General features: G+C 39.2%; 4 protein-coding genes across 7 annotated transcripts; 2 read left to right on the forward strand and 2 right to left on the reverse strand.

Moving 5' to 3' along the window:
- Positions 1 to 20,578: 20,578 nt before the first annotated feature.
- Positions 20,579 to 60,565, reverse strand: LOC124160366 (amine oxidase [flavin-containing] A-like). The gene is made up of 9 exons (XM_046536205.1): positions 60,427 to 60,565; positions 27,596 to 27,861; positions 25,827 to 26,029; positions 24,829 to 25,031; positions 24,588 to 24,724; positions 23,402 to 23,522; positions 22,691 to 22,908; positions 21,224 to 21,454; positions 20,579 to 21,122 (listed from the first exon to the last, which is right to left on the reverse strand). The coding sequence occupies exons 1-9, from the start codon at positions 60,476 to 60,478 to the stop codon at positions 20,874 to 20,876; spliced, it is 1,680 nt and encodes a 559-aa protein (XP_046392161.1). The 5' UTR covers positions 60,479 to 60,565; the 3' UTR covers positions 20,579 to 20,873.
- Positions 60,566 to 79,157: 18,592 nt separating this feature from the next.
- On the forward strand, positions 79,158 to 143,413 carry LOC124160192. Of its 3 annotated transcripts, none has more exons than XM_046535965.1 (13): positions 79,158 to 79,299; positions 89,892 to 90,106; positions 119,252 to 119,395; positions 121,278 to 121,360; positions 121,621 to 121,642; positions 125,237 to 125,292; positions 125,386 to 125,490; positions 129,241 to 129,472; positions 130,979 to 131,122; positions 133,208 to 133,290; positions 135,316 to 135,553; positions 141,540 to 141,683; positions 142,908 to 143,413. In XM_046535965.1, exons 1-13 carry the CDS (start codon positions 79,290 to 79,292, stop codon positions 142,995 to 142,997), a joined length of 1,566 nt encoding a protein of 521 aa, XP_046391921.1. In that variant the 5' UTR covers positions 79,158 to 79,289; the 3' UTR covers positions 142,998 to 143,413. The 3 variants fall into 3 exon arrangements, with proteins under 3 accessions (XP_046391921.1, XP_046391920.1, XP_046391922.1); XM_046535964.1 differs by lacking the exons at positions 79,158 to 79,299; positions 89,892 to 90,106 and adding exons at positions 104,004 to 104,144; positions 115,390 to 115,604; XM_046535966.1 differs by lacking the exons at positions 79,158 to 79,299; positions 89,892 to 90,106; positions 121,621 to 121,642; positions 125,237 to 125,292; positions 125,386 to 125,490 and adding exons at positions 104,008 to 104,144; positions 115,390 to 115,604.
- A 7,618-nt stretch (positions 143,414 to 151,031) lies between these two features.
- Positions 151,032 to 152,536, forward strand: LOC124160193 (SPRY domain-containing protein 7). Its single transcript, XM_046535967.1, has 5 exons — positions 151,032 to 151,299; positions 151,511 to 151,627; positions 151,720 to 151,880; positions 151,957 to 152,059; positions 152,149 to 152,536. The coding sequence occupies exons 1-5, from the start codon at positions 151,197 to 151,199 to the stop codon at positions 152,244 to 152,246; spliced, it is 582 nt and encodes a 193-aa protein (XP_046391923.1). The 5' UTR covers positions 151,032 to 151,196; the 3' UTR covers positions 152,247 to 152,536.
- Positions 152,537 to 155,219: 2,683 nt separating this feature from the next.
- LOC124160177 (heparan-sulfate 6-O-sulfotransferase 1) lies at positions 155,220 to 168,021 on the reverse strand. Of its 2 annotated transcripts, XM_046535944.1 has the most exons (3): positions 167,710 to 168,021; positions 167,363 to 167,601; positions 155,220 to 166,181 (listed from the first exon to the last, which is right to left on the reverse strand). In XM_046535944.1, exons 1-3 carry the CDS (start codon positions 167,995 to 167,997, stop codon positions 165,518 to 165,520), a joined length of 1,191 nt encoding a protein of 396 aa, XP_046391900.1. In that variant the 5' UTR covers positions 167,998 to 168,021; the 3' UTR covers positions 155,220 to 165,517. The 2 variants fall into 2 exon arrangements, with proteins under 2 accessions (XP_046391900.1, XP_046391899.1); XM_046535943.1 differs by having other exon boundaries at positions 167,363 to 168,021.
- Between the last annotated feature and the right edge of the window lie 120,337 nt (positions 168,022 to 288,358).

A 288,358-nucleotide genomic window follows, 5' to 3' on the forward strand; every position in this document is an offset into this window, starting at 1 on the left:
TGAATCCATTTTACTTAATTGGATTGATATTACTAATAGAATAGTGTAAGGATTAAAAAATATCCCTCAGAAAGCCGCAAAACTGACCATTTTGAGCCATTTATCTAAAAATTCTGCAGCAATTTATTAATCTCGTACCTATCGCTTATCCTGGTGGGTATTCCATACCCCCACACACACCGGTATTGGTTGCACCTAATTGCACCCCAACCTCAATTCCTGGCTGCGCCCCTGGTAGTGATGAATCCATATTTAATCAACATATATGTATTGACATGGAAAATCCTCAGGAATGTGGCAGAAAGGCGCCAAAACAGCCTTTGAGTTCACCACACGAAATTGTTTATTTTCCACTGCGAGCAAACGCGGCAGCCATATTGCCGAGATTATTTTCACACCAAATGCGATAGTGCGTTGCGATATGCCTGTGGCATCAACTATATCGCGCACTTTAATTTGTCTGCCACTTAAAACCATACCGTGGATTTTGTCAATCATTTCGGGGGTAGATCATCAGCGTATCAAGGAAGTGGACATAGACATTGCGCTCAGAGTAAATTTTCGTGATAACATTGAAAAGCCAATTATCCATCTGATATAGACGTCTTTGTCTTATACAACATAGCCTTTCATGGAATACTGGCTCGAGTAAAAAAATGCATAATATGGAAGGAATAGAAATTTTGTCGCATTCAGAAGTGGCGATAATTTTTATTGTCCTTCACTTAATTGGTTTTTTTTAGGTTACAGATTTTTCATTATTCAGCGTTTTCATATTGAATAATTGCACATAAAATAACAAAATATTTTCCTTTTATAGTGCAGCAAAGGCATTTTAGTTTATGCCAAAAAATTTCTTCATTTACGTTGTCATCCCAAACTCCTTTTTGAACAGCACCGATTTGGCGCTCTGTTATGCGTGGTTGCATACGCTGGAAGGGTGCCTGCCGGCGGGGCGGAAGCTTGGCAACAGTGTTCTCCATAAGGCCCGTACCACGGACCGTACTGTCAACTAAATGTAGAAACGTAAAAATGCAGGTCTGTACGTTGGGGCGTATCGGAAAAATCGATTTTTTAAAAAATCCATCTGGTCTAATGAAAAAAGTTTTGGGACTGATAAAAAATAATGCCTAGGAAGTTTGAGACTTCTAGGTGAACCCCTGACCTTCGCTCAAATGCCATTTATTGGGGGAAGGGTCAAAAATCGAAAAGTTTAATATTTTATGGTCTTTGCTTTTAGATTTTGCCGAGTTACTATTCACCTAAGGCAAATATTAAGTGCTTTTTTGACGTATCTGCCACCGTTAAGCCACAAAATGACAAATTTGAGAGCGCGTCCGCAAATAAAATATTCCAATGCCCACGCAGCGTCGCGGATAGAAGAGTGGCAGGCCGCTCCCGTCCCCTCCCCGATCGCCTCTCCCCCTCCCACACCCCGAATACAGCAAAACTCATCCTGCGTGTGCTGCTAGGAAGGCGCTCGCTCATCTTTGATAACATAAATCGGCAGATGGTGAAAAAGAATGCGTTGTGAGAAGACTTGTCCCTTTTTTGGTGTGTCGTCGGCGTTAAACAAATCGAGGAATTAGACTTTTAGAGAAGTGATGAAATATTTTTTCCTTGTTCGCGATATTTTTAGATCCGAGAACGCAGGCAAGCAACCTACGATCTATGAAGAGGCCTCTCTAGTGGCTAGAAAGGTGTGCGAACTTATGAGACGCCCTTCCATTCCATTATGTCTGTGACTAAATGGATTTTTCGGTACCGCGGGAAATACTAAAACTTACGGGAAAATGCGAATGGGCCAAAAGTAGGGTTTGATTGAAATAGAAAACTCAAATACTCGTAGAGGAACATTTGAAATTACGCGATATTTGTGCTTGTAAGTGTAAGGAGCATAAGATTAGTTGCATGCACACACAAATTAATGAATAACACTACAGTGCAAGCCCTAATGCTGATCAGTCGAGAGTACGGACGCAACGGAATAATAAGTCGTAGCACACGCAAATGTAAATAATCACACGCAGGTAAATATCACACGAAATCACACGATAGAGAAGAAACACACGCAATCGCATTTTTTTCGTTCTTCGAGCTCTATTTGATGTCTTCAATCTTGATGGCTGGAAGGGAAAGCGGTACAGACATGTTACAATTAAGTACAACGAACACACCCAGTTTAGGCGAGGGACATAAATGTCCACTCACTCAAGTGGCACACTCATTATCTTCATTCACCTCTTCGTCTTCGAGGCCCCGGCGATGTCTTCTGTCTTCGGGGCGTCAGCTATATCTTCATTTTTAATCTTCATTCTTCATCCCTGAAATAAATTGTTTTTGTACAAAACCCATCCAAATGCCAAAAAAATATTAATACAGAACCATTCCTAGCTAATACCTTTTCAGTGCACTGTCTGGTACCATTATTTCAGAGCTGTTTAGAAACCTTTCTAAACTTGCTCCTTTGAGCCATTGTCTTGCGTGTATTTTTGTTACCTAGAGCTCACACTTTGTTTTACCAGAGTGAAATCACTTTCTACCAAGAGTATCTAATAACTCAGGGAGTGTGGATCCAATTTCCCCTCGTTTACCATTCGAGATAACCTGATATACCTTAATGAAAAATTCACAAATGCACCGCATCTGAGGAAAGCTGCACTCAACTAAGCCATAAACTTCAATAGGGTGGTTTCCTTTTATTTTTTTATTGCCTATATCGAAAGATTATTATTCATAGAGTACACATTTCACACTTTTAGATTTTTAAATTACGATATCTATTTTTCGCGATTAAATGAAAAGTGAAAATTTTCAAGCGCACGAAAACGCGACGGCTAAGTATGAATTATGGGAAAAGCCCGTGTGACGTCATTCTGGTTCTCGCTGTCGCAAAGTGAGGTGACCTTGGGGCGAGGATATTGTGCGCCGCTGCGATGAAGGCTGCTAGCAGTTAGCGGAGTACCCTGCTAGCAGGTTGCGCTTGGCTGAAATAGGGCTTATTAATACCCTATCAAACGAAGGAAACTTTCCGACCTTAGGCAATTTTAATAGGTGATTGTTAAAAGATTTTTCCCTGAGCTCTGTGCCTCATGCATGCATTGGTAATCTCAGACAATGTAAAACTCCCGACTACTCGTATAGCATCTAGGTCCCTGTGACGTTATGTGGTGTGGCATCGCATGGCCGCCAATCTGGCCTTTTTCAAATGAGGTTAAAATTGACCATTAACATTCGTCTAAACTGGGATTTTTAAAACCAAATAATTTGTATGTTATGAATATACTAATGGTGGGTAACGAGTCGCAATCAATGCCTTTCGTTTTCTTTGATGATGGAAACTACCCTATTGATGAATGGTGTCCAAGTCCTGCGAATCAATTTTTCTTCAATTCTGAAATTTAAAAATTAGAAAGGTGAATTAAAACAAGTAAAATATTCCCGATTAAGGTAAGAAAATTAGCATGGGAGGTCCCTCGTGGCCATCATCTTCAAGCTTTCTCTCCTTAGGATGAGTCTCCATTCTCTTCACATCCAGGGATGGCTTGCACCTGGGGAAAGAGCGAAAAACGACATTTAAATTGGGTCTTAGATATCTTAATCTCAGACCATTCTACCCCAATTAAGGGAAAGTTTGTCCCTTTGGGTCTCAGATTTTGATTAAAATATTTGTATGCGTCTATATCCACCTCAAAAGAAATGTAGCGAGGCAGCTTTGAGAAAAAAATGTGGTTTTAATGCGTATTTTAGTTATTTAATAATTTAACGATTTGGCGCTGAAATAGTGGCATTTATATACTTCAAGGCACTTCTTTTTGGAATAAAATGCGAAATAAATTTAAAAATGCAAAAACAAACACATTTTTATGGGAAGAGTCACTGGGTATTTAGTGTTAGGTGGGTGGAGATTCTTCTTTTTTCGATTTTCAAATTAATTATCATCAGAACATGAGACCCAAAGAGACGTTTGCTTTATTGAGGTGGAATAAATTTCATACCCTTGTGTCACGCCAAGGCGTCAGAATAATGAATTCTAGAACAAACTATGCTACTTATTTATAAAAGCAGCCATCCAAAAAACCTCAATCGATTCACGTATTTGTTCAATGCCTTTTTGACATCTGCCTATTTTTTAGGGAGCTTGCGAAAGTGCTATGGAATGAGGCAAGTATAATACAATCTGTCTAAAACAAATTAAATTATCATAGTTTGATTTGGAAGTCCCCAACTCCACTTTTTTATCAATGAAGGAATAAATGTATAAATTGAATCAAATAAATAATTATTATTATAATATATCTAAGCGTTTGCAGAATAACCAAAACTAAAGGAATACATAGCAAAGAAACATTTTGAGGATTATCAAATCGCAATAGCTATTTTGATCTCAAGAAAATAGGAAGACAGCAATATTTACATAATTTAATACGTTCAAGCCCCTGGCGAACATTAGCGAATACGATGCAACAAGACATTACAAATTGAGCGAACTTCTTAATTTTTCATGGCTTAGTATGTATTCGAATTCAAAGTTTCTCTGCTCCTCCGAGATCATGACTTAATCTTCAAAAGGACATAATTTTGGATAATTTAAGTACGCCAATGTATTTTCATCAATAACAAGCGCCATATTTTTTTCCTAGTAAGATCAATCGTGATCGCTGGGAAAGTACTTATGTCTTTGTCTTCGAAAAATTACCTCAAGCCATACTCGTCTTAATAGGGTAGTTACCTTCAGTGGCGGCGCGTGCGTATACGCATGTTAGCAAGTGCACACCCAAAGATGAATTAATTATAAAAGAAAACTATTCCTTTGCAACGAGAAGGATAAAAATCCTGTCTGCATATGCAAGAAACATGAAGCTCCGAATGCTACAGCTATCTCCTTTTCGAATTCACCGCTCTACAAGTGTGCGATCCCGTGGCATCGCGCCGGTCGCATATTCGGTTTATCCGATCGCTAATGGGTGCTCGGGCGGGACGAAGTAAGCGGGGGGTATGTGCTGCTCAAATGGGTGATGGGAGCAGACTCAAGATGATGCGAGTGCGCACGCGCATATTTTTGGTGAGTGACTCGCAGGTAGTGTAGTGGTGTAGCTGCCACCATAGATCTTTTATACAGATATATACTATATGAAAGATCTATGGCCGCCACCTACACTACCTGCGCCCAGGATCCTAGTCCGTCTGTAACAGAGTCATCTGTATGGTCGTTTTCTACACGATTTCCTCATAGGGTGTAAGGAAAGGAAAATGAATTTCACCTACCGTTAGGCCCGGACTGGCCCGCCGGCCCATCGGCCCGTGGGCCGGTGCGCCCTTAGAAAAATGCGTTCCTGCGCCCGCAGGTTAAAAGATCATAACTGCTATGATGTTCTTTATTATTTTCAAATCAACAACGGTTTTGTCGGACTATCTTCAAACAAAAAATTTAGATTATGCACAGGCTTGGAATTTGATTTCACCAGCTCAAGGCAGTCTTAAGAGAATAAGAGAAGAGTTTTCAGGCATTGTCCATGCTGCAAAAAACTTTGTCAAGTTCATGTCAAAAAGTCTGATTAATAAAATCGAAGAAAATCCAATTTTGGATCAATATTCCAACAACATCAGCATAGAGAGTGAATTGCTAGCCAGAATACAGAAAAAACGGAAAAAATGCCAGATGAAACAAGTGATGAGGTCGTAGAAACTCCATTCAGCAGTGAAGAGAGTTTTAAAGTTAATGTGTTTTATGTGGTCGTTGACCAAATTAACGCCAGTATGGAAGCAAGGTTTTCTTATCGAAATCGAGTTTATCAAGATCTTTCATGCTTTGATCCTGTAAGGTTCTCTGAGTTAAGAACAAATGGAATACCAGAACATGCATTGGAAAAAATATGCTCTGTGATCCCCAACATTGACAAAGGCAAGCTCCAGGAAGAACTGGAATCATTTATTGAGCAATGGCCAAGCTTTAATATGAATTTGCAAGATCACTTTCAGAAGAACTCAAGTGACATTGACGTGAGTTAAAGTTCTAAATCAGAAGATGAAGATGAAGAAACAATTTGGTGTAAAAGCAACAACAAATGCCACTCCTGTGTTAAATGTGCATACAAGATACTTTTTCAGTACAGCATGTACTCATTAATGTATCCGCAACTCCATAAGGCTTACAAGTTCCTTTTAACAATACCGATGACCCAAGTGAGCAGCGAACGTGCATTTTCAAAGCTGAAGCTCATAACGAGAATTCGTTCATCCATGAGCAATGAGAATTTGCAAGCTCTCCTCTTGATGCAGTTGGAACGAGAATTAGTCACAAAGATAAGCAATGAAAAAATTATAGATGAACTCTGTTTCCAAAGCAAGGAAATGAAGCGCCTACTTTCCTTCTGATAGTTGAAGTGGGCTCCAAAAATGTGGCCTTCACAATAATTAGTGATAACTTCAGTTTTCAGAGGCTGTTTTGTATTTCTACAAATATATGTTTTATTTTGCATTAATTTTATTTCATAAAACAGTTTAATACGTCTATTGTGTCATGTATGATTTGGATTGCATAAATGTATACATAAATAAAACGCTTTTATAACCTTAATCTTACTTACAAGTTCTATCTTTTCCATTATTCAAACATCGTAAATAGTGGCAGTAGTGTAATTTGTAATATTAATAATAAATATTTTTGAAAATATTAAAATATAAAATATTTAGAATATATCCATCTAAAGTAGAAGCCAATTACACATGATCATTTGGAGTATTCGCTTGTTAAATTAGTGTACCTTCTATCACATACACGTTGTAATAGTTAAATAGCTTTTTTGAAACAATTGTTGTAAAAAAATACCATATTTTTTTCAAATTTTACCTTGTGAATTTCAAAACAATATCCCATAGCCCCACCCTCGGATTGCGCCCTTTCTTAAGTTGAAGGCAGCGCCCTTTTAGAGGTCCCAGTCCGGCCCTGCCTACCGTCACTTGTAAAGATGTGTTTAGGATAATATTTTCATGCATGCTAATATTATTTCTGTTCATGCAATTTTAATGGCAGAATGTACCAGTGATATGTTTTTCTTGCTATGTATTCTATTACGACGAAATATGATGCTCATGGTTTAGGATTAACATGGTATAATTAAACCATCCTATATCTGCTCTAATGCACACCCTAGATAAATTACCACCAGCCGCCACTGGTTACCTTCATCAAAGAAAACGAAAGGCATGTAATGCGATTCGTTACCCAGCATTAGTGTATTCATAATATACAAATAATTATTATTATTCATAATGTACAAATTATTTGGATTAAGAAATCCCAGTTTAGACGAAAGTATTTCACAATTGCAGGATTTCAGAAGTAAATGTGCACTTCCGACAAGCACAACAGGCATAATTCGCGTGACATTTATCCGCATAGTTTTTACCCCATTGAACGGAAATCTATCATGAAGGAAACGGTCTAATGGCGCAAAGTTTTTCGAAGGGAAAAGTAAGAACCCGCTCGATTTCCCTGGATCAAATCTATAAAATCTCCCTATTCATCACACTCCATCACCCTTCAGCACTAATTGCAAGTAACTCCATTTAGGTTACTTCCCATTCATGATTTTGAAACAAAATAATTTGATATTTCTTTTGGAAATAACTCATGGGAACATTTTATGAAACAACAAAAATTGAGTAACAGTTGATACAACGACATAATAAAAAGTAGTGTACTTTGTATTACATGACGAGTCCTAGATCAATTAATCTGTATCAATGTGTCTTACAATATTATATCTGTATAAATACAAAATTTACTTCGTACAGGTATTGTTAAAGATAATTGCCTACTACTCTCTTGGACATTAGCGATTTTCATGCCTGAAATGGAAAACAAGGAAGAAAGTCAACAATTAGTAATGATGAGAAAGACGACAGTAGGCCGAGTAAATCGTTGTACGCAAGTTAGTCAAAGTAAGCTGATATAATGAATTGGGAAAGGCAAATTAAACCGTTGAGGTACACGTCTACATGCCTACGAAGGACTATGGGCATGAAGAAATTGAAGACGGTTACGAAGATATCACGGAAGTAATACAGGCGGCGGGGTAAAATCCTCGCCTGCCAAACCAAAGGTCGCGGGTTCGAGTCCCACCTGGGTATGTTACCCTTATCCAGGTTATGGATGTTTGTATATGTTGTGAACGTTTTATTGTTAAATGTTGTCATTAACCCCGATGTAAAGGCCGAATGGTGCTGTTTTCAGCAGTGTGAAAATAAATAAATTAATAAAATAAATAAAACAAGTAAAGGGTGAAGAAAACCTTATAGTTTCAGGTGATTGGAATGCTGTCGTCGGCGAAGGTCAGGATAGAAGAATAACCGGAAAATATCAAAATGAGAGAGGATCAAGGCTCCAAAGATTCTGCTCAGAACATAAATTAGTGGTTGCCAACACACTATTTGAGAATTATATGCGAAGAAGATGCGTATGGAAAATATCAGGGGACAAGAAGATTTCAGCTAGACCATATTTTAGTGAATCAGAGGTTTAGGAACTAAGTAAAGGACTGCAAAAGGTACCCGGGGGCAGATATCGACAGTGATCGTAATCTAGTGATGACGAAATGGCATCTGAAATTCAAGAAATCAAACAATGACCGGATATCAGCTGATAAATGAAAATCAAGAAGGCTAAGATATCAGTACGCAGGAAAAGAGAGGACTTTAGGACAGACCTTAACCTTGGAAAACAAAAGCTTGAAGAGGTGAAAGAGTTTTGTTGCCTAGTAATAAAATCATTTTATATTTCAGTTGATGCTTTTCTCAGCGATTTGAACCTACAGACGGCCATTTTCAAAATAATTATTTTCTAGTATTAGGAAAGTAGCAGGGGCTCCGGGTATGTAGTTTTTCAATGTGATATTACAATATCATTTTCAAATAGGTATTTTTTTGGATAGTTAACAATAGTGGATGGCTGAGAAAAAAACACGTCATGATTTATCAACAATCGGACTAGCACATCATGTGATTTAAATGTAATTTCTTCAAGTTTACAATATTTTAGATTAATTTTATTTTCACGTCTCAGTTGGCCCCGTTTACCCCACAACTTACAAGTTAATTAGCAACTGGGTCCAGGGGAGCAGCTAGACATTAAAGCTAGGGGGGGTTTTAGGCGCAAATAGACCTGGGGTGTTTGGTATACCCGCCAGGATAAGCGGGAGGTGCGGGGGCCCTCCCCCAGAAATTTTTTAAGATACATGGTTCAAAATGGTGAGTTTAATGGCTTTCTGAGGGATATTTTTGTTAATAATTACACTCTTCAATAAGTATATTAATCAAATGAAATAAAATGGATTAAAGTTAAAAGTTTCTCTGAGCTCTGGGGCGGGGGGGTTTATCCCCCAAAGCCCCCCCCCCCTCGCTGCGCCACTGACTCTGGGTCACCCAACGGCAAATCCAATTTTTAGCACTGCCGTAACTATTTTGGGTAACAAGATCTATCTTAGTATTTTCAAATGATTAGATAAAATATTTGTTTATTCAACATTTTGATAAATATGCAAGTGAAGGCCGTTGTATCAGTACAGTAACACAGGGCTCAGGAATTTTCCTTTGAAAGCAAATAATAGAGGAAGCATCTTACCATTTGCAGAAACACAAAGAAATATTGCTGTGTTTTCTCTTCCAGGGGTGCTTGTTTTGCGTTGAATATTCTGATTAATAGCGCCCAAAGGTTTTGGAGGGATCGTGACAGAGGGAAGTGTTGTCACAGTTGAATATTTGGCCTGGCTTCCCTTTCAAACCTAGTTTCTGAACAAGATCCGTTGATTTTTCAAAAAGTGATTAATGACCCAAGAATTAGTTTCGTCACAACAAGGTTGCCTTATGCTCTGAGGAAACTTTAATGGAATCATGGGCGGCCATAGCCGACTAGCATTTTCATACGCAAACGATATAGCGTCGGCTATAGCGGGCGTGGATTTTTCAACGCATACGAACGGACGTTGGCATCTACTTTTTTCCGATATTTTGCAGTACACTATTTACAGTTGCAAGGAATAGCACTAGATATTTATGAATATGATAGATAACATCATCATGAAAGTAAATTTCGGTTGTCACCAGTAATTATACCTTCTTTCTTCGTGAAACTCGGATCACTTTGTTCGTTAGAGACGCGAGTGGCGACTTTTGTAAACCCATTTAAATGCGCGGTAGGTGACAATACATTTAGAGGCCGACTTGAGGATCCAATTTTGTAGTATTCGTGATTGCAATATTGAGATTAGTAAACAGCAGCCCTTGTAGGCAGATTTAGGGGGCCACATGCCCCACCCAGACGCTTTAAAAAGTTGGTAAGATTCTTAATACGTTTAGATCATTACGTTCGTTTTGTTTTGTGTATTACGGGGTACCCTTGTGCCCCTTCTAGAACAAAATCCTGGATCAGGTATTTGGATCCCTCCATTTCTCCCTTTCCCAAGCAAGTTCCTTAATCCTTACGCGCCGAACGTCGGCCATAGCCGACTAACATTTTCATACGCAAACGATCTAGCGTCGGATATGGCGGGCATGGATTTTTCAACGCATACGTACGAACGTTGGCTACAGCTGACGCGGCGGATGGAAAATAACGGCTGAGGTAGCAATGGTTGGAGGTATTCAGGTCCTCCTGAGACCCATCATAAAGAAACTCTTGTGCGACTCTTCGGCAATATGGCCTGACTCTCCCACTCATTTATGATTTTCCTCACAACAGGAATCACTTAAGAAGTGGTTACATTGTATATATTGGTTATATTATATATGTAGCAATAATTATATTGTCAATGATTTTTTCGAAGAAAAACTTGTTTGCATTCTGCAAATTTTAATTTTTTAAATGGATCATTTCTTTCCATCTGTGAGTAAACGATTTTAAATGAAATTTTAGCGTTACTATCAACGGACTTTTGGAGTTAAAGTACCTTGAGTTCACAAGCGTTGTTATTATCATCGTTACGAAAGCCGTTGAAAATTATAAATTTCGTAAAAAATGTTAGTTATCCTTATATAAGTGTACATAATTGAAAATCATTAAAAATATTTATAAAAAAAACACTGCTAATGCTAAGAATTGACCGTGGACTCCTGCTAAGAAAGGGTTTGAGGGTCTATTCCAGGGGCCACGGATATAGCCGAGCGCCCATGGGCGTACCCAGCGAGGGGCAGGGGAGGCAGCTGCCCCCCCCGCCCCCCAGAAGCAAAATGCGCAAAAGTCTTTAAGCAAAATCAGTACTGAATTGAAACGAAAGCATTCAACAAACTATCTTTAAATCCACCAAAAATGATATGCATTAGTATAAGACATGTAACTAAAATAAAACTTTTTTTCACGGAAATAATCTCATAAACTATTGTCACAACTTGGTTTCCTCCCCTCCCTAGACCATGGATTGCCCCCCCAGTTATGATCCTGGGTACGCCCTTGAATGGAAAGCCGATTTTATTTCGAAATGAGAAAAACTAGTCTGGGGAGGGACGCTGATTTTTTAATCTGGTGTCGAGCAGTGGCGGCTTTCCCATAAGGACTCTCGGACGTCGCCCCTCCCAAAGATTTGAATAGGGGAAAAAAATTAAATACCCATTCAATTGTAATTACACATCTATTAACAAAAGTGCATGAACAAGTGACGTTGTACGCAGTCACGCGAACGGGTGCAAAGTTAAATACACCAACGGATGAAGTTCGCCATGAAAAAATATTTGACTTAGCCGGGCTTCGAACCCGGATATCCCGATTGCCGGTCAGGTATGTTAGCCAGTTACACCACAAAGCCATTTTGTCAGCAAGAACTTTGGTATGGATTTTACCAAACAAAAATTGTTCGGTAAAACCCATCCAACCCATCCCGAAGAAAATGGCTTGGTGGTGGAACTGGTTGACACGCCTGACCGGCAATCGAGAGATCCGGGTTCGAATCCCGGCTGAGTCAAATATTTTTTCATGGCGAACTTCATCCGTTGGTGTATTTAACTTATTAACAAAGGTGTTTTTTCAATCGCATGTATCGAAAATGTACGAAAAACACGCAACAATAGCACGAGAAGTTCGCTTTTGTAGCCTCGGGGCGCTTGCCAGAACGGCCCAGTCCATCACCATGCAGTTATATGAAGAGCGGTAGTGGTGGGGGCTGCTGGTGCTATGACGCGTGTACGCTTGTGCCTTGCGGAAGTCTTGGGACGCCGCCCGAGCATGCGCAGAACGACGTATTTAGTGAGTTGACATAGCCGCGCCGCCCGGCGCACAGTGGGCGGAAATCGGAAAAAGCCGGACAAAATTACAAAATGGCTTTTTTTGAGTTATAAACTTGAAACTTCGTAAGTATACTCAGGAATGATTGAAATTTATTGATATGTACTTCATTTGACATAGATCCTACCCGTTACTGAGATACAGAGGCTCAAACGTGAGCAAATTTCCATAAAAACGCCCGTCTTCAATTTTCTCTGAAAATCTTCCAAAGTAAGTGAATGGTGAAGTTATGGGTGGATTCTTGCCGAATAAAAAACCACATAATCTGTTAGCACGGTATTCTTTCTTTAATTTTCCGTAATCTTAAAGAATACAGTCCATAAATTCTTACCGTGCAGTAACAAAATGGCGGATACTGTTTTTCGACGAAGTTTTACATTTAGGTAGAGTTTCAAATAGGTTTTCGGCAAGGTCGCGCAGAGTAACTTATATGAGAGCATTATTTGAAGATTTCTTGAGGTCTTTATGCAGTTTTCTTTGAAATAAGTTTGCGTCGCCGGAAATTACATTGATTTTTCGATCGCGCGGCAGGGTTCCTCTCCGCGCGTCGGGAGTTGGATTAGCCGCGCCGCGGTAAGGTTATTGAAGCTGTATGGTCTTTAACGCTCAAAATTCACCGTTTTTATGTTTTGCTTCAAGACACCGATTCTCAAATGGTCTATGGTGAAGACAGTGGAGGTTTTTCATGCGATGTACTTGCACGTTTCATCGAAGTTCATTTCGTTATCTTTGAATACGATCGAAGACCATGGTTCTATTACAAGCGTTCAAACCTCGACAAAGTGAGTTGTTTTCCTGGGACTCATACAAAAAGACCTACCAGAAAGATACCAGCTGAGACCCTTATACCTTCTTCAATCACCGATCCCTGACCCTCAGGATTCTAATTTCGAAAACGGTCGTTTTATGACACCATATTGAGAGTGGCCCGAACTTCCATCAAAACCGTACTTTGAGATTAATCTGTAGTTCACCACACATTTTAATTCTTGAGAGGTGGAAGTGGTGGCTAAGCAGGCTATTGTTCCCAATATGGTGTGGTTCAGTGGTGCTTGAAGGTTTACTTCGCACATGGTCTCAGTTATTTTAATTCCTTCATTATAAGCTGTCTTTTTTGCTATCGCTATTCCATCATAACTGGGATACAATTCGTGTCCATGGCTCAGAGCTGTCCTACGAAAAGACCGATGTTGACGCGTGGTCAAATCAGAGGCAATCATCAATGACAGTGCCTCTTCCACTGTCATCTCAGGGTGGACCTTTTCACTCGTCCTCCGCTTTGAAAGAACTCTCTTAGCCCGAGTAGGGGTCGTAGTTGTTATTTCTGAAATTAGGTGAGCTGCTGAAGTGTCTCCCCTCTCTCTCAAACTCACAGATGCCGTGAGAGCAAGCTCAGCAGTAGAAGCAGTAGTTTTTAAAGTTTGAATTTTCTTCTGCGTGATCTAACACATGAGGTGCGACATTTTTTTGGCCGCCCTGGAATGCCTGGTAAATATAATATGAATTTTGTAGAATGAAGCTACAGGGGGAATTTTAATTAATCAATCAATTTGAGAGGAATAGATTTTTACAAAAATACAATACTCAACCGGCTGTCGTTGAAGTATCGGGAAAGTGATGCATAACAAATTCTGGAAATGTTATAGAGTCAGCGAGCCAACTTTTGTATCGACACAAAATCGTTCATTATTTCGAGAACTCTCTACCCATTTCTTAAGGTATGGCCATAGAATGCGTTTTGTCAGGAAGTCATTGAGAAATTTCAGAGCATCAGGGTCTTGTCTTAAATTCAGCCTCCGCGATAAATAATGGAGCAAATATTTTTTACCGAGTGAATGATTTTTTTTACCAATTCCAATATTATTCTGTAGATATCAAGTCATGTAATAATGTGAGGTGGCATTTTCTATGGAATGGCGGATGGAGCCTATGTAAAATTTAGAAATAATAAATTTGTCGAACCTATGGTTATCCAATGCCCTAATGCGTACACGGGGAAGAACGTATGGTAAACGTGTAAAGACATGGTAATCTGTAAGTCAAAATAGAACTGAGGTTATGATGCACATTTTAAAAAAGCTAGAAGTTCCCGTGGAAATACCTCCGTTAAGACGGCCAAGGGCTCCACTCCGCGGTGTCATAAAACGACCGTTTTCGAAATTAGAATCCTGAGGGTCAGGGATCGGTGATTGAAGAAGGTATAAGGGTCTCAGCTGGTATCTTTCTGGTAGGTCTTTTTGTATGAGTCCCAGGAAAACAACTCACTTTGTCGAGGTTTGAACGCTTGTAATAGAACCATGGTCTTCGATCGTATTCAAAGATAACGAAATGAACTTCGATGAAACGTGCAAGTACATCGCATGAAAAACCTCCACTGTCTTCACCATAGACCATTTGAGAATCGGTGTCTTGAAGCAAAACATAAAAACGGTGAATTTTGAGCGTTAAAGACCATACAGCTTCAATAACCTTACCGCGGCGCGGCTAATCCAACTCCCGACGCGCGGAGAGGAACCCTGCCGCGCGATCGAAAAATCAATGTAATTTCCGGCGACGCAAACTTATTTCAAAGAAAACTGCATAAAGACCTCAAGAAATCTTCAAATAATGCTCTCATATAAGTTACTCTGCGCGACCTTGCCGAAAACCTATTTGAAACTCTACCTAAATGTAAAACTTCGTCGAAAAACAGTATCCGCCATTTTGTTACTGCACGGTAAGAATTTATGGACTGTATTCTTTAAGATTACGGAAAATTAAAGAAAGAATACCGTGCTAACAGATTATGTGGTTTTTTATTCGGCAAGAATCCACCCATAACTTCACCATTCACTTACTTTGGAAGATTTTCAGAGAAAATTGAAGACGGGCGTTTTTATGGAAATTTGCTCACGTTTGAGCCTCTGTATCTCAGTAACGGGTAGGATCTATGTCAAATGAAGTACATATCAATAAATTTCAATCATTCCTGAGTATACTTACGAAGTTTCAAGTTTATAACTCAAAAAAAGCCATTTTGTAATTTTGTCCGGCTTTTTCCGATTTCCGCCCACTGTGCGGCGGCCGCATAATCTTGGTGTTGCAGAATACCTTGTTTTGGTGACCAGTTGACTTATTATGTGTAAATTGTTTAAATATATATAGGTCTAGCTGTAGTTGAGTTGATCGAGTTAGTGATTGTTAGTGTTTTAGAGTAAGCGATTGTTTTGTGCATTAGTGGTCTCTAGATTGCCTGAAAAACTCACTAAATTACACAAAATATTCAAAGATGTTAAAACCCGGTGGAGTGTGCCCCTCCCAGCATTTGACTCACGAGCCGCCACTGGTTACGAGTTTGTTTAGAACATTGTATCAGAGTACAATGTGTAATACCTCTTCTCCATTTTTCCCATAACTTTTATTTTATTGGCATATTCCGCTTTCTCAGCAGCAGGGAAATAAGAAGTCACACACCCATCACCCTTACTTGGGCGTTGAGACATGAGTCACATGAGACACGTCCAATCACCCGAGTTTTAGAAACATGATGTTGTACCGTACTCCTAGAAATGGGGTAAAACAATGCTGCTCCACAAGTAGTTTGGTTCCCGCTTTTTACATCATTTACAGAATTTCAAGCTCTTCAATATAGTAGGTTAGTTCAGCGCCCTTCTGAGTTTTCCTTGAATTCTCGCACCATTATCTGCAGCTGAGCAAAAATGTTATGCTAAAGGGATTTTTAAGCTATTTATGATCTACGTATAGTTACGTAATAAATATCTCCGTGTAATTTTCATGCATATGATCTGCTTGGGTAACTGGGTCTATCATGACCCAATTACCCCAACCCCATGCCCCGGTAGGCCCAGTGGCGCATCGAGGGAAGGGGTTTGGGGGATAAACCCCCCCCCCCCCCAGAGCCCAGAAAAGTTTTAAAGTTTAATCCATTTTACTTAATTGAATTCATATTACTAAAAAAAATAGTGTAAGGATTAATAAAATATCCCTCAGAAGGCCGTAAAACTCACCATTTTGAACCATTTATCTTAAAATTCCGCAATTTATTAATCTCGCACCTATTGCTTATCCTGGTGGGTTATTCATACCCCCACACACCCCGGTATTAGTTGCATCTAAACCCCCCCCCCGGCCTCAATTCCTGGCTGCGCCCTTGGGTAGGCCAGCGCTTATTTTCCGAAATGATCCGATTAAAGAATTCGTGGTCCTAAAATGTGCGAAATGGAGAGAAAAATTATAAAAAGTTTCAGGTTCGTGCGGCGGCGGATAGCCTTGCCTGAGGCGCCTCAATGCGCCTATAGGGTCTTAATAACAATTATTTTGAATGTTGAGTTTTTCGACCCGGATTTAACGTTTTCTTAGGCAAACACACTAGTTTAGAGTTGTCTAGACAAATTTTCAACCGTTTAGTCGTATCTTGATTCCTTCATGCCGAAACGCAGCTTCAAAGGTGCCTGCCATGCCTCCTTGCCGCCAGGCGTGCTGAGTGTTTCTTGATTCGCGCGACACTCCCTAAGTCCTGTGGATTCCTTTCCCTTACATGCTGCCATAGGGGATCTAGAGTGCAGTGGCGCAGCGAGGGAGGGTTTTGGTGGATAAAACCCCCCCAGAGCTCAGAGAAATTTTGAGTTTAATCCATTTTACTTAATTGGATTGATATATCTAATAGAATAGGGTAAGGTTTAATGGAATATCCCTCAGAAAGCCGTAAAACTCACCATTTTGAACCATTTATCTTAAAATTCCGTAGCAATTTATTAATCTCGCACCTGCCGCTTATCCTGGTGGGTATCCCATACCCCCACACACCCCGGTATTAGTTGCACCTAGACTCCTCCCAGCCTTGAACCCTAGCTGCGCCCCTGCTAGAGTGAGTGATTATTACAAGTCGGGTGCCATATGATTAATTTTCAATGTAACATTATAAAAAGTTCGAAAAGATGGAGGGAAACTAGGATTTTTACGAGGTAAATACGTTGAAACAACTGTTTTAGATCTCGTGACTTTTCATGTCTAACAATCGAAGTTGACATTTTGTTTTCGGGAAAGTTTTTGCGGTAGTTTTGTACTGTAAATAATAAATATTGCTTTACTCTTCTTTCTTGGTCACACTTCTATTGCAATCAGTCAAGAGTTTTACCGCTTGCTCGGCATGATCATTAACCACCCTCAAATTTTGCTCTTCCTCTTCATCTCTGATGAAATCATCCGAACTTTGCTGACTGCGGCGAAAGACGAGGAACGACACCAGTGCTGTAGTTGGGAAAAAAATGTAGGCGGTACTCACCAAAAATTGCCAACAGCTGAACATGTATTATACATCTGGCCGCGATTGAAATGTCAAACTCAAACTCATGTATTAGTTCTAAGTTGTGCCACAATATAACTCTGAACTAGTAAATAATCATTTCCGATTTTTCTTTCTGAAATCCATTGGACAACTTACAGTAAGAGCACTGAACGACACTAATGAGAAATACAGACTAGAAAACAGATAATTGAGTTATTCTCTCGTGATTGTTCCTCCACAGACGATTCTGAAACATCAAATATTAATATTATACCGACGAAGAAAGATGCACTTGGTGTGAATTTCGGTGCTCGGGAACTCGAGCGGCCTCCATTCAAAATCCATTTAGTCGCAGCATCGGACATTACCGGAAGAGAAACGCATCTCCAAAGTTCGCATACCTACCCCTCTAGCCACTCGAGAGCCAATTTCATAGACCGTAAGCTCCTTTCTAGCGTTCTCGGGTATAAAAAATCGCGAACAATACAAAAATATTTCATTACATCTCTCTAAATTTTGGTAACATCGATGAGAGCCAATTTCATAGACCGTAAGCTCCTTTCTAGCGTTCTCGGGTATAAAAAATCGCGAACAATACAAAAATATTTCATTACATCTCTCTAAATTTTGGTAACATCGATGAGAGCCAATTTCATAGACCGTAAGCTCCTTTCTAGCGTTCTCGGGTATAAAAAATCGCGAACAATACAAAAATATTTCATTACATCTCTCTAAATTTTGGTAACATCGATTTTTTTAACGCCGACGAGGTGCCACAAAAGGGACAAGTCGCCTCACTACGCATTAATTTTTACCTTCTACCATATGCCGATTTATATTATCAAAGATGAGCGCCCTCTTAGCAGCACACGTCGGATGAATTTTGCAGTATTCGGAGTGTGGGAGGGTGATAGGCGAGCGGGGAGGGGACGAGAGCGACCTGCCGCTCTTCTATCCGCGACGCTGCGTGGGCGTTGGAATATTCTATTCGCGGACGCGCACTGAAATTTGGCATTTTGCGGCTTAGCGGTGGCAGATACGTCAAAATGCGCAACATTTTGGCCCAAGTTGAGCAATAACTCGGCAAATATTTTGGGAATGTCCAGAGAATATTAAACTTTTCGATTTTTGACCCTACCCCCCCCCTCCCCCCCCATAAATAGCATTTGAGCGAGGGTCAGTGGTTCATCTAGAGGACTCAAAATTTTCGGGCATTATTTTTTATCAGTCCCTCAACTTTTTTTCATTGGGCCAGATGGATTTTAAAAAAATCGATTTTTCCAATCCACCCTACTGTACGAGTTATTAGCATTACGCTCAAACAAGACGAGACAGACTGGAATCCCAAACTTAACCAATCACTTTCTCGACCGTTTCTGCTGAGAAAGAAAGACTCCACAAAATTTCAAAATCGCACGTGCTTGTCCCTTGCTCCCAAATCCGTAATCGCTCCAGAGGTTTGCTGCTAAGAAAGCAGAGAACACACTCCATCCCCTCCACTCGCCGCTGGCGACGCCCTCCGACAGGTCGTGCTTTCGTCATTCTTATTATTTATATTACTTTACACAAGCGAAATATTGGTTTTAAAAGCCGCATTTGACTATTAACTAAACTATAATTCTTTTGTTGCTATTGTTTTTGCCAAATACAATTAACTCAATCTACACTTAACCTTAACCCTTTGGCTGTGGGAGTTCACGATTTTAACAGCCAGCCAGTGTGGAAGAGATACCCTGAGAATGTGGCACCTCATGCCACGAGGGCTGATCTGGTAGAGTCAGGACTCTTAGCAATCCTTATGGTGAGGGAAAGTGTCCAAGTGCAAGATATCCAGGTAGCAATAAATATTTTGGGTAATGCCGCAGTCGGTGTGCAAAACGTTCTTGCACTCTTTGGGTTAAACTGTACTTTATTGTCAAATTATGGCTGAAGCCCTCTGAAATGGTGGCAAATGTAAGTCTTTTGTGAGAGCTGCCTTGCTGCAAACTCCAATAAGCTGTCCTTCATAAGAAGTCCTCTGCAATGGTGGCAAATGTAACTCTTTTCTGAGAGCTCACTTGCTGCACATTTCCGTATAGTCATTACAGTCTGGGGTATGAGAGTAGGGGAAGGTGAGGAGTTGAGCTGGAAGAGGGTATGGGGCCGAAAGGAGGGGGTACATAATTGATAAGAGGAAACGAGGGACTGGGAATGTAAGGTAGAGGATTAAACTCAAGAGTAAACCATTTACATGGAATACCCAACAATTTTTTCAGTTTAAAAGGGATGAATTGATCTCTCTTACAAATTATTATTTAAGAACAAAATTTTAATACTTAATTTTCAGAAAGATCAATTTGCCTCTTGGTGATAATTTGGCAAGCTTTGGAAAAAATGAGTTCCCAAGGAAATGATCTGCCCATGACACAATGTATGTGCTAGAGTGGCATAGAGGATTGATCACAATGATCATGCATACTGAAGACTGATGCTCTTCATGTAAGAAACTGCAGTAAGAAGTATATATATATGTACATTTTCAACACCTGGACTCAAAATATGTAAGTAGAGAATCTAAACTCATAGCATTGAGTGAAAATGTTTTCAGCTCCATTGAATTTTACTTAGGTTGATGCCAGAAATGAGCATGCAGTTAATTTCATCATTCATAAGCACAGGGGCGCAGCTAGGAATTAAGGCTAGGGGGGGTTTTTAGGCACAACTAATACTTACGGGTGTGGGGGTATTGCATACATGCCAGGGTAAGTGGGAATTGCGGGGGCCCTCCTCCAGAATTTTTTTTAAGAATAATGGTTCAAAATGGCGAGTTTTACGGCTTCCTGAGGGATATTTGATTAATCCTAGCACTATTCTATAAGTAATACTGATCCAAATAAGTAAAATGGATTAAACTTAAAAATTTCTCTGAGCTCTGGGGGGGGTTTTATCCCCCAAAACCCCCCCCTCGCTGCGCCACTGCATAAGCATGAATGTTTGAAGGCATGAAATAATTGATATAATAATTAATAAAAATGTCTCAAGACATGAATTGTGTATTTCAAAATAATATTTGTATATTTCAGTCATTTTCTCTTTCTTTTCCTTCCACCCGGTAGTCAACTGTTACAGATAGGCAGTAACACTCACACTTATTTGGTGCTATTTCAATCCATTCTCATGGAATAAATAGGCAACAAACCCACTTGACTATCTCCTGATTCCAGCCTATTTTTCCTCAACTTTTAATCAATACTGTAACTGTCAAAGGCGGAACTGTAAAAGCTAGGAGGGAAATTTCTCACAATGGATAAAACATCCAATAATATGTGATCAGGATTTCATTGCCATGAATCGATGATGATAGAAATCTCTGATGTGGGACAATGCAATTGCCCGGTTGCTGGCTTTCCTCAACAGGAAAAATGACACTGCCAATGATGCTACAAGAAGTGTTGGGCCGATGGGAGGAAGGTAACGATGCACAGCTGACCGCTCCAGGCTAACGTGAGGCATGTCTTCATTCTCAGGCTCTGTGACCCACACCTCATCCTGAGATATTAAGCCTTCTGCATGCAGTACCTAGATCACAAAAGGGAAGCAATTAAAATAAAAGAAATCTCTTCTATGGATGGCACATTCAGACACAAATCAATCAACATGTGAGAGCCAAGAACATTCACCTCTCGCGCAGCTCTCTCTCCAGACTCCACAGCACCGCTGAGGTATCCAGTCCAGACAGATGCTGTTTCCGTGCCAGCAAAGAATATACGTGCCTGCAGTGACGGTGCTAGAGGGAGTGGCTGCCGCAACGCTTCTCCATAGTGTGACAGGACACCAGGGGGATAGTAACTTGTGTAGCAACCTCCAATATATTGCTCTTCAGCCCAAATTTTGTCCAGATAAAATGCAGGCTAAAGCACAATAAGAAGTCGAAAAATACATAAATTGATCCTTTATAAGCCCGTATGACACTTTCCAATTCATCGGCCAATAAATTGGCGTGCTATATTGTTTAAAATATTGTGTATTGCATACTGTACGACAAGTATCAATATTTACACCAAATTTGGCCATAATAGTGTTCTACCCAGTGAGAAATGGGTGGTGGAATCCACGTGGAACCCACGTGGAGAATTAACGTGGATACCACGTGTTTTTGGTCGTGGAATCAACGTGGAACCCACGTGGAAATTTGGTGGAAAAATTAAAGCAGCAGTTGGTGCTGTCCTAAAACCATTAAAACCTCAACCGCTCTATATCTAAACCTTCTATATATGTGTCTACGATTTTTCATGTGCTCTCATGGCTGCCTTTCCACGAATTATAGAAAAATAGAATGTGCGATACATTTTCACATAACTAGCGTGGTTTCAGGATGATAAATGACGCAATGTCACCAGAGAGTTAAGTTCCACAAATTAGAAATTCTGTTTAACATTTTATGATAATCACCACAAATCCACTTGAAATCAACGTGGATTCCACGTGGGTCCAACCACTCAATATCCACCACCACCAAATATCCACCACTCAACGTGGATTCCACGTGGGTTCCACGTGGATTCCACCACCCATTTCTCACTGGGTAATGTCCCGCTAGAGAAGGCCATTGTATCTCGATGATTTTACTTTGTAGTATAAGCATTCGTATGATTTGAACGCTTCAATCGATAGTGAAACAACTTCTTTCATCCATATTTTAGTAATTTCATGTGAATTCTTGGAACAAAACCAATGTTTTACAGCCAAACCTGATGTTTTGAAAAGAGCTTCTTGTTTTGGCCACTAGGATTCAACATAACTAACTTCTGATTGTAGATTGGACGCGAGAAAATAGAACCTGTTCTAAATTCCAAATTGGGCAAGAAATTGTGTCCAATATTGTGAAAAGGATATTGGACTAGAAATTGGTGTGTGTCAGTTGGACCACAATCCAATATCCAATGGATTGGCCAATAAATTCGAAAGTGTCATACGGGCTTTAGATACAATACGAGACATAAGATTTGGAATATGAATACCAAGAAAACTCAAAATCCATTTTTCTAAAGTGATGAAGCTTAAGTTTGCTAGGGCTCATTTGTTTATGTTTGAATCATCCAAGTTCCACTGTATATGTATCTAAAGATTCCCACAACAATTCATACCTTTAAAGCTTCAGGACATCCATACATTCTGGCTAAAGAAGCGCATACAGCATCTCTTCGAGCATCGTAGTCTAGCTGATACAATTCTAATGCTTGCTTAGAGTAGATGAAACAGATGATCCCAGGGAGTAGTCCAGGAAGTCCTGCATCCTTTATGTCTTCCGCTGCATTCCCAACCACTTCAAAATCATCATGACATGTAACCATGCCATTCAAACCTGGTAAAACAGGAATAAAATTAGGAATTGACTTTTCATCTAGGATTTTCCATCATAGCTTAATGTTTAATACAAGGATGATGCATTCTGAGAGTATGAGCCTCTGTAAGCCACATAATGAGTACAAGTCTCCAATTCAAATTCTAAAGCCATGAAATGGCAATTGCCATATTATTTGCATTTAACTCTCATTCTTTTTTAAGCTTCACCATATACTTAGAGAGTAAATAGTTCAAGTATTAAACTTTATTGCACATAAATTTATTGATTTAGCTTCAAAGTTCATCAATTAAAACTTTCATACAAGAATATCATTTTAAAAAAATGCCATGCAAAGTTAATGCTCCAATAAAATGTCTAATTTAGATTACAATTTGGCTCTGCAATCTATCTTAAAGCAAGGTAGCACTTTGGGTGAAGGCTATGGAGGAATTTAAATCACTTTAAAATGAAATTTACCACAGATTAATAAAGAATAAATTTAGATAATAACCTTTATCAACCCAAAAAGCATGTTTGTAGAATACAAGGCACTTCACCACAGTACCCATTGGTATTCGCTGAAGAAGTTGTTGCCTTAATGGTGGAAGAGGTGGACTAAAATGAATCTTCATCTGAAAATGCCAATAAAAAGGGATGTTTCTCAAATCAATACATAGTATCTTTTTTTTTTACCTGTAATTCACATATATTTTAAGTAGGAACATGAGCTAAGAGTTTAACCTTTTCTTGCTGATTGTCGGGTGGAGCCAACAAGCATTTTTATAGGCAGAACACCTAATCTTGGGTAAAGCTGTCGTGGATTTTTCAATGCTAACAACCAGACGTTGGCTCTAGCCAATGCAAGGGAAGGGAAATGACCCCTGAGGTAGCAATTGTTGGATGCATTCAGGCCCAGCGTGGGACCCAGCTTAGCGAGTCCTTAGGGCCACTCCCCATGCAATAAAGCCCAACCCTCCCACTCATTTATGATCATCCTCACTGCAGGAATACATTGCAAAGTGGTTATATTGTCAATGGTTTTTACAATGACATATTTTGTTGCATACTACAATTTTTTATAGTGTGAAATGTATTCTTTGTTTTGTTATGTGCGTAAACAATTTTTAAACAAAATTTTAGCATTAAAAGTAACGCACTTGTGGACTTATAATCTTAGTACTGTGTTCACTAAATTTGTTGCTATTAATACTAGAAATCACTTTAAAATTTCAGAATGCTTAAAAAAATGTTAGTACTTTCTTTAAGAAGAGTAATTATTGAAAATAAAATGCAACATTTGGTTGAAAAAAACACTAGTAACACAATTAGTTGACTAGACATTCATTCATAAATGAGTGGGAGGGTCGGGCTTTATTGCATGGGGAGTGGCCTTAAGGTCTCGCTAAGCTGGGTCTCAGGCTGGGCCTGCATGCATCCGACAATTGCTATCTCAGCGGTCACTTCCCTACCCTCGTGTCGGCTAGAGCCAATGTCCGGTCGTTCGCATTGAAAAATCCACGACAGCTATACCCGACATCAGCGTCCTGCGTATGAATATGCCCGTCGGCTCCAGCCGACATTCGGTGCGAAAGGGTTAGCCCCACGGCACAAAAAAATCAACATTTATTGCAGCTAAGAGGTAAAATTAGGAGAAAAATATTTAATATATCTATGTAGTCAAAATATTTAGACCATACCTGGACACAGGGAGGCATTGCTAGAATAACATGTGAGCCTTGGTATTCTTTCCCTGAGAGTGTATTGATGGTAACAGAACCATCTGAATCTCCACTGTAAGTGATTCTAACAACTGGATCATTCAGTTTTACACGATCTGCAGAAAGATGAAAAATTATTAAAAGAGCACTAATCTGAAAATTTGGGAGAATTTTGAGGGGAAAAATGGACGGATAAAAAGAATTTCTCAAGTACACTCACCTCCTAGTGACTCAGCTATGCGCAGGCTTATCTGTTGGGTGCCACCAACAATCTTTCGCTCTTGAGCTCCTCCATCAATATACCAAAGACGTAGTAGGCCATCCCCTTGTCTCATATACCACAGGTAAAACAAGAGAGACATTTGGTATGATTCAGCTGTGTTGTTAAGACAGCATAATGCCTGTAAAAATTCCATTGCATCCCTGGAAAAATAATTATATTAGAACAAACAATACACTAATCAAACTAATGGACTTTCTTTGAAAAACAATTTTCACAATAATTGAAGCAATCTGATATGGTTATTGTACTAAATCTTCACACAAAATTAATTAAAATTTTTTTTTTAATTTGGATCAAGTGCCAGCAACCTATATGTGACCCTAAAATCACTGTATGCAGCTTGTACAATGAGTAGCTGCTCATTTTTTAAAATGTGCTTGAGATGATGAGGGTGGCCACTGAGAGATTAGTGCTTAAATTTAGTGCGTTAACTGCTTGTTAATGAAATTACAGTGAAAAAGCAAGTACATATTTCATTCCCTTGTGGCTAAGCCAATTTGAACATGCAGCCCACAGCAATAAAAAGGTAGTCAACCTATGATACATAGATCATATCTATAATTCTTCCTGAGATATCAGTATCGATGTCATGAGCACTGACTTGATGTTTCATCTGAATGAGAATTTTTTTTATGATTTACACCACTTGCATTAAACAACAGGACTTGAAGTACTAAAAATTACTGCCGAACCATGGAAGCATTCATGCCAATTTTAATCAATTGATTCAATTGAAAAAATAGTCAAATTACCTACATGCTTAAGCATTTGTTACCATTTCTTGAGTAGCTCTCACAGGTAAGTAAAACTGATTTGAACAAGCGGCATATAGAGTGAGAGATGTGAAAATTGATCAATCGTGTCACGAGTAAATTATCTACCACTTTAAAATACTGCCACTTGACCAAGTACAGAGGATGAGTGTACATTCTTACTTCGTCCAGCATGTCTTTTGCAAAAACTCTTCCACCGTCATTTGGTCCCACTCTTTAGCATTACGAGCTTTCCACGGTTCTCTAATTGGAATGGTTGCAGCCATTTCATCCATTTTCTTTGTCACATAGAAGACATCCCAACCTGCCAGGGGGTTTCTCCACCAGAATTTAGGCCATGTACTTTGGTAACGACATCTCTTTCCCTGAAATTTAGATAAAAGACAATCATGCCGTGTAATCCACAATTGAGCTGGCACACAAAACCATTCAGGAGCAGTGGCATAACTATGGTGGGGATGAAGGGGATAGATCCCCCCCCTACCAAAGCCTCAGAGAAATAAAAATAATATTCAAAACTATTGTCTAGTTTTGACTTACAGTAAATTTTAACGTAACCTTTTACTGAAACCCAAATTTTAAGTGCTAAAATTATGTAAAATGTATTTGCAGGCATGTCATTTTTCCAAAATTTTCATAAAAATTTGGGTGGGTGGGAGGTTGTCCTTCCCCATCCCCTCTCATCCCCACCAAAGCATATTCCTAGTTACGCCACTGTTTAGGAGTGAATATTCCATGGATTAAAATAAAGAGAAATACAGAATCACAATCCAGAAGGACTGTCCACCATAGTAGAATCCAGATTTGTGATCAACTGGGATTATTTCAAGCATTGTAATGGGTTAATGATCATTATAGCTGACTTAGAGGGAAGAAGGGATCAGCTGTCTCTAATATTAGACTGTCCAGATTTGTCACAACCCTCACAAAAGTGTAGGACAATTCAAGATTGATTTCAAAGACTTAAGAACCAGGCCACATTTTTTTTAAATTTGCAAAGAATAAAATTATACATCACATTGTCAGTATCTATGGTGAAAGGTATTCATGCCATTAGTAAATTAATCACTCTGCAAAAACTAAAATCATAGTTGATGATTGTAATTAATTGACCTATTCTAGGTGAAAGAGTTTGAGAGTTTTCAGTGATTAATTGCAAAACCATGTGCTCCATGATGCCTTGTTTCACCAATTTTTTGTACCACAAATTGCTATATGCACAAAAAATCTGTGAAATCATTATTATGATAACTAATAAGAATTTTTCCAAATTGATTACCTAATATCTTCTGTCAGAATTTTTGCCTCAAACATTTGAAATTAGGGCAAGAAAAAACATCTTTGTCCATTATATTTTTCATTCCGAGTGACCAAATTTTTGGGCACTTGTGAACAATAATAGCTCAAAAATCTCAATATACAGGTTTTGAATCCAATATTACAGCCAATTTCCATTCGCTTCATAGACTTAATGAAGTGTCCTCATGAGGCATCACAGAATGGAGTATGCAACCCACAACACACTGGCATTTTTCTTCCTTTCTGCTTTGTATAACCCGGTTAAGCGTTATTTTCAGTCAATATCATAGAAGTGATGGCAAGAAATAGTAGGAAATAGAAAAAAAATGGGAAAGTTATAAAATGTATCACTGCTAGCTTTCCAGTTTTTACTCATTTATTTATGATTCCTTTGAATTCAGGACCAGCTATGACATAATCAAGTAACTTTTCCATCTAATTCGACAATTTACTGATATTTTATAAATCCTCACAAAATTCTATAGGTAATATTAATGCAATTAAGTAAAATGGATTTAGCTTTTAAAAAAATCGGAGCCCTGGGGAGGAGGGGGGGGTTTATCCCCCAAAACCCCCCTTGCAGCGCCACTGAAACAAGCGCCCCTTGAAGCGCCACCCTAGCGTACACTCACTTTACTGTAGTGCAATGAGTCATCATCTGCTTTGCAGGGGTACGTCTTGAGCCCGAGTTCGCGGCAAAGACGCAGCACGTGGTCCTGGGTGGGGCCCACGTAGGACGCGCCCATGTCTGCCCAGCCGTAGCTTCCCCTCGTTCCCACCCCCCCTGACACGACGCCCTCATCGCGGACGGTGAACGTTCGACCCCCGACGCGGTCTCCTGCCTCAAGCACCACCACTTCCTTACCCTTGGATCGGAGCAGCCGCGCAGCGCTGAGACCTGAGAAAGCAGAAACGAGGAAATATTACATCAGTGATGATTTAATGGTGACTAAAATCTCATTGTTCACTAGAATGAAACATTTTAGTGCATGAAAGTGCTTGACTTGGTGGAAATGCGATACATCCATGAAAATAGAGATATCGTGATTGAAGTATACCGGGAGTAGCCACGGTGATAACTTCTACGGGAGTCTCCCGCAATTTCCACAAGTGAGAATGACGACTCGCTATGATGTCTCCATGCTTCTGGGTTTCACCGCGTGGATTTTCTTTGCGACGACAGTTTCTCCGGTATTCCAACCGGTGTCTTCAGGTCGATGTCGGGATTCAATTTTTGGTGACTTATAATCACCAAAGTCACCAAAGAATAAGTCACCAAAAATTGAATCCCGACATCGACCTGAAGACGCCGGTTGGAATACTGGAGAAACTGACGTCTCAAAGAAAATCCACGCGGTGAAACCCAGAAGCATGGTAACATCATCTAGACAACGCCGCGGAAAACTACGCATCAACTTGACGACTCGCTAGCTTAACTGGCTAAAGCACTTCAACCGGAAATCGAAGGATCCGGGTCCGAACCCCGGTCAGGTCGAATGCTTTTTTTCCCTGTACATTTTTCGCACATAGATATATCCTACTTACATACATACATAAACTAGAAATGGTTATTTCCACACTTTACTGTAAAACTCCACTACCGACAATGGTTTCGACATTCCATATAATTTTCAAGGTGAAGTGTAATAGAATATCGAAATGTCGCCTTGAAAATGACGTAGAGTTTGGATGCCATGGTCGGTAGTGGAGTTTTAAATCAAAAATATGGAAATTACCACTTGTAGTTTATAGTTTATCATGGATTTAAGTTTAATTCATTACCTCGGACGATGTGTAGCAGAATAGGCCGCGACATGGCACAGAGTAAATTCACTCTTGCAAGAAGAGAGTGATGACATAGGCGGATTTAGAAAGGGGGGGACAGGGGCACATGCCCTCACCCCAGACGTTAAAAAAATAGACAAGATTTTTAATACAGTTATCATTACATTCGTTTTGGTTTGTATATTACGAAGTTCAGTACACAATATTAATAACTTTCATATTACAATTAAGAAAATATTTCGTACAGTTGTTGCTTGTTCTTTTCAATCTCAAATATGAGAAGACTCTTTGCCCTTCAGACCCTTGTCTCCCCCCCCCCCCTTAGAAAAAATCCTGGATCCGCCCTTAAGTGATGAGGTCTACTATTTTTCGTGGCGGCTAGAAGTCAATAATCAATTGCATTGGAGAATCATTTTTTTATGATTAGGGAGTGGTAAGCCTTTTTCCTTCCCTTCAATTTTCTCGAATCAACCACTGATTGCAAACTAAAAAATATTTGCAGAATCAGAAACCACGCAAATTGAAGAATAAACCAAGAAGGCAGCCTCCCGTAGAGACCTGTTTATACAATAAATAAACACGTACGAGTTAATATCTAACTCCACCAATGATTTTGTGAACCAGAACGGAACTTGTAATCAAATTAGAGCAGTTTCTATTATCCGTTTATGTTTTCGCACAAGTTGAGTGGTTATACGATGTATTTTTGGCATATATTCTCGCGTTCATAAATTGAGATATTCACATGTAAGAGCTAATTTACCATGTAAACAGGCCTTAAAACACTATTAATTTTCTTATATGTATGATGAATACTGCATAATGTATGGTTGACTCCTTGAAATCCACCACATAGTACTACACGAGAGAGTTGATAGTAGCATACCCATAAGGATGACGTGGCACCTAATGTGCCGCTTTACCTTAGAACCGGAAGTTCACTTCCGACGACACAAAGCAGTAACACTTTTACAAACTCAACAACCCAAAAAATAGTTTTATCGCAAAAATAGGCGCATTCAAATAGCTGCTGGGGCGGAATTAACATATCCTAGACAAACAAAGCAAATCCAGCCTTCAAAAATAGCATTTATTTTTTGGAAACCGAGTTAATAATCGAGTCGCAGTTACGGAAGATATATTTTTTTCACTCGATTTTATATGGCAGTACGTCAAAGTTGTAAAATAAGAATGATCAATGCATTTTCGAGATCAGAACGAGGGAGATGAAATTAATGGAGAGGAAATCTAACTGAGATGGACTCCATATCGTGGGGAAATATTATATGTACAATTAAACGGAAGTATTCTCATAAAATTTAGCATTTTTGTACTGCAGGGACATTTTACCACAGCAAAAACATTGTGTCCATCCATCAGAAATGGAAACTTATAAACAAATAATGTAATAAGAAGGGGCTTAGTAAGTGGTCAAAGGAGATATTACGGAACGTGAAAATGCTAGAAGATGTATTAGGAGGAAGACTATTACACGCGAAATGAATATAATCGCGCTTCTTTGAATGAGATATATTAAAGGTTAGATTTATTCCCAACTGGAGAATGAAATTTAGAAATAAGGCATTCCGTGATATTGGAAGTGGAACTCCTACTCTTCCTCTACTTCAGCATCAATCAAAACCAAATTTTAACCTAAGATCGCCCTCAGTAATCATAGAGTCAATCAGAGAACGATTCTCGAGTCAATCTTTCGTCTGGATGACCAAGCCGTCCTCTATATATTGCGGCCCATGAAGCCAGTCCTGAGACATCTGGCGGCCTGGAGTGACTCAAAACAAACACTTAATTATAGGTTTTCGTAAGTATTATGGTTTAAGTTCTATTTTCACATGTGAAATCGTATTAGAAAGTAAAGTTCGGCTATACTCCACGCAGCCAAGTCAATTAAGAAATGTTTAATTTCACATTTATCACTAAAATTCAAGTAGACCTTATATTCTTCTTAAAATAAAAATACTTTGTTCTATTCCACACTTTATTTTAAATAGTACGACCCGCGTTTCTGCATATCATGCTATCATAATGATATGCAGAAACCCGGGTCGTACTCATCAGCTTAAGGTTGGAAGGCGATATTTGGTGGAACTTGTTGACAGGAAACATAATGAAGATACACTTTTGTATGTTCCACAAGAGTTTTTAATACCGACCCAGGTTTCGGCAGTACACACTGTCATTATCAAGGTATACCATGATAATGACAGTGTGTACTGCCGAAACCTGGGTCGGTATTAAAAACTCTTGTGGAACATAGAAAAGTGTATCTTCAATATGTTTCCGGGTCGTACTATTTAAAATAAAGTGTGGAATAGAACAAAGTATTTTTATTTTATGATGAAGCAGTTCCACAAAGTAACGCCGGAGACCGTGTATAATATTAAATACTTCAGTTTTTGACGCATTTTAACTGAACTGACATCATTCATTTATTAATAATTACGACACAAGAATGGTGAGGAAACTGTGTTTTATTTCTTATCACGATTCCAACTGACATCGGTTTTTTTTGCCAAAACATTATAATGTATTTGTAATCGAATTTTATCTACTCATAGAGAATCTTCCTCGTAAGACCCAAGATACAAATACGAAGTTTTAAATTTGGTTTTACTGAAATATTCATTGAAAAGAATAATTTTTATCAGCAATCGACTGAGCGCCGTTGAAAGAGTTTTCTTAGAGTATTTTTATGAAAATTCATTTATCCGCTTCCTCCGGTAAACTTTTTTGAGAACATACAATTACTTTGTAGAAACTAGATACAGAGATGGGCAATATCGAAAATACTTGTATTTGAAATATGTATTTTCGATACTTTTGTAGTTTTTAATTTGTACCGGAAATGCATTTTCTGAGAGTATTTTGAATTTTGTAACGAAAATACATCTAAAGAGTAGTTTGTATTTTTAAAATGCATTCAAAATCAAAATACATGTAATGTTTTTTGCATAATTAGAAAGAGCGTGCGACGAGATGGCAGGGATCCCGAATGAGTCGGTATTACTCTGACATCTATGGGGCATTAAATTGCCCCTTAATTTACTTCTGTAACGTACGTAGGCCCTTGTATACTTGCAAAACGTAGTCGCGTGTGGAGTAGTTTGCGAAACGAAGTTGTGCATTGAGTAATTTGTGGAGGGGACTTGTAGAATGTGACGCTGTTCCCAAAGGTGCAGGAGACATTTTTCTTCATTTTATTTGAGACATTTTGCCATGGATAATGGTATAATTTCCAGTTTCCTATAAATACGTTGTAAGAATGTTAGAGCCTCTCATTCTAAAACTAGTTCATATTTGAATTGATTTTAATTTTTTATTAGGTAAGAACTTCGGTGAAGGTATGTATTTTGTATTTTAATAGAGTATTTTGAAATTACATTTGTATTTAGTATCGAAAATACAATTTTTAGAAGTATTTTGTATTTGAAATACACATTTTAATAGTAATTTGTATTTTGTATCTAAAATACATTCAACATATATTTTGCCCATTTCTAACTAGATAAGATAGATAGGTTGATAGATACGCATATTGCCCAATTTGCCTCCGCTATGGGCGGATCAGTGGTCCATTCGCAAAAATAACTCGCTCGCATGCGACGACCGAAAACCAAGGTCTTCCTGCCGCCTCGCAGTGCGACGGCCCGCCCACAGTGCAACGCGTTATCGGTATCGCATAATCCCCAGCTTTTATCTCTGTGCGTGCTTCTTTCGACGAAGCGAAGAAGGGAGCCTTGTTCCACCCTATAATCAAAGCTGCATTCCACCCTCAACCCCTATAGTCTCCTTTATCTCGGTGCGTCAAGGAGATACCTCCGCTTAAAACTACGGATTTAGTTTATCACCTTGTTTTTTTATTCTGAAACGAATACCATAAATCCTCAAGCTGTTATTTCCCCAAACCATTGTCTTAAAAAGTGATAACAGACTGGAGTGCGTGATGCTGGCGAGTCCCCATGAAGCGACAGCTGAATGGAGAGAGGCTTGAATACCTAATCCTCCCGACGATTTCATCTATCTTAAGGTCGCTCCTCGTTCCCAAGGTCGGCTGAGGATAGGCGTCTTCTCTGGGTGTATCCATCCACCGCTAGTATACTTACAGGGTGTCCCATTTATCTTGACCACCCGAAACAACTTTTTGTCAAGATGCAAATTCAAAAGTGTGTCATGCAAATGTTCATTAGCCGTTGGGGGGACATTAATCAGCATGATTGCCTTCCTTGTAGCTTTGTTATTTACAAAGATATGAACAGAGGTATGTCTTTTTTAAATGGCACCCTATATTTTTTATTCGGCAATTCATTTCCTGTCGTAAAGACTTATTCAAAAATGTCGCACAGTGGACCATTAACACAAGCAGAACGTTATGAAAAATAAGAAACTCGTCCACTTACTGGAGCTAGCAGTAAACAAATGACAAGCAAGTCAAAATATAACACAAAAGTCACTTTGAGCCCGGGACCACAACCGCGTCCACGTCTAGGGTGCCATTTAAAAAAGACATACCGCTGTCCATATCTTTGTAAATAACGAAGCTACAAGGAAGTCAATCATGCTGATTAATGTCCCCCTGACGGCTAATGAATATTTGCTTGACACGTTTTTGAATTTTCATCTGGACAAAAAGTTGTTTCGGATGGTCATGAATAATGGGATACCCCGTATAGCACTAGGCCAATCGAAACTTGCATGGGCAAATGCATTAACTCAAGTTGCTCTGATTTTTTTAAAGGTTTTCGTAGGACTGGTACTGATGATAAGAATACTGATTTGCAAATACGAGATATATGTGGAAATCCCATGAAGGACAGAACTCTGCCAAATTTTTGTAATATTTTATGAATTTTTCATTTTCCACTGGAACTGTTTGAGTGCACGCGAAATTTCTTCAGGGCAGCCCGCGGGTCCCTCCCCTCATGTAAATTACTGAATATAATGAACGGATCCTTATTATGCGAGCCGCTTACGGAGCGAAGTCGAATCTCGTATGAAAGCCATCGAACACCAAAGGCAAGATTCCATATTAGCTTCCAGAAAACATTAAATTCGTACAAAAGAATTGCTACAATTCATCGTTATTTGTGTAATACAATCGTCATTTTTTTCTCAGGTTATCATCAGATGTGATATCAAGCCGTGAGCTTAAGCGGGGCAGGTGCCCCGGGCGGCAGATTTCAGGGGGCAGCAAAATGTGAAAAGTTTATTAAGCAGAATGTTATTCAATTTTTATAGCTAGATTATCTAACAATAACTATTAATTTAACATCATCAAACATAAATGTTTTTAAAACTTCTTATTAGCAAACATACGGAGGGTAATTTCAACTACTGCATCTCAAAAAATAGCGTACGAATTTATTATATTTTAGATCAGGGTAGGGGGGCAGAAAACTGATCTTTGACCCCCCTGACAAAACTCCTAGTTCCAGGCCTCCGTGGCATAGTTGATCGTCATACACGAATCGCAGGCATGAGGGTCTTCGTAAATTTAAAACGCATTGTAGCGAGTAAGTTCCAATAGTTTTCTCGATTTCTTCCATGATATCAATGGCATTTTTATTGCGTATCAATGTAATTAAGTCAACTTTTAATCATATGAGGATTTTTATACTTTCAAACTCAAGGTTACTAACTCTTTCAGTGATTCAAAATAAAGGTTGGTTAGGATTGATGAAAGCGGATCTCACCCCAGAATAATCCACATATATACAAATTTCACATATTCATGGCAGGGGGCAAAGCGTTTCTCTGAATATCTCAACTCCAATTTATCAACGAAAATTTGAGCGGTATTTGCTCCGCTACGGTTCACACAATCCCCAAGTTTCCTAGCACAGGCATATATCTGCAAAATTCCTTCAAATTCCGTCAATTAAACATGCCAAAAACTGAAGGAAACAGTGCATCATGAGCCGAACTTGTGGCCCATTTTAAAAGTATTCTTGCAAAACCTTTTAGTAATAGCAAGGCGTTTGAGATAATTCAGCATCATTGGAAAGAGAAAAGAGTGAAAATATGGCACGATGCCATCCAGCACATGAAGCAGATATCAATTGTACGGTCTCCACATGACGCAGCTCTCGAGTGGGTAGAAAAGTCACTCGATATCCACAGCGAGTACTTGGATCGTAAAAAATGTATTCAAACTGATAAAAGAGTCAGAATCAGTCAGAAGACGTCGAGATAAAATTCACCACCGAGCGTCCAGTAATCCATTTTGCAAGAAAGAATTTCATCACTGTCGCGGATAAAGCGGAAAAGACAAGCGTACAGGTTTTTGGAAAAGAGATAAAGAAAATTCCTGGAGATAACCAGAAAGAAGATTTACATTAATCTTCAGGGCTCTGAATGCAACGATAATCTGCAGCTGATTGATTACAATCATCGCTCGGCGGTCGCGAAGACGTCAGCGTAAACGTAAGATTATTAAAGATTAGACAACTACTACGAAGAGGAGGTTTTCTTTGGAGGAACTCGAGTCATAAAAACAACGATGACTCTTCTAAACCGAGAAATAGTTTTCGCATAGCTCGCGGTACACATGAAATGGAATATAGCAAACATCGTAAAAAAAATTCTGTTTAGGACAAAATGTGGTATGATTTCATAATGACATACGTTTGCAGACAAAAGATACAGGAAGATCCTTTTCAAAGCGGAACAATACAAAAAATTGGAGATATCGAAGACAAATTGTGGGTGGGATATTGATTAAAGAAGAGATTCAATTGATTGTGTGTAATCATGCAAAGAGTAGAGTATGAGAGCATCTGAAAATGTGCTATTCATTTCTACTGTAAATATGATAGGCAAGAAGTCACAAAGGGAGATAACTAGTTGAAATGAAATCAATTTGAACTTTTCCACAATAATTAAATCTTACGATGCGTTTCGTCTCACGGAGCTATCATCTGGTACAAGACTATCTAGTAATCTCCGAATTAGTTCAACTGATTCAGGCGTTGTGTAGTGGAAGTTCAACATATTGAAATAAAATGATTTTGCACTTTTCCACAGTAATTTAATTCGTATGACGCGTTTTGGTTCACGGAGTCATCATCTGGTACAAGACTCAGAACAGAACTCCAGAACTTCCACTATACATATAACGCCTGTATCAGTTGAACTTATTCGGAGATATTAGATTGAAACATTATATGGATGAGCGATTTAGGCCGATAAAAGAATTACGAAGAAGAACAGAGCTCCCAAGCCACAAATAGCGTCGTCAACGTGTCTATACCAAAGAAATTGAAATAACCAATCGCCTTTCCTTAAGGTAACTCAAAGGATTAAAGAGGGGGAAGCATATCGACGGACCGTGATTCAGCCAACAGCGGTTATTTTCTACCTGAAAGTAGTATCATAGTAAGGAAGAAGTCCTCGAATTATGACCATGCAGTAAATATTATCAGGTATGTTAATTAGAGAAATTTTATAATAATAAAGCGCTTACCAATTTCTCATGGCACCATTAAATTAATCCGCAAAAATTTCCGCTTAAAGTCGAACGGGTTAATTATAACGTAATAATGGAAAGTCCGCTGGTTCAATACTGATCCGATATATTGCTTTTCTTATTTTTGTTGTAACTCTGAACTAAATACATGTACAGTCACTTTCAAAAGTTTTAGGACAAAGTTTGTGGCGCCACTTCTGCTTCTCGAGAAAATTTAGTTTCCCTTACTCCATTTGTTTTCCTTGCTCACGCACTGCAAATATTTCGCTTCCATGTGAAGATATATGAACAAAGAGGGAGAAGTTACTTGCTAAATTTATCGTTTTGTTTCGATCTTTGATGGATTTAATGATTGATTTCGTGTGCATACTCTGTGTCCTTGCTCCGGTTTTCACTGTTGGTCTGATATTATGTATTACAAAAACGTCAACGTCAGAAGTCGTGGTGGCGTAGTGGAGTTAATGCGACGTCGTCATAGTAAAGGTTGTTGGATCGATTCCCCTGCTCGGAATTAAGATCTCAACTTTTTTTTCCTTGGTAACTCCTTTTGTATTTAATAATGGGTTTCAAATAATTTAAATTCGCTGTAACCGTTGCATATTTTTTTAAATGGTAATATACAAGTTTAGAATTGGGCAAGGGCTGACGTATCATTTTTATGGATTGCTAGTACACATTTTGAACGTTAGGGATTTGCAAAAGGGGTAACCGTAACCCGAGGGTAAGGGGCGCATTCAAACCCAGCGTTGGTATTAACTTAGTGATTTTAGATTGGCGATGAAGGGTCATACATAGCAGTTGATTATTGCATTAATTGGTTTAGAAAGCTGTTGATTATTATTATTTTCTGCATATTTCATCACACGTCTCTTCACGTCACGAGACGGGTGATAAAGCACGGTGTTCATCACCACAAACCTGAGTCTAGGGATTCGAAATAGAGCTTCGAAATTAAACTTTTAAACGCACTATTTATAAAAATCCCTGGGCAAGACCCCCGGTATGGGCTTCCCCAATATTTTTTTATGAGTCGGCACCCCTGCATATATATCATTATTAAAGATGGCGGAAATAAGGAATTCGCCAATATTTGAATCCTCTTTCAAGTACTGTGTTAAGGCGAACGAGAAATAACTTCACTAGCGCGTTCAGAGCACGTTAAAAAAGATAGGGAGTAGAGAAAGCTGGAATCGGCTTTCTCTTGTTCTTAAAGAAAGGCGCCAAGGGTCTGAACGTCACATGCGACGGATAGATATTTTGTGCTTGCAGTGTTACCCACACACCACACAGGATGGGAACGACATTCAACAGAAAAATGTCTACCACCACCAGATTTTTGAACAAAGCCCTCGGAGAGAATTACCTATGCACTGTCAAAACGAAAATCTGTCTCCGTGAAATTACCCACTCATGCTATACTCTTACCGTAGCAGGCATATAGTGCTAGATGGTAGTAGAGCTCAATAACCAACTACAACTCTTAAATAATTTCAAGTTTTTATAACTTAACTGAGAATCGTTTAACAAATAAACCTTTAAATATTGAAAAATGAAAACTGAAGGAATGAAGTAAATTCTATTACCATGACAAATTATAAAATGAATCCCAGGTTAGTTAAATTTGTGGATATCAATCATCTCTCCCCGAATGATCAAATGAAAATGACTTAAAGTGAAAATAATAATTCAATAAATAATCAAAAATAATTACTTGCGAACCCAAAACATATGGGAAACCTTAAAATTGTTAACTTAATTGCCGTGTTTTTTTCATTACATACCCATATAAAATAAATTTAAATTTTCGTAAAATCTTTTATCGACCAATATAAGTAAAAAAATCAAAACATGATACAAAAATGGCAAAGCTTGCAAATTATTCTTCGGAAGCGTAAGCGTTGGTTTTATCTAATTAATAGCGAGTAATACCGCCATTATTTTCTATGACCGCCTCCAGTCTGGAGCTCATAGAACGAACTAAATTCGCGCACACTTGAGGACGGCGTCCAATCGATTGCCATATTTGGCGCACATGACCATCTAGCGCATCCAGATTGCGCTCATTCCCAATGTCCCATTCTCTCACCACTACACTCCAAAGGTTTTCTATGGGATTCAAGTCTGGGGAATTAGATGGCCATGGCAAAACATGAATCCGTGGATGCTCCTCAAACAAATTAGAAACGATATTTGCCCTATGGATTGGGCAATTGTCCTGGACGAAAGTCACTTCCTCGCCAGGCGGAACGACCGTTTCAATATACGGCAGAAGATAGTTCGTCAGGATACCCACGTACTCCTCTGCATTCAGTCTTGGAGTCGTGAAAACTATAGGCCCAGGCCCTGCAGCCGTCATTGCACCCCAATAACTTTTGCTGAGGCGTCCTGAGTTATTCCTTGTAAGGATGTGCCGCTGATCGTATCTATGAACGTAATATGTTCATGTTGTATTATTCAATTCCATCATGATTGACAAAACAATATAAATAAATATTAGCAATTTAAGAAATGAAAGAAATGCTTTCATACCGTGTATTCCTTGCCCTCCACAGTTCTATTCTTCCTTCCTGATTGCTGCGAAAAGTTTTTTCGTCCGCGAAAATAGTTAAGTCCCAAAAAACCTGGTCGTTTACTAAATTATTTCTGCCAAAAAGCAACCTCGAATGCTTCTGCTGCTCAGTTAAGAAAGGCTTTAGGGCAGGTTTGTGGTGTTGTATGCCATGCGCAATCACCCGCCTTCTAATTGTTGCGTAGCTGCAACCAAATTCCGCCTCCCTGGAAATCGCAGCTGCTCCGCCAATACTGAGAGGTTTATCCTCAATCAAATGGCGAATCCTGTTGTCCTCCAAATCGTTGGTGGCCCGAGGTCTGCCACTTCTTCGCCCGTCCTTCAGGGATTCGTCGCTTTCCCTAAAACGCCTAATACACGGTATTCCGGGACAAATTGAGCTGGCCAGCTACTTGGGCAACTGTTTTACCGCCCTCCACCATGACAATTATCTGTCCGCGTAAGGGTGGACTCAACCGCGTGCTCCTCTGCTCTTCCATAGCCCAGAAGTTCAAGACTGGTTCTGAGTTAACGATGAAGTTGTTTCTGAACCACGTGCTTTTCTTTAGTTCGCTGGTCCATGGTTCACGGTTCTCAGGTCCTGTTCCCATGATTACCACTTCAAAACTATGGATATCTTTCCTTCCCACTAATTAGTAATTCGTGGCATGGATAAGTGGTTAGAGCGTTAGTTTGCTGTTCTGGAGTCTTAGGTTCGCATTCCCACCGAAGCTAATATTTTTCTTTTGAAAATTTTTGATTTCAGCGTATTTACTGTCATAATTATTTTTCAGTAGATACTCACAATTTATAAAGGGCTTAATTTGTTTTTTATGCAAGCTGACCCGGCGAACTTCGCACCGCCTAGCAATCAATGAACATTTATTTGAAATAAATCAACATTCAGCCCTGGTGATGAGTGCCGAGACGGTACTTGAAACGTTGGCCGTAATACAAACATTAACCCGGTGGGAATCCCGAGAAGAGTTTACTCACATTATTCGCCGGGAAAGTATAAAATCATATTTCACAATTAACATTTTGGTTACAGCATTTATAAATAATGAGCGGCGGAACCGATTTGAATCGTTTTTGACTTATTATTATACCGTGAGGAAAAAAGTCAATAAAACTACAACAATTAGTATTACAATTGCTTGTCAGAAAGGCATTTTCTCTATCTACATAGGGTTGACCAGGGCATGTTACGCAGAATTTCTTTCTGTGAATTTTCTTATTTTTATGTTTTAACTTATCAAATTTAGACATTGTGTTTTTATAAAGCAGTTAATAAAGTCCAAATTGTGGCGAGCCATTTATAACTCGGTTTGGTAAAAGTGCACTCCGTAAACGTGCCCCGTATGTAAACGAACCCGAGTGCACACTACACATTTGGGTTTATTCTGCACTAGCACCTTCTGATATACAACAGTTTTTGCTTTGTTATTAGACGCACGAACAAATGAAGCGGATAGTTTACCAACACTGAACATGACACATATAATTTTTCATGAGAAAAACATGGATTTCCTAAATTCAGACTACAAACACTCAACGGTTGACATAGTAGTTAGCTAATCATCATCGCGAATGAAACACGAAGCCGTAATTTGAATTTATTTGAACTCATAGGGCATATCAGATGGGATCATGGGAATCCTTGGAATGAGAATATCCTCATCTTTGAATTTTCCTTTGAATATAACCGCGTGAATCACATTGATTATCGGTTTTTTATCACCTAACATGTTCCATTGCATATTTTAGGTTTCAAAGGTTCATGACCACCGAGTCAACCTTCAGCTGTATATTGTGCGGTGGTAAGCCAGTAGTCACATCTAAGAAGTTTAAAAATGCAGATGGATAGTTGGTGACTTCATCTATTTTTGTAACACAGTCAATAGATTTGAGTAAATGCAGATTACCAATTATTTGCAAATTTCGAAGTTTCGAAGAAGTAATCCACATCTTCGTCCTGAGCCGCCGAAATCGCTCGCTCGCTCTAAAATTTGTGATTATTGTGCTCATCAGTCATGTTCGAGAGCACTTTGTTGAGGAGTTCATCTTTCGATGAAACGAAATTGCAAAAATGCCGAGGATATGAAATAAATCCGCTCGATTCGTCGACAAGAACACGGCCTTTACCTATAGTCAAAAATTTTTATGAGGCTCAGTCATTAAATTGGTAAAAACAAAACAGATCATTTAGTAAGTAGAATGACCGACTTGAACTTGAGCTGTTGAAGTGTTGCCAACTCCAAAAAATGTCCCCTAGCATCCATATTAATTTCTTCCATGAACTGATATTATTTTTAAATGCTACTTCTGCTATTCGAGGTTGATACGAATCCAAAATCCATTCATCTAGAAAATCGTTCAATATATATGTAGCCGTTCCCGAGTTATAAATAGTGTAACTAACACGATTTACGACTTTTTTATGAATATAAATATACTTAGATAAAATAAATAAATAACATAGAAACACTGAAAAAGGGACACCCACAAAATGTTTTTCAGACGTTTCTATGCGGTTACCCACCATTCTCAATGAGTGAGACAGGATTGCTGATGTCTTCTGTGGAGTTTAGGGGGGGGGGGGGGGAGGTTGAAGGGGTAGGTGGAGGTGAGGGGGAAATGGGGAGGGATTGGCTGGTGGCTACTGAGCGACGATCAGCCCTGGCGGTTTGAACGCTGTTTCCACCCAGGTGTGCTGGGGGAATTGTCTGGTAGTATTTCGATTTAGGAAAGGGAAAAGCACTGCTCGAAGGAACAATTTTGTGTTGGAGTACTGGTTCAACGAATTCTCCAATGTAGTAGGCAGGGCAGAAATTTTAGGATAGTCGGTAAATGGAATTAAATGAAGTATTTAAAGGAAAAAGGAGAAGAGGAAGATTTGTTGATGACTGGTGGGGAGGTGGAGCGAAACAAGAAGCAGCACTTGCATCTTGGGCGGATGCATGTTGAGGAGGAAGAAGATAGGGGGGCAGTGCGGGGGAGAGAGGGGCGGGTGGATCGGAATATTTGCGCTCGTTGGGTGCCTTTCTGTAGGTGATAGAAGGGCGGGAAGGGAGGAGATTGGAAGTACTTTGGTTTGCGCTGATGATGGGGTAGAGGTCTCTTAAGATATTTTTTATTTCTTAGGACGGTTTAGGCCTTCTTCTAATTCATTGGATAAAATTCTAGATCGTGCATTCGCAATAGGTTATAACATCAACAGGTTCCCATTATCAGCTCGCCGACAACTTGGAAGAATCCGTTCTGACAAATTAGTTGGATTTTTGCATTGATTGAAAACTAGAAAACGCATTCAACGCAAAACCCAAATGAAGTAGCATGTGATGATTATAAAGGTTATTTGCTGTATGTAAGTCAAGTTGGACGTCATATAATGACACACATAACATCCGTCTCAAGGGACGGGTGAAAAAGTATGGAGCTCATTGCAGAAAAGAATAATAATCAACAGCCAATCTAAACCAATTAATGCAATAATCAACTGCTATGTATGACCCTTCATCGCCAATCTAAAATCACTAAGTTAATACCAACGCTGGGTTTGAATGCGCCCCTTACCCTCGGGTTACGGTTACCCCTTTTGCAAATCCCTAACGTTCAAAATGTGTACTAGCAATCCATAAAAATGATACGTCAGCCCTTGCCCAATTCTAAACTTGTATATTACCATTTAAAAAAATATGCAACGGTTACAGCGAATTTAAATTATTTGAAACCCATTATTAAATACAAAAGGAGTTACCAAGGAAAAAAAAGTTGAGATCTTAATTCCGAGCAGGGGAATCGATCCAACAACCTTTACTATGACGACGTCGCATTAACTCCACTACGCCACCACGACTTCTGACGTTGACGTTTTTGTAATACATAATATCAGACCAGCAGTGAAAACCGGAGCAAGGACACAGAGTATGCACACGAAATTAATCATTATATCCATCAAAGATCGAAACAAAACGATAAATTTAGCAAGTAACTTCTCCCTCTTTGTTCATATATCTTCACATGGAAGCGAAATATTTGCAGTGCGTGAGCAAGGAAAACAAATGGAGTAAGGGAAACTAAATTTTCTCGAGAAGCAGAAGTGGCGCCACAAACTTTGTCCTAAAACTTTTGAAAGTGACTGTACATTATTTCCATTATTATTAGTTCTTAGCGGAAAACTTTCACAACTTAATTAAGAAAAGAAACCGTGATCACTTGTCTTCTTTCTGATGCTGCATTATTAACTTATCCTGGTAGCGGCCATAGCAAGCGCATCTTTAATTCTTTTTAGACTTACATTGGAAAGGTCGACCGCCCAAATAGGTTTCCTCTCTCTCTCTCAGATACCTTGAATTTAGCAGGTACGACCATCTTTATTTTATTTTCATTATATATTGAAGGTAAATGTAAGATTTGTGTGGGAGACAGAAAAATCATCGTAGGCTACCCTATTTCTCACAGCTTAGTTCTAACACAACTCTAGTCGCGGTGATTGAAATTGCCCATCAGGTCCCAAAGTATGTGGCGCATCAAGACGCGTGCAAAGAAGAGCTGCCAGGTATGTGAAAGGTCGTTACGATAGTCTTGTTAGTGTAACTGACCTCTTAGATAAACTCGGATGGGAATCTCTGTCGGACCGTGATCACTTGTCTTCTTTCTGATGCTGCATTATTAACTTATCCTGGTAGCGGCCATAGCAAGCGCATCTTTAATTCTTTTTAGACTTACATTGGAAAGGTCGCCCGCCCAAATAGGTTTCCTCTCTCTCTCAGATACCTTGAATTGATTGATTGAAAAATAGACTAAACCTTTTAGATAAATTCAAGAGCAGTGTCTTTTCTGACGAAGTTAACCATATCTTGCGGACACCAACGTACTACGGAAAATCAGATCATATAAATAAAATAAGAGAGATAGATTGTAGAACAGACAGATTCCGAATGTCATTTTTTCCACGATCAATAAGAGATTATAACGGCAGCAATAAAACTCGCAAATAGATTGCATGACTTGTAGTGTAGCCTACTAACCTATGTAAAACTTAATTCATGTTTCTGAATTTCTATTCTATATTCTATTTCTAACAGCATATAGTAGTATAGTTTGTTATTATACGGGACGTTTTTTGGACGGTGTGGTGTGCATGTGGGAGTCCAAATGCATGCTGAATGCTGGTGATTGATCACCCCCTGCCAAACACCCTAGAGGTGGCTCGCAGGGTATTATGTAGATGTACATGTAGATGAAGACGTGGTAGCCAAGCGGGAAGACAACCGCCCAGGTTCAAACCATAGTGGAGTCCCAGAGTAAATATTATATACAGGGCGAGGATGTGCTGTAGCATTGAGGCCACGAGAATTTTCAGAGACAATAATGTCGATATCGTCAAGGAAAAGTAAAAAAACACTAATAACATATTATATTCAGAGCCTTTGCTATCATTAGATTTGATGGGAATAAATTATAATGAAAATAAATAAATCCACTGCAACAAATAAAAAATGAAAACATAGGTATCACTAAGCGGTCTCCAATCAGCTAGGGGTTTTCTTTCCAATCTCGGCCTCATGCGAAGAACACAAACTATCCATAAAAAGAAAATGGAGTCACGGCATCATCCTCCCGATAAACTGTAGCGGTTAAAAATTCTACCTCTAATGTCCCTGTTACACAGCAGTTCACATCCTGATACTATTTATGCGCTAGATGAAAGCATATTGTTCTTTACGTTTGATTTTAAGTTATTTAGCATAATAGATCTCGGGACGGAATCGAAGACGCTGTGAAAAGAGGACGAGAAAAGCTTGAGGCGTTCGTTGTGTGAGTGTGGAGGAGGAGCTGAAGTGGAGGGAGAGCAAGAGGAACGACGAAGTGCTAGAGTAGGAAGGGGGCTAGGGTAGGTACTTCTTCAGGATATACGGAGGAGACAAGAGGGTATTGATGGAGCGAGCAGTGGCGCAGCGAGGGGGGGATTTGGGGGATAAAACCCCCCCAGAGCTCAGAGAAACGTTTAAGGTTAATCCATTTTACTTAATGGATTAGTATTATTTATAGAATAGTGTTAGGATTAATCAAATATCCCTCAGAAAGCCGTAAAACTCGCCATTTTGAACCATTAATCTTAATATTTTCTGGAGGAAGACCCCCTCAACTCCCACTCTACCCTGGCGGGTATGCAATACCCCCACACCCCAAAGTATTAGTTGCGCCTAAAACACCCCCTAGCCTTAATTCCTAGCTGCGTCCCTGGGAGCGAGTACTAAGCGGTGAGGGAAAATTTGAGAGAATGACTGCTTGATAAATGGGGAGGGATAACTATTTACAGATAGTATGAAATGGAATAGGCCCTCTAGTGAATTGAAAACGGAAGTACAATTGGGGAGTGGACGTAGGCCAGGGAGATTCGTAAAATGCTCCAAATATGCCTACCTTAACCAGCAGAATACATTGGACATTAATTATAGCCCCGATGGAATAGGTAGTTAGGTGGAATAGATAGATAGACTAAGATATTGGTTTGCAGCAAAAGAGAGGATACTAAGACAAAGATTAACCTAGGAAAGCATAAGCTTGAAGAGGTGAAAGAGTTTTTATTACCTGGGAAGCCGAATTACCAACGATGGAAGAAGCAAGATAGCAATAGTCAGTAGAATAGCGCCGGCGAAGAGGGCTTTCTACAAAGAGAAGAATCTTCTTACTGCTGATAATAAAACCATAGAAGTAAGGAAACAATTCATCAGATGCTGCATATAGAGTATGTTTCTCTATGGAAGCGAGGAGTGGATGTTGAGAGCAGCAGAGAAGTGTGGTGCTGCCGAAGAGTGATGAAGATAAAATGTGAATAAAAACTTTTGGGCTATGTCGCCGCGATTTCAATTTTACGTTTTAGCCCAGAAGTTTTTATTCATAATGACGAGCACCCGCGAAAGTTTTAACGAGGAAGATAAAATGGATTGACCGTTTAAGTAACGAGGAAGTTCTAATAAGAGTGGGAGAAAAGAGAAGCCTCCTAAAAATCTTAAACAGAAGACGGGACAACTTAGTTGGCCACATTTTGAGGCACGATGGTCTGATGAAGACAATCGTATAGAAGGACAGGTGTAAGGGAAGAAGGGCAAGGGACGGCCCCGAATGAGTTATATAGGACAGGTTATAAAGGATGTAAAAGGGAAGAAATACGTCGCTATAAAAGGGTTAGCGGATAGGAGAGGGAAATAGAGAGCTGCGTCAAACCGATCTTAGGCTTGTTGACTAATGATGATGGAATAGGTAATAGTGTTAGAAACGTAGGCTATTTACATGACCAAACTCAAACTCCATTAATCAAAGAAAATAAAGGATAATTAAAATTTAATTTCATTATTATAATAGAAAAAAGAAAAAAAACAAATAATTAACATTTCACTTGAAATAAACTAACTCTTCCATTCTTGTTCAGGGTTGATTCAAATAATTTTATCGACGGAATCACCCAATCAGGAATCACAGAATTTTTTGGAAAGCCGTAAGCCAAGGAATGAAGCTGGATCCATATCCTGAATGTACTGATTTCACACGCAAATGGCTAAGAAAAGGATAAGTTCTAACCTCAGCCGTCACATTAGCTGCTGGCATCACCAAATATTATTCATTGTCATACCAAAACTTGAGTAAGACTATTGCGTTCTCAAATAATTCTTGCGGCAATGGTGGAGCTATCGAAACATATTTTCCTGCTAAAGCGGTGACCCAGTACGTAACTCTAGTGCTCTATAATCGGTCTGCCAGTCGGAATACCCTGAGGCTAATCGCCCTTGGTAGAAATTATTGTTTTCATTTCCTGTCGTCCGTGAGAAGTTGCGAAAGGGCAAGAGGCGACCCGCTTCCGCTGACTTGAGGCAAGTAATATGAGAAATTCGTTTGCATCATCACCCATTTCATATCGACCACTCAGTGACGGTTCTAGGACGTTGTCAAAAGGGGGGGGAAGCTGTCCATGTCTTAGGATACACCCCCCAAGGAAACGCAGATTTGGCTTCAGAAGACTTCACTTCGTCGTATTATAATTATTATGATGCATTATCCTAGCCCGGGGCGGAATCAACATCAAATTTGGAGGAGCGTCCGGGGAGTATGGAAACACACCCTTGGAGAAAGGGTTTTTTTTACAGTAGGGGGTTCTACTCTCTACGATAAATATGTATACATTTCCTACATCTGAAATGTCTATTTTTGAGTGTTTTTCTAATGTATTATAACCATGTTTTTGGTCAACCTGTATTTAATAAAAGACCCATCCAATTTTTCGATTAATCGATCTTTCGGATCAAATTTCGATGTTTGTTGACAGGTCGAGCTTTTAATTTCGATTAAAAATCAATTGCTCGAAAAATCGATTTTGACCGGCACTTTTCAATCACTATCTATAGCCCACTTGCCATCGCCACTGTCACTATTCATCACTCTCCGAAGGAGGCCCTTAAGGCCGTTTTACACGGTACACGGAATTGCGCAATCTGACGTAGGTGCGAAGGCGCAATCAAAATTACGTTGTGCAAAGCGGTGCATTGCTAGAACACATGCGAGAATGCGTGGATGCGAGACGGCAGAATAGCCCCTGTTCTAATTTCGTTCATGCACTCGCGCAATTCCATGCCATTTTAGAAATAAATGCAGCTCTTACCTGCGCAATTCCGTGCCCCGTGTAAAACAGCTTTTAAAGACATAAGGCGAGGAATGAAGAAAATCTCATTTCCGTGTAAATTTGAAAACACATCTTCTTATTTAAATTTTACACATTTAATTTAAAACAATTGAACTGCTGTCGTCAAATTTATTGGAAATTGCTTAAAACATTTTTCACATTTTAACACGCTCACATGACAAAGATTGCCTGTGCGCAGAATATATAAGTTAAGAGCAAACCGTAAAATCTTATTTTTGACTCAAGAATCTGATATAAGGTGAGCCAGAATGCAATAACCATGGCGAAAAGGTAATTTAGGTGCATTATAGTGAAAATATTTGAGTTGATAGGAAATTGATGCTGCGAGTAGTGAGAAATACGTAGCCTATACAGGGAATCTGCTGGATTCGACAGTTTCTATTTCATGAATTTATGTTGCCTTTCACATAACAATTTCACCTTCTCAAGTTTTCCCTGCTGTTTTATAACTTCAGAAAATTAATAGAGATATGCTTCAATCATATCATTTCACCTGAAATTCCTATAAATTTAGGGACAAAGTGCGTTTCCCAGGTAACCGCATTATTTAGTCGGCCTCGGATATCCATCAGTCAAAAATTCAGTTGGTTTCTGCAGCATTAAAGAGAATTATTTCAAATGTACATATTTATAGACTAATATGCGCACTAATTTCCATACTCTTGATTTTTAACAGCAAAGGATGTGCTATGTGAAAGTAGGAAATGGTGGAAAGAAAGGGTAGGTGAAAATTCGCCAAGCATCTCCCATTCGAATGGGAAAGATTTCTTCGAATAACATGCTTTGAAGGTAACGCCAATCCATCAGTAAGACTAGTACCAAATGCTAAGGCCGCTATACATGGTGAATGATCATGCGAATGATCATGCTGGATGATCACGTGATCATTCACATATAAATCATAAATCTTATTCTCTTCAATACCCTTTCTTTATAAACAAAAATTCTTCCTATTAGAACGGTTTCCAGCATCCCCGCCCTGCTTAGAATTTGTCCATCCAGATCCTTCGTCTCCTTCTAATCTCCTACAGAAATTATCTCTCCTCTCCCACCATGCCTGTCACTTTCTCTTTCCTCTGCTTCTCGCCTCTGTGTCCATAACTCTGCGTCCATCAATCTTCTTGGTACTCATCTAAAACAATTGGGTAGTTTCCTTCATCAAAGAAAACGAAAGCCATTAGTTGCGATTCGTTATCCACCATTAGTGTATTCATAATATACAAATTATTTGATTTTATAAATCCCAGTTTAAACGAATATTAATGGTCACTTTTAACCGCATTTGAAGATGGCCAGATTGTCGCACGTGCAATGCTACACCATGTGACGTCACAGGGACCTAGATTCTACACGAATAGATAGGAGTTTTACATCGCCTGGGATTACCAATGCATGCATTAGGCACAGAACTCAGAGAAACATCTCTTGATAATCACCTATGGTCGGAAAGTTTTCTCCGTTTGATTGGGTAATAATAATCCTTATTTAACCCAAGCGCTACCTGCTAGCAGCCTGCATCGCAGCGAAGCACATACCCTCGCCCCAAGGTAACCTCACTTTGCGGCAGCGGGAACCAGAATGACGTCACACGGGATTTTCTCGGCATTCATACTTACCCGTCGCGTTTTCGCGCGCTTGAAAATTTCCACTTTTCATTTAATGGCGAAAATTAAATATAGTCATTTAAAAATCTAAAAGCGTGAAATGCGTACTCCAGGACTAACAATCTTTCGATTTAGACAATGAAAAAATAATAGGATACCACCCTATTGGCCACATACCTGCCTAATTCAATGATAAAAGATATCGTAACGGAGAGAGGGTTTTTCCTAAGAGTCCAAAAACACGCAAGGTATAATGCAAAAGCAATACTTTTGTCATCCCAACACGGCTCGAAAAGGTCAAGAGTATTTGCACACGTTAAAACATAATCGTTTCGCCAGATTTTCCGCGTCCTAAATTCAAAAATGGTGCGCTACACAGCTGTAATAACATCTTTTCCATCTTAATGTGACTCATCCATTGCGACTAATCTTACACAATATTCTTTGTATATATAACGGTTTAATTTTGGTAAATAAAAGTGTTATTTTCGGGTTTCTCGTGTCCGAAAACCTAAATATTGACATCTTTGTCAGTGAAATTCAGACTTTTTTCTAACTCCATTTTTTTTAAATTGAAACCCCGCAAGGAAAATTCAAATTTTTGGTTTGGACCCATATTGTGAGGTCAAAAGGTCAAAATTGTAAAATTTTGCTTAGTCTCAACAAAACTTAGGACCTTTCCTCATAAGTGTGCCAATTTTCAAGAAAATTGCTAGATGCAAAGTTACTAAAATTACAGGTCCAAAATGACTCACGACCTGTGGGACAGTCTGTGTATCAAACATCACAGCTGTTAGCTATGTTTTCCCAGAATAAGAGTCAATTGAATTATTGAAAACATTTTAATAGTACTCTAAATACATATTTGAAGCTCGAAAACCTAGATTTTTTCTTTTATATAAAAGACGGTAGAGAATAACAACAGGAACTGTAATTTTCAACGAAATTCTAACGACATGTTGTAACGGAGCAACCGTAGGCTACTGACGTTTATCCAAACAGCATCTGCGCATCCGAACGTCACAATCTGTACTGCAATGTACGAGGACACCGTGATGAAATTGCGGCTCTCAGCCGCGTAAGACAGCCATCGCGCATTGAGTGGGATGACCTTGGCTGTCGGAGGTCACCGCAGGTCTTTGGGACAAATATCCACGCGGAAGAAATATTTTGATTTGAGATCCATCACGCTTTCATTCAGCTTCTATTTTTATCTCTCGCTGACCTTCTAGCAGGCATTGTACACAAACGGAGGGCCGGAGAAATGTTGTCGCGAGCTTCACAGACCGCTCTTTTTTCTCGGGGTAATATGGAGTGTTGGGTGCCTTCCCAGGGACCTTCGATCATGCAAGTAACAGATATATGCTTGCCCCCTACCCATCTTAACAATCGCCTCATTCACCACTGTTTAAAATATTTGACTGTTGACTATTGCTATTGAGAAATATATAGGTCCGTACATTTCCGTTTTTTCGATCCATCGCCAACTTTTCGAGCTATTCGCGCCGAAAATTCGATGGATTTAACTCTTTCGCGGATGAGTTGATGACGTCACAAGCTCATGCCGAGAGGGTCTCTGCTTCTCAACTGCTCATCGGCCTTATCTATGGGATTTGCACGGCTGGTTGTTAATTACACTCTTGTGAACAATTCTTTCCCTCAATTAATGGTTCTTCTGAGCAAGTAAATGAACCAGGACTATTGAGGTGACCAACTCATGCAACATTTTTCAATACAGCTTCAGGGTTTATTTATTTTAAACTAACGGGCGAATGAAGGAATGGGTAGGTTATTTTTCGTTGCAATTTATCTTTCCCTTCCACCGACTGAATTCATAAAATGCATTGCGATTTTATCTTTGAGTAAACGACCTCATTGCTTCCAAGGACGGAGTGCGGCTGCCCTAGCAATAAGGCAACACATCACCAGCCATATTAAAAAAATAAATTTCGCGAACACAGAACTTATAGTTGGGAATACAGAACTTACAGAACTGAATAGTATGTCACCAGACACGACTATTTATTTTTTGGTTTTTATTGTTTTCCCAACCAAATAATTACAGGAAAAACACAATTGATAGAAAGTATATAAACATAATACAAAAATACAACCCCAGTTTTTTACAATATAGCACATCAAATTTAGTCGTCATAGTTCATTAACAATATTAGAGCCTTACAATACTCATTTCTTTGTTGAAACAAATTGAGTTCATTACAATATTTATTATATGTCTTACACATTCTACGTAATGGTGAATTTTTTGCGTAATCATGTTTCGCATAATTTAAGTAAAACAAAGATTTGGGCCTCAAATTAACATTTGGAGCATAAAAATTTAAACTCGCCAAACCAAACTAGCATTCACCAATATTTATAATGTCAAATAAATGCATGAGATCTTTAACATGCTTTCTCTTTTCTAAACTTTGACAGTTAAACAGTTTCAACAAGCTTTTATACGGTACATAATTCTCTTGAGCGGGGTAAATATTGAAACAAATATAATACAAGTACCTAATGAATTTCTTTTGAATTTTTTCAATCTCATCAATGTATTTTTTGTAATATGGCGCCCAAACCATTGATCCATATTCTAATTTACTTCTAACAAAAGAGAAATACAGTATTTTCATAGCTATGCATGAGTTTGTGTACTTTGATACTCTGTAAACAAAACCCAGAGTTTTACTAGCTGACAAGGTTACATTCAATGTATGAGGTACAAAGGTCATTTTTACGTAGAACGTAACTTACGTCAAAAGTAATGTCCTCAGAACAAAATTATATATGGCAACAGTAACATAATTTTCAACAGTTATTTCCATTAAATACCTCGGTGATTCAATCCGTAGGATAGTTTCCGATGATCGAGTGTGGAGAAGGAGAGGTGTGAATTTCACACAATCAGCTGAGAGAGCCAGTTCCGTTCTCCGAGTCATATCGCAATACGAGGATTTTTGTGCGGACGTTTTACCCAGGATCTAAACCCTTGACGACTAGCAGCCAATTTCTCTACCAACTAGGCTGAAATTCAGTCTCTCATTTTATTTACAGAATGTTAAATCACAGTCATATTGTAAAATGAAAAGGTGTGATATCTTCCAGATTGGATTGGAACCAATTAAATTTCTAGCTTTGGTAATGATGCGAAATATTCATCGTCCACGGATTCGAATTATTCCAACGCGAAATTTTCACCAGTGATTGCAGAAAAAATTCTATAAATACAAGTGAAATGACCCTGGATCGATGAGCGAGGGGTTCTAGTGTAAATGGTATGCAGGTCGAAATAAAACGAGCATCATGTCGTGGCTTGCGACATAGAAATTGCAGGAGATAGCTGTAGTTATAGTTACTCAACTTCGTCGAATTACAAAATTCGTTGAATGTATTTGTTTAATGCATTCCAGAGAGTAACCCTAACATCTCATATTTCAACACAGGCGTGTCAGGCATGGTCCCATTATGGCAGAATGTACCTCAATGTACTCAAAAAGATTAGATACTTGATGATATGTTAGTGATATATCGGTAAGTACGATTATTTTAACCAGGACTTGAAAGTCATTACATTAAGTTCCAAAAAGTTAAAGCATATCTGTGTCTATGATATTTATTCACGGTACCGTCCGAAAAGTCCTCGCAAAATTCTCATCGATTTTCAGTCTCTCTCCACGCCATATGGATCACCTTGGTGACGAAATGATCCATTATCTCGGTGTAGGAAGCCCCGAAGCCAGCAAACAGCAGTGAAGAAGGATGAGGAAAGTGAGAAATAAATGTGGCTGAATGAGAGGGCCATTTATTGTGCACGCAATTTGGAGTCGATAAGGGACGCACGATAAGAGATGGGAATTCGGCCCATCAGAATACGCCCGTTCTCAGCTCGAAACGAGGAAATGGGGATTTTAATCACGATAATACGCGCAAAATCCGATTAGTCGAGCCCAGTTAACATCTATGAGACTAAAGAACACTGATTATAGATTAATAAATAAATAATGTATTAATTACAATTGCCTCTCGCACAAAAATTAACGCAAATATTCTACAAATACGTTTCCAATGACTACAAGTCGGGGTGAAATATAAAATCAGTCGGAATAAAAATGCAGATCATGGACTGGCGGGATGATAAGAAAAATCGATGAATTATGTTCTATGTTAATGGCATACTGCCGGCTAAATAAAAGCTCACGCATAAAATATACTTATAAGTGATGAAAATACATCCCTTGCGAATCAGCCATTGCACAAGTCATTATGCAAGGGTGGAAACAGCGAAACTATTACAGTTCTGACAACATAGAAAAATATTAAAGACCTCTTCGTAAAATGTTCTCGGGATCGCCACCGGGTCAGGAACTGCACAACTCCCGACGTTTCGATGTCCGACACTTCCATCCAAACGTCGGCAGTTATGCAGTTCCTGACCCGGTGGCGATCCCGAGAACATTTTACGATGCTATTCGCTGGGAAAGCACTAAATCTTTCTTCATTAAAGATCTCATTCTCAGTAGCTCAATTACATACAGCTAGCGTATCTGGTATCCACAACGATAAGTTTAGTCCTTATGTAATTGCAAAAATAGTAAAAGACACCGCAAAACACAGAGTTAAGGACCAAGAAGAAAAAATTCCAAAATATGCGAAATGTTGTCCTCGGGGTGTCATACATGTATTTGCTGGGGAAACTCGGAAAATTTATCCAGGTACTCGTCCTCATAACATACAAAACAAAATAATAGCAATGATTAATGCATCAGCTCATGTATGGCTCGCCTGGGCAGCAAGAATAAAGCTTAATTTGGTCTCAGCCATTGGGGTATGAATACCACACATAAAATGGTAGATGAAATGTTTCCTTTCCTCGGTTCACCCGCGAACTTAAGAGTTTACGACGGACAAAAAAATGCATGTTCCAAACGTGGACATAAAGTGATAACTGATTTCGATCCTCCTCGCCATTTTCTAAAGTAGACAGAAGTCGCCAACATTTGTATCAGAGGAAAATTATTAAACTTATCGAACATAGAATGATACAGATAATTTCATCACAAGCAATCTAATTAGGGTGACGAGGTTTCACCCAGATTCCAACTCACAAAGCTACAACCGGCGGACCACATTTATGTCGAAAATGTCAAAAGCCTATAGCTAAAATAGATCGAAATTCTAGTGAAAACTTCTCTTTCGACGTCATCGGTTGTACACATTTTCTGGATGGCAAAATGTTGCACTTATCATGATTCTTCTGCGATGCGACAGTTATCAATTCCCGTACGGATATATTCTGTCAGCACATTATTGGCTCACAAACAACATTATTCCGAGTGAAGGAGGGGTTAACAAATCGATACCTCCACTGCACAAACGCTCAACAATCGCCCACCGAATCAAATCCGCTCATCTAGTAGCCCTAGTAGTATTTGATTCGGTGGGCGATTGTTGAGCACTAGTGCAGTGGAGGAATCGAAATGGCACTTCGTGTCTTATTCTCTCATTTTAATTTGTCACCAGAGGGGATCCTCTACACCCTAAAAAGATACGGTCTTTGATCATCTGCAATAATAAAAATACCTACCAACCATATGAACTACCTACCAAAATAACAAACCATACCTACTTAAATCGAATGAACATGATTCGTTATTTATGGCAAACAAACAAGACGACAATAATAGCTTCTTCCCGGTTAAATGCGGTAGCATAGTAATATAAACCAGGGGTAAGATGACACCTTTCTAATTTACGTAAGCTGAACATGAAGAATGAATTGAATAAATAGAAATTAAGAAATATCAGGTGCTTTTCCTGCGAATCGACAGGGTTCTCTCGGGTTCACAGCCGGGTGAGATAATTCATCGAGGTTCATCAGTGAGTCTTCCGGGATTGGTCTTGTCCATTTCCCGAAAATGACGGACCTCGAAACGTTGAGTCAGAAAACTTAATTCCATGCAAAAGATTTCAAGAGTAGTATTGATAAGATTCAGGAGGAGAATTGAAGTTTCAGCTTACCAAGGCTGTTGAATTCGCTGTCGACCATATATTATCCATGAGTTTTGCAACTAGTGTATTTGTTGGGGAATGGCGGTAAACCTCGTACTTATCAGGGCTATAGGCAGGGCTGCCGACTTATAAAAAATATTGAGGGGCCCATACTGGGGTCCTTCCCCGGAAAATTTGATAAATAGTTAGTTTTACAGTTGTTTTAAGCATTTTAAAAGTCATATGATCAACATAGGAGCCCTGAAAACTCGACTCTCGGTTACACGACACCCCTAAGAAAATCAACAAGCCTGACACATCATTTCTTCCACCCATAACAAAGTTTTGAGGGGGCTCGGGCCCCCTCAGGCTATGGGCCATCACAGGGCCGGCCTTAGGGCGGGGCGACCGGGGCGACCGCCCCTGGCCCCGCGCTTTGAGGGGCCCCGCGTCCGTGAAAAAAAAATTAAAATATACGATAGTATATACGATGGTATCATAACGACGTAATTACGAAGTCTGAATTTGGGAGGGGAACACATACTTAGCCAGAGAGTGGTAGGGATTCAAAATGCTCGAGTTTGTAGATGGGGTATAGAGTTTAATATTTTAAGTGAAGGGCCCCGCACCTGGTAGGGGCGGCCCTGGGCCAACATCAAGGCCACTTAGGCAAAGAGAAATAGAACGAAAATAAAATGAGGGCATCAGATTGTTTGATGGATACAAAAAATATCATTTGGCCAATGAGAAGAAGGTACATAAAAGCAAGGACAACGAGGCTGAGAAGGGATTTAAGTAGCCCTTAAAAATACGACGCATCACAAGAGATTAATGAAGGGTGATTGGTGTAAAATGGACTATAATAAAAACACAAGGATTTAAGAGAATTGGGCCCCGATTTATGGTGACGAAGCGTGATCCGTGGGAAAGAAGGATTCAAAGACGTTCGAGGCGTTCGAGATGCATAGAATAAAAATATGAGATGAACAGAGAGGAAGATAATCGAGAAGCTCGGCATGAATGGCGACTATAGGAAAATTTTGGAAGAGATAAGGAGGAGAGAGAAATAGGCAGGAGGAGAGGGGATGACGGGGACAGAAGAAAACAGCCTAGAACCAACACACGACGCAATATTAAGCTTTGAAACACAGTGAGAGCCAAAAAGCTGATAATGAGTAATATAACCCTTATTATAGCCTATTTCAATTGTTAAATCACTAATTATTACGAATAAAACTCTCAAATAACGTAGAGCATGATCGATACAGGAATAATCGATATGGCATAGGGTTTTAACGAAAAGATGCAAGTTGTTTAGCAGGAAGGGATTTTGCAACAATAGATTAAAGAATACGATGGAGGAAGCGAAGGATGGGGAGAAATATTAGAATCCACTAAATTATAATAAAAGAATACGAAAAAAGAATAGACGTCAACTATAAATCAACTGCCGAAAAATATTACTAAAACTGGAAGATTGGTGCTTGATCTTCAATAATAAAAATAATTTAGTAATTTCGCATAGATTTTTCCCCAAGATATGTAAAACAGAAATATTAAATTTACTTACTAAATTTAATGATTAAATCTACTACATAGACATTCTTATTACATCATCATCATTAGTCAACAATCCTAGGATTGGTTTGACGCAGCTCTCCATTTCTCTCTCCTATTCGCTAACCTTTTCATAGCTACATATTTTTTCTCTTTTACATCCTTTATAACCTGTCCTATGTAACTCATTCGGGGCCGTCCCTTGCCCTTTTTCCCTTCCACTTGTCCTTCAACGATTGTCTTCATCAGACCATCGTGCCTCAAAATGTGGCCAACTAAGTTGTCTCGTCTTCTGTTTAAGAATTTTAGGAGGCTTCTCTTTTCTCCCACTCTTCTTAGCACTTCCTCGTTACTTACACGGTCAATCCATTTTATCTTCATCATTCTTCGGTAGCACCACATTTCGAATGCTTCCACTCTGGACTTCTCTGCTGCTGTCAACGTCCAAGCCTCGCTTCCATAGAGAAACATAATCCTTGTAAGTAATGAACAAGCGTCGCGTAAATAGGCCGTGGTACACGGATTTGCCTACCCAGCTAAAACGAAAAATTAGTAGAATAATTAATCATTTCGAATCTGTTAATAAGCACCTCACCACTACAGCTACTCTCCTCCGAATGTATTTTCTCCAGTGCCTCCTCTAAGAATAAAAAGTAACCAAATAATCAATCTGCGACATCTCCCTAAAAATTTCACTCCCTTCCGTCATCCTTACCCCTCGAGTATCTCTCTAATCGTCCGCCTCATTCTCCATTTCAGCCTCAACATATTGGGACCCATTACTTTTAATTTCTTTTCTATCCAAAACGTTGATTTTCCTTCCTAAGGGTCCGCCCAACAACGATATTGCAAGCTATCATCAGTCTATTACAGGACTAACTAATCACTCATGGATAGTTCGACCTTAGATACTCCATTTGAATCCCCGATTTAATGTTTTTAACTAAGATTATTTAAATAAAATTTAATATTTGAGTCTCTGTATTTACCCTAAACGCATACACATCGAAGATAACCCCAGCCACCCTATAAGACCGTTTTTCTCGAGTATCATCCACGCGATCACTGCAAATTATTCCACGGCTCGTCATCTCACAATAGCGCAAAACGAGCGAAGACTATAAGAATGCCAGGTGATTCGTATTCGTGTCTCTGCTCACGGATAATTCTCACGACAAACGCTTCAAGAAACGCCTTGAAATCTGAAACCACCATTAAAGTGGGTAGCTTGAGTTAAAAGCGTCTAAAGGCGGTTCAATAAGTCCAGTGGTGCAAGAGATTTTCTAAGGTGGAATCAATAGTGCCAGGCTTGATTTGTTGGAACAGCAATATGTACAACCCAAAAATTTTGAAGTCTAAAATTTTATTACACGAAAACACTGCGAGTGGACCCACGTAATAAAATTATAGATAGAACATACGAAAGAGTGAGTCTCATAGCCGGTTTTTTAATCCCTCGTAATCTGCTCGTATAGAAACTAGGTCCCTGTGACGTCACGTGGAGTGGCATCGCATGGGCGCCAATCTGGCCTTTTTCAAATGCGGTTTAAATTGACCGTTAACATTCGTCTAAACTGGAATTTCTAAAACCAAATAATTTGTGTATCATGAATACACTAATGGTGGGTAACGAATCGCAATCAATGCCTTTCGTTTTCTTTCATGAAGGAAACTACCCTATTGTAGCTGAAATCAATGTCTGATCATTGGGCATTTTGCGAAGAAGGCCAACAGCATATTTACTTTTTGACATGGGTAGTTACTATCCCCTGCAAAACAGTTATTCTCATCGGTTTGGGGAGAGGATATTCCTACAAATTATAAACTCCAACAAGATATACATGCAAATTATTATTAATTGTATACAAATCCTTAATCGGTGATATATAGGTATGAGCCTACCTGTATCTCACCGTTTTGGGGGGTGATGCCCCATTCCAAACAATTTTTAGTTTTGAGCCTGCCGATGGGGGGACAAATAACACTGCCCTGCGCTTAGAATTTAAATTAAAAGAATCTAAAATGCTGCAGGATTTAGGGTTGGTGTGGTGGATAAAGTTCTGGCTTCAAACCCAGTGTATCTTGGCCCAAATCCCGGAGATATCAGAGATTTTTCACACAATGCCCGATACCCGCTTGAACGGTGAATGGAGCACATCTAAAGCACAGTACCCCGTCCGTTAAGGTCGTTTTACGCGGTACACGGAATAGGGTGGTTTCCTATTATATTTTTATTGCCTAAATCGAAAGATTACTACTCCTGGAGTACGCATTTCACGCTCTTATATTTTCGAATGACGATATCTATTTTTCGCGATTGAACGAAAAGTGAAAATTTTCAAGCGCGCGAAAACGCGACGGCTAAGTAGAAATGCTGGGAAAAGTCCGTGTGACGCATTTCTGGTTCCAGCTGTTGGCGTGTGGGGTGACCTTGGGGCGACGCTTGAGCGCTGATACGACGCAGGATGCTAGCAGGTAGCAGAGTACCCTGGTAGCATCCTGTGCCTGGCTTAAATAAGGATTATTAATACCTTATCAAACGAGGAAAACTTTCCGACCTTAGCCAGTTTTAATAGGTGATTATCAAGACATGTTTCCCTGAGCTCTGTGCCTCATGCATGCATTGGTAATCTCAGACGATGTAAAACTCCTATCTACTCGTATAGAAACTAGGTCCCTGTGACGTCACGTGGAGTGGAATCGCATGGGCGCCAATCTGGGCTTTTTCAAATGAGGTTAAAATTGACCATTGCCATTCGTCTTAACTGGGGTTTCTAAAACCAAATAATTTGTATATTATGAATACACTAATGGTAGGTAAGGAATCGCAATCAATGCATTTCGTTTTCTTTGATGAAGGAACTACCCTATTGCGCAATATGACGTACGTGCGAAGGCGCAATCAAAATTGCGTCGTGTAAAGCGATGAATTGCTAGAACACATGCGAGAATGCGTGGATGCGAGACAGCAAAATAGCCCCTGTTCTAATTTCGTTCATGCATTCGCTCAATTCCACGCCATTTTAGAAATTAATGCAGCTCTAACCTGGGCAATTTCGTGCCCCGCGTAAAACGGCCTTTAGATGTATTGGTATGCGGTGCCTATCAGTGGCGCAGCGAGGGGGGGGGGATAACACCCCCCCCCCCCAGAGCTCAGAGAAATTTTTAAGTTTAATCCATTTTACTTAATTGGATTAGTATTACTAATAGAATATTGTTAGGATTAATCAAATATCCCTCTTAAAGCCGTCAAACTCGCCATTTTGAACCATTAATCTCAAAAGTTTTTGGAGGAGGCCCCCCGCGCTTCCCACTTACCCTGGCGGGTATGCAATACCCCCACATCCCTAAGTATTACATCTACATAATACCCCGCAAGCCGCCTAAAAGGCAAGTGGCAGGGGGTGTTGGGACACCAGCCGTTTACAGTAAAAAAATGAAGTGATATAACGAGGTTGGGACTCGCGTTTATTAAAGTCCTTTTTTGTTCGGGGGAAAAACGAATTCCCATATCTATCCGTTCGGCAAAACATCTCTCTTAATTTATCGCTTCTATCGGACCTGAAAATATAGTGTGGCTCTAATAATATGTTCTCTGTGTTATTTGCACCTAAAACTCCCCTAGCCTTGATGCCTAGCTGCGTACCTGGTGCTTATCGTTAATAGCAGGCTAACGCCGAAGCCGGGTTTCTCTCCACCCTTCCTTCCCATACCCTCCCCAAATGACCTGAGCTGTCGATCGTCTCCTCCAAATGCCCAGGGGCAACTGGGCTGGCGCTTGGACTCACCGCTGACGCCGGCGCCCACCACCAGCACGGGAAGTTCCTCCTCGCCAGACATGGTCGTACGATTCCAAGGGCACCCCTATCTCTCCCCCCACAACCACACGCGCAGACGTCCTCGTCTCTTCTGGCCAAACTCTTACCCTCTCGCACAATACATATATGCCCTCCTCACGCATCAGCGGAGGCGAATACCCCACCCGCGATCTTCCCTCCGGTGACCGACCAATCACGAACACCCGAGATAGACCACCCACTCCACTGGGTGCGGCTGGGTGCGGAGACGCACATGGAGGACCGCAGACTCTGCGAAGACCACAGAGTCGCCACCTCGAGGACTCAAGCCGCACTCTGAGATAAGGAGCTGCACAAGCTTACGTGACTGCAGGCGCGGTGTCACAGAGGTGTGAGAAAATAATTCATATAATCTGTTGTGATTTTTATCTGATCCTACGTATCATCCAAATCGTAAAGTTTCCGTCGAACTTACGGATACATGAAGTGGGTTAAGGGGGCATCCTATAATTACGTGAGGCGTTTTGGGGGGAGAGGGTCAAGCTGATTCTCATCCAATCTCGCATTGGGGGTGCAGCTAATTATTACGTAATTTTTTTCCGCAAGAAACAGAGTAAAATGTTATTATAGACTAAGATCTTAGTAATCTTAAATACTAGTCTTAACTAATCTTAAATGATAATAATTTAACCATTTGTTTTTTAAATAAATCAATCGTAACCGAGCATTGATTCACGTATTTACCCTGGCAATACGCATTTTGAACAATCTCACGTGAGAAGAGGGGTCGGGGGTAGAGGAAGGGGGTCGAGCCAAATCTCACTAAGGGGGGAGGAGGGGGCCAAAAATCGCCAAAATCACCTCATGTAATTAATGGACACCTCCCAAAGACCAGGGGCGGATTCAGTAACAAATTTGGGGGTGGTCATGACCAGAGTGCGGGGAATATGGAATACCCAGTGGCGGTCCGGCCAGGTTGGCTGGTCGGCGATCGCCGAGGGCCCACAACTTATGGGGCCCTCACAACGCTCGCGTCCATTGTGAAGCGTATATGAAAGGCGTAATAAAGAAAGACTCAGATTACTTGAACTAAAGTTGTTTTTTCCAATTATAAAATTCTAAGTTTTCATTTATTTGCAGCACACGTAATGTAAAAAGGTCATATAAAAATTAACAACATAAAGGAGTCAGAAGAATAAAGAGAACCTGATTCTTTTTTGAAATGCTTATTCGAAAAGCTTATTTTGGAGTTTTTTTTTAACATTTGCAATATTAAATTACATAAGCTGTGAAATTCACACTTTTACAGTATTTTTCTGACGAAATTTCCATTTTAATTAACTTTTATCTAGTTTTTTTAGAGCCAGAATAGCGTCAAAACCTATTTCCGGGCATGCCCTTGAGAGGTGTCACCTAAGATGAAAAGGTTCCTCAAAGTAAGAGACGACAATGAGGGGTAGATCCAGGCATAAATTCTGGGAAATGGGGAATTCGGGAGAGCGTAGGCAACATGAAATACATTCTGGAAGGTTAATAGGTCTCCTTTGGTCTTTTACCGGTCTGATCCAAAATCCTTAGGAGTAATAAAATCTATAATTGGACTATTGGCGATTTCCTAAGAGTCAACTAGAATACCGTGTACGAGTCCTAGAATGAAATCTTCCAGAATTCACTGGCACTCAAGAATAAAGATCAGGGGACGGTACCACTTTCCCCTATTAACTAGAACGCTTAAGCTTGTCTTCTATCACAATTATATATACTGTGATAAAATAAACCAGCGAATGTGAAGGAAACATAAGAAATAGAATCAAAGGAGAAAATCGAATGACGACGGGAGGAATGAAGACAAGAAAAGATGAGGGACTAAAGAAGAAGTCATGCCTCGTAGGCTAAGATCCAGGGTGTAAAACAAGCTTTAAGAAAGAAGGCAAAAGATCCATGACATAAGACATATGGTGAGAAAAACCGCAATACAAGTCAATAATTCTGATGTGATTAAAAATTTTGATTCAAATGAAATTAATTATCATGCATCGCACTCATTGTCAGCATTGATATCTAGGGAAAAAGTGCTGAAATTCCACAGGATTCACTTCAGGGTTCAAATCATTCATCTCTCTCAAAATATAGGGACAAAATCTCCTGCAGAGTTGGATAAGAGTGTGCATCATTAACGTTCGAACGGTCGTATCTATTTAAATTTCGTAAATTGCGAATTATCATCTTGTATGATGTTGGGCACGATATGGTGGAAGTTCTTAATATTATTAAAATAAGACATTGCAATATTTCCACTGAGTTTTATTATTACACTACGCGTTTCGTTTGTAACGACATGTTTTATTTTAAAACATTTTTATCCAAATACATTTTTAATTTTAATAATGCGGATTATTAGTTAAAAACTTACGCTACAAAGATGTACTTAGGTAAATTTCATGTTGAGGTGATTCATGACAAGGGTCTACCGTATACGAGGTGTGTCAGAAAATAATGGGAATTTTGTTTTTTTTTATTTATTTATTCGTATACATTAATGCTGTCTCCATCAAAAAGCCCACATTAAACATTACTATGATATTATTCACTTGTGCCAGCGCTTTTTCAAATCCTCGAAACGCTTCTCTAACGCCAATCTTTGGGATAGCCTAAGCTCTGACACCGATTTCTTTTAATGTCATCTATGTTCGAAAAAGACGGCCCTCTAAGATTCTTTTTATTTTTGAAAATATGAAATAGTCACAAGGAGATATTTCCGACGAATATGAAGGCTGGAGCATCGTCACAGTATTGTTTTTGATGAAAATTTCACGAATAATCAATGCAGTGTGAGCCGAAAATAATGAAATAATAATTAAAAATTACAAAGTACAAAAAATAAAATAATAAAAACACACCTAACGTCGGTGGTTGCTACATACAAAGTAAGCAATAAATGTAGCTGAACATTTTATCATACTTCGGGGGTATTATGTATACCGAGCTAATAAAAAATGACAATCGGATTCTTCTAACTCGCGACAAATTTCAAAATTGATTTATCGATATTTTCTGAACACACCTCTTATAACCTAAAAATTTCAAGACGATAGCACAAGTTAAAATACATAAGTCCAACTAAGAGAACTAAGTTGTCCCGTCCTCTGTTTTAGATTTTTAGGAGGCTTCTCTTTTCTCCCACTCTTCTTAGCACTTCCTCGTTACTCACACGGTCAATCCATTTTATCTTCATCATTCTTCGGTAGCACCACATTTCGAAAGCTTCCACTTTTGACTTCTCTGCTGCTGTCAACGTCCAAGCCTCGCTTCCATAGAGAAACATAATCTTTGTAAGTAATGAACAAGCGTCGCGTAAACAGGCCGTGGTACACGGATTTGCCTACCCAGCTAAAACGCAAAATTAGTAGAATAATCATTTCGAATCTGTTAATAAGCACCTCACCACTACAGCTACTCTCCTCCAAATGTATTTATTCCAGTGCCTCCTCTAAGAATATAAAGTAACCAAATAATCAATCTGCGACATCTCCCTAAAAATTTGACTCCCTTCCCTCATCCTTACCCCTCGAGTATCTCTCTAATCGTCCGCCTAATTGTATATTTCAGCCTCAAAATATTTGGACCCATTACTTTTACTTTCTTTTCTCTCCAAAACGTTGATTTTCCTTCCTAAGGGTCCGCCCAACAACGATATTGCAAGCTATCATCACTCTAATACAGGACTAACTAATCACTCATGGATAGTTCGACCTTAGGTACTCCATTTGAATCCCCGATTTAATGTTTTTAACTAAGATTTTTTTAATAAAATTTAATATTTGAGTCTCTGTATTTACCCTAAACGCATACACATCGAACAACCCCAGCCATCCTATAACACCGTTTTTCTCGAGTATCATCCCTGCAATCACCTGCAAATTATTCCACGGCTCGTCATCTCACAATAGCACAAAAACGAGCGAAGACTATAAGAACGCCATGTGATTCGTATTCGTGTCTCTGCTCACGGATAATTCTCACGACAAACGTTTCAAGAAACGCCTTGAAATCTGAAACCACCATTAAAATGGGTAGCTTGAGTTAAAAGCGTCTAAAGGCGGTTCAATAAGTCAAGTGGTACAAGAGATTTTCTAAGGTGGAATCAATAGTGTCAGGCTTGATTTGTTGGAACAGCAATATGTACAACCCAAAAATTTTGAACAGTTCAAAATTTTATTACGTACGGAAACACTACGAGTGGATCCACGTAATAAAATTTTAGATAGAACATACGAAAGAGTAAGTCTCATAGCCGGTTTTTTAATCCCTCGTAAGCGCTAATGATAATATGATGCAGACCAGTGGGGGTTTTGGGGGATAAAACCCCCCCCAGAGCTCAGAGAAATTTTTAAGTTTAATCCATTTTAATTATTTAGATCAGTATTACTTATAGAATAGTGTTAGGATTAATCAAATATCCTATAGAAAGCCGTAAAACTCGCCATTTTGAACCATTATTTTTAAAAGTTTTCTGGAGTAGGGCCCCCGCAACACCTGCTTACCCTGGTGGTTATGCAATACCTCACACCCATAAGTATTAGTTACGCCTAAACCCCCCCCCCCTAGCCTTAAATCTTAGCTGCGCCCCTGATGCAGACTTCCTCTTTATATGACGATGGCTGAAAGTTCTGTATAGCAGTCTGATCTTATACAGAAGCTACCAAAACTTTCAACCAACTCTAGGCTCTACCATCTTATAGTCATCATTGACCAGACATGAAAAAACCGGCACTAAGTGTAAGTAGAGCAACATCCACATCCTCGTGAGTGGCGAGCGAGTTTTCACTACCACTTCAGAAGCCGAGGGGGGCATGAAATATGCCTCGATGAAACGCGGGTTCGGGAGTATCCCCCCACTAAAACTAGCAGTCTTGAAACGCATGAGGGACAAGCGCATAAGTACTGTTTTAAGTTGTCATCTGCCGCATTAGTATTGTACTCTTAAATTTTGGAAAAGAATAGGGCGGCCATCCCGTACACTTCTCACCGAATCTCCTAAAGACGCTCCTGTGCCATATCTAACAAAAGGGACATATCCCTCAAGTGACCTTTTCTTGGGATGAAATCAGGGTCAGATACCAAAGAATTCTTCATTGATTGAGATGCAAAATTTAAGCATCGAAACGTCGGCTCCTGAAAACCTAACCTGGGTGTGGCCGTGTAAGAAAATCATTCATATAATCTACCGGTAAAGAAACAGATCCGACGTATCACCCATCACCTACAGTTTCCGTCGAACTTAAAGATAGATGAATAAGGTAAAGACCTTGCTATAGGGGCTTAAGCATCCAGAAAGATTTCATTAGATTTCTCAAAAATATTGTGTGAGAATGCCGAATAGACATAAGTTCATTATCATAAATATAATTTAATGTAACATTTTTTACGAATATAAATTTGTATTAATTAAAATTGAGGTGAGACCTCACGACAGAAGTCCACACACAAATGAGATTCGTTCACTTTCGGCCGTCAAAGGGGTAGGATGAGTTGCTACCACTTGAGAAAGTGGTAGGCCTCTCTACCTATAAGCAAAGTCGTCACGATATCTGCCGGACTCTTTCCGTTCAGTTATTATTAGTTTATAATGATATCAGGCTCACCAGTTAGTGAAAATTTGTGATAATCATATTTTTTTTTAAATGCAACCTTCAATACGAAAAATTGATTTTCATAATTTGCTATGAACTTGATATTGGCAATAGGGTGGTTTTCCATTATTTTTTATTGCCTAATTCGAAAGATTATTATTCATGGAGTACACATTTCATGCTTTTAGATTTTTGAATGATGATATCTATTTTTTGCGATTAAATGAAAAGAGAGAAATTTCAAGCGCGCGAAAACGCGATGGCTTCCCGACCATAGGCAGTTTTAATAGGTGATTATTAAGAGATCTTTTACCTGAGCTCTGTCCCTCATGCATGCATTGGTAATCTCACACGATGTAAAACTCCTATCTACTCGTATAGAAACTAGGTGCCTGTGACGTCACGTGGAGTGGCATCGCATGGGCGCCAATCTGGCATTTTTCAAATGAGGATAAAATTGACCGTTAACATTCGTCTAAACTGGAATTTCTAAAACCAAATAATTTGTATATTATGAATACAGTAATGGTGGGTAACGAATCGCAATCAATGCCTTTCGTTTTCTTTCATGAAGGGAACTACCCTATTGTAGCTGAAATCAATGTCTGATCGTTGGGCATTTTGCGAAGAAGGCCAACAGCATATTTACTTTTTGACATGGGTAGTTACTATCCCCTGCAAAACAGTTATTCTCATCGGTTTGGGGAGGGGATATTACTACAAATTATAAACACCAACAAGATATTCATGCAAATTATTATTAACTATATACATATCCTAAATCGATGAGATATAGGTATGAGCCTACCTGTATCTCACCGTTTTGGGGGGTGATGCCCAATTCCAAAAAATTTTTAATTTTGATCCTACCGATGTGGGGACAAAAAACACCGCCCTGCGCTTAGAATTTAAATTAAAAGAATCTAAAATGCAGCAGTATTTAGGGTTGGTGTGGTGGATAGAGTTCTGCCTTCCAACCCAGTGGATCTTGGCCCAAATCCCGGAGATATCAGAGATTTTTCACACAATGCCCGATACCCGCTTGAACGGTGAATGGAGCACATCTAAAGCACAGTACCCCGTCCGTTAAGGCCGTTTTACACGGTACACGGAATAGGTGGTTTCCTATTATATTTTTATTGCCTAAATCGAAAGATTACTACTCCTGGAGTACGCATTTCACGCTCTTATATTTTCAAATGACGATATTTATTTTTCGCGATTGAACGAAAAGTGAAAAATTTCAAGCGCGCGAAAACGCGACGGCTAAGTAGAAATGCTGGGAAAAGTCCGTGTGACGCATTTCTGGTTCCAGCTGTTGGCGTGTACTTGGTGTGTTGGTGTGTATTTTACTTAATTGGATTAGTATTACTAATAGAATAGTGTTAGGATTAATCAAATATCCCTCTTAAAGCCGTCAAACTCGCCATTTTGAACCATTAATCACAAAATTTTTCTGGAGGAGGGCCCCCGCAAATCCCGCTTACCCTGGCGGGTATGCAATACCCCCACATCCCTAAGTATTATTTGCTCCTAAAACCCCCCCTAGCCTTAATGCCTAGCTGCCCATTATAACCCAATGTTGCCTCTAAGCAACATCAAAAATGTATACATTATATTCTCTGTTTGGGAAATATCTAAACTACGCATTATTTTGTGGTGTTAATTGTAATGACAAAATATTCAACTGCCACGATAATTATGATTGATTGCAACATTTTCATGTTTTCATAATGAAAAATCTTGAAATTCGAATTCTCCCAAAAGTAGCTTTGGGTTAGAAAGGGTTAATAGCAGGCTAACACCGAAGCCGGGTTTCTCTCCACCCTTCCTTCCCATACCCTCCCCAAATGACCCAAGCTGTCGATCGTCTCCTCCAAATGCCCAGGGGCAACTGGGCTGGCGCTTGGACTCACCGCTGACGCCGGCGCCCACCACCAGCACGGGAAGTTCCTCCTCGCCAGACATGGTCGTACGATTCCAAGGGCGCCCCTATCTCTCCCCCCGCAACCACACGCGCAGACGTCCTCGTCTCTTCTGGCCAACCTCTCACCCTCTCGCACAATACATATATGCCCTCCTCACGCATCAGCGGAGGCGAATACCCCACCCGCGATCTTCCCTCCGGTGACCGACCAATCACGAACGCCCGAGATAGACCACCCACTCCACTGGGTGCGGCTGGGTGCGGAGACGCACATGGAGGACCGCAGACTCTGCGAAGAGCACAGAGTCGCCACCTCGAGGACTCAAGCCGCACTCTGAGATAAGAAGCCGCACAAGCTTACGTGACTGCAGGCGCGGTGTCACAGAGGTGTGAGAAATTAATTCATATAATCTGCCGAGATTTTTATCTGATCCTACGTATCATCCATATCCTATAGTTTCCGTCGAACTTACGGATACATGAAGTGGGGTAAGGGGGCATCCTATAACCACGGCTGGTCGGCGATCGCCGAGGGCCCCGAACTTATGGGGCGCCCACAACGCTCGCGTCCATCGTGAAGCGTATATGAAAGGCGTAACAAAGAAAGACTCAGATTACTTGAACTAAAGTTGTTTCTTCCAATTATAAAATTCTAAGTTTTCATTTATTTGCTTTATTTACACCACGCACAATGTAAAAAGGTCATATAAAAATTAATAACATAAAGGAGTAAGAAGAATAAAGATAACCTGATTCTTTTTTGAAAGGCTTGTTCAAAAAGCTTATTTTAGAGGTTTTTTAATATTTGCAATATTAAATTACATAAGCTGTGAAATTCACACTTTTTACAGTATTTTTTCTGACAAAATTTCTATTTTAATTAACTTTTATCTAGTTTTTGAGAGCCAGAATAGCGTCAAAATCTATTGCCGGGCATGCCCTTGAGAGGTGTTACCCAAGATGAAAAGGTTCCTCAAAGTAATAGATGACAATGAGGGGTAGATTTGTAGATGCAGGCATAAATTATGGGAAAAGGGGAATTCTGGAGAGCGTAGGCAACATGAAATATATTCTGGAAGGTTAATAGGTCTCCTTTGGTCTTTTACCGGTCTGATTAAAAATCTTAGGAGTGATAAAATCTATAATCGGACGATAAGCGATTTCCTAAGAGTCAACTAGAATACCGTGTACGAGTCTTAGAGTGAAATCTTCCAAAATTTCTACACAGGCACTCAAGAATAAAGATCAGGGGGCAGTACTACTTTCCCCTATTAACTGGAACGCTTAAGCTTGTCTTCTGTCACAATTATATATACTGTGATAACATAAACCAGCAAATGTGAAGGAAACATAAGAAATAGAATCAAAGGAGAAAATCGGAGGACGACGGGAGGAATGAAGACAAGAAAAGATGAGGCACTAAAGAAGAAGCCACGGGCTAACATCCAGGGTGTTAAACAAGCTTTAAGAAAGAAGGGAAAAGATCCATGACATAAGACTTATGGAGAGAAAAATCGCAATACAAGCCAATAATTCTGGTGCAATTAAAAATTTTGATTCAAATGAAATTAATTATCATCAGAGATGCTTGAAAATCGCAAATGCGATAAATGCGATATAGATGCGATGTGCAGAAATAAATGCGACATAAATGCGATGACTGGACCTTTAATGATATTTTTACGCAAATTTGCCTTTTCGACGGCAAAATTCATTCATTTTGTGCAGAGCGAAGTTTAAATGCTCCGCCGACACTCACCGCTTAAAGCATGTGAGCGACTGTCCAGCTGCTTGTTGGCTGGGACTCTACGTGGCCGCGAACTACAAGTGGGCGCGGGAAAGCTACACCTCCGCCACTATATTTCTTATTCCTTAATTTATTATTGTTCTACAACATAATTATTTAAAATATTCTGTATTTTTTCATATAACTGTGTTTCACTGCATTTTATCGTCATCTACCTCATTATGAAAAAAATAGACGCTACAAAATGCGATAAACTGTTATTGAAAGTGTGATAAAATGAAAATGAAAGTGCGATTTTCACGTATCTCTAATTATCATGCATAGCAGTCATTGTCAGCGTGGATATCTAGGGAAAAAGTGCTGAAATTCCACAGGGTTCACTTCTGGCTTAAAATCATTCATCTGGCTCAAACTATAGGAAACAAAAACTCCCGCAGAGATGGATAAGGGTGTGCACCATCAACGCTCGAACGGTCGTATCTATTTAAATTTCGTAAATTGTGAATTATTAGTTAAAAACTTACGCTACGAAGATGTACTTAGGCAAATTTCAAGTTGAGGTGATTCTTGAGAAGGGTCTACCGTACCTCGTCTACCTGCGAGGTGTGTTCAGAAAATAACGGGAATTTTAGTTTATTTATTTATTTATATATTCGTATACAGTAATGCTGTCTCCTTCAAAATAGACCACATTAGATATTATTCACTTGTGCCAGCGCTTTTTCCAATCCTCAAAACACTTCTCTAACTCCAATCTTTGGGATTGCCTAAGCTCTGTCATCGATTTCCTTTAATGTCATATATGTTCGAAATAGACCTCTAAGATTCTTTTTATTTTTGGAAATATGCAAAAGTCACAAGGAGATACTTCCGACGAATTTAAGTCCGGAGCATCGTCACAGAATTGTTTATAATAAAAATATAACGAATGCAATGCAGTGTGAGCTGAAAATAATAAAATAATAATAACAAAATTACAAAGTACAAAAAATAAAATAATAAAAAGACACCTAACGTTGGTAGCTGCTACATAAAAAGTGAACAATAAATGTAGCTGAACATTTTATCATACTTCAGGGGTATTATGCATACCGAGATAATAAAAAAATGACAATCGGATTCTTCAAACTCGCGAGAAATTTCAGAATTTATTTCTCGATATTTTCTGAACACACCTCTTATAACCTAAACATTTCAAGACGACTGCACAAGTTAAAATACATAAGTCGTCGGGAAATTAAGACCAAGTACGACCGTCGATCGGAAAAAATGCGATCGACTCAACCTCTCAACTATTTAGCTACCAAGCATCCAGATTCATTGATTGATGATTCTTATTTCACCACTCTAATAGTTCATTCTTGTCCATATTTTTCAACTTTCCGCCATAAATCATCTTATAGGCATTAATCCCAATTGTCGAAGGACAGGTGGATGGCAAGGAACGAAAAGGAAGACCTCGAATTAAATATCTGGATGAGGCTAAGAAGGCTGTGAATGAGAATAAATACGTAGGCATGGAAATATTAGCTGATGGGAGAATGGAGTGGAGAGCGGCATCAAATCAATCTTAGGATTGTTAACTAGAAACGATTAAGTATTAATGTATCGACCCGCTAGATCATATAAAAGCAAAGGTTTCGAAGGCATTATTGGATTTTCTTCAGAATCAGCGCTGGGCAGTACTTCAAATACAAGTATTTTAAAATACGTATTTGAAATAAACTTGTAATTTGTATTTGGTATTTCAAATACAGTACCTGAATGTATCTTGTATTTTGTATTTAAAATACAGATTTTTTTGTATTTTGCCAATTTAAAATAAAAAATACATTTTAAAAATATTTTTAAAGTAGCTCTGATGACACTTAAGTAACATTATGCTTCAGAGATTACTTCGTTTTCGTTAGAAGCGTTTTCTTCATGTCTGAAACTATTCATCACGTGCCAAGGCAGGTTATGTTTGTTTTTAAGGCCTCTCAGTTTCATAAAAATGTATTTTGTACTTACACGGCATAACTTTAAGGTTTAAGGGTATAAATAATCCATTTAAAATACTATTTTGTCGTATCTTTTTCAAATTCTCAATTTAAACGTACTTTGTATTTCAAATACATCTGGAATGGTTTTGTTGTACATTTGGAGGGGTGTTTTGTATTTCAAACACTCCTCGTTCTGTATTTTTCCCAGCCCTGTTCAGAAAAAATAATATAAACGCAGTACCAGTGAGAGGGGTAGGCGGAGAAGAACGTGACAAAATCGCTCACTATCCAAATAACTATTAAGTTAGGGTTTTGCCTTTTTATTCTTTTCGCCTAAAAAGGACGTTTATGTGCGATATAAAGTCCCTCAAAGTCAGAAAAGTATACCTTAATTAGCTCACAATTTTTTCAATTGGGAATAAATACCTATCTCTCGCAAATTTATTGTAGTGAAGCTTTTTTATCACGCGTGGAATAATGCTCAGAATAATTTAACACCATATTTTTTTTAAACAAATGATAATAAAAAACAATCAATTACATGCAAGGGTTAAATACCATTAAATTTCCGGACAAAGTGACAAAAATAAATTGAAATATAGTTTATTACTACAATTGTTGATATAAGCACAAAGGTAACGAGACCATTACGGCCATAGGAGTATATCGGATAATTTTTGCCTTTAGAACTTTAAAACGATTCTCTAAGAATCGTAAGGCAATTCAAAACGCCAACTGCCTTTTCCATCATTTTCGCAAGAAGTGTAACTTATTCCCACTGAATAAAATCGGATCATGAATAGGCCGGTGATTACAGTAGATCTTCCGGCTGTAATCAGAGCTAGGAAAGAGCAGCGACACCTTATTCAAGCAACGAGAAGCTTTTTTATGAATTAGGATGAGATTAAAACACTTTTGAAACTTCTCTCTGGCCTTCAAATCTTGTCCTATGGGGAATTTATGATCAATGCAGCGTATGCCATTTAACTCAAACATTTCAGTGCATGAATATCACTACTTTCCACGTACCATACATTCCTTATGAATGAAAAATAGACTTTCTAGAGTCACACGACTATAAAGGCCACTTTACACGGTGAATTTGCATTCGAAAGATCATTCGAATGATCATTCGAATTAAATTCATTCGCCGGTACCGCTATACACGGTGAATGATTTCGGCGAATTTTCTGCGCAGAAATGATGCGCACTGGTACGACTATCGATAGTGTATTTCGATTCTAACAATATTTCCGACCGTTTCTGACCACACATGAGCGGAACCGTGATTCTCCAATCACTTCGTTACCTGTGACTGCTACTCATCAGTAACGGTGATTCTTAACTGTGATTGCGATCACCGTGGAGAATCACTCTTAAAAGTCAGCGGTGAGTTGTGGCGCTGCTATTCCTCCTACTTTGTCCAATTCCAATGAATGAGCTCTACGCAAAATGAACGAATAAACTTATTGAAAATTGGGCAAAATATTTTTTGAGGGAAAATGTCTGATTCTGAGATAATATTACGATTATTAAGTTAATTTGATATGGTAAAGGAATTGCAAAGGGGCAATCATTAAAATCCCGTCGGCATTTTTTTAACATTAGTACCCAACTAGCACAAGGGGCTATATATCCCACTCATATCATAATACTTCCCTGATATAAGACGGATACCGTATCTCCGGCGGGAAAAGATATCCCGGATATAATGGGGAAATGCAACGGAAAAGTACGGGATACATTTCCGCCTTTGACGGGATATGTTATCCGTAATAGAGTATAACTGCCGCCTGGCAACGAAAATCAGAATGACACAGCAAAAGATATATCGATTACATACTCGAAGCAATCGCAACGAAAATATATCGACCCTGATACGAAATCGATATATCGACTGCGCTCGACGCATTCACGCTGCAAGAGAGCTAAATTACATAAAAGAACCGCCACTTTCGTCAAAATTACCACCAATGATCATGCAGCGGTAACAATCACCCACCAAATGAATTTAAAACCAACTATCAAGCCGATCTCCCAAGGATACTACCCTTAACCCATTATAACCCAGTGTTGCTTCTACGCAACATCAAAAATTTATAAATTTCAAGCTCTAATTAGGAAATATCTAAACCAAGGATTACTTGGTGGTGTAAATTGTTATGACGAAATACTTAGCTGCCACAGTTATTATGGTTGAGTGCATAATTTTGAAGTTTTCAAAATGAAAAATCTTGAAATTCGATTTCTCTCAGAAACAGCTCTGGGCTAGAAAGGGTTAAATCTCCCTCGTCACCGGCCGGCTCGAGATTATTCATCTGGGTTCACTGTTCCTCATGGTAAACAAAAGAACAGCAAGTTCATCAAAGACCTAAAAAATCGAATATTTAAAGGTTTACCCTAGGAGAGAGTAAGTACAAACTCGACACCGAGAAAGCCCCACCCACTTCTAAAATACAAATTAACCCACAGTTGCTTCATCACTAAGAGGATCACATATTTTAAAAATCTGAAACACAGGTACAGTTGTGGGTATAATTACAATAGCGATGAATGAAATAAGTTACAGGCTATTCCCTCAATTTATTTAAAACATCTTAAAACAAATATTTAAACGATTTCACTTGTCACAGATTTCCTCGATCCACGCCGCAGCCAATAGGGGGGTTTCCTTTTATTTTTTTATTGCCTAAAGCAGCGGTTCCCAAAGTGGGGGTCGCGACCCCCAAGGGGGTCGTAGGCCGTTCGGAAAGGGGTCGCGAGATACTAATAATATGGTGAACAACGTACTTAAACTTGGACGACCATTTTTAGGGGGTCGCGGCTAAAAAGAATGAGCTAAAATGGGTCGCGGAAAGAAAAAGTTTGGGAACCGCTGGCCTAAAGCGAAAGATTATTACACCGGGAGTACGTATTTCACACTTTTACATTTTTTAATGACGATATCTATTTTTCGCGATTAAATGAAAAGTAAAAAATTTCAACCGCGCGGAAACGCGAAGGCCTATGATGAATACTGGGAAAAGCCCGGGTGACGTCATTCTGGTTCCCGCTGTCGGCGTGTGAGGTGACCTTGGGGCGAGGATTTAAGCGCTGCTAGCAGGTAGCGCTCAAATCCTTTGCTTTGCTAGCCGGTAGCAGAGTACCCTGCTAGCAGGTAGCGCTTGGCTTAAATAAGGATTATTAATACCCTATCAAACGAAGGAAACTTTCCGACCATAGGCAATTTTCATAAGTGATTATTAAGAGATGTTTCCCTGAGATCTGTGTCTCATGCATGCATTGGTAATCTCAGACGATGTAAAACTACTATCTACTTGTACAGAAACTAGGTCCCTGTGACGTCACGAGGAGTGGCATCGCGTGGGCGCCAATCTGGCACTTTTCAAATGCGGTTAAAATTGACCATTGTCATTCGTCTAAACTCGGATTCCTAAAACCAAATAATTTGTATATTATGAATACACTAATGGTGGATAAGGAATCGCAATCAATGCTTTTCGTTTTCTTTGGTGAAGGAAACTACCCAATTGCCAACCGGAGCCATTCCCCATTGCTTCTCTTCACTGTGAAGAGGTCAAGCTGTGATCCATTTGCTCCCTTGGTCTTTACAGATTCTGAAAAAAAAAACTATTTTTGATTTTATAATAACCAGTGGCGTAAACATGGGGGAGATAAGGGGATAGATCCCCCCCAAAGCCTAAGAGAAATTTAAAAATTATTTAAAACTATCATCTAGTTTTGTCATGCAATAACTGTATCTGCTTAATACTTATACTAATATTACATATTCAAACGATCGTGATTCAAACCGCTTGCTATATATTTCGTAAAGAATATATTATTGATCATAAAAGATGAATAAGTCATCCTTTATTATACTAGTGGTAGCAGCCGAAGCAATCTTCACTGTATTCACAGTCGCAGTGATTTAGAGCATTCGGTGGATTCGGTGACACCAGCAGTGATCGGCTACTTCTCTTCAATCACAGGTAGCGATACATCACTGATCAGTAGGTAGCAGCCTATCACCAGCAGGGCTATTTTCACCAAATCGCAGTCACAGTGATTTCGAGTATTCAATCGCCGACAGTGACTGCTACTTTTCAGTAACGGTGATTCAATCACAGTTAGCGATATATCGTTCATCACTAGACCACATGAATTACTTTGGAAGTCGCAGACGACGGAATGCTTCGTTTACATGTGCGCTTGAATATATTTTTGTATTGCTTTGACTTTCTGTGGGGTATCACGTACTAAGTAATTAGAGAGATTAGAACGGTACAAATTGATAGCGGAAAACCACTTTAATAAATTGTGCGTTTTGTGATCCCGTAACGAAGCACATAATAAGCTGTTTTCGCTGCAGAGCAACGATGATTATGCTTCAAGAGAGTGCGCTCGAGAACATGGTCATAAGGAAACTTACTCTTCAAATGGCTACCCGAAGTCTTTTCACTTCCGATTCAGTAAATTATAAAGTAAGCGAAACAATAATTTGGGGAAAACTGCACGTTGTTTCTCGATCAGTAAAATCCTACCTTATGGAGACGAGTCCCGCATAGACGCCGCAGCGTCCAGCTCCAATAAAAAAACAACGCAATAAGCTCAAAGCAAAGGCTCCACAAGGGTGAAGGCCGGTCGACATTGAGTTTTTAACAGCGGCGCTGGTGTCAGGTATGCCAAAAAGGTTATCCCTCCCTCCGATCTCTAAAACTCATAAAATGAGAAGGGACCTGCTCTATTTTCGAAGGAGTGCGCTTCAGCATCCTCATACTTTCTACAGTGAAGTTGGCTCACAGGCTTGGTTGTCAGTGTTATCTCATTGCTTGCTACTTCTCCATTACCGGAAGTCTACGAATGCTCTCAAGATATCTTGTGGGATATTGCGCGCAATTACAGTTAAAGGCTTTATGAGTACCTAAATTATTCACCACAGAGAATTCACCGTTATTTAAATATCGATGCAGGGGAAGAAAGTGGATTCTGACATTCATGGGCTGGTTTATGGGGTTTGCCCATTGACTTATAGGCAACCCTGTGAGGTTGTGACTTACCAGGTGGGCCAATATGATGTCGCGGCTCGTTTTCGTTGGAATGTGCTCACCGAATAAACAGAGATTTTGTCATTAATTGGAAGTTCCACCCCAGAATTTAGCGTTCAAATAATTAAATATTGTTTGATAAATGTAAATTAAACAAAATATAGACGCAATCGAGGAGAAAAACGACGTTTTTGAACTTAAAAAATCCGGAATGTTTTTTTCCCCGAATTACCCTATTTCGAGAATTGACGTTTGTGAATTTACTTTCTTTCAAAGTAAATATTAATTATTTGAGCTATCGCATGGGTTACTATGCTTCCAAAGTTTTTATATATGACCTTAAAATTCCGAGGTGGTGCCAATGGCAAGATGGACGCCGTGCGCTCACATCATTCACGGAAATCATTCAAGCAAATTAGAACATGCTTGAAATTACATTCGAATGATGATTCGACTGCAGGAAATTTCCGTTATACACGGTGAATGATGGTCATTCGCAAGATCATTCGAATGATCTTTCAAATGAAAATTCACCGCGTAAAGCGGCCTTAAGAAACGCTATATTATCGAATAGAATATCAATTAAAAATTTAATCGAAGAGAATTTGCGAAATGAGATTAGATCCAGTGGTTTTTACAATAGGGTGGTTTCCTATTATTTTTTTATTGCCTAAATCGAAAGATTATTACTCCTGGAGTACGTATTTCACGCTTTTAGATTTTTAAATGACGATATCTATTTTTCTCGATTAAATGAAAAGTGAAAATTTTCAAGCGCGCTAAAACGCGACGCTTAAGTATGAATGTCGGGAAGTCTCTCCGCGTGACGTATTTCTGCTCCCGCCCTGCGAGGTGACCTTGAGGCGACGCTTAGCGCTGATACGACGCAGGCTGCTAGCGGCTAGCCTAGTACCCTGTTGGCTGGTAGCGCTTGGCTTAAATAAGGATTATTAATAACTTATCAAACGAGGAAAACTTTCCGACCTTAGCCAGTTTTAATAAGTGATTGTTAAGACAGTGGCGGATGCAGAAAAAACGCAAGGGGGGGGCGCAACATATCTTGAGTTGTCTTTACTTTTATCGTAATAAAAGATGATCAAGTCGCAGGCAAAGTATATGAAAATTTTACTGAAAGTGATTATAAACATGTAAAAGACAATGTCATCTTATGATATAAAAAAGTTACAATTGTGGTTTTGCAATGTTCGGCAATACAAGTGGACCCGCAAGGGGGGGGGGCGCGCGCCCCCTGCGCCCCCCATCTGTATCCGCCACTGTGTTAAGACACGTTTCCCTGAGCTCCGCGCCTCATGCATGCAATGGTAACCTCAGACGACGCATAACTCCTATCTTCTCGTATAGAAACTAGGTCCCTGTGACGTCACGTGGAGTGGCATCGCATGGGCGCTAATCTGGCCCTTTTCAAATGAGGATAAAAATGGACCATTGCCATTCGTCTAAACCGGTATTTCTAAAACGAAATAATTTGTATATTATGAATACACTAATGGTGTGTAACGAATCGCAATCAATGCCTTTCGTTTTCTTTGATGAAGGAAACCACCCTATTGCTAAAAGCTAACACCGATATCAGTAACTGTGTTTCAGTATATCCAAACATTGGCCATCTCTAAAAATTATATCCCGCGGTCGTAATATGTACCAGTTATGAAACATAAAATATTTTACCTTACTGTATAGCAAAAATCAGCACGCCAAATCGAGTTTACACATAGTAGTAAATTTATTCTTCCTTATTACTTGGCAATGAAATTCCGCAAGGGTCTCATCCAGGGGCGCAGCTAGGAATTAAGGCTGGGGGGGGGGGGGGGTTAGGTGCAACTAATTCCGGGGTGAGTGGGGGTATGGAATACCCACCAGGATAATCGGTAGGAGCGAGATTTATAAATTGCGGAATTCTTAGAGAAATGCTTCAAAATGGTGACTTTTATGGCTTTCTGAGGGATATTATTAACCCTTACACTATTCTTTTAGTAATATCAATCCAATTAAGTAAAATGGATTAAACTTGAAAATTTCTCTGAGCTCTTGGGGGGGGGGGGGTTTATCCCCTAAACCCCCCCCCCTCGCTGCGCCACTGGTCTCATTAACATTAATTTGTATGAACGTCCCGAAAATGAGCATCTTTCGCCGAAGAGATTTGAACATTTTCACGAACAAGCATTGTTTGATAAAATTTAGACCAAACTTTTGACCCTGGCCCATCGCTTGGTAAAAAATAGTATTTTTCGAACGCCCTATTATTCCTTACCACTATTGGTTGACAAAAAAGGGTGGAGGCTAGTCATTTGATTTTGCTATAGTTGAGCTATAAAGAGATAAGACGACATGAAGAGTTGAGTACGGCGTGAGCGGCCGGCGGAAGAACGTGGGATCAACATTCGATAACGCGGGCGATAAGGGATAAGGAAAATCGGGAACCGCAGAGAATTATAACGCTGCTGTATCCAGACGGGACCACAACTGAGTGGATTCAGGAGCACCCACATCTCAGCAATGGCCAACTGTGAGTATTACGAAATTTCGCTTCACACCGCTTTCTACCATATGGAATTTTCACAAATCCCGGTCACTGGTGTTACTTTGAGGTCCATTAGGAATTAGTGGGCGTGAGAAAGACCATTGGCGGAGGGATTTAGGATGACATCGCGTGGCGTCTGTCGCCAAACCACGGACGTCAAGATCTGTTTCCCACTTCGATCATGAAAGTAATCAGTAGATGTGATGTTTAGATAAAATATTGGTCCTATCATCTCGTGAGGAGCGTTGCTCGGACCATAGGTGGATTTAGGGGGGCACAGGGGCAAGTGCTGCCTCCCCCCCCAGACTCTTAAAAAATATAAAGGATTTTTAATACGGTTATCATTACATTCGTTTTATTTGGTGTATTACAGAGCGTTAATCGTTTAATCTCACATTAATAACTTTCATATTAAAATAAAGAGAATATTTCGTATAGTAATTGTTGCATGGTGTTTTAAATCTCAAGTATGAGAAAACCGTTTGCCCGTCATACTGTCAGAAAAATATCCTGGATCCGCCCGTGGCTCGGATCAATCAACTCGGGCTAACATGTTTATTTCAGCTGGCATTATCTCCAATAATCTTAAAGAGGTTTTCGTTAAAAATATGTAAATATATGCTATAGTGACATTTAATATTTAAAAAATAACAATCAAACACGAACAAATTTGTGTAAATGAAAAGAAATGCACAAAAATATTTTTTCGGATTCAAACAGGAAGTAATTACTCAAAAAAATGGCCAATTTTTATAGCAACTGTTTGATTAAGATCCGAACTGATGCGATGTTGGGACCATATGACACCACGTAAAGTACACGCAGAGTCGAACAGGGTGTTAAATATGATCAGGTTTCCTACACGGCACTCAGGGTGGCCTATTTCATTTCGTTACCTCTTTATCTCCCCACTGATGTAACCTGGTTACGATTCACTGAAGTGCAATTCTGACGAAAAGTAAAGATATATCACGATAAACTGCCCACTTCCCTTGGATATCACGTGATTAATTTGCTCCAAGTGTATCCAATGGTTTTATTTTTAGATAGATGAGGGTAGAATTCGTTCGGTGTTAAGCCATCGACGACTGATTTTCATATATTTTAGGTAGGAGGGGGCACTTAACTTCCCTAAACCAACCAGTGGCGTGTTAAGGCCGTTGTTTTTGGCGGAAGGCGGATCATTACTTTCTGCCGCAGGGGCGCAGCTAGGAATTAAGGCTAGGGGGGTATAGGTGCAACTAATACCGTGGTGTGGTGGGTATGGAATAACCACCAGGATAAGTGGTATGTGCGATATTAATAAATTGCGGAATATTAAGATAAATGGTGAGTTTTACGGCTTTCTGAGGGATTTTTTATTAATCCTTATACTATTCTATAAGTAATATCAATCCAATTGAGTAAAATGGATTAAACTTAAAAATTTCTCTGAGCTCTGGGGAGGTTTTATCCCCCAAAACCCCCCCTCGCTGCACCACTGTTCCGCAGCGCCTACGTGTTTGAAATACCTCTCGGCGATAATTAGTCTGAGATCTCATTAGCGTAGGCAAGTAGCTTTTCGCAAAATTTTTTACTTTGTTTGCTAATCTGGTGAAATACAAAATTTCATCGGAGATTATCTTTCTCTTATGAATCTCTTTAAAGATTATCTTTTAAAATTTTCCAAAAATTACCTTCTTAATCCACCTCTGAGACCAACAGAGATTTCCGCGGTTTTCTTACTATCCGAGGAGGTTATCTTAGGATCCGAGGATCCAGCTCTATCAAAAGGCTAATTCGCATAAAATGATTACGATTTCAGCGCTTTCAGTAGAGATTATTGAGCGTATTGTTTTTTATTAAGAATTACCTGGTAAGAAACTAAAAGATTAGGAAAGTCTAGGAAATGGATAGACCAAATAAGAATTACAACCCAAAGGTTTGATTGAATGTGATGGTCCAACTCTCGCATTGTAAGGGCTTTGGCGGGTTATTTTCAAACGTCCATGACAGGACATACACTTATTTTGCCTTGGCCAGCTGCGATTTTCCACGTCCTCTGTAAATAACACCGCAATGACATAGTATCTGGATTCCACTCGGATTTGATATTAGGGTCTTCATTCTGAAGCCGAGCGATAGAACCTATGTACAATGACCCCAAAAATGACATTGATGTGCCGCAGTTCCCAACCCTGTGATATATGTCATACATGGCCAAATTCGTAGGAACTGCTGTAAAATTTTAGGTAATGAAATAAGAAGTGGATTGAGAATGGAAGCAAAAAGGTAATCAATTAATTTAGTGTCGTTACAATCAAGCATTATGGTAGTTTCCTTCATAAAATAAAACGAAAGGCATTGATTGCGATTCGTTACCCACCATAGGGTATTCATAATACACAAATTATTTGGTTTTAGAATTCCCTATTTTTGACGAATGGCAATAGTCAATTTTAACTGCATTTGAAAAAGGTTAGATTGGAGCCCATGCGATGCCACTCCACGTGACGTCACAGGGACCTAGTTTCAATACGAGTAGATAGGTGTTTTACATCGTCTGAGATTACCAATGCATGCATGAGGCACAAAGCTCAGGGAAACATCTCTTAATAATCACCTATTAAAACTGCCTACGGTCGGAAAGTTTCCTTCGTTTGATAGGGGAATAATAATCCTTATTTAAGTCAAGCGCTACCTGCTAGCAGGGTACTCTGCTACCTGCTAGCAGCCTGCGTCATATCAGCGCTCAAGCCTCGCCCCAAGGTCATCTCACACGCCGACAGCTGGAACCAGAATGACGTCACACGGACATTTCCCATCATTCCTACTTAGCCGTCGCGTTTTCGCGCACTTGAAAATTTTCACTTTTCGTTTAGTCGCGAAAAATAGATATCGTCATTCGAAAAACTAAAAGCGTGAAATGCGTACTCCAGGAGTAATAATCTTTCGATTTAGGCAATAAAAAAATAACATGAAACCACCCAATTGCAAGAAATAATATACTTTGGTTTTTAAATACCTCCAAAAGAGCGTTCATTGATGGTTATTTTATCACATGAAAACCGTCAACAATATTATTGCAATTAGTGGCGGCTTTACAAAATTACATCTACGGAGGTGGGAGGGTAAAATCATTTCAAAGTAACGTTAAGTACTGAAATAAGGCCTCCCGTAATATTATATATTTTAAATGCATAATAGCTCCAACCATTACGGCAGATTATACTACATGCCGCTGCGACCATGCCCTCACCCATGATTTTTAAAAAAATAATTCAGATATTGGTGATTAATTTTTCATATTCCTCACTTCGGGGGACCTGTCCCATCCTCTTTTTTCTTCCCTAATTAGAATGATGAGTTATTCCCGTAATTAACGACGAACTTATATTTTCAAAAGATTAATAGAAATTTTATAGAAGTAAGCCAATTCAAAACGTTCATTTAGGGCTGTCGTTGAGGCAACGTATTGGTCCCACCATCTTCAGTCACTGAATTATCACCGAAAGGAGATATGAATCAAGATATTTGAAGATATAAGGAAGGACGCTGGCAATGAAATAAGAGATAGGTTGATCTCATTGGAAAAGATGAATATGAGAAGCCCATACACATTTGAAGGCCTTATGCCTGATAAGCAATTAGCATATCGATAGATTTTTAAGGTCAACACGTAGGAATGTTTTTCAATAAAGCCACTGCATATATAGAGTGATGAAAAATAAGACTATGGAGAAATACCTTTCTTTATGGAATTTCCTTTTCCTCGCACAGCTCTTACGTTTTAATTGAGACATACATCCTCTGATGCCCATGATACGGTGGTTTCCTATTATTTTTTTATTTCCTAGATCGAAAGATTATTACTCCTGGAGTACGCATTTCACGCTTTTAGATTTTTAAATGGCGATATCTATTTTTCGCGATTAAATGAAAAAGGAAAACTTTCAAGCGCGCGAAAACTCGACGGCTCAGGTAGCGCTTGGCTTAAATAAGGATTATTAATACCTCATCAAACGAAGGAAACTTTCCGACCATAGGCAGTTTTAATAGGTGATTATTAAGAGATATTTCCCTGAGCTCTGTGCCTCATGCATGCATTGGTAATCTCAGACGATGTAAAACTGCTATCTACTGGAATAGAAACTAGGTCCCTTTGACGTCTCTTGGGGTGGCATTGCATGGGCGACAATCTGGCCTTTTTCAAAAGAGGATAAAATTGGAATTCGACCATTTTCATTCCTCTAAACTGGGATTTCTAAAACCAAATAATTTGTATATTATTAATACACTAATGGTGGGTAACGAATCGCAATCAATGCCTTTTTTTTCTTTGATGAAGGACACTACCCCATTGTTAGAATTAATGGAAACCAGGGGGGGGAAATAGCATTAAAATCAAAGTGGATTTCCGAGGAAGTAAAAAAAAGAAGCTAAAAAATAAAGTAGCTCAATTATAAGAGTCGAGCATGTAATTAATTACGATAAAACTCTAGACTTAATATACACATAAGAGGAAGAACTAAAAGTACATGTATTATTATCCAAAATCACACAGACGGATTGAGAGGGGGGGCTCAGAGGCACGTGCCCCCCCGACTACCCGCAGACGCTTAAAATAAAGGCAAGATTTTGAAAATATTTATCATTACGTTCTTTCATTTTGTGTATTACGGAGACTCAATCGTTTAATTTCTTATTAATGACTTAAATACTAAAATAAGGATAATATTTCATACAGTAATTGTTGTATGTTGTTTTTAACCGCAAATATGAGAAGACCGTTTGCCTTTCAGATCCTCGTGCCGCCAAGAAAAAAATTCTGGATTCACCTTTACAAAATCAAAATGGCGAAAACATAATTGAGCGTCAAGGCGTAAGTATCGACGAAAACTATACACTAAACAACTTTACGAGAACTTCGCATCGATAGTAGAGAAATAGTTCATTTCACGAATAGTTCAAAATGGATGGAAACATAATAATATTCTTGAGGAACTAATATTATCGATAGTCACTAAATTAATTCATTTTCTCCTGTTGAACGGGTGCGATACAATTATAATAACATAATGGCAGACAGAAGTTCTCCTTTTGCGCGCACTTATCATAACGACTCCGAAATATCACTCCCTTGTGACATCTCCTAAGCTTTCCGTTACCATAGATGCCCGAAGAAATGTAATAATAGGGTGGTTTCCTATTATTTTTTTATTGCCTAAATCGAAAAATTATTACTCCTGGAGTACGTATTTCACGCTTTTAGATTTTTAAACGACGATATCAATTTTTCGCGATTAAATGAAAAGTGAAAATTTTCAAGCGCGCGAAAACGCGACGGCTAAGTATGAATGCTGGGAAAACTCCGTGTGATGCCGTTCTGGTTCCCGCTGCCGCAAAGTGAGGTGACCATGGGGCGAGGCTTTGAGCGCTGATACGACGTAAGATGCTAGCAGGTAGCAGAGTACCATTCTAGCTGATAGCGCTTGGCTTAAAAAAGTATTATTAATACCTTATCAAACGAAGAAATCTTTCCGACCTTAGCCAGTTTTAATTGGTGATTATTAAGAGATGTTTCCCTGAGCTCTGTGCCTCATGCATGCATTGGTAATCTCAGACGATGTAAAACTCCTATCTACTCGTATAGAAATTAGGTCCCTGTGACGTCACTTGGAGTGGCATCGCATGTCGGCCAATCTGGCCTTTTTCAAATGAGGATAAAATTGACTATTGCCATTCGTCTAAACCGGTATTTCTTAAACCAAATAATTTGTATATTATGAATACCCCACCGCCACACTCATCCGCAGAAAATCACTTCTGATACCTCGCAGATGCTAATTTTGGTCGTCATGTAGAAAGCAGATAACTGTAGACTTGGCAGTATGCATCAGTTAACCCTTTCTAACCCAGAGTTGCTTCTGATAGAAATTAAATTTCAAGACTTCTCATTGAAAAAAGGAGAATATTTTCTACTCATTCATAATTATTGTGGCAGCTAAATACTCCGCCATTAAACTTAACAGCACAAAAGAACACGTAGTTTAAATCTTTCCTGAATAGAGGTGAACATTCATACATTTTTGATGTTACTTAGTAGCGACATTGCGTTCTAATTCGATGATAAAGAGAGTCACGGGTAAGATGAATTCTACTGATTTTGGCGTGAATTAGTGGAACGATGAGATATTCATGGTGAAATAAAAACCCAGTACTGCTCCACAAACTTTTATCTGCTGTCGACTAATTTCGACGGCTATGTCGTCATTATCAATTATATAGCCGTCGAAATTAGTCGACAGCAAATACAAGTTTGTGGAACAGTACAGGGTTTTTTCTTCACCATGAAGATGAATTCTCTCGGTGTATGAAGTACGGTTAGTTGTATGTCGCTTATTTGTTCCCAAAAACTTATTCCTGCGGGAATACTAAAATTCATTGCAAAAAGCATATCAATTGTGTCTTAAAAATACTATGAAAGGTGGTAAAAGATCGTACGCTTTCCCAGCGAAAACTACTCATAAAATCACTTCGGGTTTGGTACCGCGCAAGGCTGCTTAAGGCTTAACTAGAAACCTCCTCATCGTCATCAGGGCTAAGATTGACTTCCATGCCTTGGCCCTGTAAGTCTTTCTTAGTCTTAAGGCCTGTTTACACGGTACATTAACACGTACGGGTTAATGTCTAAATGTATGAACGCGAGAATGAACGCCAAAATGCACCGTGTAACCACCCAACTTGTGCGAATGCATGCACAGAAAATAGAACCTGTTCTAATTTGGTTCATGCATTCGTACATGTTCCGTTCCGGTCTACAAAAATCATTCACGCAAACGTACATTAACTCGTACGTGTTAATGTATCGTGTAAACGGCCTTTAGACATGATGACGATGAGGGAGGTTCTCATCGAAACGCTGGTCTTAAACAGCCGTACCCGGTACCAAACCGGGAAGATTTCATCACTCTTTAAGGTATTTTTACAACAGCATGTAAACTATCACCATCCCACAATAAAAAATCTCCCTTGAGGAAATTTACGATTTTGCTTTCTTTTTCCTCAAATCGCTTTCGTGAAGAATTATCAATCTCAAGATAAGAATTGACTACGTCATCAATGTTTTTGCCATTGGCTTACTAAGCATAAAAAAGTGCCCTTTGTACTGTTATGAAACTGACCAGTTATATTATTTGCGACTTCCGAGGAATATGTATCGTGTAAAGAACTACCAGCAACTCGACTTGTTTCGATGATTACTTGGTCTACAGGCTGCAACAAAATGGCGTTATCTATTCTAATTAATGGCCTGTCACTCCACAGACTGTCAGAATAAAATCCAGAGCGTGATTGAGAATAATTAATTTTCTACCGCGATCACTTGCTTAGGAATAATTCAAGAATATATGAAGTTTACTATCGAAGATAAACCCGTTTCCACATTCAATATGGTGGGCCCTATTGATTAATTAGTATTTGTTGAAAATTTTGGCTGATTTTCTACGTTAAGGGTCAATGTTCAAATTCCTGCCGTGAATTAAAAATTTTCAGAGGCAATATAATGCCTAGTAAGATGCTTGATATCATCATCATCACTGGTCAACAATCCTAGAATTGGTTTGACGCAGCTCTCCACTCAGTTCTCCTATCAGCTAATCTTTTCACACCTAAGTATTTCTTCTCTTTCACATCCTTATTTACTTGTTCCATGTATTTTGTTCGAGGTCTTCCTTTTCCATTCTTGCCTTCCACTTGCCCCTCGACGATTGTCTTCATCAGGCCATCATGTCTCAAGATGTGGCCTATAAGTTTGTTCCGTCTTCTTGTTAAGGTTTTCATGAGGCTTCTCTTCTCTCCTACTCTTCTTAGGACTTCCTCGTTACTAACTCGGTCGATCCATTTGATCTTCACTAGCGTATAATGGATAGGTACTACGTTCGCTTCGGGTAGGACGATAAGGCTATGACACATTTAACGCTGACGTCTAATTGGAGCTGTCAACGTGATAACAGGAGACGGAACTCAACAGACGCAAAAAAAATTAAGGCAAATAATGCTAAAATTCTGAAAAATTTGACTGTACTAAATGCAATTAGAGATTCAGGGAGGACACTGAGTGAACCAAATATTCGTCCACTATCAATCTGAAGAAATTATTAATATATAAGAATATATTTAGTGTTTACTTCCTAATTCAAAAGATGTAAATCAAGTAATTGTGTCTTTAACTTCGAAGGTCGCTTTTCCGCTTATGTTAATAGCACGGATTATTCTCAGGAGATGATTCATTTGGAAGTATACCAGCATCAATGAGATTAGTACCAAATAAATTAAATAGGTACTTAAAACATAAAATCTACCAAAGACTTGTAAGCATCTTCCAGCGGGTATAGCTGTGAAATTTCCAACCTCGGGTCTGCTAAATCAAGACCATATACCTCATAAATGGAAGGTAGTACAGTACAAGAATTATTTAAGGAGAATGAAGGAAAGATATTTTGGAAACAAAAAATAATAATTTGAGAGTACATAATACTGCAGTGATTAGATGGAAGCTTTTTTGACTCAAAGGAAGGTTAATATAAAAAAGCATCTTTTTCAAGTAGCTGTATGAATTTCCTACGGATTGATTAATATTAGACTTAATGACATACATTTTTCGGGTCGTATCGCGTGTTTTTGAGGAAATCCTGAAAACCCCTTCTCATCGCTCCTTCAAAGGAAATGATGACTACTGATCGCTCCCCAAGAAGAATCGAATAGCAGAGGTCATAGTACGCTGGAGTTTCGTGATAAATACGCGGTGGTAATGTAGGAGGGGAGAAAATTACAGCAGAACCCTTGATTACCAGTCATTATAATAATCGGTCATTAGACTATCCGAAAAGCATTTCCCTCGGCAGTCCCACCAAAGCCTCCCTTTTCAACCCTTCTCATTTACACGCCTAAAGAGGCGTGTGGCGGGAGGTATAAAGACACCAGCCTCCATTCCCCAACTCGATAAGAAGAGGGTGGTTTCCTATTTTTTATTGCCTAAATCGAAAGATTATTACTCCTGGAGTATGCATTTCACGTTTTTAGATTTTTAAATGGCGATATCTATTTTTCGCAACAAAATGTAAAGTGAAAATTTTCAAGCGCGCGAAAACGCAACGGTATGAATGCTGGGAAAAGCCCGTGTGACGTCATTCTGGTCCCGGCTGCCGCCGTGTGAGGCCACCTTGGTGCAAGCGCCAATACGATGCAGGCTGCTAGCAGGTAACGCTTGGCTTAAATAAGGATTATTAATACCCTATCAAACGAGTGAAACTTTCCGACCATAGGCAATTTTCATAAGTGATTATTAAGAGATGTTTCCCTGAGATCTGTGCCTCATGCATGCATTGGTTATCTCAGACGATGTATAACTCCCGACTACTCGTACAGCATCTAGGTCCCTGTGACGTTACGTGGGGTGGCACCGTATGGTCGCCAATCTGGCCTTTTTCAAAAGAGGTTAATATTGACCATTAACATCCGTCTAAACGATTTCTAAAACCAAATAATTTGTATATTATGAATACACTAATGGTGGGTAACGAATCGCAATCAATGCCTTTCGTTGTCTTTGATGAAGGAAACTACCCCATTAGGTAGCATAATTTTTGACAGTAAAATGTACTGAAAAGTTAAAACCGTAACTTTATCTTACAATTAATTAGAGAAATGAAACGGATGTTAATGTGTGAGTTTGTAATTTTTTTACAAAAGAGATCAATTTTGTAATGCGAATATCTCGAAAAATTTTCAGTGCTGAAGTCTGAAAACTGAGATAAGGTGTAAGACCAATTTTAATTGATGGTTGTGTTCGTCATACCAAGTTTCTTGTAAATCGGAGAACTTTCGAAAAATGTTCGATAGAACTGACGTGGTATACCTGCTCACATGTCTCTTTTAAATACGCGTTTGGGCTTTCCCCCTCAATAGACAGATGATTCTCCACTTTATGCAATTTAGAGCATTTTTGCAGTCTTCAAGGCTGTGGGGAGAGAGAGGGTAGGGTTATGGATTCCAATTACTCCTCCCGAAATATTTAGATATATGATCTTTGGTGTATTCCCACATGACCTGACCCCGAAATGTACCCCCTGTTCAACTGAACTCTCAATGACGACCTTGCCTACCAATATCAGTCCACAATTTTTCTCATATCAGCGAGGTTGGCTACAAATTAAGTACCCCTTTCATACAAGTGCGTACCCAGGATTATAACTAGGGGGGGGGGGGGGGGGGAGGGGCAAGCCAAGTTGTGATATTTTAGCATGGAAAATGCGAATGAAGCCAACATTTTAAGAAAATTACAACAGCGCCTTTATTATTTTATAAGGTTATATCCTTGAAAATATAGTTTTATTTAGTTTAGTTACAAATCTTATACTAATGCATATAATTTTTCGTGGGTTTAAAGAAATTTTTTTGAATACTTCCGTTTCAATTAAGTACTGATTTTGCTTAAAGACTTTTGCATCTAGGGGGGGCAGCTGCCCCTCGCTGGGTACGCCCATGATTTCGTAGATGATTTGAAGAGAACAATCACGGATGTTTGGATATTTCAGATAACTACGGGGGCAGCTCGTTGCCGAAGTGGGAGTCGGCTTGCAATGGCAGGGTTCCCCCAGGGGCCTTCGTCGGGGGCAAAGACCTCGACAGCGACCTGTACATCGCGAGGGCTCGACACGGTGGCGGTTGGGTGCCCGGCAAACTGAACCCGAATCACGGCAAGTGCTACATCCCGTGGGGAGGAAAAGAAGTGGCGATGAGTGAATACGAGGTGAGACCACACGCTTATTACCATGCTATGCCACTATGAGAGGGCCTCTCCTTTCTTCTTTGCGAGTCGGGCCGTACAAATAAATAATTGCAATCATGGGGACTGCGAAGAGGAGGCCCAATTCCATCCCAATGAAGGCTGATTGCTGTTGCCACTTCAGTCGCATTATAATCGGCTTTCAAAAATGTCCGTAGCGCGGTGATGAGTGCAATGCGATCTACTTTTTTCCGATATTTTGCAGTACACTATTTACAGTTGCAAGGTATAGCACTGGATATTTATGAATTTGATGGATCACATCATCATGACAGTAAATTTCGGTTGACACTAGTATATACCTTTTCCCTGTAAACTCGGATCACTTTGTCCGTTAGCGACGCGAGTGGTGACTTTTGTAAACCCATTTAAATGCGCGGTAGATGACTATGAATTTAGAGGCCGACTTGAGGATCCTTTTTTTGTAGCATTAGTGATTGCAATATTGAAAATAGTTTACAGCAGCCCTCATAGGCGGACGCGTGCTCCCCCCCCCCCCAGACGCTTAAAAAAGTTAGCAGGATTTTTAATACGGTCCCGTAATCATTACTTTCGTTTCGTTTTGTGTATTACGGGGTAGGTACCCTTGTGACCCTCCTAGAACAAAATCCTGGCTCAGGTCTTTGGAGCCCTCGATTTCTCCATTTCCCAAGCAAGTTCCTTAATCCTTACGCGCCGAACGTCGGCCATAGCCGACTAACATTTTCATACGCTAACGATCTAGCGTCGGATATAGCGGGCGTGGATTTTTCAACGCATACGAACGGACGTTGGCTACAGCTGACGCGGGGGGAAGGAAAAAACACGGCTGAGGTAGCGATGGTCGGAGGAATTCAGGTCCTCTTGAGACCCATCATAAAGAAACTCTTGTGCGACTCTTCGGCAATATGGCCTGACTTTCCCACTCATTTATGATCTTCCCCACAGCAGGAATCACTTAGGAAGTGGTTATATTGTCAATGATTTTGGCAGAGAAAAAAATTGGTTGCATACTGCAATTTTAATTGATTGAATTTTTTTTAAATGGATCATATGTTTATTTCTGTGAGTAAACGATTTTAAACTAAATTTTAGCGTTACTATTAACGCACTTCTGGAATTAGAGTATCTTTTGCTTACTAGCGTTGTTATTATCATCGCTAGAAATCCGTTGAAAATTATAAATTGCGTAAAAAATGTTAGTTATTCTTATATAAGTGTATATTATTGAAAATAACAAACAATGTTAATTTTAAAAACAATGCTAATGCAAAGTATTGACCATGGACTCCTGGTAAGAAAGGGTTAGACTCTAACCGTTAGAAGGTCTATACCAGTGTCCACGGTGATAGCCGGGCGCCCAATTGATTTGTGTCCCGAAACAGAGAGACGAGAGCACCAGTGTAACTCCACAACAAAACGGAGCTCCGTAGAGAGATGTTTATGAAAAAGAAATTTTTTTCTTCTCTTAGGCGCGGGCAAGAAAGGGTAAATACCCTGATGTTCCTCCTTCTGGAGTCATCCTCATCTGCCACAAATAAAAATCTCTAATTTTTTTCTGGGGACTTTTCCTTCTATTTATCCCCCCACTATATTCCTAACGTAATAGCTACGTCTCATGACATGACCTTCCCACCGAGTTCTTCTCTGGCTTATGGAGTCCCCTAGTTTTAGTACTACACCAGTGAAAGCAGGAATACAAGATTGAAACCTCATTAGCCACACACTGTAAGGTTATTGCAGATGGTTCACTATCAATTCATTTTGGCTGACCATTGGCGATGAGATTGAGATTGGGAGTAATGGTAATTTGACGCACCACTAACGTCCTATAGAAGTCAGGTCTATTTAATAATAAATAATAATAATTCCGTCTTTATTATTCAAGCGAATTTAGGACAACATTGTCCTCTCTTACAATTAACTTAATTGACATTCCCAAACATCCATGCACTGGATGGTGTTCAAGGCACCCAGGCGGGATTCGAACCCGCGACCTCTAGGTTAGCAGTCGCGGACTTTACCCCGGCGCCACCGAGGCCGGCACCCCTGAAAACAGAGGCAGCACTCAAAACTTCACTGCGTCGCAGGGTAGCCTATACTTGGTCAATTTTTGATATTTCAGGGGTATTTATCTTCTGTGTTTCAGCATACGAGTATTGGATCCAATATTGAAAGATAATCTGGGAATTGTTTCAAAAACTGAGTTTTGGTTGTATGAGGAGAGGAAATTTCATAGAGGGTATGAAAAAAATCATGAAAAGTATAATATACTGATGTTGACAGCTTTCGGGAGCAGCAGCGTATTGCGCTTTGTCACGCAAGCTTTTGCGGCCATTACAGGTTGCATCATCAGGCAATGAAGGATCTTCATCGCCTGGTGATGCGACCAGTAATGTACCTTGAAGTATAATATCTTATAAAGCCTACGTTCCAAGTATAACATACATTCAATGTTTTGCACCCTAATATTCAGTCAAGGGGAACACTAACTGAAGATGACGCATTTTCATGCTCAGATGGGATACAGTTCGTCAAATTGTAAGAACCAGTTTTGGGTTCTTAATCAGCTGCTTACTTTCCAAGTAATTGGCAATGAAATATTGCATTTTCAACCCTTTCAATATAATGGAAAAGAACACTTCTTGAAGTCATCAGCCATTTCCCTTCAATGACCATAACTTACAGGCGAATGGATGAATATAAGTATCAATACTATAAGGGATGGACGCATCCAGGATTTTTTTCAGATCTTGATCGGATCCTTGATTTCAGGTGTGGGATCTTTGGATTTTTTCAGACCCAAATGCATTTTTAATTGCTTGCTATAAAACTAAGTAATTATGTAATCAAGTTTTTTCTGGACACATACGATCTAAGAAATTCTATTTCAATTGCATTGCAGTGTATTGGAGCATGCTCAGAGGGTCAGAACAATTTCAACTCCCTCTCATGGAATGCTGCATTCTCTGAAGCATTAATTTGAAATTTCAGATCCAGATTCAAATTCTTCAGCAAATTTGGATCCAATTTCACTATCTGCTGATACTTGGATCTGATCTGACCATCATGTCGAAAAAATAGTTTACAAATTCAAAAGATCAATATTAATAACTGAAATAAGAATTTGCATTTGGGAAATAGACCAAACTAAAAAAAACCTTGAAGAAAAGAAAAAATCATTTTCAAATTTAACTCCGAATAGTTTTTACAATTCCTTTTTTAGACATCAGGAACAGTTATATGAAAAATATTTCAATCAAGTGAAACAAAGACACATTAAAAAATTTGAGAAACTTACCAAAAAAATAATTGAAATAGACAATTCCATATGGCTAAAAAACCTTACTTCCATTTCAATACCTAAAGATATATCTAATTTTCTCAGTTTTGGACCACAATTTGGTCTGCCATACACAATCAAAGATTTTCCAATGTCTCAATTATTAGCTGACATAGACAGTATTATATCTGAACTAAAATATCCATCTGAAAGAGATACAATTAGAGCAAAATGCACAAATATAATAACAAACTTCATACAAAAAGAAAAACAATGCCCACATAAATCTATTTTCATTAATCTTCTTCATAAAACTAAAATTTTTTTAAAAGATAACCCTGACATTATAATACTCAAAACAGATAAATCAAACAAAACAGCTATTATGTATAAACAGGAATATGACAAGAAAATACATGACTTACTTGATGATAACGAAATCTATGCTAAAGTTCCCATAAACAAAAACCTAACCACATCACTTCAAAATAAAGTAAATACTCTTGTTAAAAAACTTTTTAAGGAAAATAAAATTGATTTTAAAACAAAATTAAAACTAATTAAGCACAATAGTACTCCGCCAAAACTCTATGGATTAGTTAAAGACCATAAACCGGAAAATCCTCTAAGACCAGTAGTAAGTTTTGTAAACAGCCCAACTTACGAATGTGCGAAATTCATTTCCAACATTCTTAATAATTTATCCTCAGATAAATACAATATTAAAGATTCTTTTCAATTCTTTGACAAAATTAAAAAACAAAATATTCCTTTAAATTATAACCTTTGCTCATTAGACGTAAAATCCCTTTTTACAAATATCCCCCTCGACTTGGTAAACCAAATTGTAATGGATAATTGGGAAATACTAAACCAAAATACAACTCTAAACAAAGAAGATTTTTTTGAACTTTTTGATTTATGTATTAACCAGGGGTATTTACAATATAAAAATTGTCAATACCATATAAAAAATGGTGTTCCAATGGGATCCCCAGTGGCAACCATTTTGGCAGATCTCACCATGAACAAACTATTAGATACAGTGCTACCAAAGATACCTTTTAATATACCTTTCATCTACAAATTTGTTGATGACCTATATTTAGCAATACCAAATAATATACAAGATAACACTATTTTACAACATTTCAATGATTTCCATCCCAAATTGCAATTTGTAATAGAAAAAGAAAAAAATAATGAACTTCCTTTTCTGGATATGATCACTAAAAGAAACTCTGATGGTTCCATATTAATAGATTGGTACAGGAAACCGCATAAAGCAGATAGATATCTAAATTTTCTTTCCCACCACCCTCTAAAGCACAAAATAAATACGGCCATGGCACTCAAATTTAGAGCACTCAGTTTAAGTGATAAGATTTTCCATAAAAAAAATTTGAAAATAATTGGTAATATTTTAGAAAAAAACCACTTTCCAAAAAAATTAATCAATAACATACTGTATTCAAATAAAAAATCATCTTCACAGACTCACAATACAATAACTACAACAAATATATCAAACACAAATACAGACCAATATCGAGGAATGATTTATATAAATGGATTATCAGAACAAATTACCAAAGTATTCAAAAAAACAAATTTTAAAATAGCACATAAAAACTATAAAACCCAACATAAACTCATATATTCTAAACTTAAGTCAAATACCCCTATGCAGCTTAGAAGCAATATCATTTATTCAATTCCATGTAAAGACTGTGATAAAAATTATATAGGCCAAACATGTCAATATTTAAAAAATAGGATCTCACAACATAAAACATCAATTAAGACCAAAATTCAAATTTGTGCATTAGCAGATCATGCAATTACAAACAGTCACTCATTTCGTTTCGAAGAGGCCAAAATTTTAGATACAGAACCAGTTTTATCAAAAAGATTATTCAAAGAAATGTACCACATATCCAGAAATAAAAAAAGCTGCAATAAAAGAACAGACATTACTTACCTTAGCAAAATTTATCATAATTTAATAAATGAAATAACCAACAAAGAAAGAAATTCAAGCAACCAAATTGTAAATAAATAAAAACAACATCAGACTTAAAGGTAAATTTTGAATATGTATTTCCATGTTTTTTAATGTATAACAACTGTAAAATTGCCTGTATGTAACTAATTTTGTATCATAAATTATCATTTTTATAGCCCTGAGGATGGACAAATAAATGTCCGAAACGTTGGCAAAGTTTGGAAAAAATTAAATAATATTTACAATTGACCCACATCTCGTGATTTAAAAAATATATATATATATAATAAGGGGTCGTGAAGCATAAAGTTTGAATTATATGTCTTATTCCTTAATCTATTATTGTTCTACGCCATAATTATTTAAAATATTCTGTATTTTGCCATATAATTGTGTTTTACTGCATTTTATCGTCATCTACCTCATTATGAAAATAAAAAATAGACGCTACAACATGCGATAAACTGTTATTGAAAGAACGATAAAATAAAAATGAAAGTGCGATTTTCACGTATCTCTAATTATCATGCATAGAACTCATCTAGGGAAAAAGTGCTGAAATTCCACAGGGTTCACTTCAGGGTTCAAATCATTCACCTGGCTCATACTATAGAAATCAAAACTCCTGTAGAGTTGGATAAGAGTCTGCACCATCAACGCTCGAACGGTCGTATCTATATTTAAACTTCGTAAATTGCGAATTATTAGTTAAAAACTTACGCTACGAAGATGTACTTAGGTAAATTTCAAGTTGAGGTGATTCTTGAGAAGGATGTACCGTATACTAGGTGCGATCACAAAATAACGGGAAATTTAGTTTTTTTAATTTATTTATTCGTATACATTAATGCTGTCTCCTTAAAAAAACCACATTTGACATTATTCACTTGTGCCAGCGCTTTTTCCATTCCTCGAAACGCTTCTCTAACGCCAATCTTTGGGATAGCCTAAGCTCTGACACCGATTTCTTTTAATGTCATCTATGTTCGAAAAAGACGGCCCTCTAAGATTCTTTTTATTTTTGGAAATATGAATAAGTCACAAGGAAATATTTCCGACGAATATGAAGGCTGGAGCATCGTCACAGGATTGTTTATGATGAAAAATTCACGAATAAGCAATGCAGTGTGAGCCGAAAATAATGGAATAATAATTACAAAATTACGACGTACAAAAAATAAAATAATAAAAACACATCTAACGTTGGTAGCTGCTTCATAAAAAGTGAACAATAAATGCAGCTGAACATTTTATCATACTTCAGGGGTATTATGCATACCGAGATAATAAAAAAATGACAGTCGGATTCTTCAAACTCGCGACAAATTTCAAAATTGATTTATCGATATTTTCTGAACATACCGCTTATAACCTAAATATTTCAAGACGATAGCACAAGTTAAAATACATAAGTCGTCGGGATTAAGACCAAATACGACCGTCGATCGGAAAAAATGCGATCGACTCAACCTCGCAACTATTTAGCTACCAAGCATCCGGATGCATTGATGATTTTCGATGGTTTAGCAAGGAAAAACGTTATTGCTGCCGGTCGGACATATTTAGCATAAGATTATATCAAAATTAGTTGGGTATACTCTTATTTTCATCGCTAAGAACCTATCGCCATTCTCATTTCACCACTCATATAGTTCATTCTTATCCGTATTTTTCGACTTTCCGCCATAAATCATCTTATAGGCATTAATCCCAATTGTCGAAGGACAGGTGGATGACAAGGAACGAAAAGGAAGCCCTCGAATTAAATATCTGGATGGGGCTAAGAAGGCTGTGAATGAGAATAAATACTTAGGCGTGGAAAGATTAGCTGGTGGGAGAATGGCGTGGAGAGCGGCATCAAATCAATCCTAGGATTGTTAACTAGAAACGATTAAGCATTAATGTATCGACCGGCTAGATCATACAAAAGCAAAGGCTTATTTTTCGAAGCCATTATTGTATTTTCTTCAGAATCAGCGCTGGGCAGTACTTCAAATACAAGTATTTTAAAATACGTATTTGAAATACACTTGTAATTTGTATTTGGTATTTCAAATACAGTACCTGAATGTATCTTGTATTTTGTATTTAAAATACAGATTTTTTTGTATTTTGCCATTATAAAATATAAAAAACATTTGTAAAATATTTTTAAAGTAGCTCTGATGACACTTACGTAACATTATGCTTCAGAGATTACTTCGTTTTCGTTAGAAGCGTTTTCTTCATGTCTGAAACTATTCATCACGTGCCAAGGCAGGTTATGTTTGTTTTTAAGTCCTCTCAGTTTCATAAAAATGTATTTTGTACTTACACGGTATAACTTTAAGGTTTAAGGGTATAAATAATGCATTAAAAATAATATTTTGTAGTATCTTTTTCAAATTCTCAATTTAAACGTACTTTGTATTTCAAATACATCTGGAATGGTTTTGTTGTACATTTGGAGGGGTGTTTTGTATTTCAAACACTCCTCGTTCTGTATTTTGTCCAGCCCTGTTCAGAAAAAATAATAAAAACGCAGTACCAGTGAGAGGGGTAGGCGGAGAAGAACGTGACAAAATCGCTCACTATCCAAATAACTATTAAGTTAGGGTTTTGCCTTTTTATTCTTTTCGCCTAAAAAGGACGTTTATGTGCGGTATAAAGTCCCTCAAAGTCAGAAAAGTATACCTTAATTAGCTCACAATTTTTTCATATGGGAATAAATACCTATCTCTCGCAAATTTATTGTAGTGGAGCTTTTTTATTACGTGTGGAATAATGCTCAGACTTATTTAACACCATATTTTTTTAACAAATGATAATAAAAAACAATCAATTACATGCAAGGGTTAAATACCATTAAATTTCCGGACAAGTGACAAAAATAAATTGAAATATAGTTTATTACTACAATTGTTGATATAAGCACAAAGGTAACGAGACCATTACGGCCATAGGAGTATCGGATAATTTTTGCCTTTAGAACTTTAAAACGATTCTCTAAGAATCGTAAGGCAATTCAAAACGCCAACTACCTTTTCCATCATTTTCGCAAGAAGTGTAACTTATTCCCTCTGAATAAAATCGGATCATGAATAGGGCGGTGATTACAGTAGATCTTCCGGCTGTAATCAGAGCTAGGAAAGAGCAGCGACACCTTATTCAAGCAACGAGAAGCTTTTTTATGAATTAGGATGAGATTAAAACACTTTTGAAACTTCTCTCTGGCCTTCAAATCTTGTCCTATGGGGAATTTATGATCAATGCAGCGTATGCCATTTAACTCAAACATTTCAGTGCATGAATATCACTACTTTCCACATACCATACATTCCTTATGAATGAAAAATAGACTTTCTAGAGTCACACGACTATAAATGCCACTTTACACGGTGAATTTGCATTCGAAAGATCATTCGAATGATCATTCGAATTAAAATCATTCGCCGGTACCGTTATACACGGTGAATGATTTCGGCGAATTTTCTGCGCAGAAATGATGCGCACTGGTACGACTATCGATAGTGTATTTCGATTCTAACAATATTTCCGACCGTTTCTGACCACACATGAGCGGAACCGTGATTCTCCAATCACTTCGTTACCTGTGACTGCTACTCATCAGTAACGGTGATTCTTAACTGTGATTGCGAACACCGTGGAGAATCACTCTTAAAAGTCAGCGGTGAGTTGTGGCGCTGCTATTCCTCCTACTTTTTCCAATTCCAATGAATGAGCTCTACGCAAAATGAACGAATAAACTTATTGAAAATCGGGCAAAATATTTTTTGAGGGAAAATGTCTGATTCTGAGAATTTATTACGATTATTAAGTTAATTTGATATGGTAAAGGAATTGCAAAGGGGCAATCATTAAAATCCCGTCGGCATTTTTTTAACATTAGTACCCAACTAGCACAAGGGGCTATATATCCCACTCATATCATAATACTTCCCTGATATAAGACGGATACCGTATCTCAGGCGGGAAAAGATATCCCGGATATAATGGGGAAATGCAACGGAAAAGTACGGGATACATTTCCGCCTTTGACGGGATATGTTATCCGTAATAGAGTATAACTGCCGCCTGGGTACGAAAATCAGAATGACACAGCAAAAGATATATCGATTATATACTCGAAGCAATCGCAACGAAAATATATCGACCCTGATACGAAATCGATATATCGACTGCGCTCGACGCATTCACGCTGCAAGAGAGCTAAATTACATAAAAGAACCGCCACTTTCGTCAAATTTACCACCAATGATCATGCAGCGGTAACAATCACCCACCAAATGAATTTAAAACCAACTATCAAGCCGATCTCCCAAGGATACTACCCTTAACCCATTATAACCCAGTGTTGCTTCTACGCAACATCAAAAATTTATAAATTTCAAGCTCTAATTAGGAAATATCTAAACCAAGGATTACTTTGTGGTGTAAATTGTTATGACGAAACACTTAGCTGCCACAGTTATTATGGTTGAGTGCATAATTTTGAAGTTTTCAAAATGAAAAATCTTGAAATTCGATTTCTCTCAGAAACAGCTCTGGGCTAGAAAGGGTTAAATCTCCCTCGTCACCGGCCGGCTCGAGATTATTCATCTGGGTTCACTGTTCCTCATGGTAAACAAAAGAACAGCAAGTTCATCAAAGACCTAAAAAATCGAATATTTAAAGGTTTACCCTAGGAGAGAGTAAGTACAAACTCGACACCGAGAAAGCTCCACCCACTTCTAAAATACAAATTAACCCACAGTTGCTTCATCACTAAGAGGATCACATATTTTAAAAATCTGAAACACAGGTACAGTTGTGGGTATAATTACAATAGCGAGGAATGAAATAAGTTACAGGCTATTCCCTCAATTTATTTAAAACATATCAAAACAAATATTTAAACGATTTCACTTGTCACAGATTTCCTCGATCCACGCCGCAGCCAATAGGGGGGTTTCCTTTTATTTTTTTATTGCCTAAAGCGAAAGATTATTACACCGGGAGTACGTATTTCACACTTTTACATTTTTTAATGACGATATCTATTTTTCGCGATTAAATGAAAAGTAAAAAATTTCAAGCGCGCGGAAACGCGAAGGCCTATGATGAATACTGGGAAAAGCCCGGGTGACGTCATTCTGGTTCCCGCTGTCGGCGTGTGAGGTGACCTTGGGGCGAGGATTTAAGCGCTGCTAGCAGGTAGCGCTCAAATCCTTTGCTTTGCTAGCCGGTAGCAGAGTACCCTGCTAGCAGGTAGCGCTTGGCTTAAATAAGGATTATTAATACCCTATCAAACGAAGGAAACTTTCCGAAGTTAGGCAATTTTAATAAGTGATTATTAAGAGATGTTTCCCTGAGATCTGTGTCTCATGCATGCATTGGTAATCTCAGACGATGTAAAACTACTATCTACTTGTATAGAAACTAGGTCCCTGTGACGTCACGAGGAGTGGCATCGCGTGGGCGCCAATCTGGCATTTTTCAAATGCGGTTAAAATTGACCATTGTCATTCGTCTAAACTCGGATTCCTAAAACCAAATAATTTGTATATTATGAATACACTAATGGTGGATAAGGAATCGCAATCAATGCCTTTCGTTTTCTTTGGTGAAGGAAACTACCCAATTGCCAACCGGAGCCATTCCCCATTGCTTCTCTTCACTGTGAAGAGGTCAAGCTGTGATCCATTTGCTCCCTTGGTCTTTACAGATTCTGAAAAAAAAACTATTTTTGATTTTATAATAACCAGTGGCGTAAACATGGGGGAGATAAGGGGATAGATCCCCCCTAAAGCCTCAGAGAAATTTAAAAATTATTTAAAACTATCATCTAGTTTTGTCATGCAATAACTGTATCTGCTTAATACTTATACTAATATTACATATTCAAACGATCGTGATTCAAACCGCTTGCTATATATTTCGTAAAGAATATATTATTGATCATAAAAGATGAATAAGTCATCCTTTATTATACTAGTGGTAGCAGCCGAAGCAATCTTCACTGTATTCACAGTCGCAGTGATTTAGAGCATTCGGTGGATTCGGTGACACCAGCAGTGATCGGCTACTTCTCTTCAATCACAGGTAGCGATACATCACTGATCAGTAGGTAGCAGCCTATCACCAGCAGGGCTATTTTCACCAAATCGCAGTCACAGTGATTTCGAGTATTCAATCGCCGACAGTGACTGCTACTTTTCAGTAACGGTGATTCAATCACAGTTAGCGATATATCGTTCATCACTAGACCACATGAATTACTTTGGAAGTCGCAGACGACGGAATGCTTCGTTTACATGTGCGCTTGAATATATTTTTGTATTGCTTTGACTTTCTGTGGGGTATCACGTACTAAGTAATTAGAGAGATTAGAACGGTACAAATTGATAGCGGAAAACCACTTTAATAAATTGTGCGTTTTGTGATCCCGTAACGAAGCACATAATAAGCTGTTTTCGCTGCAGAGCAACGATGATTATGCTTCAAGAGAGTGCGCTCGAGAACATGGTCATAAGGAAACTTACTCTTCAAATGGCTACCCGAAGTCTTTTCACTTCCGATTCAGTAAATTATAAAGTAAGCGAAACAATAATTTGGGGAAAACTGCACGTTGTTTCTCGATCAGTAAAATCCTACCTTATGGAGACGAGTCCCGCATAGACGCCGCAGCGTCCAGCTCCAATAAAAAAACAACGCAATAAGCTCAAAGCAAAGGCTCCACAAGGGTGAAGGCCGGTCGACATTGAGTTTTTAACAGCGGCGCTGGTGTCAGGTATGCCAAAAAGGTTATCCCTCCCTCCGATCTCTAAAACTCATAAAATGAGAAGGGACCTGCTCTATTTTCGAAGGAGTGCGCTTCAGCATCCTCATACTTTCTACAGTGAAGTTGGCTCACAGGCTTGGTTGTCAGTGTTATCTCATTGCTTGCTACTTCTCCATTACCGGAAGTCTACGAATGCTCTCAAGATATCTTGTGGGATATTGCGCGCAATTACAGTTAAAGGCTTTATGAGTACCTAAATTATTCACCACAGAGAATTCACCGTTATTTAAATATCGATGCAGGGGAAGAAAGTGGATTCTGACATTCATGGGCTGGTTTATGGGGTTTGCCCATTGACTTATAGGCAACCCTGTGAGGTTGTGACTTACCAGGTGGGCCAATATGATGTCGCGGCTCGTTTTCGTTGGAATGTGCTCACCGAATAAACAGAGATTTTGTCATTAATTGGAAGTTCCACCCCAGAATTTAGCGTTCAAATAATTAAATATTGTTTGATAAATGTAAATTAAACAAAATATAGACGCAATCGAGGAGAAAAACGACGTTTTTGAACTTAAAAAATCCGGAATGTTTTTTTCCCCGAATTACCCTATTTCGAGAATTGACGTTTGTGAATTTACTTTCTTTCAAAGTAAATATTAATTATTTGAGCTATCGCATGGGTTACTATGCTTCCAAAGTTTTTATATATGACCTTAAAATTCCGAGGTGGTGCCAATGGCAAGATGGACGCCGTGCGCTCACATCATTCACGGAAATCATTCAAGCAAATTAGAACATGCTTGAAATTACATTCGAATGATGATTCGACTGCAGGAAATTTCCGTTATACACGGTGAATGATGGTCATTCGCAAGATCATTCGAATGATCTTTCAAATGAAAATTCACCGCGTAAAGCGGCCTTAAGAAACGCTATATTATCGAATAGAATATCAATTAAAAATTTAATCGAAGAGAATTTGCGAAATGAGATTAGATCCAGTGGTTTTTACAATTGCTAAAAGCTAACACCGATATCAGTAACTGTGTTTCAGTATATCCAAACATTAGCCATCTCTAAAAATTATATCCCGCGGTCGTAATATGTACCAGTTATGAAACATAAAATATTTTACCTTACTGTATAGCAAAAATCAGCACGCCAAATCGAGTTTACACATAGTAGTAAATTTATTCTTCCTTATTACTTGGCAATGAAATTCCGCAAGGGTCTCATCCAGGGGCGCAGCTAGGAATTAAGGCTGGGGGGGGGGGGGGTTAGGTGCAACTAATTCCGGGGTGAGTGGGGGTATGGAATACCCACCAGGATAAGCGGTAGGAGCGAGATTTATAAATTGCGGAATTTTTAGAGAAATGCTTCAAAATGGTGACTTTTATGGCTTTCTGAGGGATATTATTAACCCTTACACTATTCTTTTAGTAATATCAATCCAATTAAGTAAAATGGATTAAACTTGAAAATTTCTCTGAGCTCTTGGGGGGGGGGGGGTTATCCCCTAAACCCCCCCCCCCTCGCTGCGCCACTGGTCTCATTAACATTAATTTGTATGAACGTCCCGAAAATGAGCATCTTTCGCCGAAGAGATTTGAACATTTTCACGAACAAGCATTGTTTGATAAAATTTAGACCAAACTTTTGACCCTGGCCCATCGCTTGGTAAAAAATAGTATTTTTCGAACGCCCTATTATTCCTTACCACTATTGGTTGACAAAAAAGGGTGGAGGCTAGTCATTTGATTTTGCTATAGTTGAGCTATAAAGAGATAAGACGACATGAAGAGTTGAGTACGGCGTGAGCGGCCGGCGGAAGAACGTGGGATCAACATTCGATAACGCGGGCGATAAGGGATAAGGAAAATCGGGAACCGCAGAGAATTATAACGCTGCTGTATCCAGACGGGACCACAACTGAGTGGATTCAGGAGCACCCACATCTCAGCAATGGCCAACTGTGAGTATTACGAAATTTCGCTTCACACCGCTTTCTACCATATGGAATTTTCACAAATCCCGGTCACTGGTGTTACTTTGAGGTCCATTAGGAATTAGTGGGCGTGAGAAAGACCATTGGCGGAGGGATTTAGGATGACATCGCGTGGCGTCTGTCGCCAAACCACGGACGTCAAGATCTGTTTCCCACTTCGATCATGAAAGTAATCAGTAGATGTGATGTTTAGATAAAATATTGGTCCTATCATCTCGTGAGGAGCGTTGCTCGGACCATAGGTGGATTTAGGGGGGCACAGGGGCAAGTGCTCCCTCCCCCCCCAGACTCTTAAAAAATATAAAGGATTTTTAATACGGTTATCATTACATTCGTTTTATTTGGTGTATTACAGAGCGTTAATCGTTTAATCTCACATTAATAACTTTCATATTAAAATAAAGAGAATATTTCGTATAGTAATTGTTGCATGGTGTTTTAAATCTCAAGTATGAGAAAACCATTTGCCTGTCATACTGTCAGAAAAATATCCTGGATCCGCCCGTGGCTCGGATCAATCAACTCGGGCTAACATGTTTATTTCAGCTGGCATTATCTCCAATAATCTTAAAGAGGTTTTCGTTAAAAATATGTAAATATATGCTATAATGACATTTAATATTTAAAAAATAACAATCAAACACGAACAAATTTGTGTAAATGAAAAGAAATGCACAAAAATATTTTTTCGAATTCATACAGGAAGTAATTACTCAAAAAAATGGCCAATTTTTATAGTAACTGTTTGATTAAGATCCGAACTGATGCGATGTTGGAACCATATGACACCACGTAAAGTACACGCAGAGTCGAACAGGGTGTTAAATATGATCAGGTTTCCTACACGGCACTCAGGGTGGCCTATTTCATTTCGTTACCTCTTTATCTCCCCAGTGATATAACCTGGTTACGATTCACTGAAGTGCAATTCTGACGAAAAGTAAAGATATATCACGATAAACTGCCCACTTCCCTTGGATATCACGTGATTAATTTGCTCCAAGTGTATCCAATGGTTTTATTTTTAGATAGATGAGGGTAGAATTCGTTCGGTGTTAAGCCATCGACGACTGATTTTCATATATTTTAGGTAGGAGGGGGCACTTAACTTCCCTAAACCAACCAGTGGCGTGTTAAGGCCGTTGTTTTTGGCGGAAGGCGGATCATTACTTTCTGCAGCAGGGGCGCAGCTAGGAATTAAGGCTAGGGGGGGTATAGGTGCAACTACCGTATAAGCTTGTGTAAGAGGCGCACACGTGTAAGAGGCGCACCCCTATTTTGAGGATCGAAGCTGTAAAGAAAAAATTTTGCGGCATTTTTTTAAATCCTATCATGCGGTGTTGCAGATGTATGCCTGGAATTTCGACAGTAATCGAAATTTCCTCTTTCAGTACTATTTGAAAGAAGAAATTTTGATAACTGCGGCGGTGATAGCGGCATAAGAGGGAGTAGAAAGAGTTCCGATCCTCTCTTCGCATACGCCATCGCTCTACGTTGCTTGTCCTACTCACGAAAAATTTTGTTTAAAAGCTCTCGCAGAAGTATTGCAATAGAATTGCAGCCGTAGAAAATTTTAAGGCAAAACACGACAGGCACATAGCATGAACCTTCCCAAGAGATTGGACAACAATCGGGGAAATCTCAGCGCCGTAGGATAATAACCACGTCGTAGATTTAAGGCCCCTTGCACACACACCGATTTTGGACGGCGGGTAAAATATCGGCCGTCCACATTCCAATAGTGAACAATGGGAGAGCATTGGAGCTTGCACACGTACCGACCACGCGCCGGCACTGGCTAAATGCCGGTTAGCTGCCGGCCATTGTCACAGTGGATCGCCGGCGCCGGCTAAAAAACATAGCAACTTATCGTTTGACCGGTAAAAATCTGGCGTGTGTGCAAGCATCGCTTCGCCGGTAAAATATCGGCCGATATTTTACCGGCTTTCCAAAATCGGTGTGCGTGCAAGGGGCCTAACGGAACTACACTCGGCCCTCCATCAGCCAATGCCTCTGCCGTTTTTTTCCTTTCCGAGACTCCACAGGAAAATAGGAAAATTTCAAGTTACAGGGGAACAATTGAAACGTGTTTCATCCCTACCCCATCTCACCAACTGACCTTTTTCGGTCTACCAGGTTCAATTTTCCGAGTTTCTGGAGGTCAAATGCTAGGTGAGTCACCTTCTGAGCTCGGAGATATCTCGATATCTTTCAGCAATCGTAAGACACGCACGAGGTTCTAAAAAGAATTTGACCGAACGCGATGTATATCTAACAGCATTTAAGTTTTTTGAGCTCTAATTGATTGACACAAAGATTTATTGCTAAAACAAGGCTACTAAAATTCAACATAGTCCAAACAGCACAATTTCGGAAGAAACAAGCGTAGCATAAGCGCATTCAAACAAGACGAGACGGACTGGAAACTTCAGGCAACGCAAACTGCGTATATCACATTGCTGTGCCTTCGCCCCTTCGCATTAAAGGCAACGACGTCACATGCAAGATCGGACGTGTTCTTCCCTTGCTCCTTCGCTCATAGCCTCGTAGCTTGAAATACGGAGGGGAGGGAGCGCGCTCCTTCCCCTCGACCTCGCCTTCAGCGCTCTTCACTTATAAGCATTTCCGATTTCTTCTATCCACCATTTAGTCCAACAATGAACACACTCGTTCGAATTTTTTAAACCGCAGGTTTAGACACCAATATAATTTTCAGTTGCAAAAATCCTCATATTAGCGTCTGAAGATGATTTTTGAAAAATCAGGTGCTCAACGTAATGGAAATTGCTCGGCAAGACAGATGTTGACTATTAACCAGGTATGTCCTTCAAAACGACGCGTTTCTATACGTTTGATAAGCGATTACACTATGCAGTATAAATGCCGCGGGATGCCCACTCGTGGCAGTAAATTTAGCGCGCGCTCCGGAGCGAATCACCCCGCGCGATATTTTCAATGTTCACCTCTGGGGTACCGACGTGACGGCGCGATGCTTGCAAGAAATTCAAACAGGAGCATTTTAAAAATACGTCACTAAGGGATAAACTCCCCTGCCTGCCGTTTGATTTTGACCCAGGGTTTCAGATGACTGACTCACGCTGAAAACCAAGGCCACTCAGTTCCCCTTGGACTTGCGACCGGTGAAGGGGAGGGGAGGAGATAAGAAGTTTGTGTAAGAGGCGCACCCCCATTTTCGGGTGCAATGTCTGGGAAAAAAGGTGTGCCTCTTACACAAGCTTATACGGTAATACCTTGGTGTGGTGGGTATGGAATACCCACCAGGATAAGTGGTATGTGCGATATTAATAAATTGCGGAATTTTAAGATAAATGGTTCAAAATGGTGAGTTTTACGGCTTTCTGAAGGATATTTCATTGATCCTTATACTATTCTATAAGTAATATCAATCCAATTGAGTAAAATGGATTAAACTTAAAAATTTCTCTGAGCTCTGGGGAGGTTTTATTCCCCAAAACCCCCCCTCGCTGCATCACTGTTCCGCAGCGCCTACGTGTTTGAAATACCTCTCGGCGATAATGAGTCTGAGATCTCATTAGCGTAGGCAAGTAGCTTTTCGCAAAATTTTTTACTTTGTTTGCTAACCTAGTGATATAAAAAATTTCATCGGAGATTATCTTTCTCTTATAAATCTCTTTGAAGATAATCTTTTAAATGTTTCCACAAATTCAGGGGGGGCAGCTGCCCCCTTCCTAATTCGCCTCTGAGACCAACTGAGATTTCAGCGGTTTTCTTACTATCCGAGGAGGTTAGGATCCGAGGATCCAGTTCTATCAAAAGGCTAATTCGCAGAAAATGATTACGATTTCAGCGCTTTCAGTAGAGATTATTGAGCGTATTGTTTTTTATTAAGAATTACCTGGTAAGAAACTAAAAGATTAGGAAAGTCTAGGAAATGGATAGACCAAATCAGAATTACAACCCAAAGGTTTGATTGAATGTGATGGTCCAACTCTCGAATTGTAAGGGCTTTGAATGCATAATAGCTCCAACCATTACGGCAGATTATACTATATGCCGCTGCGACCATGCCCTCACCCATGATTTTTTAAAAAATAATTCAGATATTGGTGATTAATTTTTCATATTCCTCACTTCGGGGGACCTGTCCCATCCTCTTTTTTCTTCCCTAATTAGAATGATGAGTTATTCCCGTAATTAACGACGAACTTATATTTTCAAAAGATTAATAGCAATTTTATAGAAGTAAGCCAAGTCAAAACGTTCATTTAGGGCAGTCGTTGAGGCAACGTATTGGTCCCACCATCTTCAGTCACTGAATTATCACCGAAAGGAGATATGAATCAAGATATTTGAAGATATAAGGAAGGACGCTGGCAATGAAATAAGAGATAGGTTGATCTCATTGGAAAAGATGAATATGAGAAGCCCATACACATTTGAAGGCCTTATGCCAGATAAGCAATTAGCATATCCATAGATTTTTAAGGTCAACACGTAGGAATGTTTTTCAATAAAGCCACTGCATATATAGAGTGATGAAAAATAAGACTATGGAGAAATACCTTTCTTTATGGAATTTCCTTTTCCTCGCACAGCTCTTACGTTTTAATTGAGACATACATCCTCTGATGCCCATGATACGGTGGTTTCCTATTATTTTTTTATTTCCTAGATCGAAAGATTATTACTCCTGGAGTACGCATTTCACGCTTTTAGATTTTTAAATGGCGATATCTATTTTTCGCGATTAAATGAAAAAGGAAAATTTTCAAGCGCGCGAATACTCGACGGCTCAGGTAGCGCTTGGCTTAAATAAGGATTATTAATACCTCATCAAACGAAGGAAACTTCCCGACCATAGGAAGTTTTAATAGGTGATTATTAAGAGATATTTCCCTGAGCTCTGTGCCTCATGCATGCATTGGTAATCTCAGACGATGTAAAACTGCTATCTACTGGAATAGAAACTAGGTCCCTTTGACGTCTCTTGGGGTGGCATTGCATGGGCGACAATCTGGCCTTTTTCAAAAGAGGATAAAATTGGAATTCGACCATTTTCATTCCTCTAAACTGGGATTTCTAAAACCAAATAATTTGTATATTATTAATACACTAATGGTGGGTAACGAATCGCAATCAATGCCTTTTGTTTTCTTTGATGAAGGACACTACCCCATTGTTAGAATGAATGGAAACCAGGGGGGGGGGAATAGCATTAAAATCAAAGTGGATTTCCGAGGAAGTAAAAAAAAGAAGCTAAAAAATAAAGTAGCTCAATTATAAGAGTCGAGCATGTAATTAATTACGATAAAACTCTAGACTTAATATACACATAAGAGGAAGAACTAAAAGTACATGTATTATTATCCAAAATCACACAGACGGATTGAGAGGGGGGCTCAGAGGCACGTGCCCCCCCGACTACCCGCAGACGCTTAAAATATAGGCAAGATTTTGAAAATATTTATCATTACGTTCTTTTTATTTTGTGTATTACGGAGCCTCAATCGTTTAATTTCTTATTAATGACTTAAATACTAAAATAAGGATAATATTTCATACAGTAATTGTTGTATGTTGTTTTTAACCGCAAATATGAGAAGACCGTTTGCCTCTCAGACCCTCGTGCCGCCCAGAAAAAAATTCTGGATTCACCTTTACAAAATCAAAATGGCGAAAACATAATTGAGCGTCAAGGCGTAAGTATCGACGAAAACTATACACTAAACAACTTTACGAGAACTTCGCATCGATAGTAGAGAAATAGTTCATTTCACGAATAGTTCAAAATGGATGGAAACATAATAATATTCTTGAGGAACTAATATTATCGATAGTCACTAAATTAATTCATTTTCTCCTGTTGAACGGGTGCGATACAATTATAATAACATAATGGCAGACAGAAGTTCTCCTTTTGCGCGCACTTATCATAACGACTCCGAAATATCACTCCCTTGTGACATCTCCTAAGCTTTCCGTTACCATAGATGCCCGAAGAAATGTAATAATAGGGTGGTTTCCTATTATTTTTTTATTGCCTAAATCGAAAAATTATTACTCCTGGAGTACGTATTTCACGCTTTTAGATTTTTAAACGACGATATCAATTTTTCGCGATTAAATGAAAAGTGAAAATTTTCAAGCGCGCGAAAACGCGACGGCTAAGTATGAATGCTGGGAAAACTCCGTGTGATGCCGTTCTGGTTCCCGCTGCCGCAAAGTGAGGTGACCATGGGGCGAGGCTTTGAGCGCTGATACGACGTAAGATGCTAGCAGGTAGCAGAGTACCATTCTAGCTGATAGCGCTTGGCTTAAAAAAGTATTATTAATACCTTATCAAACGAAGAAATCTTTCCGACCTTAGCCAGTTTTAATTGGTGATTATTAAGAGATGTTTCCCTGAGCTCTGTGCCTCATGCATGCATTGGTAATCTCAGACGATGTAAAACTCCTATCTGCTCGTATAGAAATTAGGTCCCTGTGACGTCACTTGGAGTGGCATCGCATGGGCGCCAATCTGGCCTTTTTCAAATGAGGATAAAATTGACCATTGCCATTGGTCTAAACCGGTATTTCTTAAACCAAATAATTTGTATATTATGAATACCCCACCGCCACACTCATCCGCAGAAAATCACTTCTGATACCTCGCAGATGCTAATTTTGGTCGTCATGTAGAAAGCAGATAACTGTAGACTTGGCAGTATGCATCAGTTAACCCTTTCTAACCCAGAGTTGCTTCTGATAGAAATTAAATTTCAAGACTTCTCATTGAAAAAAGGAGAATATTTTCTACTCATTCATAATTATTGTGGCAGCTAAATACTCCGCCATTAAGCTTAACAGCACAAAAGAACACGTAGTTTAAATCTTTCCTGAATAGAGGTGAACATTCATACATTTTTGATGTTACTTAGAAGCGACATTGCGTTCTAATTCGATGATGAAGAGAGTCACGGGTAAGATGAATTCTACTGATTTTGGCGTGAATTAGTGGAACGATGAGATATTCATGGTGAAATAAAAACCCAGTACTGCTCCACAAACTTTTATCTGCTGTCGACTAATTTCGACGGCTATGTCGTCATTATCAAGACAAACAGTTTGTCTTGATAATGACGATATAGCCGTCGAAATTAGTCGGCAGCAAATACAAGTTTGTGGAACAGTACTGGGTTTTTTCTTCACCATGAAGATGAATTCTCTCGGTGTATGAAGTACGGTTAGTGGTATGTCGCTTATTTGTTCCCAAAAACTTATTCCTGCGGGAATACTAAAATTCATTGCAAAAAGCATATCAATTGTGTCTTAAAAATACTATGAAAGGTGGTAAAAGATCGTACGCTTTCCCAGCGAAAACTACTCATAAAATCACTTCGGGTTTGGTACCGCGCAAGGCTGCTTAAGGCTACCGTTTCGACTAGAAACCTCCTCATCGTCATCAGGGCTAAGATTGACTTCCATGCCTTGGCCCTGTAAGTCTTTCTTAGTCTTAAGGCCTGTTTACACGGTACATTAACACGTACGGGTTAATGTCTAAATGTATGAACGCGAGAATGAACGCCAAAATGCACCGTGTAACCACCCAACTTGTGCGAATGCATACACAGAAAATAGAACCTGTTCTAATTTGGTTCATGCATTCGTACATGTTCCGTTCCGGTCTACAAAATTCATTCACGCAAACGTACATTAACTCGTACGTGTTAATGTATCGTGTAAACGGCCTTTAGACATGATGACGATGAGGGAGGTTCTCATCGAAACGCTGGTCTTAAACAGCCGTACCCGGTACCAAACTGGGAAGATTTCATCACTCTTAAAGGTATTTTTACAACAGCATGCAAACTATCACCATCCCACAATAAAAAAACTCCCTTGAGGAAATTTACGATTTTGCTTTCTTTTTCCTCAAATCGCTTTCGTGAAGAATTATCAATCTCAAGATAAGAATTGACTACGTCATCAATGTTTTTGCCATTGGCTTACTAAGCATAAAAAAGTGCCCTTTGTACTGTTATGAAACTGACCAGTTATATTATTTGCGACTTCCGAGGAATATGTATCGTGTAAAGAACTACCAGCAACTCGACTTGTTTCGATGATTACTTGGTCTACAGGCTGCAACAAAATGGCGTTATCTATTCTAATTTATTTATTAGAATAGATAACGCCATTTAGTTATTTTCAGAGGCAATATAATGCCTAGTAAGATGCTTGATATCATAATCATCACTGGTCAACAATCCTAGGATTGGTTTGACGCAGCTCTCCACTCAGTTCTCCTATCAGCTAATCTTTTCACACCTAAGTATTTCTTCTCTTTCACATCCTTATTTACTTGTTCCATGTATTTTGTTCGAGGTCTTCCTTTTCCGTTCTTGCCTTCCACTTGCCCCTCGACGATTGTCTTCATCAGGCCATCATGTCTCAATATGTGGCCTATAAGTTTGTTCCGTCTTCTTGTTAAGGTTTTCATGAGGCTTCTCTTCTCTCCTACTCTTCTTAGGACTTCCTCGTTACTAACTCGGTCGATCCATTTGATCTTCACTAGCGTATAATGGATAGGTACTACGTTCGCTTCGGGTAGGACGATAAGGCTATGACACATTTAACGCTGACGTCTAATTGGAGCTGTCAACGTGATAACAGGAGACGGAACTCAACAGACGCAAAAAAAATTAAGGCAAATAATGCTAAAATTCTGAAAAATTTGACTGTACTAAATGCAATTAGAGATTCAGGGAGGACACTGAGTGAACCAAATATTCGTCCACTATCAATCTGAAGAAATTATTAATATATAAGAATATATTTAGTGTTTACTTCCTAATTCAAAAGATGTAAATCAAGTAATTGTGTCTTTAACTTCGAAGGTCGCTTTTCCGCTTATGTTAATAGCACGGATTATTCTCAGGAGATGATTCATTTGGAAGTATACCAGCATCAATGAGATTAGTACCAAATAAATTAAATAGATACTTAAAACATAAAATCTACCAAAGACTTGTAAGCATCTTTCAGCGGGTATAGCTGTGAAATTTCCAACCTCGGGTCTGCTAAATCAAGACCATATACCTCATAAATGGAAGGTAGTACAGTATAAGAATTATTTAAGGAGAATGAAGGAAAGATATTTTGGAAACAAAAAATAATAATTTGAGAGTACATAATACTGCAGTGATTAGATGGAAGCTTTTTTGACTCAAAGGAAGGTTAATATAAAAAAGCATCTTTTTCAAGTAGCTGTATGAATTTCCTACGGATTGATTAATATTAGACTTAATGACATACATTTTTCGGGTCGTATCGCGTGTTTTTTAGGAAACCCTGAAAACCCCTTCTCATCGCTCCATCTAAGGGAATGATGACTACTGATCGCTCCCCAAGAGGAATCGAATAGCAGAGGTCATGGTACGCTGGAGTTTCGTGATAAATGCGCGGTGGTAATGTAGGAGGGGAGAAAATTACAGCAGAACCCTTGATTACCAGTCATTATAATAATCGGTCATTAGACTATCCGAAAAGCATTTCCCTCGGCAGTCCCACCAAAGCCTCCCTTTTCAACCCTTCTCATTTACACGCCTAAAGAGGCGTGTGGCGGGAGGTATAAAGACACCAGCCTCCATTCCCCAACTCGATAAGAAGAGGGTGGTTTCCTATTTTTTATTGCCTAAATCGAAAGATTATTACTCCTGGAGTATGCATTTCACGTTTTTAGATTTTTAAATGGCGATATCTATTTTTCGCAACAAAATGTAAAGTGAAAATTTTCAAGCGCGCGAAAACGCAACGGTATGAATGCTGGGAAAAGCCCGTGTGACGTCATTCTGGTCCCGGCTGCCGCCGTGTGAGGCCACCTTGGTGCAAGCGCCAATACGATGCAGGCTGCTAGCAGGTAACGCTTGGCTTAAATAAGGATTATTAATACCCTATCAAACGAGTGAAACTTTCCGACCATAGGCAATTTTCATAAGTGATTATTAAGAGATGTTTCCCTGAGATCTGTGCCTCATGCATGCATTGGTTATCTCAGACGATGTATAACTCCCGACTACTCGTACAGCATCTAGGTCCCTGTGACGTTACGTGGGGTGGCATCGTATGGCCGCCAATCTGGCTTTTTTCAAAAGAGGTTAATATTGACCATTAACATCCGTCTAAACTGGGATTTGTAAAACCAAATAATTTGTAAATTATGAATACACTAATGGTGGGTAACGAATCGCAATCAATGCCTTTTGTTGTCTTTGATGAAGGAAGCTACCCCATTAGGTAGCATAATTTTTGACAGTAAAATGTACTGAAAAGTTAAAACCGTAACTTTATCTTACAATTAATTAGAGAAATGAAACGGATGTTAATGTGTGAGTTTGTCATTTTTTTTACAAAAGAGATCAATTTTGTAATGCGAATATCTCGAACAATTTTCAGTGCTGAAGTCTGAAAACTGAGATACGGTGTAAGACCAATTTTTATTTATGGTTATGTTCGTCTTACCAAGTTTCTTGTAAATCGGAGAACTTTCGAAAAATGTTCGATAGAACTGACGTGGTATACCTGCTCACATGTCTCTTTTAAATACCCGTTTGGGCTCTCCCCTAAATAGACAGATGATTCTCCACTTTATGCAATTTAGAGCATTTTTGCAGTCTTCAAGGCTGTGGGGAGAGAGAGGGTAGGGTTATGGATTCCAATCACTCATCCCGAAATGTTTAGATATATGATCTTTGGTGTATTCCCACATGACCTGCCTCCGAAATGTACCCCTTGTTCAACTGAACTCTCAATGACGACCTTGCCTACCAATAACAGCCCACAATTTTTCTCATATCAGCGAGGTTGGCTACAAATTAAGTATCCCTTTCATACAAGTGCGTACCCAGGATTATAACTAGGGGGGGGGGGGGCAAACCAAGTTGTGACATTTTATCATGGAAAATGCGAATGAAACTGACATTTTAAGAAAATTATAACAGCGTTTTATTAGTTTATGAGATTATTTCCTTGAAAAAATAGTTTTATTTAGTTTAGTTACAAATCTTATACTAATACATATCATTTTTCGTGGGTTTAAAGAAAATTTGTTGAATACTTCCGTTTCAATTAAGTACTGATTTTGCTTAAAGACTTTTGCATCTAGGGGGGGCAGCTGCCCCTCGCTGGGTACGCCCATGCTTTCGTTGATGATTTGAAGAGAGCAATCACGGATGTTTGGATATTTCAGATAACTACGGGGGCAGCTCGTTGCCGAAGTGGGAGTCGGCTTGCAATGGCAGGGTTCCCCCAGGGGCCTTCGTCGGGGGCAAAGACCTCGACAGCGACCTGTACATCGCGAGGGCTCGACACGGTGGCGGTTGGGTGCCCGGCAAACTGAACCCGAATCACGGCAAGTGCTACATCCCGTGGGGAGGAAAAGAAGTGGCGATGAGCGAATACGAGGTGAGACCACACGCTTATTACCAGGCTGTGCCACTATGAGAGGGCCTCTCCTTTCTTCTTTGCGAGTCGGGCCGTACAAATAAATAATTGCAATCATGGGGACTGCGAAGAGGAGGCCCAATTCCATCCCATAGAAGGCTGATTGCTGTTGCCACTTCAGTCGAATTATAATCGGCTTTCAAAAATGTCCGTGGCGCGGTGATGAGTGCATTGCGATCTACTTTTTTCCGATATTTTGCAGTACACTATTTACAGTTGCAAGGTATAGCACTGGATATTTATGAATTTGATGGATCACATCATCATGACAGTAAATTTCGGTTGACACTAGTATATACCTTTTCCCTGTAAACTCGGATCACTTTGTCCGTTAGCGACGCGAGTGGTGACTTTTGTAAACCCATTAAAATGCGCGGTAGATGACAATGTATTCAGAGGCCGACTTGAGGATCCTTTTTTTGTAGTATTAGTGATTGCAATATTGAAAATAGTTTACAGCAGCCCTCATAGGCGGATTCAGGGGGGACGCGTTCTCCCCCCCCCCCCCCCCCCCCCAGACGCTGAAAAAAGTTGGCAGGATTTTTAAAACGGTCCCGTAATCATTACGTTCGTTTCATTTTGTGTATTACGAGGTACCCTTATGACCCTCCTAGAACAAAATCCTGGCTCAGGTCTTTGGAGCCCTCGATTTCTCCCTTTCCCAAGCAAGTTCCTTAATCCTTACGCGCCGAACGTCGGCCATAGCCGACTAACATTTTCATACGCAAACGATCTAGCGTCGGATATAGCGGGCGTGGATTTTTCAACGCATACGAACGGACGTTGGCTACAGCTGACGCGGGGGAAGGAAAATGACGGCTGAGGTAGCAATGGTCGGAGGAATTCAGCTCCTCTTGAGACCCATCATAAAGAAACTCTTGTGCGACTCTTCGGCAATATGGCCTGGAACTCCCACTCATTTATGATCTTCCTCACAGCAGGAATCACTTAAGAAGTGGTTATATTGTCAATGATTTTGGCAGAGAAAAAAATTGGTTGCATACTGCAATTTTAATTGATTGAATTTTTTTTAAATGGATCATTTGTGTACTTCTGGGAGAAAAACGATTTTAAACTAAATTTTAGCGTTACTATTAACGGACTTCTGGAATTAGAGTACCTTGTGCTTACTAGCGTTGTTATTATCATCGCTAGAAATCCGTTGAAAATTATAAATTGCGTAAAAAAAATGTTAGTTATTCTTATATAAGTGTATATTATTGAAAATAACTAACGATATTAATTTTAAAAACACTGATAATGCAAAGTATTGACCATGGACTCCTGGTAAGAAAGGGTTAGACTCTAACCGTTAGAAGGTCTATACCAGTGGCCACGGTGATAGCCGGGCGCCCAATTGATTTGTGTCCCAAAACAGAGAGACGAGAGCACCAGTGTAACTCCACAACAAAACGGAGCTCCGTAGAGAGATGTTTATGAAAAAGACAATTTTTTCTTCTCTTAGGCGCGGGCAAGAAAGGGTAAATACCCTGATGTTCCTCCTTCTGGAGTCATCCTCATCTGCCACAAATAAAAATCTCTAATTTTTTTCTGGGGACTTTTCCTTCCATTTATCCCTCCACTATATTCCTAACGTAATAGCTACGTCTCATGCCATGACCTTCCCACCGGGTTCTTCTCTGGCTTATGGAGTCCCCTAGTTTTAGTACTACACCAGTGAAAGCAGGAATACAAGATTGAAACCTCATTAGCCACACACTGTAAGGTTATTGCAGATGGTTCACTATCAATTCATTTTGGCTGACCATTGGCGATGAGATTGGGACCAGTGAATGCCAGTAATGGTAATTTGACGCACCACTAACTTCCTATAGAAGTCAGGTCTATTTAATAATAAATAATAATAATTCCGTCTTTATTATTCAAGTGAATTTAGGACAACATTGTCCTCTCTTACAATTAACTTAATTGACATTCCCAAACATCCATGCACTGGATGGTGTTCAAGGCACCCAGGCGGGATTCAAACCCGCGACCTCTAGGTTAGCAGTCGGGGACTTTACCCCGGCGCCACCGAGGCCGGCACCCCTGAAGACAGAGGCAGCACTCAAAACTTCACTGCGTCGCAGGGTAGCCTATACTTGGTCAATTTTTGTTATTTCAGGGGTATTTATCTTCTGTGTTTCAGCATACGAGTATTGGATCCAATATTGAAAGATAATCTGGGAATTGTTTCAAAAAATGAGTTTTGGTTGTATGAGGAGAGGAAATTTCATAGAGGGTATGAAAAAAATCATGAAAAGTATAATATACTGATGTTGACAGCTTTCGGGAGCAGCAGCGTATTGCGCTTTGTCACGCAAGCTTTTGCGCCCATTACAGGTTGCATCATCAGGCAATGAAGGATCTTCATCGCCTGGTGATGCGACCAGTAATGTACGTTGAAGAATAATATCTTATAAATCCTACGTTCCAAGTATAACATACATTCAATGCTTTGCACCCTAATTCAGTCAAGGGGAACACTAACTGAAGATGACGCATTTTCATGCTCAGATGGGATACAGTTCGTCAAATTGTAAGAACCAGTTTTGGGTTCTTAATCAACTGCTTACTTTCCAAATAATTGGCAATGAAATATTGCATTTTCAACCCTTTCAATATAATGGAAAAGGCCACATCAGCCATTTCCCTTCAATGACCATAACTTACAGGCGAATGGATGAATGTAAGTATCAATACTATAAGGGATGAACGGATCCAGGATTTTTGTCAGATCTTGATTGGATCCTTGATTTCAGGTGTGGGATCTTTGGATATTTTCAGACCCAAATGCATTTTTAATTGCCTGCTATATAACAAAGTAATTATGTAATCAAGTTTTTTCTGGACATATACAATCCAAGAAATTCTATTTTAATTGCATTGCAGTGTATTGGAGCATGCTCAGAGAGGATCGGAACAATTTCAACTCCCTCTAATGGAATGCAGTATTCTCTGAAGCATTAATTTAAAATTTTGAGTCCAGATTCAAAGTCTATAGCAAATTTGGATCCAATTTCATTATCTGCTTATGCTTGGATCTGATCTGACCATCCCAAAATATTATTACACTGAAAGGTACCTGCCCTAAACAAATAATTTCCAAAAATACAAGAAATTCCACACTGCATCTAAAATACTGACTGACAATATGTGAGATGTACAGTATGTGGTACTATTTCGCTACCAATTGTTCTCCATACCCTTCCCTCCTTCCAATAAATCCTGTCCTTGACCATAACACTTAAGTTTTCCTAACCAGCATTCCATAATACAAGCCGATCCATAATTTCTGTATGTAATACTATTCATTGTATTGTACCTAGAAAATGCCTACAGAGTAGGTGAAACTCAGAGCAGTACATTACATGGCATTATGTGGAACACATGAAGTGTTTTTATTTTATTTGATGTAAGAATTAGAAGTTACACTGGAATAAATTCAGTTTATTCAACATTGCTTTCCATTGAAATCCATTTTTGTATCGATCTTCAGAAACAATGAATTAAATGGCAATGTGGGTCATTGAACCAATCCCTTCTCTTTGAACAAAAGCAGAAGATAACACTAAAACAAATGAGAATGTTTTATTGTATTGATTAAGGTGCTGTGTGGATCCAACTTAGAGTGGCAGAGGACTGCAGGTGGCAATGTTCCACCCAGGAGTGTACCAGCCTCGAATGCCCATGAGGGAGAGGTTATGTACGTTGGCCGAGTGCACCACAATGGAACCAGCACCGTGGGAAAGGTGAGGGCATCACCATCACCACTCTCCACAGCCTTACCAATAATACAACAACCCCTGACTTTAAGTGGGATTCACAACTGATGCTTGACAGAAAATATTTTTCTCATATTTTCAATCAGAGTGTTTCATGGTATTCCAACTCTTGAGGATTATCATTCTCCAAGTCATCAGGGAATAATTCTAGTGCCATGAACATTGCCAGTGCATATTTAAAACAAGTTTGATGCTAACATGACTTGCCACAGGCTGAAGTTTTGGTATAATTTTTTATTGTTTTTGGTATGTGTTCCTCAGAACATACCTGATGCCTCTATTGAAATATTGTTTTTTACAATCGTCTTTCAATGGAAATCCTATCCCAATAGTTTCAAGCTCTTCAGAATAAATTCATAAATTCATTACACCACTTAATGATGAGAAACATGATGAATCTTGAAATGTCAGATGTCCTGGAACCTATCACAAATCTGGAAATCTGAGAAACTTTTCACAAACTGCAAATTATGACTCAAGGCAGGGGGTTTGGGGCAAAGATACAAAGATAGCTCTCTCGCTGCTCCCAAACTCCCTCCCTTCCTCCCTGGCCATTCTGCCCCACTCCCCCCCTTAATTCTCATCTCCCTTCCTCCTCCTTCTATCCTTCTCAGTGTTGCAGCGAGAGGGGGGGTTTTGGGGGTTAAACCCCCCCCCCCCAGAGCTAAGAGAAATTTTTAAGTTTAATCCATTTTACTTAATTGGATTGATATTACTAATAGTATACTGTTAGGATTAATAAAGTATCCCTCAGAAAGCCATAAAACTCGCCATTTTGAACAATTTATCTTAAAATTCCTCAATTTATTTATCTCGTACATACCGCTTATCCTGGTGGGTATTCCATACCCCCACACACCCCGGTATTAGTTGCACCTAAACCCCCCCCCCCCCCCAGCCTTAATTCCTAGCTGCGCCCCTGATTCTTCTCTCCCTCCCCTCTCCCACTGTCCCCCACACTACTCCACGCATCGGGATCTAATAATAGGTCACATGCATTCCAAAGAGAGAGGCCAGCTGGAATATCTATAAGCCACTCCGAAATAAAAAATAAAGAGTGGTGGAAAGTGTCCCCCCCTTGAGGACGGTTACTCAAGCTCTAACTGCTCCCCCTTGAGCCGGATGATAAAACTAGATGTGCACTGCGTATGTGTGAGATGGGGGTGGAGGGTGAAGGGGTATGCTTCTTTCTCTCTCTCTCTCTCGGCCACGGTTACCGGGTTGCCATGATGTGCACTCGTCCCTTTTCTTCTTCAGCCAGCGGCCGCAGAGTGTCGCTAGCAGGCATGAATCCGTGGCGAAAAAATATCGCACCAACTCCGATTACTACGAGTGTGGTCACCATTAGCTCTCACTCGATTCGTAGCAGCGTGCTTTGACGAACGTGATGAGATGACATTTGTACTCCTTGGGGTTACTCAAGGCTTGAGGTTCTTGTTACTCAGGTTTTCCACATCCATTTCATCACTGTTGTTAATGTGGCACCATCAAGCAGACCACATCAACCAAAATGCTCAACTTTTACATGCTCTGGCATACAACATCCAATCTCTACAACTTGGCTGAAACTGCTCTCACTGTATCTAAATTGCAAAATTGTCAGAACACTAACTGGGCAACAGGTTATCATATCCAGGGCTGTTTATAAGGCTAGGCAAGGTAAACAGCACAGTTGGGTGCCGGGCGACATGGACTAAAATTTCCTCAAATTAAAAGACCCTATTGATGAAAAAATGGAAGAGAGGAAGGACCCATAGAAGTATCATATTCACTAACAATGGTATGGAAAATAATTAATAAAATGTTTTTTATCTTATTCAATTTTACAAATTCTTCGTCTTTTCCACAGGTTCATCCAAGTCATGGGGTCTGCTATATTCCATTTGGAGGCGAGGAGCTTTCTTTCTCGAATTATGAAGTGTTAGTGTCAAGGTAGGTCCAATGTCTTGGTTATGGAACAAAATTAAGGTTAAAGAGTGCATTTATCATAGAATTTTTTCTAAGTTCTCTCCTACTTAGAGCTGCCAAGTATTTTGGTATCTCAAGCATCACTCATGATACTGAAATTAATGCATGATATACACTAGCTACACGATTAAATTGGTTTAAAGGTGCATACGGAAACATAAACAAACTTCAGCATTGCTGTTCCCCTAAAAAATATCTACAATAATGAGCACGTATATTCACAGACAGGATCCAGATCAAACATATGTACTATCATTTGCAAAAGTCTTGCAACAAATCGAGCGGCGCCACTTTCGCTCCACAAAGATTGTGCCCGGAAATTGTATGGTTATCCGGTGTATGCAACAATCCAATACTAGTCTTCATGGTTCAATGCATGGAGAACGGGTCATTGGGTGGGTGAGGTATTTTGTCATCCTTTTCAGTCTCGGGATTTGACCGCTTCCATTTAAGTGAAATTAATGTTCATGATATTCCCCCAAACACATTGTAGCATTTAATGCAGTAGGAAAGATCGAAGGTAATTCCTCGGAGAGATTTTAAAAAGTTGGTAGCTTGGCTCTTTTTGAGTGATCTCAGCTCTTTTCAGAGAGCTGGAAATCACGAGTCGTTCACTGTGAACATGGACTCTTGTTTACATCTATCGACTCGGGTTGATGTTTCAATACAATATCTACGACATATGATACGAGGCAGCTTTGAAATTTCCAGTGTTTCATCATATAAATATCTGAGCAAACACGTAAAATATGAATTAGTGAAGCTAATCGGAATTAATCGTTGCGTAAGTAATAACAGAGCTTTCCGACGTCCGTCAATCGGTAAAGATGCATTCCTTTCCACTTATTCAAAGTATGACGAGGAAAACTTAATTCCAGGTAAAAGTCCCATTTTTAATGATTGTCGGATTTCAACAGGTATTGTTTGATAAAATGTTCTACAGCTGAATTAGTGTGAATGCGAATAATAACTCTAAGCTGCTATGTCGTTGATGATTAAGTTATCTTATTTAGATGCAATCATTTACATATACACTGATGAATTCGGGATAATGTAGGATACTTACTTAGCATTATTAATTGAATTATCTACTTGCATTGAGTAGGTTACATTGTATTAGGAAATGTGTTTGTTGGCAATACGTTTTATGTTTAAGGCATCAGTGGAACTGCAGCTCATTTCATAAAACCTTTCAAGTCGAGTAAGAAGGACGTAAGGAAATCCTAACAGAATTTCTGTTTGTAATGAATGTATACGATTGCTTCATTAGAAATACAAATACCGAGTTTGAAACATAATAGCAAATAATAATAACTTAAAAAGACGATACCATACCGAAGTCGCAGGCGACAACATCATAATATTCCTATTGTATATACTAACCAGCCGAAACAAAGAGTATGCGAAAGCCTCCGTGCTCAAGTTATAATCATATAAACGAATAAAAGACTAATATACCGAGAAAGTGATTATTTTGATCAAATTCGTTCAAGTGAGAAGCCGTAGGAGAAGCACATGAAGGAGCTCAGTGTTACAATAATATTAAATAATTAAAATTACCGCTCCATGACCTTGAGTTAGTAATGGCTCAATGGATAAGCATTCGGGCTGTCAACACGAAGGGCCCTCGTTCGAGTCCTTCCCGTGGCCGAAAGTTTTTTATCCTCCGTATTTTATTTTAAAGTTTTTTTTATTTTTTAAATTTATGTTAAGAGGGTACCAGCTGTTGAATTTGAGCATTTTTTTGCAACAATTTCTAATTTAAATGACCGTGCGACGGGAATTATGCGTAGTTAGCGCGGTAGGACGAATCAATTGCGTTTTCTTGAAGGAACTCCAATCAGAATCACTGCTGAATGTAATTCCTAGTGCTATATGGTTTCCTTTACAGGTCCGAAACTGCTCAACATTATTAACCTTTGGAATGAGAACTATCGTAATAATCTAAGGTTCCATATACGGAATTTCTTAAATAGATCAATTTTATCTGATTAAAAAGAAAATTATGAATGATATTTTGCAGCGATTATGCTGTCCGTCTATGTAGTATGCTGCCTATTTGTCATCAACTTGTCGCCATTTCCTACCAAGTTAATTTCTCCAGTAAAGTTTTTCAGAACAATTTTACCCTTTTTCGTTTCGTAAATGAGCAGTGACGGAAACTTTTCTTAGAGATAGAAAAAGATATGAATTAAGTGAAGAATTTTACTTTTAAACTTTAGGCTTCAGTATTCTACAATCAGTGTTTTTTTTAATACAGTAATTTTGTTGGAAAGGGACAGAATGTGAGACTAGCTGATCTACTTTAGTACAATCCTAGGAATAACCTATGTAATGGTAATCCTTAATCGTGCACGCACCACGACGCTTATTTTTAAATATAGGAAAGGCTTATCTTGAGGTATTTATCAACTATTTTTCTAGTGCGTACTTTCTTCAAGCAAATTGTGGCATCAACATTTATATGATAGTGCTACAAATTGGCCCTATTTACACTATTTTGGAAGTACGTGAGAATCACTTACGGCCTGCAAGTTTTACTCCAGGTAACCTACTTCCTCGTCCCTGGCTGGTAAAGTTGCGATAAAGATGTAGGGCAAGACGAGGTGCAGGACCTATTAGCTGACCAAAACTACGGCCCGGGAGCACCCGATTCAGCGTTAAGAGCTGAGGGAGCGGCTAAATTATGCGCAAAGTATTTTACCTCCCTAATAGATGCGCAAAGTATTTCCCTCCCAAAAAAAGAGACGAATCTTGGTTTAAATTGACTTTCAATTTAATCTCTGTCCGTTGTTGGTATTGGAAACCTTACCAATGGAGGCATTCATGGATAGGGAAAAGTCGTACTATTCAGTCACTCTTTAAGTTGGTTGTCCTTAATAATATAATAATGGCCGAAATATTAAAATCGAAACAATAACTAATTTATTATAACAAAAAGAAGATTAATGCGACATGATCACTAAATATGTTAGTGCTATCGTAAAAATTTAAGCCTCTCCTATATATGTAAACAGTAAAAATAGAGACACATTCTGCTAGCAACGACGAGGCCTAGCGATTTTTTTTGGCAATCAAAATTCCATTTTTTTCCGAAGAAACATTTCCATCGGTGTAAATATATTTATCCAATTAACAAATTGATAATTTAAGTATACCGGGACTAGCCACGGTGATAACTTTACGGGAGGTAACTTTACTTTAAGGGTAAAATTGATTATTAATGAAGAAGAAAGCTTATGGAGCTATCTTTATCAGCTTCAACCTACGTAAAGAACTATTTAATGCCAATCAATTAAATATGGTGGAGACGACAGAGTCGATTTTTTTGCCGGAAAATTGCCAGTTAATTTTTTTTCATATATCAATTCTTCTATATCGAACAAATATTTCAACAACTTAATGTAAAGTCTCCTGAACGACGTTGAATCCCTAAAAAAAAAGGGTTACGAGCGAGTTGATTTCCGTGTTCCTAATGGCGAAATCGTGCCCCCAGCCGGCCTTATGGGGTTTACCATTGGAAGCCAGGCGTCATAGGTACCCACTCTTTTAACGGGTAAATATTTTCAATTATCTACTCCAGTCAACTACGGGTACAAAAATAATCTCAAACCGCCGCGACGACTTAACCCAACATCTACGCTCGTTTACTCAACTGAACATCGTAATGATTTCCTACGTCTCACTCCCGTGTCACGATGACCCGTTCGTGAGTCGTTCCCGAGCTACCATGAAGATTCATACCTAGATAGTGATCATTCAAACTTAATGGTGGCCAGAAATCGACAATGGAGCGAAAGTGGCGCCGCTCGATTTGTTGCAAGACTTTTGCAAATGATAGTACATCTTCCACAGCTACAAAGGAGATTTTGTGGTGACTTGTTCCAATCAATAAGGTTAGACCAACTGCATAATAATGAAACAGTTCTAATCAAACAAATTCTTCTTTTAAATCAATACTATATTCAAGGAAGCACATATTTTCACAGAGATGCTATGGTCCCAGTGGGCACTCCTGACTTAATTCCACCCACAATGAAGACACTGTTTTGTGGTAGAGGAATGCCCACTTCTAGCCGTGGGGGCAGAAGATAGTAAGTGGCTTTTGAGTTTTAAGAAATGAAACTTAATGTACATCCCACAATAACCCATAGCAGCACCTATTTAACAATGCATTTCATATTTAAAAATATACCCAGGCATGAATACAATACATTTATTTTAGCACATCCATCAAAGGCCATTGGAAAATAAGGTAGGTTAACATAAAATATAAAGTAACTAATATCAGTCTCTAAACCGTCTCAAACTCTTTTTAACAGAGTTCTCTCCTCACTCACAATGTAAAGTATTCTTCATTTCTTTTCCTCTCCATTCCCCTTCACACAACTTAAAAATCTCAAGCCTCTTTTCACCCTCGAGGTTCTTACTGCTTCCACTTCCTCCATTGCACAGAATTAATATCAGTGTCAGGTCTCCATTTGGCTTCAATGAATCCTGATCTGAGACAATTATTATATGCCAAACTTCATTCCATCAACCATTTAAAATTTAACCACGCTGTTCACACTAACGTTATGACTTTTCATACTTCGACACATTCTTTCCACCTGGTAGGAATCTCTTCTAAGTTGTGCAAAAGATCCACAGAGAAAAAATTATTTGCCTTGACCGGGATTCGAACCCGGATCCCCCGATTTCCGGTCGAGTGCTTTAGCCAGTTAAGCTACAGAGGCGTCATTCTTCCCTGTGGATATTTTCGGACACTACCGGACATGATGTCCGGTAGTGTCCGAAATTACTGTCATTGCTTTTCCTCACTCTTTCCATCCAATAACAATTTTTCTGTAACATTAAGCTGTGTTTCTCTAAGGAGACTACTTTGAAGGGGATTAAAAGTTTACAGCTCTAGTGCAATAACTGCACTTTTAATGAACAAAATTCCGATACTTTTTGAAAAGCCCTTGTACCTTGGATGTGCCCAACTTGAATGCTATTATAGGGTTCCCACTCTAACTACATTATAAAATTCACGTTTTTTTCCGGGGTTTTCACGGTCTAAATGTCATAAAATTCACGGTTTCTAAATAAGCCATTTTAGGCAGAAATATTGATCATGTAACAATGATCGGCTGCACGTTAACTAAAAATGTAACAAACGCAACAGATGCCTTGAATGCAAACGCAGCAATGAAAGTGCTCTCTCTCATGATGTCACCTATCGTTAGCAAAATTCATGTCCGGCTAAAAGTGTGTGAGTGGGAAGATGGAGAGAGCAGAGTGGCAGGGAAGTGAAGAAGTGCCTGATTTTTTGCCAGGGTTAATGTCTTCCAATCGCAGGCTTAAGGATAATGTGCTGTCGTGCCACACACGGACCAATTAATAGTTGCGCTTTCGAATACACGTGTGTAGGTAAATGCGTGGACAGTATCTGCACGTGACTCAACCTTGAAACATGATCGAAGTATGCTTTTTTCTTTTAATCCGTCTATTGTAGTTCTACAATCAAGATTCAGAGATTTCTAAGGTTTCATGACGAATTTCACGGCTATTTCCAGGATTTTTCACGGTAGACGAAATTCACGGCTTATTCACGGTTTTAAGGTTTTCACGGTTGAGGGGGAACCCTGTATTGCAGCCCTTCATCCTTCGGGTGTAACATTAAGCTGTGTTTCTCTAAACTCCTACAGACTAGAGCTGGCTCATCTCAACACAGCGTCTCTTTCCAACCTTCTCTATTGACTTGAATGACCTATGCTGTCGGTAACCTCCTCCAAATGTAAAATCAAGAGAAAAATTAGATAATTACAGAGAAATTTGAAACTTTAATAGGGAAGTCCCAAAAATTATACTTGTGTTGAGAAAGAGAAAATTTATGGACATATTATTCAATTATTGATTAAAAAACTACAAGTTTTATCAATATGCATTGACCACAATGTAAATGCAATAAAATAGGTAATGCAGTAAAGGCAATATGATTTTAGTTAAAATTAGATAACAGCACAATCACTCAAGACAAAATGACAGTGGAATATGTATTGTGATTTACATCACAATATTTATCTTAATTTTTTTTATTTAACAGTAGTCTGATCTTCTCCTTTCATATTTGAGGTCTGTTAAGAAATGATAACTTAAAGAAATAATGTCTGCTGTCTTCACAACTACATGGTAAAATATAAGAAATATTTATCATTGCTTCCTCTAATGCAGCGTGTTATTCTAAGCACTGTATTGTATTGTATCAATATTATTGCTTGGTTATGGACCATTTGCCATAGCATTAGGCTAGAATCATTTTGGCATCTCATCAGCATGAAGTTAGCATCCCCAGGGCAAGCAGGAAAATGAATGTAAAACAACTTTTTTTTTCGATTTTGGAACTCTCACAGAGCCGTCTGTAAAATATGCACAATCAAGTACATATTCAAAGACAACTGTAATATGTATAGGCTTTGGAGCATATAGCAAATTGTCTTCCTTTTAGTCAGCAGAAACTTGGCCTGTTTGTTGACATTTCCCTCAAGGCTTGTTGCCAGAGATACCTAGCTTATGAGCCCATGAGCTAGGGGACCCTCACCAAAAAATGGGTTGTCGACACAAAACTATAGAGGCTAACTATTCAGACTCAGTGTCGGCTGGTGGTAATTTAACCAGGGTGTGCAGCAGAGCAGATATAGAGTTAGAGAGATTTAAAATTTTACAACAAATAGATTTCAGATTCACAACGCAGTACAGAAAGCACACCAGCAAATAGAAGCTAAAAGGCACACAAAAAAAGCATTTTTTGCATGAAGTTTAAATGAATGCCGGATGGATGCATTGACGGATGGATAGGCGGCAGCTACACTACCTGCGAGTTACTCACCAAATAAGCGCGTGCGCACTCGCATTGTTTTGAGTCTGCTCCCATCACCCATTTGAACAGTGCATGCCCCCCCATTTACCTCACCCCACCCAAGCACCCACAAGCGATCAGGTAGACCAAATATGCGACAGGCCCGATGCCATGGGATCTCACACTTGTAGAGCGGTGAATTCGCCAAGGAGATGGGTGTAGCGTTTGGAGTTTCATATTTCATCCACTTGTAGACAGCATTTTCATCTTTCTCGTTGTAAAGGAATAGTTTTCTATTATTACGTATATGTCTGATTATAGATCACCCTTTTTTTCCAAAAATGCCTGTGGTAAAAGTAAAGGGTGGGACTATACTCGCACGTATTTTTTTAACTTTTCCCGAAACTGAAGCCTCAAAATTATGGGGGGGAGGACTATATTCAAAGGGGGACTATATTCGGAGAAATACGGTAATTCATTCACCTTTGGGTGTGCACTTGCTTACATGCATGCGCCGCCACAGCCTGGACTGTAAGGGAACAGGAAATTTTCACACTTGTACATTTGTCATGGAACACTATTATCCCACCAAATTTGGGCAAAAACTGAGTGGGACACTTCATTAATGCTCCTTGATAGTTCCAGAGTTTGAAATATTTATGTATTTTCCAAATACCTGTAACTAAATATCCAACTCAATCGGCAATCCCTATTTTATTCACCGTATGACCCCAGCTAGATCGTCAAATTTTCAAAACACTGGAAACTCTAAAATCATATGCATGATAACTCCATCATTATTAATTTAAGCCCAACCTTCTCTTTTCCAAAATAAAAACTGGACTGTATGAGTCAAATATCTTGACAAAATTTAAGACTAACATAGAGTAAAAGAACTAAATTTGAGTGTTTCACATGGAATTAAGAAGGAATTATGAGATTTTCTGCTTTAAGTTTCTTTTTCCAAGCAGTAGTATTTATAATCGGATTTTCTCATTTACAGCCCAGTATCCTACCCAGCTTTCAAGCAAGTTTCCAAACAAGAAAATTGGGTTTTCTCAAACAATGGCAATATACCTCCAGGGTGCTTCGTTGGAGGTCACGATTTTAACTCGGAACTGTATGTTGGCCGAGCTCACTACAATGGTGATATTGTTCCTGGGAAAGTAAATGGATTGCAAAGAACCTGTTACATACCATGGGGAGGAAAAGAGATACGAATGGGAAGTTTTGAGGTAAGGCATGTTCACTACACACAGATGAGCATAGCCTATCCTGTATGGCCATGAGATAGGCAAGAAAAATAAGTGGCCACAGAATTAAGATATTAGAAGTAAGTTTTATGGGAATGAGTGGCAATAAGATGAGCCAATAATATATTTGCAGATACAATAGTGTGAATCAAGCAAAAATTCATTTTCAGAAAAGTCCAACAGAGATTTATTTTTACTTTTTGAATGCATTGTACATAGAGATTTTGAAAAACTTCGAGTTGCATTGATTTCCTGATCACTTGACTCTTTCCTTCATAAAATGCAACAAAACATGGCAGTTAATCTCTTTGTGGATTTTCCTCCCTTGGTACTCTTGATTCCTCAAGGATATGACTCAATGAGAATTAATTTCAAGAGTAGCTCTTTCTTAATGGCATTTAAAAATTCACATGAAATTCGAAAAAAAAATCATCAATGACTGTCTCTATTACCATTTATTTTATAATTCGACCTTTTAATTCATTTTCCATCTTTGAATTTCTTCTTAATGCTTTAAATTTAAATGGACTAGAGTGCTATCACATTTAAAAATGTCTGCAACTTTCTTCCCCATTTTAGCTTCTTGCTGAATGCATGGATAATGCTTCCATCCCCTCCAGACTCAGAACACCCTTGATTTTTACAGTTGTGTATTTCATGTGCAACAAATAACAAATCTGCATGCACTTGCAGAGCTATCTAGCATATTGTTTTGCCTTGGATGAAATTCAATTACTGCTCTGAAGATTAAGTTACTCTGATTCTTTTGTTATGAGCAAAGCACACAATTTTGGTGTTCCCCTAAGCAGTATCATTAAGGAGCCAGGTCAACGCTAGCTATCCTGCTTCCCAAATAACAGAATTCATCTACCTCTTATGTAGATAAGAATAAACTATTCATTGGACACTCTTTAAAACTTTCATCATTTTTAGCAGAGTTTTCTAACATATAAGAGAGGTGATCCAAAGAGGAATACATAGAAGAGAGGCATTATATATTCCAAAGTGTTTTGTCTTGTAATGGCGGCAGCTTGTCACTTAAGGATTGGCTCTCCTGTTGTGTTACGTGCATAGTGGGGCAACAACAAGGTCAAAAAGGTTGATTCTGAAAATGCATTTGCAAGCATTTATGAGGCACCTCTTGTTTAACACAATAGAACCTGTATTTTGTAATGGTGTAATGGGACAACAGTTTAACAGTCAGTACCACAGCATTCCCTGGAATTTATGTTTTGGGACAAAAGATGAGGAAAAACTAAAAATTCAGAAGGAAAAATATAATAATTGATAAAAAACGATCTGCTTATCATCATAGGGGCAGTGAAATTTTTGTGCACTTCATTCACGAGTAACTATTAAGTTTCATTGCTGGCTATTCTGCATTTGCTATTAACGAAAGACTTCAAAACAGTAAAAATTTGTGAATTGAAGAATAATATTTACTTTGAATGGATAATAACTTTCGCTTATTTCATGGTCATGGAACAGGTGCTGCAGGGAGATCATCTTGAATGGATTTGCAGCCAAGGAAGCAGAATTCCAGAAGGTGCAGTGCATGGAGGACGAACTAGGAATGGGGAGGTTTTGTACATAGGACGAGTGGATCACAATGGGACCCGCACAGTTGGAAAGGTTTGATTCAGCTATTTATCACAATTATGTACTACAGTAGATCCTAGTTATTACGAAGTTCACGGGACCGAAAAACCGGTGGTTCGTAATAACGAAGTTCGTATGAACGTTTCTTTAAAGAATCATCGAAAAAAAAACAGTATATAATAAACGCAGGAATAGATACAAAAAGGAAAATTCGCTTCAGTTTCTCAACAGAAGAATGCGGCATAACGCAATTGAGGGTTGATATCTTCCCGAATACAGTAAGTCTGACATACGAACTAGGTGCGTTCCAAGACCTTGTTCCTAAGTTGATAAACCTAGTCTGGCCGCCGAGAGTTGTCCGATGACAGGCAGAATGGTCTAGTTCAGGGTAGGGGGCAAGGCTGCCAGGTAAGAAAGGGAAACGCCTACAAAGGGTTCCGTGAAGAAAGGAGCCGGAAGGGACGACGAGCGTTAAGGACTCAGGGGAAGAATCACTTGTTTTGGTGGATCAGACATATTTCGGTGCTCCTTATGCATTTGACAACGTTGTATGAATAGGCGAGAGTGTAATGTGAGATCGGGGGAAAGGGATTGGCTACATATCATGCTGGCGAAGGGTTATCCACCCATCCATTGTGCCGTCATTGGACAACTCTCGCCGGCCGGACTGTATGCAAGGCATCGAGGAGTACGGTTATCCTGCAGAATACAACACTGCAACACACTTACGCGGTGACTCACGATAATGACGAACTGATCTACCTGGGCGTGCGACGCATCCGGAGCCGAAAAAATAGCTCCCCGCGGAGAGGAAGAACGGGCGAAACGCTGAACAGTTCCTAAATTCACACTGGATTCAATGATACTTAGTTCAGATTGTGGCCGAAGTGCGAGTTCCTCTACGCCACACCGCGTACCATCGGCCAAATCGAAAGGCGCCAAATTCGAAATTTGAAAATTTTGAATGCTCTTGTCTCTGAAAATTCGTAAATCGAATGTGCGTAGGAAGAGGACTGTACGTCCAATTTACGAGCGGTTATTAGTGGGTCTCCATGACGATGTTGCGAGTAAACTGAATAAAGAACCATAATTGAAGCTCTTGGTCACAGTGCACGAGAATAACTTAAACGTGGCACGATTATTAAAACTTAGAGTAGTGAATATCCACCTAAAAGCCGTTGCTTATGCATGGACATTCGTAATTAAGTTCATTTTGTGACCACCGCGACCAGGACTGAGGTTCGTAATTTCGTAAAAAAGAAAATTTCGTAATACCGTTTCTTTTACTATAGTCTGGATAGGCGTTTTCGTCGGGACCAACTAGTTGCTTCATAATAACAAGAACTTCGTAATAACGTTGTTCGTATTACCGAGGGTCTACCGTAACATATAAATACACATTCGTTATAAAATTAAGGACTAAGGAATTACACAAGGTTTGCTAATATCACTAACAGATTGATAGAATTCTTTGGTGAGTGGCATAATCCCGGTCTCAATCAGAAAGCTAAAATGCCATCATAATACAGCCAAAAAACAAGCTGATGTTACTAATGAATTCTGAAAATATTCTAGATTCGAACAATGAGTTCCTATTGGATGGAAAAATAAGACCACGTCTGTGAAATATTTGTGTTACCTACCTATGGGAGCAGGAAGTTGCCTAATATCATGAGGAAGAGGGGAGGAGAGTTTCATTCAAGATTTTGTTAAAATGGGCCTGCTTATGCTGCATGTTGGTTAATGTATTTTTCTCCGACTTCAATACATAAAAGCCCCTCTTGCACAATTTCATACAGTATACGCCACAAATACCTCCGAAGAGAAGATTTTTCTACATGCTGGGATCACAATGTAGGGTAAGACTTCTGTTTCAGGGGCTGGATGGCTTTATAAATGAGGGGAGAAAGTAATGTTTAAAGATATACATACATATATGATTATTTTCCCCATTAAATAGAACTTTATTACTTAGGGAGAAAAATTAAAAATTTCTAACATGACCTGGTTAATAACTATGTTTTTCCATCTCCTTCATTTACCGATGGAGCACTTGCCCAGTAACACCAAGAAACATAATTAGGCACTAAATAATGTCTATGAACATTTGCTTTGCAGATTCAACCCAGTATTGGAGCTTGTGCCATCCCATATAATGGATTAGAATTGAATTTCCCACACTTTGAAGTATTAGTGAAAAGGTAAGTTCAAATTCATACTATTGTAAAAGGAAGAATGTTCGCCAAGTTTCAAACTAAACCCCCCACATGGGATGGAGGGATAGTACAACCAGCATCTGGCCCTGCCTGGCAGGTTCCGATTGAAATTTATCGACAATGACAAGTTTTAGAATGGTAGAGTAACTGACACTCATCTCTTACTTGTGTGGTGCTCACGAGTAGAAATTCTTACAAGAACAATGATTCCTCCAAAATAGGTACTGTATGGAAAGGAATCATGAATTTAGGCCTAATTTTGCTTTGAAGAAACATGACTTGCATATAGATGAATCCTCCATCCTTTGATTATTATCAGCACTTCAACTTCAAACATAAAATTAACTACCTTATTTTAAATTGTCAAATTATTTTTCCTCAATTACTAGCCAGCTTTCACTCCAAAAGCATTCCTTTTCCCAGCAATAATCCTTATGTTTCTTCTCGTATCTCTTGATCTAACACTCGAATCTCCAACATATATGACTTCACTTAAATATATCCATCATTTTAACTTTTAATTATTATTAGTGTTTAGAGGTGGATGCAATTACTGTTATGTGGCTAGTGATAATAGTTTTAAATAAATAATTAATCAAAAATTATGAGGTAACATACATAAAATGAAGCTATAAATAGAAAAAATAAGATCATCATCAAGTTAGGTAAACACCTAGATGAGATTAGACTTATGGAAAAAATGTTGCTGGGTATTTCCAATTATTTTTCATGAAATAATGCAGGAAGGCATTGACAGAAGACACTTTTGCCAGGATAGACCAGTAGGATGAAACATTTCCTTTAATCCAAATGGTGAACGGGGAAAAAAACTGTAAAAGGACTTCTTTTGCAAAATTATTTATCATATGACTCCAATTTGAACACGTCAACATTTCCTTTGACATCTTCATATATGTATATAATTAAGATTCCACATTTAAATAAAATAATTTAATTCGCCATCATAGATTTGTAATACGTACTTCAATTCACCATTTCTTGGAAATTGCATCACACAACTATTTCTACAAATAGCTTTTCAAGCTCCCAATATAATTACTAGGTACAGTCATCCGGCCTCCTTTAATACTATTATAGGTATGATAGGTAGTATTAGAGGAGGCCATGCTACAGCCAAATCCGATCTTCTATCTTTGGATACTTATGCCTTTGAGCTAATAGAATTGGTTGTGCCACTGTCTCCAATAAGGTAGTTTCCTTCATCAAAGAAAACGAAAGGCATTGATTGCGATTCCTTACCCACAATTAGTGTATTAATAATACAAATTATTTTGTTTTAGAAATCCCAGTTTAGACTAATGTTAATGTTCAATTTTAACCTCATTTGAAAAAGGCTATATTGGCACCCATGCGATTCCACTCCATGTGATGTCACAGGGACCTAGTTTCTAACACGAGAGGATAAGAGTTTTACATCATCTGAGATTACCAATGCATGCATGAGTCACAGAGCTCAGAGAAACATCACTTAATAATCACTCATTTAAATTGTCCAAGGTCAGAAAGTTTCCTTCGTCTGATAAGGTAGTAATAATCCATATTTAAGCCAAGCGCTATCTGCTAGCAGGGTACTCAGCTACCTGCCAGCAGCCTGCGTCGTATCAGCGCTCAAAGCATTGCCCCAAGGTCACCTCACACGGCGATAGCTGGAACCAGAAATACGTCGCACAGGCTTTTCCCAGCATTCATACTTAGACCGTCGTGTGTTCGCGCGCTTGAAAATTTTCACTTTTCGTTTAATCGCGAAAAATAGATATGGTAATTTCAAAATCTAAGAGCGTGAAATGTGTACTCCAGGAGTTATAATCTTTCGATTTAGGCAATAAAAAAATAATAGGAAACCACCTTTTATACTTTTTAGAAAAACAAGACCAAGGTTTCTGGGGAAAGTACTTGGTAGCTAATCACCTGTTCTGAAATTTTAGGTAATCATCACAAAATTACACTCCGGCAAAGATGCTCATGAAATTATATCTTATGATATTACAGGAGCACAATTAACAGCATCATATATGAAGGCACTAATGAAAAAATTGTAATTCCATCAATAACATGGGTGGAAGCTCGCAATGGATCTCTACCACCAACAGCATTTTCTGCAGGCTTCAGCTACAATACCTTTTATGTTGGGAGAGCACAGCATGGAGATGAAATGATTCCAGGAAAAGTACAAGGAGATTGTTTTTACCCATTCAACGGGCTGGAATGCAGGAAAGATGAATATCAGGTAATAATTTTTTTTGAAACCTATTCCAATTTGACGCTCTCCTGCTCCATATTAACACTAGAAGGACAGCAGGGGTCATTTGACCCATTTTCAGAATTCAAATTTATATTTCTCTTATTAAAATATTTTTTTAAATTTTGAAACTTTTTGACTTGTTCGTTTTGGTCTATATTTTGATAAATTAGTGAAAATTCAACAAAAATGTTTCGTTTTAAATTTTTATGACATGTTATACCTAGAAGGACGGCTAGGGGTCATTTGACCCACAACTAGTTTTCGCACTATTTTCTTGCCCGTGGGCACTTTAGTGCCATGTATATCATATAATCAGCAAGAGGCTAGTGTGGTAGATTATTTGCTTTATTTTGAATCTGGAAGTACCCGGTTCAATGCCAGTTTCGTCCCAAGGGCTCCTATCTGTATTAGAAAACCTAGGCATAAGGACTTGTTGTGCACAATCTTTCGATATTTTTCGGGCAGCAAAGGGAAATAAAACCTTTTCAATCCTTGATTTGCGTAAATTCATGTAATTATGATATTTTAATTTTGTTTTATTTATTGTTCAATGATTATTGTATTACCCACACGGGAAAATCGTCACGTATCCCAAGAATTGTTTTCCGTCGTCCAAGATTCAGAGCTCTTAGAGACATTATTTTCAACATCGACTCATCAGGTTTACGAATAACTTTCATTTTTCTGGCCTGACGGCACTGTCACTTGACCTAGCCCCTTTGCCGTGTGTCCAGCATTAGTGCCGCCTGACCCCGTCGGGGTTTGGGGCGGGTTGACTGCACGCTGCGTCCTGGGGAAAATTCCTGTCTCTTTTGGAGAGAGCGAAGGAATTGGGTAGACTGAAAAATTCTACTGTAAATCCTACCCTTGGAATCCGCACGTAGGTCGAAGAAGAAGCATTACTGCAAGTTCCTGGAAGATACGAATCAGGATACGGTTGGCGGTTGAGTCCCTGCCTTTCGAACGGCAATTAGCGTTACTTCTGAAAATTTTGTCCTTTTGTACGAATTTCTAATGCTCTCCAGCTCTCTATACCTCCAACGCAACTAGAGAAGATTCTACCATAATGCGCTATCGTTTGTAGATTTTTTTGCATGCATATCAGTATCGAGTTGAGGAAGAAAGTAAGAAGTCGAGAAATAAAAAATGGAAAACTTCTCTTGCATGGACGATCTGATAAAAACAGGCATGACACACAAACATCCATGACCCATAAAATAGCCATGTAATCCATTCAACGCGAGTGTTCAAAAATACTTTAGGACATGCTCTTACGTAGAATCAGGCAAACTAGAACAATAATGTACTTTCACTCAGCAGCATGATCTCAGATGACACTATTTCCGAGACGAATAAAAGAATACCAGAGACCATCCTATTTCATAATAAAAACAAAGCGGGAGTAGATATGATGGATAGCATGTATCAATTTATTTACACGTTTCCAAATCCAACAGCCATATCTCCACGGGCACAAAAAAGAAAAAGGTGCCAAATACCATCAAATTGAATCATTGCACCAATTTCCTTTCCATTTTCCAAATTCCTTTCCATGTGCAAATGGCTGGTGTCCTAACACGCTTTGAAGCGGCTTGCGGGTTAGTGTGTAGATTTAGATGTAGATGAATAAATCGTCCAATGAACGCATTCAGTGCAAAAAAATATTTTGTGGAAACAGCGCTGAAAAAATACTGTCTGTCTGAGATTTACAACAAAGTAATGAGTTTTAAAAATTTTGATGCAAATTTTGTAAACCCAGTACCCCTATTGTTTAAACATGTAGCACAACTTTTGTATTGAGTGTATGAATTTTCATTATTTTATTTGCAATCGACTACTACATACGGTTTAATTCATGATTATTTAAAATAATTGTTATTAACTTTTGGCGATGGAAATAATATTTAATAATGTTAAATAGTGTTTTTAATGAACTGATTCAACAATTAATACGATTACATTGAATATTGGTTGAAAATTAGGCGTTTTATTCCAAAATACATTTTAGGGGTCAAATGACCCCTAGCCGTCCTTCTAGGTAGCGCGAAACTCCCATCCTCCTAGTGTTAAAGCCCTTAAAATTCAGCAATGCACTCTGATCCCTGTGCCCCTTGCCTCAATCAGAATTTTATTCCGCAACAAGGTTCTTCACACTTATCCTAATGTGATTTCTCAGGCACATTCAACAAAATTATTAGGTGTTATCCTCACTGACAACCTTGACTGGCCATCACATATTGACTATATAATGAATAAACTATCCACTTGCATATTTATTATAAGAAAGCTGGCTGAATTAACTACCATTGATACTCTGAAGATGATATATTATACCAAAATATATCCTCACCTTACTTATGGCATCATCTTTTGGGGTAATGCTAGCTGCTGGGGTAATGCCAAAAAGGACACTTATTCTCCCTATCAAAAATACAGTGGAATCTCGTTAAAGCGAGTACGGGCTATAGCGACACCCCCGCTATAACGAGAGATAGCCGATGCACCGTCAATTGATCCTATAATAAGCGTGTTAAAAAATTCGTTTTTACGAGACCCTTTCGGTGTTGGCTCTCGCCATAGCGAGGGTTTCACCGCCGGAAGACTTTCATCAAGACTCCTTAACCTCTGTAATTGCTAGCGATCTGTTAGAAATGAAGTTAATGGAGTGCTCAGTATCAAATTTATGTGGTAAACTGTCGTTCGATAAATATAATGATGACGAAACAATGCTTTGCATGATTTTTATTCAGTGCGGCGCTTATAAATTGTTTGAATAGTTAGTCGTTATTTGAGTAAGGAAATTTAGTGATGCAAAAAAACATCGCCTTTCGTCTGGATTTATGCTTACGTTTATCGGATAGATGTTTATCTGTCGCCGCGCCACTCCTGTTCCTGTATATCTGTTCGCAACAGGTATATTGGCTATTATTTGCTCCACCTCCGGTAAAGCGACAATTCGCTATAGCGAGTGTTTATTAGTGCACCGTGGGGTGTCGTTATATCGAGGTTTCACTGTATACAACAAATTACCGTATGATATCAAATGTCTTCCACCTAAACCATTCAGGAATGCTTTGAAGAAATATTTAATGGAAAACAACTACTATAGCCCGAAGGATATTATGTTGGGCTCCGAGTAATCTTTGCCCATCAGCCACAAAAATTGTAACTTTTTCTTTAAACTGTAAAAATTGTAAATATTATATCACGTCATTTATTTGTAACTATGCATTACTTTTTATTTTGACGACTTTCAATTTCACAGGTATGTATGTGATTTCTAGGAACAATAAAAATTATTATTATTATGCTTAAAAGTGCATATAATTCATGCTTATTGCCATTCATACCATGGGCTTGAAATATCCCATATATAATATGTACCAAGTTTGACATTAGTTCTGGAATGAGATTCACCTTTGGTTAGCAGCTTCATCAAAGCCCATGTTCCTGTTCATTGCCATCCCAGATGGATTGCAAGGGTCAACCACTGTAAACCTCAGAAAAATTACCATGGAAATCAAGGAACCTCAGTGGAACCTCAAAGCACAGTGAGCTGGAGAGCCATAAGTCTGTGGTCCAATTACAGGTTCAGGGGAATATTTTGCCATGGCAATTAATGTGAAGAATCAAAAAATGTTTTGAGAATAATCTAGATTTGCCTTAAGAAACCATTTGGCAGTGACCTTGGGTATGGCATTTGTTCAAAATTTGATTTTTTCATCATGGGCAGCTGCCCCCCCTAGAAGCAAAAATCACATGAGTTTTAGCTGATAGCTGGTTTCAGCTGATATCAGGTCATTGTCTTTTACACATTTATCAGTCTTCAAATCATTCAGCCAGGGCTGTGAATGCTATGTTGTGAGCATACTAATTTTTTTTCATGGATATTGACACCAAAAGTCTTCTCTTAGATTCCATTGATGTTTATCTAGAAGTAAAAATGAAAAAGTAAGGGGCCAGTCATGAAATCCTTCAATACTAACATGTTATTACAGCAGGTCATGAGACAGTGCACACCCTTGTTTCTTTATTCTTGCTTCTTTGCATTCATGACCAGATTTTACTTGATGGTTTTTTATATAAACTTCGCACAATTCTTCCATCATTGTAGAGCACTCTAATTTCAAAGCATCGAATTCCCTTTTACATTATCAAAGGCCTTCTCTAAGGTGACAAATGCTATGGATATCATTGTTCTACATTCTCTTTTATGGGGGAGCCTAAGTACCCAAATGGCTTCTCTTGTGCCCTAGTTTTTTTTAAACCGAGTATGTGCTAATATAAGAATTCTTCTGCTCTTCGTTTTATTCCACCAAAACTGATTCTTGTCAGTATCTTTGATGCATATATCATCAGGCTTATGGTCCTAAAATCTTCACAAGTTTGCTTTCTTGTTTTTTGGAATAGGAATGAAGATGTTCTTCTCAAAGTCACCTGGTATATCTCTCATTAAGTTCATTTTGCAGAGGTGCATTAAAGTCTTCTCTCTTGCATTTTTAACTATGTAGCCCTGCAGCAACATTATCAATTCCTAGAGCCTTAATCATCATTATTAGCCAACAATCCTAAGACTGGTTTGATGCAGCTCTCCATTTCTCTCTCCTATTCGCTAACTTTTTTATAGTGCTGTATTTCTTCTCTTTTACATCCTTTTTAACTCATAGTCCTATGTAACTCATTCGGGGCCATCCCTTGCTCTTTTCCCTACCACTTGTCCTCCACAGGGATGCCGACTAACAAAAAATATTGGGGGGGCCCGAACCGGGGATCTTACCCGGGGAATTTTTTAAAGTAGTGAGTTTTAAGTTTTTCATGCATTTAAGAAGAGTCAAATGATCAACATTAGAGCCCTGATAACTTGAATCTCAATATCTGGACACTCCGGGGAAAATCGACAAGCCTGACACATTTTTTCCTCACACCCATAACAAATTTTTGAGGGGGCTGGGGCCCCCTCCGGCCCCATGAGGTCGGCGCCAATGGTCCTCCAACAATAGTCTTCATCAAGAGCTCTCATCATCCTTTTCTACCCCAATTCAATAATCTTCAATAATGTTTGCACTGAATTTGATTCAGATGTTTAACTTTTCCAGGTATTCTTATCACCTCTTCTCTTTTTATTTATTTTCAATCAAAATACATATTTCCATTGTTGCGCCTCATGGCATTACATCTCACACTCCATTCCTTGAAATGGATCTTCACAATTCTAAAATTCAATTCTCCTACTTTCCTCTGTACAAGGTTATTTTGCCCATCCTTGCAAACATTCATCATCCATACTTTCTTAGCTCTCCTTACTTTGCAACAAATATTTATTCTTATTCAATGTTACCAAGCTTATCGTCCCACATTTTCTATGTTCTATTTCCCATTCAAAAAATATTGCATTCCTCTGAAGACCATCAAGAAAGTCTGCCCTCCTAACACATAAACAACCTCTAATATGTCTGGCTTGTGAATTCATATTTCTCAACAAAATTTGGAAGCACCATGTTCCATCCTTCATCCACAACAGCATGGCCCTGCTCAGCAATATCCACACGTGGAAAACACGACATGGGAGACACAAATTTAAAATTTCTGGTCCCAATCCATAGGTCCTCGCGCGTGGCGGGATCATTTATATGCACCTTTGCCCATTCATTCAATGCCCTGTCGGAAGACCAGAGATGCGACTAGTCAAGGGCAAAGATGATCCAACAGCTGGCAAAAAATACAACATGGCCCAACTACATTATAATATAAATTTATCTACCATCATTTAAATATTTCACTGATGCCTGTATTCCTTTATTTCCGTATTGATAACCTTGTAAAGAGAGCCCTGGCCCAGGGAAAGAGGGGGCCGGATTGTGACCTCATCTGGGCCAGTTGAAAGAAATAAATAAAATCATTTTGCCCAGTGATAGTCCTATTAGAAAAATTAACTTGTAAAAATGAAATAAGCCAGCTCCTTTTTGTTCAGGTTCTATGTGGAAGAAATCTATCTTGGACCTCCAGCTCTGATGGCAAAATACCGAACAATGCCGTCCATGGAGGGCGTACGAGTAATGGAGAGGTCCTCTTCATTGGTCGCGTGAATCACCAAGGCAATCAAACAGTTGGAAAGGTAATTTTTTTCACAAAAGGGATGCTAACTTTGACAACCTAGAAAAATATTTATTTAAATTCTCTAGCTTCCTGACTATACAGAGTATGACTGTTCATTGGGGTGGGTAAATAAATGGCTTTATTTTAGTGATCAAATTTGCCCTGTGCGGAAAAGTTGTGTATGTACTTCAATCATGGTCTCGGATCTGATTTTTTAAAAATTAGATAATATTATTCTGCCACCCTAGCACTGAAGATGAAGACAAACTTCCTTGCAGTGGCTACTTCTCTTCAGCTGCACCTGAGGAGAAGTAGCCACTGCAAGGAAGCCATTTCAGTAGTAACCAATGATGAGTATGGCTTTCAGAATTATAGTTACAAAATTCAAAGGGTATTAAAAGAATTCTATGGTTTTGCTATTTGTGAGAGTGATAAAAAAAATCATTAGCGCCAACCTGCATGCCAACCAAAATGTCTGGTTGCGTGTGGCGTTCTTTGTGTGTGAAAGCCAAATTTGCAATTTAGGATTTTTCATATGCTATCCTGTTTATAAAAGGTCCCTTTGATCTTAAAGTAGGAAATAATTCTGATAATGAAGCATAAATATCATTAATTTTAAAATAAAAACGAATTTCAGTGTAGAAATTATACATATTTGAGATTTTCAGAGAAAAAAAAATTGATTCATAAACCTAACATGTAAGTGGAAATCTAAAAACTCCCCAACATCTTGGCATCTTTTAGCTTTGTGGGGGAATTTATCAGAACTCAGTATGAAGAAATGGCTAATTTCTTACTATTACTGATCCTCAAGAGCAACTCTTTGTCCTCAACAGATGACAAAAGATGTGACGTACATACGTCGTCCATCTCACCACCAGCTAAGGTACCTCCAGTGAAAGTGATTGCCCATTTCTTCATACCTAGTTCTGATAAATTTCCTCTCAGAGCTAATGAAGAGATGTTAAAACATTTGAGAGTTGTTGGATCTGCACATCTTGGCATGAAATAAGTTCAACAGATTTAGGCTTCAATTGGTGGAAGTTAGACATATTTAAATAAATAAAAGATTGTAGCAACTTTCCACAAAATTTTATACTGTGTACAATGCGCTTCGGCTCACAGAGCCATCATCTGGTACAAGACAAGTCTTTTCAAATTTTGTGGAAAAGTGCTACAATCTTTCATTTATTTAAATTTGGCATGAAACGTTAAAAACTCTAATATGTAATCTCTTTCACAGGTACACCCCAGTCACAGAGTGTGCTACATTGCTTACGGAGGAAGGGAAATTCCTTACCAAAATTATGAAATCCTTATTTCATACCCTTGATGGATTAATGGGATGTTTCTTTGTCACTCAACTGATTTCAGTGCAATGATGAAACTAAATTAAAGATTCCTTTTCCATTCACGGAGTTCTCAATTCCAAAACCTCAAGGCATGAAAACTTACAAGTGCACATTTTAAAAAAATCAGCATTTTTGTAATAAAATATGGGGGTTTCTTCAACGAAATATAATGAAAAGTGGCTGTGTTAACAACCCTAAAACATACAATCAAGTTGTTGAACCAGCAATTATAAGCAAAAAGAATAGATTAATATATTGATTCAATTCATATGAATTGAAATTCGTATATACGTATCATTTTCAAAGGAGGCTTCCTTTTAGATAATGGCACAATAAAATTCATCATGAAATGTAAATGAATATCAGACAATATTAAAGTTTCCAAGCATTTCAAGTTCATAATCTATTTACATACTTAATCCCTGCATGAACAAAAATTTTTATTAATCACCAAAATAAAAATTTATTCCATTATTTCACATGTAGGGGAGTGTGGGCTACAATGAGATATGGGCCACTTTGAGACAGAGAGCATACCGTATTTCTCCGTACATAGTCCCCCTCTGAATATAATCCCCACCCTAATTTTGAGGCTTTAGTATTGGGAAAAAATAAAAAAATGCGTTTGAATGTATGTAGTCCCCCTTTTACTTTTACCAGGGGCATTTATGAAAAAAAGGGGGACTTAATTCTGATAAATATGGTATTTAGCTTTGGAGTTGAGCGACAGGTGCTATTTATTATCTTTTGGGAATAGTATAAGACTCATTATTAACCATTTTTCCACTTTGCATATGGCTGCCATCACTATATTGCAGATTGATGTGCTTTCATTGCTTTTATAGTGCAAAAGTAAAATTTGTACTGCTGTTTTTCATTGTCGATTTCCACTCAGTTAACCCTTGGGCTGCGGGAGTTCACGAAAATTTTAGCTGCCAGCCAGTGCAGATGAGACCGCCTGTGCAGGAGGCACCCCCTGCCATGAAGGCTCGTCTTGTAGAGTTAAGCCCCTTAGCGATTCTTATTGTGAGGGAAAGTTCCCAAGTGCAAGCAGGGATGCCGACTTACAAAAAATATTGGGGGGGGCCAAACCGGGGATCTTGTCCCGGGAAATTTTATAAGTAGTGAGTTTTAAGTTTTTTAAGCATTTTAGAGGAGTAATATGATCAACATTAGAACGTCGATAATTCGAATCTCGATATCTGTACACTCTGGGGAAAATCCACAAGCCTGACACATTTTTTCCTCACACCCATTACAAATTTTTGAGGGGGCTCGGGCCCCCTCAGGCCCCATGGAGTCGGTGCCACTGAGTGCAAGATATCCTGGTAGTAATAATTTTTTTTGATAAATGCCGCAATCAGCGTGCAAAATGTATAAAAACGTTCCTGCACTCTAAGGGTATAGATGGATACTTTTATTCTTCAAGGCATGTAAGTGTTTCTTATGTGACATTTCAATACATTTAAATTAACTTCATCACTCTTGAAACAAGTTGTACGATCAAAACAATCAAAGGCTGCACATTGGGGCAACTATGAGACAGATTTCAGGTGTCTCAATGTGGCCCATGGAATTGTACTACAGCAGACTCCAGATTATCCGGGTTGCAGATTATCCATGCATGTTTTTCAATCTCGCTCAATTTTTTCCGTGATATGTATTTATAAAAAAACAAAATCGGACGCAAAATCATTGGAATTACAGCATTAATGCTAGGATACACCGGTTTTATCATTTCCATTAGAATCCCCATTGTAACACGGAAGCGATCGCACACTATCTGCATTCTTGGGAGCACCGTGTTTGTGTTTCCCAAGCCTTGCAGTGCACGACCGCACTCCGTGATCACTTATACACATCCGGCAGCAGTTGCAACCTGGGCAACTTGTGCGAGAGGCGACTGCGTGGCGTGGTGCCTGACAATGTGATTTCCGACGTCGAGCAGTCGTTTTGAAGCACTCGTGTGAACCACTTTTCTGTATCCATGATCACAAAGCCACAGATGTGTGGTTTTCGAAACATGGAGCATGGGCTTACATGGAGCATTAATAATGTGAGTACAACCAGGTTATCACCGTTAAAAAGATCGTGAGCTGGTGAAGAAGGCTCTCAATGAGTTTGGGAAGCACTCTTAAATAACAGAATAACTGCATCAATAATAATACATTGTTTGTTTTATGTAAATTATGAACATTACAAGACAATAAAGTGAAATTTTGGATTAACTGTGTTTTCCGATTATTCATACCGTCTCTCCCCATCATTAGCCCGGATAATCAGGAGTGTACTGCATATTTGAAATTCAAAACTTCCAGATATAACCTAATAAATAAAGCATTGCAAAACTTAAGCAAATCAATAACCATTCAATCAATCAATAATGTTGAAATGACTGTCTTTGAAGCGACGGAACCAATCACGGCAAGTTCTTTAACTTATAGCAGCATCTCTGAAAACTTTTTGGAGCCCTCGATGCGCTTTGGTCGCAGTTTTATTCGAATTAAAGAAGAAAATTAACTCTTCCTGCAAATGATGGTTACTTGGCAATAACTCGGAAATTTTAACATAACAATAAGGATTTGACGCCAACTCACCATCGTCGTGAAGCAGTTTGTTTACCAAATGTCTAAGCTTGGTTCATGATGTTTCCGATAAGTCGAAATTGACCTGCAATCACTGCTAGAGCCATCTAATAACAAACAGTGGGAACTTAGTCGCGCACCTAATATGATTGAAGAGTAATACAGAGGACCATTTCTCGAAAACTCAATCTTAAGGTTGGCCAAGGGATGAAGAAAAAGAAATTGAAGACATGATGACAGCATACCTGCTATACTTCAAGGTGACCACCAATACTATAGGCAGCATTGAACAGAGACATGATGTACATTTAAACCACATAGGCAAATTAGGGACATCATCTGTGGTATAAAGGGAAGAGATAAACTATGGATGGAGGGAGTAAAGAAATTAAGTTTCTGTGAGAAAGATACCTATTTTAGAACGACATTAATTGGGGAGCCTCTCTAAATAAGAAAAGATGAAAATAACTTTACAGAGACCAAGGACTTACCCTACATTTTTTTATCCTGGCTTCCAGTCGTTTTGAGAACTTTGAGAAGCTTCACACCTGCCCTTAACCCCTTCCCCGCATACACCCACTTGATGTCGTAATATTGATCAGCAATATGCACTGAGAAATTCTAGATAAGTGGAGACAAAACTGTTGGTGCACATATTATTTCTGAGATGTGGGTTTAACCCTAAGAACATCACTGCCCAACTGGTGACTGGATTTTCCATCCATCACTTCCTTATCCAGACCCTCACATACTTGTCTACTCTCCCTTTCCTATCCTCCTGTTTTCTACCTTTTGGATATCCCCTCCAATGTGATGGAAAACAGAGCCTCACCTGTTCAGAAAAGTTTGAAGAACAGGAGCTGCATGGATGCATATGAAATACCTGCACTTGCATAAAATTAAGGCTTCAAACGTGAAACTTTCCTGAGTGCAGTGAAATTTGGAGAAAATTAAAATAAAAGTCTGTCAAAAGCTTTTATGCTTGTTAACATTATAGGAGAGTCACACAATACTTAACAAAAATGAATCTTTGGTTTTGCCGTTCCTGTTTATTTTCTTCTGACCCATACGGCAATCTTTAGACAAATACATAACCAAAGTAAAATTATACTTGAAACACTGATTGTCTGGACAATTCCTATGATAGTGTCCTAATCTTCCACAATTGATACACTTATTTCTTTTCAGTCTTCTGCTCTACTTGGAAAAGGGAATGCTGATTCTGATGCATATTTAAAGTAAACCTATCAAATCAATAGAATGTTTGGCTTTAAATCCAATGCTTTCGTGAACATGTCTGCGACATTGTCTGAAGTAAACCACTAATGATATATTGAAATAAATGGTAGTTGCACTTTTCCACAATAATTTAATGCATACGATGCATTTCAGCTCACAGAGCCATCATCTGATACGTCTGTCTTGTACCAGATGATGACTCTGTGAGCCAAACGCATTATACTCATTAATTATTGTATAAAAGTGCACCTACCTATTATTTCAATATGTTGAACTTCCACTATATCACGCATGAATCAGTTGAACTTACTCAATAAAGATACACCACAAAACCTCCAGGTAGATATAAAAATCATGCAAAGGTGAGCAAGCGAGAGAGTTCAAATGAGCAGTTTGCAGAAACGAGGTATTACATGGAGCAGTAAGACTATGAGTGCAATCACCTTATCACCACTAAAAAGATCACAGTCGGGAAAAGAAAGATGCTAATGATTCCGGAAAGGAATCAAAAATAACATAAAATGTGCATGTATAGTAGGCCGGCCCTTATTTTTCAGCATTGCAAAAAGTTATGTTTTCCTAGTCTCAAAATGATCCAAATGAGGTTTATATTCACATGTTAAAATTTGGTTACTTTAAAATAACGGCAACCCGTGCCCCAAGGGCCCTCAACTGAGTTTTTTGGGGCCGAAAAAGCGCTATTTCTATGTAAAATGTAAAAGTAAAGCCCTTAAGGGCCGATTTTCTGTTCGTTTTGACCTATCTCTAAGCGTTTAGGAGATATCGTCCGTCGTAATGCAATCCCCCCCCCAGGGTGCCGCCCCGCACCGCAGCGCCGCTGAGGTAGGGCCCGCACCACTTAGTAAACACTTCCCCTCCACCCCCTCCCCTCCCTCGTCAAAGACTTTGCTCCTAATGACAATATCTAGCCTCAAAAGAAATGTGCTTACCTTAGAAAGAATATAAACCTCATTTGGATCATTTTGAGACTAGGAAAACATAACTTTTTGCAATGCTGAAAAATAAGGGCCGGCCTAGTGTATAGTAATAGATTGAATGACTTGCTTATATGATGAAAATTAAAAGAAATTATTGCGAAGGTTTGGATTACTTGTGCTTTCCAATTATTTGTGCCACCTCTCCCCATCATTAGCCCGGATAATCAGGAGTACGGTGTACATGAATAATTATTGCTTATATTAGGAGACTTTGCTGAATTGTGGATACCAGTGGCTCAGCGAGGGGGGTTTAGGGAGATATAGAGTACCTCACATGCGTGATATGCCCACTAATACCATTCTAACTTCTCTCTCCATTCACAACCTTCCTTCTGTACGCCTCAAAAGTGACCTAAATGTATCTACAATATCCTCAACTCAATCACAGACTGTCCTGAACTCCTTTCTTTTCTTGATTTCCGAGTACCCTCCCGCCCCACGCGCACCCACTCACTGCTCCACACACCAGTTCCCAGATTATCACTCATTCAACGCTCACTTTTTTCCGCCTTCCCCCTCTTCTTAATTCCCTTCCTCCGAGTATTGATCCCTTTTCCCTATCCCCGAAAGTCTTTACTAAACTGGCTCTATCTTACCTCTCTGAACATCAATAACAACACTTCCCATTTCTTACCATTGCTTCAATTTTCCTTAGCTTAATATACTTGTGTTCTTTAATTTCGAGGTTTTGATTCTCGTTATATTTTATGTACTTGATTCTCGGCATATTTTAGGTTGATGTGATTCCCGTAACATTAAATGCATTTTGTTTCTTGTTATATATTATTTATTATCTTGTTATTGCGCCACTGTAAATTGGCAATAATTGCTGTATGTGGGTTTTTGAAATAAATAAAATAAACCCCCCCCAGAGCTCACATAAATTTTTAAATTTAATCCATTTTACTTAATGGATTAGTATTACTTATAGAATAGTGTTAGGATTAATCAAATATCCCTCAGAAAGCCGTAAAACTCACCATTTTGAACCATTAATCTTAAAGATTTTCTGAAGGAGGCCCCCCCCCCCCCCCCCCCCCCCCGCAACTCCAGATTACCCTGGCGGGTATGCAATACCCCCACACTCCAAAGTATTATAGTTTCACCTAAAATCCCCCCAGCCTAATTCTTAGCTGCGCCCCTGGTATATATGAATAATTATTGCTTGTATTAGGAGACTTAACTGATTAAAGAGCAGAGGAATAGCTTGAAGTTTCTAATTCAATATACAAATATAAAATAAGTGCCAGTTCATTGACAGCATGTTATTCATTCTCCTCCACTTGGAAATCCCCAATGAAAGTGACAATAGGTTATAAAAAAGTTCCTAAGAATGCCACATCTGTACTCGTAAGGGTCAATGATGAAATAAATAGGACTACGTTGGAAATCATCATAAAAGGTTACAAATATGAAGACAGTGTCAATTGCATGCAGGTTTTTTTCAGGACTCATTGAAGGATATTGAAATGCACCATGCAGCCATGGAAGAATAGTCAAAGAACCAACGGACTCTGAGATTCCCAGCATACTTCAAAATTCTTTCATTTCTTATATGGATCTAATTTCTCTTTGAGTGTTGTAGCTACCCACTAGTGAGTGAATCTGTGAGTGACAGTTTCCTGAGTGCTTGTAGGAGTATATCTACAAACAACTAGGCATCCTTACCAGGGTCTCAACAACCCTGCAAAGAATGCCGGCTTGTTGACCAGGAAGCTTTAGTTGGGTCCCTTCAGTCCTCACAAAGGATCTTGTCTAGGTTGTATAAATGTGTGACAGAGTTTGGCTATTCCAGCTTGTGGTGAAACTCTCCCCTTCAGGGGAGCAGCTAGGAATTAAGGCTGGGGGGGTTTAGGTGCAACTAATACAGAGGTGTGTGGGGGTATGGAATACCTACCAGGATAAGTAGTAGGTGCGAGATTAATAAATTGCAGAATTTTAAGATAAATGGTTCAAAATGGTGAGTTTTACGGCCTTCTGAGGGATATTTTATTAATCCTTACACTATTCTATTAGAAATATCAATCCAATTAAGTAAAATGGATTAAACTTAAAAAATTTTTTAAGCTCTGGGGGGATAACCCCCCCCCCCTCACTGCTCCCCTTCCTGCACACCAACACACTGATTCGCTGTTAAAAGGTGGACAAGCATTGAAAGATTTTTTACAGCCATTTGAGTTTTTCATTTCATATTGCATCTTCGATGACGTAGAGCTCTACTTCCTCCTTTAGTATAAAAGTTTGTAATCTGGGATGTTTAAATTTAGGATCTGATGGCAAGTAACTGTTCAAACGATGTTCTCAGATGACTTTTACTTGATTCTCTACATTCAATGGCGTACTTAGGATTTTTTTAAAGCAGCATTCCAAGTGTTTACGAGTGCTCCCAATTGAATTTAATCTCTTATGATAAAACTGATGAAGCAAACGTGTCTTAAATAATACATAATGTCAAATTTCTCATGCCGTCACGTCACTCACTTTAAACACGCCTTTGATTTACAATTATAGATGCCAACCATATTTATACAAATATGTTTTCAATAAAAAGTATAACAAAAATTCATCAGAAAATATAGTTGAATAAATGTCCTACGAATGTTAATTAAGTACTGCAAGTATACAACCGTTTCTCATTCGATAGATTACGAGATTTAAGCTCGCGTTTTCAACAAGATCAGTGAGATCAAAACCCCAATTAAATAGTTAATTATCGACTGGTCACCCACCAAACAGAGAAATAAGTCGAACCCTTTTGTTAAAGCCACGTCAGTAGTCGTAAGGACAACAAAGGTTAACCTACTGAGCATGGTGCTGGCAATTCGAAGAAATTACTGATGAAATATTGATTTCTCTACGTCAGGTGGCCATCATATCATCTGGGCGTTGAAACATCGGGATGATTGCTGTTTATCCGGAGACCACAAGCATCATCCCTAACCATTTCAGCCCAGGTGAGCCTTGCAATCGGCTGGATTGGTACTTCTGGAGTTTTACGTTTTCAATCACTGCAAAATATGATTACGAAATATAAGCATTGATAAGTACAAAACCCAGAAGTCAACAAAACAAAGAGAGAAGAGTTCTGACAACCTTACAAATCAACAAATCTCACGCCCACAGGCATTCATTCTACTTATAGTTCGTGTTTTGTCCGCCAGAGCTACAAAGTTATCAAAATGGCGACATCAACAAAAGTGGATTATGGAGCTGTCAGAATGTGTCAGTGAACGTTAGCAGCTATAAGCAACTGAATATGTTGAGTAATTGCGCTATCACTTAAGCAAATAGTGATAGCAACATTCATAGTCCCAGTTTTAAATGACATGTGATCCCTAAGTTTATAAGATCGCGAACAATGTTTTGCTGCATAAGGAATTGTTTTGATGGACTTGGTTTCACCAGTGCCAGTGCTCCCCGAAAGGAAATCAACCCTATACTACTTGATAATACACATATGGGTAGGTTTAAATGTGATTTTTCAAGCGCATACTTCGAAGATAATTATGGAATGCATGATTCGGATTTAACGTTGCGAAGTTTTACCGATCGATTAGTGTGTCATTCGAAACTAATGACTTGGCGTAACACTAGCTCCGGAGTGTGATATCAAATTTACTGGTAAGACCGGTAATATAGCTTTATCTGACATCATCCTCATTACTATTCCAGGCCACGAAGTTGTAATAGTAAAAAATGGTCATCGTATATGCGGTACCGGTGGGGCCTTAGCAAGTGCACCGCTGGTCCAAAGCAAGTCGTACTTTGAAGTCAAAGTTCAGCAATCAGGTGAGTATCAACAGTGTGGGAAGGCTACGTCAATAATGTGTCGTGACTATTCTAGGGAGTTAATATTGTTGAAATACTTTCCATTTCCTCAGGCATATGGGGAGTGGGAATTGCTACGGAGAATGCAGATTTAAATTCTGCCCCCGGTGGCAATGATCAAGAATCATGGGTCCTTTGCTCGGATTCCACTATGAGGCATGGAAAAGAAGAATTGAAGAAAATTTCGGAAACAATTCAAGAGGGAGATGTGTTGGTATGTTATCCCTTCTTGTAGCCCTTTTCGAGAATTTACTCCTTTTCCCTCATTATTAATCATTATCACGTTTCAGGGAATTTCGTACGACCACATAGAACTGAATTTTTTCTTAAATGGGAAGCCTATCAACAATCCAATTACTGGCATCCGTGGCACCGTTTATCCGGCTTTATACGGTTGGTGTAATAGTTACTTCAGTGTCTGAAATCGATTTACTAAATTTAGGTTGGGACTATCTGACTAAAATTTTCCGATTTATTTTCAGTGGATGATGGTGCAATATTGGATATCGTATTGGATAATTTCCATCATCCTATGCCAATGGGATTTGAGAAGATTCTTATAGAACAATCTCTCCTATGAATATTATACGATTACATACACACTTCTCAATGACGTGGATCTGATTGCCCTGCAATTGTACCGTGTAGTACTTAAAGAACAGTGAATGAAGATTCGTGTGGGGGAGAAAAATCATTTGCCTGACCCTTAACAATGCAAACTGTTTCCTTACATTAACACCCCTTGCCGTGTCATTTTGAAATGAATTCTAGCTTTGGAAGGGGATGGAGCCCAAGGGAAACATTAATGTTATGAAAATATTGTCCTGTACTCTTATTACATGTTGGCTTAAGTAAAATTATAACAACATTTGTTTCTTTAGTTATTAATAAATAACATTTTATAAGTTAGAAAAATATTTTATTCAGATGATATCACTCCTATATTCTATGGACCTCTGCCCTGCAGTCTACTGGCCAATTTAAGAGTGATGTTTCCCATAGTGGGTGTTTTCGTCTTGCCAGCTATCATGCAGCTTTCCCGAGACCAAATCAGCAGGAACTAACGTACAACCATGGTCTGAGTAGTGAAAAATGTACTGCAAAACTCAAACACAAGACCCCAGGAATAGCAGATGAGGCTTTGGTCCTGCTGTGACTGCAGTAGTTACCTTCCATGCATCAATAATCAATTCCCAGAATTCGTTACATCGAAGTAGCAGAATATACATATTTCTCTGAATATAGTCCCCCCCCCCTAATTTGAGGCTTCAGTTTCGGGAAGAAAATTTAAAAATGCCTTTGAATATAGTCCCCCCTTTACTTTTACCATGGGCAGTTTTGAAAAAAAGGGGTAGACAATATTAAGATAAATATGGTATATACTCCTTTTCCATCCATTACGTTTAATTACATAATCCACTCCTTCATGAGGAGCTTCATGGTTATCAACAGTTCATGGTTTGAATTCAGCATCATACTTTGAAGGGGAGATGAATATCTAACTTAGAAACACAGACTAGCCACAGAGTACTTGATCTACTGAAGACACATTGTTATCTCCTGAATAGCATTAGCCGGGTAATGAATACATCCATTCCTTGTAACTAGTTATGAGATTTTCAATTCCTTTGATAATTCACTATCATTTATGTCTTCAAACACTCCTACATGAGTCCATCCGTCTAAATTGCCCTGCAATTGTGACTATTACAACAGAAAGGAAACAATTGTAAGTATGAAAATTCAGCAGACAACATTTTTTGGCCTAGACCTGGTCCCTGGAATTCAACCCATGTACTTTAATCAGGGTTTTTTTGGCATTCTTGATGAGGGGATGCGTGCTTGATGTTTAACTCTTTCACTGCTGTGAACATACTTTTTCTTCCACCCTGCCATGCACTTTTGCAAATGCACTTCCAAGGGTCCCTAATCCAGGACCCTTTCCTTGACGAGCTCACCCATTCAGGACTGTCTCATCGACCCTACCAGCCTCCCTCCCGAAAAGTGACCGCTCTGACTGCAATTTGAAAATCAATCAATCCAATCATCAAAAAATGATTGTTTTCATTGGACTCCTGCCAATCAAGTACGTCTTTGAACTGTGTTTCTGTGATGAAAAATAACGATTTTGTTTACTTTGCTAAAACGGCCATTTTCCGGAGGTCTGCAGCCATGTTTTTAGCAAAGTTAGCAAAATCATTACTTTTCATTGCAGAAACACAGTTCAAAGACGTACTTGATTCCTTGAATGGCAGGAGTGTGATGCAAACAATCATTTTTTGATGATCGGATTGATTGGTTGATTTTCAAAATGCAGTCAGAGCGGTCACTTTTCGGGGAGGGAGGCTCCCCCTCTGGTAGGGTCGATGAGACGGTCCTGCGTGGCTGAGCTCGTCGAGGATAGGGTCCGGGATTAGTGACCCTTTGGCCTTTTCGCCGCATGTGAGGAGAAGGTTTTCAGAGATTGAAAAGCAGCAACAGGGTTAAAGATGTGTAATGGAGCCCCTGGTTGCATCCACCCTAGAATCCAACCAAGAGGAATCTTTCCCTGCAGATTAAATATTTGGTTTCAGAACTGTGGTGATATGTGCATGAAATTGCTGCCTTGGGGCATAGTATGATGGGTAGCAACATTCGTCATCTATAGCCATTGAAAAATTACAGGAGAGTAAGACCTTGTTAGTTTCATTAGTAAATATACTTGGCACATTTTGTGCTCTTGTATTGGACTTTCTGGGATGTCTCTACAGAGGCACATGGTATGTACACCACTGCATACATTTTAAGGGTAGAAGACAATACAAACAGCTCAAATGCAAGTGTATACATGAGATTTGGAAGGGACCTAAAAACTCTACTCTTGCCAGGTAGCAAACTCCTACACATCATAAGAAAAGAGAAACTCATACACAGTTATAATAACTGTACACACCAAAATATGTAATTCCAAAATTTGTTAGGAAAGAAAATAGTACTACTCACCTGATCATGCACATAGTTTCTGCTGTAGTCATATGATACAGCAATATCATAAAGAGAGATGGTTCTCACAATTCCCTACAAACGTTTGAATCGCCATCTTATCAATCATCATAATCTATACCACAAGGAGGCTCATTTTTTAGAAAGAAAACACAGAATTGCCAAGTTGGAAAATTATGATAGCAGTGATCTATTTTACCAAGATATGCTGAGTTGCACCCAAGAGATTAGAATAGAAGGTAACAACAAAGACACTCGGGATAACTTTTGAAAACAATTAGAGAAGATATGACTTTGCATGAAGAAGTTTGTACGCCTTTCAAATACTACCCACAGGTAACATGGTGTACACCAATGAATAAAAGCAGTAATTCCCCCATGACATGTAGATCGTTCATCAAATTACAGAGAAATCCTACCTCGTTTACACAAAATACTAATGCTTTTTCCTGTCAATAAACACCAGAGACCCACATGTTGATCATTTAATTCTCAGGCTGTCCATCGGAAGTTTGCAGATGAAGGATATCTTGCCATTAGAACAAGTTAATCAGTGAAATAAACAAGAAAATTTTTTTGTACAATCTATTTTATTTTTCTTGATATGGATACACTCACTTGCTTTATAACCCTTTGATCCATCAAGACCAACTCTAAAAGGGTGGACGGGTGTATTTTGCACATTCAGTCTCCCTCTACTTGTATTTAACCTTGTCGGTCATGTGCACACAAATAAGTACAGTTTTGCTAAGTCTCACAGAGACTTGCACAAGTTATACACAGCAACTTTCTCCAATGGATTATCTACCAGTCACCAGTTGTGAAACATACATGGTGGAGAAAATTTAGCTACCTAAATGTGAGGTTTCAGAACACAGTTTAGCTAATTTCATTCAATCATTCATTCATAATGTACACTTTTCATCCATAAGAAAAAAAAAGAAGTTTTAGTACTTCTGGACAGTTGAGGATTCATTTGCACTCATCATTCTTCAAACAGACACATTCACACTGGGTAACATAACCCATTGCACCAAAAGAACAAGACTAACTATCACATATTTCAACGCATAAATTATTTTTCACTCATATGCAACATGGTGCCACATACAATACTGTACCGAACTAATATGGTGCACATATGTTGTATTTTTTTTATATATATAACCCAAGGAATCATCACCAAATATGAACTGTGTACAGCCACATAATTGGAGTAGACTATTTAATATTGCATGGCAATAACTTTAGAATATTACAGTCAAGAATAGCAATGTTTCTCAACTATACTTTGAAAGAAGGGTCTACATTCAAGCATTTGAGCTGCAAACAGCAGGGGTGATAACACCTTTATAGTCACTGTGAGAAGGGAAGTATTGCCATAAATTTCAACTCATAACATTTGGGGGTCTATTTCTGTATCCATCATTGCCATGAAAATTTCTAGGGAAAAAAAATCTTTCATAACCTCTGCATTGGCTGGCCTTCCTTTAATGCCAACTTGCTCACACAGAATAGAATCAACCCCACTAAATTATAGCATAACATCATGGATAAAGACATTCATCAAGTATACCAAAGAAGAGAACATATATACAATATCATTAAATACAGCAATTCCACAATTAATCCATTAAATGTAAAGAAACCATATAAAAATGAGTTTAGAGTGTATGTACATGCATGAGGAGAATGAAAAATGATTTTTGTTAACAATAATATTTTCTCTTTTTATAATGTACAATAATTTAATGGCACATATTTTTAACAAATTTTCATGTTGCACACTATAAAAATTAACTGAGCAATAAAACTTCCTAGAATAAACTGGCATAATGTTTTATGTACTTCCCCAATCATAAACGATAGAAATGAAAAAACAATGAAAACTGGTATGAGGAATATGATGATACTTAAATTACTAAATCTAAAAGGGAATGTTGAGAGTATAGGCACTCGCATGGCTAGTAGATTATTTATAGAAGAAAATAACAAATAATGGGCAGCACTGATTCAAAAACACTCCTGCCACCTTATCCAAACCACAAACCCAGAAATTGCATCCAAGTACCAAAATCTTGAGTTCAAACTGCCCTAATATTTCGGTATATACTATAGATTAAATGACTTATTGCAGTGGAATCATTGATTGATCATACCACATAGTTCTTATCATGAGTATAAGGTGACAATGACCCTTGAAAGTATTCCATCAGGATGTTGTTACTATAATTGAGATAAAAAATGAAAAAAATCAGACCCTGAATCATGTTTTCAGGTGAAAATGAGAAAAAATATACATCCAATAATCATGAACAAATTGCGCAACTCCTGAAAAGTGGGTTAACAATAAAATCATGAAATGAGTTAAAGGAAGGAATGTACAAAATGGAATATCACGAAGAAATGACCTTCAGAATATTCAAGTCCTGAAATGAAGATGAATAGAAAGTTTGATGGATTTGCTCAATGTTTTCGAATGTTGATTGAAAAATTATGAATGCTACTGTGACTAACCAGGGTTGAATTTTGCATGAATACAAGGTGGCATGGGCAATACTTGGAAGCTAACTCCCTAACTTTGGAATTTGATACTTTGGGGTCAGTGATGCCAACTTTTGAACTGGAAATGAAGAAGAGCTGGCTAATCAACATTGCTAATGGTTGAAATGGCATCACTGACCCTAATGCAATAGATACCACCAATAGTTAAGTGTAGTAAGTACCTTGGTTCCACATTAGTGAAAGCTAAGCCAGTTTCTCCAGTCATTCCCAATAGTACAATCTAAGGATTTGAGTCCATTAAGTTTACTTTTAACATTTGATTGAAAAAAAAATATATCAAGAAAATAGTCCACAAACTCATATTAGTTAACTTCAGATGTACAGAAAAGAAGCACATATAAAAACTGATTCAAACAGTAAAACAATATAATCCGGAAATAAAGAAATATAACTTTGTAAGGTTCACTATTATTTTAATGTGGGCACGACCCGGGTTTCGAAACATGGTTACATCGTCAGACCTGACGATGTATGACGACGACATCCTGACGATGTAACCACGTTATGAAACCAAGGTCGTGCCCACATTAAATTGATGGTGAACCTTACAAAGTTATATTTCTTTATTTCCAATATGGAGAGGTTTCACAAAGTAAAGCCTGAAGTTATCAGTTATAAATACATATAATCCGGTTTGCCCAACCGAAGTACACTTAGTGATTCGGGTAACCATACTGCTTATGTCAACTAAGAGCAGAGTTTATGGGTCCCTATGAGAGAAACTTCCAGACTAAAATAGAAAGCTATAAAAATTGAAACAGAATTGGCCACCTCTTTACAGCATGATAATGTCATTTTCATTATGAACAGATGAAAATAGCCATAGGCCAACAGATACTATATTTATGGGAGTAAATTTTCAATATTCCAGCTTTAATGGAACTACAAAGCAACATCAGGAAAGTCAAGAATCAAATTCACAGAAGTATAACTAAAGTAACCAAGTTGTCTGAAGAAAAGTCCGGTATGTAGTCATTGGAGATAACGGTGAGCTCAGAAATATAGTATGTACAGCCTGATCTGTCATTCAATTGACAGTTCATCAGTGTAACACTTCCCTAGCCATTCCCCTACACACTTTCCTACTCGCCCACTCCTAACCTCCTCAATTTTATCTTTCTCATCTTATAGAACTTAATATCAAATGAAATGGGCACAAAGTATACAGAAGAATCAAAACAGATACCAGGTTAGGAACTGCTACAAAAATGATCATGAATGAATTATCCATCTTTCCCTATTAAAAGCTGGGGCTACCTCTTCTGTTAGGATAGATAAAGGGGTCCTATACTCATATCGAATATTGTAATGCATCAAAATATATGATAAAGAGAAGGGAAATTTAAGCTATGACAAAATGAAACTTCAATAAGTTGATGGTTTCTGGCGATACTTTATGGAATTTAATCAGTTTTCATTCCAAATAAAACTTCCTCATTCAGGTATTCTCACTTAAGTTTAAAATAAAAAAGGTGAATGTTACCGCCAATTTTTCATGAGTTGGTGACATTTTTAGCATTACAATTCATTGACTCATTCAGGGAAACTGCACATTGAGGGAAGCAATCACTCACAAGAGTGTAAACAACAACAAACCATGTTAGGCTGAGGAGTAGCAGAGAAGGATAAACTACCGAGCTAGGATGTCCGAAATGATCGATAAACTCTTCCAGAAACACAACAGAGTCACCCGATTTTGCAAAAGTGGGAAATCGTACAAAGGACAGATGGAAAGAGCCATGGCAGAGTCAAAGAACATCTGAGAGAAATGGAGACGAAGCTATAACAACAATCGGTCACTGCAGAACATGCTTTTCTACAGCCAAGCCTTGAGATATTCTTCGATGACATAGAAGTGTAGCCAAGAGAGAAGTGCAACTTCCAGCTGTTGATAAGGGTAGCCATCAAGATAACAAAGAATCACGATAACTTTAATGAAGGATGGATATAGCCTTCACACAGTGTGAAAACAAATGCTGAAACCAATAGAAACAAGAGCAGGAAAAATATCAGCCAGCCACTAGCATAATGGCCTTAGTGCAATGACAATTGACTCGACCCGAGGTCATCAACAGGATGGGACGAAACTTTTGTCAAAAAAAAATCAACTGATGCGACAAAAAATGGACACTAACTGGAAATTTATTAAATAGGTAATTTAGGCTAACAAAGAGTATGTAGACTATTTACAAAAATGATCACAACCAGCATTACTAAGAAAAGGTATTTGGCCCACTGAGATAATTTCTTATGAAGCAGTAAGTTAAGAAGAAATAATATAAAAAAAAACAAATAAAAAAAAATTCTGACACATGGATCTCAAGGTGAAAATTAGGAAGGAAACAGAAAAATTTCCAGAAAAAAATATACCTAATTAATAATTGAAATTTATCTCTCAATGCTTGGCTGTGGCAGAACTAACATTAGAAAATGCCATAAATAAAAATATAGTATATCTTGAAGGAATAAAGAAAGCATAGACATGGAAGGGATATAAAGACTGACATAACACCTAATGTTGCACCTCCATAAGCACTCCTACTGGCTGTGATTTAGGATAGAAGGATAACTCTTTAAGTAATTCAAAAATGAAAGAAGTTAATGAAAAAATTGGTGGAACATTAAATTCTTTCACATAACATGTAAAACTACTCTGCCCAAGGAAACATGAGGAAAAGTCAATGACAACAAAAATATTTTCACTCCTGATTTATCCTGAACATGGGACACTTTTTTTACACGACTAAATAATTCACTGCCTCCGGTTACAAATGTAAAATATTCGAAACATCAGGATGAAAACAGTCCTCATTGAAACACACCTACACCCAATGATTATGGGAAATCTGGTATTAGCAAGTTCATATCCTCATTCTCTGAAGCTGAATATGATTAAAAGGCCATTAATTTTTAACCCTCTCAACATGCCGTACATTTTTCTAAAAATAGAGAGCACAAATCAAAGTAGTACATAGCAGAGCTTGATTTCAGGGGGAATGAGAAGTAATTCAATAAATTGTTAGCTGAAAAAGAACCCTGGGTGCATGAAATCCTCTATAAGTGGCTACAAAGCATGGGCCTGGCTGGAACTATTGAATGAGGACCCAAGGGGGGCCCTCCTTTAATTACCCCAGCGGGGTTACAACACCACGGGGCTGGGACCCAGTAATCCAATTGATACGCCCAATCACCCGGATGGGGGAATCAAGGGGATGGGAAAAAAGAGGGAGGCGCCACTGCGATAGGAGTCCGTCGATGCTTCCGGGGTGAGGATAGGGCGGGAAGGTTGAGGATAGGACCCCTCCGTACCCATGCCGCCACGGGTACAGAGGGGTCCACTACTTGCAAAACCATTACTTAATTTGCCAATGAAACTGGAAGATTTTCTATTAGAAGAAAAATCCAAAGATGATTTTGTTGGATAAATTGACTGGAACTATGAGTATTATCAGACCACTTAGGGGGAGGATAAGACCCCCTATATTTTGTGCATCCTACCATATATGGAATGAAATTCATCAAAAACAGAGCAGCTAATAACCACCAGCCGCCTTGACTTGGAAAATGTGACAGGTATTTTTAACAGGACAAGCATACAACAAGCCAAGAGGCTAGAAGGCACTAAAGCATAGGATGAAAATAATATAATGGGAAACAGAATAGTACAAGATGTAAAGACGCATACTCAAGCCACACCCCTTTTCTCAACAGTTCCCTCGGAATCCACTTTGTAAGAGATAAATGGGACAAGTATTAATGCCATTTGGGTGTTATACATAAACAAAGTCACTGTTTTCAGTGATTTTTTAATTCTCCCCTTCTTTGTTGACAACTATGCAGGGTTTTTTAAAAATCCTCATCTCTTCCAACATTTACGAGCCTTCCAAAGTGTAGCCTTGTCTCAAAAAATTAAAGTTTCAATTCATAAGTATTTCCTCGGTAATTTAGTAGAGCATATTTATTTGATCCCATCAAACAATTCTAATGGTTCCCTTTGAAAGTTTTCTCTTGAAGTTGACAAAAAACTGCCAAGAATTAAAAAATGCAAGAAATTCCATGGTGTAAATATTTTCAATTTTTAGGAGTTAATGCCTCGGTTACATTGAGTCAAAGTAGGATCTTGGGGTAAACACCCTAAATGCTCTTCCAGCTCTTAAACTCTGCAGTGCTCTGTGATGCTGATTAGTACGAAACGTACTAAGGTGCATTGTAACAGCTAAGTTACTTCAAATTCACCTCTCCTCTCCCTAATTATCTGCTGCTAGTTTAAGCAAACTCTTCTCCACATAAGTTGGTGGCATAGTTCATGCATTACCCCATTTCTGATTAACTGCGGATATCTACTATGAGATTAGAATAATTCACACCCACCCTAGCAATTGGAATAATCATCATGTGGTTAGCAGGGCATTTTGTCAACTGTCAGCTTATTCCCATGACAGCTGAACAGCCACTCAGATCAATGGGTTAGGCCTCTCACAGCCTAGTCAATCTATAAAATAACATAATTTGAAAGGATATATGTACTCAACAATACAACAATGATCTGCTAAACTGGATTGAAAGCTTGATATTTTTGACATGGTCAGTCTTGAGAAAACTAGAAGGCATTTGAGTCGAAAGGATGCTTAAATATACCAGTTAATTTTTTTTCACATATGCCTAACACATTGACCACCATTCTAGTAAAACAGAGCAAAATTCCATTTCCATGGTATCTCTATGTGTCGTGACCCAATGATGTATAACTGCTAAAAAAATAGCATTTCAGGAAATATGAACTAAAAAACCTTGGCAGTCAAGGTTCAAGCATGTGATACACATTGCAATCCCGAATGATAGAAATGTAAACAGCAAGAAATTAAGCCAAAAATAGAAGTACTTTCAACATTCAGCTGCAGCTAGATCTAGAGGTGTAGAAAAAGAAAGTATATGCAATTGGAATGTCCCATAATACTGATTAGATGTGACTCTTCCAGTAAGCAGAATGAATTATTTACACCATGCTAAATATCAAAGGCACCCCAAAGAAAATGAGTGACCTTTCACTGAAGAATGAAAAATCCATCAGTTTCTTGGAGGAGCTGCACTAATCACAATCCCATTGTAAGAAAAGAAAACGAAAGAATATTTAGATGTTACATATTAGAAGATTGAAATTACAAGATAGAATTTCTGGAGAGGAAGATGAAAGTTTGACAAACATCATCAAAAGAGAAACAGGAATGGAGGAGATTGATAGATAGATCTGCAGATTACCTGCTATTCAAGATGAAAAATAGCCCATTATACTGTCTCTCAAACAATAGGGCATTCACATTTAACATAAGGCTGTGCAAAGCTGGTATTATAATCAGGCCTGTGAATTGAATTCTTCCTACAGTAGCCCCAACTTGTATTAACTTCTAACAATCTATTTCAACATTTCTAACCTGTCATTAGTAAGGATGAGGTAAGATGCAAAAAAGCATAGATAAATAAATTTGGTTCGGAAATAGAGTTAAACATACAATAACATAGAACTCGATCTTAAAATATGAACTGAATAAGGTGAACTATAATTTGAAGCAAAGAAAAAAATATTTCAGGAGTTTTCATACCCAACAAGATAGATATAAAACTGCATAAACCCGAGTGTGATCACTTCCCAGTGTAGAAAGCACCACACATTGCGAGCAAAATAATTAATTATATACCAGAGGATAATAATTATGAAAATCTTCACCAGAAATGTGAAAAATTTTTTCGTAAATTATTTCATTACAGGAAACAATCAATTAAATAAAGAATCTAATACTGGACTGCTGATAGCATATGCTTTGCTCCAAACTCAGTCTTGCAAACTTCATAATTATTATGTGAAAAAGGTATTACCTAGCAAAGAAGAACCCTTTCCCTAGCAAATTTGCCTTTATCCTAAGCAGTGAATTATTGAGGTAGCCAAAAAGCACCTTGCTCCCATTTTTCCTGAATGTCAAGAAAGCACTCCCCCTAAGTAAAATTTGGTATTGTTCACGTTCATGCCAGGTCACTGAAAACACACACAATTATGACATTCGATGATGTTGATTCTGGAAAATCAGCACAAAACCAACATACTTCTCATCTTTAAAGCAATCCCAGTCCAGGCAGATAATTATTTAAAGATAAACATATCATAATCTCATTGTGGGGTTACTGAGTATGAACCGAATACATTCAAGAACCTGATTAGGATTCTTCTACTTCATATAATTTCAATCAACACTCAAACTTCAAAAATCTTAGGATTATTGCTCAGACTTTTTATCACCAGTTGACAGTTGACCATATACTCAAATGAAAGTGGAATAAATGCAGATAATTACATTAATTAGTAAAATTCAAAAATGCGAATTAATGAATGGCATGTTGAGCAAGACGAAGAATGGTAAGCCCAATGGTAGGTAAGAGTGATTGGCTGCTAATTGAAGGGCCCTGGGCATGAATTTCGGGTGAAGTTTTTGCACAGCCCCAACTTCTACCACAAAAACTATTATGGAAAACCCCGCAAAGAATTCCTTGAAGTAGGACGTGCCCCATGTAAAAGATTTGGCCCCCCTACCCTGAATGTGTGAAATTCACATGACTTCAGCTAAGTCAGGAGTGAGCTCTACCCTCACCTATCCAAGCAAACCTTTGGGTTACATCACTGAGGGATGATGAACAAAAGTAATACTAGCCCTCTTAACTTGGCATTCAATCTCACCAGGGAACACCTTGATGATATCTTCCGAGAAATACCCAGGAGTTTTTAAGCAAACTCTTAAATAAAGCTACGGGACAAATGAATGCTACACAACCAACATGAAACTGATTGGTCCGCAAAGAAAGAATGCTCTGTCCAAACAGCAGCTGACAAAAGGACTGTCAGGAATGCTGTTGAAACATAAGTCATCAGATTGACATTTAAGAGAAAATTATAATAAAATGAATACTCAATATACTTGACCTTTGGTCGAAGTTACCAGAATATGATTCTTTCAAAGTTAATGTGAGCAGTTTGCTTTTCCTAACATTAAAATAGAAACATACAATAAAGAGCACAACCAAATACTTGAGGGAATAACCCTCAACATTTTCTGGAAATAAGATTACGAAGCAGCCACAGGTAAGAAATATGATGAGAAAACAGATCAATGGCGGAATGAAAAATGTAAATATAATATTAGCAGCAAAAAGATTTTCACGTTAGCTAACTACAATGTAGTAATTTGTAGCTCATCAGATTTCGTACAACTTTTTCATTACTGCAGTGGTAATCAGCCTTAGTGTTACTCCATCACAAAGGAGGAGACAGCACGTCTGTGCATATCATGACGTGGAATATGTTTTTGCCTCCAAGCATACGTTTGAAAATATACCTTTTTGGACAATGTATATCCCACAAGAATATACTTCAGGACAGGTAACCACTCGGTAAAGTTCATTAAGATGGCGTAAAATAGTGCCGTTTTCAATTTAAAAATATGCAAATCTGAAAGTAAAACCTGCCTAAAATAATGATAAAATATAATCTCTACTTGAAGTATTTCCATCGAAACTATTAAAAACAAAATTTTTACATAAAGGAAGTTGTCATGAAATACTAAAACAACTCGTTGTTGGAGTGCACGTCTTCATGTCATGTGAAAAAGTTAACCTTCTCTATAGTACACTATATTATTCTCATTACTTCAAACAGCACAAGCTAATGAATCCGCACATATTTTTTTTGACGGCACAGGCACTAAAAATATAGCAATTTTATGTGCAAAATGTGGAACTTTTATACAATTAACTTGCCTAATTTCCCTTCTGCAATAATACCTACTGTGCTAGCGTGATAAAATTCTCCACTTAAAATGCTATGCAATTCTGCTCTCACTCAAAAGTACCTTCCTAGCACCATTATGATTGTGAGGGAACAATCATGGATATGTTAGAAGCCTATGGCCACATATAAACACATATCAGTAAGCCAGTGACAAATAAACCACATGTCAAATTGGTTACAAAACTTCACAGAGTACAATAAAAATAAGATATTAGTGCTGTTTATAGCCAGTTTCCAAGGCACTTCCTTAGGTGGCCCTGGTAATATCTCTTGAGTGCATGCTTTAAAAAACCTCGTTACAATTATCCAATACACAATTGGACATTGAATTTACAATACTCTGCCACAGCTAACCAATCTAGATTTGCAACATTTGTAGTCCTCCATTTTTATGACCGTGTTTTCCCTCAACCTCAAGGGGAGTGCTCGAATCTATGACAAAAGCATTACATGCTCTTGACATGGCCTCCTCATTCGTCCTTTTCGAGCACATCCCAACTAAAGTCCCTGCCTGATGGTAATATGCCCAGGTGAGAGAAGTGCTCCTCGAACTGTGCATCACGAGCTTTCAGCCGAGTGAACCGCTCATGCATCAATTTCCTGGCAAAGTCATAGAGTTCGAGATCAAGAGAGTTCAGGGATCGCACACGATCCAACCAATAAGGGTCCAACGAGGAGAGAGTGGCACCTGACAGCGTTGAATTGTGCTGTTCAAAGGGAACAGCAAACCTCAACCCAAAAGTCTCTTCAAATACATACTGGGAAATGCGTTGGTGCTCCGTGAGGCCAAAGAAGGCCATCGCAGCAAGGTTCCTCTTGGCAGAGGCTAGGAGTACGTGAGCCCTCTCAGCCGCAGACGGCATGTACGAGCGGTTATAGCAGCCAACTAATGATAAGTCAGCCAACATTCTGGTTTGACGATTGGCAGCGAGGTTGTATGGACAAGCGGTGAATTCGTCGAGGGTGACACCTTTCCAAGTTGAGCCGGCATAGCATGGGGGCAGTTCAGCAGGGGTAGCTGGGCGCCCACCACACCAATGCCTAGCATTCCTCCAAGTGGCACCCCTCTGAACGTGTCGGAATTCAGACAGGTAACGGCTAACTGGCTCCCTCAGCAGGGTTATGTAGAAGTACCTAATTAAGGAGTGGGCACCAATTTCTTTGTCAATCACAGTTTTATTCCATAAAAGTTTCTTTAAAATTAAGCCATGCTATCATCTAGGTAGGTATGCTTCATTTCCAAGAAAGGGGTAATCCACAACACAATAAATGAAGACGAATCACAAGCCTCAAACTCAGGCATAATACTGAATTGAGAAGACATGAAATGTCTAAATTGACCAACAGAATCTATGGTGACACATCTCACGTAAGTAAACGAACTAAATAGGGTTCCAAAGACAAATGGAAATAGAATCTCGGTAAAAGTAACAAAGCTAGAATCTTACATAATATTTCTATTTAAATTACGACTACCACATCGGAATCGTTCTCACTTGAAGAATAGAATGAGAACCGAACAAAAGTTCCTGGATTAGGATGGTTTTATAATTCTTTGTCAGGCAGTCAACCCAAACATTTATTTGCTGCAACTACGCAAGCACGAGGGTTTTGATATTTTGATTACACTTTCCATGATACCAATCAATGATAAGTATATCCTTAATAAATGAAGAAAATGAGAAATTATCCCCAAAGGAAGAAGAATAAGGAGATAATTAACACCGCGGCAATTATGACTCTTTAGGGCTATTTGTTCACAATTTTACCAATTTCATAGAATTGGACGAGAAATTTGGTGCCATCACAATGGAGCGAGGACAGAAGACATTTTTGAATAAATGAGCAGGGAATATGTTACATAAATCTTTCACCTAAAACAATCATTATTGTCCTGTTTTGTTAATCTATACTAACAGATGAATACCTATTCAATTGCGAAATTAACTTATGAATTGTCATATTCACCACTCCAGTATGAAGTAATTTGCTAGCAAACGAAAGAAAATAGCTATTATTAGCGACAAAACTAAAAAATTATGGAGAAACAAACGCGAAAAACGAGATCAAGATACTCGACAATAAGACCTTCAACAAGATGACAACCATATAAGGTATATGCTCAAAGTGGCTCAATAATTTCACGATAACGGCAAAAACTCAACAAGTAATATGATGCAAAAGGGCCAATATGACGACAGAAATACTGGGAGGATTTGATAAACAAAGTAATCCATCAAAATAAGTGATTTTTCAAACCCACTCATTATTTCAAAAGAAAACCTGAATAAACATGAGAAAAACATAAGGATTACCTTCGTTTTACCGAGTCTCCTTCATTTTTATCCAGCTCCGAATCCACACAACTGGTCAGCTCAGTCCAATCAGCATGAAGTCCGCACTTCCAACCCGTAGAGTAACGACTGAATAACCAGTTTTCATTACGATTGGGTCGAAAGCAGTAACACCGCTTTCTTTTTCGATGGCAGGTACACGGCCTTTCGAGATCTAGATCCCGTACAAGATGTTTCCCAAAAGATGTGCCCCCCGTTTTCTGAATATGCAAAAACACCATCACATCGTGTGCCTTCATGTCAAACTGGAAGTTTTCATTCAGCACATCGTCGTAACTTAATCCAGGACTAGAAATTTTAGCACTTACTGGGTCTGAATGAATTGCCAGAGGCTTGCCTAAATTATCCTGCGACGGAATCTTCAAAGTCCAATCCGCCCATCCTGTATCTTTGGTTGTCAAAGCACACACTTGGTCTGGGCAAAAGTACCCAAAATACACAATGCCGCTCACCGCGAGGATAAAACAGATAAGCACAACACTCACTACTTTACTACTTGATTTAGGCTCCATTTTTATTTCATAAGTGACGGATTCTCGAAGGAGAACAGCAAAGTCAGTTTCAAAAACTTGAACCTCTACATTGTTCTTGGCCATCGCTCCCGAGGCTTGCACTGAAAATTCACCACCAGCCCCAAAATATGGCTTGACAACGACGATCGAGACACTAGCGGAGAAAAGATGAAACTACATGCGCAGAATGAATGACGATTATTCTCACCCGCGTATTTGACCACAAGAACTTCACGGACGCGATGGGCCTCGTGAAGGTTATTTTTTATTTACAACAAATATATAATCCTAAAATTCTGATTTATGAAAACAAGGCTGAAATAATAATAAAAATACATTCACGGGCTTAAATAGCAAACAGAATTAGTGATACAAGTGGAGTGAGCAGACCTGCTTCTAACGGACTGAAAGCGGAGTCGGTTCTCTGAAATACCTTTAAATGGTGTTTTCACATCTTGACAGTGACGCAGCCACGGGGAAGGGGTTTCCAGGTTATAATACTCTCCTTGAGCGTTAAATCTTTTTTTTCATCCAATTTATATACTTTATTTTAATAAATACTCGTACAAAATTATTGTTTTCGAGTCATAGAAATCACGTTTTCAACGTCAAAAATCCAGAAAATTGTCGAGGGAGGACTCCATTCCCTAGGGTGTTTTCCATACATCCCGCAAAGTCCCCAAAATCTTCGGTAATCACCTCCGCCCATTTCAAAGTCCTGGCTACGCCACTGCCTCTTCATAGCTATTATTATTATTCCTTACAAAAAGTACTACTAAACTACCCCAAGAGGGCACCGACTTCATTTCTTAAAAAACAATATTTATTTTTAGGCACAAGCATACAAAAAATTTGTGAGTAATAAATTTCGTTATTCGTACTGTGTATATGGTTTATTATGTCTTAAATTGTTATGATTGTTAGGATTTTGTGGCTTTTTTAGTTTAGGCGGTTAAAATGTCGACAGATGCAACAATTCAACTATTTTGGAGGACTGATAATAACAGGGACACAGAATTAAGGATATCAGGGAGACAATTGCAACGGGAAAAGAGGCGTTCATGCATAAGGAGGAGCTAATGAGAGGATTGTTGCATGAGAGTGAAAATAAAAGGCCATGGAGGAGTCTGATCCGGGATGTAGCGCTATACAGTGCGGAAACGCGGATACTGAAGACGTGAAAATATTGGTGGCATTCGTGGCGTGCATGGGCGGATCCAGGATTTTCTGGGGGAGGGGGGGGGGGAGAGAAATTTAAATATGTATTTGAAGATACTTTTGGCTTGAGGTTTGCTGATCCCTTTGAGCACAACAATAGGGCGGTTTCCCATTATTTTTTTATTGCCTTAATCGAAAGATTATTTCTCCTGGAGTACGCATTTCACGCTCATAGATTTTTAAATGACGATATATATTTTTCGCGATTAATTGAAAAGTGAACATTTTCAAGCGCGCGAAAACGCGACGGCTAAGTAGGAATGATGGGAAAAGTCAGTGTGTCGTATTTCTGGTTCCTGCTGCCGCCCTGTGAGGTGACCTTGAGGCGAGGTTTGAGCGCTGATACGACGCAGGCTGCTAGCAGGTAGCGCTTGGCTTAAATATGGATTATTACTGCCTTATCAAACGAAGGAACCTTTCCGACCTTAGACAACTTTAATAAGGGATTATTAAGAGATATTTCCCTGAGCTCTGTGCCTCATGCATGCATTGGTAATCTCAGACGATGTAAAACTCCTATCCTCTCGTGTAGAAACTAGATCCCTGTGACGTCACGTGGAGTGGAATCGCATGGGTGCCAATCTGGCCTTTTTTCAAATGAGGTTAAAATTGACCCTTGCCATTCGTCTAAACCGGTATTTCTAAAACCAAATAATTTGTGTATTTTGAATACACTAATGGTGAGTAGCGAATCGCAATCAATGCCTTTCGTTTTCTTTGATGAAGGAAACTACCCTATTCAACCCTGTAAGGTGCCAATCTCTCCTCATAAGACCCTTATTGGTTGTATCGTGTGCTATCCCTGAATTCTCTTGATCTTGAGCTCTATAACTTTGCCAGGAAATAGATGCATGAGCGGTTAACTGGGCTGAAAGCTCGTGATGAACAGTTCGAGGAGCATTTCACCAGGGTCTGACAGGCAAATGCTCTTCTAATATTTGAGATTAAAAACTACATGCAACAATTACTATACGAAATATACTCTTAATTTTAATATGAAAGTTATTTATATGTAAATATTTATAACTTTTACATTAAAATATAAAATTTATTGATATTTATGTTAAAAATCTCGTCTATTTATTAAGCGTCTGGGGAGACACGTGCTCCCATACCTCCCTAAATCCGCCTATGGTGGCGTGAGTACTGGAAAAAGGAATAGGTAAGTCGGAAGCCGGGGAAAAATAACGAGATATTTCCAAAGGTGATGGAATAGTATTTATTTATCCATTTATCGGATAATTCTTTTTACAATTTTTTAGACGCAACAGTATAAACATAAATATAGAATAGAATGATCCGCTAAGAGCATACAGTAAGGGAAGAGGAGAATGTGTAACTCGAGACAGGGGTTAGGATGCTCGGTAATCAGGGAAAGGGGAGGAAGAGGATTGGGCTTATGAATAGAATGAAAGGGATTAAGGCTCGATGTGAATTGAAGAGGTATTTCAATGTGATAAGTAGGAAGTAAAAATAGGACAGGGTGATTTGGAAAATGATTCATGCCAAATGTAGCCTTTCGAGCACCTCAAAAGCTTTCGATTTCATACTGTGAGCTGTCAAGAAAGCCCCCCTACCCCGTGGACAACCCTGGAGACAGCAACGTTCAACTTATAAATGCTCGTCACGCTATTACCCCGTTACATACCCACTTTCACTGCTTAGCTCGAGGGAAATATTCGTCAGCGTCCCGAGGAGTCATGGCCAATGAAAACAGGGCCCACGTCAAACGTCAACAAACGGGACATTCAAATTATTTACGGGAAATTTGAACATATTTATTCACTTTTGTAAGCCATTTCTCAGTGTAAAACTAAATTTTACAACCAATACCAGGATTGATTTAATTACAATATTCACATTCAAAAATTGAGTTTTTGTTAAATAACGTGAATTATTATTATTAATAAAACATTTTACTGATCTAGGTTTCCATGCAGTACTTCAGAAGTATTCTGGTAGTCTCCCCTCCCTTCATGAACTTCTTAGTGTCTCAAATTCACAATGAGGCCAACTGCCACTCATTCCATATAAAAATCACATTTTCTTCCTTCCTCACTCTCGCATGCCCATCATTCTACCTTCAAACACTGTTTTCAATATCCTGTTCCCGCTAAGTATTCGCTCCATCGATACCTTCTGTCTCCTCTGCATCTCATTAAGAAGCTCCCTCTTCACCCACCATGTCCAGCACTTCGTCGTTCCTCCTCCTCTCCGTCCACTTCACCTTCTCCATTCTTCTCCGGATCCACAACTCGAACACCTCCAGTCCTCTCTCGTCCTCCTTCCTAAGTGTTCATATTTCTGCTCCGTAAAGCGCTACACTCCATTTTAGACAAATTAAGCTCTTACATAACGATTATCTCATAAGCTCCTTACTGTTCACGAATGCCTCCTTTGCTAACGCAATTCGCAATTCTCTTCCTGATGTCCTTACTGCCGTATCCGTTTTCCTCTAATCTCCTTTCTAATGTGCTGCCCAAATATTATATTGCGCTACCTGCTCAAGTTCCCCCCTTCTTTTACCTTAATTCTACCATTTCAATGCTCGCGATGCTTACAAAACCGCATAACCTTGGTCATCATGTGATTAATCCTCATGATATACTCCTCTAACGTGACTATTACCAAAAAGAATATACTCGTTATATTATTTGGATCTTACACTCGCTCAGTAATTTAACCCGAAGGTTGATTTGGATTGGTGAGGGTAGAGTTCAAACTTAGCTAAAAGCGTGAGAATTTCACACATTCAGAGGAGGGGGGCCGATTCCTTTCCTTTGACCATCTTGAATTTCGAGGATTTTTGTTTGGGGCTGGCCGAAGGTTTCGCCCAAAATCTGAACCCAGGACCGTTCGATCTGAAGCCAAGCGTTCTACCCACTGGTATGCCACGTCCCCTGATTTGGGGCATGTGAAGTCAACTATGGTCTGGTTCAACCCATTAGCCCTTTCTAACCCGGAGCTGCTTCTGAGAGAAATCAAATTTCAAGATTTTTCATTTTGAAAACTTTTTTTGCACTCAATCATAATTATCGTGGCAGTTAAATATTTCGTCATTAAAATTTACACCACAAAATAAAGCGTAGTTTAGATATTTCCTAAATAGAGATCAAAATTTATATATTTTCGATGTTGCTTAGAAGCAAAATTAGGTTATAATGGGTTAACATCGATAAAATCATCTCAATTAAAATGTCATAATCTATTTCTTATACGTAAATAAATAAAAGAATTTTAGAAAAATAGTATGACTAAGCGCTCATTTTTATGACATTTTCATGACTTAAGTACAAGCAATTGTTAGTGCTTGCTCCGTTCGAGAGGTACGAGACACTTTGTAGCTCACGGGTCAAATGTTTGTTAAGAAATGTGGGAATTTTCTTTTCTTCCTTGATTCTCAGAATTTTTCCTTTCGTAATTCGCAGAATTAAGTTTTATTAAACGTAATTACTCCATTTTGGCAGCGTTTCCGTGGAATGACTCAATCGCAAGTTAATCGCCACTTAAACGGAAACGTTCCCTCCGAATCACGCGAATTTCCCGCGACAACTCCTCAAACGACGAGTAGCGACGACACACCGGATGGGCTCGTCAACTTCCACTCTCGGCAGGAAGACGAGGAACAGGACAAAGAAGGCGACTCTCATAATGTCTCACATAATGATATCATCTAAATAGGGTAGTTTCCTTCTTCAAAGAAAACGAAAGGCATCGATTGCGATTCGTTAACCACCATTATTGTATTCATAATATACAAATTATTTTGTTTTAGAATTCCTAGTTTAGACGAATGTTAATGATCAATTTTAACCTCATTTGAAAAAGGCCAGATTGGCGCCCATGCGATGCCACTCCACGTGATGTCACAGGGACCAAGTTTCTATACGACTAGATAGGATTTTTACGTCGTCTGAGATTACCAATGCATGCATGAGGCACAGAGCTCAGGGAAACATGTCTTAATAATCACCTATTAAAACTGTCTATGGTCGGAAAGTTTTCTTCGTTTGGTAAGGTATTGATAATCCTAATTTAAGCCATGCGCTACCTGCTAGCAGCCTGCATCGCAGTGGCGCACACATCCTCGCCCCAAGGTCACTTCACTTGCGGCAGCAGGAACTAGAACGACGTCACACGGGGTTTTCCCAGCATTCATACTTAGCCGTCGCGTTTTCGCGCGCTTGAAAATTTTCACTTTTCATTTAATCGCGAAAAATAGATATCGTCATGTAAAAATCTAAAAGCGTGAAATGCGTACTCCCGGATTAATAATATTTCAATTTAGGCAATAAAAAAATAATAGGAAACCACCCTATTGCGCATTCGAGATGCATTTCCGATGAATGTCTAACTCTAGTGGGAATGACAGCCACAAACTCCAACAAGTATTGTAAATATATGATGAATAACAATGATCTGGCCATAAAAATTGATATCATCTCAAATAAATCAAAATATAAAAATTACAGAAAGTATCAAAAAAGATAAAACACTAGTGTAGAAAAGGATAAAACAAAACAAATTGAAAATATACTACAGCAAATTAAGAATATTGACTATGAATGTGTGGTCGAAGCTCTAGTTTAAGCGTATTCAATTAATTTCAAGGAAAATTGAGTCTTTTTCCGCTATTTTAAGTTCATTAAAATTTTAATTTCGTAACTGAAAAACGAGAAACTACGGCATGAAACAGAAAAAAAAACATCGAAACTCAGAGACAGAGGGACCAGCTAAATCCTTATTTTTGCGATTCTAAATCTCTTTGGGGTTTCACTTTTTCCCGGCGTATGATGGCGGTGAATTCTTCTCGGGTTTCCATCCGGGTGAGCTCCATATCCATCGCTGCCGACGTTTCGATAGAATCCTTTTCTATCGTCATCGGCTCTGATGACGATAGAAAAGGATTCTATCGAAACGTCGGCAGCGATGGAGATGGAGCTCACCCGGATGGAAACCCGAGAAGAATTCACCGCCTCTTTAGGGTATTTCGATATTATCATATCTATAATGCTACTCATTAGGAGAGGGAAGTAAAATTACCTTCGAAATATCGCTTGCCTACCAGTGAAATATCGATGCCACGATATGTATCGGCTGTTCCACTATGCTTTCGATTCGAACAGCTACTGGATCCTCGGAGCACGGAGATGAAATTGTCTGAGCAGTAGCATATACATAAAAAAAACTCAATGGGAGACGCAAAAGATATCTCGAGCTATCTTTACTCTTTTCGCAATAAAAAATAAGCAAGTCACATGCAAAGTTTAAGAAAGTTTTTTTTGAAACTGATTATACATGTATACAAGACAATACCATCTTACGATATAAAAAAGTTACAATTGAGGTTCTACAATGTTCGACTATGCGGGCGGCCCTGAAAGGGGGGGCGCCAGTCCCCCGCGCCCTCCGTATGTATCCGCCACTGTATCCGAGTGACTATGGAGCGAGAGTGCTGGTAGGGAATGAAAAAAATCCATGCATCAGCGAGATTTTATCACTTGAGACAAGAAATAGATAGAAAAAAGGATTTCGGCTAACGCATTTCTCTGAATAGCTTTTTTTCAGCGCACTGTTGTCACTCCTTTGCCCATATAACATTACTTTGAGAATTTGAGATCCTGAATAGCATATGGGTCTTCGCAGGCAGAGATCCGGAAATTCCTAGTCCCTTGGTTTAACAACCGGTCGTGGGAGTTTTTATTCAAAGCAATAAGTGTAAATGTCACCGCTGATTACAAGGAAGGTTCGAAATATATCATACTGCGGTCACATATGCTGAAGTTAAGTAAATTAATCAGAAACGAGTGGAAATATAAACAATGCGAAACTACAAAGGAAGGTTCACCTGGCTATATATGATATAGATATGATAGTCGGGAGCTTTGAAAACATCGGAGAAACTGATGCAGCATTTCATGTAAAGTATCTTGAAAGATAGATTCATCTAATATGAAATACTCCAATTCTTCTCAATTTCACTCCGATTCACTTCTGAGACAGGCTAACCCATTATTTGCTTCACATGAAAGAATCTCATGCATCTAAAGTCGAAAAAAAATGAATGTAGGTGAACTCACCGGATGTTACAACGATCTCTCCGCTTACGCCAAAAAAAGCACGCTTTCACGATCTCCTTCTTCAACCACAGGAAAGTTTAACCCAGAATGGAGCCAGGAGAAATCATTCCAGTGTTTGTAGTATTCAAACAGATAGGGGGAGGGGGTGGAAAATGGTGGGAAAAGTTTCCTAATTAGGATTCACGGCATTTCTTTATTTGATGAATTAACTTTCAAGAGAAATTATATCAAATTCATGTTTCTCGGTCCTGCGCTATCTCACCACGGCCTTCATAGCTCTCGATTGACATGCATCATCTATTTATCTATCTGAATGTGTCATCATGCAGTATTTTCTTATTTAATTCTTTCAATCATTCCCTCCATTATTTTTTCGAGATTTTTCAACCACACCACCAACCACATTCATCCACAGTTCCTCTGTTTTTCTGTTCACGCTTTTTCCTGATTTATGATTTTGTTCTTTCCCAGCGTGTGATACTGGTGAAATCTTCTCGGGATTTCCACCGGGTCAGTTGCTTGTAGACCCACGTTTCGATAGCCACCTCTGCCATCGTCCTCAGGGCATTAACTAATATTTCCTTAATTTAATTCAATCCTTCCAGCAGTATTACAGATCTATATGAGCTTAACCCTTAAACGGTGACGTGCGGTCTGTGAGTCCTCTGCGATTTTAAAATTATGAATATTTTCAAATTGGCTGTTTTTAAATATCTAAAATCATCGTTAGCTTCAAATTTTTGTATATTTAGTATATGTAGTTTGTGTACCACTATTAAAATTAAACGTTTTTATTATTTAATTCAGTAAATTTACAAATTAATTCGATTAGCGGTCTGAGAGACCTCACGTCACGCCTGCAGAATGCATCAAGAAAAGGAAAAAACGAGATAAATTCAAATGTTTCCTATTAGTTAGCCATATTTCTTTAACATTTAAGGACTTATTTTAAATTATGGCGAGATATTGACACTTGAAAACGATAATTATGACTCCGAAGTATTTTTGGATCCTGTTTAAAATTACCTTTTTTTAACCGAAAAATTTATTCGTATTGGTAATACATAAAATATAAAGTTTGGAATAGTTTAGAAGATAAATAAACATAAACCTAAGCAATAAAAATGCCGTCGCAACATTTTATGAATATTTGATTTATTGCGGTCTCCCAGACCGCACGCCACTGGTGATTTGACAAACTTTTCACGTCTCTGGTTAAGGGTTAATAAAGCGATTAGTGATTCAATGCACGAGGTATCACACAAGTATTCCATGCTCAAAATAAAAATTAAAATCATGGGACATGAATGCGGGATCAAATTAGAGCAATGAGGTGAAAAATATATACAAATAACTAATAACATTTCGTTAGGCGACACAAAATATTCCACGTGAGCCAAAGTCGAGACATTTCTGAGGTTCATGCATAAGTACAGCATTCAAAGTCATCTCATAAAATCAACCATACCTTTCCATGATGCAGGTATATATCTGGATTCTTTCTATCGATCCGGTGGGCACTTACTATAGATATTCCAACATATTTTCCCTTTATTCCACTTCCCATAGTTTTTTCCCTCGCATGATACAGAATTAGCAAGGTTAAACTCAATCACAAAACTTATGTATTTATACTGCATTAGTATGTATGCAACAAACCAAATTTCGAGTTGAATCAATAAGTGAACATTGAGTATTGGACGATATATACTTGGTGGGCCCTCGCACTTTGGCGGATCATGGGGTGGGGCGGCCGCAGTGGCGTAGCCAGGGGGAGGTCCAGGGGGTCCGAACCACCCCGAAATATAATAACACAATTATTTTCTATCATAGACGAAAACAAAATATTGAAAAATCATGAATTTACAAAATATTTCTTTAACAAATGAAGTTTTTTCGATTACGAAAAGCGTTTAAATTAGTTTAAAACCTATTACTTAGTACCCTGTTTTTAAAAAAGTTTCCCCCCTCGTTTTGGACCCCTTTCCCGAACGAAATTCCTGGATACGCCACAGGGCAGCTGCACCCCGTAATTTTAGGTAAAATAAAAAAAATTAATCTTAAAGGCGGTTCTCCAATTAAACATTTTGCCCAGTTATTTCACCAACTTAACAGACAATGTGTAAAAATAGCTTATAAAGGGCATAGCCGGATAAGAGGGTGAAAAGTTCCCCCTCCGGAATTTTTCCCGTACTTGGGGTATGCGATTTGGGATCAAATAGGACAAACCTCCCCACATTTCCAGCCCGCTAGAGGCCCACCAGGGCCGGCTGGATCGAAAATACGATTTTCACTCTTTTTTTAATATCTCGGTCAAGAAGACATATTTTTAATGCAGTTCGCGGCATTTAAAACCTTATTAAATGGAGCAGATTTTCAATTGTTTTCAAGAGCTTTGAGCGGGACAAGAAGATATGGCGTTAATTTGAAAATTTCTAACGCATGTTTGTATAAAATATGTTTGAGAGGGCCAAAAAGAAAAAACGTTTTCTGGAGGTGTTTTTTAATACCTTTCGGCTGGCGTATTGAAAAAATAATTTTTAGGCGGTGAAACATCGCGAAAAATGCGATTAAAAATATGCGATTTTGGCCATTTGGCTCTATGCTCTGGCCCTCCATAACACCCCTTTTTATTTATTATAGTATTCTACCGAGGGGGGTTTATTATAGTATTCTATCGACTTTTCACCCTCTTATCCGGCTATGCCCTTTCTAAAAGCTACTTAACATATATCAGATCTCAGATGAATTATTGCTGAGAGGGTTTCCATTCCGCCAAGTTGCCGGGGGAAATAACGAAACCCCTGCACCCAAAACAACGCCCCTAACCTACCCTGATCTCTCACTACCGACATACGTGTGCACACTAATTATGACGTATTTTGTTAGACCTAAAATGGCGCATAAAGTGTAATGCCAGTGGATGAAAACACAACCGAGCAAAACGCTATAGATGCGGCTTACAGGGTATTGAATGGACAAATATATTTATTGCATCGGAGGCCAGATGTATCTCATGCGCTGTTACTTATTACGCTTTCACGAAAGAAAGGGTCAAACCAAAAATGCCTTGACGATAGGAGCAATAATATTATCGAAATATTCAATAGTAGGTTTATTCACGCAAACGGTTTCGGTCCGTTAAATACCATTATCAAGGAAAAAATCCATTGATATCAAGGATACAACTCTGGGAGTTGCCAGTTGCATCTGAAGAAGCATTTTGGGTGAATAAACGTTGTGTGCAATATCACAGTCATTATTACTCCCATCATCTTGGCGAAATCCCACATGTTGACCCAGACATTGTTGAATCATTACGAAAAGACCTTACAAGACCAAATTTTGGTGCACTCAGCTCTTCCAATCAAGAAGTGTGGGATGGTTGAGCATTTTCCTAATCTTCCAAACCCTCGCTGCCTAAGCGATGCTTACGGGATCTTTGCTGGCGGCTTTCGCCGTCCCCAGCAACTTCGGCCATGGGGAGAGCGGCGTCCTAATGACACGCATGAACAGATGTCTCTTCTCGTCTCAATCCCCTCCAACACTCACGAGCTGTTGAAGAATGGTGCGGTATTTAGAGGAGGCGACTGACAGCAAAGGTCACTGGCGCCCGTGAAGGTGATGGGAAGGCAGGGTGGAGAGAAACCTCACTTCTGTATTTAGTCTCATTCACAGAGCCAATCATCACTTGGCTTAGTTGGTGACTTGGGAATTAAAAATTTGAAAAAATATCAACTTTTTAATAGCTTAAAATCCTTTTGCTGCCAGCCCATTTCGGGTGGGATGCGCGAAGACTGCCAAGGTTATTTTCCGGAATTTGCAAAATTTCAGATTTTCAAAATTTTCAGCTAAATTATTTTATTTAATGCATCTAGATTTTTGCCCAAATATTAAGATGTATTTATATCTTATAACCATGGATAGATTATGGGAGTTTATTTAAATTAAAGCCAATGAAAAGGACACTATCACGAAAAAAATTAAATAAGTAAGGCCGATAAATCGGCCCCTGGCAGTTTTCGCTCGACCAGCGAGGGCCGATATATCGGCCTGGTGGTAGTAAAATGGTTAAAGCGTTGTCATAAATTATCTCTATCGTATCAGGCTCAAATTTTATGGAAGTTTATTTTCACGTTAACGAAATCATGGGCGTACCCAGCGAGCAGCTGCCCCCCTGTAGGCAAAAATCGGAAAAGTCTTTATGCAAAATCAGTACTCCTCCTCAGGCCCTCGCGATGTACAGGTCGCTGTCGAGGTCTTTGCCCCCGACGAAGGATCCTGGGGGAACCCTGCCATTGCAAGCCGACTCCCACCTCGGCAACGAGCTGCCCCCGTAGTTATCCGAAATATCCAAGCATTCGTGATTGCTCTCTTCAAATCATCTACGAAAGCATGGGCGTACCCAGCGAGGGGAAGGAGGAGGGGGCAGCCGCCCCCTCTGGAAGCAAAAATCTCTAAAGTCTTTTTAGCAAAATCAGTACCTACTGAAAAGAAACGATAGTATTCAACAAATTTTCTTTAAACCTACGAAAAATGATATGAATTAGTATAAGATATGTAACTAAAGTAAAACTATTATTCAAGGAAATAATCTCATAAACTAATAAAGCGCTGTTGTAATTTTCTTTAAATGTTGGTTTCATTCACCTTTTCCATGCTAAAATGTCACAACTTGGTTTGCCCTCCCCTAGACCATGGCTTGCCCCCACCTAGTTATGATCCTGGGTACGCCCTTGAATGAAATAAAAAACTTTGTTTTATTTCACGAATTTATTTTAAGTTATGACTAGTTTCGACGCAGCTGCTTCAGCATCAGATGGTATCTGAAATTGACGCCGCTGCGTCGAAACTAGTCATAACTTAAAATAAATCGGTGGAATAGAACAAAGTTTTTTCATTTCATTAACGCTGTAGTAGACTAAATATAACCTTTAGAGGGCTAAAGTTCAACCCAAATCTCTTGTTTATGGCCAGTGGTAAGGAATGCCCAATGACTGCTCACGTCCTTATCAAGTCTTTAAGGCGTTAAAAATCGATGTTATGATTTATGTGTGGTCTGAGCTATGTATATTGGAGGAAGACCATAAAATGAGTTATCAAAATTTTGGTGTCCAGTAACAGTGGCACTTGAGATCAGTGGCGGATCCAGGATAAGGACAAGGGGGGTTGACATAGACATAAAGAGTGACAAAGACACTCTATATACAAGTAAGAAGTAAATTGGAATAATTTCAATATATTCGCCCATATCCTTAAACTTTCCGGACGATGGATTATTTTATCTAAAATTCCCACACTCCCGTTGTTCCATTGAAATCATGCGTGATTTATGCCTCCGTAGTTGGCAGCTATGAGCTAAGTGGAAGTTGAAATTCCAGGAGTAGCGGGGGTCGGAAAAAAATTACCATTCTATCTGGTGTAAATTGGATATCCAAGAGAGGGGCTCTAGCCCCCTTACCCCCCCCCCCCCACCCATAGATCAGCCACTGCTTGATATTATAGGCATGAGACAGAAAAACATTCATTGTGTTCTTTTTTGGTGTGGAAAGGCATTAAGTGGTTTCAGCCTTGCCCAGTGGGAATAACTCAAACAATCTGATTTGTGATTCCTATGCCACCTACAGGGTAGTTTCCTTCATCAAATATAACGAAAGGCATTGATTACGATACTTTATCCACCACTATTGTATTCATAATATACTAATTATTTGGTTTTAGAAATACCGGTTTAGACGAACGTTAATGGTCAATTTTAACGTCATTTGAAAAAGTCCAGATTGGCACCCATGCGATGCCACTCCACTTGACGTCACAGGGACCTAGATTCTATACGAGTAGATAAGAGTTTTACATCGTCTGAGATTACCAATGCATGCATGAGGCACAGAGCTCAGAGAAACATGTCTTAATAATCACCTATTAAAACTGCGTAAAATCGGAAAGTTTCCTTCGTTTGGTAAGGTATTATTATTATAGTATTCTACCGATTAAGGTAGGTTTCCATGGAGTACTAAAGAGGTGATCTGGGAGCCTCCCTTTCCTTCCAGCACTGCCTTCTTTAATTCACTGTAAGGCCTACTCTCTTTCAATCCATCTTTAAATCCTATTCTTTTCCTTCCCCTCCCTCGTTTCCCCAACATTCTACCCTCCAACACCATTTTCAACATCCCCTCACCGCTAAGCACTAACTCCATCCAAACCTTCTGTCTCCTGCGTATCTCATCTAAAAGCTTTCTCTCCTCGCCAACCATATCCAGCACTTCGTCGTTCCTTTTCCTCTCCGTCCATTTCACCCTCTCCATTCTTCTCCATACCCACATCTCGAACGCCTCCAATCTTCTCTCGTCTTCTTTCCTCAGAGTCCACGTTTCCGCACCGTAGAGAGCTGCACTCCAAACCAAACTCTTCACTAACCTTTTCTTTAAACTCTTACACAACGATCCTCTCAGAAGCTCCTTCCTGCTCATGAACGCCTCCTTCGCTAATGCTATTCTCTTCCTGATGTCCTTACTACTGTATCCGTTTTCCTCTAACGTACTGCCTAAATAGTTGAATTGCTCAACCTGCTCAAGTTTTTCACCACCCACCTTTATCTTGAGTCTTACATTCCTCGCTCGTGATGCTTTACAAAACCGCATTACCTTAGTTTTCTTGTGATTAATCCTCATCCCAAACTCCTCGCAACGTTCGTATAACGCATCCACTAGGGCCTGAAGCCCCCTTGCTGACTGACTGATCAACGCCTGGTCATCCGCGAATCTCACTGATTTGAACATCATTCCTCCCACTTTTATCCCAGCTTCTAACTCATCCCACGCTTCCCTTACCATCTCTTCAGCATACACGTTAAAGAGCAGTGGCGATAGAGGACAGCCTTGCCTCACACCTCGGCCAATGCTTGCCCACCCAGATTCTCCGTCCGCTATCCTCACTTGCGCAGTCTGGGCCATATACAGATTACAAATCAGTCGTCTATCCCTCCAGTCTACACCTATTCTCTTGAGAATATCCATCAACTTTACCCAGTTCACCCTATCAAACGCTTTTTCAAAATCCACGAAACACACATATACGTCCTGCTCATATTCTAGGTTCCTCTCCACGAGGGCCCTCATTATTGCTATTGCATCGCGAGTTGACTTCCCTTTTCTGAAACCAAACTGATCTTCGCCCAAATACTCGTTTGCCCTCGCCTCCATTCGTCTGTTCAATATCCTCAGCACTACTTTAGCCGCATGGGATATTAGGCTGATAGTCCTATAATCTCCGCATTCCACAGCTTTCTTCTTTTTCGGAAGCGGAATTAAAACCGTCTTCACGAAATCCTCCGGCCAACATCCCTCCTCATAGATCTTGCGCACTAGTTCGAAAAACCTTTTCTTACCTTCCTTCCCTAGACTCTTCAGAAGCTCGCACGGGATGTTGTCCACGCCTACTGCTTTCCTAGCCTTCATATCACGGAGTGCTCTCTCTATTTCTGAATCTAATATCTCCGGCCCAAGATTATCCTCCTCCACTGCACTTTCCTCCTCTAGAGTCAATCTCTCTGGTCTGTTCGTTCCGTCATACAGGTCCTCCACGTATTCCTTCCACCTACCCTGTACCTCTTCTCGCTCGGTTAGCATCCTCCCATCTTTAGCCTTAATTTTAGACATGGCTTGTCCTCTTTTGCCGCCCGATAGCGACTTAACTTTGGCGTACAACGCGCCTACTTCTCCATCCTTCTGGAACTTTTCCATTTCCTCGCACTGTCTTTTCCACCAAGCCTCCCTTGCCCTCTTAGTTTCACGTCGTAATCGATTATTCAATTCCCTATACATTCTTTTGCCCTGTTCTGTGTCCACGTTCTTCCACTTCCTCCTCTCCTCCATTTCATTTACCATTGCCTCCGTTATCCACGGCTTCTTTATCCTTCTACTGTCAACGTAACCAATTGACTTCTCCGCCGCTTTGACTATTCCCGTTTTTAAATTATCCCATCTTTCCTCTACCGTCTTGGTACTTTCAATCTCCCGTATACTAATGTCCACTAGCTCCTGATATTCTCTCCTCATACTCCCCTTCAGGGCTTCTACGTTCCATTTCTTCGCCTTCCTAACTTTCATAAGTCTTTTGAATCTTACGTTGCATTTCATGAGCACTAGATTGTGGTCCGAATCCGCATCCGCTGCAGGGAAGCTGCGCGAGTTTTTCACACTGTTCCTAAACCTCTGTCTTACCATAATGTAGTCTATTTGATATCTTCCCGCATCCCCTGGACTTTTCCACGTGTACCTTCGCCCTTTATGATGATTGAACCACGTGTTTGTGATGAATAATTTGTTTCTCCTACAAAATTCTGCTGCTTTCTCTCCCCTGTCGTTCCGTATTCCTAGACCAAAATCTCCTATTTCGTTTCCATCCCTCCCTTCCCCGACTGAGGCGTTCCAGTCCCCCATCACTACCAGATTTTTCTTACCCGGTGTGTCTCTAATTATTTCCTCGAGCTGTTCATACACCTCGTCTACTTCTTCCTCCCTATGATTGCTAGTGGGCATGTAAACCTGGACCACCACAAGGTTGGTGGGCCGCGCCTCAATTTCTACCACCAGAATCCTATCGCTTACCTGGTCTATACCTACCACACGCTTACCCATCTTCCCGTTTAATACTAAAGCTACCCCTCGCTGGCTTTCTTCCCCTCCACTATATATAACCCTATACCCATCACTCCAATAGTCCCCCCCATCCCTCCACCTCACCTCGCATAATCCTAAGATATCTATCCTCCCTTTATCCATTTCCCTTTTGATATTTTCTAACTTTCCCGCCCTCATCATAGTCCTCACATTCCACGTCCCCACATTTATAGCAGACTTCTTCTTCTCCATCTTCTTGGTCTTCTTTTCTTCTTTCTTCATTGCTGCTGCCACTGATGTTGATGATGATAAGTCTCTGCAAGGATTTCGCATGTTGACGACCCCGAGGACCTTGCCGACCTCGCTGCCGTGCCCGACACCCGCCCTTTGCGGACGGGTCCCGGGCGATGAGATTCCGAGGCTCATTTGGTTGTACTCCATGTGTTCAGGGAAGAGATAGTTGGTAGGGTTTCCCACTTCCATTCCAACAGTGTTTTTCACGTGACACCATCACGTGGACTACCTTTCGTCTGGCTCCTACCCTTCGACCTATCTGGCATGGGTGGCCCTACCGGGAATAATTTAGAATTAATCCCGCCAGTGCAGCTCAAGGGGTCATAGGAGCGCGCAAGCCTTTCCACCGCGACAAGGTTGTAGCCCAAGGGAAAGGGGTAAGGTATTAATAATCCTTATTTAAGCCAAGCGATACCTGCTAGCAGTGTACTCTGCTACTTGCTAGCAGCCTGCATCGTAGCGGCGCTCATAGCCTCGCACCATGGTGGCCTCACACGGCGGCATCCGCAACCAGAGTGACGTCACACTGGCTTTTCCCAGCATTCATACTTAGCCGTCGCGTTTTCGCGCGGTTGCTAATTTTCACTTTTCATTTACTCGCGAAAAATAGATATCTTCATTTAAAAATCTAAAAGCGTGGAATACGTACTCCAGGAGTAATAATCATTCGATTGAGGCAATAAAAAAATAATAGAAAACCACCCTATTGGTCGGTATTCTAACAAACCAAGGTCCTTAGAACGAGGAAATTGAAACTGCTCTTGACAAAAGGCAGCAAGAGGACCACTGCTCAACGCACCATCCGACGGGCGAAGTACAATAGGTATTTGCAGTGCTGTAGTTGGGAAAAAAAATTTACGCGGTACTAACAGAAAATTGCCATCAGCTGAACATGTATTATACTTCCGGCCGCGATTGAAATGTCAAACTCTCAACTCTTATATTAGTTCCAAGTTGTGCCACGAGATAACTCTGAGCAAGTAAATAATCATTTCCGATTTTTCTTTCTGAAATCCATTGGACAATTTACATTAGGGCTATTTTTTTACAAATTCAAAAAGGTAGTTTAACCGGTACGCTTATAACGAGTTTGGATTTTAGGGGGTGCTCCGTACCGGCCCAACTACAACACTGGGTACTTGAAGTGGCCAGCTTACAACAATGAAGCAGGAATTGGGCTTCCTCCAAAAAATCTCCACCAAAGCCGGGATTTGAACGAATCTAACGCTGAAAAATTTTATAACCTCCCGAAACGGAGTCTATTGAAATTCAAAGAAAGCGTACACCCTAACGATGGAAAAACGGGTATAGTCGTGGACTAAAATAGTAATGAGGGAAAGGTTGAGGTTCTTTCAAATCCCATCCCGGTGAACGGCGATACATTCATATCGTTCGCCCCGAGGAAAAAAAGAGTCGTTCCCCGAAATCGCACTTCAATAAAAGAAATTGGCAGATGGAAGGAAATGATAAGTTATGACGAAAAAAATATTTCCCTCATCCAGCCATTCTGTCCTATGTTTAAAATAAAAAAATAAAGTAAAAAGATAGAAAAAAACACTGCAAAAAGAATTAAATGCACTAAAATAAAAAAATAAGCTTTTCAACACTCTGAGAATAAATTGTGGGAGCTGATTAGTTCTATTAGAAATTAGTGTAAAAAAGCACACAGTAAAAAATAGGATGTGTAAATATTTGCACCCACGATTTATTGCCCGAGTGATGAGAAGCTCTTTACTTTTTAAAATGCTTTTTTGAGAAGCTTTTACTTTATAGCACATTCCATACTGTTATTGGAAAAAGCGTGTTTTAATATCTTTTTTATTTTTATCTGTCTTATTTTTTGTTATAATTTAAATATGAATTTTACATTAATGTTTCATCCATTTTAATATTATATTTATAATTTTATTCTATAAAAGTGAGTCCTTTAAGCCTACCAAAAACTTCCTCATACAAAGTGCGAAATAGCAAAGTGTAAAACGATGGAGGGCGAGTTAAGTCCACTTATAAAAAGTATTTAACAAAATGGGGGGGAAAAACGACTGCTTTAGGATTCGAAACTATAATCTTCTAGTCTCTAGGAGAATTAGGCTGATGCGCTAACCGTTGGTCCGAATGACAGCTGCCGTAAATGTAGAGAATGAAATCATTTATACTCACCCTGAGGCTGAACGAACAATACAAATGTTAATTGCAAAAAAAGGTGGCTCATGCTCCTGGGTCCTATGAATAACGTATAAATGCATTGTCATTTAGTTCTGATCTTTACTGAAAATTTCAAACCGATCCGACCATGGAAAGTGGGTTAAAAATCAATTACAAGATTCCATCGATGAAAGAGACGAAGCATGTTGAGAAAATGCGTGTAATAAAAATGCGAAAGTGGCCGCCAAATTTTCGTGATTAGGTGGAGTTATGATAGTACAAGCTGATTAACTAGTTCAGGGATAACCGCTCAATGAAGGAAGTAATCGCTCAGGAGAGGCTGAGCAGCCCCGCGACGCTCATTCGAGGAGGAGAAGAGTAGCTGAGAGGCAGTGACCCCCTCGGCAGGAGTTGGTGGCGTCATCAAATTATCTGCGCAACGGTTAGAGCCGTCAATTTTTCGCGCCGCACGTGCGTTCCCGCTTTACCGTTAAGCCATGTTTGCCGCAACCAGCCAAATAACTATACGATGATTATTTTTCGCATCTGTACGTGTAGTATGAGTAGTATGTTGTTTGTGTTAACAAAAACTTAAGTACTGAATGGTAGCATAGAATAGATAGATAATTCTGAAAGTTTTCAATCATTTGTCCATTTTTTCGTTTCAGGTAAATTTTTAATAATTTGTTACCACAATTTGCAATTTTATTGATATAATTAAAAAATCTCATTTCTCATTTTATTATGTTTTGCATTTCTGGACATTTTTCAACGAAAATAACGAGACCACGTTTGCTCATTTAGGAGGCCACTACCCTAATAAATCGAGATATGACATCATACTCATTCTTTCTCCCGCTAATCATGCTTTAAATCGCATAAATAAAGTATTTTACCTGATATCGACCCCTTGGATTCCAATGGCAGTGGACTACATGGTTTTGGCGAACCAAGTATCACTAACAAAGTCGTCAAAATATTACTAGTTCCACTGAAACCAAGCTCATGATTTTCTATCGTTTTGATTCGGTTTCTTTTACAGAGAAGAAAGGGCTTCCTCGTAAAGGTCAACGTCCTGCTGCTTTAGCAACAGTCGTTCTCCAAGTTCGGTTGGAGCTATCCCAAGAGCTCGAATCCACCGTTTCACTACAAACTTCTTCAGAGAAAATCAATAAGGAATTGCATCGCAGTTTCTAGGCTGCGGCAAGAAAAAAAATCAGCCTCAAAGAGCAAGGTTTACCAATCTTCCTCGCTATTTTTTTTTAGCTTGGAGGCCTTCTCCCAGACGAAAACCTTACCATGAATTGCATCTCTCGAATGATCTGGGTCTCCATCATGGCAGCTCCTTCGTACTGCAGTCCTAGTGTGCAGCATTCGGTCGACAAGAGGGGAAGGAACGAATTAGAAGCAAAGAGGACGAACGAGTCAGTCTCGTTTAAAATCGCGCCACCCGATGAGAGGAGAATTCGCGGCGGACACATCCGTTGCTCACTTGTTAGTGGGTGAGGAGGGTGCGCGAGCTGTCCATGTTGCGAGTGGCGTCGGAGAGAGGGAAAGTGATCCTGATGAGAGACGACAGTTTTATGAGAATGACACCGCTCGCGCCTTGATGGACCAAAGGGTCACTTCCACCGCGGGACACCCAGCTATATTCAGAAGCGCTCCCACGAGCTACCCGAGCGCAGTGCACGAACGGTTTACTTCGCCAATACCAAGGAGATGGATCTAACAATAGGGTAGTTTCCTTCATCAAAGAAAACGAAAGGCATTGATTGCGATTCGTTACCCACCATTCGTAATATACAAATTATTAGGTTTTAGAAATCCCAGTTCAGACGAATGGCAATGGCCAATTTTAACCTCATTTCAAAAAAGGCCAGATTGGCACCCATGCGACGCCACTCCGCGTGACTTCACAGGGACCTAGTTTCTATACGAGTAGATAGGAGTTTTACGTCGTCTGAGATTACCAATGCATGCATGAGGCACAGAGCTCAGGGAAACATGTCTTAATAATCACCTATTAAAACTGCGTAAAATCGGAAAGTTTCCTTCGTTTGATAGGGTATTAATAATCCTTATTTAAGCCAACCACTACCTACTAGCAGGGTACTCTGATACCTGCTAGCAGCCTGCATCGTAGCGGCGCTCATAGTCTCGCACCAAGGTAGCCTCACACGGCGGCAGCCGGAACCAGAATGACGTCACACGGGCTTTTCTTAGCTTCCATACTTAGCCGTCGCGTTTCGCGCGGTAGAAAATTTTCACTTTTCATTTAATCGTGAAAAATAGATATCGTCATTTAAAATCTAAAAGCGTGAAATGGGTACTCTTTCGATTTAGGCAATAAAAAATAATAGGAAATCACCCTATTGCGACGCGAAACAATTTTTTCTAAAGATTACTTCCCCATCATAATAGGAGTGCATGGGAAAAAAGTAAAATACTTTCCAATATCCGCCACACTCTATTTTCTCTTTGAATTCACTTCCCCGTGTAAGTTCCCGGCGAGAGAAACTCCACAAAATTGATCTTACATGACTGAGGAAAAGACATTCTCTGACATTTCTCCTACAAAAATGGTTATTTCCCCTCAAATCTTCCGCAAGCAGGTTAATAGAAGATAGGAGAGCAGCGCTGATTTAAAACGCAATGAAGGTTAGCCAATCAGACAAACATCACTTTTACCCAACATATTGATTGAAAAGTTTTTCATACGAAGTCAAAACCAGCAAAAATCTATAGTTCTACATAGTTGGGATGGGCCGACCACAGGAAAATAAACTGACCTTCGCCTTCAATATTATTTCCAGACAGCTACACGATTACTCCCATTTTCAATATGGGTTTCCAAGTCCCTCAGGTTACCCTGCTTTCACAGCCGCAATCTTATCCCATGCTATTGGTGTATGCGCATATCCATAAGATATACGTACAAACTTACATGCACACAATATCCTATTTGCTTTTGCCGTATCAGGAACGCAACCGTTCCAGTTGGTTTTGCTTGGCGTTTACTCAGCCGCAATTTTAAATTATGCTATCGGATGTGGTCTTATCCAAAGGATAAACTTAAAGATGTGACCCCATCGTTTTAGTGCCCTCTCACATTAAGAAGTTTATTACCAACAATCGATTTATCAACAAAAAATACACTGATGGTTAACTGCAAAAGCGTGAGAAACAAGAAAGATTTCCATGTTTTCTATCGTTTACAGCGACATGCAGCGTGGATGACAGTCGTAATAAGTTTGTTCCTCTAGAAGTTACGCTCTCGTAAGTTAAAACAAAATATACCATAAAACGAAATTATAAATATTTTTAAAAGGTGATCCAACAGTTATGGTAGGTTTACATTGATTATAATACAGCTACAGCATAACTGAAACAGTTGATCTACATTGAAAAAATATCAACGGATACTTCAGCCGTTGCTACGCTAACTTCTTAGTATGAGAGGCCACTAAAACGATGGGATCACATCTTTAAGTTTATCCTTTGGATAAGCGCATAACCGATATCATAATTTAAAATTGCGGCTGAGTAAACGCCAAGCAAAAGCAATTGGAATGGTTGCGTACCTGCCACGGCAAAAGCAAAATTGTGCGTGTCAGTTTGTACGTATATCGTATGGATATGCGCATACACCAATAGCATGGGATAAGATAGCGGCTGAGTAAACAGCAAGCAGAAATAATTGGAATAATTGCGTACCTGATATCTCAAAAGCAAATAGGCAATAGCCATTTTGACTTATCTTCTTAACGCTTGACTTCGATATATTCTTTATCTTGGGATGATATTCGTAAACGCGAGTAAATGGAGATAATATCTCCGTAGTCAGGGAATACCAATCGTGAATCAAAATAAATCAAATCAGCATAACAACCCTCGTTGCATATTTCAGGAAATTTGAAAAGCTTATTCAAAAATGAAAAGGAGACTTCGTTGACATTTTTCGAACCATAGAGGTCATTATCAAGTACAAAAATTGAATGGTAAGCAAACATATATACTCTTTGAAGGGGATGGGGGGGATGGGATTCATGCTATTGGTGTATGCGCATATCCATATGATATACGTACAAAGAGTATATATGCTTGCTTACCATTCAATTTTTGTACTTGATAATGACCTCTATGGTTCGAAACATGTCGTACGGACAAAATAAATAAGTGGAAATCAACGAAGTCTCCTTTTCATTTTCGAGTATTAACTTCCACATAGTTGAGCCTATTACAATTGAACGAAAGCTTATTCATTTATTGAATACGTCATTTTCAAGCTGACCCCCGACATGAACACATCGAACGAAGCCTTCGTCATGGGCGCTCAGTCCAAAATAATTCTGAAATTGGTTCAGAGTTCTTAAACTGCCTCACTTACGATATAATACTTTAACATAATTATGCCGACGTAAATCTGAATCGCTAAACTTCACCTACATTCAGACCCCGAGTGGAAAAAAGAGCTTCCCCAGCGTAGTATTCCTTCCACAATACCTTCGATCGACTGATTGATTTGCTGCAATTCGGCTCTCATCTCCACATCGGTCCCCCTGACTTCAGTTTCATGCGGCCCAGGCAAACGACGACTCACCATGCACCATTCCCTCCATTCTATGGCCCTTGTTTCCGCAATTTGGTGGGCCGTTACATTTGAATTCTTACGAGCCAGTCGAATCGCATACCAACGACTCTTCACCGCGAATCTAACAGTTCCCTCCAATGTATTCCATAAATTACTTCACACGTATTTCCACTTACCACAAATCCTCAGCAATGATAAACGACTAAAGATAGGACAACATAAACAAAATTCTTGCCCGCATGTTCTGTAAAATCACGTTTACCATAACAGACCTATCTCGTTGGAAATTTATAACTATTCGAGTGGGGTATCTTACTTCACATTCGGCACGTGTTAACAACAGCACACATCAAAATAATTTCACGCACGCGTTTTTCCATCAAAATGACCGTTTCGGGAAGGGGGATATTTTTCATTTTTCCAATTTTCGAAAAAAAAGGCCGCACCCTACTCATTATTCGTCGCCAATCCAGCCAATTCATGCAGTTGCCCAATTGCATCTCACCCACGGTGGCCACAAAAGTCAAAAGATGTAATAGGGTGGTTTCCTATTATTTTTTTATTCCCTAACTCAAAAGATTATTACTCCTGGAGTATGCATTTCACGCTCTTAGATTTTAGAATGACGATATCTATTTTTCGCGATTAAACGAAAAGTGAAAATTTTCAAGCGCGCGAAAACGCGACGGCTAAGTATGAATGCTGGGAAATCTCCGTGTGACGTCGTTCTGGTTCCCGCTGCCGCAAGTGAGGTGACCTTGGGGCGAGGCTTTGAGCGCTGATACGACGCAGGATGCTAGCAGGTAGCAGAAATCCCTGCTAGCTGGTAGTGCTTGGCTTAAATAAGGATTATTAATACCTTATCAAACGAAGAAAACTTTCCGACCAGTTAGCCAGTTTTAATAGGTGATTATTGAGACATGTTTCCCTGAGCTCTGTGCCTCATGCATGCATTGGTAATCTTAGATGATGTAAAACTCCTATCTACTTGCATAGAAACTAGGTCCCTGTGACGTCACGTGGAGTGGCATCGCATGGGCGCCAATCCGGCCTTTTTCAAATGAGGTTAAAATTGACCATTGCCATTCGTCTAAACCGGTATTTCTAAAACCAAATAATTTGTATATTATGAATACACTAATGGTGGGTAACGAATCGCAATCAATGCCTTTCGTTTTCCTTGAAAAGGAAACTACCCTATTGTATCTCACCCACGGTGGCCACGAAAGTCAAAAGTTGTAATTCAAACATAAATGCAGCTTTTCAAGGCTACAGTTATAAAATATGGTCGAATAAAATTAGCTACAGATATTCCCAGCTGGATGGAAATTTTCTAAGCACTGCATGTTAAAAGCAACGATGCAACCTGATATTGCCTGTGAGTGATTCGCGGTGCGGGATCAACAGCTTGCTCAAAAGATCGCTCACCCGACTTAAAAAAAATAGCGCTGATGCTGCTAGTGGTAAATAAAACTGCTGGTGGTGAAATGGTGCCAAATGTGAATTGCCTTTGTCACTCAACGTCTTGGCATTCCGTTTTCTCGGTCACATTTTTCACGGTTAACCATGAAAAACGCATTATCACATGTTAGTCACAGTCATTGAAAGCGTGAGAACAACCGCGATATTGAAGAGGGAAGTGGTTGGTGAAGGACGAAGCCTGAGAAAGTGGTCACAGAATACTAGAACGAAGTTGCATTTGACGAATATAAATCAAAATAAGGATCGAGAGAAACCTTTTCTTAAGAGAACCAGCTATTGCACGCAATCGACTGGGACTTTGCGACCTCAGAACAGATGAGTTTGTTGCGCATTATCTTTAATAGAAATAAATAGATAATAGAAAGAAAAAGTCGATTTACCAACAAAAAGACACTGATGGTTAACTGCGCAAGCGTGAGAACCAAGAAAGATTTCCATGTTTTCTATCGTTTGCAGCGACATTCACCGTGAATCACAGTTGCAATCGCTGCGGAAGGGGTAAATTCTGGTAATGGGACAGAGGACTTGGTGCAGAAGAAAACATTCCTGAAATATTTTCCCGATTTGTATTTAGTCTCATTACGAGTTTTCTTAAATCATTGCACGGGAACTAACCAGCCTTCTAGTGTCACAAAGTCGAACTTATTTGTAAAACGAAGTGGCATTATTTGCAGTGATATTTTGGCAGATCATTTATATATTTTACGTTCCATATGTCCCATCACTAGGCTATAGCGTTAATGGTGAGAATATATATACCTTGACGGATCGACGAATTTACCAGGGAAAGTAAATTGAAATTCTGAAGGTAGATTTTTAAAATCAAGTATGATCAGCACCGTTCATGCAGAAGTAAACGTTTCACATACCCCGTATAAATTTCCTATAAATGGTGCAATAACAAAAAATATTGCTGGAGATGGGGAATTATATTCGCATTTCCACCCGTTCAGTAGAGAGAATAACGAAACTCCATTTTCGAACTGCCGAGATAGTGGCTCAATTCGTTGCGGTACTTATGAATTCGACTGTGCGAAAGTTTTGCGAGAATGCAACAAAGGAATGGAGTGCAGCAACAGGAAAATTATAGATGATATACTCATGGGCGTAACCAGCGAGGGGCAGGGGTGGGGGCAGTTGTCTCCCCCAAAAGCAAAAATCGCAAAAGTCTTTACTGAAGCGAAACGAAAGTATTCAACAAATTTTCTTTAAACCCACGATAAATGATATCTATTAGTATGAGATATGTAACTAAAATAAAAGTATTTTTTCAAGGAAATAATCCCATAAACTAAGGAAGCGCTGTTATAATTTTCTTAAAATGTTGGTTTCATTCACCTTTTCCATGCTAAAATGACTCAACTTGGCTTACCCCCTCTATACCCCCCTAGACCATGGCTTGACCCCCCCCCCCCCCCCAGTTATGATCCTGGGTATGCCCTTGGAGATACTCTTCTCCTTCATGACGGGTTGAAGGTTCCGATAGAAATGTAGTGAAATCGAATCCCCCAATAGACCGCCCTATCGAATGATAAATAGATTAAATGCTAAAGAACCATGATAAATAATAACTGATATGAGACGAAAGAAATCTTTTGAAACAGTCGTTCATGTGGGTAAATTTGATTATGCACAATGGGAAATCGTGACAAGAACAAGTTGGGGATTCGAGGGACCAATTGAATCCCAAAATGGAAATGCAAGAAGTGGACTAGAAAGAGGTTACCTCTTATTTTTGAGGGATGTGACAATTCGTGCTCCACTCAAAGAAATCGATGGCAACCAGGAATTCACACGTCACAAGCGGTCCACGGGGACACCGCCACAGCCGCATTACTGAATATGACGGAGCAGACTACGACGAACTGGAATCGTGCTCAAGACTCACAGAAATAACACGGACAAGTTAGAGCAGAAAGTAAACGAAAACAAATGAACTGAAAAATTAATTGACCATTTATTTTCGTACTTGGCATCATCCTATGAGTGAAATTTCGTCTATGCAGGCAAAAATGCATTAGTAAGTCCACATGCATTAGGATACATAGCCCGTGTTCTTAATTTCTATCAGGGATATAGGGATTTGCGAAAGACTGCGTGACTAATAGTATGTTTAATTGCTCCTTTTAATGCTATCTTAAGAAAGCAGATGGCTCCCTCTCGATTGATCGTATTTATTTTATTATTTGTTGACCTATCATTCATTGCAGTTACTTCCTTTCTAACATAATTTTTCTTGGCGTGAAACTCGGTTAAAGGTGAAGCTATCATCACACAATTTTCGATGTAGTAGAACGGCCGATATTTGCCTGTATCTCAAATTTGAAAACGTTTCTCATACGTACATTTTTTATGTTTTTTAAGGTAGATGTTGAAAAACATTCTGTTCTATACCCTCAGAAAATATCAAAATAATAATGCAAGCTTTAAATGAATGACAGGTGATCTAAAAAGAAAATAAAGACGATCAGTCGAGAGGGAGTGATGCGTCCTCATAAGATTGTCTTAAAATGAGCAATTAAACATACTTCGGTCATGCAGTCTTTCGCACATATGAAATAAAAATAGATCATAAAAAGGGACCTGATTAAAAGCAGGAATACGGGCTACGTATTCTATTGCATGCGGACTGATTATTGCCCTTATGGCTACATAAACGAAATTTGACTCTTAGGATGATGCAATTTTTGACGTGCCCTAAGGCCGTTTTACACGGAGTACGTAATAGGGTGGTTTCCTATTATTTTTTTAATGCCTTAATCGAAAGATTATTACTCCTGGAGTACGTATTTCGCGCTTTTAGATTTTTAAATGACAATATCTATTTTTCGCGATTAAATGAAAAGTGAAAATTTTCAAGCGCGCGAAAACGCGACGCTCAAGTATGAATGCCGGGAAATATCTCCGTACGTCGTATTTCTGGTTCCCCCTCCCTCCCGGTGAGGCGACCTTGAGGCGAGGCTTAGCGCTGATGCGTCGCAGGCTGCCAGCGGGTAGCTGAGTACCTTACTGAATGGTAGCGCTTGGCTTAAAAAAGGTTTATTAATACCTTATCAAACGAAGAAAACTTTCCGACCTTAGCCAGTTTTAGTAGGTGATTATTAAGACATGTTTCCCTGAGCTCTGTGCCTCATGCATGCATTGGTAACCTCAGACGATGTATAACTCCTATCCTCTCGTGTAGAAACTAGGTCCCTGTGACGTCACGTGGAGTGGAGTCGCATGGGCGCCAATCTGGCCTTTTTCAAATGAGGATAAAATTTGACCGTTGCCATTCGTCTAAACCGGTATTTCAAAAACCAAATAATTTGTGTATTATGAATACACTAATGGTGAGTAACGAATCGCAATCAATGCCTTTCGTTTTCTTTGATGAAGGAAACTACCCTATTGCGTAGGTTAGATCTGCGTAAATTTCTCATTAGGGCGTGGAATTGCGAGAATGCACGCATGAAAATAGGATGGGCTATTTTGCTATCTCACGTCTATGCATTCTTGCATTCGTTCAAGCAGTTCACTTCTTTATACGACGGAATTTTGACTGTACCTTCGTACAAACGTCAGATTGAGCAATTTCGTGCCTCATGTAAAGCGACCTTTATAACATAAACCATAATGTCTCGTGCTAAAAGACCTTGAAACTGGCCTCCACTTCGGTCCACAACTCCATGAATATGGTAGCCACAGTTCAGTAAAGTTTACCCCTCCATCCATGCAGATAAGCTCGGAAGATTTTGCTGACTGTCAGCATTCCGAAGTTCAGCTGTTCGGTTTAGACAACATAAGTTTGGACTCAAGCAAGGGTGGATCAAGGAATTTTTCTGGGGGGGGGGGGGGCACAAGGGTCTTATAGGTCTTCGCATATTTGAGATTAAAAACAAAATACAGCAATTATTGTAGAAAATATTCCCTTCATTTTGATATTAGATATATCAATATTAAAATGAATGATTGAGGCTCCGTAATACACAAAATAAAACGAACGTAATGGTAACCGTATTAAAAATCTTGTCTATTTTTAAGCATCTGGGGGAAGGGGGGCACGTGCCCCCGGACCCCCCCCCCCTACATCCGCCTATGGACTCAAGTTATATGAGAAGTGATTTCAAAATTTTAATTTGAAGGAGAATTATGAATTTATAGATTCAGAGCAATATACGTACTTCTCGATATAGGCTGAATTACGCGATCGCTATTTCCTTCCCTTCCCACCGATCGCTATGATGGCGGAAAATGACCGTTTCACGCGACGACCATTTTCCATGATGGTTCATGGGATGGAAATGCCATCCCTTTTTATATCACTCGGCACGTCCTTTTTTCCGTCGCTAAAACCATCGCTGATACCGTCTTTCAGCCAATCAGAACGCACGGTTGCTGAAATCCATTGTAACGCCACGTTTGGCTTTTAATTGAATGACAGTTATGGTAAGTTACGGAATTAGAATCACTCTTACGGTCCCTGAAAACTAATCACTGGGATGAGGGATGGAAAGAATGATCGCGTGATTCTGCTGTTATATTGAATTTTTTGTATTAATCGCGGTGTCTTATCTTTGTTCAATAGTCAATTCTTTCGATCTCCTTTTTTTCTTTTGTTACGCATGAATGACGTTTTTCTTTTTATTTGCATCAGATGTACGTTGTCTTGTGAACATGAAGGTGGTCAATTAAAATCAGTTTTTCTTGATACGTCTGCGTCCATCTCCTTTATTAAAATGAAGAATGAATGAGTGAATCCAACTATTCAGGATAAATCGTAAGGATGAATAAGAAATCTTAGTCTTTGTTTACATGTCTGAGTTGACTGCAATAACTGTAGCTCAAAACCGATATATTGCCACTACATATTATGAACAAAGTATCCCTAGGGCGCCAAGGCGATTCGTGATTGCAGAGTTAGAAAAAAAAGAAGTTATGGCTGCGAAAGAGAGCTATTTTCATATCATCTTCTTTGTGAGAAAACAAAGTCAACTTTTCGCTTATAATTCACCCCTCATTATCGTGATAAATTGAAGAAAAGGAAGGATCAGCTATATGATTTGCCTACGTAGGTTAATTAACGTTTCTTTATTCCCTATATTCGTAGCCATCGATTTCTACTGCGTTCGAAGTTTATTGCTTAAACCTGGCTGATAGATCGAATCAAGACCGTAAACGATTCGTACCCTTCCGTGGACACCGTCCTCAAGTACTAGTCCAGCGCTACAACTGTCCACTTCGACGTGTAAAACCAGGCTTTATGTATTAATGAGATGAGAAAAAATAGGTAATTAGTCCGGGAAAGTGTAAACTTAAAGAGTGAGTATATCATTAAGGGAAATAATAATATCTCTGTTGCGAGTAGATTTCCAATGGCAGGAATCGATTGATATCGGCCATAAAGCTGTAAAAATTGCGTGACGCGCTTTAGAAAAATTGCAGCTTTACTGGCCTCGTTGGCGGCGGGGTAAAGTCCTCGCCTGCCAAACAAGAGGCCGCGGGTTCGAGTCCCGTCTGGGTAGATTTCTCCTATCCAGGAGAAATCGGTTACTATGGTTGCTCGGGTACATGTCCTAGTTATATTTGTTGAATACCCCAATATAAAATGGCAATATAAGCTATATTCGGTGGTTTGGGCATAAAATAAAAATAAATAAAAGGAAGCGTGAATGGGAAAGAGCTAGTGAAATAATTGGTTAATTAAAGTATTAATAAATGGCTAGAGTAAAGAGTCTGAAAGCGATGTAAAATTTTAGGTTTTCCCGGCGTATAGATTGATGAAAAATTTCTCGGGACTCCCACCGGGTGTGGAATAGATTAATTCTCCCAACGTTTCAATGGCTGAGTCTGCCATCGTCTTCAGGGGTTTACTTTTTATGGTACTTTTTAAGGTACTTATTTATTAAAATTATTATTATTATTTACTTATTTATTTAATATCACCACTGAAGACGATGGCAGACTCAGCTATTGAAACGTTGGGAGAATTAACCCAATACCACACCCGGTGGGAATCCCGAGAAATTTTTCATCAGTCTGAAAGCGCTTTACGGTGCGGAGTCATGGGCGAGAAAAGACTGGAGCCGTTAGGGAATATGGTGTGGAGGAAGATGGAGATGATGAGATGGATGGCGAGGAATAGGAACGAAGAAATTCTACCAAGTTGGCCAGTAGTTTTTCGTGACGTACTGGATTATTGGATCCCTGCATATTCCGGGTTTTCGCCGCGTTGGTTGTCAGATGTTGACGGCAATTTCCTGTCGACAGACGTTTCAGTGGCGACGCTTCGATCTGAAAACGACCTGTGGAATCCCGGCGAAACTCCAATGTCTCCATTCTTCCGATGCTACCACGTCGGTTGTTGATTTAAGACGACAGTTTCGCTGGCACTGATGCTAGCGACTTCAGGTCGAAGACGCTGGCAGCAGTGCCAGCAAAACTGTTGTCGTCTTAAAGCAACAACCGACGCGGTAGCACCGAAAGAATGGAGACATTGGAACCTCGACACTGCGGAAACCTACGTAGCCCCGGCGAAACTGTCTTTAAAAAAATACAATTCAAATATTCAAGCGTGGTGGAGTGTAATTTAAGTTTTTCCTGGATATACACAATTACTTATACCAATTATTTTTTAACAGAGCGCGACTCGGGTTTCAATGAATTATCATCATATTCAGGCGCTTATTATGAATTATGAATTATTATTATTATGAATTATCATCATCTTCAGGCATCAGTCGCGCTCTGATAAAAAATAAGTGGCATAAGTAATTGTGTATATCCAGGAAAAACTTATAATGGAATACCACAAAGTAAACCAAGAGTTAGTGAATTTTGGAGTGTAAGTTTTCTATATTGAAATAAGCACATGGAATTTTCCGCGAATATGAAATTTATTACAATCTATGTTTCAATGTTACTACATCATCTTCAACGTACAAATTGTGGGTCGCGCATACAATTCATTCGATTTTTATATCGAGTAAGGGAAGCACGGGGAGCTAGGAGGGGGAGGAGATGGGAAAACATGAAGAGGAAATTGAGCGGAATAGAGAGGAGAGTAAAAGAGGAGAAGATGATGCCTGGAGAAAGAGGTGTTTGGGGTAGGCAAGAGAGGAAGCACGAGAAATGCCATACTAAGTCGTAATAAATTTTATAAATGTTGTTATCAAACTGTCGTCATTCTCTGATAACCAACGCGGCGAAAACCCGTAATATCCACGAGTTCTACAAGGGTTCATACCAACTTTCCATATCCGATTTCCTTGAGTATTCCCTGATTTCCGGTCCGAAATTTTTTCAAATTTTCAGACTTTATGTCAATGGCAAAGCATTTTTTCATATGTATTTCATGGAAAAATGCAGCAAGTTATACTACGATAGCCAAGTAGTATAGTAGCTGGCAACAGAATGCCCACCTCGTCGCTCTAACACAGCAACGCTCCGCGTGTTCAACCACAACTTTCATCTTTTTTCCCCCTGACTCCTAGTCCCAATGGTCATTTCTCTGGCCGGTATGGTCTTTACATGGTGGTTGAGAGAAAAGGTATTCATTGGAGGAGGTACGGATGGGACGGAGAGTTTGGGTCGAGCGAATACTTAACAAGGAGGAGAACCAGACGACGAGTTCACTCAGTGGAAATTCATTGTAATAAGATACAAACAGCCGCAGTAATTTTCCGCACTTAAAATTTATTCGCATCTCTTGATAATGACGTGCAAGCGTTGAATCCGCTTGAGCGAATAAATTAGTGTGGAAATAATCACGCATAGCGCGCTGAAGGGGCTTCCGTTGCCCCGGTAAACTATGTTTACCATGACCATCCAGTTCACAGTTCAACATTTTCTGCGTAATTGTTTATGCTGTGAGTTCAGTGTTATGTTTGTGTTAGCAAAAAATTAATGATTTTTGAATGAAAAATACATTGACACATGATAAAGATAACTGGGAATATTTTCCAAATTGTCCACATTTAAATATTTATTTTGCAAAAAGCAATCAGATAATTTATTTTCACTATTATTATTTATTTTTTATGAATTTTTATTTGTTTTCTTATTGTTAAATGTTATTTTTTCTTTATTATTATATATTTGTTGTATTTCAGTGTGGAAAATTATTTACTGTTTATAACTTATTACAAGGAGGGAAAGCTTAAAACCGTGCTATGGATGCGAATGTTCGGCGAACGGGGAGAATGCGGCAACAATTTGTAGAGAGAATGAATAAAATAATACACGTAAATCTACCTTCATTGGTATAATGAAAAAATAATACGCTGCCAGTGTCTGGGTAAGCATTGCTGCGTATTTCAGGATAAGTTTACTTGAATTTCTCCACCCTCAAAGCGTGGCTATGGATTGGAGTGTGAGTGGTTATACGGAAGATATTTCTGTGCAAGTTGCTAGGCAAAAAGAGCCCTTCCAGCAGCAAGCAGCTTCAGGTCGCACCCCCGTCTTCGCCCATCAGGTCAGCCACAGAATAGCCACCCAATTTCACGCTTTGCTGCACTACAGCCATTAATCACAATTCACTACAACGCCGCATCAGTCAGAAAAAGGCAAGGCGAGGAGCGAATACCCTTCCAAGAAGGATGATACATGATCTGACCTCTAATATAGAGTAATCAGTCATCTAAAATGAGCCCAAATAATTTAAAAGAAGTCTTAAAAATTAAAGGCGAGATGAGTTATGGGCCCATTTCATCCCACTTTTCACCCATTTTTTATTTTCGAATGCGATGGATTCTTAAAAATAAATATATCCGTCATTTTTCCGTTTTTCAACCCATCGCCTACTTCTCGAGCTTTTCGCTACGAAATATAATCGACATAAACCCTATCGCAGATAAGTTGATGACGTTAAGGGTCATTCCGCGTGCTCGAGCGGGTCACATCCTCCGCTACACCTCAGTCACAATTATCAGCCTTATTTGTAATAGTTTGATCTCTTGTGAGTAATTCATCTCCTCCCTGAATGGTTCATCCACAGCGAGTAAATGAACCATAACTCTAATGACGTCACCAACTCATGAAGAGTGGGCGGAAACTGTAGCGTTTTCTTATTTAAAGCTTTTGAGAGCATTTTTGAATAAGGAAGATTGCATTTTCGTCACACTTAACTTCCACCTACCAAATTATTTTAATATATTGTGTTTTCGGGCTCTGGTGAATGATCTATCCATTTCAATTTCTGGAGCAAATAGCAATAATTTTTATTCCAGGAGGAGCTAAAGCTACTGAAACTTATAGTTTTGCGACAATAGTACCGTAGAAGCTCGCATACGCGTCGCCTTTAAAGTGTTTGAGCTTTTTAATAAATCCTAGTGCAAGATGTTTGAGATTTTAGAATGCATTTATGGCCAATGCAAGTCTCGCAATCCTCCAAGTCTCCATGCCTCGTCATACACGCGGGAATGTACGCAAGTTAACGATCCGATTTTCCTTATGACTCAGACTGTGAATCAAGGTCACTCAGCTGTCCCGGGGACTGGAGTACTACGAAATAGGGCAGGAAGATGAGAGATGAGGAAGAAGTACATCGTTTTCGACTGTAATGTTATGGAAAAAATGTGAGCTTCCTGCGCGGATTCATACCGTATCATGCTCATAGACCGTTCTCGTGTATCAACTGCGCCGTGAACATCACAGGCTATTCACTACGCTACACAAGAGACGTCCAAATTTTTGCGACTACTCGAGCGAGAGCTTATTACGTGCTCGCACGGCGCGTAAGGATTCAAGTGGCAGTTCCTCACGGGCCACTTGCGACGCCCTCTCTTACTCCCTGGCTCCCACGCCAACCGCTAAGGCCTTTAATAAACGATTCAGTTTCATCGCAGGACCTGAATGCGAGTCTCCCAGGAAATGGAGTTGAAGAACGGGGTGCAGTCATTGGAATTGTAAAGAGAACAAAGGAGCCAGTGATGTCCCGGTCCCAGCCGTAAGCATTCTTATTCGAACAGCATCCGCTCCGATGAAAGAAAACTTTTGACGAGCAAACGGATTAAGTTCGATAAACTAAAATCGGAATGCATTTTTTGAGCGAAGCGGTGGTTTTAGTTTGCACTGTAGAAATAATTAAAATCCAAAGTTATTGCATTCGTTGAGAGCGCATATACTCTAATACACAAATATTTTTTATGAATTGTTAAATTTAATATTTTTAAACACACGAACAATAAAAAAACTTTATCACTAATAACGATGTGTACAATTTAAAGCATGAAAATACCATTATAATAATGAATTACAAAAAGCAAACAACAGATCTAAAATTGCTACATAAATAACAAAAATAGTGCTACAGAATTTCAATAGCAGTGTATTCAATCGATTCGGCTTTTACTTTGTGAAAATCCATGTTGAAATGAAAATACACAACCCTGGTAAATTTTCACTGGAAAATTATCACTTTATCAATTTATTGGTACGACGCGTTTCTGAGGCGTCATTCTCAAGTACAAGAATTCTCAAGTACAAGTATATTCTGAAGTACAAGTACTTGAGAATGACGCCTCAGCATCAAAACGCGTCGTACCAATAAATAATTTTCCAGGGAAAAGTTACCAAGGTTGTGTATTTTCATTTCAATAGCAGTGTTCAGTTTAGCTCATCAATATCAGATAAGATCACAAGGAGATAAACCTATTACTGCACTGGAAAGCTCTTTCTACGGGTGGCTGCGGCTTATAAATATCTACGAAAATCATTGGCAATAGGCAATGTTACCGATAGTTAACGCATCCAATTTTTTCACGGACAAATATACAGACATTTACCAATGAAATTCTGAATGAATCGAAAAGGTTCTCGCGTATTAATATTATCCTAGTTTGATTCAACAGTTGAATAATGTTCTTTGCGATTATTTATAGTTCAACTTAAAAAATACTTAAAGTGATAATTATAAATGCTGACAGCAAGCTACACATGTAACTGCAAATATATCATGCATCTTGCTGGATTCCGAAAGCGCAGCTTGTCCTACCATGATTTAAATCCGATCCATCTTTACGGGGAATGTAGAATTAATTTTTTCGCGAAAAATTATACGATAGACATAAAAATATGATGAAGCACACGATTGACCATGCACGCATGCCAAATTTTCAATTACTTGTGTAGAAATTGACGTGAAAAACTAAAATAATAATGCGAAAGATCCACAGAGAAAAAATCATCCGCCTTGACATCCGCCATGCCACCGCGGCTAGTCCCGGTATACTTTAAACTTAAATAATCATGATGAAATCGTTGATCTATTATGTTTCGATTCAGGGATGTGAAGATGATACTCTATTCACAGGATTGGGCCTCGTTGTATAGTACATAAACTATCAATGCATATTATTCAGGTCAATTACTGCGTCCGCCACGGTACGTAACTGGTGCAGCAACGAGTACCTCCCATTGTATCCTGGTATTCATCAATGGCCCCTTTATGACGTCTCACTGGAAATCGTGCATCGGAGCGAGCTGTGCACGAATTGGATCAATCACCGGAGGTGGACTAGGGGAGCAAGGGGTAAGTGGTAGGGGCGACTACTGTTGCTTCAAGTGAGCCTTATTCGATGTCTCAGGGAAGACGTCCCACAACCCTCTCTGCTCTCTAATTGAGTCCCTGCTTGCGACCAAGACTACGTCTCAGGGATGGAAGCGAAATGAAAAAAAAATGTAAAAACAAAACAAAAGAAACGAATGATGCGCCCAACCCCACGACACACACTCATCCCTTTGAACTTCCTCCGATTTCTCTCTCGAACCTCGTCCTTCAGTGTCGTCTCCAAAGACTCCCATTTGGCATTCAGCGGCAACTCTCTCTCCCTCGCTCAATGCAGTCATACGTACACTACCACACTCCTTCCTCCGCTTATACATACATTTTTTTCTCCTCATTTATTTGTCCCATCCCGACATCGTGTCTGCTTGACGTATTGACAAAGGCGGCTGGGCGGGGGGGAGAGGGAAAATGTCAAGTGGTCGCCCCCACTGCTTCTCTCCTCTTCAATCGTCTTTTATCTCGCGAATGCTGCGCGCCCTCTCGAGAAAGAGTATAAGCCGTGCCTCATGGTGGGTGCAGAGGATAAGTAAAGGGTAGGAGGACGATCGGGTGGGGGAGGGTAGAACTGCTCTGGCCAGCATCTTACGACGAAGAAATCTCGACATTCCACCACCACCATTACACCACGATTCAAATGGGATTGCCGAAGACAGATGCATGGGAACTGCACGGAGCATAGAAAGTCGACTTGTTAAAACACATAATTGAATTGCGTAAACTTTTCCCGTGTTTCCGCGCGGGTAAAGATATTTTAAGGCAGCCGATGATTTCGCGTTTCGTCTCGTTAACCATTCTCAAGACTATTCACTATTATTGTGCTATGCATCGGGGTGAAAAATTATCCTATACACAAAAAAACATGCTTAAACAAAAGATTGATCATGCATGCTTGCCAAATTTGCAATTCGGTGTTTATCGATTGACCCGAAAAACGTAAATGCTCACGATGCCCTTGTTGATCTATTATGTTTCCGTCTAGGGATGTAAAGATGATTTACTATTCACAGAATTGTCCTCGTTGTATTGTACTATAAACTGTCAACGCATATTATTCAGGTCAATTACTGCGTCCACCATGGTATGTGACTGTCACAGCATCGAGTACCTCCCATTAACGAGATGGAATCCGAAACATGGGCTGCCTTAGATTTTCTTATCCGCGCGGAGACGCGAGAAAAATTCATTCATTCTGTTCGCTTATAAAGTGTTAAATCGTACATAACTAATTAAATTCGTTTGCATGTGTAGCCATGACTCCCTCATTTATTTTACCCTTACATCAATATTATTGCTGAAAAATAGGTGGAAGTGGAGAAAGACAGAGATATCGATAAGATACAGAGTAGGTAAGGTAGGACGTAGAGCAGAAGAATTATGAAGGAGTTAAAAGATCATACAGTGGGAGAATTGCTGTTTCAAATCAATCTTAGAATTGGTAACCAATGCTGATGATTTATATTTTAAATTTCTTTTCATGCCACTACCATCATCATTTATTCATAGTTTTTTTGCCGATTGTGTATCAATACTTAATATTTTGTGCAATGATCGTTCCTTCTAATAACATTTGCACAATATGAATGGAATAAAAATGAACGTGAAGGCGTTAAATATTAAAAATTTTTATTTCCTCTTCTTTTGTCTTCCCAGAGATAAAAAAAAGAAAAATTTCCGTCATCCTCACGTTTTCACGATCAAATTTGACAAGATTTTATATCACATTCACCATGGTCCATATTTCTGAGCCATTTAGCGGAGCACTCACAATGAATATTTTCATCTTACACAACATCCAGGTAAATTATTCCATTATATTTGAGAAAAATAAATTATATTTATATATTTAATATACTAATGAACCGCCGGCCTCGGTGGAGGCGGCGTAAAGTACTCACCTGCCAAACAAGAGGTAGCGGGTTCGAGTCCCACCTGGGAAAGTTTCCCCTATCCAGGGCATGGCTGCTCGTTACGTGCAATGGTTGAGTTTCTTGAATACCCCGATATAAAACGGCCTATGAGAGCTGTATTCCATGGTTTGGGAAAAAAATAAAATGTAAAAAAAAAAATAAAAAATATTTGCATTTTGAATAAGTGATGCATAACGACAGTAGATCGGGCCGTTTCCGAAAGCGCCAAAGCTATTGTCTTCACTAGATGGGTAGACTCTTCATTACGTCAAAATCATATAATCAATAGCAATTTTAGGACAGCAGCAGGTTTTTAAATTTGAACTTCTAATAATGACGTCATTAGGAGTAATGTAGATTCAACGCTTTTAATGATGGTAATTTCAGTCACATATCATATTCTAATGTCATTTTTCGTGGTTTAAAGAATTTTTTTTCAATCCAGTCCTGATTTCACTTTAAGAGTTTTGCCTGTTTTGCCTATAGGCGGGAGCAGCGGCCCTCTCCTGCTCCCCGCTGGATACGCCCATGGCCAAGGTTGAGCTCTAACCTCACCTAATACTACGATTGGAGCATCGAGCGATTGTGGGACGATATTAAGATTTTTCTGTCATTGCGTTTCAGACGTTTATATTTCGTTGATTAATTAATGTGCTATGTCTGTGTCCTCATCAGTCCCAACGGTTGAATCATCAAGTGAGAGACGACGTATACAATTTTTTTTTCTGTCGTGGCGTTTGAGTTGTTTACGTATCGTTGATGAATCAGCGTTGTCTCAGCAGTTCTCCCTTCGCAAGGCCTGAAGATTCGAACGAGTGAGGGACTTCGTTCTGATTATTTCTGTCACAACTACCCAGGATTTAATGCATCTTTGACGAATCAGCACTATATAAACACCTGTAAATTAGGTTAAGCTCTACCCCCACCTACCGTAAGGGTTGAAGCATCGATCGAGTGAGGAACAACGTTCCGATTTTTCCTGTCATTGCTACCTAGGCGTTTATGTATCGTTGACGAATCAACACCAAATATAAACACCCGTCTGATAGTCAGGGTTGAGCTCTACCCTTACCTATCCCGAAGGTTCAAGCATCGAGCGAGTGTGGAACATTGTTACGATTTTTTTCTGGCATTGTTTCCCAGGCGTTTAAGTATCGTTTACGAATCAGCACTACAGAAACACCCCTAGCTTAATCAGGGCTGAGCTCTACCCTTACCTATCCCGACGGTTGAAGCATCGATCGAGTGTGGAACATTGTTACGATTTTTTCTGGCATTGTTTCCCAGGCGTTTATGTAACGTAAACGAATCAGCACTATATTTAAACTTTTCTCGTGATTCCGCGCGGGTAAGATTTTCTCAGAGCGCCGACGTTTCGGGTTCCGACTCGTTACCCATTCTCACGGCTTTGTGTAGCGTAAAATCTTTTGGGAGGGTGTAAAATCTTACAGAATCAGCATTACATAAACACCCCTAGCTTATTCAGGGCTGAGCTCTAACCTCGCCTATCTCGACGTTTGAAGCACCGACCAATTGAGAGACAATACAGAGGATTTTTTTTCTCGCTAGCATGACATTTTCTCTCTCTCTTTCTCTGGGCAAGCGCGAGGAACAGGAGCGCAGCTCGAGCATGTAGGAGAGTCAAAATCTCCCGCTCTCAACGGGTCATCGAAGATTTTCGCCCCGGGCCCACAACCAACCCTCCTCTCCCTCCGAAGGGGCAGCATTCTCTCGATCGATAGCCACTGCCCTTTACTGCCACACTCTCTATTCCCCGTGGTTCATTTTTTTCCCAACCGTCCCACGAGCATTCTTTCGTTCGTTGACCAGCCTTCCCTCACGACAAATTTAATTTAGTCGCAAAATGCAGGGAAGACGGAAGAGTTCAAATTTTCTGAGGCATATAGCTGCTTGAAAGGTAAGAGACGTCAACGAAACCATTAGTTCTCGTCGATGATCTTGAAACGGTGGATGGATGACGGCAAAAACTCCACAATTAAATCGTTATAATGGCTTGGAATTATGTGAAATGCCTAATGGTTTGCCTTCTGCAAATATAGACACTTTCGATAGAGCTGGAAAACTTTTGGCTAGCACTTTTATGAAGTAGAATTTCATAAAATTACTGCTTCCATTTATTTTGAAAAAAAGTCTGAAGTGGTATAAACATGGGAATCAATGGAGTATTTTGTTTACTCAATTCAAAGCAACATTTAAAATCATTTTCAATTAAGTTGTACAGTGGAATATTCTCAATTAAATCAATGAAAGAGTGTACTTTCTTCTTCGTGTCATCAATTTTTCATTTTCACCAATTATTTAGCAAATCTCCTCATGGAGAAGAAACAGGTTATACATAAAACCCTTTTTTCTATGCGACTACCTATGGACTTATGAACATTGTCTACGTATTTGCATTCGTTCATTGATGGCGGTTACAATTGAAATAATAGTAAAAAAAGAACTCCAACAATCGATCAGCCCATAGATACAGTAGTATAATATGATAAATCATCTTAAAAAAGTTCCAGGGTAATCTTTAATCGCTACATTTAGACACTTTTAAACGGCCTCATTAATGTCTGTGGGCGAAAATCGAGGAAAGCGTTTACTAGTTTTTGTTTTGCTTGTATTCGATGAATATTTTTCGCCCGACTTTTGGCTTGAAGGCCTATCGAATTCATTGATAATAATGTGAAATTTCCCAGATGGAAACTATTTTTTAAGGCTCTTTTTGTTGTTTAATAAAGCACGACCCGGGTATCAGCACATAGTGGCGTCTCCAGTCGACATAATCAACGACATGACCAATAGGGTGGTCATGGCAGGGTGGTCACGCGACGGCTAAGTAGGAATGATGGGAAAAGTCCGTTTGACGTATTTATGGTTCCCGCTGCCGCAAGTGAGGTGACCTTGGGGCGAGGCTTGAGCGCTGATACGACGCAGGCTGCTAGCTGGTAGCAGAGTACCCTGCTAGCAGGTAGCGCTTGGCTTAAATAAGGATTATTATTACCCTATCGAACGAAGGAAACTTTCCGACCAACTTAGGTAATTTTAATGTGTAATTATTATGAGATGTTTCCCTGAGCCCTGTGCCTCATGCATGCATTGGTAATCTCAGACAATGTAAAACTGCCTATCTATTCATATAGAAACTAGGTCCCTGTGACGTCACGTGGAGTGGAATCGCATGTGCGCCAATCTGGCCTTTTTCAAATGCGATTAAAATTGACCATTGCCATTCGTATAAACTGGGATTTCTAAAACCAAATAATTTTTATATTATGATAACCCTGATGGTGGGTAACGAATAGCAATCAATGCATATCGTTTTCTTTGATGAAGGAAACTACCCTATTGTAAAATTATTACAATCGTATTTATGTTCAAACACAACGCAAATGGGAGCGACGGGGGTGGGGGTTGGAGAATTGAAGCAATGATAGCAGCAGCTACTTAAAAAGTATTACATTTTGCTATTTACCATTGTGGAGAAGTTTCACAAAGTTAAGTCTCTAGTCATTTGTATTATAACTAGCGAAATCTCCACAGTTCTACTCTAATTTATTTCAAAACCACCAAAGGCCAAAGTACAGTCAAAATCGTCCTTGAAAATAAAACTTAATAACCCCACTTAAGCCATCACGCAGAGATATTATAATTCTATCATCGGCCACTAGAACAAGGATTTTCGGATGGAGGGCCAAAACCCGAATGGCATAGAAAGAGTAGCGCATCTGCTACTTCGATTTGGGCCGCGAAGGACAATCTCTAAAGGAGTGGAGAAATGTCTGATTGAGTTTGGAATGAAATTAGGCATTACAACGCCTAAATCGTCAACTATTCGCAACGCTGCGTTGTTATAGTGCTGGTAATGGTAGCGACTCAACCCTCATTAATCAGGGGACAATTTTTAATTAAGACACCGTAATTTAAAAATCAGAAGGGGACTGCCGTAGCTGCTAAGAAAATTACATTAATGTAGCGAGAAAAATGAGATCATAAAATCAACGGAAATAAATTTTCGTTGAAAATAAATTAGAGTCAACTATAAATATAAAAGGGTACATATCTAATAAGAAAAAGTAATCAGCACCTTACCTGGAATTTAGAGAGCAAACACCAGTTAATAACAACTTGCGATAGAGTTAAAAAAGGAACCCGTATTTTCCGTTTTCCTACACGTCGCGCTATCTACTTCTAGAGCTGTTCGCGGAGAAGAATTAAAGGCCTTAACCTTTTCGCATATGAGTTTATGACGTCACTCACACCTGTCGAACGGGTTAATGCTCCTCATCTCCTTCGCGCATCGCTCTCACGTGGTCCGTCGCTATTTACACTCATACGTTTGGATATAATTACCAAACCATGAATTATTAAAGAAGACATCTTGGAATAAAATAATAGAGGGATTTCGGAAAAATAATAATACGAACAAGGCATCAGGAGAGAGAAGGAAACCCTCGACTCAATTTCAAAACATCGTGTGCGGCAGTTTGCTGACAGTCCTTAAAAAATTATGAATGGGGTCCCTTGCGCATATTTTTTATGTTTGATAGTAGCGGGCGCGAATTGGTGGAAATCCTTTATCGTAGACGATGATTGAATAAAAACTTTGCTTATAAATGGTGATCACCATGTGGAAAAAGTATTTTTTTAGTCCTCCAACTCCTACTGCATAATTTTTTGTGTTATCGCCTCAAACCTGCGAAGCTAATTTCTCGTTGAGTAACTACTTTTCCTAAGTTATTGCAAATATATTTTACGATCCGCCTTTACTTCAAGCTACGCTAGGAGGACGATAAAAGGAACATATTGCGACGGAATTAGTAGGAAATCCTTAGCAAGAGGGGTGGTAATCAATGGGAAATGACTGAAGACCGGTACACTTGGCAACGACGCAGAGGGGAACGGATTTAGATGCGTTTCATTTGCGTCGTGACATGATGATAAAAAAAACGAGACGAGGGACCCACCGAGATGAGCCGGAAACACACTTGATGATGGAGCTTGGACAGAGGAAATGAAAGGCGAAGAGTGAAATCAAAGGCACCCAATGGAGAGGGGAGGCTGCCGATGGGATTACGAAAAGGAAAATGGATTTATTAGTGCGAGTCCATTGAATATCAAATATCCTTGTGGAAGGATGAATACGGACCGAGCAAGATATGAAAATATGTGGTCAGAAGTTTGAGACATGACTTGGTGAAATCCTCTGATATATGAGAAAATTTGAGGGGGAATACCGATTTTCCGCATGCTTTTTGGCCATTTTTTGCGACAAGAACAAGAAAAAAGAGCCGCTCACCAGTGTAGTCCGGTGAATTTCAGATAAACAGAAGAAGTTGCCATGCGATTATTTCGGTTCCTTTTCACATTCTTCAAAGACAGTTTCGTAGAACTTCCCAACTAAGCATAATAAAATAAGCAAAAAACCATTTGAAATAGTGCGGTCACTTGTTAAGATAAAAAATAGCATGAAGCTATGTAGAATTTTGCTTTTCGTTCTCAAAAATATCCAGATAAAGGATTTAAGTAATTTTAATTCGACTTCGTTCTAGGGAGATTGAAACAAGCCTTAAATTTTTCCATCAAACCCCTCGTCAGTAGAATAGTGGCATAATCAACCTACTCTTTATGTTCTAATTCACAATTGAGAGAGGAAAGCATCGTATATCCATCGGAATCGAGTGACGTAAAATTGTCTAAATATTTATTGGAAAATTAATGAAAAAAATGACACACGCACAATTGTTCGACTGATAATTATCATCGTGTAAAAATTATCTTGCAATAACTCCAACCCCCCACTTCCTTCTCCTCCTAAGTGTATAAGGAGAGAAGCTTCGCCGAAGAAAACCACCTGATGATAGCGGAGGAGGATATTTTCAATTAAAACTTTTGAAAATTAAAGAATTACACCAATTAATCGAAGTAAAAGGTCATCTTCATAATTGTTCAAGATTGTGTAAATCTTCAGCTGTGGAAAAAGTGAGATAGATACTTGATATAAATCCTTAACTGAAAAAATACCTGCCGGAAGCACTAATGCAAATTATGGAACGAGAAAAACTTACCAAAAATAACATTGAGAAAACCCAGAATTTTACTTCAAACGAACAAAATAATACAGCGTAGGACTCCATTCTCCGGAAAGGAAAGAAAGAAATCATGAAAATGATGCATCATTTTCCCAATCGCCCGAGAGCGAGAAACATTTAAGAGCCATTACACCAATATTAAGAGTGAAATATTACAGATGAAGTCAAAGATATGCAAACACAGTTATGCAGAATTTAAAGTTTTTTAAAGGAATTCTCGCCCGGAGAATTCTGGCCGTGTGACCTCCAACGCCTGACTTCCTTAACGGCTTACCCAATCAATATTGTGCAAATATTTCCTTCTCGAGATACTGTTGAGCTGTAACTGCTCTGGGCAACTTCACTCAGCGGCCAACTCTTCAGACGGTCAATAAATTTCAGATGCAGACTGTCATGTTTCCCTCATAAAAAATGTCCTTCAGCCATCATCTTAAGCGGCCAATGTATTCTTCTCCTCGTGATTGTTGTTGAGACATATAATACCATCATTTTATGTTTACAATCTAAACACTCGCTTCCAATAAATGTCTTCCAAGTTCACTGGTTACCAGTGGCGCAGAGAGGGATTAAATCTGGGGGTTAAACCATCGCATCTGGGGGTTAAACCCCCCACAGAGCTCAGAGAAATTTTTAAGTTTAATCCATTTTAATTAATTGGATTGATATTACTAATAGAATAGTGTAAGTATTAATAAAATATCCCTCAGAAAGTAGTAAAACTCACCATTTTGAACCGTTTATCTTAAAATTCCGCAATTTATTAATCTTGCACCTACCGAGTATCCTGGTGGATATTCCATGCCACCACACACCCCGGTATTAGTTGAACCTAAAGCTGGTTACGACAAGATAAAAGCAACAGAAAGATAGTCTCAATATTTGTGATCGTCTGCATAATTTTCCTCAAATTTCGTTTAAAGAGCAAGAGCTGTAGTTTCTTCAACGTAAAATAATGGAAAAAATTGTCAACTTCCATATTTATCTTGTTAAGTAGAACCGTGACACTCCTCTGAAAATTACATTAAAAGTGCAGATAAAAAATTTACTTGAATCCTAGAATATAGCCGACTATAGGTATGATATTAAATGAATCCGGATGTGTAGATAGTAAAAAAAAAGATATACTCAAAGGTGTGGGCGTTTTTCAAATACATACAAATAATGGATACCCGAATGATTTGAGTAAAACACGTTGGCATAAAAAAATCTTCTCAGAACTTTCTTCCTCCAAGGCAATAATTATTTATAATACAGAATTTGTTTAACTACATCAGCTTTCACTTATATTCGTAAATATTTTGGTACTTTTGTACTGAAATTTACTATTGGAATAATATATTCCACCGCTAAGCGCAGTCACCAGCTAAATTTTCATTACTGAATTCTTGTTTGTTTTTGCATGATTTTTAAATGCAAAAATAACGGAGAAAAATACTTAGATAATACATAACACAAAATAACTAAAACTGTAAATAAATAAAATAAGATGACATCACTGGGTATTTTTTTATTTAATTCATAAAAGGTGACAATAAAAATCTTTAAGGAATAACATGAATGGATCAAGGTAAGGATATAAATAGAACAGAAAATGGTAGACACTGAAATCTGCACCGCGCTATAATGAAAGCAATAATCAAATACTAATTGTAAGTAACATATCATTGAAGACCTGTCACCAGTATCCCTTGGAATGAGTCAGCTTACCAGAATTTGCAAATTTTTCAGACATTGAAAATAATAAGGCCTGCAGCCATTTCTATTTTTTATACGTACACAGAGTATGTTACCGAGTCATCGGCGGCGATTTATTCCTCTTTCACGCAAATGGGCGTGGTAGGTTATTAGAGTCGATTTTTTATGATGCACAAAATATGAGGGCGATGAGGATTTGGGCGAAGATCAGTTTGGTTTCAGAAAAGGGAAGTCAACTCGTGATGCAATAGCAATAATGAGGGCCCTCGTGGAGAGGAACCTAGAATATGAGCAGGACGTATATGTGTGTTTCGTGGATTTTGAAAAAGCGTTTGATAGGGTGAACTGGGTAAAGTTAATGGATATTCTCAAGAGAATAGGTGTAGACTGGAGGGATAGACGACTGATTTGTAATCTGTATATGGCCCAGACTGCGCAAGTGAGGATAGCGGACGGAGAATCTGGGTGGGCAAGCATTGGCCGAGGTGTGAGGCAAGGCTGTCCTCTATCGCCACTGCTCTTTAACGTGTATGCTGAAGAGATGGTAAGGGAAGCGTGGGATGAGTTAGAAGCTGGGATAAAAGTGGGAGGAATGATGTTCAAATCAGTGAGATTCGCGGATGACCAGGCGTTGATCAGTCAGTCAGCAAGGGGGCTTCAGGCCCTAGTGGATGCGTTATACGAACGTTGCGAGGAGTTTGGGATGAGGATTAATCACAAGAAAACTAAGGTAATGCGGTTTTGTAAAGCATCACGAGCGAGGAATGTGAGACTCAAGATAAAGGTGGGTGGTGAAAAACTTGAGCAGGTTGAGCAATTCAACTATTTAGGCAGTACGTTAGAGGAAAACGGTTACAGTAGTAAGGACATCAGGAAGAGAATAGCATTAGCGAAGGAGGCGTTCATGAGCAGGAAGGAGCTTCTGAGAGGATCGTTGTGTAAGAGTTTAAAGAAAAGGTTAGTGAAGAGTTTGGTTTGGAGTGTAGCTCTCTACGGTGCGGAAACGTGGACTCTGAGGAAAGAAGACGAGAGAAGATTGGAGGCGTTCGAGATGTGGGTATGGAGAAGAATGGAGAGGGTGAAATGGACGGAGAGGAAAAGGAACGACGAAGTGCTGGATATGGTTGGCGAGGAGAGAAAGCTTTTAGATGAGATACGCAGGAGACAGAAGGTTTGGATGGAGTTAGTGCTTGGCGGTGAGGGGATGTTGAAAATGGTGTTGGAGGGTAGAATGTTGGGGAAACGAGGGAGGGGAAGGAAAAGAATAGGATTTTTAGATAGATTGAAAGAGAGTAGGCATTACAGTGAATTAAAGAAGGCAGTGCTGGAAGGAAAGGGAGGCTCCCAGATCACCTCTTTAGTACTCCATGGAAACCTACCTTAATCGGTAGAATACTATAATAATAAAAAATATGAGGGAAGAAACGCGACAAGTGCTTACTTTAAAAATTAAATTTAGCAGATTCAGAGTAATGTTCTATAATAACTGAAGGTTTACTAACAAGGAAGGAAGCAAGACTTATTTCTTCCACCTTCCCTCACAGAATTGCATTCGAATTTTGTTCTCTTTTGAAAATGGAGATAAACGCTTTGCTCTATTGATTTTATAGAGCCTTAGAATATTTTGTATCCATTTGCTTCAGTGTCAAGCCTCTTATCTACCGAAGCATTTCCTCTACCATGGTCGGATGTTTTTTTTCTTCCACACTCCACACGTTTCTTATCTTCCTATTCATTTTCCCCATTTTCTTGGGTCTTTAGTAGTGGTCTAAAACATTTTATTTTCACAATTCTGTAGTTTGTCCTGGAGTGGTCTCTGCCCTTATTTATTCAAATCAACCTTCTGGTATTAACATTGAGAACACCTTTAAAAATACAGTTTCGCTGCCTGCTTCGGATGAATAGAGACATTTCACTAAAAATTTCTATCAAAATCCTTCGTAATTTTAACATACCGATAAATGCTAACGTCGGACTGAGGTCTTATATGAATATTTTGTGATTAAAAAATGGAAATTTCTCCGAAGCTCTGAAACTTATAAAGCAACCGTATTCACATTTCCACATATTTTAATCAATTCATTTATATTATAACATGGTCGCTACTTTAAAGATAATTTAAGCATATTTTATCGATTTACATGTTGAAAATCTAACGCAATTCCAAAAAACGTGAACCAAGAAAACGATTAATGAAATGAAAGTAAAATAATCCCATTATACCATAATACATCATCATGAATTATATATACCATGTGAATAGAGTAAACTTAGTACAATAGAATATTCATGATGAATTCCACTTGAACAATGATCTGGCATGATATTCTCGTCGTTGACTCTAATGTTTTAGCACATCAATGAATGTAATCGAAAACACAAATACTATCGGAGTATAACTGATAATTTCAGGCTTGACTATGTGAAACCTCTCCATATTGGAAATAAAAGAATAAAAATTTGTAAGGTTCACTTGTGTACACTATCGGAATATTTGGCAATATCAATAATTTTCTGTCGCCATAGTATGGGGGTATAACGCAATGCTTCAAAACATTTTTCGCAGCCTAAACCTTATGAGCCTCCTCTTCACATTGCCGTGATTCACAAATTTAGGAAATTGTATCCCAAAAGCGTTCAGCTAATGATTCCGACGCTTGTATAATTTTCATTGACGTTGCGGTGAAGAACTTTTCAATGTGAGTGCTATTCATGAAATATAACGCTGAAAAAAAACGCCAAAAAAGCACATGCATGCGCCAATGGCCGGCGTACGGGCGCCATCGAGGCACTAAAATGAGGGGCCTTTTTCTGCAGGGAACTCTGAGCAGGTGGGGTAATTTTTCGCACAGTCACGCTCATTCAATACCCTCTCGCTTCGACCCACTCATGATCTGGCAACCTCTCACGACAAAAAGGGATCTTTTAATCAGTTTTCATACCCTAGTAGACCCTAGCGAGCTAATGGCCCCATGCATGCACCCAAGCAGGTGTATTCTCAATCCCAAATGACGATAAACCACAAGAAAGCCATTCTTCTATAGACTGATAAATTGAAAATGAGCATAGAATTAGGCAGGCATAAACTGGAGCGAGTTGATCAATAGAAATTTCTGCGTACTACGTTGGAGCGCACGAGTCGCCTGAGAAGAGATACGAGGAAGAGAACTGCGTCATCAAAAGAAGCAGGGACCAAGAAAAACTGATATAAAGTTGGCCAAAATAAAGGAAACCATACCAAAGATAAGTTCATATATATATATATGTTACTTATGAAAGACACCACAGGTGATATGAATATAAATAAATGCCATGATAGGCCACAAAAACACAGACACAAATAAAAACGTGTGAGTCCTCTTTTATTTGTGTCTGTGTTTTTGTGGCCTATCATGGCATTTATATATATATATATATATATATATATATATATATATATATATAAATATGTGGCCGATCGAGGCGAACGAACAAAAATTGTACTACTAAAACATAGACACACGTAAAAAAAGGGGACACTCACAAATAAACGTTCAGACGTTTCAGCGGATTGATCCGCTATCCTCAATGCTGAAGGTGAACTGCTGCAGGCAGGGTAAGTTCCTCCAGTCGCCCTCCTTGGTGAGGTAGTGGGGGTGGAAGAAGGGGAAGGGGAGAGGGGGGGAAAAGGGAGGGTAGGGTTTGTTTTGGCTTTTTAGTGGGCGATGTTTAGCCCGGGCGTTTCAAACGCCTTTTCAACCCAGATGTGGGCCATCTCCCTCGTCCTCACCTCGATGACAGTTGCCCTCTCTGGCAAAACTTCAATGAAGGTTAGGGAAAAACATTGGTCGAAGGTACTGTTGTGTGAGGAAGTGTGAATGGGGATGGGTTCATGAAAGGGGGGAGTTTTGCAGGAGTGCCTGTGGTTATTCATACGGATGGAAATAAACTCGTCGAAGCTATCGAAGCACTTCAGGCTTCTTCGTCAGCTGAAGTATGAATGGTGAGGAAAGGAGAGGGTTGGAAGAGGGAGAAGAGGGGTAAGGGGAGAGGTGTATGGGGAGGGGGAGTTAGGAATAGGGGTTAGGATGCGACGTTCAGACCTTGAAAGCTATTGGCTTGAAAGTGCCAAATGCAAGCCAATTCGAGGGTGTGGAGGTTGAGGGCGGAGTCGGTGGGAGGGAGGGAGGCAATAATGGATACTTTGTAGCATTGATTGAAAATGGAATCATGTGAAAGACAATTTATAATAATAAACATATCGGATAACATTTAAGAGACCGCCGAATTTAAACACCATATTTAAAGCCACCCGCCCTCTCCAAAAGTCGCAGTCAGTCACTATCTCCACACCCTCACCTTGCAATCGTCCCAGGTGTAAAACCTGCAAGATATTCTCTCCACCCCCTGCCTCTTTTCTCCCCAAGCTTAAATTCCTACCGATTTTCCCCTCCACTACTTGTACTTCCACCAACATCATTTACCTTCTTCACTGTAATTTCTGCCCTGCTTTCTATATTGGCCAATGCACTACCCCTCTCAATCTCAGAATTAACAATCATCGCGCCTCCTGTTGTCCATCTTCCCCCCACTCCTCTCTACCAGTTCCTACACATTGTCTTTCACATGATTCCATTTTCAATCAATGCTACAAAGTATCCATTATTGCCTCCCTCCCTCCCACCGACTCCGCCCTCAACCTCCACACCCTCGAATTGGCTTGCATTTGGCACTTTCAAGCCAATAGCTTTCCAGGTCTGAACGTCGCATCCTAACCCCTATTCCTAACTCCCCCTCCCCATACACCTCTCCCCTTACCCCTCTTCTCCCTCTTCCAACCCTCTCCTTTCCTCACCATTCATACTTCAGCTGACGAAGAAGCCTGAAGTGCTTCGATAGCTTCGACGAGTTTATTTATTCAATGTGAGTGTTTCTTTTTTGTGTCTCTGTGTTTATCGATATTAACTTGAACTATTTATATTACGTGCCACGTGCATATCATATTTTCCAAAACATTGTGTATATATATATATATATATATATATACACTTCGAAAGGTTCCTCGGCGAGGTAAATATCATAAAAAACCCTAGGGTGGGCAGTATCAGAACACACAATAAAGAATAGAAACTCACACTCACAAAATAACTAAATTTTCGGTGGCATTACCACCTTCCTCGGAGTTAGGTAAAAGACTGTAGGTAGAGGGTAAAGGATAGCTGAGGGAAGGGGAAATAGAGGGGAGGTAGGGTCCAAAGAGGGGGGGAAAAGAAGTGGGTTGAGGCAATTAAGGGATTAGCGGTGGATGTTTAAGCCGGGAGGAAGAAATGCTTTGAATAGCCAAATGTAGCTTAATTCAATAGAATTAAGTTTGAGTGGGTGGTCTGTGGGGGGAAGGGAGGCTAAAACTGAAACATTGTAGCAATCATTGAATCGACGCTGATGAGTGGCCGCATGTTTCGCCACTGGGAAGGATGCAAAGTCAGAGGAAGAGCAGGATGCTCTGTGGTTATTAATTCTAAGGTTAAGGGGAGTTGAGGATTTTCCTATATAAAAGGAGGGACAGTGCTTGCATTGAATAAGGTAAACTACATTTTTTGAGGTACAGGAGGCCGCAGGAGGTGGTGGTAGGTAGGAGACGAGATGACTGGGGATAGAAGGAGGGGTAAAAATAGGGCAGGTCTTACATCTAGGACGACCGCAGGGCGAAGGTGTGCTAATGGGAGTAGTGGGTGACTTCTGTAAGGGGTTAGTAGAACGGAATAAATTTAAAAGGTTTGCAGGTCGTCTGAATGTGACAGTAGGGGGTTTGGCGAAAAGATTGGCCGTCGACTAATTGTTTTTAAGAATAGGGAAGAGGTCTTTAAGGATAGATTGCAGGGATTGTATTCCAGGAAAGTAAGTGGTGCAGAGGGAAAGGTCTCGTGGTTTGTTACTATTGCACGGTTTTGGGGGGCATTTGTGTTTGAGAATTTTTTTACGTAGGAGGGACTCTGGGTAGCCTCTCTGGAGGAGGGAACGGTGAAGGTTGTGAAGAAAGTTATTTAAGGCATCAGGATTATTACAGATACGGTGGCCTCGAATGGAAAGGGAATAGGGAAGGGAGCGTTTAGTATGGGAAGGATGACAACTGCTGAAATGAAGGTACTGCTGCTTATTCGTGGGTTTTACATGGACAGAGGTGAGAAATTTGTTGTTGACAAGAGAGATATTGACATCAAGGAAGGTAATCTGGGAATTAGAAATGGTTGAGGTGAAAGAAAGAGAGGATGAGGAATTGAGAGTAGCAATAAAATTTTCGAGGGAATCATTACCATGTGGCCATAGGAGGAATATGTCATCAATAAATCTGAGCCAAAGGAGGGGTTTCAATGGATATTGGGAAAGGAAAATTTGTTCAAAGTGGCCTAGGTAGAGGTTTGCGTAGGAGGGACTGAATCTACTACCCATTGAGCAACCTTTGATCTGTAAATAATGCTTGTTATTAAATGAGAACGAATTGTGCGTTAGGACGATATTAGTTAGGTCTAAGAGGAAGTCGGTGCTAGGGGTATGAGGAGTTGGGCGTTGGGAAAGGAAGTGGCGGAGGGAGGAAAGACCTTCAGAATGAGGAATTGATGTGTAGAGAGAAGTGACATCTATGGTGGCCATGGTAATTTGGGTGTCAGGAGGAATTTGGGTGGATTGGAGACGGTCTAGGAAGTTATATGTGTCTTTGATATGGGATGGTAGAGACAAGACTAGTGGCTGGAGGTAAAAGTCAATGAAAGCGGATATTCTTTCCGTGGGTGAGTTGCAAGATGAGACAATAGGACGGCCAGGGTGGTTGGGTTTATGTATTTTTGGCAAAATGTAAAAATGTGGAGTATGTGGGTTTGGGGGGGAAAGGATGGAGATGTCAGACGAAGAGAGGCCTTCCGGTGGGGCATGTTCCTTGAGAAAAGACTTGATATTTTCCTGGAAGGTGGGGTTAGGGTCATGAGGCATGAGTGTGTATGAGGAGGTATCAGTCAGTTGTCTTTCAGCTTCCTTAATGTAATCAGAGGTGTTCAGGAGAACTACTGTGGATCCTTTGTCAGCTGAGGTTATGACTATATCAGGATTGTGGATGAGTTTTCGGAGGGCAATGTTCTCCGATTGAGAAAGGTTGGGTTTGGGCTGAAGAGATTTTAGGAAAGAATGGTTGCAGACTTTTGAAAGCAGCAGATCTATAAAAATTTCAATTGGGTGGCCGGTTGGGAGAGGTTTAGGTTCATGGGTCGAGGGTGGTCGAAACCTGGAAAGGGCACTATGGGGAGGAATTGGAGTATTAAGTTCTTTCTGTGTATCCCAAAAGGCTTTCCACCTTAGATTTCTGCAAAATTGCATAATATCCGTGACTAAGGGGACATGGCGCACTTTAGGGGTGGGAGAGAAGGAAAGGCCTTTGCTGAGGAGGGAAAGTTCTTCTTTGTTTAAGGAGGCAGAAGATAGATTGATCACTGGGATGTTTTCATTTTGACGCTCAAGCTCATGGCTTTGGGAGGGGGGGCGTCGAAATTGTTCTCTCTCTGGCAGTCGTCTCGGTGGAGACCAAAGTTGCTGTGGAGGTGGCGGAGGAAGATTAAATAGGGTGGCTAAATCAGGTCTGTAGAGATGTAGAGGAGGTGGGGAGGGAATGACCACAGCTTTATTGAAAGGTAAAGACAACCCGACTTGAAAATGAGACGCACAAAGGGAGGAGAGCTTTCTTAGGGATTTAGTTCGGCGGAGTTCCAATGAACGGCGGGATGCATGGAGTATTTCATTTATATTATTGAGTAGATGTGGTGCTGTCACAGAAATATTATTAATTAAATTTTTGATAGAATTGTGGAGTGTTTTAGTTAACACATCATATTGATCACGAATAAAACAACAAAGAAGAAATGATTGTTGGAACGAAAAAGCATGAAGGAATGGCCGTAGGTGTGGAGGGAGGCCAGAGAGAGGGTATTTCACATGAAGTCCATTGGGGAAAATACCTAATGCAATGCATGAAGAGAGAAATTCTGTATGGCAGGTATACTGAGCAAGCTTAAAAGATAATTTACGAATCTGGCGAACATATGAGGCCACTGTATCAACGTCACTCATGATTGGGGTTTCTAGGGGAGCAAACTGTATGAAATCTAAGTACGAAGAAATAAAACGGAAGGAGGAAAGGAAATAAGGTACAGTGGTAGTAGGAGAGATAGGGAAGTGAGAAAGATGGTGTCCACTCACGGCCCAGGATGACTCCGTAGCTCCAGGAGTGGCTCAGCAACAGATGAAGGCACAAGTAGATTGCGATGCAACAATACACACTTCGAAAGGTTCCTCGGCGAGGTAAATATCATAAAAAACCCTAGGGTGGGCAGTATCAGAACACACAATAAAGAATAGAAACTCACACTCACAAAATAACTAAATTTTCGGTGGCATTACCACCTTCCTCGGAGTTAGGTAAAAGACTGTAGGTAGAGGGTAAAGGATAGCTGAGGGAAGGGGAAATAGAGGGGAGGTAGGGTCCAAAGAGGGGGGGAAAAGAAGTGGGTTGAGGCAATTAAGGGATTAGCGGTGGATGTTTAAGCCGGGAGGAAGAAATGCTTTGAATAGCCAAATGTAGCTTAATTCAATAGAATTAAGTTTGAGTGGGTGGTCTGTGGGGGGAAGGGAGGCTAAAACTGAAACATTGTAGCAATCATTGAATCGACGCTGATGAGTGGCCGCATGTTTCGCCACTGGGAAGGATGCAAAGTCAGAGGAAGAGCAGGATGCTCTGTGGTTATTAATTCTAAGGTTAAGGGGAGTTGAGGATTTTCCTATATAAAAGGAGGGACAGTGCTTGCATTGAATAAGGTAAACTACATTTTTTGAGGTACAGGAGGCCGCAGGAGGTGGTGGTAGGTAGGAGACGAGATGACTGGGGATAGAAGGAGGGGTAAAAATAGGGCAGGTCTTACATCTAGGACGACCGCAGGGCGAAGGTGTGCTAATGGGAGTAGTGGGTGACTTCTGTAAGGGGTTAGTAGAACGGAATAAATTTAAAAGGTTTGCAGGTCGTCTGAATGTGACAGTAGGGGGTTTGGCGAAAAGATTGGCCGTCGACTAATTGTTTTTAAGAATAGGGAAGAGGTCTTTAAGGATAGATTGCAGGGATTGTATTCCAGGAAAGTAAGTGGTGCAGAGGGAAAGGTCTCGTGGTTTGTTACTATTGCACGGTTTTGGGGGGCATTTGTGTTTGAGAATTTTTTTACGTAGGAGGGACTCTGGGTAGCCTCTCTGGAGGAGGGAACGGTGAAGGTTGTGAAGAAAGTTATTTAAGGCATCAGGATTATTACAGATACGGTGGCCTCGAATGGAAAGGGAATAGGGAAGGGAGCGTTTAGTATGGGAAGGATGACAACTGCTGAAATGAAGGTACTGCTGCTTATTCGTGGGTTTTACATGGACAGAGGTGAGAAATTTGTTGTTGACAAGAGAGATATTGACATCAAGGAAGGTAATCTGGGAATTAGAAATGGTTGAGGTGAAAGAAAGAGAGGATGAGGAATTGAGAGTAGCAATAAAATTTTCGAGGGAATCATTACCATGTGGCCATAGGAGGAATATGTCATCAATAAATCTGAGCCAAAGGAGGGGTTTCAATGGATATTGGGAAAGGAAAATTTGTTCAAAGTGGCCTAGGTAGAGGTTTGCGTAGGAGGGACTGAATCTACTACCCATTGAGCAACCTTTGATCTGTAAATAATGCTTGTTATTAAATGAGAACGAATTGTGCGTTAGGACGATATTAGTTAGGTCTAAGAGGAAGTCGGTGCTAGGGGTATGAGGAGTTGGGCGTTGGGAAAGGAAGTGGCGGAGGGAGGAAAGACCTTCAGAATGAGGAATTGATGTGTAGAGAGAAGTGACATCTATGGTGGCCATGGTAATTTGGGTGTCAGGAGGAATTTGGGTGGATTGGAGACGGTCTAGGAAGTTATATGTGTCTTTGATATGGGATGGTAGAGACAAGACTAGTGGCTGGAGGTAAAAGTCAATGAAAGCGGATATTCTTTCCGTGGGTGAGTTGCAAGATGAGACAATAGGACGGCCAGGGTGGTTGGGTTTATGTATTTTTGGCAAAATGTAAAAATGTGGAGTATGTGGGTTTGGGGGGGAAAGGATGGAGATGTCAGACGAAGAGAGGCCTTCCGGTGGGGCATGTTCCTTGAGAAAAGACTTGATATTTTCCTGGAAGGTGGGGTTAGGGTCATGAGGCATGAGTGTGTATGAGGAGGTATCAGTCAGTTGTCTTTCAGCTTCCTTAATGTAATCAGAGGTGTTCAGGAGAACTACTGTGGATCCTTTGTCAGCTGAGGTTATGACTATATCAGGATTGTGGATGAGTTTTCGGAGGGCAATGTTCTCCGATTGAGAAAGGTTGGGTTTGGGCTGAAGAGATTTTAGGAAAGAATGGTTGCAGACTTTTGAAAGCAGCAGATCTATAAAAATTTCAATTGGGTGGCCGGTTGGGAGAGGTTTAGGTTCATGGGTCGAGGGTGGTCGAAACCTGGAAAGGGCACTATGGGGAGGAATTGGAGTATTAAGTTCTTTCTGTGTATCCCAAAAGGCTTTCCACCTTAGATTTCTGCAAAATTGCATAATATCCGTGACTAAGGGGACATGGCGCACTTTAGGGGTGGGAGAGAAGGAAAGGCCTTTGCTGAGGAGGGAAAGTTCTTCTTTGTTTAAGGAGGCAGAAGATAGATTGATCACTGGGATGTTTTCATTTTGACGCTCAAGCTCATGGCTTTGGGAGGGGGGGCGTCGAAATTGTTCTCTCTCTGGCAGTCGTCTCGGTGGAGACCAAAGTTGCTGTGGAGGTGGCGGAGGAAGATTAAATAGGGTGGCTAAATCAGGTCTGTAGAGATGTAGAGGAGGTGGGGAGGGAATGACCACAGCTTTATTGAAAGGTAAAGACAACCCGACTTGAAAATGAGACGCACAAAGGGAGGAGAGCTTTCTTAGGGATTTAGTTCGGCGGAGTTCCAATGAACGGCGGGATGCATGGAGTATTTCATTTATATTATTGAGTAGATGTGGTGCTGTCACAGAAATATTATTAATTAAATTTTTGATAGAATTGTGGAGTGTTTTAGTTAACACATCATATTATTGTGTGTTCTGATACTGCCCACCCTAGGGTTTTTTATGATATATATATATATATATATATATATATATATATATATATATATATATATATATATATCAAACCGATTTCATTGATTAGCAAATTAAATAATTTTTCAGTATTTTAACATCAGACTGTATTATTTGATCATCCATGTTAACCATTTTATATTTTTCTGTTCGAACTACTTTATGTTTGCCTTAAATAGAACCGCACTATGATTCCAGGTCCGACAGAAGCAATTAAAATACTTTGTCCAGCGGATGCGTGAATTCATTTTTCCTTAGAACAGTTAAGGTCTTAAATCGATGTTAGGCCGTTGTTAAATCATCTTACTAGCGCAAATCTTTATATAAAAATATATATACAGCTAAGGGCTAAGTTTTAAACACCTCTGCCAGCGGCTATTAAGACAGCTTGATGGGAAGAATTTAGAAGTAGATGTGAATAAAAAACATTTTAACACAATAATATATGCTTTGTATCTAGAGGAAGCTAAGAAGGAGCAAATTCTAAAAAAAAATAATTTAAAAAATAACCCATGGCATAAAATTTATTGCATCGTTATTACGTGGAAATGGAAAGCGAGGATGAACGGAAATGTAATACAAAGAAACTAATTAATACTAATGCTAAGCACTGCTGCCATTATTATTATTTTTTTTTTGTTTTTCGAAATGAACCAAAGTTTATGATTGGTTTTTACGAAAGCTAAACCATCTTTCACATCTAAAAGAATCTTCACCAAACAACAATATTATTTTTACAGCATCCAAAAGCCCTATTCTGCCCCCCATTCCGGTGAACTAAACATCTTTCTCTCTAAAATAATCATCAACAACCTATTGAGCTTTATTACTACCTCCAACAAAATTGTATTTCTCCTTCCCGTCTTTTACCAAACATTTCTCTCCTTTTAAATACGAATCCATGACTATTTACGAGAATATTATGACCAGTTTATAAAACACAAAATATCTCCGATAATTAATATTTTAAATTGGAATCAATCGGACTTTATCAGAATAATTTGTAAACTAACGGATAAAATTAATGTCCATTAGAGTATAAGTATGTACTCAATCTCTGTACTGTACTGTACTCACCCCAGCCTGTACTCAATCCTCAACAGACTCATCAATTTTGATTTTCATGGTTTCCATTCCCTTCGCTTGTGAACACCATAGGAATCCGTGAGGTACACTTTTCACATCCATTAGTACTTAACTACAGACCTGGAGCAAGATGAGAATCAAGTTGATTGTATCCGGATCATAACGCAATCAACATTGCTCATGAGACCATACTACTTTTGCACTACGCCGTGCACTCAGATTCTGAGAAGGTTTCACGCGGATATTGGGATTATGTTCATTAAGTAGAAAAAATCACGACGAATAAAATTCTGATCGATGTGCTAATCAGCTTCATGAAATGAAATAACTTTTCCTAGCATAACCTTACACACATTAAGTGTGAATAAATTAATGCAACAAGTGCAGCTCTTTTCTTTTTATCCTTTATTCCGGATCTTATATTTTCATCCCCGTTACTATAAAAAATTTTCCCGCTATATACTTCCTTAGTCGAAGGACATCTCACGCTACTCCTTGAAAATACGTGATAGTGGGCTTGGCCATTTCTTACTTGCGGCGCGGGAGAACCGTGAATTTTCCGCTCTACATTTTCAGGCAAAGTTATTTCTATGTTAGAGCATCAGGTGTTTTACGTTTCCCTCATGCGAGGTAAAACAATTAATAATGTATACTCTACTAAATAACGTTTCGGCGCTAAATTTCGTTTCTTGTTTGGAAGTAAAGAAATGACTAAAGGCATTGCAAAATTTGTAACTGCTCCCACTTAGGTATTTATACGCGTGGAAATTATATACTTGGACTCGTTTCTATGGAATGCTACAAACATTCCCGTTAAATAGGCCAGATTTACGGTATTGACACGCTGTTTTACACCTTTGCTGAGTCAAAAATTGTTTCTGTACCCCCGAAGTTTATTTTTCAGATATTGGCCCGAAGATGTATAGCATGTTTCCTTCTTATTGAAAAGGTCGCCTAATGTGGCCACATTTAACAGAAAAACGCTAAATCGTGGCCATTTACCAATAAAAGTTGAAGATTTTTTGGTAAATATATAGATTTATATCATGAACATAATTTGCCAAAAGGAAATGTTTGAAAATTTGTTACTTATCATTCTGATTTTTTAAATGAATCGATATTAGATTGTTCACTTAGATTTATAGTAACCTAAGCATAAGACTGCCTAATAGATAACCTATAGCTCCCCGGAATATAAAAGTTCCATATTTAATTTTTATAGTAATGAACGTACCTAATGCCAATGGCTTAGCGACGGGGGATGGGGGGGAGTTACCGGATTACAATCCACCCCCCTTTGAGCCTTTAAAATAGGCGCCAAAAACGAGTAAGATGGCCTCAATAAATAAATTACTGCTTTTGAGTCCTAAAAAACACGTTTCCTTATTAAAAAATTCCAAAATTTTCCGATGGAGGATCCCTGGGCCCACATTTGCTCCGGGGTGTTTTCCATACACATCCTATATCACGCAGGTCCCCGAAATCTTCGGTAAACCGCAACCTTTTTCAAAATCCTAGCTACACTACTGCCTAGTAAAATTATTACGAGCGTGCTGCGCCCGCTCCCAGCGGTCTTCCCCCGCTCTTTTCAATGCAGGTCCACAGAGGGATAGGCGAGCTTCTAATTTTAAAATGTAGAAAAAAGGCAGGGTCTTACGTACAACTTAAATTGGAATGTTCATGCACAAATTGAGGTCAGAGGACCTCTTTAAACATAACATTGGAAGTGATTACACTATCCTCTGTTAAACGCACATGATGACTCATACTTACGTATCAACAGGAGACTTGAATGTGGAATCAGCCGCATTTTGATAAAAGTTATTTAAAGAATACGAGATATTGTTGCAAATGTATCAGTTTGTGCGCCGTTAACGTCAGGAATACTTACCGGTTTTTTTTGTTTTTTTATTCTTATTTAAAAACCAATTTTAGGAAACAATAGCAATGTTTAGGAAGTAAGGTATGCCGTCGCATGTTCTCTGATAAATTCTGTGCATTTCGGTACCTCATTTGTAGAGATTGGTTGCATATAAGTTGAAAAAAAGGTATCTATACAGTAGAAATAATATGGAAGATAAGGTACTTCTAATACAACAGCCGATAACTTATATGAAATTTTATATTTAACGCTTGAAAGGTATATTAATGTAAAAAAAGCCCTGACCCCCGGTGACCCCCGGACTGAGACTACGCGGGATGGAGAGAAGGGATGTCTAAGATATGAGACTCTTCCAATTTTCGCAATAGGGGCACCCCCATGGCCTCATCTGCTGTAGTGGCTCAGCGTAGGTCTTAGGATAGGGGCATGTCTCGCGGGGGTGGTTGAAGGATAGGAATGACCGAGCGCGCAGGACCTCGCTCGACGACGCAAAGGAGTCGACGACTAAAGAATTTGGGAATTCCTTCCTTGAAAATTCTGGTTAAAAAAATTATGCCCCAACTCAACGGCGTAGCTCAGTTTTTTGCGCACCTATAACAAAAGTGCCGTCCATCCATCTTCCAAAGAAACATGATATTTGCATTAAAGGCTAAAACTTCATTATAAAAAATTCAAAGCAGCAACGAAATATTCTCCAAAATTTATTTTTTTACAATCAATTAAGTACACGCTCCGCAGAGAGCGGTTTTAGAGCGAGTGCATTGAAGTTCACCGCTGGTTGTGGCACATAAGCCCTTTCCTCTGGCATCTAATGCTCGAGGGATCATGAGGGCACATCGCTCAGCACCACGGCCCTCGATGAAATTTATATTACAATTGAGTGGGTGAGAAGCAAAGGGGCACAAGTGATTTCTTTTTTCTATGCAGTGCTCGGTACAGAAATTAAGTATAGAAAACAAAACAGATCAATCAGATATTTAATGGCGTATTTGATTTTTAACTCGATGTCAGCACAGAGCAGAGACTCACTCGTATCCCATGGCATCCAAGTTTTTGTGTATTTCTTCTAATAATTAACTTTACCTAACTCCGTTGAGAAAAAAGTCACTTGTACCCCTTGGCTTCTCACCCACTCAATTAAGAGACATCAATAGCATATCTGATTATGCGCGCAAAGGGTGGTTTCATATTATTTTTTATCGCTTACATCGAAAGATTATTAGTCCTGGAGTACGCATTTCACGCTTTTATATTTTTAAATGACGATATCTATTTTTCGCGATTAAATGAAAAATGAAAATTTTCAAGCGCGCGAAAACGCGACGGCTAAGTATGAATGATGGGGAAAGCCCGTTTGACGCCATTCTGGTTCTCGCTGGCGTCGAGTGAGGTGACCTTGGTGCGAGGCAGTGAGTGCCGCTACGATGCAGGCTGCTGGCAGGTAGCAGAGTACCCTGCTAGCAGGTAGCGCTTGGCTTAAATAAGGATTATTAATACCTTATCAAACGCAGGAAACTTTTCGACCATAGGCAGTTTTAATAGGTGATTATTAAGACATGTTTCCCTGAGCTCTGTGCCTCATGCATGCATTGGTAATCTTAGACGATGTAAAACTCCTATCTTCTCGTATAGAAACTAGGTCCCTGTGACGTCACGCGGAGTGGCATCGCATTAGCGCCAATCTGGCCTTTTTCAAATGAGGTAAAAAATCGACCATTGCCATTCGTCTAAACTGGGAATTCTAAAACCAAATAATTAGTATATTATGAATACACAAATGGTGGGTAAGGAATCGCATTCAATGCATTTCGTTCTCTTTGATGAGGGAAACTACGCTATTGTGCCAGAAACCAATAGATTCTAGATACGATTCCCCGTCTAGAGGAAATTTTTCGAATGGTAATTTGTGTGGGTAGTCCACTGGTCATGGTGGTGTACCTTTTGGATGAAAACGTAGAGAGACTCACGGCAAGAAATCATCGCACAATGCTCAATACGGTAGTAGTAGATTAGGTGTATTTAAACGTGGCTGTGAATGTATGTAGGGCTTCCCATCGGATTAGGTACTCCATTTCTGCCGGCATTTCGATGAAAAAGTATTTTCGGCAGAGACGGAGTGCCTAACTTGGTGGGAAGCGCGAGATAGGCACCGTTCGACGGGGAAGAATCAAATTCTGCTTTGACTGAAACTAAAACTTCAAACTTTCTCTTCAAAATCCCTATCACCGCCTTGAAAAGTTATACTTTAAATTTTGAAGAATGACCGCTTTTAACTGGACGCAAGACACTATCAGTCCATTTTCTCATTGAAAATCACTGCTTGTACCTGGTAAAGACTGAGTCAAGATACGAGCCGAAAAAAAACTTATGTGCAATATAAAATTCTTCATATTTCTTTTAAAAAGAATCGTTATGTAAGAGTTTAAAGAAAAGGTTAGTAAAGAGTTTGATCTGGAGTGTAGCTCTCTACGGTGCGGAAACGTGGACATTGAGGAAAGACGACGAGAGAAGATTGGAAGCATTCGAGATGTGGGTATGGAGAAGGATGGAGAGGGTGAAATGGACGGAGAGGAAAAGAAACGACGAAGTGCTGGATATGGTTGGCGAGGAGAGGCAGCTTTTATACTTTTAGACGAGGTACGGAGGAGACAGAATGTATGGATGGAGCGAATACTTAGCGGGGAGGGGATGTTGAAAATGGTGTTAGAGGGTAGAATGTTAGGGAAACGAGGGAGGGGAAGGAAAAGAATAGGATTTATTTAGATAGATTGAAAGGGAGTAGGGCTTACAGTGAATTGAAGAAGGTAAGGAAGGAAAGGAAGGCTCTCAAATCACTTATTTAGTACTCCATGGAAACCTACCTTAATCGGTAGAATACTGTAATCATAATCACTAAATCAGGTTGAACGTTATTGAGTCTGGAAGAGAGATTTCGGTTCGGCAGTGAAAATGATGAAATGTTCAAGAGGAATGAAAGAAGAGAAGAATTATATTTGGGTACAAATGGATCCTATAAACGAGAAAAAGGGAGAATGATGTAACGGAGACCATAAAGAAGTAGGGGCAAAAGAGGAACCCTGGATGGTGACTCAAGGGCTTCCGGATGTTAGTAAAATCCCTCGATGCCAAGTCCACATGTCGTCAGGCACACCTGAATGTCGAAATCGGGGACAAAAAGAATTCCTGAGAGTCATTGGGGAGATTAAAGTTCGCATTCTGCATTCTTGTAAAGGAGTATTCTCTATAGTTTCTCTGCTATTATCAATAAAAGAACGAAAAATAAATGAAATATTGAAATTCAGCTGCGAAACTATCATTTTGTATGTCCATCAGCCCGTACGACGACTTCAAGAACACTTGCTTTGTTGGAAATATTTTTAAGTTCGTGAAGGCGTTTGTTCAAAAAATGGAGAAAGATAAGGTAGGGTTAAAGGAAAAAGATATGATAGTGATATGACGGAAGTACTAAGCTTCGAGGAATTTCTATTCCTCGAAGGCTTGGACTTCATCATCTGACAGCTGTTTTAATGAGACTATCCGGCAAGGAAATCACGATAAGAATATGGTTAGCAAAGGCGGCGTTCATGAACAGGATGGAGCTTATGAGAGGATCGTCATGCATGAGTTTAAAGAAAAGGTTAGTGAAGAGTCTGATCTGGAGTGTAGTGTTTTCGGGGCGGAAACATGGACACTGAGGAAGGAGGACGTGAGAATACAAGAGGCGTTCGAGATGCGGGTGTGGCGAAGAATGGAGAGGGTGAAGTGTACGGAGATGACTGCGAATTGGTGATAGCAAAAATAACTAGGACACGTAATGTTAATTAAATGCTCAATTACATTGATAGTTCAATGAAATTGAAAATTGTCGATTTCATACACTTAGAAACTTACTGCGGTAGTAAAGAATTGGAAGGGAGATTTTCGCTAGGAATTTTGTCGAATTCCGATGGACGAGCCATTTTCCATTTTTTTTAATCGCACGCAGCCTTCTGTCCTGGCTGGTTGGCTGCTGTCTGAATTTAGATGATATTCACATCTTCATCCAAGTCAATTAATTTAAGATACAAATCGGTTGAGTGACATTTCCATTTCTATATGGTATTCTATAATTTCTACGGAATTCTGAGCAGGCGGACAAATTATTGCCATTGATTTGAGCGACTTAAAGCTGCCAATATTGTTTGAATCCCTTCGGAGTCCGTTCAATTCGCTACGTTCAACGCAGATGGGTCGTCTGAAGATGTTTTCATATTGAATTGGAGTCAATGCAATAATTTAAAAATATGAAGTCGGTAGACTCAAATTTATAATTTATATAAAATTTCACCAAATACATGCCTTCAATAGCGATAGGTACTTAATAGTAATGGAAGGTGACTTGGAAAAAACCACCACGGAATAATGTGGGTGATAAATTCTTTACATAGCATCCACACTCAGTAGATAGCAAGATAGCTATATATTTTCATTACAAATGTGGCCTTTTCCCATATTAACCCATATTTTTTCAATATTCACGTACACTTGGCAATGTTTTTGGACCCATAGGAATCGGGAAAGGAAGCCCCATGAGGCCCACTAACACAACTACTACAAAGTATTGCATAAGTTTTGTAGATGCGAATACCTTAATAGGATAAAACAACAGTAATGAATTCGAAAACGTGTCTTTATTGTCAGAACTGTCACGTTATTTTTAATTTCTTTTCTTGCAAAAAAATACATAAATGTCATCTAATGGTTATATGGAAACCGATTATGCCCTAAAAGCTTTACATGATAGTTAAAAAAATAAGTAATAGTTCATAAAATCCATTATCACTTGTACACATATAACAAGGAGAAAGGGGCGGATGCAATGTAAAATGAAAAACTTTTGATGGTAGCATTATATCTGAACTCGAAATCAAAGATTAATTGCACGCTTGATAAAATCCTTGAATACGGGTCAAGACACAACGTGACGATTTTTGCAGAATATTTGGAATTTACTTCAGTCGCCATGTTGAAATTTCAATTTTCATGGAAGAACTACGGGCAAGCATTGGCTGGGGCATCGTTGTTTTAAAGATTAATGAACTTTATTGCGGGGCAAAGTCAGGTCTTGAAGTAGGCGATCAATAGTTGAAACCCAGGTCACGAGGTTATTTAATCTGTGGTATTTGTACTAGACTGCCGGCAATAAATTTGATGACATGAAACACCGCAAATTGAATGAAGGCATATTGCTTCCATTTAATGGGCTCTCGCATGCATAAAACATGATTAAAAGATATATAATTGGAATACAAGAATTATTTCCTAACAAGGAAGAGTTCCATTTTTTCAAGAGGCGAAAATTAGCTCATTACAGCAGTTTGCAAATGCATTGAAATTAACATGTACAGAGAATGGCGTGAATGTAGAAAGATCTATGTTATTTAAGCTCGCGTCTACCTATTCGATATCATTTCTCTCTACAGGTACCATATATTTCTCTCAAGTAGCTTTATTAAATAGAAGGAATTAATAAGATTCTCACTTTTTTTCAATTAAATAAAGAGAAAGAATTGAAAGATTGGAGAAAGCTAATGAAAACATTTTTTACGGAAAGGCGGGAAATATTGTTCCAAAGTCATATACTCATCCACATTTTATTTGTCCTTGAGAATAACTTAAGTGATAAATAATGATGGAAAAGAAGTGGATTAAATCACGGTGACAACAATATATTTCTAAGTCGCTCTCGTTTTATAATTCGCTTTGAGAACTACGCTGAGTAGTTCCGTTATTTGCGGAAGGCTAGCTCGTTTGATTTTATGATTAACACTAATTGATTCTAAACGAGAATTTGGTATCCTTTGAGGAAACATTCGAGTAATATGACAAAGAAGGAACAGTTCCATTTACGGAATTGTCTCTCAACCGAGTTCATAGCGTGAGAAGTCAATCTCACACTTCACCTGAAGCCCAATTGATATACATTCCCTTTTGGGAGCCGAAAGTGAATCTTGTTCATTTATAAAACAAAATTCCAATCACTTCTCAACGAAAACTGTTTTCCTCCACAGCAAGTTAAAGATATATCAAAGGTTTTGAGGTAAGATTAGGTAATTATATAATCGATTTGAGTTATAGGAAAGCACTTTATTTCATTATACATCAGGAGCCAGAAAATATTGGAGAGGCATTTTTTTAGCCTCCTCAGGACACGCAGCAATGTGGTTGGTGTCAGCGCACTTATATGTTCAATTTCGCCGGCTAAATGTCGAACCTTACCCAGTAAAGTGTCATTAAAATTGCAGTTAATCAAACGTGTTCCTAAAGTCCCAAAAACTTATAGGCGAAGGGGACAAAACCAACCCCAGAACTGTAGTTGAAACTACCTTCCAACTGTCTAAAACGGATGGACCATGCCAAAAAGTAAAAAAAAAAACATGTCAACCTTTAATAATATTTATATAACATCGACCATGGTTTCGACACCTACAGTTATTATCTCGGAAACATTTTCGAATTAATGAAAATTTTATTAGTGTTACTTGCTTAATTATTCCTTTTTAAAATAGATCCACTGATTCCCACCAAAACGCTTATCACGTATAATAAAACTGATCGTCAACTTTCCTCTTATCCGTGACCTCTTACTAAGGAACACTCTGTTCACACACTTTCGTCAGAGCTCTCCGCTTGTAGTCCACATCCTCCCTGTACTGCCTCACACTTGAATCGACAAATGAGTAAAAAAAATTCCTAGAAAAGCCTCAAACATCATTCACGATTACCGCAAAGCGACTTTTAAAGCGGCGCTTCCAACTGATAACCTTGGAAATGGTTCAAATAAATAGACGCACATACCCCAAGTCGGTGTGAGACCAGCCATCGCTTAATCCTGGATCACACCGTTAATTATTAACTCTCTTTCCCTGTTTCAGGGATCATAGCTTCAGAGATAGGGATATCTATTTCTCAATGGAGAGCGTCAATTTTTCTAGCCAGACGAAGGCAACAACTCTGAGTGCCCGCACATAAAAAGCTACTGTGAAGGCACATCCCGCTCAAGCAATCGAATGACAGTTGATAAAATTAGGTAAATTATGCGACATGACAAGGATAAAATGAATAAAGGAATTTGTCACGTGGCTCAGGAAATGATCATTATATATATTATACGGTTATTGAAAAGTCATCATCATCGCTGCCACTCGAAGAGGAATAAAAAAGACCGAATGTTTAAGGATAAAGCATTTCTTCGGTATATAAACGATTACGAAAGATAAATATGAACATCAAACACTTAATAATGTGTGAATCGTGAAAAAAAAGGTTTTACGGGAATAAAATAACTTTAATTCTACTATCGTCTCCAACGTTTTATCGACAAGTATTTCATGACATTTTAGAACGAAATATACTCTTCCATTTTGACTTCTGCGCGAGAAATGGAAATTGATATGAAAAAATACATCATTAGATTCTGTCGCGTAAATGTACATAATTAGTAATTAAAGCCGAAGGTTGGTTCGGATATATAAGGGTAGTAACAGAAGCATACGTAATGTAGCGGAATGGCATCCTGTAGAATCCTGAAGTATTAAAAGAAAATAGAGATGACACTTTTCCACAGGCTTATTGTACTTGATAACTTAAAAAAATAATTGAACTTCATAATAACCTAACGGTTGAAACGCGTCGTACTTTAAATAAACCTGTGGAAAAGTGCTATCTCTATTTTCTTTTATTACTTATAGATAAGGGTAGAGCTTAACCCGGAGTATACAACAGGCGCGTGATTTTCACCGATGCAGAACGACCAGTTCCTTTCCACATGCCAACTCGCACCATTAAGTTTTGTTCAAAGGGATTACGCCTATAGTATTTTTTAAGTCTTTTATCGTGCGGGGGAAAAACGAATTCCCATACCTATCCGTTCGGCAAAATATCTCTCTTAGTTTATCGTTTCTGTCAGACCTTGAAATGAGGTGAGTTCACCACATTTCTAAATTGATGTTCACCGTGTCGCCCTTGAAGCAATCCATTCTCAATAGGGTGGTTTCCTATTATTTTTTTATTGCCTAAATCGAAAGATTATTACTCCTGGAGTACGTATTTCACGATTTTAGATTTTTGAATGACGATATCTATTTTTTGCGATTAAATGAAAAGTGAAAAATTTCAAGCGCGCGAAAACGCGACGGCTAAGTATGAATGCTGGGAAAACCACGTATGACGTCATATTGGTTCCCGCTGTCGTCGTGTGAGGTGACCTTGCCGCGAGGGTATGTGCGCCGCTTCGATGCAGGCTGCTAGCTCGTGGCAGGGTACCCTGCTAGCAGGTAGCGCTTGGCCTAAATAAGGATAATTAATACCTTATCAAACGAAGGAAACTTTCCGACCTTAGGCAGTTTTAATAGGTGAATATTAAGGCATGTTTTCCAGAGCTCTGTGCCTCATGCATGCATTGATAATCTCAGACTATGTAAAACTCCTATCCTCTCGTGTAGAAAATAGGTCCCTGGTCGTGGAGTGGCATCGCATGGGCGCCAATCTGGCCTTTTTCAAATGAGGATATAATTGACCATTGCCATTCGTCTAAACCGGTATTTCTAAAACCAAATGATTTGTATATTATGGATACACTAATGGTGGGTAACGAATCGCAATCAATGTCTTTCGTTTTCTTTGATGAAGGAAACTTTCCTATTGCTCAAGCAACATAAGCCTAGCGCGTAGCCTCCGAGACTCTGTCGGCTCCCAGCCTAATTCGTTTAACATCTGTGTAACACTTTCTGTACGTCCGCAGCAGTTTTTGAGGAATTGCGCTGCTTTCTTTTGTAATTCTTGAGCTCATGGATTAAGTCTTTCTGTACCCGATTCCATATGCTTGCTACATAATTAAGTTGTGGCCGGACGAGTGTTAAGCGATTCGGTCGGCACGCTCACGTGTAAGTAAATAGCCATAATGAATCATTTGCTTTGGAATACGATTGGGTGACTAGAGCAAATATTTAATTCTGATCCCGAGGTGGCTTAAAACGTGACCAATTCACTGGATAGAAGGTATCAAAATGCGAATGCGCCATACCGCAGGATTTTGATAAGCAGGAAAACTTGCTGATAACCAAAATGAAGTAAGTGCTACAGGGAAGTAGCCAGTTCCTTGAGGAGATAACTTAATTTCTGTATACATACAAGCGATAGTATCAATGAAACTAAATCTCGTTTACGTTGCTGGGGAGATAACCATGGCCACGTTACTTGCGAGAATAGAAAACCAGCCTTCGCTGCTAGAAGTGTCCCGCAGTGATATAAGGGCGTGCTAGGCCAACCACATGGTTTACAAAATCTGAAATACACAATACATGTACTGCCATCATTTAGCGGATTTAGAACTCATTTCAGCGATGAAATTGGAAGCGGCAGCGCGAAGTGAATTCATATCTGTTAAACAGCATCTAATGATACGAACCATATCGGTGTTCGCATTTTGCAGTAACGTGAGTCATAATCATACCAGACACATTAATCTGCTGTAAATGAAGTTGGATAATGACGACCAATTTATAAGAACAAAGAATTTAAAAAAGATACTGCCTTACCATAGGGGTGGTTCAGACACATTGTATCTCAATTATTTCTGATCATGGGCCAATGTCTTGAAGATCATCCTGCACCACATTCTTTCTACTCATACCCTATTTATCTACGGTTAAGCCCCAGTTTTCAAGATCTTACGAACGCTCTCACAACTGATTAGAAACTCTATATTGTGTGTAATTTTGCAAATAACCGTCAATAAAGTAATACTTCATTCGTATGGTGGCATGGTATTTGGAGGAGGAGACCGACAGCTGAGGTCATTTGCGCGATGAGGGAAGGGGTAGAGAGGGTAAGGAAGGGTGGAGAGATACCCGGCGTCGGCATTAGCCTGCTCTTAACGAAAGGCGCCAAGGGGACCACGGCTTAACGTCCCATCCGACGGACGGAGTGTTGCCCTTGAAATGTCCTCCACACAACATTCAAGCAGATTATCGGGCAGTCTCTGCCGCTGCCTGGATTTGAACCCGGGCCTACCGGGTGGGAAGCCAACACTCTAGCCACCACACCAACCCGATCCCTCACATCATTCAATTTAGTACATTTGACTTCACTGTAGCATCATCATTCTGACATCGGTTGGCAACAGTTTGACAGTGATTACTCTCTATCAGACGCAAATAATCACTTATAAGTTCCTGAACATTACATATAGAACTAATTAGAGACTATGTCTAACATCCGAGGGTATTTTCACTTATAAGAATAGCTCGAAAATAGCTTTAAAAACGTAGCATGTTTTGATTTTAGAGGCTCGCTTTGTGTGCAAAATTCAAACACCCCTCAACTCTTGTTCCCAAACTAAATATTAAGATACAAAAAGCGAAGCGCAGATACAGCAGGCGGTGTCCTACTAAGTATTCCATTTTCCTTCTTTCCCACCAATAGATTACATGGCCGTCTTCCGCATGTAATTATTCTCACTTTTAGTCAACACTCATCGATATTTGGCAAAATAAATAAAATATACTTCCATTCATTAAAACGCTCACCAGAACCCGTCCTGTACCCCGTGTGGCATCCACTTCGATAGTGACTGCAGGGAGTAGGTCAATTGAAAAATAAATTAAAGCATGTTTATCTTATAATGCAAGGAACTTGAATGAATGGCAGAACTATGCCCTGGGGTTGAAAAACCGTATAACAATGGAAGAACTGGTTCCCCGATCTCATTTCAGTCAAAATAAAAAAAAAACGAGCAAATGTCTGCGACCGAGTGCTCGAATTCGCGCTCGGGGTCGATGGAATTAAAAATGCAAATGCATGATGGAGATGGAGAGAATGAGAGAAGGGGATGGTCAAAATGATTCTCATGACTCATTTGACTCCCTTTCTTTCTGTGCCCCATTCAACAGAGCACGGCCAGCGAGGACCGAGCTAATGGCGCGGCGGTGGTGGTTTGCCGGTCGCATTGTTTGAGTCCCACGTGCTGGCCAAAACGCTGATTGGCTCGCCGCAGCGCGCATTCACGGTCACATGCAGGGCACCCGGAGCAGAAAATAAGGGGGGGGAAAGGGAGCGGGGGGGATTGTTACGACACAATGGCGAGGGAAGGACCCCGGGAATAAAAGTGTCGACGATTTTAATGGACACCCACTCCGCGCGCGCGGGAAAAGCAATTGAGCTCGAGTGAGGAGAGTAGTGGAGGGGATGCAAATGAGGGATAGTGGAGCAAGAAGCGGATTCGCCTCGTCCCGCTCTCCACAGTCTTGTGGCGTCTTGGAGAAAAAAAGCGCTCTCCTCACGAAGAAGTTTGCGGGAACGGGTGCAGAGGGAGCGAGGGATATAGGGCATACTATGAGACTGGGAGGTAGTCCAACTCCTGCGGTGTTGCACGCGAATGAAATGAAAAATGTGGTGTTGTACGCGGATAGAATCTCAATATTGATAGAAAAATCGATTTCGATTAAAATCGAGGTTTAATAGTCAAATATCGAGGAAATCGAGATCGAATCATGATCTTCGAGTTTCGATCCAAGCTGGATTTTTCAACTTCGATCTTGACCAGTGGCGTAACTAGGAATGTGCTTTGGGGGGGAATAAGAGGGCTTTAGGGAGAGGGATGATCGGGCTTTGGGGGGGATGACAGGGGTTAGTGGGGGCTAGCCCCCCAAGAAACAGGGAGGTCAGGAAAAATTTTGAAAAATAACATGCCTGAATATGCATTTTACATCATTTTGGCATATAAAATCCAACCTTAAGCAGACGCAGAACTATTATATATCAAATCCAGACAAGATTTTTAAACATTTTTTTGATTTCTCTTAGGCTTTGGGGGGGGGGGGGGGGGGGGGGGGAATACATCCCCTCATCATAGTTACGCTAGTGATCTTGACCATTTCGTTTTATCTCAGCAGCGTCACTATGATAACATTATCCGTCCCGAATGAAAGACAAGGTAAGACTAAGACCGGTAAAATTGAAAAGTAACGCCCTCGATCATCAAGCAAGCTCTTCAATCGGTTGATCTTTCTAAAGAATGTGAGTGAAGTTGAATGGTTCCAAGCGGTGATCCCAAAAATTTAATGTGCGTGCATTTGTAAATTTTTACCGCTGATAATTCAAGCTTGTATTCTAAGTAGATTTCTTTGTACTTCTGAAATATGTACTTCGAGTGGTTTCTTCGAATTAATAATCAACATGTTTTTGTAGCAATGGTTTTTTTCTCTAGGGAGCCGTCGATTTTTTCGACTAATCAATCTTTTGTCTCAAATTTCGATGATTATAGAAAAGCCGAGCTTCTCATTCCGATTAAAAATCTATTGCTCGAGAAATCGATTCCGTCCGACATTTTCTCATCCCTAAATCTTAGAGTAAATATGAACAAGAGCAATTGCGGCTGTTACGCGGAGGCCAACACGGACTTCAATGTACCTACGTATAGAAAATGGAAAAAATTGGTTAATTAAATACCAATATGAATGATACCCTCGGGTTCAGGGTCGCAGCTAGGAATTAAGGCTAGGGGGATTTTAGGCGCAACTGATACTCACGGGTGTGGGGATTTGCATACCCATCAGGGGAAAGCAGGGGTTGCGGGGGCCCTCCTCCAGAAAAATTTGCAGAATAATGGTTCAAAATGGCGAGTTTTATGGCTTTCTAAGGGATATTTGATTAATGCTAACACTATTCTATAAGTAATACTAATCCAAATAAGTAAAATGGATAAAACTTAAAAATTTCTCTGAGCTCTTGGGGGGGGGGGGGGGGTTATCCCCCAAACCCCCCCCCCTCGCTGCGCCGCTGTTCGGGCTTATATCAGTGGAATCTTGTCAAAATGAAAAATAGATATATTTAAATCCACATTTAAACTTATAAAACGACGCGGGGTTTCAACGCAGTGGTGAAGATTCATACCGATGACGGCATGGCTACTTTGTTGACACCCGGGTTTATAAAGAAAATCACAGATTTAAACAAAGCAATTTTTAATTATAATCACTTGTAAATCGCTACTATTATAAGATAGATGCCTCTCCATTTTCCATAGGGTAAAATTTCATGGATATAAAATTTTCAATCCAAATGTACACCAATTGAACTTAGGCTATCGGGGAAATCTGTCATTGAGCCATCTTCCGACGCACGTCGAAGTCTGAGGTTAAGAGGGGGTGACATGAAATTTTTCCATTCCAATCTAGGTCACATGCGCTCTAACTGAAAATTACTCTTATTTACACCAAATCTGAGCAAGGGGCTTGTGGGAAGGGCTGCACCGGGAGGCGGAGAAGATACCCTATGAGTAGTAGGGAATCCAACTTTAGCGGCGATACGCGAACATGAAACGAAAAATGATATATTACTCGCAAAAGGAAACATAGATACACACTAGAGTGCTCTAAGGGGCTGCGCAGTAGCTAAAAGCGAAGGGTAACATTGAAGTCCTAAAATTCAAAATTAATATGAAAAATAAGAAAAGTTGGTGAATTTAATGTTTAAAAATGATTTTTTTAGTAAAATAATAAAATTCTGTCCTTTGATAGGGCTATATTTAATGACAAAATTTTCCATTTTTATCAGCTACATTTAGAGAAAAGCTATCGACAGAAACAGTCGATCAGCGATTTTCCTGCACGCTGGCGTCGATCCTGTTGGGATATGTCCCCCAGAGAAATCAATGAGATTATTGTGAATAAGTATATTTGTATTTTAAGTACTTCTTAAATCCAAAAAGGTGATATTTTACACGGAAACAGTTGGATTCGTACAATCAACCAAAACAGTAATTCAGCTTAAGACCCTTAACGCAGTTTGTTTTTCGTTATTCAACACTCAAACGGTGTGCTTTAAATGGAATGCCTAAATAAAAATCGAATGAAAAAACTAAACCTTTCATTGTTTTTTTCTTCTGATGGGGTAAAAATGCTTAAAAATCACAATATCCCTGATTGTTTTGTTTGATTTCCGGGAGAGGACCCCTGGACCTCCTTCCGCAGGGGAGGTTTTCCATTCCTCCCAAACCCTCCGGAAGCTCGTCCCCCACAAAGTTTTATTGCAATCGACGCCAACGTTTCCACACTCGGAGAGGGAGGGCTGGGGGAAGTTTGATTTGAGATTCAATGTTTGCTGTACGCGCAGGGGTCGGAAATCTCTCTTTTTAATATTATTATTAAAGTATTCTACCGATTAAGGAAGGTTTCCATGGAGGGCTTAAGAAGAATTCCGGGAGCCTCCCCTTACATCATGCACCTCCCTCTTCTGTGCACAATAAGACCTACTACCTTTCATTTTATCTAAAAATCCTATTCTTTTCCTTCCCCTCCCTCGTTTACCTAACATTCTTCCCTCTAACACTGTTTTCAACATCCCATCCCCGCTAAGTACTCGCTCCATCCATGCCTTCTGTCTCCTCCGTATCTTATCTAAAAGCTGCCTCTGCTCACCCACCATGTCCAGCGCTTCGTCATTCTTTCTCCTCTCCGCCCACTTCACCTTCTCCATTCTTCGCCACACCCACATCTCGAATGCCTCGAGCCTTCTCTCATCCTCCTTCCTAAGTGTCCACGTTTCTGCACCGTAAAGCGCTACCTTCCAGATTAGACTCTTCACTAACCTTTTCTTTAAATTCTTACATAGCGAACCTCCCAAAAATGTGAAAAAATATGTGAAAATAATTGTGTGAGCAGTGCCACTTACTGGAAAGGAGACTTGGATAACCGGAAAAACTGACCAGAAACGACATGGAGCCTTTGAGAACTGGTGGCGAATGCTGAAGATCAAATGGACGGACAGTGTGAGAAACGAGAATGTGATCTGAGGAGAGGAGAGGAAAGATAGCTGAGGAGCACCACATGCCGGAGAAGGACCAAGTAATTACACGAGGAATATACGAATATTGAATTCATTCATATTGAACATAAAAAAAAAACCTGCAAACTCTTGAATAATGTGAAATACATAATATATCGCAGTTGCGATACCATTAGCATGTTAAAAAGTTTATTTCCATGCCATTGGAAAGTATTTACTGGCTTTCAAACTTGTTAAGTGTGCATTTATTCGTCATTGAGATTTCAACTATTCATAATTAATGTTTTATAATATTTACCTCAGATCTGTTTGAAATTGAATACCATATTTGTTGGAGTAAATGATTTACATTATTCATGTTATATTTATTTGGTTATTTATTTATTTTTTCATGTTCTACCCTAAATGTTGTGATGGGTTTATGTGCATACTTAGGTTTTTCTTTCTATGATTGATTGAGTTAACTTCAAGATTTCATTTCTATGTCCTGATGTGTTAGTTGTGCTGAATTCCATTTGGAAATATTTGATATATTTTGTAAAATTTTATTTTGTGAGCTCTTTTTTATTCTGTAGCCATTGTATGTTCTAAATAGACAATTTGTCCTAGAACAATAAATATTATTATTATTATTATTATTGAAGGAAAATTCCCTCCAAGAATACTTTGAGATAAGTACCTACTTGGGTCAGTTAAAGAAAAACACAAGGGCTTAGAACACCGGGGAGCAGAATACCTTCGGAAAGGGAGAAATGTTGGTATAAAGCAGTGGCGTAGCGAGGGGGGTTTGGGGATAAACCCCCCCAGAGCTTAGACATTTTTAAAATAAAAATATTACTATGACAAATTTTGTAATTAATATTAGAGGGACGGATGATTCACAAACAAAACATCGAACTAATCACACAGCCGTAAAACTCAACATTTTGTACCATTTACCTTAAAAATTTTCTGGGGGAGGGCCCACTCACCTCCCGCTTACCCTGGCGGGTATTCCATACCCACCAGACCCTTCAGGACTAGTTCCACCTAAAACCCCTCGTATACTTAATTTCTGGCTACACCCCTGGGTATAAGTATCTACTGCGAAAAAATAACTGGCCTCAATTATAGTTACTTTGCACAAAAAGTAATCAATTACAATTAAAAATTACTGATTTTAAATTGGAATCGGTTAAATTACAGTTACAATAACAAATACTTCTTGTAAGATTGCCCACTACAGAGACCACCTGTCGAATAGTGCAGTCGAATTTGGAATAATGGAGTCATACAAATTGCTAAAGTTGCAATTTCACGTGCGATACGTACAATTATAATTGCTGTAAAAACATAGGCGGTGTCACATTTTGTACTATCATAAGTAGGCTACAACATAAGAGCAGGTAAACCCAAACAAGCAAATAATGGCACTCAGGGATTTGAAGTTATCTGTAGGCCTAGGTAAATCAATGAAATCTGTAATCGCTGATTATGAGCAAGTAACGATTACAACAAAAGTGACGTTTCCTTTTTCACCACAAGGAGTAAATTACAAATAATAATTACATTTCATAAAAAGTAATCGTTACAGATACAAGTTATTACAAAAGTAATCATTACAAGTAGTCCGATTACTTTTACTCGATTACTTGCCAACACTGGCTGAAGTATGCCAATCTTATGTTTTGTAGTACGATGCGTGTAATGCTAACTCTACTGAAGGGGTTAGTGGGAACGGGTGCATGGGGAAGAATGGGCGTGGGGGAATATGACTCCAGCGGCAATAATACGCGCGGAAGCACCGAAAAAAGCGATAATACACACGACTTGAACCGCGGACTCATTCAAACATCGCCAAACTGCGCGCGAGAATGCTGAGTCGCAGTTACACCGTCAATAGCTAGCAACATTGCTGACTTCACTGGAGATACTTAGGCGAATGGCTCCCGAAAACTGCTCGCGTGCATCAAGAAGTATGTTATCACTCCCACTCGAACGGTCGTTTTCCGTAACGTATTACTTTAAAAAAAAAGTGCGCTATCATCTTGTTTCAGGGTATGCAGAGAGGATCCAGATCAAAAGTTTCCTGTATCTACCTAAAAATTGAAAAGTTAAACTGGGAACTTTCTAATTCATCTGTGTTTTACTTAATATACAATTGAATATTGACAAGCGTCCGCTTTACATACCCTGAAAATTTCAAGGCGATAGCGCTTGTTTTTTTTAATTACACGACACATGACAAAAAAAAACAAGTACGAAGAAGCACGCAACGTTAACTTTGATTGCAATACCAGATTTTATCTCTAATAGTTATAAAATGTAGTGATTTTGATCTATACATTCTGCAATGAGAACCAGTTTGAGACACAAAGAACAGCCTCGACAATGCAAAATAACAATAGATGGAAATGGCATGGCAGGAAGAGTATGACGAATTGGCCCCCAAGAAATACTTCAGAGATCCTTGGCCCAATAGTAGGGGCAAAAATATAGTATTTTTCATGATAAACTAAAATGTCCTTAAATAAAATGTTAAGATTTGCCAAAGTATGGATTTTATCTCAAGAAATAAATGAGCATTTATTTTGATGTTATTTCTTTTGATTTTAAATGCGCTGTTTTCAAGCACTGTTTCGGGGTGGTACTCATAGTATGGGGTCTTGGTATCTATTGACTTGTGTTGGTGGGCCAGTTTTTGGTGGATAATTTTTGCTACTTGATTATGTCTACTTAAATATTCTGTATTATCTAACATCTTACAGCCAGATATAATGTGTTGGACTGTTTCTCGCACTTGAAAATATTATTATTATTATTTTAAATATATTTTCACGGCATTTTTGCTTGTTTTAGGTGAGGTACGGGTATCACCAAGTACTATCGTCTCTTTACTCTGTATTGAAAAATTTTCTGACAATCCGGCAAGTATTTAAAATTGCTGCTTTTTGTATTGTAATAAACAAGTTTTTCGGCAGTCCAATAGTTTGAAGACCTTGATGGAGTGAATGAGGCACTACTCCTGAGGCGGAGATAATGCTAGGTATTATGTGTACTTTATCTGATTTCCACAATCTCTTAATTTCATTTTTAAGTTCTTCATACTTTTCCATTTTGCTGGTGTAGGCTGTAGTGATATTATGCGAATTAGGTACGGCAATGTCTATCAAGTACGTTTTATTGTGAGTTTTATCTTATTCTACTAGATCAGGTCTATTGCTATGGACTGTTTTATCGGTAATAATTGAACGGTCATAATAAATCTTACAGTGGTCGTTTTCAAGGATGGTTTTAGGTGTGTACTTATAATAAAGAACTCCATTTTCTATGAGTTTATACTTTAGAGCTAATTTCTGGTGTATGATGTTGCATGTTTGATTGTGACGGTGCAGGTAGTCTTTTTGAGATAAGTTAGTGCATCCACTTGTGATATGCTGTATCGTCTCAGAGGTATTATCACATTTTCTGCATCTGTCATCCAATAAATTTGGGTTTTTAATTATATATTTTTCATAATTTTTTGTTTTCACCACCTGGTCTTGTATTGCGATCATAAATCCTTCTGTTTCTGGGAAGAGTTGCCCATGCCTGAGCCATGCGTGCGATGCATCTTTATCGATTTCACGATATTATTATTATTATTATCATTATTATCATGGCTATTAAAAATTAGGGGTGCGTGGTATTGTAGTAGGTAGAGCTTTTGACCTGAGGGTCCGTGGTTTAAATTTATGGTGAAACTGGTTAAAGCCTTTGAACACTACCAACAAATACCCACGAAGAACGAAGTGACCCTAGGATAGGAACTGCTCCACTTTCCCGTACTGTGGCGCCGACTCCATGAGGGAGCCCGAGCCCCCTCAAAAATTCGTTATTGAGGGTGAGGAAAAAATGTCTCAGGCTTGTCAATTTCCCCGTAGTGTCCAGTTATCGAGAGTCGGGTTTTCAAAGTTCTAATGTTGATCATACGACTCTTCTAAAATGCCTAAAAAAAATACACCAAAGGATGAAGCTCGCCATGAAAAAATTACATGGCGAACTACATCCTTTGGTGTATTTAACTTTACACCCGTGCGCATGACTGCATACAAAGTCACTTGTTCCTGCAGTGCTTTGGAATTCGTCGTCGCAGACCAGCGACAAAATAAAGGTTTTTCACCCCGACAGTGGCTTAGTAAGCACGACTCTCGCAACATGTGCCACAGTGTGGACTTGTGACGTCAACATCTTGTTCGGTAAAACCCATCCCGAAGTTCGCTCTAAGAAAATGGCTTGGTGGTGGAACTGGTTAACACGCCTGCCTGGCAATCGGGAGATCCGGGTTTGAATCCCGGCTAAGTCAAATATTTTTTCATGGCGAATTTTATCCTTTGGTGTATTTAACTTTGCACCCGTGCGCGTGACTGCGTATAAAGTCACTTGTTCCTGCAGTGCTTCGCTTCAAAAAACTTTAAAACTCACTATTTATAAAATTTTCTAGGGCTAGACCACCGGTTTGGGCCCCCCAAATATTTTTTATAAGTCGGCACCCCTGTTCCCGTATGTTGAATATCCCGGGTAGTATGCCCGTGATCAGGTCTGATTCTGCATTCGATAGGCACGCCAATTGAAAACTCATCTCAATCGTTCTGCGCTGCAACTCTATATCCCCATCGGATAGGATTTCCTGTTACGTTCGCTATTCTTTTTCGTGCCCGACTCTGTTCCTGCGGGACAATGCAGGGTCTCGGTTTTATCCGCATTTCGTAACTCTTAATGTATTTCGATCCCTCATCCCACTTTTTCCTAAGTTTTCGATGTATCGCACTTTCACATCCCCCATAATCGATTCTACCCTATATTTACCCCCACCCGACTCGCATCAAACGCCAATCCTCCTTTTCCTCTATTCTCTGTGGACGGAGGGCGGTTTTTGTGTCCCCTGAACTTCGCAGAAAATCAATTTCTCATCTGATTCGAAAACTCGGAAAGAACAATTCGAAAACTTTGTCCTCTCGAGATGGCCTGTTTGCGTGGATCCGCTCCCATTCAGGGTAAAAGTAGATTTCATGCTCGTCTTTAGGTATTCTATTGACGCCGAGCTGGGGCCTTCTGCGGACGAAGGAAGCTCTAGGATAGCCGTTAAGGTACTGAGGATGATGGAGCTGTCGTATTAGTTCTTGTTGAATGAAATGCAATTTTCAGCTCTTATGAAAAAAAATTAATGGGACAACTATTCACAATACACTGTGACATTTCCGACTCGGTAGAGTTGAAAATAACACAGTATTTCGAAACTATTCGTCTAATTAAATTGTTTTTAAAAAGTGGAAAATAACATTTCATTCGACAGTTCATTTTAGATAGCCACCTCCTTCCAATAAAAGTACGCCATAATAGTGTCGTAATAGTAGACTATACGTAACATAAAAGGTGTGGATTCATGGTGGAAGAAAAGTATCGCCTCTCCTAAATATGAGGGAAAAAGTTTTTATCGTGAGTTTTTCTCTCGGTTTTGGGGAAATTATTAGAGTTATTTCCTCGTAGAAAACACGCCTTAATTTTTTAAATCGATTCGAGCACCAAAAACTCTACATTTAAATGTCAGATATAGACACCTTTTTAATACTCTATACTTGGGGTCTCCAAACTGCGGTTTACAGGCTATATGCAGTCCGCGTGGTCCTCTCAACTAGCCCTTTGGCACCTCGAAAAAAATACGTAAATCATTCCATTATTCTTCCTAGGCAATCATCGCTTACGGTGACGTTGCATTTTTATCGAATTTAGATAGAAGTTCACAGAAATGCAGTATTTTTTCCAATAAGTTTTTTTTTCTGAACAGCATCTATTTTTTATTCATCTTACTTGGATCTTGAGTCTATATTAGCCCCCGAAACTAATTTTTGGTGGTTAATGCGGCACTTGGGATGAAAAGTTTGGAGACTCCTGACCTATACGATAAAACCGGAAATCTTCCCCTCATATATTATCTGGATCAACCTCTGTTCATGATATTCCGTATTTCATTTTTATCACGACGGAAACATTAGTGCATCTTTTCATGAGAAAGACGCCGTTGAGATGGAAGAAGGGAATAGCCATCGAAGATGATCTTAGAAGGAAAAAGTACACACTTTTGTGCCTGAAGCTCAGTAAAGCGGGGAGGACGAACTTCCTGAAACTTTCTCGAGATGAGGCCACGAGCAAAGAATGGGTGTGAGTGGATGATGGATTGGAAGAAGGGTCGATGAAGACATGGATGGAGCCAGGGAAGAAATGCTGTATTGGCTGGAGTAGAGAGACGTGTTCGCCGTTGAATCAGAGGGTGTTTCCGTTTGACTGATGACGGTTTTTTTCAAGACGATCAGTTCTGGTCGTGTGGAGTGACTACTCATAGCGATTTTAAAATGAAAAAGGTGCCTATTTATACTGACAATAAAACAGGGAAATGTATGATTTTTCAAATCTTCGATCTGGTAAAATCTTTCACCTTTCTCATCACTCCAAAATTCAGGAAGGAAAAAAAGCATTCTAATTATTCAACGATGTATCAACGGTTTTTTTATAACTCGCTGGCCGCCTCATACCTTAACCCCATTGAGAACAATACTGTAATTATTGTTACGTTTATTATGAGTCCACTATTTCCTTAATAAAAGAACATAACTTAATAAAAAATATAGTGGACTGAAGAAATAATAGGAATTATAAACTCGCTAACAGGAGTATGGACGATCGGGAAATTGAGGAAGAATTTTGAAAAGATACACACCAGGAGTATTCTATAAGATAAAATTGATGAAAATAGGGGCAAGGAAGAGAGATTTTGGGCAGTGGCGTAGTCAGGGGGGGCCTGGGGGGTCCGGACCCCCTCCGAAATATAAACACAATCATTTTCCTTCATAAAAGAAAACAAAATATTGAAAAATCATGAATTTAAAAAATATTTCTTCAACAAATGCAGTTTTTTCGATTATGAAAATTGTTAATATTAGTTTAAAATGCATTACTTAGTACCCTGTTTTTCAAAAAATTTCCTCTCTTGTTTTGGACCCCCCCGAATGAAATTCCTGGCTACGCCACTGGTTTTGGGAGAGCACAAGGTATTATAGGGAAGAAGAGGAGAGAGTTGATGGAAGGCAGTTGTGGCGAAGAAGTAGAAATTCCGAGTTGGGAGGAAGTGTCACTGGTGAGAGGCGTGTGTTGGAGAAAATGGTTGTGAGTGGGCGTGGGCTCTGGAGTGGTTGAGGTGGAAAGATACGGAAAAAAGAGATTGAGCTTACAAGCAGCTGAAAAGTGATTTTTGTTGGATAGTAATCGGTATCGACTTAAAATTACGTAGGAGAATTTCAGCCGTGGAAAATAAAAAAGACAAAATACGACTGGCACATAGTGCGACTCTTCCCAAGAGATTGAACAATCATCGGGGGAATCTCAGCGTCAGGAATTTAAAAATACATTTGGATCCGAAAAGATCCTATCCGAAAGATGCGGCTCCGAAAATCAAGGATCCGAAAAAAATCCTGGATCCGTCCATCCGTACTGTCCACCCTTTCTTCTCAGAACTTAGCTGTGGTGCATATGACCTAAAATGTTGGCCGCGTCTTCCAAATACCATACTTGTAAGGAAAGACCTACGCTCAATATTTAGTTTCCGAAGGGACAAAATTGCCTCCGCTAGTCGCCGTGTTGTTATACGTCCCCTCCAGGTGACAGCTTTGTATTCTTACTCTACACGCACTGCGTCGGCAGTTGTTACTCGTCAATGGCAATAAGGACAGGCAAATAAGATGAAGGCTCTCCTTCCGCTGGGGAGCGCTTTTCATAGGTGTGCTACAGCGTAAATATCAAGTAAAATATAAACGAGGAAAAACCGTGTTCACAAAAAATCCGAGTCTGAAAACCCTGGCATTTCCTCAGAGAAAAAAATATAAACAAATAATAAATACGCCTCTACTGATATTCGTAAACAATTCCATGGGAGCACAATTCCTCATTGACGTATTATTGTTCAAAAGAAGCGGTTTGGGCGGCAGTCAGGCCAGCTGTTCCTCTAAATTGTGTAGGTTTAAAAATGCGGGTTTCCATAAGCTCATATAGGAGATTTGAATACAGTAGGACCAACATATACAGTATGCAAGGGCCTAAAGTACCTATTATGCTTTCGGAGACATTTTTATACATTACTTTTTCGTGATATCAAATTTATTTATGGATTTTACATATTGACGTTGTAACTTCTTTTTTTATTTGTTTGCATTCCTTTTGCAAATTGCGTACAAAACTTCCAAATTGTAATTTTTGATTTACAAATTAAGAATGCTTATTTCAGTAATATACTGGAATGTAGAACTTGATTAATCCCGGCTACTAGTTTCCTCGATTAAAACATGGAAAAACAAGAATGTTCCGAAAGAAAGTCCAGCGTAGGGATTGAAAACTCCTTATATCTTTGACGGACTTACGTATAAACCACTTTTCTTCATGTTTACCATTTACAATTGTGAAATTTTCATACCAGAAAGCAAGGTTTTAAAGGGTCAATTTTTAAGGCCGCTATACACGGTGAATGATCATGCGAATGAAATCCTTCGCCGTGCATCACGGAAAAATTCGCGGTTGAACTGTCAGAATTGGCCCTAAGGCTGCTCATAGAGAAGAGAATGGAAAAGAACAAGCCAACATTCAATGAAATCAAAGAAAAGGAATTGGGAGTGAATATCCATCGAGAAAAAATTATCATGCTAAGATTTGCCGATGACATAGCCGTTATAGCAGAAACAGAGAAGGATTTGAAAAATATTCTGGTTAATATGGGTAGGGTAATGAGTAGATATCAACTGAAAATAAGCACGAAGAAAACCAAGATCTTAGTATGCAGCAGAAGAGAAGAAGTCAAGACCAACATTAAAATAGGAAGGCAAAAACTGATGGAGGTGGATGAATTCTGTTATTTGGGAAGCAAGATAACTAGTGACGGGAGAAGCAAGAAAGAAATTATCAGCAGAATAGCCCAGGCGAAGAGAGCATTCCACCAAAAGAGAGACCTGCTTACAGCGGGAAACTTAAATATGGAAGTAAAGAAACAATTTATAAGAACCTACATCTGGAGTATGCTCCTATACGGAAGTGAGGCATGAACAATGACCGCAGCGGAGAAAGCAAGGATAGAGGCCTTTGAAATGTGGTGCTACAGAAGAATGATGAAAATCAAATAGATCGACCGAGTTAGTAACGAGGAAGTCCTAAGAAGAGTAGGAGAGAAGAGAAGCCTCATGAAAACCTTAATAAGAAGACGGAACAACCTTATAGGCCACATCTTGAGACATGATGGCCTGATGAAGACAATCGTCGAACGACAAGTGGAAGGCAAGAATGGAAAAGGAAGACCTCGAGCAAAATATATGGAACAAGTAAAGAGAGATGTGAAAGAGAAGAAATACGTAGGTGTGAAAAGATTAGCTGATAGGAGAACTGAGTGGAAAGCTGCGTCAAACCAATCCTAGGATTGTTGACCAGTGATGATGATGATGATGATGATGAACTGTCATGCGCATGATCGTTCAGTGAAAATTAGAACATGTTCTAATTTGCTCGAATGATCCTGTAAATGATCACATTATCATTTTACAGGATTCATTCACCGTGTTTGCGGCCTTTACATTCTACTCCAAAGCAATCAATTGCAATGCTTGACGAGCAAAGAAGTCAACGTAGTGTCACAGCTACAGGCAGTAGAACGTCGTTCATGGGGTATTTAATAACCTTATCCTCGATATGATAACGAATAAGAGACCAAATACATCTGATAATTACGAAGAGAAATCGTTCAAGTTACGTGCTATGGGAATTATATGACAAAAAATAATATCAAATTGCCCTTGCCCAAACCATTTTAGGGTGTACTGCTGCGTGAAATAAACTTTTATAGCTTAAAGCTTCAATTTATAAGTCCAGATAAAAAGGGATATATCCCATTCAGTCTCCTGAAGACGCTCTAAACTGAGGAACGAAACTTTGAGCAATGGAAGTTTCTTTCACGCAGAAATGAACCCGAAAATGATATATATTCTAGGGCATGTAATATCTACGAAAATCTAAACACAAAAATTAGTCTAAAAAATTATCATCCCTAAAGGGGCTCTACCTGGCCAACACTCGTACACGCATAACGCAAATTTCTGCTGGACCCCAAGCTAATTAGCAACTCGATGCGCATACTTCGGCCGCGAGGAAATTTTCCAAAATTTCCAGTTTAAAAGCGAATTTCGCGTCGGTGCCATTAAGGATACTTACAGATGCGTGGCACTTTCACGGGTGGGACGACGTCACGACCGCAAAAACGCGTTGTTATCATTGCCACAACGTATTCCCAGCGGATAAGGCTGGCGTCGAGCGGGTGAGAATACGTAAAAACCCCATGGGAGCCTGGCGCCAGGGAGTGAAAAATAGGGATGAGGTAGCAAAATATACGGGTGTAGGAGATGATACCAGCGTCGCTGACCGGAATTTTAACTGAAACGTAGTTTTTAAAAAATATCCTTTTTACTATTTTAATGCTTTTAGTGGCTTCGCAATTTTTTGTAATAACTATTGTTTTTATTTTTATTATTTTTTACTATTTTTGGTGACTTTCCTATTTTTCAGTATTGCCAATCAAAATCGATGAGCATATAAGAACGTGCCAGTGAAAACGACCCGTATTTAGTGAATGAAGCTTGAGAGAGAAGAATTTTGACAGTGGATTGAATATTGAAAATAGACTAGCTACACTAATTAAAAAAATACGACATAGGTACTCAAAAAACTATAGGTAATGTAATTTAATCCTCAAAAACCAACCACCACTCTGCGACTTCTATAACAAAATTCATGGTAATAATTAACGCAGCTATTGCAGACTAAGCTAAGCCAGGCGCGCAGCTAGGAATTAAGGCTAGGGGAGGGGGGTTAGGCACAACTAACACTGAGGGGTCTGGGAGATATGTAATACCCGCCGGGTGACCCCCCCAAAATTTTTAAGGTAAATGTTTCATAATGGTGAGTTTTACGGCTTTCTGAGGGGTATTTTATTAATCCTTACACACTATTCTGTAAGTAATATTTATCCAATTAGGTCAAATGGATTAAATTAAAAAAAATAATTTCTTAACTCTGGAGGGGGGTTGGTTTATCCCCCCTCGCTGCGCCACTGGTTTAAGCCACTATTGAAATAAAACCTTGCATATAATTCAGCATTCTCTGCGTCAATTACTTGACTGCTCTTTCCTTTCTCTTCCGATAGGGGGGAGGGGAGAGATACATCCTATCTTCCTGATCCGAACAACACCTTAGGGACTTGCTCCTCAACGGGGCAATTCTCCGAATGACTGAGATGAACTTCGACCGATTCGCACCGAAATTAAGACCCACCGGAACTCAGGCCAAGCAGTGATTTATCCCACACTGCTGGTCATCACAAAAATTAGCCACTCTTTCCGTCTCCGATGGAAAGCACCCCTGATTTTCCGACTGCACCCCCTCCTCCGGGATCTCTTAGGGATCACAGGAAAATTCCCCAGTCCCAGGGTCGTTTCACCATAGATCAATGAGCGGCCTTAAGTCTATCCAATCAGACAGGTAGCCTAGGCACGTCGCGTCGTTACCGTCCCAAAAATCCCCGCGCCCTCTTTGCGGCGACTGCCTTTGATTTATTTTCTTTATTATACCCGGACTAAACTTGGTGTGATTCAATTTATTGTTTCCGGACACGCTTAGAGTGGCTTAGTTGGTAAGTTAAGTTAAATATAGATATTTTCAATCTGATTAGTAAGAAGACGTTGAACTTCTGAGCGGGGACTGGGAAAGCAATAGCGTCATAAAAAGTTCGACGACGGTAGATTTCGGTTTCCATGTTCCTCGAGGTCTACAGTACTGCATATTAAAGTAAGCTTGGAACTGATTAGAGTAATTGGAAATTGGAAGTTTGAAAGTAATTACTACGCATCAACAATTCGAGGGATAAACTAATGACATTTCGACACCAACCTAAATCTGCTTTCAAGACGAAATATTTTCAACTTGCGCAATCAAATAGGGCGACAGACTCATCAACTACCCGTAATTTAATGGATAAATCCGAGAGATTATTATATGGGATGATCAATTAAAAGTATAAAATGTGCATAGAGGACGCCAAACTAATTTCACAATTAACCCAGTAGCAATATTTATCTTGAGGTTGAAAGACCTTTTATTAGAATTATGGATTAAAAATTATTTCGAATGCAGATTTTAATAATATATTACCTGGAAATCACATTTTATCTCCAAAATCGTGGATTTTCTCTTTTTTCAGTAGATAAAATCTAGTGTTCATTTCGAATAATAATATAACTTTATTCCAACTCATATGCAATTACATTACATCAGAAAACCCTTTAAGAATTGTGGAATTTATAGGTACTCCTTGTGAAGCCGTTTTGGGGCTACCATCATACAGGACTGGTGCTATCAAGACGTGAAAAATTAATTTCTTTCGTTGAATTCATTGATATTTTTTTCTTATCGTTAGCCTTCAATTGTGATACTCGAGTAATGTACATGCACACAATACTAATACACATGGTAACTAACTTGCTTTTTATAAACGCATAACAATTACATACATACGTAAAATATATTACCTTGCATTGAGTACATTTAATGCTACCTTTCTTAGCAAACAACTCTACTTCCTCATAGCGCATTAGCCATATTTTAACAGCGGATGTAAATTTCCATCTTTTCTCTTTCTTTGCCACATTGATTGGTAAAATACTAAATAATTATGGCTGTCGAGAAATTTAAGTCGCTGTCGAAATAGCGACGGAACCGATAGAGTGCAGTGGATACGTATGAGAAATATATAATTTTTTTTTTACATTACAACTAAGATTTGAAATAAAGCTACACCTGAAAATAAAATGCATAAGGGTTATTGTTGTGTATAGCAGGGGCGCATCTAGCAATTAAGGCTGGGGGGGGGTTAAGGTGCAACTAATACCGGGTTGTGTGGGGGTATGGAATACCCACCAGGATAAGCGGTAGGTGCGAGATTAGTAAATTGCGGAATTATAAGATAAATGGTTCAAAATGGTGAGTTTTACGGCTTTCTGAGGGATATTTTATTAATCCTTACGCTATTCTATTAGTAATATCAATCCAATTAAGTAAAACGGATTAAACTTAAAATTTTCTCAGAGCTCTGGGGGGAGGGGGGGTTATCCCCCAAACCCCCCCCCCCCTCGCTGCGCCACTGGTGTATAGTGACGACGAAGACATCGGAATACGACGCAAGCTTTATCGAAAGGCAACGTTGAGTTTCCACTGAAATCTGATCACTAAACATCACCGTGAAATAATAACAGCTACCGCACGACATGAGAATCTACTTAGCCAATTTAAAAGGCTACGTAATCCAATTTATATCGATTTTAACCATTGCATACTGAAATTCAAACGTCCAGATTTCTCTCACGAGGCAGGCCGCATTCGGATCTCCCAAGACAGGCTATGGAGCAGCAATCCGTATTTTTCATTGACGCTTTTCTAAGCCGATCGCAATTAATCATAATTTAGGATTTTAAATGGATTAATGGTGCGTTCGTAACGACATCAAAACTCGTTCTACCATTCGTGCGCTCATATTTATCGAGAGGGAGGAGGCTATATATTTACAAGAGTAATCGCCATTTTTTTTCACCGTTCGACCGTTCAGGGAAGCGATTTTCTTTTTTTTATTTCCACGCGACGACTTCAAAATTTGCTTCCGCCACCAGGAAGGACTCATCAATCATTCAGTTTCTCTCTGGGCTGGCTCACCTCCGCGAAACAAACAGGTTGGGTCTGGGGGAACAGGGGTGTTGGGTTTAGGGAAAAAGCGAGGGCGAGAAGAGATTACATTAATCCCTTCCCCTCTTCACTTCCTCCCCGACGATCCTCACTGTGAGTGGAGACAAATACGTTGCCGCACTCCGCACGCATTATGCACGCAGCGATTGATTTATACGAAGGTAGCGTCACGTATGAATGCATACGAGGTTAAATTTTTGTACTCATTCCGCATCATCATCCCTGTTCAACAATCTTAACCTTTATAACTGTATGAATTACGTCTAATCTAAGTACGACCGAAAAAAAAATTTCTTCATAAAATATATCCAGAAACGCTTCACATACAAAATTTTAAATACTTTTTCTGCGATTTTTTAATGAAAAAGTTTAACACATATCACATATGATACATTATAGACAACTTTACATTAAATGGATATGTATGCATCACAGATTGGGTAATTTTCCACAAAAGGTTTTCATTTCACATATGTACTCTATGAAAACTTCTCATTACCACCCATACCTTTACTAATTACATATACAGATATGAATTGGGTAAATCATCTTTATCGTTTCTCATGTGGAGAGCTGACTTCCTTCAACACAATTAGAAGCTGGCACCTATACAGACTGCTTCGACAACCACGTAGAATAACGACGCGTCGGGGTGTATCATAACTGATATACCATGCATTTATACCGTTTACACGATACATTAACAAGTACGGGTTTATGTCTAAATGTATGACGCGAGAATGAACGCCGAAAAAGCACCGCGTAACCACCCAACTTGTGCGAATGCATTCACAGAAAATAGAACCTGTTCTAATTTGGTTCATGCATTCGTACATGTTCCGTTACGGTCCACCAAAATCATTCACGCAAATGTACATTAACTCGTACGTGTTAATGTATCGTGTAAACAGACCTTCAGAGAGGAAGAATTGTGCCCTCACGAAATAACCGACATTGAGTGCATTTTAATCATATGTGTTACAAAATGCAGCGATGAGTTAAGATTGGTCCGTCTCAGCTGTCCACTCAATTCTCCCATCAGCTAATCCCTTCAGACATATGAATTTCATCTCTTTCACATCCTACCTTACCTGTTCCATATATTTCATTCGAGATCTTCCTTTCCCGTTTTTGGCATCTATTTGTCCCTCGACGATTATTTCACGTTGATTGCAAAATATAGTAGAGCAGTGAATAATTCCACACACAATTTCAGTGACTCAAAAAATATTTCAAATCGCATTTTCCATATAGCGATTGATTTCGACGGAGTAAATGCTACGTATCAATCCATATTAGACTCAAGTTTTGCAATAATGTCACGTGTAGTGATAAATTAAGAGCAATGGCTGATGTTCACACAAAATTTCAGTTGCTTAAAAAAGATTTCAAAACGCATTTTCCAGACAGCGGTTGATTTCAACGAACAAAGCGTCATGTATAAAAGCGTATTGCACTTAAATGTCTATTTATTTCAAGGAAAAATTTATACTTTCATTTATTTATAAGTTAACAGCCTATTTTGGCCTTTATATTGAATATAAAACTTAAAATCTAAAGCATTTTCAAAAATTAACTACAAAAAAATTGAGAATGAGGAGCGGAAGGCCTCCTGAATTTTGCGGAGAAAGTTATAATTGGTTTTAAGTCTGAGGCTTATACTTATGATAGCATCTGATATGAAATTCTTTTATCATTTATTGAAGTATAAAGTTGCATCAATCTAAAACGCCAATTCTCAACCACAGCTCGAGAATTTTTAGGAGATAATTCAGCTCCATAAACCCATTTTATTTTACAAATAACTTCTGAAAAAATACAGCATAAACATGTTTTACACATTAAAACTTCTGCAGCTAGGCAAAACAAAATTATTACTCGTGGGTGACGATTTTTTGTTTCATATTGGATCAAAAACACTCCATTTGCACTACACTCCAGAGTGGCGAAACACATTTGGTCGCAGTTACATTACAAACGAAATTCTTTATCCAAATTTTTACTTTTATTTATTTATGAGTCAACATTCTATTTTGGCCTTTATATTAAATGAATAACTTAAAATCTGCGGCATTTTTAAATTAGAGCGCAAAAAAGCGCTTAAGAGAGCAAAGGTATCATTTTTCTTTACTTTTCCGCCACCATTCTCTACAGAGCTACAATCTTTACAAACCAATTTATTGAAACCATTTTTGAATTCTAGCAGATAAAGTCGCCCTCAGTCAAGGCGTTAGAGAAAGGTGGGAGCAATGACGAGGTTCAATTGATTTATGCGGGGGTGTGAAGGTCGTGTGGTCAGAGCGCTTGGGTAGTAACCGAAATGTCAACAGTTCAAATCTTGGCTTAAGTCTTCGGGACCCCTCAAACGAGAATCCCTCTAGGTGACCCTGGGAAGAGATCCACCTCCCTTTAACCTGAATTTTTGGAGTTCACATTAAACTTTAATTTAATTCTTTAATTTAATTCATCACCTATTTATACCAACCTCTTGATTGAAGCTCTGAATGAGCGCAATGAAATATCATTTATCAGATTGACCAAATGAAAATTAATTTGTACGCTTTCTCTCAGGGCTATCTTCACCAGTATTGGTTCAATATTTTACATTAAAAGATTTCGCCCTCTCACCAATTATTTCGTCAGTCATTTACCTGTCTGAAACCTAGGCATTTTTATCGACTGTATATGCTTTTTATAAAAAAAAACTAAAGGAAAGCTATTGCTAGTTTCCACCATTGCATTGCGGTATCAGCTTCGTAATTCATTACACGAAGAGCGAAATGTGTCGAGAAAGGAAGCGTGGTAGAGAGCGAAGGTAGAATGAAGCAATGGGATGCCTCGGAGGGGGCGCACGCAGCGGCTCGTTTGTTTTATTTCGAAAACTATTCTCCATTGTCCTTTTCGAGTCCGAGCTTTAATGGCCCGCGAAGTGCGGTATTGAGCGGTGTCAAAGGCATAAATTTCATGGGGATGCATCTGATTCCGATTATTCGAAACCCCATTAAATCGAGAAAAATGAAACTGCGGGAAAAAGACGAAATTCTAACGATCCAGATAAATTTCATCCTCCACGCAAGTAGGGTCAGCTATTTTTTCAGCAAACATCACCACTAAAGATAAGCATTCACCCAGTCTCAGAGAGGGTATATTTTCAGACGAGAAAAAGGGTGTAAATGATCCAGGATTAAATTTTTTCGCAAATGAAAGGGAAGAAGCGCTGTGCAAACGATGAGAAACACATTTTTGGTTTAAGCCGGGATATGTAAAGAAGCTAAAAATCTCCCACATTAATGAGCATGTAAAAATTAAACTTGCGAATGCTATTCGTGAATGCTCAGTGTTCTTAAGCATACTATTATACAGCTACATTCGAATGCTATGTTTTGAACACTCCTTTTGTTATCTTCTTGGTTTCAAAAAATACCTGGATCCACTCTAAAATAATCATCAAGCCTATGCTAGCTTTCTTTCGATTCACTACGGAAATGGGAATAAATTAAAACGGAATTGAGGACTGAAGGCAAACGCCGATCCATTTGATGATACGCGATACCAGGAAGATTCCTTTAGTTCGCGAGCTTAATGAGGCTCCGCCGAGACTATCAAAAGAATACATCATACCAGCATTGCTTAAAGCGATACCTCAAGGAGGTATCGAAATATCGTCTTGAATAAATAACATTCGCATGCGAAATCATTCGATTTTTAAAAATAAAAAATAGTTTTAATATAACGTTACATAACATATTGAAAGTATTTTACAGCAATTTGAAAAACTCATTAGAACTCGCCTAAAACTATCCATACTTTTTTTAAACGATGCATGGAGGACCTAAATGTTCAATTTACTGCCTAATTTATGGATTCTGTTGACTCCAATTCTGTTAACGAAGTGAGGATAATGTACATTCTTGACTATTGATTCAATGAAAAAGATAGGATACCTTGCGAATATCCTATGAGATAATCATGTTAATCCTGCTAAAGTAAATATAATGTTGCGTAATTTTTTGTATCTAAGTTACGTAATTGAAGGTATAGCTGCTTATCAAATGGTGACGTTACAATCACAGACTCTTAATCTGCAGTACCTAACTCATGACGAAAACATTGATGTACCTTGAATTATACTGATGAGAAAATTGCGTAAATTAATTAAATATTATTGTTAATATTTCTCCAGCAGTTAAAGCAAACTTTTCTCTTTTATTCGTATGACATATAAATTCCGACTTCGTATGTAAAATTAACTTTCAAAAAACAACAGCAAGAATATGGATAGGTATTTGACGTTAACTTTCTGCTACCTTCATATTTATATTCGAGTTTAAATCTTCATTTTATCTCACCACATACAAGCTTCTCTGTGATAACCAATATATTAATAAAAGTATTTTTAAATTCAATTTTTGTAAGATGTAGTGCCAAAAACTCAATATTTTTGAACGACAATGGAGCAAAAGTAGGACACACAAAGCAATTTTCAACCGTATGACATTTACTTTGCTTTGGGCACCGTATAGTTTTCTCAGTGGCGGCTCATGAGTCAAATGCTCGGGGGGGGGGGGGGGGGGGGGGGGGCACTTCACCGGGGGGTCAACATTTTTGAATATTTTGTGTATTTTTGTGAGTTTTTAATTTTTTATCTAGATATTAAATTTGTTTAATTCAAAATGATATAATTTAAATATTTATAATAATAAAATTTAAACCAAAACAAGGTATTCTGCGACTCTGCTGCACCAAGTAGACGCTAGATTATAATGCCGCCAGCCGTAGCGGCGATGTCATCTCACTAGATACGTCGTTCTCTGCATGCTCGGACGGCGTCCCAAGACTTCCATAAGGCACAGGCTTAGACGCGTCATAGCACCAGCAGCCCCCACCACTACCACTCTTCATATAACTGCATGGTGATGGCTTTGGGCGGTCTGGCAAGCGCCCCACGGCTACAAATACGAACTTCTCGCGCTATTTTTGCGTGTTTTTCCTACATTTTCGATATATGCGATTGAAAAAAAAACAATTTGGTTAATTAGATGTATAATTATAATTGAATGGGTATTTATTTTTTATTTTTCAAATCTTTGGAGGGGCGGGGTCCGAGAGTCCTTATGGGCAAACCGCCACTGGTTTTTCTATGATTGTCGCGGAGTCAAAGAGTCAGAGTTATGCGGTGAAATGTATGTTCACAACAGCAGTCGTTCCAAGCAGTTCACCCAAGCGAGCACAAAGCGACAAACGAAAGGAAGTCACACAAGCCCACGCACGAGAGGGCCGCGATTGCTGGTTCAAAGAGCGCGATAAAACCTCGGCGAGAGTAAATTTCACGCTAAGGGAGATCTTATCGAAAGACGGCGGTCAGCAATGGGATTCAATGAGCTCTGACCGCTATGGCTGGCTGAGAAGACCGGAGTCGTGATATCTTTTACGAGGGTTAAGGCTTTAAAACGACATTTTCCTTCCCTAAAACTATGGCGTATTACACAAAACTGAACCAAAATACTGGAGTTTTCTCCCGAATGATGGAAGAATTATAGCATGTGTCTACAGTAACGGCATTTATCTCACATTGGGATTAAAATTTTCTTCGAGTCGGAGGCTTAAAAAATACACCGCACAAACCTCAGAAATCAGAAAAATCTGCAGTGGCCGAACACGGCATCGAACAAAACTACGCCATTCACTGGGAAGATGTGAAGATCATCTCTCGAGAAAATAATTATTGGGAAAGTTACGAAGGAGGCCATAGAGATCCGTCTAACGGACAAAAACTTCGATAGAGATGGCGGTTACTCCCTCAGTAGCGTATGGAAACCCGTATTGAATAAAATCCGATTGGCTAATACCAAGGACCAATCAGAAGGAACCTGATATCCGGGCACGCTATATAAGGCGAACACCTTCCGAGACATGACACTCAGCCCTGAAGATGGAGTACGACTCGTACCCCGAAACGTCGGCAGTCATGAAGGAGATTACCCCGTGGAGAACTCGAGTAGCTTTCACTACCAGCATACGCCGGGAAAGCATCCGATCTTTTTTCCATTCAATTGTAATTATACATCTATTAACCAAGGTGTTTTTTCGATCGCATACATCGAAAATGTTGGCAAATCACGCAAAATTCGTATTTGTAGCCGCGGGGCGCTGGCCAGAACGTCCCAATCCATCTCCATGAAGTTATATGAAGAGTGGTAGTGGAGGGGGCTGCCGGTGCTATGACGCGTCTAAGCTTGCGCCTTATGGAAGTTTTGGGAAGCCACCCGAGCATGCGCAGAACGACGTATCTATGGTGTGGCAGCGTTGCAGAATACCTTGTTGTAGTGTAGTGTTTAGCGTTCCAACTAGTTGATATCGCCGCGCCGCGGCCGCCCGGCGGCCGTATAATCTTGGTGTTGCAGTGTTGCAGAATACCTTGTTTTGGTGACCAGTTGACTTATTATGTGTAAATTGTTTTAATGTAAATAGGCCTAGTTGTAGTTAGTGATTGTTTATGTTTTAGTGTTAGTGATTGTTTTGTGTATTATTGGTCTCTAGATTGCTTGAAAAACTCACTGAAATACACAAAATATTAAAAAATTTTGACCCCCAGATGGATTGTGCCCCTCCCAGCATTTGACTCACTAGCTGCCACTGCCGTAGGCTTTTCAACGTGTCTATAAGCAGTGATCTAGTGCGGTATTTCTTTCAGTCAGTCCCCACTAATGGAACTATTGAGTATGAAATGCCCAGCGAAAAATTTTTAGCTTGCGCAAGAGTGAGGGCAGACCGAAGTGACGCACAAAAGGCACCGCAGCCAGCCCGACCCCTCTCGGAAGGCCTTTGATCAAGGCCAAGGGTCAACCCGTGACCCCGTGCGGGACTGACGGTGGTGGTGCCGCCGATTCTATGATCGTCGGTGCAGGAAGGGCAAAATGCGGGGCAGGGATAGCGCATTCGCACTCTCGTCATTCGGAATATCCTCTTCAAAGTTTCCTGGATAAGTTACCTGCATGACAGACAATAGGGTAGTTTCCTTCATCAAGGAAAACGAAATGCATTGATAGCGATTCCTTACCCACCATTAGTGTATTCATAATATACAAATTATTTGGTTATAGAAAGTTTAGACGAATGGCAATGGTCGATTTTTAACCTCCTTTGAAAAAGGCCAGATTGGCGCCCTTGCGATGCCACTCCACGTGACGACACAGGGACCTAGTTTCTATACGAGTAGATAGGAGTTTTACATCGTCTTTGATTACCAATGAATGCATGAGGCACAGAGCTCAGGGAAACATCTCTTAATAACCACCCATTAAAATTACCTAAGTTCGGGAAGTTTCCTTCGTTTGATAGGGTAATAATAATCCTTATTTAAGCCAAGCGCTACCTGCTAGCAGGGTACTCTGCCACCTGCTAGCATCCTGCGTCGTATCAGCGCTCAAAGCCTCGGACCAAGATCACCTCACTTTGCGGCAGTGGGAACCAGAAATACGTCACACGGGGTTTTCCCATCATCATCTTTACCCATTTCCTACTTGGCCGTCGCGTTATCGCGCGTTTGAAAATTTTCACTTTTCGTTTAATCGCGAAAAAATAGATATCGTCATTTAAAAATCTAAAAGCGTGAGATGCGTACTCCAGGAAAAATAATCTTTCGATTTAGGCAATAAAAAATAAATAGGAAACTACCCTATTACTTATACCACTTATTTTTTATCAGAGCGCGACCCTGGTTTCAATGAATTATATCATCATCTTCAGGCGCAAATTACGATTTATTTATCTTTTTATTGTTACCTAGTTACTTTATGAATTTAAAAACGGACGCCAGAATAGGGGAAAAAGATGGGTAGAGATATTCATTTATAAAAGTACTGTCCTGACTTTCAATAATTTTTCAAATTTCTAACTGCTCCCTAGAGTCCAGTACACGGCGGTCATTGCAAAATTTTAAAATATCAATTTTAAAATCGCTCCTATGGCAGTTGTATATTAAGTGTTTCGCGAAATCACTTTTTTCATATTTATTATGTTTGTAAGCACTTAAACGTTCTTTCCTCCTGATTTCAAAACTTCTTCCTGTCTGTCCCACGTATACACCATTGCAATCGTTGCATTTCAATGAATATACTCCACTTCTATCCTATTCAAACCACAACACGTGCAGGGGCGAGAGAGGTGCAGGAGTTTCATACGCGCTGGTACAAAAAATTATGCGAATCAAAAGGCAGGGATGAAGAAACAGCATAATGGGCTTTGAAAAAAACATTAAAAAATAAACGGTACAATTTCCAATTTTAAGTATACCGGGACTATCCACGGTTTTAACGTTTGCGTAGTCACCCGCAATGCACAAATTGTGCGAAAAATCAACAGAGGAAAAAATCATTCGCCTTGACTGGCATCCGGTCAAGGCGAAAGAGACTTTGCTCTTCGGCTGTGGCGCTGTGCGCACGATATGGACTGCTAGTCTCGTAATATGCTCAGCAATGGTAACGAAACCCTTGGGTCGGGTTCGCTGGATACACTCCTGAGGCGAGGACTATAAGCGATTAGCTTTTCTCCTCGCCCCCAGAAGGGGAAGGACAGAAAGGAACAAGGAAAGGAGGCGCCACCGCAATAGGAGCCCGATGACGCCTCCAAGGAAAGGACGGGGAAGGAAGGAAGGGACGAGGAATCCTGCACCGTCACAAGGCGGGCAGGTCCTACCATCAGCGAAACCATGCGTACGCAATTAATATTCTAACGACCTTAGAGGATTATTCTATGAAGAAGAATAATCCAACGATCAAATCGTTAGATAATATGCTCAGCAGTCCGTACCACCTTGGCCGATTTAGTCCACAAATTTCCGCAGGGAAGAATGACGCCTCGGTAGCTTAACTGGCTAAAGCACTCGGCCGGATATCGAGGGACCGGGTTCGGATCCCGGGCAAATTGAATGATTTTCTTTGGATTTTTCGCACAATCAGTACAATTTCCATTAAGTCGTAACACCTACGGCCATGTTTTCAGCACAATATGCAACACCCAGGGAACGGTTGGAGGTTTTGCGAATAAAAGTGAGTAAATTGTACCAGTGGTTGCATTATTAACCACACAAATCATTCGTTTTCACACAGCCAATGTCATTACGATATCATAGGCTTTAGAGCAGCAGGTATGGATAAAAAGGTCAGATGTGCACGAGGATTGGTGGAGTGTGACAAAATATCAGGTCATTAGCATGCAAAGAGAAACTTTTGCCACCTTTTAGAATTTTGTGTGTATATTTCTTCAGGGGTTGGCTTCATGAAATTCATTTTTGAGCCGGGCTCAACATTTCAAATTCACAACGCATCAAAGTAAGCCCTGAATATGGATACATTTTGCACCCGAAACATGGACTGTTTTCATTTTTTATTCTAATGAAATAAACTCATGATACTTTGTCTCATTTGAAGAAGAGGTTGAGAAAAGAAGCAAAACTAGTATTTTATGTACTTTCTTACTTGTACGATTGAGCGCATCAGAATTTGCATTGCTTTAAGAGGCGTGATCACTGATCAGGGATCAAATTTATAAAGGCAAGACAGTAAAAGAGAACATGGTTCTACTTTTTTTTCCTCTAGGCTACCTCGAGAGTGACTGCCGTGCATTGGAGAATACAGTGTAATAATACTTTGAGTAATTCGGGTAAAATTGCCCTTACGGGGATATTTTTCGCAGACCAAGGAGAGTTCACATTTATTAATTAAAAAAACGCTTTCTTTGATGAGAGTTTTCAATGCTTAAGTTAAGTTGCGGTTGATAAAAGTAACATTCGTCAACGAAAGTATGTGTAAATTGACCTTTTTCGTGCTCATTAATGCGACTGTATAGCAATTCTCATTAAACTGCAAAAAAAAGTGTGTCGACATCAAAAATACCATTTATTTCTCAACTTTTGATCTCAAGTTTTATTACGCTGTGTCGTTTTTGCTCAGCCTATCGTGTCTCTTATACCACGGCTTTCAAAACATTTTTTTTAATCTAAGGCCCAATTGTATTTTTATTTTTATACAGACTTCTTTGGCATCCAGCAAAATACTATCATGAAAGCCTATTGAATTTACAAATTACCACATTGAAAAAAATCACGAACAGCTAAATCTTTTAAAGGCAGACCAGACGGTACGAGAAATAATGGATTAAATGATTTGCCATTTTCGCGAAATTCGTAATTATTTCTTTTCAGCTTAGTATTTTTAAGTTTTAAATCCTTATCACAAGAAAAAATTTACTGAGAGATACTTGACAACTGAGACAACTCATTCACTCCCAGTAAATACGTCAATTTAAAGAATAGTCATAAATATCAATCGGTGTAATTATTTAACGCGATAACTTGGTATCAATGTACCATGATAGATTTATTTCTCCAACTCTTAATCTATCATTCTGCTGACCTCTGTCAATATCTCCAGTTCTGAGTCAAACATACATTGGTTCTAACGATCGATGCTAATGAATGCTAAAGTGAAATTGATTTTGTAATGATTAGCCTGCCTAAGTACCGAAGATTTTTTCGATTAATCGCATTCTTATAAATATAATAATGAGTTGAGTCACCGTCCCTCAACATGTATTTTCCTCGTGGCCTGCTATATAATAAATCATATATTTAAGCAGTTAAAATAATTTAAATTCCAGGAATAATGCGTAAGTGTAGTGGTTCTTGGGGCACGTGCATTATTTCAGGGGCTCCGGAGGAAGCATAACAGGGGACTCCTGCTGTATAACTATGTTAACATCCCGCTACGGTCCGCCCAAAGTAAAAGCCCCTAACTCTCAGCGTGTTCAACGTTCAAACCACCGCGAAAAAGGACTTTTAATTACCTCCTCATCTTCCCAGATTAATTTCTCACCACCTCACCATCTCGTTCCACATAATCACACGCCCACCTCCTTTCCTACCCCCCGTCACCATGCCAACGACCTTTCGCAACCTCCATTTTCTCAGTTACCAAACTTCCACCCGCGCTGCCTGCAATTACATGGAGAAATTTTCCGCCGCTGCACTCAGGGTTCGACACATACCTTACATGTCGAAGAAACACGACAAGGGGGGGGGGTGGAATAGGGGTGGGTACCCACACAATCTCTATGTGGTGCTGTGAAAATAAAACAATAAAACTTGAGGAAGAAGGGTGAGAATGGACTATTTTATATAGCTATAGGAAATATTTTTTGCCTTATTGATGACGAAGTTTTTAATCACGGCAATATGGAGTGAAAATGTGACTACTCCACTTTTTGAAGTCTAATGAAACATCTTTGTCGTCCTCATGTATTTTATGCTTTCGGTCGGAACATTAGTGATCGCCTAAAAATTCTGTTGTCATTAAAAATAATGATCACGTTTCACAGTTATAATAATTTATTTTTCATTTTCCGCGGAACATATTAGAATTATAAATTAGAAGAGAGATACATACAACATTCCATTTCCACCAGTCTAAAACTAAATAAAAGCAATTATAATATTGCCATCACTACAATCCATCGTCGTCAGGGTTGGTTTCCTGTAACGGTTTAATCATATCTTCGAAAGTATAATCTTCTCATGTGGAACAATGTCTATTTTGTGTTGAATATACAAAGCAATAATCATTTAATAAAATGAAAGAAATCCGAGGTTAAAGGAAAAAAGGAAGTATTGGATTGATATTTTTCAATACTTTACAGTAAACAATAGGCTTCTTCAGGAACGTTATTTTTTCTTGTTCAAATAAAGAAAAGATTTGCTCAACACAGTACGATTCCGAGAGACCAAACGGATTAAATTAAATAGGAAACTGTTGGGCGAATCCAATCCTAAGAGAGAGAAATCTCGCAAGACGATCAGTGTGTCCCATCTCATAAAAGGCATTAGGAGTAATAAGTACAAGGAGCATAATGGAGGGTAAATCAGTACCAGCTACGATCGCGTTAATGGCAAAATTACAGCAATTACTATTATTATAACAGAAAATAACATCGATATGTGGTGAAGATAGAAAATAATGATACGAAAATAGGCATTCACAGTCAGAATTACAGGAATATCGGGATGGCAAATAAAAAATGAATATCAACTTTCGAAGCCTGGTATTGGAAAAGGATATTGAGGGTTAAATAGAGAAAGAAACAAAGAGGAAAAGAAGAAAGACCAAAGTAAAGCAACATACGCCAAAAAAGAGCGCGTTGTCACATTATGAGATAATAATTATAAGGAAAAATTGTAGGAAATGATAATCAAAGGAGGAATCCATAGAAGGAGAAAAAGAGACATATACTAAAGAAAGAAACAATTCAGTGTTCGCACAAGCCTTGGGGATGGTGATAAAGCCCCGAACACAGTGACAGTATGTTAGCGGTCAACATACAACGAATTAAAAAACTTTCTGCTGTCGCAACTTTCAGTTCTGCATTATTATTACGTACGTATATTCACGACATTCTCTGTCGCTGTATGAATTGCTTTTATCGTTTAATTTACTTCTCTAGAGAAACCAATACCCTATCCACTTGGAAAGAACTAAATATTATGATATGTGGTAAAGAAACATGAGGGTTCAAGGCGAACCCTCTTGAGGGTACAACACACCGGGGCCGGGACCCAAGCCCGTGGCTTGATCCGCCCGATCACCCGGGGAGGGGCTGGAGAGGGAGGAAAAAGGATAGAGGCGCCGCCGCGATGGGAGCCCGCCGACGCCTCTGGGAAAGGATAGGAGCGGAAGGGAGGGGACGGGGAAAAACACCTCAACGCTATAGAAGCGAAAAGGGCCCACTAAATAGCGAAGCCAAGCATACGCTATTAATTTTCTACCAATTCTAGTGGATTTTCCTATGAGGAAGAAAAAGCTATCGATCGAATCGGTAGATGATATGTGGTCAGTAACATTCATAGATGAATGGATCTTAATGGCCTCCAACTTCACGAGAAAAGCCATTTATAGTTAGGCTAAAATTTCACGGCAACCCGATGATTTTTGTTTCAAGAATAGTGAATTTGGAATGATTTGAGGAAGTTTTTGGTCGTTAAGATACAATTGATGTTCACCTTTAGCACGTATAGCAAACTTTAAATCCCAAAACAATCTTCCCAGACCAAACATATGTTTTCACCCAGGTGAAAGCAACTGTCAATGGAACTATTCAACCAATGACTAAGAAGGCACGAAATATTAAAATCAAAATACCTATAACATTTTTATTCTTTATGGTTAGGAGGAGTTTTATTCTCTATACATTAGAGGAAAACGGAAACAGTTGCAAGGACATCGGGAAGCGAATTGCACTAGCAAAGGAGGCGTTCATGAACAGGAAGGAGTTTCTGATACGATCATTATGTAAGAGTTTAAAGAAAAGGTTAGTGAAGAGTTCGATCTGAAGTGTAGCTCTCCACGGTGCGGAAACGTGGACATTGAGGAAAGAAGACGAGAGAAGATTGGAGGGAGTCGAGATGTGGGTATGGAGAAGAATGGAGAGGGCGAAATGGAAGGAGAGGAAAAGGAACGACCAAGTGCTGGACATGGTGGGTGAGGAGAGGCAGCTTTTAGATGAGATACGGAGGAGACAGAAGGTATGGATGGAGTTAGTGCTTAGCGGTGAGGGGATGTTGAAAATGGGGTTAGAGGGTAGAATGTTAGGGAAAGGAAAAGAATAGGATTTTTGGATAGATTGAAAGGGAGTAGGCCATACAATGAATTAAAGAAGGCAGTGCTGGAAGGAAAGGGAGGCTCCCCGATCACTTCTTGAATACTCCATGGTGACCTACCTTAATCGGTAGAATACTATAATAATAACGGTCTCGCTGAAGGCAGGGCGTGATTTGATGGAAATCCATCCACTGCCAAACACCCAGGGTGTCGAATGGATTTCACCCCGAATGGAGGGGAAGCAAGGAGCGAGCCTGGAAGTCCGGTCTTTTTGGACCCCTTCGTCAGAGCTTTTAATGCGAAGGAAGAGGAGGAGGGGGCGGTGGAGGAGAAGAGGGGAGGGGTGGGGAGGGAGACAGGTAGGTGTGCATCGACCTGGTGAGGAGGAGGAGAAAGTGGAGGAGAGCGGGCATTGTAGGGGGGACCACCACTCATCAACACCTTCCATTCCAAGTGCACCCCGGCCATCTCTTCCGCGGTCGCCCGGTCGGGGAGAACGAAGCAGGATCACATCATTTTGTAAGAGCAGTAAGAGACAGACAGTGTTGGTAAAAATACTGGGAATAATACAAAATAAAAGTAAATTTTCATAAAAAAGCAAAATTTTTATCGCGATCTATAAGTATTAAATAAATTTTCTGTATAAATTGCTTCATATACAACGAAAAACGGGCTCATGTTCCTCCATAAATCTAAATTTATACTTAACATCATAACGTAATATAAATAGGTATACAGCTGTAGCGGATATATATGGGGAGCGAACGCCCCCATGTATATCTGTGGGGCCACCCGCATTGCCGACCATTGCAGAATCCCAATTGTAAATTTTTTATATTATAAGATGGCGTTGTCTTGTATATGCATATAATTAGAATTAATTAGAACTTTCTCATACTTTGCATGTGACTTAATTATTTTTATTACGATAAAAGTAAAGGTAGCACAAGATATTTTTTGCATGCCCCTCTAGTTTTTTTTTCAGTATCCGCCATTGATACATAGTGACTGAAAGTTAATTACATTTTGATTGACGCTAAGTATAAATTGAGTGCAGACATTTTTTAAACTAATCTCCATATTTGACGATAAATTCTAAACAACAAACGAGATAAAGTAAAAACCATGATGAAAATGTTAGAATATTGCATTGTCATCTGGTGTTGAGTTATCCTGAAATTCTCAGCAAGATAGCTCATCGGAAAGTAGGCTAAAATCGAGTTGCAAGATTTGACCCGGACAAAACGACGAACAACAAAGCGAGTTTATAACACCTTTATAAAAAGTAACTGGGCTCAATTATAGTTACTTCGTAAAAAATTAATCAATTACGAGTAAAAATTGCTGATTTTAAAAAGTAACCAGTACAATTACAGTTAAAATCACAATTACTTCTTTTAAGGTTATCCACTGTTGAGATCACCTGGCAACCTTCGAATAGTGCAGTAAAATGTGGAATAATTGGGTCATAGAAATGACTTAAGTTGCGATTTCACTTGCAATTCATGCAATTGTAACTGCTACGTCAACACAAGGGTTGTCACGCATTGTACCCATCATGAGTAGGCTGCATCATAAGGATGGCTGAACCTAAACAAGCAAATTATGGTACTCATGGATTCGAAGTTACCTGGAGGCTTAGTTAAAACAGTGAAATTAGTAAAGTTATTGTCGGTTTCCAGCAAGTAACGATTACAACGAAAGTAACGATTCCTCTTGCACCGTAAGGAGTGAATTGAAAGTAAAAAATTACATTTCGTAAAAAGTAATCGTCATGAAATGAAAATACACAACCCTGGTAACTTTTCAATGGAAAATTATTTATTGGCACGACGCGTTTCGACGCTGAGGCGTCGTTCTCAAGTACCTGTAGTCAAGTCAAGTCAAGTACTTGAGAATGACGCCTCAGCGTCGAAACGCGTCGTGCCAATAAATAATTTTCTAGTGTAAAGTTACCAGGGTTGTGTATTTTCATTTCAACATGGATTTTCACAAAGCAAAAGCCAAATCGTTTGAATTCAGTTATCGTTATTAGTAAAAATCACTAAAAAAGTAATCGTTAGACGCAATCCGATTACTTTTACTCCATTGCCTACCAACGCTGGACACAGAGTTTTTGATTAAGCAAGTACTAAGCAAAGAATACATGATGAAAACCATATTAGAGGGAAGGAAGTTAAGCTAGAAGGTAAGGAAAAGGAAGATAATTGGATTCATGAGTGAAAGGAAATGACTTTTTCGTGATTTAAAGAAGGAAGCTCAAAAAAGCGTGTTAGAGGGAAAAGTTTTAGGTAAGTGGAAAAGATAATAGAGTTCATGGATAGAATTAAAGGGAATAGTAGTTTTATAGTGAACTTAAGAGTTAGGTTCGTCGAGGGAGGGGGGAGCAGGCCGGGTTGAATAATAAATTACATCATGTACACCGACCTTAACCAGTATGTACTTCAAGAATGATAATTTCCCAATTTGATTAACAAGAATCAAATCCGGACGGATGAGGTGGGAAACGAGGAGGTATTCCGAAAAATGGCAGACGAAAAGTAATAATAATAAATACACCCTGTGCATATCGCCAATAGTATGAAAACAATTCGGCATAACAATCTTTTCAAAAAAAGAAAAAATCACACGGTGATATAACAGACTGATTACAAGAATCTAAGGTGATAATTTATTATGACAATAATGTCAAACAAACAATTTATTTTTTATTAAAAAAAAAAAAGTTGGGATAACACTCTGATTAAAGACAATTTTAAACTCTGTAAACCATTTATCCATATGTGTATCAATAGTAATAATAATGATAATAATAATAATTAGGAATTAGGCTATGCATGATTATAAATAAGAGGAATTCAACATGACGTTAATGAGGCATTTTTCAGAAATCCATATGTGCTATGTTTAAATTTATTGATGTATGTAATGCTTCCTATTTGGGCTGGAAGAGAGTTCCATATTCGTGAGGCTGTTACTATGAACGATTTATTCATATGAGGCGAGCGATGTTGCGTAAAAGTAATCGTGGAGCGCTATGCGTCTAAGAAGGTCTTCTCGCATAGATCATTAGATCAATTAAGTGAGAAATTAAAAAATTAAGAAAATGAAGGAAAGTTTCCCAGGGGAAGATCAAGAAATAGATAATTGTGGTATATCAAGAAGGAAACGAGGAAAAATTACATGACGGAGCTAGAGGACCTGACTTGGGAGAGGTAAAATGGAAGATTACCTGGATTGCAATGCCATTAATGAACTGGTTAAAATAAGCACACCAGGAAAATCTTCATAAAAAACCCTCTAGCATTACGTGCAGAATGTCTTTTTTCCTTCGTAAATACTCCGTTGTTCTCTCCCAGGTACCCTTAGCCAGGTCTTGGTAAGCGGCCACACTCAGTCTCTCGACAATAACGTGGTTGAAGGTATTATTTCAACAGGTTTTCTACTGGTGATGGTATATTTACGTGGAGCATTTTGCGAATCACCCCGGCCTGTTGGCTTTTCCAAATTGAACTTCCTTATTTTTTTTAATCTCCTCTCGTAGCTTCCTCTTCGCCCCACGTCCTCTCCACCCGGTAAGCATTCTCCAATCTCCTCCACACCCAAATCCCGAAAGCCACAAATCTTTTCTCAGCGTCTATGCTCAGCTTTCACATTTATTCCAGCCTATTCAGATCGGCTCTAAGGTAAATTTGGTAGCTGAATCTACATGCCCTTCCTTTAAGTCTTTCACTCTTTTCTATTTGTTTAACTTTGATTATAAGTGTGGTGTCTTAAAATGTTAAAATAATTGATTGAATTAATCTATTTTACGATCACATATTCAAAGTAAAATTATAAAGTGAATTCGGGTGGAATTAAGCAATGTTGGGAGCATAATCTCACCGCTTTCTTTGCGGGTTTTCACCGCGTACGTTTGCTTTAGTCGGCAACAGTTCCCCTGGCATTGCAGTCATCGTATTCAGGTCAAAGGTGGTGGAACACGGGATTTGCCGCCTTATATAGGCCTTCTCCTTTAGGTGCTTAAGAAACGCTGACTGTAATGCAATCGAAACTGTTGTTATTAAAACCCAATGGACGCGGTGAGTACCCGAAGAGGAAGCAGAGATCACCTAATTTACGCACTAAAATCTTCGAACTTAACTCCTAAAAAATGGATAAGCATAAAATTCATTTCATTTAATAGTTTATTTCCAATGCTGTCAGTATACAATGGATATTTACATAGTATTCTGAAGTATTATAAATATATACAGCATGAACCCTACTAAGGAAATTTTCTCTTCAAGACTTGTCAATATGATATTACAAATTTACATTAGCTAATGGACATGTAGCAGCAATTGTAATACATATTTCTCTGGAACTCTTTTCCTCGGAAATGGCTATTGGTCTTACTTTTTCCCGAGACCTGAGGGAAACCGGCAAAACCCCACGTAGACATCCGTATAATAAATGATGACATAAGCGTATAATCAATTTTGATCAATCAGGGATGCCGACTTACAAAAACTATTGGGGGGGCCAAACCGGGGATCTTGCCCCGGGAAATTTTAAAAGTAGTGAGTTTAAGGTTTTTAAAGCATTTTAAAAGAGTCATATGATCAACATTAGAACCCTGATAACTCGAATCTCAATATCTGGACACTCCGGGGAAAATCGACAAGCCGGATACATTTTTTCCTCACGCCCATAACGAATTTTTGAGGGGGCTCGGGCCCCCTCTGGCCCCATGGAGCTGGCGCCAATGTGATTAATATATGATTTTTCTTTCAAAAATGAGAATTCAATGACCAACTTTTCTACTTAATGTAGTGATCCATCTCATGACTCACCGAGGCTTCCACACTTTTTGCAGTTCGAGTCCGACGAGGGAGAGAGAAGAGGTCTCGCAAATCACGAGGTTCCACGAATCCGGCCACGCACCCTCGCGACGCGTGCTTCTCTACCCTCGAATGTCGCGTGCTCCGTGACACTGGAGTGCGTGCACTTTGGTAGTGACGACACGCTCGGACGGGCTACGGCCCGAAGGGGACCGTGCACGGAGACAACCCCACGGGACCTATGATCACGCAACTCTCCACCCGTGGAGCCCTTTTCATGAACCTACCCGCCAGCAAACTCCAGTAACGTTTGGCAGATTCTTCCAGTAGTCGCATACGCGCGTATATAGTACGTAGTATATACATCCACTTTGGGCACGAATAATTCCTTCGGCTCATGAGCGGTACTGCAGTACAAAGTACGGAACTATAAAATTTCATTATTGGCTCACGCGATCCTCAGATAACACAAATCAAGATGAAATCTCAAGCAATAACACATTTTCTTCATTTTTAGCAGGACTATCCGAGCATGGATAGTCACAAAATAACTCAAAGTTTGCGTTAAATAATAAGCTATAGCGCCTATAGGTATATACTTATTCGATTGAATGGTAGAAATATAATGTTTGACCTCATAAACCGTTCCACTTAATATGATTGATGATGAAGAACAGTGGCGTAACTAGGAATATGCTTTGAGGGGGGGGGGGAGGGGGGATGAGAGAGGATGGGAAATGGTGACCTACCACCCACCACTCCCCCTTTTAATAAAAATTTTGGAACAATGACATGCCTGCAAATACATTTTACATAATTTAAGCACTTAAAATTTGGGTTTCATTAAAAGGTTACGTTAAAATTTACTATAAGTCAAAACAAGCAACAAACTAGACAATAGTTTTGAATATTATTTTTATTTCTCTGAGGCTTTGGGGGGGATCTATCCCGCTCATCCCCCCATAGTTACGCCACTGATGAAGAGGGTAATATCACTTCAAAAAATAAAAAATGCGTTACAAAATCCCAAAAGAATGAATTTCTAGACACCTGCATGGAAACTGCAATAACGTTCAATGTGTAGGTAATAGCACAGACTAACACTACCTACTATATGGCAATAGTAATACATCAAAACACAATATTGAAAAACCATAAAAAAATTCACAATCCTTTTACTGACCACTTATAGAGGACTTTATTAGCTGTTTTAGATGCCTTTACATCATAATATTTAAAAATCGGTATCACTGGAAATAAACTCTATGTTAAAATTTTGAAAAGTCAAAAGTGATGTGGCTATTCTGTTCATTATATTTTTTAGGAACACTGAATCCAATTTTCTTTTTATAATTTTTATCTAAAAAAGAAAACAATAGTCCACATATAACGTGGAAAATAAATTCAAAATTAAAATTAGCTTCTTTCCAGATTTTGTAAGGCCTTTAATATGCAAAATACGTCGGCCTAATGTGGATGGCAACTTTTATCTTATGTAGCACTTCCCGATTGCTAATTAAGAAAAATTTCTCTCTCTCATTTTTTATATACATCCTTAGCTTTATGTTCCCGAATTATTTGTCAAATGAGAAATACACCTAGAGAGATAGAATGACGTGCCCTGAACTTATTATCAAGAGATCAAAATAGCCTCACTGAGCACTCTCTGATTAATTAATTAATTCGTCAGATGCATGAAGCAGTAGACCCTTGTCATTTTGCTGCATTATAACTGGTTCACTACAAAGTCATCAACTAATTTCAGGTACAGGAATGCTCTAAGGTAAGAATGCCAACCTTTTTTCATTAAAGCTGAAAGTTAAGTCAACACCAAAATATTGGGTTGAGCACCTGTTACCACTTTTTCTGAGTGTTGTCTCGCGCTTATTACTCCTGATAGCCTTGGTAAAATTGGGCTTGTACACAATAAAGCATTACAATGGCGGCTAAGCTCAACTGCAGCACTTTCATCAGCTCAGGATTTTTGCAGCGAGCATATTTGTTAATACAATCAAAATATCCCCTGAATCGAGATATCCCATACACCAATCTTACAATAATAATAATATGGTTTATTCTTCTTGGACACGGTCCATTTAGAACACATTGTGGTTATACCATACAATTGAGCTCATAATGCGCTAATTTCAGAATTTATATTGTGAAAATATAGGGATGGGGAAATGCATTATAGTGAAAATAACATGAGTATTAATACAGAAGAAGTAACAAAAGAAGCTATAACCTTTCAAGGTTTTGTAAATATCGAAAAAATCTTTGCTTAAAAACAGACAGAGATACAGAACCCTTAAATCTTTTGGGATACTATAGGGATGAGGGAGGGAGGGTAATTTTATAGAAAGATCGTAGAGATACAATTATTTTTAAACTACATTTCAACTTGAGAAAGTATTCGAATTATCTGACCAAACGGAATCACCGCTCTGCTCGGTCACCATTTTAGTGACAAGAAAACCCCACATGAACCTCTGAAACCACGGCAGACGAGGGAAAAATATCAAAAATCTTTACCGCCACACGATCGAAGAATCAAGTGCCGGAACGCATAAATTTTTTGCCTTGAGAGCCGGCAACAATTCACGGAGGTTACGAGTGCCGCATTAAAATATCGGCCCGACCGAGGGCGAGAAAAAATAAATTACGATAACAAAAGCATAAATAAATCGCAAAAAACAAGGAGAACCAGCACAGAGGGAAACAAAAATAAAATAGCATGACGATCACCTCTCCGCTGGCAATCTATCGTTAAATTCTGCTCACGGGTCGCTGACACTCTATCGAAGTCCGAGTATAATCTAAAGGCTAATATTTCACGCGCAGAACGAGGTTTAATGAGGGACGAGAGACATGGATGGGCTCATCAGACTCCACTTCAGCCTCGATTCAATGGTCGAACGGAGAAGGCTGAACGTGGAGACTGCAGATGTAAACTGGTCGCGTCGGCTGGGAGACATGGGTGGAGACTCTTAAATAGGGTCGCCGGACACTGTAGCAATTGGGACACGCCTTTTGGAAATGGGACTTCGACCGTGGGCGACCGCGCCAGGAAGAAATAAACCAAGAGTGAATCTTGATCTTGTCTTCTAACAACCTCGTTGTTGGACACGGGAGGAATAAGGTCGATCACTCTGGCTATAAATAGCGATACATATAAAGAATTCCGTAAATGGAAGGTGAAGATAAGCTACGACGAAAACAAAATCTTTACATTTCAGTAACTCTCTCATAATTTGAAACAAAAAATCACTTCAGTTTCCGCTTAATTCGTATGAGTTGGTGACGTCGTTAGAATTTCATCACATTAATTCGCTTAGAGAGAACTGCACACCAAGAGAAGGAATCGCTCACAAGAGTGCTCGCAACTAAAAGAAGGCGAGGTGTAGAACGCGCGAAGACGAGGTGTAGATGAGACAAAGTGACCCGCTCAGAAAGAGTGCGTGGCATCATCGACTTATCTGCGAAAGGGTTAAAAAAAAGTTCGTCGATTGTTCGTCGCGAATGGCTCCAGCAGCAAGAGTGGGTGAAAAAACGAAAAAATACGGATTTTTAAATATTTTTTACTCAATCAAAATTGAGAGTTAAAAAAATGGTGAAAGAGCCTCTAATAGCGTCCCGTCAAAGGGGAAACGAGGCAAAACACATTGCGCAGAAACCAATCCTAGTAATTCTAAAAAAAACGAAGGATTGCGGAATGCTCTATCTCGCATAGTGTAAATCACGGATACTACAGCAAAGGATTCTCCAATTGCTCATTTAATGTGCTGTCACACGCCGCGCAAATAATCTGTTTACAAAAGTCACCACTCGCGACGCTGACGGAAACTCGGTTGGCAAATGAAACGAAACGAAAATGTTTCGTTTCGACCCGGAGGGAAACGAAAATACGAGGCCTGGGTTTAGTCTCGTTCACGCACGAAATTAAAATCACCAAGAAGTTTAGTTTCGACGCGGGACGAAATTTTACTCCCGGGAACGAAACTAAATTAATGGAAACTCTGCTACTCATGGTAAAGTTTCGATCCCAGAAGTTGAGTGGAGGGGAATAAGAGGGAGTAGTTTCGACCCATTACTTTTGACATGCGTGTAGAGGGGTTAAAAAATTGAGCCTAAAAATCGAATGGAAAGTTTGCGTTCACCGTTCTCCTGTTAGTGGTAATAATATGAGTGCCCCAGTGCCCCATGCATCTATTGCCGGTAGGCGGAACATCTACTTCATTCAACCGTACTTCGTATTCGGTGTGTGGGTCAAAACTTAAGTGTTCGGAGGTGAAGAACGTGATCCCTGTGGTGCGAAACATTATCTGCATTTCGTTTCGTCCCAGGATTTTAGTTTAGTTTCGACCCGAAGTAGTTTTGACTCCGATTTCCTTTCGACCCCGAGTTTAGCCACGACCACCGAGAGAGAACCCATTAAGTGCATGAATTGCCATGAAATTATTGTTTGCAGATAGGTCGAATCAAAAAAATCCCTATGTAATTTAACTGAAGCACAATCTAGTTTTATCCTAATCTTGCGCATGTGTAAGAACAAATTTTTTTATTTTATCATCGTTTAATGCAGCAGTGCTGAAAAAGTAGAATCCCCGTGAAGGATGTACAAATCCTATGGCTTCTATGTTATAAGTACAACTAATGCGTAAATTTTTTTTACCGAATATAAGACTTTTGATGATATTCTCGAGGTTTCGAATGCATTTGGAAGCAAGTTGTTTCTGTGCGAAGAATATTTTTCGGCGAAGGCGTTTGTCCATTCAAAACAATTATGCTTCCCCAAGGCAAAGATATACTGTTAACATCATTTAAATATAAGTACATATGTTGTTATGAAAGGGAAATCGTAGCCGGAGAAATGTTTGTTTACGTATCGTTAGGTTTTCTTACACATTCCTCGCAAACCGGCGCTCTCAGCGGCAGTCTTCCTACCTCCCTCCGTCCGCCTACTACTCGTGACGTCACGACGGAGCGCTCAGGCCTTCTCTCTCGGTGGTCGTGGTTTAGCTCCCTGGATTAAAATCCATTTCGTTTTGTTGCTATATTCCGCTCCCTGGAACGGATCTATGGAAATTTTACTGGTTTTTACTTTCGTTTCGTTTCACCTGCCAATCCTGGATGACGGTAGAACGATCCGAATTCCAGGGAGGAATAAATTATAATTAGGGCTTCCTTCTTCTTCTTCGTGGCACTACAGCCCAGTGTGGGCCTTCGCCTGCTGCACTATTGCTCCCTATACTGTCCTATTGGCAGTTTTTTTTTCCGCCAACCTCTCACTCCCATCTTGCCCAGGTCACACTGTACTTGGTCCATCCGTCTGCTCTTGGGTCTTCTCTGTCTTCTTCCTTTAAAGTTTCATCTTCCCAGGCTTTAGCATTGCCCTAACATTCCAAGTTGCAAATGTGATATCCTTATTCGTGTTCCTTTTCGGTTTCCATTGTCGTGATCCATTATTTCTATCTATCCGAACCGAAATTTATTTCCTAAATTTTAAAATCAATCGAATTCGTTTCTTTCCCTTGCTACTCGTAGAGAGAGGAAATTCTTTACTACAAAACATTGGAAAAAAATGGATAGCTCAGCGTCCATCGGATATTTTAAAAAAACGGTGAAAAAGCAAGCGAAGCGGAATTCATCTAGCTTCCACCGGATGGACTCTAGGTATTTAGAGTTGATATTTTATTTCCATACTGCTGGCCTCTGAGGCGGTGGGGTATAGCCCTCGTCGGCGAAACAGAAGGTCGCAGGTTCAAGTCTCGCCTGGGTTGGTGGTCCCTAACCAGGGCATGGAGTTCATGTTGTGCATTATTATACCCGATGAAAAGGCCATTATATGCTAATTATACGGATATTGGAAATAGATAAATGAATATATATACACTATTGGCATTGAGGATTCATCATTCTTAGGAAATTGAACTCTCGGCGAATTAGCCTTCAATTATAACAAAAAAATCAGTGCAATCAGATCAGTTCGCCTCCCCATCCATTTACCATTGTTTTGGCCACATTTTGAGGTATGATGGCATGATGAAGACAATAGTTGAAGGACAAGTGGAAGGGAAGAAAGGCTATGGACGGCACCGAATGAGTTACATAGGAGAGGTTGTGAAGTAATTTTAAGTATACCGGGACTAGCAAGTTAAGCTACCGAGGCGTCTAATCCGGTCGTGTCCACAAATGTCCACAGAGAGAAATGACGCTTCGGTAGCTAAACTGGCTTAAGCACTCGACCGGTAATCAGGGGATCCGGTTTCGAATCCTGGTGAAGGCGAATGATTTTTTTCCCTGTGGATTTTTCGCACAGATTATGAAGGATGTAAAAGAGAAGAAATACGTGAGAAGGTTAGCGGATAGGAGAGAGGAATGGATAGCTGCGTCAAAACAATCTTAGGATTGTTTTGACGCAGCTATCCATTCCTATCGCAGCTAGTGATTGTGATGAGAAGTGATCGACCGTTACGGTAGGACTATATGTGTATAGGCAAATGGACAACCTTAACCTTCACACTAGGAGGCGTCCACTCTGCAATTTTAGTTCTCCCAAGGTCGAAAGTCGGCCCACCTCACTTCATCCCATTTGTGACTTGACTTAAGCTTATTTAACCTGGGTTGGGTGAGGCCAGGTGGCCCCATCTTCCCCCAACCCAGGGCTCTCTGTACAGAGTTTCATGTCATGATAAAGGGGTGGCTAGCAGGCCGGTAAAATGTCTGGATTTCAACAATAAATTAGATTTCAGTTCATCTCTGGATCATCCGGCGATTAGCAGTCAAGCCTTTCGGGCAACGTGGTGTTGCAGTCGCCGGAAAGACCCAGTTTTGGCCATATGTGAATAGAAGGCATTAGTGAACAAATAAATAAATATTTGAGCATATAAATACACACATAAATGGACCATTCGCGTATGACATAGTTGCAATTTAGTCTGTCGATTGTTGAAAACAATGAACTCTTCACGAATGACATTGTTGCATTAAAGTTATGTTGTAATAATTCATCTGAAAACATTAAAAGAGTTAGAAGAAAAGGATGAAACGTCGTATAAAACTTTGTAAAACTTTAGATAGTTAAAAACATAATGGCAAAATAAGAATAGTATAAAATCAATAAAAGGGAAAAGCAAAGTACCAATAAATAGGTGTAAAAAACATAAAAATTGAGTCGATTTGCCAAAAATTCCTCTGCAAACCCGAAAATTTGCAAATGCGAATATCACGGCCGGAAGAAAAAAAAAATACTCAGCAAGGTCGATTTACGGAGTTTTTGGGTCCGCGAATGATGAAAAACTTGCCCGATATATGCAGGGTGAAGGGAGTCGCGACTGCTTTCTTTCCTGCCCACGCTCGTCGCGTGCCGTTATCGCGAAGGGACAACCTCGCCGGGGACCGCCTCTCTCTCTCTCCGAAGCCACTGTCGCGTGGAAACGATGGGCGGCTACAATCCCCTCCATTCCCGCGAGACGTGGACCAAATAAAAAAAAGACGGTGGTTGTGCTGGAAACGGCGGAAAAACGCAAACCAGGGTGAAGAGGGAGGGTAAAGTGTCACGCTCATTCTCCTCAGCCCAATCCCAAGAACCAAAACGGAGCTGGTAGTAATTTTCCCGTTCGCCACCGTGAGACGCGGCGAAAATGAGGACCGCAAGGACGCGCGTTTTGTGTGCGATAAATGGGACGAAGGGACGGCCGTGAATATTTTAAAAATTGCATTTTTCCCCGCAATGCAACTCTTCCGGGGCAAAAAATTTACGTTACTCGGCGCTTCAACCAGACGGTTGGTTCACACAGCTATGGGTAGGGATCAACCCGAACTGAGTCACTGAAGTGATGATTGTGATGATTTTCGTACACTTTGGCTATGAGGATCATCTACTTTCTCTGAAATATTTTATGCGGAAGAGGATGGGAGTTTTAAAAAAATTCGTCAGGATTTGAAGTTTGGGTCCTTTAATTAGTATACAAACTCTCTACTCAATAGAGCACCAAGCTCTCCATTCGTTTGTTTGTGTGCACATGAAAGTCTTCACCAAAATATACGCATAAATCAAATTTAAGACATGGGGTTAGGTCTGTTGAGCTCTTTCACGGCCAATCGGACGTTGAAAACCCAGGCATTGATACCGGGTTGATTAGCGTGTTAAAGATTGATTTGCAGCCACTAATGGTTCATTAAGAAGAACAGTAACATTAGACGATTGTTTTCGAAGAAGGTAAAAATGAACGATCATTACAGTGGCTCAGTTTAAAAGCGCAAAATCATAGATGTAATTTTTAGGAGAAGTATTTGTTCCTCCAATGTTTGAAAATTAAACGACAAAAAATCAGTCGCTATGTAGACTTAGTTTTAAGACATTTTAGGAACTTTTGAATTGGATATATGCATTCTCTTCCTCCGCTAATCAGGAAAATATGACACCTTCGGATGGTAACGTCTTCCAACAAGACCACATCCTTAATCTCCGAATACTTCCTTCCAAACTACCTCTACTGCCCTGTTTACGAATTTCGACACTCCCTGATGCTCTAACTAAAAACATATAATCTCAAAAATCACTTCCCCGTCCCTTCCAATAGTCCGTCTTCCAATAGTTACCTCAACCAACCGTGCTGAGTGCTTCTCGTTTCATTTTCTTTCTAAAAAATATGGAAGAGGCTAAATTGAAACTTAATGTTTGAAAAAATCGCCATGAGAGGTCAGTTACACCTTATAAAGTCGTGTAACACGCTCAATAAGCTGAAATGACAGCCTAAAAATATAATAATAATAATGAAAATATGAAGATTATTCGTTTCAAATTAATGATTATGATGTCGTAAACACTGATTGCATAAAATTTCAAGTGTTCCACCTGATTTCCATCCTAAAATATCGATAAAACGTTTTACTTTACTTTAAGATCTTTCATAAAAATGAATTGAGTGACGCGATACGGCGAAAAAATGCGGTGGAGGTGAAGGCAAATTATGCGAGGCATCCCTAAAAATACGCGCGTTTACATTAATGTGAAAAGTTTGATAGCTTTCATCGCGGGAGAAATGAACGAAATCGTGAGGAGCTTAGTACGAAGAGTCACGTTATGCGACACGGAAGTGTGTTCTCAGTGTTTGGTTGACGGAAATTGGTTCCACGAAAGCAAGGACGATATTTTGGCGATAATTTTTGCTTTTGAGAGAGCATATTACCTACCATGCGCATTGCTGCACACAAAATAATCAATTAGGGGAAACAGGTCAAAGTATTTTTGAAATCAATTGTTTGAAATTCGCGTTCGTAATTTGGAATCCACTGCGTGTCCAGCATGCAACACCATTGCCAGCAGTGTTCGTGAATCGCCAGATTTTCCTGATTACAGTGACGCAGCGAGGGAGGGTTTTGGGGGATAAACCCCCAGAGCTCACAGAAATTTTTAAGTTAAATCTATTTTACTTAATTGGATTAAAATTGCTTATAGAATAGTGTGAGGATTAATAAAATGTCCCTCAGAAGGCCGTAAAAATCACCATTTTGAACCATTAATCTTAATTTTTCCGGTGGAAGGCCTCCGCACCTTCCGCTAACCCTGGCGGGTATGCAGTACCCCCAAGCACCCCAGTATTAGTTGCGCCTGAAACCCCCCGTAGCCTTAATTCCTACCTGCGCCCCTGCCTGATTGAACCAAGAAATAAATTCGATTAGAAAATTTGAAAGATTGAACTCAAGGCATAAGACTGATTATACCCCATTCCCGATTGAAGGCAATAAATTCCACATTATGCCATCTTTTGAAGGACCTCAAGACATTGGGCTCCACGTGCATGGGAAATGCATGCGACTTCGATTTTATTCTCAAATCATATAATTCGGATCGAAATGTGCGTGGGGTTATTAAATGATGGGGTCTTGAACGACAGCTTGAGCACTTAAAACAGTATTATCCTCATTTAATACTAAACAGGTAGTCTAGGAGCTGGATATTTGAAAATTTTTCAGAGATTTCAAGGTGTTCCGGGTAAAATTGAGAATGTTAGGCAGTTTTAAAGGTTTTAAACTAAGGGAATGATTTAAAACTTGCCTTTATGGAGGAAAATAAAAATCAACGTGATAAATTTTAGGGGGAGCGTAGGGTGGCCTACTAGGAGAGGGTATAGCGCTCGGATCGAAGAGTCCCGGGCCAAAATTCCATGTGAAGACTTCGGACACCACGAAATAAAATCCCTGAGGTGCGAAGTGTGCCAGGGATAGGAAATAGCCCTCCTGCCGTAAATGTGTGAAATTCACTCTCCAGTGGCTTAGTCAGGGGTGGGCTCTACCCTACCAATCCGATCCCACCTTCGGGTTGAATGACTCAGTGAGTGATGAAACTAAAAAAAAGTAAACAACAGAAACAAAAGAACTTTGAGAGAAAACTCTCGTCATCATCCTATTTTTAAACAATTCAACACAGGAGCAAGTATATCATACAACGAGCATTTGATGTAAATGACAATGAAACAAAGGAATGAACAAAAATTAAGAATTAATGTATTGACTTTTTCATGGATAGACTTAAGGGAATGAAATCCAGTAATGATTTACAGACTATGACCAAGTAGACCTTAATGCATCTATTTCTGGTAAATACAACATGCAAAATGCGGTATTAAAGGAGCAATTTAACTCGCGACTGGCGGAAAAAGGCACATTTCTTCCTTTCCCATTTAAAATTTTGACTCCACAATAAATACCAGGCATTTCGATATTTTCCTGATAACTCCAGTTTACTTAAAATTCCTTGAGTTTTCCCGTTCTACCGGATTTCCGGACAGGCTAAATTAAGCGCACTTTTTGTATAAAATAAATTTCCATCATTAAGGTCGGGAAGTTCCGGTCCGAATTCAGATAATATTGTTCGAGGGGTAAAGGGATTGCCGTTCCGTCACAATGAGTGCCTACAATGACCAGAAAACAATAGAATGTTGGTCGCTATGCATCGCGCACGGGAGCGGTTCAAGCCGGACAGAGCGCAAACGCCTGTCCGGACCCTACTCCCATGTATTAAACAGGAAAATGCGCAAAATTAGATATAAATGCCGTTTTACACAGGGCACATAATTGCACAAACTGACGTGTGCCATCATCATCATCACTGGTCAACAATCCTAGGATTGGTTTGACGCAACTCTCCACTCAGTTCTCCTATCAGCTAATCTTTTCACACCTACGTATTTCTTCTCTTTCTCATCCTTCTTTACTTGTTCCATATATTTCATTCCAGGTTTTCCGAAGGGCGTACCCAGGATCAAAACTACAGGGGGGAGAGCCGTGGTTGTTCAAGTTATAACACAGAAATGGTTAATGTAACCAAAATTTCCGGTCGCAACCCGGTGGACGCACTCGGTGGCTTTAAGCTCAGCCGCGAGCTGACGTGTGTACGAAGGCAATATCGAAATTGAGACGTGTCAAGCGATGAATTACAAGATAGCATGATCTAGAGTCGTGATCTTCGAGTTTCGATCCAAACTCTATTTTTCGACTTCGATCTTCACCATTTCGTATTATTTCAGTTGTGTCAATACCGGACTATGATAGCATCATCCGTCCCGAGTGAAAGACTTTTCTCTAAGACCGGTAAAATCGAAAAGGCACGACTTCGATCATCAATTAAGTATTTCAATCAGTTGATCTGCTTTAAAAACTTTAGCGGAGCCGAATGGTTCCAAGCAGTGATCCCAAAACTTTAATGTGCGTGCATTGGTAAATTTTTACTGCAAACAATTAAATCACGTATTTTGATTTGTTTTTTTTTGGATTTTTTCCTTCTACTCAAATTGTATTTTGAGTGTTTGTCCAATGAAAAACCCGTCGATATTTTTAATTAATCGATCTATGTATTCAAAATTCGACTTTGGTTTAAAATTCGAGTTTTCATTTCGATTAAAAATCGATTTCGACCGACATTTTCCCATCATTAATTCCGTCCCGCAGAAGCTTGATTTCAGCTGCCAAATCAGCAGGGCATATTTTAATCAGTTTTCAAAAATGTCCCCAGCGCAACGACGAGTGAAGAGTGATTTTATATATTCTCTGCATTTGCAATCGCGAGGAATAGCTTTGCAAACACGTGTATTTTATTAATCAACCCATCACGAATATACTCTGTTAACAGCCCTAATTACAGGTTATTTCTCCGTGAAACTTTGATCACTCTGCTCGTCATCGACGCGAGTGCCGACTCTTGAGTACTCATGTAAATGTGGGGAGGATGACGGCCAGTGGCGGATCCAGAAAGGGGCTAGGTGGAGCTATAGCTCCCTTGGGGTGTCCAATTTACATTAGATAAAATGTTCAATCTGTGTAGATATTTGCTTTATAGTAGAACCTCTACTACAAGGACCTTCGAAAACATGCCCTGATATTTTCATACATTGAAGAGAAATGATGCCTTGATCGATCTGTGAAAAAATAATTGGTGTGATCGGCCATTTAACGCTAATAACTGGATTTGAAAATCGTGATATTCAGCTTAAAATTACATTGCTCTTATGGCGGAACGCAGTCGTCTCTCATTTCAACATTTTTTCTCAAGATTTTTCCCGATAAGGCTATCTCAAAAATAACTATATGACGATCAAATAATCAGCGAATGCAATGTATTTTTTTCAGGTTGCCTTATCGACCATATAATGCAGATATTTATGATTGAAAAACGATGATGACCCTCACTTCCGCTTTATAACCGCCATATTGAAAAAACTTAGCAACTATGCTTGAGGAGTAAACAAAAATATTGCCTCAAGTTAAGACTGCAGGCGATTTGCTATACACCGAAATATTTAATTTCAGTGCTGTTTGTTAAAGGAATTCCTGTAAGCGCTCAAATTTTATTAAACATGCGAATAATCATGACCGGAATACAACACATCTCTTGAAATTGTATACGCATCTCTTTAAAAGCGAAAATAATAGAATTCACTGCGACTTGTGACAGTTTATCTGTTCTTCAGAAAACTACTTCAAATTGTTTTACGTTTATTTAAAAAAATATGCATCGTTTTCAACTTGTAGAAAATGCTAATTTAAATAGAAGTTCATTATCTAGTGCATTATGTATTTCATCATCAATTTAATTGATATTAAAAGTCTAGAATAAGGTTTACAGGCCAATGAATGGAACACGAGACAAGCATATTACTGTTGGGTACCGACTATGTACTGTTTTAATGGCTCAATGGGTAAATTTTATAAATTACGCATTGAGGCATTACAACTTGTTGTTGTCGTGTTTATCTAGCTAATTAAAGCAGTATTTAGAAGCGCAGGTTCTACCTTAAAACCTTAATTCTTTGTAAAATTAGTAATGAGACAACCTTTGTGTTGATACAAGCCTCGGAATTCTCAGAAATTTCGTAACCACCCGGACCCTCACTACTGCTGCGAGATTACTCCCCAGGTACCCCGCTTAGCCCCCCACCCCTTGCCCCTATCCGCCACTGGGTGACTGCGTATTTGG

This window comes from Ischnura elegans, chromosome 6 (genome assembly GCF_921293095.1).
Source record: "Ischnura elegans chromosome 6, ioIscEleg1.1, whole genome shotgun sequence".
In the NCBI taxonomy this organism is placed as follows: domain Eukaryota; kingdom Metazoa; phylum Arthropoda; class Insecta; order Odonata; family Coenagrionidae; genus Ischnura; species Ischnura elegans.

Excerpts from the sequence above, each read along its gene's own strand:
- LOC124160366 (XM_046536205.1), bottom strand. The coding sequence starts at position 60,478 with ATGTCTGGCGAGGAGGAACTTCCCGTGCTGGTGGTGGGCGCCGGCGTC. Across the intron at positions 23,523-24,587 it reads CAATGCCTCCCTGTGTCCAG|ATGAAGATTCATTTTAGTCC; the intron begins GTATGGTCTAAA and ends TGGCATTTTCAG. Across the intron at positions 21,455-22,690 it reads GATGTCCTGAAGCTTTAAAG|CCTGCATTTTATCTGGACAA; the intron begins GTATGAATTGTT and ends ATTGTGCTTTAG.
- LOC124160192 (XM_046535965.1), top strand. Across the intron at positions 121,361-121,620 it reads TATGAAGTGTTAGTGTCAAG|ACAGGATCCAGATCAAACAT; the intron begins GTAGGTCCAATG and ends GTATATTCACAG. Across the intron at positions 135,554-141,539 it reads GCAGGAAAGATGAATATCAG|GTTCTATGTGGAAGAAATCT; the intron begins GTAATAATTTTT and ends CTTTTTGTTCAG.
- LOC124160193 (XM_046535967.1), top strand. The coding sequence starts at position 151,197 with ATGTTTTGCTGCATAAGGAATTGTTTTGATGGACTTGGTTTCACCAGT. Across the intron at positions 151,881-151,956 it reads TTCAAGAGGGAGATGTGTTG|GGAATTTCGTACGACCACAT; the intron begins GTATGTTATCCC and ends ATCACGTTTCAG. Across the intron at positions 152,060-152,148 it reads CGTTTATCCGGCTTTATACG|TGGATGATGGTGCAATATTG; the intron begins GTTGGTGTAATA and ends ATTTATTTTCAG.
- LOC124160177 (XM_046535943.1), bottom strand. The coding sequence starts at position 167,997 with ATGGCCAAGAACAATGTAGAGGTTCAAGTTTTTGAAACTGACTTTGCT. Across the intron at positions 166,182-167,362 it reads GGAGACTCGGTAAAACGAAG|GTACTTCTACATAACCCTGC; the intron begins GTAATCCTTATG and ends CTCCTTAATTAG.